The sequence below is a fragment of the Mesocricetus auratus genome, unplaced genomic scaffold (genome assembly GCF_017639785.1).
Source record: "Mesocricetus auratus isolate SY011 unplaced genomic scaffold, BCM_Maur_2.0 Super-Scaffold_100018, whole genome shotgun sequence".
Classification (NCBI taxonomy): domain Eukaryota; kingdom Metazoa; phylum Chordata; class Mammalia; order Rodentia; family Cricetidae; genus Mesocricetus; species Mesocricetus auratus.
The window spans coordinates 31571378-31848179 of NW_024429199.1; the positions used below are offsets into that span (position 1 = coordinate 31571378).

The following is a 276802-nucleotide window of genomic DNA, read 5'->3' on the forward strand; positions in this document are numbered from 1 at the left end:
AGCCCTGGACTTTTTTTGGTTGGGAGAATTTTGATGACTGTTTATATTTCATTAGGGTTTATAGGTCTATTTAAATAATTGCTTATCTGTTCTTGATTTAATTTTGGTAAGTAATATCTATCCAGAAAATTGTACATTTCCTTTAAATGTTCGAATTTTGTGGAGTACAGGTTTTCAAAGTACGACCTGAAATTTTTTTTAGATTTCTTCAGTGTCCATTATTATGTCCTCCTTTTCATTTCTGATTTTGTTAACTTTTGTGTTTTCTCTCTATGCCTTTTGATTAGTTTGGATAAACGCTTGTCTACTTGTTGATTTTCTCAAAGGAATACCTCTGTGTTACATTGATTTGTTTGTATTGTTTTCTTTGTTTCTACTTTATTACTTATTTCAGCCCTCAATTTGATTATTTACTGGCATCTACTCTTTCGCGGTGAGTTTGCTTCCTTCTGTTCTAGAGCTTTCAGTTGTACAGTTAATTCTCTAGTGTGACTATTCTCCAGTTTCTTCATGTGGGCAGTTAGCGCTATGAACTTTCCTCTTTGCAGTGCTTTCAAAGTGTCCCACAATATGTTTGAATATATTGTGTCTTCATTCTCAATGAATTCTAGGAACTATTTAAATTGTTTTTTTATTTCTTCCATGACCCAGGAATAGTGCAATTGTTCATCGTTCAATTTTCATGAGTTTATAGGGTTTCTGCAATTTGTGTTGTTGTTGAATTCTAACTTTAAAGCATGATGGTCTGATAAGATACAGGGGTTATTTCAATTGTATCTGTTGAGGTTAGCTATGTTCTGAGTATGTTTTCAATTTTAGAGACGGTACCATGTGTAGCTGGGAAGAAGATATATTCTTCTGAGTTTGGATGGGATGTGTTATAGATGTCTGTTAAACTTAATTGGGTTATAACTTCTGTTAGTTCCTTTGTTTCTTTGTTAAATTTCTGTCTGGCGATCCTGTCTAGTGATGAGAGTGGGGTGTTGAAGTCTCTCACTATAAGTGTGTGAGGTTTTATGTGTGATTTGAGTCTTAGCAATTTTTCTTTTATGAACATGGATGCCTTTGTATTTGGGGCATAGATGATCAGAATTGAGACTTCATCTTGATGGATTTTTCCTGTGATGAATATGAAATGACCTTCCTCATCTCTTTTGATTGGTTTTAATTTGAATTCTATTTTTTTTTAGATATTATGATTGCTGAACTTGCTTGCTTCTTGGGTCAATTTGATTGGAAAATCTTTTCCCAATCCTTACCTCTGAGGTACTGTCTGTTTTTTATAGTTGAGGTGTGTTTCTTATGTGCAGCAGAAGGATGAATTCTGTCTTCATATCCATTCTGTTAGCATGTGTCTTTTTAAATGTGAGTGAAGGCCATTAATATTGAGGGAAATTAAGGACCATTGAGTATTAATTTTTGTTTGTTTTGGATGAGTTGTTGTTGTTGGTATTCTGTGTGGATTTACCCTGTTTTTTTCTTTTGGCTTTTGGTAAAGTGGGATTTTCTATTGCCTATGTTTTTGTGAGTGTAGTTAACTTCCTTGGGTTTGGAGTTTTCCTTCCAGAACTTTCTGTAGGGCTGGATTAGTGGATATATATTGTTTAAATCTGTTTTTGTCGTGAAATATCTTGTTTTTCCATCTATAGTGATTGAAAGCTTTGCTGGGTATAGTAGTCTGGGCTGGTGTCTTAGTGTTGGTAGATTATCTGTCCAGAACCTTCTGGCTTTCAGAGTTTCCATGGAGAATTCAGGTGTAATTCTGATAGGTTTGCCTTTATGTGTTACTTGGCCGTTTTCTTTGCTTCTCTTAATATTTTTCTTTATTCTGTAAATTTCATGTTTTGATTATTATGTGGCAAGGGGATGCTTTTGTGGTCTACTCTATTTATTATCATGTAACCTTCTCGGACTTTCATTGGCATGTCTTTCTTCAGGTTGGGAAAGTTTTCTTCTATGATTTTGTTGAATATGTTTTCTGCCCCTTTGAGGTGGTTTTCTTCACCTTCTTCTATACCTATTATTCTTAGGTTTGGCCTTGTCACAAGCATCCCTTTTCTCAAAGAGAGGAAGGTGCTTGACAACATCAGTCCACCAAGAGGAAGTTCTCATGTCTCTGAAATTGAATCTATGCATTGCTTATCTCTGGATCTCTCTGTTTTCTTCACAGACAGATAATCTACCTAGGTTGTTCTCCTTGTTGTCAGTGAACTGGTCTACCACATCATACTACACCCTTTCTGGAGGGAGAATTTCTCTCTGTTGTCCTTAACATGTCTTCTGTTTATAGTTTATTATTGATCCTAAACATATTTGTCCACTGTTATTGGAAGCATATATTTATGGGACTGGTATTTTATGCATTTTCAGTTTCCAGGACAATTGACTGTACTGAGCTTGAAAAATGTAAGCAGGCTTTGAGAATAAAAGGTGGACAGTTACAATGACTTCTAATGTAATTAGGGAACTTGTATAGCATCTTCAATGTAGCTCTGAGCATTTGAAATCATACTGTAATATGTCAAGTACTATCATCTGTCTTTTCACTTTCTATTAAACAGATTCACCAGATACAACACACACTCCCTCATCTCACAAGAGTTCCATCTTCCATTTCTGCTTAGTCACTTCATATCAGCCATATTCTAAGCAATAGATTCATCAGTTAAAAATATTTTGGAGCTGTTGGTCAATAGAATCCCATGGACCTTTGAAAACATTACAGGCTATTTTGTATGGCTCTTCATATAAAATACTCAATGGTAAGACATTATTGCTGAAGATATCACATACTTGAGAACATGGCAAAATTAAGCTAGTGTTAATCTGAAAGTTTCATTCATACTAACTGGAGTTCATGGTGCTGGAAGATGCTCTACATGCTATTGGGGGAGGAAAACTGTTGTCATTATAACCAAGTGGTGAGCTACAACTGGCAAGATATGTCCATTAGTCCAATAGTAGCATGCATGTTATGGGATAATGAACCACTTTCTTGTTGTGGGTTTTTATCTTACTCTTTTTACTCTTTTTGAGCTCACCACCCCCATCCCAAATAACTCATAGGTTTATTAATACTTATAAATGCCTTAGCTCAGGTTTTTTTCTTGCCAGTTTTTCTTAACTTAAAAATATCCTGTTTATCTTTTGCTTCTGGAGTTTTCCTTTTCTTCTGTATATCTTACTTTCACTCTTACTCTGTAGCTGACTGGGTGGCTGGCCCCTGGCATCCTCTTCTCTTTGCTCCCTCATTTCTCTTCTTTTTTTCTCCTCCTATTTATTCTCTTTGCCTGCCAGCCCCTTTATCTTTTCTCCTACCTCTCTATTGGCCATTTCAGATCTTCATTAGACCATCAGACATTTTAGACAGACAAAGAATCTCATCATCACAGAGTTAAACAAATGCAGCCTAAACAAAAGTAGGACATTACTTCCTTAAACAAATATGTTCCAGAGCATAAACAAATGAAACACACCTTAAAATAATATTCTATAACACTTTCTAGCTGGGTTTAAGGCACCATTAAGGAAGCCAAAAAAGAACCCTGGCTAAATAGATCTTGGGCCCTGGTGGAGAACCTACTTCTATTAGTCTTTGAGATGGACATAGTGTTATATCAACTCTCCTAAACACTTATTATTATACCCATAGATTAGTGCATTGTCATTTCTCATTAGTGAAGCTTCTATTTGCATTACTTGAAAATCAACATAAAACCCCACAACTAGTCAGAGAGAAGAGAAAGAGAGACTGTGAAGTGCTCAGCCCTGAAATCTATGTCACACCTACTCTTCATAAGCCTCGTAGATCTCCATGGAAGAGGGAGTGAAAAGATTGTGTGAACCAGAGATAACAGATTATAACAAAGCAGTGTTTTCCAGACCCAACAGGGCAGTTGTACACATAAACTCGCAGTGGCTGTAACAGCATGCACCTGACCTGTGCAAGCTTGGGCCATACAAAATTCCAGAATACAGGGAAGAGGTGGTCATGAAGTCCAACTCCTAGTTGAGAAGAACATATTGGCAATTGCAGGTTGCTTGGAAATCGATAGTCAGTTTTCTTATAGGATGTAGTCAATGAAAGGCTGGACATGATTCAGAAGATGTCCCTATATCCAAGGACATATTGGAGGCACTAAGTAGACTCATTGGATTTAAAAGAAAAAGAGAATATGAAATTGGAGGTAGCAGGAATGCAGGATGTATTAGAGGAGATGGAATGAGGGTAAGACTTTATAACAACATGTATGTAGGTATGAAATTCTAAAACAATAACAAAGACATTTTTTGTAGTCTGTATAATTGAGTGTTGGAAATCTGGCCCTACCCCTCATCTGCCATATAGTAGTGTGGGTGGGGAAGAGATGGGTCCCTCCCACCTGCCCCTTGCCACTTGTGGCAGACGGGAGAACTGGCCCTGAGGTCATAATATCAGTAGAGCTGTTCCTGCCCCTCCACAACTCCAGCACTTGGGAGAGTGGCCCCTATGCTTCGCCTGGGCAACACAATAGAGTTGGCCCGGAAGGTGTAGGTGTGGGAGAGCTGACCCTGAGGATGTGAAAGGGGGAGAAATGGCCTTTCCCCTTGCTCATTGTTTCAAGACATTAACCAGCCAGGACAAACTGAAGAGCTCACCCTGGTGGGGAAGACAGAGAGAAGGCAGGTTGAGCAGTTCTGCAAATACCCAGACTCAGAACCAGGGTTATGAGTTGGCCCACCCCAACATCCACCCCATCCATGACTTACAGGAGCACATGAAGGGGGCAGTCCTGAAGACACAAAGCTGCGGGATCTCCATGACACAGGGCAACAGCAGAAAAACCAAGGGGAATCCCAATAATGGCCCAGCATCAACAGTGTAACAGAAACCAGATGCCTTGAGCCAGACCAATGACTCTTTGCAATGAACATTTGCAAGTAAAGATATATGGGCAGAAGGGCCCATATATCTTTAATTGTGTGTTTGCCTCTGCTTCCATCAGTCACAGGATGAAGGCTCCCAGATGGTTATAGACATCAAGTTCATTATCAGGAATGGGCATTCGAGGTGGTCTCTCCACTATTGCTTAGCTTGCCAATTGGTGTTTTCCCCTTTAGATCACTCGAGGTCACTCTGGTGCCTGATCTGTATTCGATCCTATGATTCCCTCTTCCCCCTATTCTACCCCCACCCCCTCAACTTCCTGTTCCCCCATGACCAACTCTCTTCCTCTTCACCCCCTCTCTTCTTCCCAGGTCCCACTCCTCCCCACCCCTCGCCGTGTTCCCCATCCATTCAGAGGATCTTGTCTCAATCCTCTTCTCTTGGGTACTATGCATATATGCATATCTTTTAGGTTCTTTCCTGTTTCCCAGACTCTCTATCAGTGGAAGTGCAGACTGGCACTATCCTGATCCATGTCTAAAATCCATATATGAGTGAGTACATACCATGTTTGTCTTTTTGCGACTGGGTTACCTCACTCAGGGTGGTTTCTTCCAGTGCTATCCATTTCCCTGCGAATTTCAAGATTCCATTTTTTTTTTCTGCTGAGTAATACTCCATTGTGTAAATGTACCACATTTTCTCTATCCACTCTTCAGTTGAGGGGCATCTAGGTTGCTTCCAGGTTCTGGCTATTACAAATAATGCTGCTATGAACATAGTGGAGCAGATGCCCTTGTTGTATGAACTTGCCTCATTTGGATATATGCCTAAGAGTGGAATTGCTGGGTCTAGTGGTAGATTAATTCCCATTTTCCTGAGGAATCTCCATACTGATATCCAAAGAGGCTGTACGAGTTGGCTGTACTGTGTGACTCACTGTGTCACATTACAACTTCCAAGATGAGATTTTTCTTTTCCTTTTCTTTTATTCTCTTAAATTTTATTTTATCTTGGGTGGGGGTGGGATTGCAAGGGCAGAGGGCTGAAATAAATGGGATCGAGATGCATGATGTGAAAGACACAAAGATTAAATAAGAAGAAAGTTAGCTCTAGGTATTGTCTTGCTTGGCCCTATGAGTCTATGCTGCATGAGGGACACAATGTTTTCTGATGCTTATATTAGCTTTGTTTCCAGCAGTTTCAGGCTCCCACTGACCTATATAATGGAATGTCTTCTCTCCTATTCATAATATAATAACTTAAAATTTTCTTTCTATGTCCATTACTTCTGGCCACAAGTGGCTCTATAAGTGGTGGAAATGGAAGAAGGCCATTTTAAAGTCGAGTCAGGTAAGTGCTCTCATGGAATAGTCATAGTTTTCTCTTCTGACAGTTCTACATGGCTATGTTCATTTTTTACCTCAGGTCCAAGCATACTCTCCCAACCACCTACATTATTTTAGAATTGATACCGGTTCCTAGATGGTTCCTTGCCAGTTTCTTTGGGAATTGGGAAACACCAGGAAGACCAAGAGCCTTAGCAAGACACTCAGCAGATTTTTCTAAGCTACCTTGAAACTCCAAAGGACTACAGCTCCTTCAAAAACTTCTTGACATTTATATAATTTAACCAATGCACTGCCCTTTGAATGACTACATGTAAAATGGAGTATTATTTGACCCCAGAAAGAATGAAATTCGCCGGGCGTTGGTGGCGCACACTTTTAATCCCAGCACTCGGGAAACAGAGGCAGGTGGATCTCTGTGAGTTCGAGACCAGCCTGGTCTACAAGAGCTAGTTCCAGGACAGCCTCCAAAGCCACAGAAAAATCCTGTCTCGAAAAACTAAAAAACTGAAATTCTGTCAGTTACAACAGAATGGGTTTTGGACGTAGGAGACCATATTTTAAATGAACTAAGTCAAATTTGCTGCATGTTCACACCAATGTGTAGACACTACAAAAGATGACCTTGGAAGAAGAAGAAGGAAGTACAATAGTGATTATTGAAAGCTAGAAACACAGACAAAGAAAGAATGAGAAAAAGCTTAGGTAGTGATCACTAAAACATAGCTAGGAAGAAAGAAAACATCCTAGTTTCCCCCAGCACAGCAAAATTAGTGCACAACAAACCATATGCATGAAGATTTATGAAGATCTAAGAATACAAAGGTTCCAAACATGATGAAATGAGGCCACACAAAGCTAAAATGTTTACTACCTACGGTGACTTGAATGTGAATGTTCACCATAGATTCGGATGTCTCAGTACTTGGTCCACAGTTGGTGGTTCTGCTTGGGCAGGTTAAAGAGGTGTGGCATGCTGGAGGAAATACGTCACTGGGGGCAGGCTTTGAAGTTTCAAAGCCACGAGCCATTCCCACTTCACTCTCTCTGCCTTGTGCTGGCTTAGAGTTCAGGATGTGAGCTCTAAGCTTGCTGCTGCTATGTGATCCCATCACGACAATAATGGACGAGTAGCCTTCTGCAGCCAGGAACCCCAGGAAAGCCTCCCTTCTCTAAGTTGCCTGGGTCATGGTGCTCTCAAAGTTATTCATGAAGGCTGGAGCTAAGCTGAATCAAAAATTATTCTAAAGTCATCATGAAAGCAAGATGACTCAAAGTGAATTGTTTCAGATTTTGACAAAAATACTCATCAACTTATGATGCTTTATACAGCAAATTTTTTGTTTAGAATTGAGGAAGGATATATTCTCAGACAAACAATACTCACTGGGAGCTACCTCACTTAAGGCCTGGATACCAAAGTGAAGGGCATCTGGGTCAGCCCCTCCTGTGCAGATGATGGCTGATATGCAGAGAGAATCAAGGTAAGATAGTCCCTGAACAATAAGAAAAGATGCCAAAGTTTTGTTTATTGCAAGGTAAAAATGGTTTCTAGCTGGAAAGGGGCCATGCAAAGCAGGCACTTTTGTAGAGTTCCAGGCAGAGCTGGCCCTTGGGAGATGGGTAGGATTTCACCAGATGGAGAAGGTGCTAAGTATGAGTCATTGATGCCTCAGGGCCACTGGAAAAGCAAGTCACTGAGCTTGGATGGAAAAGCAAGTATTGTGATGTTATTGGAATACTCAGCTACTTAAAGCGGTGCAATAAATGAAGTCAGAAACTGGGTAGACAACTAGTTGGTATTCTAAGGGAGTGAGATTTCCCAAAGGCTGTGAGGAATTGTCATGCTAGAGAAGTGATCTGATCTATGTTTTCAGGCAGTGATAAGGGCAACACAGGGATGCAAAAGTGTAGGTAGGAAAGTCGGCTGCAGTTTGTTCAGTAAGACAGCAGTGGTAGAAATAGAAATAAAAATCTAATTTTTAAAAGGGTCACAGAGAAGAAATATCCAGCACTGAGTCCTAATCAGATGTTGTGGTAGAAACACATAGTGGTTTTCCAATATCTTTTTTTCTCCTCTGCATTTGTTGGGTAGAGCAGTCCTATGAATATTTCTACGTGCCTGAAGAAACTGGGCTTATTTTCTCTGTTGTGAAGGCTATAAATACAAATTTAGGGTGCTAGCGGGGATGGTTTCTTCTAAAGGCTGGGAAGGAAGGACCTATTATAAGCCTCTCTCTTAGCTTTGGACAAAAAGTCTTTGATCTTGGCACTCCTTGGCTTGTCATCAGTCTAGTCTCTGCTGCTGACTTCACATGATGTTCGCTCTGAATTTTCTTTCCATGAGGGTACTAGTTGGGTTGGATTAGGAGTCCACCCTTCTCCAATATAACACCTTCTTAAGTAAGTATAACTGTGACAATCTTATTACCAAATAAGGTCACTTTGGGGGGCTTCATCAATTGGAAGTTTGACATAGCTCTTTGAGGGACACCATTCAATTTTCAGTGTTTGCTGTATGTGTTGATGTATTCCTGGTTTGGGCTTGGGGCTGTACCATCCAGAATAGAGACTTGTTTTGTCAACTAGTGTCACATGGGTGAATGAAGGCTCGCAAAGCCATGGTGAAAATTGCATGTAGCATCTGCTTGAGCAAATCTTCCTTAAGGAACAGTGTACTGCCATACATTTTCACTGCCGCCTGCACCCACTGGCCAGCATTCACCCATATGGTCACAGCTAGGAAAAAGAGCTTCCATCTTGGAATATCCATTTTTTTGTTCCCCTTCTTCTTGTATCAGGGAATTGTCAACTATGCTCATGTTAGTCTTACCTCTTGCAAATGAGGGGGGCTGTTGAGGCTGGGGGAGGATGGCAGGGTTCTGTTGATACTGTGAGTCAGAGGGTAAAGGAGAAAGTACTCTGTCAAATGGCTGACCCAGACATTCTGAACTGTGGCTCGCTGGCTGATCCCAGCACATGGGTGCAGTTTTCTTTTGTCTGGTATAATGCTATTGCTTTGGATATGTTTTGATCCTTCTGAAACTCATGTTGAAATCAGATTGCCCTTGTGGTATTGTTGGGAGTGGGGCTCTTAAGAGGCCGTGCGGTCACTTGAATGAGAATGCCTCCCATAGGCTCAGATGTTTGAATACTTGGTCCACAATTGGTGGCCCTGTTTGGGTAGGTTTAGGAGATAGTATTCTTGCAGGAGGAAGTATGTTGATGGGGACAGGCTTTGAGAGTTTAGAGACTCTGACCTTTCCCAGTTCATCCCTTTCAGACTTGTGGTTCAAGATGTGAACCCTTAGCTCTTTGCTCCAGTTACCATGCCTGCTGCCTACTGATTCTGTTCTGCCATCATGGGTTCTTAAACCTCATGGGACCTGAAGCCAAAGAAACTCTTCCTTCTGTAGGTTGCCTTGGTCATGATGTTTCATCGCAGCAAATGAAAAGCAACTAACACAGGTAGTTAGGGCATAACACAGGATTAGTGGCTTTCACGTGTAAAAGTGTTTGTTACTACAGGAGTGAATGCCACATTTCTTCCACGCATGTTTGTCTGTCCTACTTTTCTACCACATTATGAAACAGTGTGAGACTCTCAGCGGAAGCTGTCTTATTACTTATGTCTAACTTTTCTTGGTTATGATGCATGCTGGGTCTCTGAAGAATTTGTGTTTAAGGCATTGAAATAAATCTTTTGTTTTTTGTTTGTTTTTTGTTTTTACTTCTCAGTTAAATTTATTTCTAAGTGATCCAGAAAAGGACAAAACATCAGTGTGATATTGTGTGATGTCTTCATACACATATATATTGTGTAATCAGGCTAAACAAAGCTATCTCCTTAAGTACTCATCACTTCTTTATGGTGAAAACATGCAAAATCCTTTAAGTATTTGTTCAACTCTAAACAGGCTGAAAGGATTCCCTGGCATGGATGGTCTACTCTTTTATACTACTTAGAGCTATAGTTCTGGTACATAGTTCTACACATTCCACTTAATGAAATAAATCTACAATTTCTGTGATACTCATGGGCACGGGGGGGGGGGGGTTAGTTAGCATCACTCTTACTCTAGAATGCTTTATGGGATGTCTGTTCCCAGTCATTACCACCTAATAAACTTCTAAAAATGTATCTTCTCCCAGCAGTGTCTTCCCCAAACATAGTTCTGATGGAACATGACTCTCACCTCACCATGTCCCCAGGGATACTACAATTTAAGAGATACACACTCTGGAGTCATCTGGCTCTCTCTGGCTGCTTCTTACATGGCAGGCAGAATTTAAGGACACTGCAGAAAGACTGTTTCCAAGGAAGAAACAACACAGCCAGTGGATGCCAAATCTAGATCTCCAGTAAGTCATCCAGATGCGTTGCTGAGAGCAGGAAGTCTATCTCCTGAGTCTCAAGGAGGGACAGAGAGATGGCATGAACTTGCATAGCAAGTCTCTCTAAAAGATGTGGGTTTGGATATGTATATAGGTAGCATTTCCAGCAGAGTGGGCGGGACTGGCCAAGGCAGGGTCAGCACCAGAAGTGAGTGGGTTGTTTCCAATCCCCACGAAAGCTTTCAGTGATTCATAAGTAGCCCACATACTGCTTTTTCTAAAGCATTGCAACAGTCCCTCTGAGTTCTTTAGAAATCTCATGCTTTTATAGAGTTCTCTCTCGCAAACAGCCCGTTTGTAGGTCAGCATGTCTGCTCTAGCCAGCAACATCAGTGCAAGCACAAGTACTTGTTAGATACATGAGCAAAGCCATTCTGTGTGGTTAGGAATAATGTAATGCTTGTAAGATGTGTAAAGAAGCCAGCCAGAAGCCAGTTCTGATATGAACCAAGCTTAAGATAGGTTGATGTGCTAAGGAACATACCCCAAAGTAGCCACACTATGTTAATGAATCAACCCTAAACTGTGAGCCCTGAGAGTGCAAAGCCAATGCCCACTGGGGCAACACACACACACAAAATTGAATTTTGGAGCCTGCCCCAGGCACATACTGCTCTCAAAGGGACTTTAAGACTGGGCAGTTGGGTGACTTTGGTTTGAGCAATCATCGTGTTTTCCTGGCACCTTTCCTGAGGTCACACATGTCACTGACTGATGCTCTCAATGGTGTCAACCTCTTGGCTTGTCACAGCTAGAGAACTGAGCTTTCTCTTTAAGTGATCTCATGAGGTAGGGTTTTCCAGTGAAGCCAGCAGCATTTCCTGCCTTGGGTTCCAGCTTGGTGAGATTTCTGTCTATAAACGAGACTGTCACGATCTTTACAACAGCACCACATTGTAAGGAATGCATGTGCGAATAATCTGAGCATATTTGAAAGGCAAATCTTGTGTCAAGTTCCTCATTGTGGAACACCTCACAGCCCACTGGCCATGCTCTTTACAGTATACATTGCTCATTTGGCTATAGCTGGAGGAAAAAAAGAAGCTCTTACAGCTTATTAGGGGAAGAAAACCTCATTAATTAAATGCATTTGCCCTTCATTTCGTATTAGGACCTTTTAAAAACACTCTCGAGCTCCAACTGAAGGAAGAGTACGGTTTAATTTGGCCTAGTTCTTTCTCTTTCTCTTTTTCAGTTGACCGCCAAGGCAAAAGCAGTCTTCTTGGCACCTCAATTCATATAAACATGCGCAAACAAGTACACCTGTTAGGTGCTCACAGCTTCTGCATCTCCAGCTCCAGGGGATCTGGTGCTCCTTTCTGGTTTCCCTGGGCACCCATAGTCATGTGTGCATATATGCATACACTTACAAAATGAAATGAAAGGAAACAAGTGTATATGTTAAGCCTTAGAAACATGGCTTCTTATTGGTTTTAAGTTCCAAACATCTTTAAAAAGTGGCTTTCCCAGTTAAAACTACAGACCCTGTGAAGAGTACATTCATTAAAGTATTGGGAACTACTTAGACATTCCAAACTAGGGTGGGGGAGAATCTGACCCACACATGAAATGTCCATGTGATGTAGTGTTATATAAATCATTAAATGTGGTTTATTTTAATTTTTATGAGTTTTTACTTATTTTAAATAAGAGAAAATTTTAATTAAAGTTAATAGGCCAGTGGTGGCTCATGCCTTTAATCCAAGCCATTGGGAGGCAGAGACAGGTGGATCTCTGTGAGTTCCAGGCCAGCTTGGTCCAAGGAGCAACTTCCACGACAGCCAGGACTACATAGATAAACCCTGTCTTGAAAATAAAAAAAGACAACAAGAATTTAAAGTTAATTTAATGTTTAGGATGCAAATTATTGTGTGGATTATGCCATATCCGTATGTCTTTTGGCATTATAAAGACTGGCAGGGAGAAGGAAAAGTATTCTGGGTGGGAATAATGTTATATTTTATGGTTTTATAATTTTAATATTGCAAAGATACTACTTTTACAATGAAGGAAAAAGATGTAAATCAAAGGTTTCAAATTTAACTACTGGCAGTTTTCTTTTGGACGAATAATATAACATGCAAAAAAGAATTGTTTTTAAGGGAGTGTTTTGAACCTATTTTAATAGATTTGCTTTTGTTTATCTTGTGATTTGCCATCCCTGGTGAGATGATTTTATAGTTTTTAAAGTGAAACGTGACCTAACCCCTGACTGAGATATTGTTGTGTGAGGATGTCCGTCTCCAATATCTAAGACTTTTGATTGCTGTTTGTTCACACTGAGATTTTTGATATGCCCAAACCTCTTGGTTTTCACCTTTGTGCTAAGGATAAATGTGAAGGGGAGAGCTGATTTGTTCAAATATAGAAAAACTGTCAGAAATGCTTACGTAACGTCAATTAAGAATCCAAAATATACAGGATAACTGGATTTTATAAGGGCTTGTTTCTTGAGCTTCCTCCTAGATTTCAAAGCAAGACCACTGGTTATATGAAGTTGGCTCTTGGAACAGAACAAATGAGAGACACAGTGTTCCCTGCCATTTCCAAAACTAGCAGGTATTATCATCACTGATATGCCAGACAATGTACCAGTAGGCCTATCTCTGCCTACAATACACTCACAGAGAGAGAGAGAGAGAGAGAAAGAGAGAGACAGACAGAGACAGAGACAGAGACAGAGACATGACGATCTTGTGCCAGATTTTAGAACTACTTACAGCAGTATATTTTCAGCCCTCACATTAAAAGTGCTGATATAACTAAAAGCTAAAACCCAGTTCTGCATCTTCTCTGGGTGTTTTCTTTTGTTTGCTCTGTTCATGAAACTCAAGTGGACTAGGCTGGTTTTCCTCCTTTCACCTCACTAATTGTGCACCAGAATGGAAAAGTGAAGAATGTGACACTTCGGCATTTCTTCCACGCAGTGGGCCTGCAACTCTCAAAATCCATTGTGGAGTCTTGTAAGTGCAAATGAATAATCTATTTCCCAGGAGGAACAGCATTTTGAGTGAGGTTTAAAAATCTATACGGCACTGTGCTTGATAAATTGGAAATACAGTTGATATTTATATTACTATCACCTCACAGAGAAAGCCTATACGCCTTGAGTAGGATGTTAAGATAGGGACTAAAAAGCATAGAGAGATCTGGTGGTGGTGGCACACACCTTTAATTCCAGCATTTGGGAGGCAGAGGCACGTGGATTTCTGTGAGTTCAAGACCGGTCTGGTCTACAAAGTGAGTTCCAGGACAGTCAGAGCTGTCGTACAGAGAAACCCTGTGTTGGTAGTTTGAATGTAATTGTCCCCCATAATCTCATGGGGAGTGTCACTATTAGGAGGTACGGCTTTGTTGGAGTGGGTATGGCCTTGTTGAAGGAAGTGTATCACTGCGCAAGCAAGCTTTGAGGAGTCCTAGGCTCAGGATACTGAGCAGTGAATCAGTCAACCTCCTGTTGACTGCAAGATGTGGGAGTCTCAATGCCTCCTCCAGCATCAAGTCTGCCTGTAGGCCACCATGCTCCCTGCCATGATGATAATGGACTGAGCCTCTGAAACTGTAAGCAAGCCACAACTAAATGTTCCTTTATAAGAGTTTCTGTGGCCATAGTGTCTTGTCACCACATTAGAAAAACCTAATTGTCTAATTAAGACAAAGAAAAAAGAGCAAACAGAGAGCCCCTGGGCCCCTGGACATGTTAAGTGATCAAGAAGTCTTAAGGATTGGAGACTGACATTCTTACAAAACATGATTTCAGTCAAGGCTTACGCAAAATGTTTCATTCTTAAAAACATAAAATCTTCTCACTGTAGTTAGCCAATCAGGATAATAAAAGTAAACCTGTTAAAATGGGTTCAAAACACCCCTCTGAAAACAAAGCAACAAAACACTTGATGTCGTAGGATTTACATCCACAGTAAAATTTTAAATGGCTTTATAAACATAACATTTTACTTTGTAACTACGAAGGAAAGGAAATGTTATTAACATTCTAGAATCTAAGTAGGAGAGGTTATCCAACTTTGAAACATCACTTCATTTTATAAAACTCCACTAAGGTCTTAGTAAGACTGAGGGGGGTCTTCAATAAATTAAATTTTTTTTCTTGCAGTCATGAACATTCAGCAAGGCCACACACACAGATACACCCGACTTTAAAATGAGGATGAGCATCTAATTCGTGAATGAAGAATGCTTTTATGCCTGTGGCTTCAGTTTCTTTCAGCATAATTAGGTCATTTGAAAAGAGCTAAGGGCTCTCCTCCCCGGTGGGTTGGGGTTGGAAAACTTCAGAAGTTTTCCCCTTCCCCTCACACTCTTCTGACTCAGGGACTATTTGAAGGGGACACCTGTTTTGAATGGATCCACAGGAAATACCTATGTGGTCTTCTCATAACCGGACCCTTTATCTGGTTGGTTGAAACATGATCACGATTTAAAAAAAAATCCTATGCTGCCCACAGCCTATGTTGCAACTTCCCTGTGACAGCATTTACTGGAAGGCTCAACTTTAGGTTTACTTTCCTCCCATTGATCGCTGGAACTGTAGCGTAAGGGGGGAAATGTCGAAGTGCAAAAGGAATTTTAACTCCGAAAGATTTGTATTAAATCACACATGCGTGGGTGAGATTTACTTCCTCCGGGTGGTTTGGCTTTTAAGATGGAATGTAGTCTCGTAGCAGTAAAGGGAATCATCACAGATTTCTATTTATAATACTTGTCCTAGTCGTTGAAATGGCTCAGCTGGTAAAGGCGCTTGCAGTCAAGCCTCATGACCCTGAGTTTGATAGCGGGGACCCACGTTGAGGATTACTCACGCCAATTGTCCTCTGACCTCCACACTTGTCTTGTGGTATACACGCGCGCGCGCACACACACACACACACACACACACACACACACACACACACTAACACTAATACACGAGAGCGAGCGAGCGTAATAAAAAGTTTTAAAAGAACTTGTCCGAAGCTCACGCTTAATCTTCTGTTACTTATTGATTAATTAATTATTTAATAAAGCCTTGTGGAATTTATAAGGGGTCTCACACACAGACGTTAATGCTGATCAACTTTAAACCCCCAACCGAATCCTAAGTAATAGGCTTCACTGTTTTTGTGGCTTTACACGCACTGACCCCGGCGAGTGCGGCGGCAGCGGGCATCTTCAGGGAGAGCACCCGCAGCCCCAGGATGCTGGCCCTCCTTCACCCGGACCACGCTCCCGCTAGGCAGGCGGGCGGCAGACCTCGAGGACCGCCTAGGGGGCGCCCAGCCCGGGCCGCGAACGCAGCTGCAGAATGACGCAGATGACGCCAGAGATGACACCAGGCCGCCAGCCGGCGTCGGCCGCACTCCCGCCCCGCCCGCGCAGGTCGCCGGTGAGCTCGCAGCCGCGTCCGTCCCCCGGGACGCGCCCCGCCTCCTGTGCTCCGCCCCTCGCCGCGCCGCGCCCCGGTTCCCACGGCGCCACTGGGCACCGCGAACCAGTCCGCCCGCCCAGCAAACAGCCCCGCCGGGCCAGGCCGCGCGAACATGGCGCTTGTCCCCTGCCAGGTGCTGCGGGTGGCCATCCTGCTGTCCTATTGCTCCATCCTGTGCAACTACAAGGCCATCGAAATGCCCTCCCATCAGACCTACGGGGGGAGCTGGAAGTTCCTGACCTTCATTGATCTGGTAAGGCCATAGGCTACCCCCCGCCCCACCGTGTCCAGCCTGCACCGCCCCCTCCGTGTGTGTGTGTGTGTGTGTGTGTGTGTGTGTGTGTGTGTGTGTGTGTGTGTGTGACTCATAAGCACCAGCGTGTGTGCGCCACCAACAGCCGTGCTGGCTGGGCTCCCACGAAGGCCTGGATGCCCCTCTCTCCTTTTACCTGGTAGGTAGGAGAGGTAAGAGAGATGCGGGCACAGACCAATGGGCACAGGTCTGCTTCTCAGAAGTGTCGTGGGAAGAGGATTCCGCCACCAAAAGCATCTGTCAGCCTTGGTCCTGAGTGTCTTCAGATTCATTGGGAACCCAAGTGCTTGCCACCTGCCAAGGTAAACTTGCAGCACTCATGCAGGAGACTGAGTGTTGTCTGGTTTCTTGGAGCATGGCTTAGAAGCACCCGGATCCCAGCATCAGAGGGAGAGAAATCACAGAATAAAACCTTCTTCGAACATGCTTTTCTGCCCATTGTCAACAATGTGTTTCTAACCTTTCCACCAGAAACACCCTAGAGAACGGTTCTTGGTGTGGCTTGACCTGACACACTTGGAACTTCCAGTCTTCCACAGTCAAAGTTTGTAGTCTGCATAGTCATCTCTTCCCCCGTCACATGATACTTTTAAAGAGGTGCAGGAGACTATAATAATTAGTTTAAAGTTTTCCTACCTTGGCTACTGAAAGTACTCTTGCAGATAACCAAAGGGTGAACACAATGCCCAGTCATGACATGAGGTGGACCTGGAACTTCTGAGTGAAAAGTCACCAAGACCAAGTCAAAAGGTTTCCAAGCATGGGCAGTGTGTGGAAACAAAAGCAAATTAAAAACCACAGAGAAAAATATACAACCAACTCCTGGACTACTAGGACTCTCTGAGATTATTCATAAAGTTGGCACATCTGCAAGGTTGTCCCAGATTTTGTTGACTCTCCATTTTGACAAATTTGAGTTTATTTGAAGATCTTTCCAGAGGCATATAATGCTTGTAGAAACACAGCTAGAGGCTTTCAAAAGGTTTTTTTTTTATTTGCATTACATAGGATATACTTCCCTTGGAACATATGAATTCCCTGCCAGTGTTCCTTTGGTCCTATGTCTGTCCACTTGGAGAACACATGATGTGGTTTTCCTCTCAGCTCCTTGTCACTTTCTGGTAGATGGTTATCACCAGGATGATCTTCCTGGAGGAGCTGATGGGCTAATCAGTAGACAGTGGCTTTGGCAGGTGTGTATGTAGTGCAGCAGATGTTTGCAAAGTCAGAGTCAGGCCCTGATAGCTGTGTCCAGAAAGACTTTAGAGCATGTACAAGGCACCAGGAAGCCTGAAGGGTGTTTGATGCTCACATCAGTGATGCTCACATGCCATTAAAATATGTGTATAGATATAAATATGTGTATAGAGTCCTTTAGAGTTAAGGCCTTCTCTCATTTGGAAGTCAATCCTTCCCTGGATTTTGTCCATTTGAGTGTTGCCAAAGATGGAGCCATAGCTCTTATGAATACTGTTCTACTGTGCCTTTGCCTTACGTGGGTCTTGTGCTGGGAACAGAGACACTGGGTGAGAGGGGTAGGAATTGGGGGTGCTGGCTAACCCAAGATGGGCTTGCTGTTTCACACATTGGCACTGGCTATTGTAAGTTAGAACACAAGGCGCACAAGAAGCAGTCTCCCTCCTATTATAACCTTCATGTGACTTGAAACAGTAGCAGAGTCAGTTTGATAGGCTGCCATGCTCTTTCTACTTTGTACTCAATGGTTGGACTCCCTTATTTTTAATAGCACTTAACCATACATGTTTAAAACTTCATGTCACATTTATGCTTTAGCCCTCTGTTTATTTAGAGCTCAATCCAGTCACCCAAACTTGTCACATTCTGTAGCTCCTGATTGAAATAAGGTAATTACGCTTATCCAGTAGTTCCTAAGAGAAACTCCATCTGAAATGTATTCCAAAAGTATGCAGAGTGTTATTCTTCTATTAGAGGGTTTGAGTCCTTGGGGCATTGTACAGCTGTTCAAACAGCCAACCTGTCAGACCCCTGTGATGGCATGAAAAGAGGATCCTAATGAAAGTTACCATTTAATTTTACATTCGTGTGTGTGTGTGTGTGTGTGTGTGTTTAAATGACAGTGAATAAACTTTATTTACTAGCATCTTGGGCAGTTTTAATTATTCTAGTCAATTTTTGAAGAGGACCATTGCTTTTCACAATTTTAATGAGAAGGTCCCATTTCTGGCCAACTTGGATTGGCCAGAATGTAGAGAGGGTATTTACCCTGACAACCACAGCTGGATTCTAGTCCTGCCGCATCAGTTTCGTCCAGCAGGAGTCAGGAAACTTGGACTCATATATCCAGGTGCAGATGATTTTGTGGTGGTGGCTATCCTGGCCCCGTTCAAATCTTTCTTTGAGTAGGAGAGTCATTCTAGTAGATTCATTGCCTGTAGTCAACACCTGAAACACAGCTTGTTGCTACCAGTAATCTTAGATTACTATTGCTCCAGAGTTGCTTTTATTAGTGTGGGGAAACTGTAAGAGAACTAGAGTGTTATTGGAGAATTCAGGTTAGAAAGTGGAAAAAGATCACCTGGATGTGGTAGGAAGAATCATGGAATCGTACAATTTCCACATCTCCAAGCCCAGAATCCATGACTAAGTTAAGTTACCTGGCAAGAGAGCAATTAGGGCTGCAGGTGGAATTTAGACTGCTTAACAACTGAGCTTAACTTTTCTGGACTATGCAGAATAATTAACTGGACTCTGTGTACCCATGAGCCTCTTTAAAAACAGAATGACAAAACAGGAGAAGACTCAAGATGAGGAGGAAGAGGTAAAGGCGACCTTTGAAGTAAGGGACAGATTGGCACCATCGTCACTTGTGAAGATGGCGAAGGGGACCTTCAGGCCGGGGAGGGGCAAGGGATTGGATTTTCCTCTAGCATTTCTGGAGGCCATACAGATTTGCTGACATCTGAGTTTTATATCAGGGAAACCTGTTTTGAGCTTTGACTTCCAGAGCTACGAAATAATAAGCTTATGTAGTGTAGGCCACTAAGGTCTTGGTAACTTGTCCTAGCAGCATTAGAAAAGGAACATTGTTGTCTGAAAAGCCTCTGGGTTAGAGGAAACATCCTGTCAACTGGATGCAGTCATTTAGCTAATCCCTTTTGCATATTAGGCCATGGCTTCATTTTGGATTTTGTGGAGGCATAGGATTTTACCTCCTTCATCTCATGGAGTATGCATAGGTGTACCATTGGGCGGCGAGAGATTGTATAGAGACCACACAGCATGGAGAAAAGTAGGCCTTTGCTTTGCTGTGAACTGTTTCAGAAACTATTGCTACACAACACCCTGAGCCATAAAGACTGCTCTTAATTGTAAACATGTCTGGGAAAAAATTAGACAAGCTGTTTGAATATTCTCTTAGTGTTATTACTGATGAGTTTTCTTCAGATGATCTGGATTCATGCCGTATTCACTAGCTGCATGGTTCTTCTTCAGCTTGCATAATAATTATTCCCAAAGATAACTAAAACAAAGAATTAGAGTAAATTTGGCATAAATGAAACAAAAGGCGACAGCATTGTATAAGCCCTCATGGTAGTGCTTGGAGCAAGAGGTTCTAAGGAAATGTCCGAATAAGCGGAAACGATCTCTTTCCAAATAGTTGATGAGCATTCTTTTCATGTCCTCCCTCCTTCCAAAACATCAAAGTCAATCTTAAAGTGTTTTGACCCAAACATTAGTTAGGTGTGTACGGTAGAATGTCTAATGAAGGAGGCCGACTCAACTCCCTGGAAAACACAAGCTGGATATTTGTTATTAAAACTTAGCAATGATGTTGGATTCAGGTTCCTAAAAAAAAAAAGTGAGGCCTGGTATTCTCATTTGCTATGGTTTTGTTACTTACCACTTTGAGAGTTACCATTTCTCAGAGCAGTGTTTTGCTCGTTGCTCTCATACTGACTTTTCATTCCAGCATTGGCAGGATGCTTTCTGCTGAAAGTGACAGCTACGAGCCACATGAGCAGCTTGCTCCAGGTGCCACTCTCTTTTGTCTTAGTCAGTTTTTCCCCTGGCTGTGACAATATACCCCCAAAGAAGGGATTTAAGGGGCTAACAGTTTAGTTTGGTTTACAGTGTGTGAGAGAGGGGACAGTTCCTCATGAAGGGGGAGGCATGTTGGCAGGGGTGTGAAGTAGAGGGTCCCATGTCTTCTGATGTCGGGAAGCAGAGAAAGGAGCTGAGCGGCATAACGTCAAGGCTCACCCATACTCACTCCTTCCCTCCAAGGAGGCCCCACCCCCAGGAGTTTTTATAACCTTCCAAGACATGTTCACTTGGTAGGGACAGAGTGCTCAAACACGGGAGCCTATGAGAAGCATTCCACACTCAAACCTCAACACTTTCTTAGCTAGGTGATGCCTGCCCACATTCTAATTTGATAAATGATGCTCTAGGCTGCAATGTTTTGTAATTTATTGTGAAATGCCTGCATATATTAATCATAGCTTAAGTTGCTTTAAGCTCTGACATACTTAAAACAAGCAAAAATTACAGCTTGAGATAAAATGGAAATATAGATGGTGGGCTAGTTATTACAATTGAAAAACATATAGGGATGATTCTTCAGGGAAGCCAAGACATACAAAAATATTGTCCCTAGAGTTGAAATAATGAAAGATTAAAAGCCTATCAGGGGGATGTCTCTTCCGGGCGCTGTCATTCATACCCTCATATTTAAGAAACTAGTAGCATAATAGATAAACCCTCTTTTAGTATTATAACTCAACATTCTTTTGTTTGCTTGCTTTGCTTTTTGGGACAAAGTCTCACTGTGTACCCCTGGTTGACCTTGAGCTGAAAGACATCCCTGTCTCTGTCTTCTCAGTGCTGAGATTAAAGGCATGTGCCACCACACCCAGCTAATTAAACATTCTTAAAGCTGATCCTTCATAATTTTATGAAAGATCAAGGCAAGGTCTTGTGTTTTATCTGAGTGAATGGGTGGAGAAAAGGTTCACATTATTGTTATCATTTTCTATTCTATTATCTGTCGCAAGAAGAGTTGGAGAAAACCATAGAAGGAACAGAATAATAAAGACTCGAATACAAAAGGTCTTGGGCTGTTCAAAGAACAGGAGATGATGAAACTGATGTCCCTGGAGTATACATGGTTTGCTTTAGACATGAGAACTTTTGACATTTACGAAAATGTTAAAGGTCAACAAAATAAAATGCCCAAGCAACTACACTCTGCATTTGTTAGAATACATACTTATGAAGGACTGTCTTGACTGCAGTTCATGGCTTAATATGAATAAGAAATAAAATACCTCGTCATTCTGTATGGTGTTATGTATCTATGGTGTGTAGTTTTGCCAATCAAAGCCACAGGTACCATATGGAGGCCACTAATTCATCATTCCCCCAGAACAAAGTTAGTTGGTTTTTGTTTTTAATTCTTTTGGACATTAAACAGAGGGTATGACTGCCTGCTTTTCTACAGGACACTCAAATGTGAATGAACACTTGAATGATCCAATAGGTTTTTGTTGTTGTTTTGCTAATCTAGGAGAAAATAAAAGAGAATAATCCTTTGCATTTAATCTCCTCTCTCTCTCCCTCTCTCGCCCTCCCTCCCTCCCTCCCCCCCCTCTCTCTCTCTCCCTCCCTCCCTCCCTCCCTTGCTCCCTCCCTCCCTCCCTCTCTCTCTCTCTCCCTCTCTCGCCCTCCCTCCCTCCCTCCCTCCCTCCCTCCCTCCCTCCCTCCCTCCCTCCCTCTCTCTCTCTCTCTCTCTCTCTCTCTCTCTCTCTCTCTCTCTCTCTCTGTTTCTTTCTCTCTCAGCCTCCTTTTGGATTAGACATAGAACAGAAGCATTGTTTGGTCAGGGGAGGGGAAATGGGAGATGATCTATCCACCGATTCACTCCTTTATCTGAGAATGGCATTGAGATTTTGGAAAATTATGTGACCAAAGGTTGAGGTCACACTGTCTCCACCCTTGGCATTCCCCACTCCTGGTCTAACATTTAGCAAATTTGGTAACTACTTTTGAGGGTTTTCATCTGTTTTTCTGTGTTGCCCTGATATGTCACATGTTTCTGTGGAGGCGCGAACAATAGTACAATTTTCCACTTTGAATCAGATGTTCTTGTGCTCCAACCAAGCCTGGAAAAATCTGGCTGCCTGGGGTTCTGTAATAGCAGGGCTTTCTCTGTGCAGCCTGTGGGAGACTGTTACAGGGCTCATTTCTCTCCCACAGTGCGCTGAGTCCCAATGTATCGAGTAGGCTGTATCTGAAAGTGACACACCCTTTGACAAGCTCCATTGTGGAGTAGAACATATTCTGGTGGGTGGTGGGGGTCAGAGACATGCCTGCCTTCATTTGTTGACACATATTTACACTTGTGACAATTTATATCATGGGGAATGTTAACTTCAAAATTAGTGCGTAGTCATTAAAGAAAATTTGTACATCTGTGACCACAAATCATTATTTTGTAATTTAAAAAATATTAAAAATGGGAAATATTTACAAAATACAGGAAACCATAGGGGGGAATGTATTTCCATCCTAATTCTCCCTAATTTCTTTACCTCTTAGTGTTTCTAGATGTTATTTATTGGACATTTATGTGCCCCCAAAAATACACAAAAAGTTATACTATAGATATGTGTATGCATGTATGCACATGTGTACATGTGTGCCAAATTAAAAACGCTATTTATGTTATTTTAAAATTGCAAATATTATTCAGACACCAATGTTAGTATTTTAATAATTACCCTGTCAGTCATACATATATTATTACAAACACAAGATCATTATCTGCACACATTTTCTATGAATTTATTTCAAATTTCCATACATTAAATATCTTTTATGGAATTATTCTGTTTTGATAGATGAATAGAATTTTGTAATTATTATCATGACTATCTAAAACATAACTTTGTATATTTACTTTTAGAGTCAAGCACTCCCCTGAATTGTCATAGCTTCAGATTTGCTTTGCAATGTTATTTATACTCTTTTCCTATAGTCTTGCCTTTTCCTAGAAACAAAATAGAAGGATCACTGTATGTTTTTTATTTTATTTTTTATTCATTTACCACAATGGTTCTTAAGTTCATGAATGCTCCCTTGTATCGACAGTGTGTCCCATGTTGTTAAGTGTACCACAGTTGGCCAATTTTGTTTAATCTATTTTTATTACCTTTATGTGTGAGTGTGTTTCTGTATGTGTGTTCATGTGCCATGACACATATATATCGGTTGGTGGACAACCATGTGGTGTTCTCTTGTTCCATCTTTATGTGGGTTCCAGGGACTGAACTTAGGCTCTCTCTCTCTCTCTCTCTCTCTCTCTCTCTCTCTCTCTCTCTCTCTCTCTCTCTCTCTCTCTCTCTCTCTCTCTCTCTCTCTGTCTCTCTGTCTCTCTCTCAACACATGGAAATGTATTTGAACCTTGCAAGTTTGCAGTGATAAGGAAAAGTACTGCTGTTCACATTTGTGGTTCCAGTTTTTATGTGAACACAGTGTTCCTTTGTAGAAGGTGTGTACCTGGAGTGCGATTGCTTGATCACTATAAACACACATTTAACATCACATGAGAGCACCACAGTGATTTCCTAAATGAACCTTGTTGCTGAGGTATGTGAGTTCAAGCTATGTGCTTTTTAGTATGTGGCGGTCTCTTCTCTTTTATCTGTTCATCAACTGTTGTAAGAAAGACAGAGGGATCATTTGTAGTAGTCTATACCCAATTCTCCTCAGTGATAACATTTTGCACCCAGGAGATTGGTACTGAAGCATTTAAGGTATAAACACTGTCCATCCTGTGGTATGAAGACTGTCCATCCTAAGGTCTGTACACTGTCCATCCTCACAAGTGTCCCTCAATGTAGCCTTTATCTTCCACTCCATCCCTGACCACTGGCAATCTTAAATTTGCTCTCCATTGCCATAATTTCAAAAGATCTTTTTTTTGAGCCTGTCCTAGAACTCACTCTGTAGACCAGGCTGGCTTCGAACTCACAGAGATCTGTATGCCTTTGCCTCCTGAGTACTGGGATTAAAAGTGTGTGCCACCAATGCCCTGCCCAAAAATCATTTTTAAGAATGTTATTTAACTAGAAGCGTACATTTCTGACTGTTTGGAATTGCCTTATTTAGTTCAGAATAATTCTCTGGAAGCTCATACACATTGTTAATATTTCATTCTAATGGATGATATTTGTTTAGCCATTCACACATTAAATGACATCAGGATCGTTTCTACACTGGAGTATTATAAAGAAAGGTACTGTGGATATTAGGGATCAGGTTTCTTTTTGTGATCATGAGGTTTCCTTTCTTTCTCATAAATGCTCAAGAGCAAACAATGGCAGTTGTAGTTGTAGATTTTTGTTTGTTTGTTTGTTAATTTTACTCTTTTTATTCCATTTGTGAAATCTTCTTTCTTCTCCTTCTTTTCCCTGAGATAGGGTCTCACTACATAGCCCTGACTATCTGGGAACTCAACTATGTAGATCAAGCTGGCCTTGAACTGACAAGAGATCTGCCTGCTTTTGCCTCCCTGTGCTGGGAGTTATTTTTTTTTCCCTGTATCTCTTCATTCATCTCTTTCTCTGGGATTCTGGCCTTTTGATTATTGGGTCACAGTTTTATGAGTTGCCACTTTTTTTCTTTTTTCTTTTGATTGCATAATTTCTATTGATCTAGGTTCAAAGTTACTATCACCCATTTTCTTCTACTGAGCACATCCCTTTAGTTTTTTCATCCTGCAATGAGAGATGCACTCTCACCCTGGACTCTTGGGGGAGGGTCTATGCCCTGCCCTGGATGAAATGACAGACTATGGACACCCCATGGAGAGCCTCACCCTCCCTGGGGAAGTGAGAGGGTATTGGGGGGGGTTGGTGGGAGGGTTGGGAGGAGGGGAGGGGAAGGGAGAGGGACCTGGGATTGACATGTGAAGCAACCTTGTTTTTAATTTAAATTTAAAAGTAAAAAAAAAGAAAAGAGGGAAAAAAGTTGAATATTCTCTTATGTAAGGTTTCACTTGCTGTGTGGTAAAATACCTTGACCAAAACCAACTTGGGTAGGAAAGGGTTTATTTTACCTTAAGGACTCTCGGGTCATACTCTGACACTGAGAGAAGCCCGGGAAGGAACTTAAGGTAGGAGCCTGGAGGCATGAATTGAAGCAGAGGATCTGGAGGAGCACTGTTTACTGGCTTACTCCTCTGGGTTTGCTCAGCCTGGTTTCTTATGCCATCCAAGATCCAGGGGGTGGTTCTGCCCACAGTAAGCTAGCTGGGCTCACCCACATGTATGGCTGGATTGCATGTCAACTTGACACAAGCTAGAGTCATCAGAGAGGAAGGAGCCTCAGCTGAGGAAATGCCTCCATGAGATCCAGCTGGAAGGTATTTTCTCAATTAGTGATCAATGGGGGAGGGCCCAGTCCATGGTGGCTGGTGCCATCACTAGGTTGGTGGTCCTGGGTTCAATAAGAAAGCAGGTTGAGCAAGCCTGGGTAAGCAGGCCAGTAAGCAGCATCTCTCCATGGTCTCTGCATCAGTTCCTGCCTCCAGGTTCCAGGACTGTTTGAGTTCTTGTTCTGACTCTCCCCAGTGATGGACTATGACCTGGAAGTATAAGCCAAGTAAACCCTTTCCTCCCCAACTTGCTTTTTGGCTATAGTGTTTCATTGCAGCCATAGAAACCCTAAGACAACACATCCATCATTAATCAAGAAAATGCCCTATGGATTTTCCCACAGGCAGGCTGGAGAGGGGCATTTTCTCCCTGCAGCTCCCCTTTCCAGACAACTACAGCTTGTGTCAGATTGACATGCAACTCATCCAGAATGGATAAGGTGTGTTCTAGATATTCAATGACCATCTGGTTCCTTTTTACAGTTGCTATTGCCTGGAAATACATTTCTACTTATCATCTATTTCAACAGCATTCGCATTTACCTTAAAGAAAGTTCCAAAGAATCGCTTTGAACTCCTCGCCTTGTTATTCCAGTGTCTGAACCAACTTTGATTTAGCATCTGTTGATCTAATGTATGTGTGTGTGTGTGTGTGTGTGTGTGTGTGTGTGTCTTATTTTTCTGTGTCTTTGTGCACATCAGGTTTTTTGGTTTTGGTTTAATGCCCCGACCTTTTAAACAATTATTTGTGTGAGATTCTGGGCCAGTTCAAAGTCATATGGAAACGTTTGTTCATTGGTTTGTTTTGGTAGATATCATCCTGTTTGTGTTCCGATTTCATACCCTGTCTCATGGAGGTTTTTGGTGTCCATAGCAATTTCAGTGTGCTCTCTGCTTATGGAATCTGACAGGATCTTGCACAACTCAGGTTAGCTGGGATTTGAACACTGACATAGGTGGTGTTTCCTGTTTTGAAGCCTCCACTGTGTTTCTTTGGGTCTTTTCTGTTTGTGCCTGGGACTGACGTCAGTTCTTACGCACTTGTGGATTAGCATTCTTCAGGTTTTCCTTCCAGTCATGTCTGTCATGTGATCTGTGCCCTGTCTCAAAGGATGGTGTCTTCTTGACTGTTAGCTGCCCATGCTGTCATGCAGTCCATACAACTGGGGTGTGCCTTTACAGTGAAAAGGCAAGAAAAGAGATAAAATACGCCCGTTTTCATAACCTACTTAGTGTGCTTATTTTCTTGGGACCAATTCTTTTTTCCCCCCACTGTATTAGTATAGAGGAACAGTTTTTTATAGGGAGTGGCAAGGGGCCAAAGGGAGTATATACTTATACTAAAGTGGGGACAGGGACAGAGAGGTAGACTCTCCATTTCTAGAACTCAAAAGTCTTGCTAGTCCTCTAGCTAAGAAGGGTTTCCTGAGGAGTTGCTGCTGCCCATGCGTGCTGTGTCATTCCTGCAGCCGGCTGCTCTCAGCTCATACCCGGGGAACAGAGAGACTTACAAGACCTTGGAGCTCATCCTGTACCCCTTATCCATATCCACATTAGCATCTGATCTCCCTGCTGTTGTGCATTTTCCAAACTTCCCTGATAACTGACTTTCCTGTTCTGTTCGGTTTTTAGTGATTATTTGGAATGACAGGTGATAGCAGCTTGCGGTATTTGGACTGGCCCCAGAAGTAGCCTGCATATGGTTTTAATACCTGGTTCTTAAGTAAAATATTTTGTAAACATTTTCCCATGCCATCACACATTGAAATATGGGCATATTCCTTCATGTGGGTGTGTCTATTGATTGTCCTAGCCAATGTATGAATAGATAAATCTTATGAACATCTGTGATTATTTTCTGGGGATAAATTCTTCAACACAGAATAGCAATACCAAGTCATTTAGAGCAGGTCTTAACTTTAGATCACTTTGCAGTCCTTCCAAAAGCAGAGCAAAGGTTTGCCTACACTTCCAGTTAGCCCTCTAGAGTGGAATGTCTACAATACAAATGCCAACAATCACTCAAGGCTCTTCAACCTCGCCGTTTCCTGTCCAGGCTCTGCAAGCCTTTCACCACATATCTCATAAATGTAAGTGACTTGCTGTCTTTAACTCCGAGTTTATAAAATGCAGTGCAATTAGCTACGTTTGGTTTGGGCTCATAAATATTTGAGCCAAATATAAATCTTCATGTCCTGATCCTAACTAGTATAGAAGCAACATGGCTGAAGAGATTAGCATGGCTTTCTGTGTATGGTCACCATGTATCTGCTTGTACGCTCTGTTCATCTTCCCTTACAATTGTACTTAGCATGGCCACGAGTGATTTATGAGGTCCACCTTGAAAACTTGGCTCTTCACCACTAGGAGTCTGATGGAACTTTCTTTGCTGTTCCGTGACACATCCCTTTTCTGTCATATTCTTACACATCCTTGCTCTTGTTAAAAAGTGTACAAGGAGTGGAGACAGAGCTCCGTCAGTAAAATACTTGATTTACAAGCATGAGGACCTGACTTTGATCCCCCGGAACTCACTTAAAATAGAAAGACATGATGGCAAATGACTGTTAGCTCAATACTGGAGAGGAAAATATAGGCCAATACCTCTTGACTCCCTGACTAGCCAGTCTAAATTAATCGGTGAGCCCCAGGGCAATGAGAGAACTTGTCTCAAAAACTAGGTAGATGGTTAATGAGGAATGACCTGCAAATTTGACCTCTAGCCTTCACATGCACATTCAACACCTCCCCCCCCACTGTAGGTAATCCCTTTTTAAATGCTGTGGCATATTCCTTGTTTAAACAGATCACTTCTATGTCTGTGCAGGAGTTTTCCAATACTACAAGTAAGTAATTTGGACAAGTATAGTTAAGGAAATATTTACCTGTGTATACAGCGCATAACACAGAAGAACTTGCAAACTGGAAAATGGGGTCAGTCTACTACTGTTAGACATCTGCAGCAGCCCGTGTGTCATCCATGACACAGGGTCCCTTCAGGAACTGAGTGGGGAAAGCAAAGGCCCTGTGGTGCTTTGAGTAAGAGTTGCCTCCCACAGGCTCTGAATATTTGGGCCCCAGTTGGTGGCCCTGGAGATCATGGAGCCTTTAGGTGGCAGAGCCTTGCTGGAGGAAGCGCATCACTGAGACTGGGAGTGAACTTTGAAGGTTTATAGCCTCGCCCCCCACTTCCCGATCTTTCTCTCTGCTCTCTGTGTGCGATGAAATATTGCTGTGCTTCCTGCTCCTGGTGTCACACCCTTCCTGTCATTATGGACTTCGTCCCTCTGGCACTGGAAGTCACAAGAATCCCTGTCTTTCTTAAGATGCTTCGGACATGGTATTGCATCACAGCAGCGACAGAAGAGCTACTAATGCAACCCCAGCCTTCTGTTCTATTCTCTGTCCAGTCTCCTGTGGGTGTTCCCCACTGTTTAAGCCTGGGGTGGGGAAGCCAAAGGCAGGAAAGCTGCTCAGTGACATCTATCAGTAACTACAGGAAGATGTACTGAATTCAGATCTCCTACCACAGAGATTTTCAGAGGCCTATGACTAACGGATAGCTCACTGTGTGCTCTGAAAGAGCATGTGTGTTTCACAAGACACTTCTTTATAGCTGACTATAAAATGATAATGCTAAACATGACCTCTCTCATTAGTCATGTCACCAATTTATTGGGACAACTATATACTTTGATGAGCCCATTAATATTAGTGACACTACGTGTGTCTTGGGCTGTATAGCATATCTTTAAGCACTAATTGTTTTCAGTTGTCAGTCTTTTCTACTTGGAAGATCTGTAATCTTGATCAAGCTCAACTTCTCATGTAGTCATGCCTCTCCAAGTAGCAGAACCATATTAAAGGAAGTCACAGAAGGTTTTTCTCAGTGTGGCTGGGCAGTTATGTCTCAGATGGCACACTACACGCTTGTAGGCAGCGTTCTCTCCTCACAGAATGCTTTTCACTTTTCTCAGTCTAGTCTCTTGGGTATCTGTCTTTACTCTTCACCAGTGTGTTTAGTTCCCCAGAGAACTAGCTTTATTTATTTAGTTATCTATCGATCTACTTATTTATTTGTTTAAGGCTTTCATATACGAATACAATGTATTTGCACTATTCTTACACTTTCTCGAATTTCTCCTCAGTTTCTTTTTGAGTTCAGGACTTCTTTGTGTGTGTGTGTGTGTGTGTGTGTGTGTGTGTGTGTGTTTATTATGTATGTAAATATTTGTGTGTAATTTATCACCTATTTATTACAATTAGTGTTTCATTTATTTGCATATGTTTAGAGTTGACCACTTGGAATTCGGTTCTTGTCCTTGGATTAAACTAAGCAACCAGTCAGCCAGTCAGCCAGTCAACCAACCAACCAACCAACCAACCAACCAACCAACCAACCAACCAAAGAAACCTGGTTCTCCTTTCCTCAGCAATCTTTCTCTGATTGTAGTTCTTCATCTAGGCATGAAGCTTTGTGAATTTTTCCTGCATGTTGGCATGTGGACTCGTGTGATCTTTGAAGTTTTCTTTTAGGCAGCCACATTGTTAAAAGCTCATGGTGGCAACATCCCTGTCCTATCCAGAAGAAACTATCACAGCAAACATTATGGTTCTCTGGCTCTTACAATCTTCCTCTTTCCTCTTTGATGATATTTTCTTGAGCCTTAGGTGTAGGGATTGTGTTATATAGATGTTCTGATTGAGGATATGCACTCCACAGTCATTTCTTTTCACCTAGATAGCAATTTTAAGTCAGTGAACACAATGACCAGTGAGAGAATAAAATCAACCAGAAGGAACTTTCATGGCTGTCACTCACAAATCTATCCTGTCATCTTTACTTGAAACTGTCCATCTACCCTTCCTTTTACAGTGGTCAACTCTTTTGTGAATACACTGGACTTTAAAACCTCTTGCCTTCTGAATATTGCATGACACAGGGAGACTGTCTCTTCTCCCTTCCCTGTTGTACAGTTTTCCGTTTTGACAGTCCCGTTTCCATCAGCATACAAACACACTGTGCCATCTGTCATCTTAAACATAACAAAATAAAATTTTGTTTTTATCTTGAATTGCCAAATGCCACCCAATTTCTCTGGATGTGTTTTCAGCAAAACTTGACTTGTTTTGTATCCTGGATTAAAAAGTTCTCCAGGTGATGATGGTCCTCCAGGTGATGGTGGTCCTCCAGTGTGAAACTTGATGCCTCTGTCTCTTCTAAGCCTCAACTCCCCGGTACAGTTGTCTTCTTTTACAATTTATGCTAAAACAGCTCTTGACTTCACTCCCCAACCACCCCTACCTTATTGTTCTCCATCTACATGAATACCACCAGCATCCAAGACTTAGTTGCACAACCCCGCACTTCAGGACTAATTGAACTTTCATTAGCATCTTTATTTCTCCTAGTGGCTATCTTATCTTTAAGACTGCACTAAAATTATAAACACCCCAGCAATAATATGTAGCTCTTAAACATTTTAATTCAGTTGGATAGCTACTAGATAATGAAAATGATCTGATCATTTTTGGGAAATGACCCAAGATCAGAGAAAAATCTTCCTACATAAGCCAAAGCACATGATTTTGAAATTTGTCCTGTTATCTTGGAGATATTTTGGTGAATTTTTAATTTTAAAAAATCAGTTTTTTTAATGTTATCATTTAGGAGCAACAGCCACATATTTTCCTTTACTCCATTTCAATATGGGCACATCTGGTTTTGACTGAATGTTGAGCGGTAAATCTTAGGAGTTCTTTTCACTTACTTCAATTCCTGCAAAGCCCCCATAAGCATTGCAGCTAGAAAAGGTGCAAAGATCAGCATGCTTCCTGCTTTGCAAAAGCTAAACTGGCAGGCTTTCCTTACCCTGAACTCCTGGGTTCCCTCTCTCATCGCCTGCACATTGTAAGCAAGAGGGGGCTTGAAAAACTTTTAATCATAGAATAACTGATAAAACGGTGTTTGACATGGGCATAAATTATTAAGGAACTAGGTTGACCACCATCGCTGTTTTCACACACACACATACATCTTTTTTTCCTGGCCAATCTTTTTGCCTCCTGCCTGAAGTCTCTACCACCCTAAGATTTAATCCTCTTTAAAATAATATGTACCCTAAACTAAATATTGTGTTCTTTGGTTTTGCTTGATTAGGGCCTTCATAAAAATGGTCTCATTATGAAATCTTTCTTTACCCAAACAGAAATAGCATGTTTCAACAGGGTAAACTTGACAGCACAATGGCCCATTGTGATGCTGCTTACACGCGTATGCTTTTTATTGCCTTCCGCACTATGTAATTTGGACTTGCAGCTGATTAGCCAATTAGGAGTTGGAAGGAAGAGATGTAAATGTTACCGTCTAACTGACAGAATGATTTATTAGAAGCATGTATTTGTGGAATGTCACCTGCTTTGTTGTTTGGAAGGCCTCATGCCAAACCTAAACACGAGTGTCAGTGGCAGACCTGTGCCCAGCTGTTTAAGAAAATCCAGGCACAGCTGAATCCCAGTAAGTGCAGGGTGTTTGTTTGCCAGTGGTGTCCCGCTGATTTGCAGGCACTTACCTTTTCTGTAGTTTCCCTGGTGTGGCTGAAACCTTCTCACGCATGAGTGTAACCCGCTGCCTCTGATGCTTGTGTGTTACCTCCTTCTCGTCCCTGTCCCTGTCTCTTGTCCCTTCCCATTGCCACTTGGGTGTCTGGGCCTCCAGTTTACAAGAAGACTTTTCTGTCCTCTTTGAAAAATCTATAAACAGTTTTTTTCGTTGGCCAGGAGAAGGTAGGAGATTTTTTTTTCATTTAAAAATAATAACAATTGCAGGCAAATGGATGGCACTAGAAGAAACCATCGTGAGTGAGGTAACCCAGTCACAAAAAGAGAAACATGGCATGGACTCTCTCATATTTATGTCTCTGGATTTTAGACATAGACCTGGGGAGTGCCAGCCTACAATCCCATGGCCAGAGAGTCTGGGAAACAGAAACTTCATTCAGTGGCTGATTGAAGCAGAAGCAGACTCCCACGGCTAAGCACTGAGCTGAACTCAAGAAAGCCAATGACAGAGAGGGAGGACTGATGAGCAAAGTAGTTAAGACAGGGCTGGTTTAACCCCCAGAAACAGCTGACCTGACAAGGGTTAGCTCTTGAATCCCAGGCTGATGCCTGGGAATCCAGCATGGGACTGATCAAGACCCCCTGAATGTGGGTGTCAGTGAGGAGGCCTAGGGAATCTATTGAGCCTTGGGCAGTAGATCAGTATTTATCCCGGGTATGCAAATGGACTTTGGACTCCCATTCAACAACAAGAGATGCACTCTCACCCTGGACTCTTGGGGGAGGGTCTAGGCCCTGCTCTGGATGAAATGACAGACTATGGACACCCCCATGGAGGGCCTCCCCCTCCCTGGGGAAATGAGGGGATATTGGGGGGGGTGGTGAGAGGGCGCAGAAGGAGGGGAGGGAAAGGGAAAGGGACCTGGAACTGACTTGTGAAGCAACCTTGTTTCTAATTTAAATTTAAATTAAAAAATAAAATATAAAAAATAATAATAGCAATAATTCTATCTATATTTTGTATTAGTGTGATTTAGATAGACAGTGCTGGCAACTAATGTTTTAAAGAAAACAGGAAAATAAGACTTCCCTCTCCCTTGAGATCTACTCCCCCTCCATCTCCCAACAGCAAAGAGCAGGCCTCCAAGAGACACCAACCAAACATGACAAAACAAAATGCAATAGACAAGGCAAACTCTCATACCAATCTTGTACAGGGCAACCCAAGAGGAGGAAAAGGGCCCCAAGAACAGGCAAAAGAGAGACACACCTGCTCCCACAGTTACAAGTCCCACAAAAATGCCAGGCTAACAGCCATAACATATTCAGAGGACCCTACAGGCCTTGTGCTAGCAGCTTTAGTCTCTATGAGCCCATATGAGCTCTGCTTCATTGATTTAGTGGATCATCTTGTCCTGATATCCTCCATCTCTTCTGACTCCTATAAAATGTTTTGCCCCATCTTCCACAGATTCCCTGAGCTCTAGGGGGAAGGACCCAAAGGAGACCTCCAATTTAGGCTTTCTCTCTGAATGTCTGGCTGTGGGGCTCCACATCTGCTCCCATTTGCTGCTGGACCCTAAGAAAGACATACATGGACCCCCTGAGAAGGGGAAAGGGACAAGAGCTCCTGAGTAAATTGGGAGCATGGGGGGGGAAGGGAGGTAGGAGGAAGAGGACGGGACAAGGGGAGGGTGGAGGAGAACATGAGGAATCAGGAAGGTCAAGTTGGGGGAAGAACAGAGAAGGAGAGCAAGGAAAGAGATACGTTAATAGAGAGAGTCCCTATGGACTTAAGGAGAAACTGGCACTAGGGAAATCTTCAGGAATCCACAAGGATGACCCCAGCTAAGAATCTAGGCAATAGTGGAGAGTCTACCTTAAATGCCCTTCCCCTATAATGAGATTGATGGCTACCTTAAATGCCATCCTAAAGCCTTCATTCAGTAGCTGATGGAAGCAGCAGAAATTCACAGCTAAGCACTGAAGTGAACTCTTGGAATCCATTTGTAGAGAGGGAAGAGTGATGAGCAAAGGGGTCAAGACCGTGCAGGGGAAACCCACAGAAACAGCTGACCTGAGCAAGTGAGAGCTCATAGACTCCAGACTGACAGCTGGGAAACCAGCATAAGACCAAACCAGGCCCCCTGAACGTGAGTGTCAGTTGGGGGACTTGGGCTGTCTATGGGGCTTCTGGCAGTGGAACAGTATTTATCCCTAGTACGCAAATGGGCTTTGGGGTCCCATTTCCTGTGGAAGGATACTCTCAGCCTGGATACACAGGGGAGGGCCTAGGTCCTACCCCAAATGATGTGACAGACTTTGATGATCCTCCATGGGAGGCCTCACCCTCCCTGGGGAGTGGATGGGAGGTGGGATGTGGAGTTGGTGGTTGGATGTGGGGTTGGTGGGGGAGAATGGGAGGGAGAGGAAACTGGGATTGCTGTGTAAATTAAGATTGTTTTTAATTTAAATAAAAATTAATTTTAAAGGCATTCAAAACTTTCTACTTTGAAAAGGGCCCCAATAATGTTCATATCTAACATTGTCTTTATTTTAAAGGGAAGTTATACTGGACCAGGCATATAGTTCATACACCCCCCTCTCGCCATGTAATTAAAGGGAAATTTCAGACCTCAACACTTGATAACTAGCCCTGAAGTTTAGTTCAAAGAGTGTGGAACATTACAAACGATTAAAGCAACCCACTTATCAACTGTTACTGAGCCTAATCAACTCACAACAGGAGCTGTGCAGTGAATATACATATGCATTCTGCATTTGTCCTACTGAAGGACATGGGTGCATTTGTAAGCATGCTGTTTTAGTGCTTAGAGGCAATTTATAGCATTGACTGTAGATGGGGTAAATATAGACATTTTCTAACATGCTGCAGAACAACTGTTGCCTGATTTCTTCCGACCCTGGATCCACTGAAGGATCCTTACCTGAACTCTTCCATGAGCTTAAGCTAGCTTCAGGCCCCAGAGAGAATTCTTAGTGGTGACCTGGTGAAAAGTCCTTGTCCCATCAGAACAGCTTGCTTCCACTCGGTGCTCTGATGAGCTTTGTATTATTTTGCTCCATTATTCATATAGTTATGTCAAAGCCTCACAGACATACTGAGAAGTACTCAAATCTTACAGGAACAGCTCAACAAGTGATGTCATTACCACCTCATCAACATGCCAAACACAAAGCTGTTCTATGTCCTCTGGGGGTCTTTAGTCTGTCAAAGACTGCATCACTGAATTAGCACTGCGTATAGTGGAATCCTATAGTTTGTATTATGTTTTCCCTAGACTGTTTGCTTAACACATGTCTGGAGTTTATGGGTGGATGCTTGTGGGGGCATTTGCTCTTACCACTGATATTTGAGGTCCTTTTGGTGTGTTTTAGTATTGCTTTCCATTTTATTTCTGACATATTTTTGAGTTACTTTCAATTCTGAATATTCTGAGTAATGCTTCTATGAGCTTATGCATGTGGTGTGTGTGTGTGTGTGTATATGTGTGTGTGTGTGTATGTGTGGGTACATCTGTGTAGGAGTAGCATTGGTGAGTGATAGAGACCTGTGTGTTTAGCTGAGAAGATACTGCCAAATCATTTCCCAGGCAGTTTTTAGAAATGTCTGTTCCTCATGGCAGTGTTTAGGAGCTTCAGTTACTCTGTATTTTCAGTAACACTTTGTGGCATTGTTTTTAAATTTACTTAAGAAGACATTCCAGTTATTATGATGAGTCTTCAGTAATATTTTATTATAGTTTGAACTTGAATTTTTCTGATGTTAAATGTTTTTATTTGCTTCGTGGCTGCTTCTGTGAAATGCATATTGAACCTTTTACCTAAAATAGAATGAGTGATCTGACTTTAAGTTTCTGGTTTGTAGAAAGCTACTTCTAAGTAAATAATATGAACCTCTTTCAGATACATAGGGTAATTTATTTCTCCACATCTGTGACTTGCCCCCAGATGTGTGCTATTGTGTTATTGTGTGTGTGTGTGGGTACATGTGTGTGTGTACATGTGTGCCCATGGATGTGTAGGCTGAGGTTAATCTCAGATGTCATTCCTCGGGTGCCACCACTTTGTTTTTAGAGGCAATGTCTCTCTTTGACCTAGGACTTGCTGATGAGATTAGGTCAGCTGGAGGTGGCCCTGATCCTCCCATCTCTGCCTTCCATCTGGGATGCCAGTGTCAGCTACCACACCAGGCTTTTTATAGCAAGCAGTTCTGGGGCTGGAACTCAGGTCCCCATGTTTGCAAAGCATGGCACTTTGCCAGCTGAGCCATCTCCCTAGCTGCCCTATTTATGCTATCTGTAGCTCAGTTAAATACTTTGATGAGACCCAGGTTAACAATCTAAGTCATTGCTGTGGAGATTTCTTTTCCTTTCATGTAGTAGTAATCTTATTGAATTCTTCTATGCTATCTTCCAGAAGTTTTGTCATCTTAGATTTATTTCTATCCATCCATCGGTACCTTTGTGTATGGTGGGACGAAGGAGTTGAGGGTTATTGTGTTCTCCCATGACCATCCTGTGGCAGGTGTGCTGGAGGTCGGTGTCCTGTGGCAGATGTGCTGGAGGTCGGTGTCTGAAACTTGCTTTCCTGGTCTACTTGCCTGTTCTTGCACCGACACCACACTCTTCTTGACTATGTCTGTAAGTTCAGCATTGGCCGTCCCACAGTGTTAGTCCTCCAACTTGGTTCCTAGAGATCATTTTCTTTATTCCTGGCCTTTTTCGTCTCCATTGAATTTTAGAATAAGCTTGCCAAATTTTAAATAGTTTAAGCTATTAATTGGCATAGCAATAAAAAGCCCTTATCCAATAACTTAGGGATAATAGACATTTTTCACTGTTGTTCTTTGTAGCAACATAGCCTAGTCCTCCATATCTGTGTTTGTCTTTGTGGAGTTCTTGTTTCTTCCAGCAGCCTCTCTCCTCCTTTGGTGCCTTTCCCCCCAAGCAATGAAAACCTTGCTTTAGACTCACACACTTAGCAGTATGTTAACAGAGAAACTATTTTGAAGCTGAAGAGAGGAAGTGTCCTTCACCTCGAGGAGGAGGTGTGGGTTTTTTTTTCTGTTGTTGGTTTGAGGTAGGTGTGATGCAGAATGTCCTGTCCAGATGGAATCTTGGATATCCTTAAAAGCAGCAGATGTGTGTGGGAAGAATGGTAGAGTGTATTGAGCATACTGAATGTCTTGAGTTATGGTATGGATGACTGAATGAAGAAACCAGTGTATTCTGTAAATTTCTGATACACTGTCATTGATGCTAAAGAAAATGACCACTCTAAAACAAATGGATTGTATCCTTTACAGCCCTTCCTAAATTTTTGATTTACTCTAACCAGCCAGTAGAGCTTAAACGTTTTAAAGTTAATGGTTGAACATTGTCAAGATGACTGAGTGAAGAATACGGTCTGATTTTGAATTATAGTCAAGTGTACTTTCCATTAAATAAAGAAAATCTCTCTAATATGTAATGAATCATGCTAATGACTTAAAAACATATTATTTAAGGGATAAAGTATTCTAGAGTTGCTCCAGGTTACTGCCTTTTATTTTTTCTTTGATTTCCCATCATGCTTTGGGAATGAAGAGTCTTTCCTCATTCCTCACTGACTTTAGATTCTCTTCTCCAATACCCTTCCCAGTGGGTGTTGGTGGTATAGTGGTGAGCATAGCTGCCTTCCAATACCCTTCCCACAATGGCTCTTAGCTTGAAGGCGCATTAAACCTGCTCACATGACCAAGGCTCATAAGGCCCCTGCTTGCCAGACCCAGTGAACAAATGCTCATTATTTTTCTGTTTTCATTTGAAGTTGTTGAGATGTCCTGTGAAGATTTCCCTGCCCACTTTCCTTGGCATATCTCCTCTCCTGGTTCTTCTGCACCCCTTCCTACCAGGTTCTTCCTTGGGTTTTTTTTCTTTTTTTAAGTGTCCTTTATGGTGAAACCTTTTCTGTTTCACATGGCTTTCTTTCTTCTTCTTTTTTTTTTTTTGAGACAGGGTTTCTCTGTAGTTGTGGAGCCTGCCCTGGAACTTGTTCTGTAGACCAGGCTGGTCTCGAACAGATCCACCTGCCTCTGCCTCTTGAGTGCTGGGATCGAAGGCATGTGCCACCACCACCCAGCCACATGACTTTCTTGACGTTCAACATTCTGTAGATTTTGGTGTCTGTCTAACTGTCCAAGTGCCTGTGTTCAACTTCCTGTTGGATTACTTTACTTTAGAGCCCCAAGACTCAAAATTTAACATATTACCATGAGGAAACTCCAGTGTGCTCTTCACTTTGGCAACTGGCACATCTCCGCCGGACCCACGTGTTAGTCAGTTGTCTGCCTCTGTGACAAATACCAGAGAACAATAGCTAAAAGGCAGAGATTGTTTAGCTTGTTCATGGTGTTAGAGGTTTCAGTTCCTCATGATGGAAGAGAGTGGTGCAACTGATTTTCATTTCATGAGAGTCAGGAACACGGACCGGGGATGGAGACTCCGGGCACATGCTTTTCTGCCTTCTCCCTTTTTATCATCTGGGCTCCTGCCTATGGGATGGTGTTGCTCACATTTAGGGCAGGCCCCCCCACAAGCCTTATTTAACCCTGGAAGATCTATCCACAGGTGTGCTTCCATAATCCAGGCACTTCTAATCCAATCAGGTTGATAGTCAGGAGTCACCATTGCAGCCCTCAGCCTGGAAGTGAGTGGTCTTTGGTTCTCCGTTGTCCTTTTGTTTCCCGTGTCCACAGACAACATAACACTTGAGAATTTCAGTATCCTTAGCATCTCTGCAGCCTGGATCCTCTTCCCTGTATCTATCACCTTCTCCCCTTCCCACATAACCTCTTAGCTGGCTTGCCCCAACTACTTCTCAACTGCCTTCAATATTGTCACCCTCCAGCCCAATATCAGCTCTCCAGGGGTTTTACAATGTCCTGCTTCTCTGTTTAGGCTCAGCAGGAAATCAGTTCTTCCTTTGGCCAGAAGACCTTTGATATGGCTTTAAAAACCTAGTCATGATAACCGCTACGGGTGCCTCCATACTCATCTATTGACATGGCCTCTTTCTGATTGCAGTTCTTGTTTTATTCTGCCTGTCTTTCTTCTTGATTTGCTTTTGCACATAGTAGGCAGGTCTCTATCGCTCATTCCACTTCCATCATTCTTCAAGTCTCATCTTACAAAGGACATACTGTAGGGGAAGCATTTTCTCATCCATCACCCTTACTATGGATTATATTGTAGTGTGTTGTATACATTGATCTCACTGTGACCTCATTGACAGCAAGGAATGTGGCTATCACGTCTGTATCCACCTCCTGCAGGGTGGTTTTATAAGTAGGGATCTTGTCAAGCTCTGTGGATGCTAAGATGAATGACTTTGTTTCAATCTACGGGGCTCTCACCGTGCGGAAAATGAAGCAGAAGGGTCAGCAGGTAATTACTGTGCAGTTTAACGAGTTCTCTATGACAGGTGTTTTAAAGACGTGGCGGGAGGAGCGCCTTCCGGGTTAAGTGAGTTCTACTGAAGCGACTGTGGGCATCCCCGAGGAATGGCGAGTGGTGAATAACCCTTAGAATGAAGATCGTCTCCAGGAATAGCCTTGGCAACTGTTTAGTCACTTTTGCCAGCTCATCTCCAGAGAACGTTCATTGGCTCTGAATGGGAATTACGTTTTCACAAACAGTAGCTCCAAGTGTAGATAAATAATACCATGTGGTTAGTGGAAGAGAGTAGCTCTGAAGAACATTTTCAGGGTACTTAGTTGAAATTTGAAAGAGCAAACGTTTTGTTCTGTATGCTGACAGACTCTCTGACAAAATCCTGTGTTTAGTATTAGAATACTCTTCATCTGAAAGTTTAATTGCAAATTATAGTTTGCTTTGTATGTTTTTAGTCTGGTTGTCTCTCAAATATGATGTAGTCTACACACAGTCTTGTGATGTGGGACCCTTAGACTGTTTCCCTCTATCTCTAGCCCAGATGAGCAGCCTGGTGGCTGAGAGCTGTTCTAGGATATTCCATGTATTCTACAGATTGTGGACAGAACCATCTATAGATTAGAATTAGAGAGACCCGCTTCACATAGACCAAGGAATTTTGGTCTTTTTGCATGTCAGGCCATGAATGAACTAGAGTATTTGGCAGAGTCCCTAAAATTCATGCTGAATTGGCCATATGCATATGAGGGAAAAGGCTATAACATTTTTTGCCCTTGTTTCAGTTTTTGAAGCAGAAATGATCAGGAGTCTACACATATTGAGAGATGTTCATTGTATTTGTTGGTTTGGGTACTGTTGTTTTGAGGGTGTAGATAGTAGACTCTATGCTCCATTATGACTTATCATGTGGTAAGTGTTGAAGTGATTCACAGGCAGATGCAGAGTCATATCAGCATTAATTGGGAGCCTGGGTTCCAGGTGTTTCTGAGTGAGAGCTCATGCCTTCATGGGAAGTTCATACGGTAACTGTTGTGTGGCTGTTTCCTGGAAGACAAGGTGGAAGTTTGGAGAGGGAAAATGACTTTCTTAAAGGCAGCAGGTGTATCTAGTCAGGTAGACTGGACATAAAATCATAAAGATGAAGAGCACAGAACTATCCTAAGGATGCTCTGAGTCTCCTAGGACAGACCGATAGAAAACAAAAACCAACCAACAAACAAGGCCTCTGGTGACATCCATTCATAAACTCCAGTGTAGAGAATAAGTGGTGTAAACCCTTGGCACCTGGTAATTTTAGCCATGTTTTATCAATGAGATAATGTAGCTGGGTTTGAAAGGTAAATAATGTGAGGGGAAAAAAATCCAAAAATCATGCCAAGCTGAGGTAGAGTCTATATAGTACACTAAACCCACTCTTTCCCTCAGCATTCTCTGACATGTACTATAAATCTTGGTGTCAGTTCTACTGTAAAATTTAGTGCATTTTGTGATCTCGCCTCTTTAACAAACACTGTTTTTCTACCGAAGAAATTATTGCTAGCAGTACAAGTAGATGCAACTCACTAGTAAACATGAATTCCATGTTTTGCTTTCTGAGATCTTAGAACTCTTACTGTTATTTCCTATTGAGTTTAAAATTATAAATTGTGGTATATTTCTTTATGTGTGAGTCTTGAATTATTTCCTCTTAGAAATTTCCAGATAAATGCTGCTTTTAGAGGAATAACTGTCTATTGCATTACTGCCCACTGGAACTTCTCCAGAGGATTTTAGATTCATTTCTTTCCTTCATCCACAGCAATAGCAATATGACCTCTGTGATTCTTCTCAGGGTATATTCAGCATTTTTCATTATTATTCATGTGCAGGTTTGGCTACTGAAGTTTTTCTTTTAGTATTTAAGCATACACATTGTATGTTTACGAGAACAAAGCATGGCAAAAACAAAAGAAGATAATACATTAATCAAAAAGGTGTCTGACCAGAAAAATTCTAATTTATATTTCTGTTGATTGAGAGCAATCAGTAGTCATTCTTTTGTAAATCTGACAGTTTTATACTAAGTTTCTAGAATTTTACAATCCATGATTTTCTTTATATTTCCTTCTGTAGCACTGAGGATTGAACCTAAGCCCTTGTTTTTACTAGGCGAGTGCTCTGTCACTGGGTTTTAGCCTGAACGTAAAGTGTTATTTTGTATTTTGATTCCAATGTCCTTTATTCTTTATTTACTTACCTACCTATTTTGGCCCAGCACATATAAGACCACAATTAGTATGTGAGATTTATTCCACAGTCTTTCTTATTCCTGTTTCTCTGAATAGTACTTTTGTTTTCTACCTTGGGACCTATTTGCTGTGGCTACACCTGGGTATTTTCGGTGACAATGGTTTTGTTTTTGTTCTGAGACCACAAGCTCCCATCAGATTTTCACACCCACCACTCCACTTACCTTTTGCTTCTTGTCTGTTCTTGTTTTTCTATGACCCTCTAAGCTACATGATCTAGCTCTAATTATTCATTTGATACCTTTATACCCCAATGGCTTATTGGGCTTGTCTTGCCAACATCAGATCCAGCAGTCCCCACCCAATGGCCCTAAAATGAGGGCACTGAACATTACTGGGGAAGAAAGCCCAATATGCAGCTCAATATAGACTTTTCTCTGTTGTCTCCTTCTTTGTAGGGCCCTCAGCATTTTCTGGCTACTGTATTGTCAGTCCAAGTTAGGTTCTTTCCCACTCTACTCTGCAGTCTTTACCACTGCAATTAATTCTGTAAGAGGTAATGCAAACTAAAAGTGTGTTCCAGATGTTGCACTAAGCCCCTGAGATACACTATTGAACTAAAACAAAGTCTTACTCTCATATAACCTACAAGAGTCAGACACATATAAAATAGCAACCCCAATGATTTAATTACACTTGAATCCAGTGGCAAAAATTTCAAGGTAGCCAGAGACTGCATCCCGGTACAGGGAGGAGAAGATGACAACTGACTTATGGACGGAATGTGATTTCTTTGCTCTTTCCAAAGCTTGTTGGATCCGTATTCCTGGAATAATATTCAATTCATATTCCTCAAAATAATCTAAAAATATAACTTTGTTACGAAGTTAGTAGATGTGTTTACATTTTTATCTAGGAAATTGTTAAGTGGTTGTAATTATTAGTTTTCTATATAAATAAAAGGCTTATTTTTTCTTTAAAAAAAGGCAGGTCATGGTAAAGGGCAGAGGCATGCCTGTAATTCTCGTGTCCCATGTTATCTATTCTGTGTTCATGAGATATGCAAAAGACTGTTCATGGGCTGTGCATTCGAAACTTGACTGAAAGTGCCTGGTTTCCAAAGGGATAGCACAGAAATAAACATCCTTTTGTATTCCACATACAAAGCAGAACCCCTGGCATTCTCTTTTTCTGTCACTATGGAGTTTTAAAGTGTCTTAGGGGCTTTTAATTTATCTAAGATCCAAACTGTCACTTATCTCAAATGGTAGTGGAATTTTTGTAACCCTAGCCTCATACTTTCCTGGACTAAAAGGACCCTGGAACTACATAACTACTCACCCTAAAGGCAAATATTGTGTGGTTATAAATAAGTCAACAAAAAAGTAAATTTGAAAGAATGGTGTGCTTTTAGTGTATGCACTGGCAAACTCCAAAGTATTCCATCTGAAATTCAGTGTAGTGGGACAGTCACCAATTTGAGCTAATGATAACAGACATTGTCTTAGAAAGGGTGAAACCTCATAAAACTTACCCTGAAATGTTTGCCTAGAATAGGTCCTGTTTCCCACAATATAGGTCAGTATTTAGAGACTAATTTATAGGACTAGTCTAGCCATTTGGTTCTCTCTGGACAATTCACTTTTCTGTACCTCTATAAACAAAATCATTATATAGACTTAATGTTGGAATGACCCATGCCAATAGATTTAAAATATTTAATAGAGAAAGTTCTAAGGTTAGGGGTTCTTTTATGCATGTACGTATGTATGTATGAATGTATAAGAATTTTTTTCTACTTTGGTTTTTCCAGACAGCATTTCTTTGTGGAGCCCTGACTGTCCTGGCACTTACTCTGTAGACCAGGCTGGCTTTGAACTCAGAGATCTGCTTACCTTTGTCTCCCCAGTGCTGGAGAGTGTGCCACCATGCCCAGTTTAGGGGTTGTTATTTAGTTGACTTCCTTAATGCAATTTCACAGGCCCCCTTTTTTTTTTTACTGTATACAATACAGATCCTGCATGTGTTCTAGGGTAGTTATCTGATTTTGTATCATATATCAGTTACGATCACATCTGATCCTGACTCAGGTCAAAAGCTTCTGTGATTTAGGTTTTAGACTTTTAGACCTCTATTGACATCATTCAGCAATGAAGCCACCTGTGAGATAAATTGTCATGGTGAATAAAAAACTTGGAGGAAGTGCATTTTATGGTATTAAAAATTTTTTATTCACTTTTAAAAACATCCTTCCCCAATGTATCATCCCTTTCTCCTCATAATAATTCCCCACTATTATTGTGCTTAAACCTAAATATCATATATTTAGCAAATACAGCTACTGTTAAGTTGGAGGTTAGGCCTGTCTGGGCATATTCTCGTGAACAGAAAAATGTGTAATCATTTAACAGCCTGTATTTCTGCATTCATAGTTTATTTAGTGTTTGTACCTAGTGGTCAATCAATAAATACTTGTTTAAGTAATCAATAGTAGTTTTAATTCATTGCTCAAAAGGAATCCACGCTAACATTAATAGTTCTTATGAAATCTATAAGCTTCCGTCCGAGTCTTTGGAGTAGTTCCCAGTATCAGAGCAGGACTCTCCCACTGGCTGTGCAAATGTAGTCAGAACACTGGCAGGTTGAGGCTTTCTCTTATAGTTTGCTGCAGAGAAGGGAGCCTGTGGAAGTTTCCTGCTGCCTCTTACTGAGTTTTGGTGGAATGTGGCATGCTGTACCCATGCCTGTGTGAAGCATATCCAGTTACCTTCTACAGATGACTGTTCCCTTGGTACTTAAACATGGTCACAAACTTCCCCGCCAAGCCATCCCTTCCCAAGCTGCTTATTATGCTACATTATTTCGGACTAAAAAGCTTATCATTCTTTCCTTATATCTAAATGGATGGCCTGCTAGTGGTGCCTTAGGCTTGTTTCATCGATTTACAGTAATGAGATGGAATGGTATGAGGTAAATGTCTGTGTCTGTGGGCAGAGATACTAAATCATAGCCCACAAACCACGAGCTTGATGGTGCAGTTAGCCCATCTCAGAAATGCTGTGCTGAAGGCTTCTTGAAAATGAATGGGCTTCAAGAGCATCACTAAAATGACAGCTTTAGAAAACCAGAGGTCCAGTCATTAGTGTGATGGGTCCGTGTTGGCTTGGTCAAGCTAACCTCCGAGGGTCAGAGAGGATAATTCACCAGCTGGCCTAACTGATGGGCATTGTCTCAGTGCAAGGGACTGGGTCAGGGGTGGTAAAGGGCACATGGATTTTTAAAGGCATTGGTTTCTTTGCAGAGTAGCATTTTTAACATGCCATTGGTCACGGACTCCCAAGTCAATGATGACCCACTCCTGTGGCTACAAAATGTTCAGTTGTCTCTGGGGAGGAAGATTCCGAACACAAATGCAGAGGAAAGCCCTGTCAAATTCTCTTGTCTGACTGTACACTGAGTCATTCATCTCATGATGCTGGTTTACCCTTGGCCTTCACTCTTGATGCTGTGACAGGAGAAGACCTCGTGTATTGCTAAAGAATCAGATAGATGTGGAATGAGGGCTTTCCCCAGAGAGAATGCATTGCAACCGCACTGGGTGATGGTTCTTGTGTCCTTCCCACATGTTGCTTAACTCCTGCAGTAAACCTCCCCTCACCACCACACAGATACCAGATAGGCTGATTTCCAGTAAGAAGTTCATTGCCAGTTTTATGAACTGAAAACAAAATAACTGTTCCTTACCACAGGCCCTTATATGGCTAGAGGTAATATATAGGAAGGGCTTGAGTCTACACCACTTTTCCAAATGTTTTATTTGCTTTTTTTAATGAAGGAGAAATCTCTTTGTCTTTAAAATACATAATGCTTCATATTGTGTGTGTGTGTGTGTGTGTCTGAAAGAGAGAGAGAGAGAGAGAGAGAGAGAGAGAGAGAGAGAGACTTAGAGCATAGAAATATACATGTAGCCTACCTGCCTACTCTTCTGTTCTTTGGATTATATATGGATTCATCCAATGGCTGGTTATGCCATATACTCTCTAATTAGAAGAGCACAGGTAGGATTTTCATTACTTCCTCATCATTTCCTCCTTAATTAATGCTCTTGTCCTCACACAGAGACTCCTCCGGGCCCTTCTTTACGACACGATAAGTCTGGCTACCTCCTTCCCATCTGTTCTCTCGCCAGTTCTTCATTCCACAACCAGTGCCCCTCCGGTTCCTGTTGCTTCCCCCTCTGAGTTCCCCTTTCCATGTTGTTTGTGTCTGGCATGGCTAAAGCTCACTGGAAAATAGCAGGATCTTCAAGACCAACATGACATCCTTCACCAGTCTTTCAGTGCAGCATCAGTACCGTGTGGCACTATAGATGGCAGCCCAGAAAACCTTATAGTCAAGGTGGCTGCATTCTGCTGTTTTAGAATTCTGTAAATAATGATTGCATTTCTTACTTCATGTGCTGCTGCTTCTACTTTGGTGCAGTTTTTTGTGTCTTGCTTGAGTTCAGTTCAGTAGAAATGTTCAATTTAGGAGGTAGGTAATATGAAAACTTAATATAAGGACTGTGATTTGAAGCAATTGCATTTTGTTTAAGATACGGAAGATGGTATATTGGAGTCAAATAAAATGTAGTCTGGACAAAAAGGTAATATCTGTTCATTAATAAATGCTACGAGTCCAGGGAATTTCTCCCATTGCACAGAATATTAGAAGTATTTAATGCATTTTGGAGATAATGACAATCCTACTAGATATTTATTTAAAATTCATCATGAATGAAAGTATGAAAGGAATTTGGGTATATTGTTATAATCAAGAAAATTAACCATCATTCAAAATTAGATGAATAACCAAGCTGTGATTTCTGGATAAGAAGAGGAGGTGGAGAAGTGATAAGGGAGGAATGGAACTGTAGAGAACATTCTAGAAGAGCAAACACTGAATGACTCCAAAATACCTTGAAATGGTTTTGTTTTTCTCATCAATCTCTGTATTTCTTGGAGTGATAAGGTGTGTTGGGCCACTAAATTTCTATGGGGTGAAAAATAATAAGAGCAACCAGCCTGCTAAGAACTCACAACCAGATGGTGTACATCCACGTCATGCTGAGCCGATGGTTGGAAATGCCAGCTCTGCAGAATGGTTGCAGCCAAATGATACTTCAAGGTAACCCTGCTTAAGACTTGTTTGAGCATCTCCACATAACATTACATTGTAAACAGTGTAGTGGCTTTTCGGTGGACAGAGAGGTACCTCGAGCCATTAGAAGAACACAGGTAAGATGTCCCCAATGGGATCTCATATCTGTCTGTGGGAATCAAACTCTAGTAAATGTGACAGAAATCTAAAGTAGTGTCTCAGTATTGGCAAACTATTTCTTTAGGCAAGTAACCAGAAGTCAATCCATTGTCAAGGAATGGCAGAAGTTTTAAGAAGTTTTTACCAATTGTTGTTTGATGATGAGAGCTAAAGACAGACTTTTCCTTTTCTTTGGCAGTACTGGGTACTGATCCCATGACTTTGTATAAGCCAGGCAAGTGTGTCACCATTGATGTACATTCCCAGCGTGTGTTAAAGAAACAGTAACAGCTCCCACATGTTCCAAGTTCCTCCTCCTTGTCCTCCTCCTCCTTTCCCTCCCCCCTTTTAACCTTAGACATCAGGAAACAGTTTTGAAGTGCCTCACTCCCCTCAACTGTGAGTTCTCGCTTGGGGAGGTGCTCCTAGTATTTCTAGTAAAGTTGAGGCAACTGAGAAGACGACAGAGAGGCTCAGGGAAGCCACCAAGCACTTATGAGGGCATAGATGTGTTAGGTGATACACTGCTTAAGGTGAGGACACACTAGTCACAAATTGTTGTTTAGAATATGTGTTAATTACTCTTGTCATCGTTGTGACAAAGTATCTGATAGAAGCAGCTGAAGAAAAGAAGGGGTGACTCCTGCAGCTAAAGATAGACAGAGAGAGAGAGAGAGAGAGAGAGAGAGAGAGAGAGAGAGAGAGAGAGAGAGAGAGAGAGAGAGCAACAATGGTGCCAGCCTGCTGTCTCCATTTTGTTCAGTCCAGACCCCCAGCCCATGGGATGGTGGCACCTACATTTAGGGTGAATCTCCAAACTCAATGAACCTAATCTAGAAACTCCCTCATAGGCATGCTCAGAGACATGTCTCCTAGGTTTTCTATCTCCGTCAAGTTGTGATAGCAGCTACTGCATACTATTTATTGCACATTGCATGTCTGTTGTGACACCAGCTGCCACATACTATTTATTGCACATCTGTTTGGTTTTCTCCTCTCCCAGAATGTTTCTCTTTCCCCCTTTCTTTTACATTTTTCATTTCTCTTTTGTAGCTTCATAAAAGCATGCTTTCCCCAAGTCAACAAGATATCTGTTCACATAAAAACCCTTTACCTGGCCTCATATTTAACATAATCAATTGAATATGCCTTATCAAAAATGCTTGGAACTGTGAGTGTTATATTTTTCTAGTTTTGTAGTGTTTGTATGTACACAATCTGTGAAGTGTCCCCTGACCTGAGGATGGGACCAATGTCTAACACAAAATCCATTTGTTAATGTGCCTTGTCCATTTAGCTAGAAGGTAATTTTTTTTAGAAATTGTTGGGTTTTTTACGTAATTCTTTAGGGATTTCACATCATGCACCCCAATCCTACTCACCCCCAGTCCCTCTATATCCGCTCCTCAGCCCTGCAGCATGCCCCCAATTAATTAAAAACAAAACAAAACAAACAGAAAACCTTACTCCCCCATCTCTTAATTTATTTGAGTGGCATCAAGAGCTTCAGTGTGTCACCCAGTATTCCCTTTGGTCCAATCAGTCCCATCCACGAAATGTTCTTTGCAATGAACCATTGGCTGATTCAAGGTCTCTGGCACACCATCATCACTGGGCACTCACCGAAACTCCTCTCGGATATCCTACTTTGTCTCCAGTCATGGAAATCTTGTAGCTACTGTTTTGCAGGACCCGTCTTTATGCACTCCAGCAGGTCACAGAGGAGGTAGATGTTAGGGTGGACCAACCCAAGGCCTAAAATGTGGGACTGGGTGGTAGCTGAGTTGGTCAGTCTGGGCCACTGGCACTGTCCCCTCAGGTGAGGGATAGAGTCAGCTGTTCTAGACCTATGTCATAGGGACTAGCTCTCCCATGCTGGTGGCAAGGGGTGAGACCATCTTTTTCAAGTGCAGGGGTGGAGTCAGATGCTGGAAGGTAATTTCATACAATACTCTTGATTGATTCAGAAAACACAGTTATGCATCACAGATGAAGGGCTTTAAAGGGTCTCTTCCCCATGTGGATGCTCTAGGTTTGCATTTTGATATTAGCCCATCACATGAAGTTAGCTGTGGCATTTACTGCCTGTGGTGCCATGTTGGCACTCAGATTTTTCTTATTTTGGAGCATATGGATTTTTGAGTAAGGTATGCTTAATCTGTTTTAACTGGTAGTTGCAAAAGTCTTCACATTTGTATCTGAAAAAAATTGACTGATATGCTTACAGGAAAAGCCCACATATTTTATATTAGCCCATCAAGGCACAAAGGATATATTGACTATATCCTGGCATTTTATGGTAAAGAATAATAATGAAATCCTGTGTATTTGGAAACTATTGTGAAAGTTTAAACTAGACCTTTTTCCTTGCACCTGTCTACAGATTAATTTTCTTATTTCTTACATCATATAAAGCGAATGTTCTGGATATTTATGCTTCATTGGCACCAAGCCAAATTTGCACTTTTGTGCCTGTAGAAAAACAATCATGTAGGTATTTACATATGGTGCAATGCTAAACATCCTGAGCTCACCCAAACCTGCCATGACTCCCCGGCCCTAAAACTAGAGAAGGATGACTTAGAAAGAAAGGATTGAAAGACTATCACAGGATACTAAAAATATGAACTGAAATACAGTAAAAATAATATAGTGTCAATAGACTCAATGATCAATTTTAGGAAATCGGAGCTCTTGTGTTCCCCTCACAGTCTCTTCTATTCCAGAGACATCAATTTTATTTTTATTTACACATATTTGTGTGCATTTAGGTGAGTGTGCACCACATGTGTGTGCCCACAGAGACAGGGGATGTTGGATTCTCTGGAACTGGCATAACAAGCAGTTGGGAGTTGCTCAGTGAATGTTGGGGACTGAACTCAGGTCCTCTGGAAGAGCAGCAAATCGTAACACTAAGCCATCTCTCCAGCCAGAGTTCAGCGTTACTAATCCCCATGTGTTTCTTCCCGTTTTATTGCGTGTGAATGTACCCTTATACTTGCATTTTTCTCACAACTTATTTTAATAGTGTCAAAATATGCTATTTTTTGTTTCTGTTTTTAGTTTAATTTTTGCTGTCAAGGTTGAAAAGTTTTTGTTATGAGATGTGAATTCCATTGTATAGATCTGGCACAAGTTATTCAGTCTGATATCAAAAATCATGAAGAGTGCTTCAACTCTGGATAAACAGTAATTGCAGAAATTGACTTTCACCAGGTGTGGCTACTCACAGGTGTCAAGGTTTCTGTAGGGCAGTGGCTCTCCACCTTCCTAATGCTGTGATCCGTTAATACAGTTCCTCACCCTCTGGTGACCCCCAACCATAAAACTGTTTTCATTGCTGCTTCGTAACTATAATTCTGCTACTGTTATGAATGATAATATAAATATCTGTGTTTTCTGATTGTCATAGGCAACCCCTGTGAGAAGGTCATTGGCCCCCCAAAGGGTGGAAACCCACAGATTAAGAATCACTGCTTTTCTCCTCCAGTCACCAGGGCGAGAGTGCATAGGAATAATCTCTACCTACGCCCCTGTGCTGTCCGTTGTTCTTCATGTTTGGCCAAGCTGTGTTCCCACTAGAAACTTTCTGGTTGAGTCAGACTTACTTGTGTCACTATTTGGACCAGAAATGCTATCTCATTGTGGCTGGGCTTTGAATTTTCCTAGATATTGGTCACACAGGACACTGGATGCTGACTCAGAGTCACAGAGAATATCATTGCCTGGCCTGGTCGCTGATGTCTCAGCCCATGAGCACTTCCAGAGAGGTTCAAACATCTTAAATCTTATGATAGGTTTGAGAAATCTCCTCAGTATGGAATTGTTCTGAGTCATTTGCCTCTGATTGTCAGAACCTGGTGCCGTTAGTTCCCCACTTCCGTGTTCTTCTCACTTGTGGCAATCTCAGCGTCTCCTGCTCTGGCTATTTATAAAATGACAATAGAGTCGAAGCCATGGAAGCTAAAACCACTTTAAATTATGAGGAAAACTGGAGGATGACCATGGCTTTGGTTGACTAGTAATAGCAGGGCTTTGGGGAGGTCCCCAAATCCTATACTACTAACACTGTGTGCTGCAGGGTGAGATCACAGCTGGAACCAGATGTTATTTAGTGCCCAAATGAGGAACCATGCACAAAACTCCCACTGCCAATGTGGAAATGCCCTTTTATTTTAAAGCATTCATTGTATCCTATAAAATAAGGGGAACTGTATACTTTAAAACCAAGCCATCAGTAAATTATTTCTGCTTGAAGAAGTCAGGGAATTTCTGAATCTGTCTGTTCTTTGTTGTTAAGTAAGTAAGATCTGACCCAAGGGAATAGATTTTCTGCCCTTTCTATAATTTCTTTTAGCTATGCCCTGGTATGCTGCCTGCACTCAGCATCCACAACTTTGGCCCTACTTCAGGAAGTTGACAAATGATTGGTTTGCACTATTTCAGGGTTCTCATCATGCCTTGGTCCAAGGAAAGTATGACTGTTGTCAGTAATTCCATTTGTAATTGATTTGTAGTACTGGCAACTGAATGGAGACAATGGTCGCAGCATCTCTCCATTACTTTGGGAAGATTTGATTTCATAAGTACTAAAAACCTAAGAGCCATCGGTCTTCACAGTGGAAAGTTACTCTCTACAAGTGTGGATTTTTGTGCTCAATTGATTTCTTTATGACCAGATTTATGTCATTCCTGTGGCAGAAAATGAAATGCCTAAACCTAAGGGATTAACACATGGAGATGGTCTCTCCACATTTAGCTTGTCATTTAGATTGTATCCACCCTTTTGCATTCTCTTCTTAGGCATTTACTTGGCCTCGCTAGTGAGTAGAAACAGAATACAGATGCATACTTTAAAATAATGGATATGCAGGTTTGATAATTAATATTCTTTCTGTTGAGTCTACATCGGTGTGTGTGTGTGTGTGTGTGTGTGTGTGTGTGTGTGTGTGTGTGTACATCTTCATTGTCCTGAGAATAAAAATGGAAGTATTATGGTTCATTTTGTTGTTGGCATTTTTTTCTTATTTGGAATCGTTTATTAAAATTTCCTGTTTTGACAGATTAATAGCAGGTCTTTTAAGGTAGCATAATTTAAAAAATTATTCCTGAGAATTTTATTCATGTATTTTGACTATATCTATCCAAGTGCCCCCTCCAGCTTCTCCTCATCCCTCTTCCAACTTCTTATAACTCACTGTCTTACTTACTTTTGTATTTCTATAGAAAAATACCATGAAGAAGGCAATTTATAAAAGAAGACATTCAAGTGGGGCCTTGCTTACAGTTTCAGTAGGTTCGTCCAGGGTGAAAGAGAGATTGAGAACCATCAATCACTGGAAAAAAATGATGGTGTGGGCTTTTGAAACCTTAAAGCCCATCCCCAGTGTCACTGGTCTCCAAGAAGATCACACTTCCTAATATTTCACAAAAATTTCCACCAGCTTTGGACCAAGCATTCGAACATACGTGCCCGTGGGGCTCTTCTCTTTTAAACCGCCGCATCCATTCCGTCACTGCTGCCTTTATGTGCCTGGATGTGAGGCCGTCCACTAGAGCATGGATGAAACACTAAGGGTCGCACCCCTGAAGGAAACGGACTGTCCCTGCCCCGGCAGCCTTCAAGGGCCTCAGCTGTGGGTGGGGCTTTGTGAGCCATCCCCCTCCCTCCCCACTTATACTGGAATTTTGACTGACTTCATCTTGTGAAGTGTCTTGCAGGGGACTATAGCCCTGAGCTTATGAGCATAACATGTCCACAATGCCCAGAAGGCACTGTTTATCAGTTCTACACCATGCAGCAGTGCTCAACCATCTCGGCCTCTGACCGTCTTCCCACTCCATCCTCTGTGATGCTCCCTGAGCCTTGGGGAGAGAGGATGGAAGGAGTGTGTGAAAGATGAATTCTGTCACCTATCTTGTTAATTGAAAACAATTGGACAAACAAACAAACAACAAAAGCCTCTGGTCTTCATTATTGGGGTGAGCTCTGTAATGAAGCTATGGGCATATTCTCTTCACGTGTCCTTTTGTAGACACACAGCTGGCTGCCTTTGCGTTCCAGAGTGTGGGTCTCTGCCGCTCTTGCTGACTTGCTCGGGTGGTTGTCTCCTTGCAGGTCATCCAGGCTGTCTTCTTTGGCATCTGCGTGCTGACTGATCTCTCTACTCTCCTGACCAGAGACAGCGGGAACCAGGAGCAAGAACGGCAGCTTAAGAAGCTTATCTCTCTGCGGGACTGGACGCTCGCCGTGCTCGCCTTTCCTGTTGGGGTTGTGAGTATGATGCAGGATGTACTTAGCACAGAGGAAATGTGGGTCCCACTTCAGAACTGTTTTGTAAAAAACATGAGGGCTGCAGGGAGGTGGTGGCAAATGCCTTTAATCCCAGCACTCAAGAGGCAGAGACAGGCAGAGCTATGTAAGTTCAAGGCCAGCCTGGTCTACAGAGTGAGTTCTAGGACAGCCAAGGCTACACACAACATAGAGGAAATCTGCTTTAAAAAAAAATGAGAACTCTTCATAGAAGAGTTCTGTCCTTAGTTGGTACTGGGGACAGAACCCAGGACCTCGTGGGCTCTCCACCACTGAGCTACATACACATTGGCCCAAGGTTTCTGGGTTTGTTTTCTAATGCTGCTAGCCCTCCAGAAAATGTATTCTCTCGTGGTGCTGGAGACTGGATGTCTGAGGGCAAGGAATCCTGGAGTTGGTTTCTTTTGATGCCTGTCTCTTTGGCTTCAAGAAGGTTGCCTTCATATTGTTACATTTTCTTTCCTCTGTGCCAGTCTGGGTTTTGATTCCCTCTTCTTATTGGAAGATCCATTATGTCAATCAGAACTCTCTCCAGTGTCTGCATTTAACCTTACCTACTGTCATGCTCTGAGCTTCTGGGGAAATAAGCCTTCAACCTATGAAGCCTGAGATCTATCAGTTGGTGAAATAGTTGCCAAACAAACATGAGGCTTGCATTCAATTCCCCAGAACCAGTGTTAAAATACAAAACAAAACAAATCAATCAAACAAACAAAAGATCCTGAAACCAAAGTTTGCACAGTTAGACAGCCTAATTGGCCAGCCAGAATATCCTATCTGTGAATTCCAGATAAGGGAGACCCCTGTCTCAGAAAACAGAGACTATGGCTTCTGCAGCATAATATGTGAGATTGTCCTCTAGCCTTCACATACATTAGTACATATACATGCACACACATCTCCCTCTCTCTCCCTTACCCCCCTCATACGCGCACACACACACACACGCATGCGTGTGCGCGCACGCACAAACACACACACACACATACACACACACACACACACACACACACACACACAGGTTCACATTTTCTTGAGTAGCCTAAACTTAAAATAATGGCTGTCCAGTGGGTCAACTGTTTAAGCACTTTGAACTTAAGAGGAAATCACCATTATGTAGCACTTCTCTTACCCAACTGCTCCATTAGCTGGTATTAGTTAAATTATGTGGCTCGATGTTTGGGTCTGTCTGGCCCCATTGATTTTCTGTTTTTAGTTAGGTCCCCTCCATAGCTCAGCTTCCTTCACAAGTCTGTTAATTTTCCATTGTCTACACACAAACCATGTTTCTTTACAGGTCCCACGAGACACCATTGACTTGTAATTTGTGTGTAGCCAGAAGAAGGAGGAATTTTTGTGTATCTGAGATTGTGAGAGCAAGTTAGAAGTACCTTATGTAACACAGTTTGAGACCTTCCATTTGTTGTCTGATTCTGGCAGGAACAAACAGAAGCTTCAAGGTCATGGCTAGCACATATACTAAGTCCAAGTTCAGCACAAGAGGAGTCAGAAAGTTCTTTAAATCCTGCCTTTTTCATATTTGTCAGTGTTGGCAGAGAGATCCATGCTCTTAGCACCGGGTTGCCAATTTCTGTGTGCTGAATTGTATTTTTATGGATGAAGTAGCCCTCTGCTTTTGAGTATAACACACGGATCTTAAGATCCTTAGAATTGAATCATAACCTCATTCCCTCATTCTTTCTTCTAAAGTTCTAAGTGCGAAGGTTTTCAGATGGAGGCTGTCCAGACCCCTCAAATCCTCTTGTTTGAATGTTTCACATGATACACACACATACACACACACACACACACACACACACACACACACACACACTCCTTGATTTCTTTATACAATTCAAATACTTAGTCATTGTGCTAGCACAGACTTGTAATCACAGTACTCTGGAGGCTGAGGCAGGAGGATGATTATTGATTCAGGCTATTCTGGGCTACATAGTGAAATCTTGTCTCAGAAGGCAAATTCATCTACTTTCTATGAGTCATGTAAAAAGAAATCCGTGTGGCATAAGATGTGAAGGCATGCACTTTCTGCACAAAAGAGTCAGGCCTCGAAATCTGAGTGTCTGCGTGTGAAATTTTCTCTTGTTTGGAGGGAGGGGAGCAACACCATCTGCATTTAACCAGCGTTACACATTGCACTTTCCCAGCACGAGCCTGTCCCTTTCCAGGTTGTAAGCTCCTGACAGTTGGCCTTGTATTCTCCCTGTACCTTGGTACCCGCTGTGCTTCCTGGTGAACAGGAAGTGATCAGAGCTCCGCAGATTCACACAACAAATGGGAGAAGAGTCAGTGATGGATCGGGGGTGTGCAGTTAGTGGTTCGTGTAGCTCTCTTATATTGGTATTGACAGCAGTTGTTACTAGTTCCAGCGTTCCCAGCCTTCTTCCAGGTTCCCTTCCCACTTCCATGCCTCCCCTGAATTTTAAGAAAGCCTCTGTATGCTTTGTGCTCTCTCCACTTCCTGATGATTTCTTATCTCTCCCCACATTGTTAAAAGTCTTTGTTGGTATTTGCTAAAACTGAAATGATGTCCACTCTTTCCATGCACTGTCATTGACTTTGTATCTGTTCACCCAGGTCCCACCACACTCCTCACTCTAATGCAAGAAGAAAAACATCATTTGAGTTAAAAAAAAAAACACCTGAGAGACAGATTATTCTAAGATTCCACTAATTTTATTGCATGGCATATTTACAGAAGATAGGAATTTAGTGCTAAATAAGCATTTCAACTCAAAATCAAGCTTCAGCCAAACACTTAACTTTGTCATTTAACGTCACCTTTCTTTTCCTAAGCTTACTTCTCCATTTTTTTTCTCAGTGTCTCTGTGTATTGCCAAGACTTCGGACTCCTCTGTAACTTTCTCCATTTTGCTTGTGGACTTCAAAATGGTTTAGAACCCCACTGTAGTTATGTTCCCATCACTTAAGACTTTCCTTAATTCTTGCAGCAATGCTCTGACACATCACTGGGAGAGACTGTTACTCTCCCTTAGGCTCCTGGCCTGCAGGGTGTCCTCTCACCTGAACAACCAAAGACAGTTGAAGGATGGGCATAGCCTTAGTGCCTAGTGAGTGATGGATACACAGTTATAACACCTGAAGCAATCTGAAATACAAGAATGCTTAGCAGGTCAAGTGATTGAGGAGAGTATTCAAGCAAGAGCTTTTACTATTTTGTTAACACAGAACCTCACTGAGAAAAACATGCTAATACTATCTCCAAGGCAGGGGAGCACTGGCCTGACCCCAGCCTCCTCAGGTGGAAGGTTCACAGGCTGGCTTTGAACCCCTCCTACGGTCCCCAGAGGTGTCCTTGGCTGTTACCCTGTTTCCAGAGTTGTCCATGCTGCTTTATACTAATTTCCTCTGTGTCACACTTTATATTTGTCACTTTGTTATCGGGAAAGCAATATCTTCTTGCTTCATGTCTTAGGCAAAGAACATAAACACAGGGCAGTGAATTGTATCATGTCTGCTCAAACTGTTCTGGAAAAAGTTTTTTGGCCAGAGCTTTTTTTGATTCATGTTCTCTGTGTCTGTCTCTATCCCCTCTCCCCAACTCTCTCTACTGCTTCAACTGAAGTAGGCTATCTCGGGTCTGTAGGTTTCACATTGGTACTTCCTCCAGGAACAGGGTTAGTTGTGAGCTGACAGTAGTTGCTTTATTTGAGCATGAAATAATGAAAAGGCCTTGGAGTTCTTTACACCTCGCAAAAGGCCCCCTTCATGGCACCTTTTAATCCCAAGATTAAAATAATGAAATGTCCCAATCAAAGACAATTAAAGTGAACTCTTGTCTCATTGGGACTTGGAGAAGCTGGGCAGGATGGCTTGAGCGAACATAACATGTATCGTCAATGGCTGTGTGGATTCCCATAAAAAGCAAAGCTGTCCTTGATTAGTGATGCTAATGGCCGGAAACCACCGCCACTCCCCAAGCCTGGCAACTCGTGTTGCAGGGATAACCCTCTAGAGGCTGTTCTTTCCATGTGCAGTTTATTTCTCAACCCCATCACCCTTTCAGAGAAGCGTTGCAAACAATTCTGTGACATTACGTGGTCTGGAAGCTCTGAAACTTCTTAGGATCAGCTCAGGGAAGAATGTCCTTTGTCTCCTGTGAGTTTGTTGACTCTGGTGATTGTGAATCCCGTTATAGTTGAGAAAGTAGGCATGCCCTTTTAGCTAAAAAAGGAAATAAAAGAGGATGAAGAGTTTGAAAATGCCCCTCTCCGAAACTCTAAATGTGTCTCTGACTGCCATCCATGTAAAAGGAACAATTGCATGTTTTCTGTTCATTCAGACCCATGCAACCCTATTCATCTGCAGCTGCTGCATTTGAATAGTTCCCATAATAAAATCGTTCACGTCACCAGTGCATCTTGTCCTGGTGTTGTTTTGGCTTGCTCCAGTCCAGATGCTGCCCTAACCATCCCAAAGTGAAGACATGAATGTCACTCTCTGCGTGGGTTTGTGTTGGCCCTGAAGGTTTGGACCTGCTCTGTCCTGGGATGGTTGTCTGGAGTGTCACAGCAAGCCCGCATGTGCGTAAATGAGTTTGTCTGGAATTTGTCCTTCTTACCAAATATAGTTTCAAAGCTGTTTGCCAAGTAACCATTTCTGGTGTTATAATATGTCTCCTAAACACTTGAAGATTTTACATGTACAGTCAGCTGTGGGCTCTTACTCGTGATGAAGACTGCGTGTTATCTCTTTCTTAGGAAACACAACGAAAACCAACTTTAACACCTCAATGCAAACTCAAAGAAATTTGAAACTTAGAGGGAAATATTTTTTGAAGTTCCTCACTTAATTTATTCTATAAATTCTGGATTAAACTTTAAGATACACCTATCTGCTAAGACTGTATCACATTTTCCTATAAAGACCTAAAATCAAACCCTTTCCTAGTTTCCTTAAGCCTTAGCTGTCATCTTGTTCATTTAAATGCTCTTTTTCTTTCTTTTTACCTCTGAGATTAAAAGTACAACATCAATCAAGGACCATTTTGTTATAAAACTTACTTTGCAGCAGTGGGTAAAGGTGCTTGCTCCCCAGCTTGGTGCCTTGATTTGGATCCCTGGGGCCCATAGTGGAAGGAGAAAACTGATTCCAGTAAGCTGTCTTTGGACTTCTACTTTCAATCCATGGTCCTTGTATGCCCATGCATATACATGCCGCCTCCACAATAAGTAAAAATATAATTAACCGAAACCCTCTCCACTTTCTGTTGAGTTAATCGCATGCTTGCTCCTGCACAGGAATGAGCAATTAGGTTTAATTGCCCAGTGACAGAAGGTTTATAGGGGAAGAACATTCAAAATCAAGTACGAAATATTATCCATTACAATCTATTGCCATACAGATGTAAGCACAAAATCTCATCACCGTAAGAAATTTGAGTATGTCAGGTTTCACTTTAAGGAGACCACATTAGCATTTTAATTAAAATGGACAATATATACACGTGTATCTAAGGTATAGATAAGTGGTGTGAAAGAAGGGGAAAGTATTAGGGATGGAAGGTTCTGGAGACTTGCTAGAAAGATTGGCTTTTGAGCTCTGTTTCAAGGATTGGGTGCTGGGAATTGAACTCTAGTCCTCTGAAAAAGTAACAAGTGTTCTTAACCACTGAGCCATCTCTCCAGTCCCAGTATTTCTCCTTTGTCTCTCAGTGCCACCTATGTTGATTGTACACTTGCTGCCTAAGGTTCCAAAACATAAAGAATATACTCGATAAAGCAACAGGGATTGCATCTCTTGCATGTGCTCTCAAGGCATAGAGGGGAATACAGCTCTCCAGGCACTTCTCCAAGGACTTTTGCCATCAGGCAAGCTTATCATTCCTGGCATTCCAGGAACAAATTTGTTTGGAGGTCTCATTGGTTAAAACCACTTATTCCTAAAATGAACTGTGGTGGGGTCCAAGAAAGCAGATGGGAGCAAAAGGTAGTAACACTATAGTGAGGGCCTCAGTTGACAGTGGTTTGTCCTTAAGGGATGAACTCCTGCTGCCAAAACAAGTGTGGGGCTTTTAAGAGTCTTTGTAAAATTTAAAGTGGAAATGAATAGGATTCTAGGTCACTTAATCTTTGCTCATGCTGATAGAATACAGATTCAGGAAAGCTGAGAGGCCAAGTGTGGATGCTTTCTGTTGCAGTCTATGCCTCCTATTAATCCTCAGTGTCATCTTGAGTACTTTACCTCAATGCACTTTAAGTTTTGTCACAAACTATTTAAATTTTAGATTTAATGAAGTTGTTACGGGAGAAAAGTAGATTTCTAGGGCAATGATTTATGTTTAATTTCTGAAACTCCCTATAGAACTGGTCAGCGGTGGCCCTAGGTGTAGACTACCAACTCAGGGCTTCAGACACTGAGATTTAATGGTAAAGTTACCACCTCCTCTCTCTGGAACGTGTAGAAAATTATCATTTTCCTGTATGTTATTTCACAGAGGTTCCTAGAGGCAAAAAAGTTCCAGATTGTCTAAGAAAAATAAAGATATCGCCTTTCCTTATTTTAATTGTTAGGTGATGTATGTATTTGAAATTTGAGAGTGCAAACAATTAGACTTTATCTTCAGTAGCATTAAATAGTATGTGTATATTATAAAGTATGTGATTCCGGTCTTCAGAAATATGACTATACAGCTTTTTTGTGGGTGCCAGGGAAGAGGCACAGAGAGTGGTGCTTAAATAGACAAATGGAACACTTCACTTTTTTGTTCCTTTTCTATTTATCTCCTTATTTATCCTGTCCTATTTATAATTCTTTCTTTTTCTCTGTATCTTTCCACCTCAATTCTTTTCTTCATATAGAAAAAAATGTTTACTATGGAGGTGTTGTGGAATTACTACTATTCCTGTGGATGTTTTGAGGTTGCTGTTTACATGCTGTGGCTAGATCAGAGTGTGCTGTGTTATATCAGCTGGGTATAAAAACATTTTACTCCATGAAGGAAGAACCTTTTAGACCCACCACTAACACATTTGTTAGTTTCATTGTGTCCATGGGATTACCACATGATTTGCTTCACCCACCTACCCACGCACACATACAGATAGCCAATCATGGTTAAGACTTTCATTCATCTTTTTTTATATCTTCTGGGCAAGACACATGGAGGTGGGAGAGGGTAAGGAGACAATGTGGCCACAGTTTATACTTAGTGCTACTAAACCAGCTTCCTAAACTAAACCAGTAATACTGCTTCCTAAACATTTTTGAAGAACCACCTTCCTAGAAGTTCCTCTCTAGAGATTGTCTATTTTTTGTAGGTTGGGTCCATATTTGATTTAAACATAGGCATCCAACGTATGTCCTAGGAATGTGGGATGCCCTGGTGAGCTTTGGTACCATGTTGGGACTAAGAGAAGACCTTCATCACAGAGAGTACTAGAAAGAGCCCTTCAGCTTCATTTTGTTTCTCTGCTTGTCTGTTCATTGCTCACACAGTGGGGGTGATAAAGGACTATAAAATAAGAATTCTTTCAGTGGTATGCCCAAGCATAAAGGCATGACTGGGAAGTGTTGCCCACACTGGCATGTGAACCTTGGGAGCATGCTCTCTCCCTATTGTTTGCCTTCCAGATCTACTACAAAACAAGAGTAGTGAATGCTTTCACACAAGTGCTCATGACAAGCCAGACAGAGAAGTGTCAGTATTCCCCTGTCCAGGGAATAAAATGGGTGAGCAAGTCCCCAGGGGACCACTGTTACAGTAGAAAATTTAAATCATCATTGAATTAACAAAGGAAAACAGACTCCAGATATATTGACACAGTTATCATTTATGTCTGAACATCTAGAAATGCTAATTGCAGCATTTCCCCCACCCCTGTTACCTTGGAATTTTGAAGAACACATCACATACCCAGTGGCCTTTACTGTTGCCTTGTTTTATTCTAGCCTGTAAACAAGCAATTCCCCTAGGGTTCCTGAGGATTCTTACCACCTCCTTCCCTTGATGGTATGACCTACAAATGACCTAAGAGCCAAGTCCTATCTTTTAACTCCTGTGTGCTCCTTGTGGGCCAGGTACCCTGCTAATGAGGGCTTTACTCTGAGCTGTTTATTTCCCAATGAAGTTAAGGATGAGCTACCAATATTCTCATGTCATTTCCCAAATGAGATGAGTTGCCTTTGTACAGTTGGCCTGCTTGAGGGTACTTAGCTGGTAAATTATGTTACTGAATCAAGCAGATGTTGAGCCTAAACCTTTACCAAGGGGAGTGCTTGCTCTTAAAAAGTAAAGCATTTTCACCCACCAGATGTAGCCTCACTTCTCAGTGTTTGTCTTACTGATATTATCAGTGTCTCATATAAAGCCTGACCTAAGCAATATTTTTAATCTGGATGATGTATCAGAATAAGGAAAGAGAGTCTTCAGAATCCAGACAAAAGTTACTGTTTTGTCACTTTTTGTTTTTTTTTTTAAATCGTTAGCAAAAGACTGTTCTGCACGACTGTTGATTACCCTTGATAGATTGTTTCCTGTTAGTGAGACCATGGTTTTTGCAGATTTATAAGCCAATTTGCAAAGTACCTCTTTTGCTAAGAAAGAAAATATTTCGAACTTTGTCTTCTCATTTCAACAATTGTATATAGACTCAAGTACCATAGGCTTACAAAATGTGTTTCTTAAAATATGTTAAAATAAGTTTTTTCGGGCAGCCCACAGAATGGGAAAGATATTCACCAACCCCACATCTGACAGAGGACTGATTTCCAACATATACAAAGAACTCAAAAAAAAACTAGTCACCAAAACATCAAATAATGCAATTACAAAGTGGGGTATAGAACTAAATAGAGAATTCTCAGTAGAAGAATCTAAAATGGCTCAAAGACAGTTAAGAAACTCAACATCCTTAGCCATCAGAGAAATACAAATAAAAACAACTCTGAGACACTATCTTACTCCTGTCAGAATGGCTAAAATAAAAAACACCACTGACAGTTTATGCTGGAGAGGATGAGGAGAAAAGGGAACACTCCTCCACTGCTGGTAGGAGTGCCAACTTGTACAGTCACTTTGGAAATCAGTATGGCGGTTCCTTAGGAAAATGGGAATCAGTCTACCACAAGATCCAGCAATTCCACTCTTAGGCATATACCCAAAGGATGCACATTCATATAACAAGGATATCTGTTCAACCATGTTCATAGCAGCATTATTGGTAATAGCCAGAACTTGGAAGCAACCTAGATGGCCCTCAGCTAAAGAATGAATAAAGAAAATGTGGCACATTTATACAATGGAGTACTCCTCAGTGGAAAAAAAAACAATGCAATCTTGAAATTCTCAGGCAAATGGAGGAACTAGAAGAAACCATCCTGAGTGAGGTATCCCAGTCACAAAAAGACAAACATGGTATGTACTCACTCATATATGGGTTTTAGACATAGAGCAAAGATTACCAGCCTACAATCCACACCTCCTGTGAAGCTAGGACACAAGGAGGACCCTAAGAGAGACATACATGGTCCCCTGAAGAAGTGTAAAGTGACAAGATCTCCTGAGCAAATTGGGAGCATGAGGGGAGGTGAGAGGGAGTTAGGAGAAAGAGAAGGGGAAATGAGGGAAGAGGAGGGCATGAGGGAGCAGGAAGACTGAGTCAGGGGAAGAATAGAGGAGAGCAAGAAGAGATACCATAATAGAGGGAAATGTCCAGAGACCTACAAGGATGACCCCACGTAAGAATCTAAACAATAGGGGAGAAGGTACCTTAAATGCCATTCCCTTATAATGAGATTGATGACTACCTTATATGCCATCCTGGAGCCTTCATCCAGTAGCTGATAGAAGCAGAAGCAGATATTCAAAGCTAAACACTGAGCTGAAATCCTGGAATCCAATTGCAGAGATGGAGGAGTGATGAGCAAAGGGGTTAAGACCAGGCTGGAGAAACTCACAGAAACAGCTGACCTGAACAAGGGGGAACTCATGGACCCCAGACTGATAGCTGGGAAACCAGCATAGGACTGTTTCAGAACCCCTGAACATGGATGTCAGTTTGGATGTCTGATTAGTCTATGGGTCCTCTGGTAGTGGATCAGTATTTATCCCTAGTATTGGAATGGACTTTGGGAGCCCACTCCATGTAGAGGGATACTCTCTCAGCCTAGACACAGGGAGAGTGTCTAGGCCCTACTTCAAATGATAGGACAGACTTTCAAGATCCCCCATGGAAGGCCTTTCACCCTTCCTGGGGAGCAGAAAGAGGGTGGGATAGGGGGTTGGTAGGGGGCAGGGGAGGAGGGGTGGGAGAGGAACTGGAATTGACGTGTAAAAAAAACTTGTTTCTAATTTAAATAAAAAAGGAAAAATACGTTTTTTTCTTAAATGGGGATTAGCTACATGTTTTTTAAAAATTAAGGTGTTACTGTGTTAACCATTATCATGAGATTTCACTAACTCTATGAATCATTCTTAACCAAGAGACATCTTTTTAAAAAAATGTAGCTAATTGTATTTGGTATAATGTTTAAACAAAATCCACAGGGTTCCAAGAAGCCACAGATTGTAGATGCACAACTTTAAAAAGTATTTTTGGTAAAAATGATCTAGTACATTCTTCATGGGCATATATTCTAAAAAATGAATTATATATCTTCAAAAGTATTTCACTATGAATTCCATAAAGCAATTTTGATATACTTTATCCAGAACACTTGTCATCAAATCCACTTTTCCTTTGTAAATTTGTAATGTCTGGATGCAACTGTTTTCAACTAGGATTTGAGGTGTTTAGATAATCAGATAATAATATTCCAGCCTACTGGGTCATTGTGTTGTTCAACAAAGAACTCCTGTAAGTAATCTTGACTGTTTGAATATGTGCCTTCATGATGCAAGATGAACATAAGAACTTTCTTATCCTTTTATATACCCTCAGAGTGGGCAGAAACTTTCCAGTAGACAGCCTGACATACTCAACCAACCTACGTTGAGCGTTACACACAAGTTACTGTGTTAACCATTATCATTCTATTTCACTAATTCTCATAATCACACATAAACAAGGGACATTAGACAACAACTTGTTTCTTCAGGTTGTGATAATGGAAGGAAAACTGCTGCCATTCATCCTGGATGCGTTATGATATATATGGCTACAAACCTTTGAGGGCCAGAGAGTAGAATGTGGTGGTTCGAAAAAAAAATTGGCCTCAAAAGGCAGCAGCACTATTTGGAGGTGTGGCTTTGTTTGAGTAGGTGTGGCTTTGTTGATGGAAGTGTGTCACTATGGAGGTGGGCTTTGAGGTCTCTTTTGCTTAAGCTTTGCTCAGTATCTGCTTGCATGAAGTCATACTCCCCACTGTGATGATAATGGGCCTAACCTCTGAAACTGTAAGCAAGCAACCCCACTTAGATATTTTCTTTATAAGAGTTGCCATGGCTTTGGTTTCTCTTCATAGCAATGGAAACCCTAACTAAGATGCTCTCTTGATAATGACCAGATGGCACTGATGTTTCTGCAAAGCTGTAAGTGTCTGGTTGCTTTTGATTACCTAAGACTACTCACTGATGTGGTCATATATCTCCTGTATCCCCATTTTTCTTGAGAAGGCTGTGCTTCATTTAGTCACTGTTCACCTTCTGGTATTAGAATAATATTATGGCATACTAATGCTATTTTCAAATAACTGAGGATAAGGTCTCATTGACATGTAGTCATCTAATGGTGGATGCTTCTAAAAAAAGGGACAATTCAATTAATCCATTTAGTTCTATTAGATTATATAAATTAGATTTTTCTTAATTTTATTCTCAGATGACAACCTTAAGTTCATGTTTTATTTAGCTAGACAGCTCTTCTCTATACTTAAGGCCCCCCTTTGGATAATCATGTTATGGTAATTGTATATATAACTAGACTCTGGTCCCCCTTCACTAAAAATGAAAGAGGAATGCAGAAATAGCAGGGGTTGGATTAGTTAATGCTTTTACAGTGGGCAAGGGTTTTCAGATTACTTTTGAAAATAAGCTGCTTACATCACCGCTAATTGATTGACAGTAGTTCTCAAACATAAAACATGTCTGCATGTGAGCTTATGGAGACCAGATTAATTATATTGTTTACTATCACTTGTCAAAGTGAAAAGGATTCATTTTATTCATTTTGATGTGAAATTCAGTTTAAAATGGATCTGACTGTGAATTTCTGAAAAGGTTAGTTGTTGTATCCATAATGTTACAATGACCACATGACGGAGGTGATCTCAACTGTATAAGACATAAGGCAATCATTGGAGAATAAGCCTAGTATGCATTTTGGAGGGGATAATCCAGACTCAAACCATATCAGGAACCATACAGTCAGTCTGACATTCTAGGGAGTAACTTATATTTGGGTAAGCAGAAATTAGGCTCAGCAGATAGTCTAAGTCAGTGGTTGTTTCTTCATCCTATAGATAGGGATTTTCTAGAAGTAGGTTGTACATGGTCAAATATTCTTCATTGAGATGTTTCAAATTCCACTAATATGCTTATGAAGACTGAAGAACAGAGATAATGTATTTTCACTTTTTATCTCACATTCAGCTCTGCTCCTTCATGGCCTCATATATCATCTTTGATCTAGAGGACCAACTTGGTGATTTTTAAAATATGTGTATGAATACTCTGTCTCTGTCTTTCTGTTCATGTATACACACGTGTGTGTGTGTGTGTGTTTCCAAGAATCATTAGCTGTATTCACCCATTTGAAATTCTTTGTGTTTTTCACAACTGCAGGATTTTCTAGAGGACTCAGAACTAGTTCTGAAAGTTTCTGGCTTTTAATTCATGCATCCAATTATTAATTCATCTGAAAGTTCTAGTATGTTGTATATACAAGAAAGTATTTACAGAGCTTCAAACACTGCTGCTGGGGTCCTTACTGTCTGGTTTCAGATTCTGGGTTGGTCACTTTTTCATTCTGATACTGGGAAAGTAATTTAATTTCTCTGAGTTTATTTCTTCTTCTATAAAATCAGAAACATAATGGTAGCTATTGCTTAAAGTGTTTACTTCAGCATAGTTGTGATACCAAAAGATTATGATTGTCAAGTTTCTAACCCACATATTGTGGAGGCTACACAACTGTAAGCTAACCTTACTTAAGCACATTTTTTTAAAATGAAGTTTTTAGTGATATGAACTTGCTTGTTTGAGCCAACTTCATTGTGTCCTGTACGTTTGGGTATGTTGTGTATTAATTTCCCTAATTTCTGGAAAGTCTTTAATGACCAGTTTCAGTAGTAATTTGTTCAGTTTTTATGAGTTTTTAAGCTCTCTGTTCTTTCTGTTGTTGATATCCAGCTTCAATCTGAGGTGGTCAGATAGGGTGCAGAGTATTATTTCAAATTTCTTTTTTTTTAGGTTTTTAGAGACAGGGTTTCTCTGTATTGTTTTGGAGGCTGTCCTGGAACTCACTTTGCAGAACAGGCTGGCCTCTAACTCACAGAGATCTGCCTGCCTCTGCCTCCTGAGTGCTGGGATTAAAGGCGTGTTCCACCCACACCAGTATCTATTGAAACTTGCTTTGTGTCTGAGCATGTGGTCAGTCTTGGAGAATGTTCTATGAGATGTTCATTAGAAGGTGTATTTGTTTGTGTTTAGGTGAAATGTTCTATAAGCATCTCTTAGGTTGATTTGGTTTATAATGTCAATCATCTACACATTTCTCTGTTTCATTTTTCTCATGGTGACAGGTGGCTACTGAAGTCTCCACGTATCAGTGTGTGAGAGTCAATGTATGATTTAAACTGTAGAAGTGGACTAGAGCTCAAGTTTTTGGTTTCTAATTTGGTGTGAGAAATTCTTTCAAAGACATGTAGACCTTGCATCATGTCTAGTTCTCTTTGGGTGTTGATTTCTAGTAATTGCAAGTGTTAGTGCCAGCTGTCACCCAAGTGCTTGGTTTTGAACTCTGAATGTCTGCAAAGTGCTCATGCATCTTCCTCTTCCACTGTTCATTTTCAGTATTCTGGTCCTGACAACCGAGAAGCAGCACATGTGCTATATGGGGTAGCTGGCTCTTGGGTCTGGCCAGAGAAGGCACTTGATTGCAATAGCAGAATGTCCCTGTATCATTTAGATTGTCATGGGAAACTATTCACTTCATATCCATGTCCTGGTAGTAGAGTTCAAAGTTATTTTGGGTTTTGATGACCATACACCACCAACAGACTATCAGTGCAGGAAGCCAAGTTCCTACCATCTGTGCTGTGTTTGTATGTAAAGAATTATTTGGAAGACGGATTACTCAGTTAGCTGTGCCTCCTGGTCTTCTAGTGTTACATCTAGCAAGGTGATTCACATTTTTGAAAGTCAGTGGGAGTAATCTGTGTAAATTCCCTCGATGTAGGACAGGGATCACAACCTTCACGATCAAGAACCACACCATGCTGCCTTCCTTGAATGATCACTCCCTACAAACAGAGAGTAGCTTTCAGTGGTGCTGTGCTAGCAAATGTTTGACCGTCAGCTCACCGGGGGAAATACTTGACTTATACAATTTGCCAGTTTCCATGGTAAAATATATAAACATCTTTGTAAAGTCTGAGATGAAAATATAGTTCAGGAGTAGTGTGTTTTCTCAACACTCGCAAGGTCATGGATGGATCCCCAGCATATCCCCACCGCTATCCACCCAAAATGAGAGAGTGTAGAAATTCTGTAAAAGGTAAAGGTGATTAAAATCAGTGCAAGAAAAAAACAGAATAGTTCTGTTTCTATAAAACAAATGCATTCATAATTGCCTCTCCTGATGGCTTTACTGAAGATGTTTACTACTTGGATAAAGAATTGTTGCACAAAGTCCTTTAGAAAAAACAGGAAGAAATAATTCCAACTCATTCTTTTGAACCCATTCATTTTCCTCCTACCAAAACCAGATGATGATACCTTGAGAAAATAAAATCATGGATTAGTATACTTCATGAATAGAGGTAAAATAAAACCTAAAACCCAGACTTTTAGCAAAATATCAGTAAGTGGAGTCCAGGAACATATGCATATAACTTACGATAACCAGCTATGGGTTGTTAGCTTGATATTCAAAATCTATTAATATGTCATTGAATGACTGAATAAGGAAGAAGATCTTAGGTTTGTCGTCTCAGGAGATGCAACAAAACCGTCTGAAAAATATTATCACTTACAGCTAATGTGTATCTCCCAAGTGAAATTCTATGAGATCTTCCTTGACTTTTAAAAAGACATCTAAGAAAAACTGCAGCTATGTCAAACTTCACTGTTGAGAAATTGAACATTTTCTCTACAACAGAGAAAAAGATAAAGACTCTGTTTTAGATTACTTCTACTCAAGTTGAGCTAAGGACTTAAGTAACAGAACAACAAACCTGTAGTTTGTAAAAGAGTTTTGTTATTTTAGACACACACACACACTAAATTTTAAAATAGTTGCTAAAAACTAGTAATCAAGTTTAGTAAAGGCACAGGAAATAATGCCACCATTTAAAACTTCTGTTTTTATAAAGTAGCAACAAAGAATACACAAAAATTTAATAGTGCACAATTGCTTCCAAAACATGAAATACCTAGTAGATTCCGAAGATACTATGAATAACTATTCAAATTGTTAACTAAATATACTTCTGAGAGAAATAAAAGACAAACTTAGTACATGGACAACCTGTGCTACTGATAGGAAATCTCAATGTAGCCAGGAGTCAGTTCTCTAACAAAACACTGAGAATTCTGACAAGATATTTGTAAAAATTTAACAACCTGAGATTCTAAGATTTAACTGGAAGTCCAAAGGGCAGAAGGACATCAAAACCATTCTGAAACAACATGTGGTAGAAAGACATTTAATATGGTCCCAGGATTCGGCCCCTTGGTTTGACCTGTATAATTTTTCCCATTGAGCTGGGAAAGGGTTTGTAATATAAAGTAATTTGAGGCTCATGATTAGATTGTGATATTCAGCAAAGTTGAAGGGATTTCCACCAATGACTCCACACTAATCTGAAGTTGCTGCTTGCCTATGTGTTTACACCTACACCAAATCCTTACCCCACAGAAATAGGCATGGCTTTACCACATATGATGCTAAATCTCAGTGTCAACTTGATGGAATATATAATCATCTGGCAGGTGGACTTCTTGGCTGCCTGCGGGCTTTTATCTTGATTAGGCTAATTGTGGTGAGAAAACTGACCCATGGTGGGTGGCACCATTCCCTAGCTTGGGCTTCTAAAGTATATAAAAAGGAGAAAGTAAACTGAATGCGAACTTTCATGATCTTTGCTTTTGTGTTTAAGTTATCTGAACATTTTATACGTAGGTTCAATGTATCTTGATCATGTCTAACCCCCATACATCCCCTCTAGCTTTCCCTAGGCCCATATGACACATATCTCTCACAATTTCATACCCTCCTCCTTTGTCCAGTTAGTGCTGGGTGGCTGGTGTTCTCATGGGTGTGGGGCCAATCTCTGGACATAGACAATATACTAGTTTCCAGATCCTCTGAGAAAAGGTGGGTATCTCTCCCCAAACACACATCAACTACCAATAGTTACTCAGCCAGAGGTAGGGCTTCCATAACCCTTCCTCTGACCCTTTCGAGAATTTTAACTGACTTGATATTGTACAAGTCTTGTGCAGAAACCCACAGCTGCTGTGATTGTGACGTACAGCAGCCATGTCATACCCAGAGAACAGCATTTCTCATCATTCCTCCCTAGCCTCTTATATACTCTCTGCCCCCACTTCCGTGATATTCCCTGAACCTTGGGGTGGAGGAGTTCTTGACTGTGGAGGCAACATGAGCAGCTGCTTCAAGATCCTGCTGCTATTGTGACTATGGTGATGGACTGTAACCTCCCCTAGGGCCAAAACAAATACTTTCTGAAGTTGCTTTTTGTGGTATTTTATCAGAGCAATAAGAAAAGTAACCAAGAAACCACAATTTAAATCAAATAGTCTATTATGAATTACCTTTCAGTCAGACCAGAGGAAAAAGCCCTGGGACATATTTGTGTATTAGGACAGGGAATCCCCAGATCAAAGTGTAGTGTAGAAGGGAAATGGTGGATGTTCTGAAAGGTGTTGTAATTTTAAAAAGCAGACCATGAGAGAAAGATACTGTTCGACAGAGTTTGGGTGAAGGGTTATTTTTTATCGGGGCCAAGTGAACGGAAAAAAGGAGTTAGGAGAGGGGAGATGGGCCTCTGGGGACAGGAGTGGCAGAAGAGAAGAGAGGGGCAGAGAGAGAGATAGGAGAGAGAGAGGAAGGGAGGAGAAGGAAGGGATGGAAAGGCAGGGAGGGCAGAGAGTGAAAAGGAGAAGCAGAGGGACAAACAGAGAAAGAAAGAGTGGGGGCCCTTTTAAAAAGGAATGCAGTGAATATGCAAAGGTGGTGCTCTTAGTGGCTGCAGCTGAGGGCATATCCTGTTAGAACCCCAAGGACAGGCCAGTACCGATGCCTGAATACTAACACCTGTGATATCATCACTCCAATGGGAAATCAGGAAACACAATGGTAGAAGATACCTCTCGAAGTAGGAACATTCTCAAGATTTTATTAAAATGTAGGATCAGATTACTGCAGGGTGAGACCCAGGGCTCATCATATCTGACAGACTTCAAGTGACATGGATACTGTTGATTCACTGAGTATCCTGGCTGTAAAAGCATATGCCTGCATTTAGTAATGGTGTGGTTGTGGACCTGGTAGTGTATCCTTGGCACCAAGTCATTGAATCAGCCATATTTTGATTTTTCTCACTCATTTGTCAAATATATACAGAAAGAACAAAGTGCAAATAGGAAATTTTGTCTTTCATTGAGAGTCGAGCTTTAAAAATGGTTTTATACGAGGCATCTCATGTAACCTTTTGGCAACTGTCCTTCCCGAAGCAGCGGTTTAGAAAGGCTGGTTGGTCATGAAAGGATATCGTCGTTCTTACAGCTTCTTCATCTCAGATCTTCTGAGCCATCTAACTTGCAGCAATTTCAAACCCCCAGCATCCTCTCTCTGAATTCTTTCTCACAGACCTCATAGCCCTTGGAAATATCCTGGTTGCTTCTACTAGAAAAACATGTTATCAATTCCCGGGGGAGCCATCGCGACCATCAGAGCCTTCCTTTTACGTATTCTCAGTGACTTTACTCACACATTATCCTCTACAAGTGCCTCAGATTATTGCCGTCCTGGGCTCAGCCCACTTTCCAGTTGCCAGCAAGAGTGCCTCCTCTCACTGTCCAGAGGGAGGGCATCGTTAGCAACTGCTCATTCTGAGTGTGGTCTTCGGGACTTTGTTTCATTTACTCTGTCTGCCATGTCTTCTGACTTCTAGCCATCCAGTACCCTCCCTAGATCCCCGACCCACCCATTAAAAAGACTTCCTAGTCTTCTCCCATCCCCTTGCCAACCCTGCTGTAAATGGGTTTCCTTTTCCAACGCTCTTCCCTGCTGCCAGGATCACCTTGTTCTTGCAGTCTGGACCTTACCTTTCCAAACTGTCTAGACTACAAATCTGAAGATCATTAGGGGGGAAATGGCCTACTTTTTTATGTTGTTACAGGACTCTGTATATGCATGTACATAAATTCATATGTATTCCTAAAAGCATGGTAGTTATAAGCTTTCCTTAGCATTCTTTATTCATAGTAACTAGGTAAAGTAATTGTTTTGTAGATTCTCTTACATTATTAGCAAAATTGGTGAGATCAGAGTTAATGGTTATTTTGAGAGTCCATTTCTTGTATGGTGTGTGAAATCTTATGCACAAATAAATGCTATTAAAGCAAAAATGAAAATCTTGGTTCCTCCATTCATAGCAAGGAAAAAAATGAAACAATCTATATTCTTGCCTACTTTAAGGAGATAATGTTGGCAGGTAATGTAAGTTTAAAATAATGACTGGAGATTGCAGTAATATAATCAAAGTTTAAAACAGTGGCTGGAGAGGTAACTCAGCAGTCAAGAGCGCTGGTTGCTCTCTTCCAGAGGAGTTCAGTACCTAGCATGCACATGGCAGCTCACCACTGCCTGTAACTTTAGTTCCAGAAGATCTGACACTGTCACACAGACATGCATATAGACAAATTATCAGTGCACATAAAATAGAAAATAAATAATATTTTAAAAAGTTTAAAGTAACTACCAAATATTTACTTTGTGAGTGTAGTTGTTATGAATGGCCAGTCCATTTGAAGTCTAAGATGGTGAATAGTTCAAAATCATGGATTACTTAAAAATTATTCATTGTATTTGAAAAGTTAACATAATTTTCCTTGAGCTAATAATTAAGTTTTCTTTTGCTTTACTCTTGTACATTTGTATGTAGATAGTAAAAAAATTTCATCCAAAAGCAAGGTTAATTAAATGGGGGGGGCATGATGATGTCCAATCTGACTCTAAAACAATGTATAGAGGCTTACAGTCACTTGCAGTAATGATTAATCTTTACATTTCATAAAATAATAAATATTGGCAACACCTTAGATTTCAAGGGTGAAAACCACACAGATTTCAAAGAAGACATAGTTGGGAAAGAATTTTGGCACCTTTTGATTATTAGTCTTGACCATGGGACATTCATTTCTTTATTTTAGTCTGAACTTTATCCCTCACTGTTAGTTTGACGAATAATCAATTAAGTAACAAAATCAAATATCAATAAATGATTAAACCAATAAATAATCATTCAAATAAATACTCTCTCTGGATTACTGTGCTGCTATTGGGCCCCAAGAAACTTCTATAATTCAGATAAACTTGAAAGTTAAGTTACTCCTGCAGAATTTGGAATCTTCCTTTCCCCTTTACACTCTCTATTTCTCAGTGTCGCTATGACTTGACTTAGGCTCTCTGAACTAATACATTTCCCTTAAACGGGACCTGGGGAGTGTGGTTGGCAGTGGGTTTAGTGCTGGCATTGGTGAGAAGCAAACATAAAGAGATGAACAGCATTTAAACCACAGGGCAGGATCAAAGAAGATGGACATAGCATTGTGTGCAATGCATGCTCTTTCTCGTGGGTAATTGAACCTCTCCACAAATATCCCTACGTGAAATTATAAACCCTATTGAGAGGGATCAGACTGGCACGATTACCCCTGAGATGGTGTTCTTCTTAACAACAGGTCTTTTCTCTCTCCCTTTCAAGCAGGCTTTTCTGTCTGAAAGAACATCGTTGGAGACCAAAGAGGGGCTTGACACCCCTTTGGTTACTACTACAGAGTGAAGCAGGAATGATTTTTTTCTAGTCATTCATTGCTTTGCTGCTGTCTTAGCATAAATTCCAAATTTTCTTGTTTTTTTATAACAAATAACTAATCAGTTGTGTGTTGTAAAAGATGAAATTGAAACAAAAGATTTCCTTTCCCTTCCAGTTTGTTGTCGTGGTATTCTGGACCATCTATGCCTATGACAGAGAGATGATATACCCCAAATTGCTTGACAACTTTATCCCAGGTTGGCTGAACCACGGAATGGTGAGTTGATTAAAATAGCTTCCTCTGATAAAACAAAATCTGCTAAAGAACTATTCTTTAATTCAGACTTCCCATCACAGGGGCCTATGTGTCAGTGAAATCTTGGAAGATTACAATGACAAAAGAGTACTGATAGTAAATAATATTTCTTTCTATGGCATTGAGTCGTTGTGTAAACTATGCGGTAGATGAATCCTTTTTTAGGAGGTGCCAGTGGTGTCAAATCATAAAAGTAGCTCATTCCTGGATGAATGAGCAATTTGAAGTTTGTCATCATGCTTCAAGGATTCATTCCACCTCTATAGCCATTGGTCCTAGGTTCCACCTCCATCTTGCTTCACAGGGACTGTTTTGGAAGTAACTGCTGCACTTTGGCTGTTTTCCCAGACATACAGAAACACTGTTTTATTCCTCCAAGATCTGTGGCAGACATTTGAGGAATCTGTCTCTTTTATATACATATATATATATGTACATATATATCATCTTGTATGGATGCTTACATTGAATTTATGTGAGCCTTATGTGTGCAGGTGCCCATGAAGGCCAGAAGAGAGTATTGGATATCTGAAATGGAGGTTGCAAACTACCTGATGTAGGCAATAGGAACTGAACCTGGAGCCTCTGTAGGTTATAAGCACGCATAACTGAGCCATCTCTCCATCCCCATTGAAGATGTCACTAGAAATGGACTTACTCACCTTATGAAGGTCCACTCTTGCAGGGAGTTTTGCCTGAGTTGTTTTCCTTCTCTTTCTTGCCTAATTATCTCTAACACTTTAACTGGTCATGAAGCTCTCATTTGTTTCAACTCAAACAATTTGGATGGTTTGTTCACCACTTTGCAATATTTGAGGGTTATATTTTCTATAGAGAAGTTGTGTGTCCTCTTCTCAGCTTCTAAAATTGAGCTCAGTTTTGTTATTAATGAAAGGCAATTTTTAGGATAATCCCAGGATGTTCCCGTTGAAAAGGGCAACCCATCACAGAAATTATAGGGGAAGCAAGAGCTAGAAATCATGAGTCTTAGATCCAAAATAACAGTTCTTTCTGTTATTCTCTTCTGTCCTCAATTTGGGGCATTTTAAACAAAGCACAGTGTACAAACAATGTTACTGTACAGAGGCACTTTATCTAGTGTTTCTTAAAGGCCACCCATCCAAAGTGGTGCATCAGACAGTTGGAATTTTCTTTTAGATCAGTTAGAACTGTTGAAATATTAACATGTTGATCTAATTTCCTACATAAAAACTGGGTCTTGTTAGTCGTCATCATTTCTTGCCCCAAGTGCCCCTCGTGTTCTCTGCAGAATCTTTGTCTTACTTAGGGTTTCTGTTGATGTTAAGAGACACCATGACCAAGGCAGCTCTCCTGCCCCCTTTTATTGAAAATAGATTTATAATACAACTTGATTACAGTTTCTCCTCCCTCTACTCCTCCAAGTTCCTTCCCACTCCCCTCCCATACAGATCCATTCCCCTGGTGTCTCTCATTAGAAAAGAACAAGCTTCTAAGGTCTCTCACTCTGCATGTCTGACTGTATTTGTTCTCATCTGCTATAGGAGAAAGCTTCTGCGATGATGGCTGAACAAGGCCCTGATCTCTGAGTATAGCAGAATATTATCAGGAGTCATTTTACCACTACTTTGTTTAGTAAAGAATAGTAGTATTTGATCTTATGGCAGGTCTCTGGGCTATCTAGTTTCTGGTTCTTGGTCATCCAAACAGTGTTGGGTATGGGCTCCATCTCATAGAGTGTCTTAAGTCAAATCAGATGTTGTTTTGTTACTCCCACAAGCTTTGTGACCCCATTGTCCTAGCATGTCCTGCAGGCAGGACAGCATTGTAGATCAAAGGGTTTGTGACTGGGTTGGTGTTTACATTTCCCTTTTGGTAGCCTGCAGAGTACCTTCCCATACCAAAGCCACTGTAACGTAGAGGCCAAGGTTCTATGTCAGCACCACCAGCTCAACCTCTCCATGTTCAATGATTAGTGTGGGTGCTGTCTTCTGCAATGGGGCCTTTTAGTTTGTGGAGAGCAGCCATAGTTTTGGCAACAGCCTCGGTTATTTGGGAATTTCCATGGGATCCATTTGGTTAACAATTTCATTGAGTATAACCTAGTCCGTGTACTGGAAGCTTCATTTGATAACACAGTGTGCCCAGTTGGGATTCTGTCTCTCCCATTATTTGGATAAATCATTATGATTGCTTTCATATATTTCAGTAAGATTACACTGCATTAGGTTTCTGTACCACCCCTAAATTCTATCTACATTTCCCTCCCTCAACCCTATCTAATCCCCCTCTCCCAATCTCATCCTCCTGTTGCCATCCTCCAAACCACTCATAAAATCTATTCTATTTCTTACTCCCAGGGAGATCCATGTATCTCCCCAGTCTCTTCCTTTATATCTAACTTCTCTGGGTGTATGGACTATAGATTGGTTATCATGTACTTATCAGCTAATATCCACATATGAGTAAATACATGTCATATTTATCCATTTTGGGTGTGGGTTACCTTGCTCTGGATGATTTTTTTGAGTTCCACCCATTTGCCAAGGCAATTCTTATAAGAGAAAGCATTTAGTTGGGTGCTTGTTTAGAGTTTCAGAGGCTTTGTCCATTATCATGGCATGAAGAATTGAGGCAAACTGGCAGATATGGTGCTGGAGAAGTAGCTAAGACTTTTATATCCTGATCAGTAGGCAGCAGGATGGAGGGGGCAGAGACTGGGCTGTGAATGGACTTTTGAAACCTCACAGCCCGCCTCCAGTGACACACTTCCTTCAACAAGGCCACATATGATCTAAAAAGCCACATCTTCTAATCCTTCTAATCCTTTTAAACAGTTGCATATCCTGGTGACTAAGGACTCAAATATATGAACCTATGAGGGCCATTCTTACTCAAATCACCACACTCTTGTTCATCCAGTTAGGTCAATTACTTATTGCCTTATGAAACATGTCCAAACTCCCCAAGCAAACTTAGCTGTTCTGCTTTTCATGTTTGCACACGCTACCCTATTTGTAATATAAATGTGTTTATCCTCATAAAAAATGTTAAGGTCCTGTACAAAACAACAGCTTTTGAATCCTAAGCCCTTTTACCCAGATGGCTTGCATATACTAGCGTCAATATGTGCTTGATATATTGAGGGATGAATTAGGTATTGCTATTGTTTCTTCAGACCATTGTGTGTAAGGCATTCTATAGTGATTACATCTTTAATTTTTCACAGTGCCTCTATGAACAAGTAATTAATTACCTCATTTATAAATGAAGGTACCAAGGTTCAAAAATTATATACTCTCCCCCAAATCACTTAGCTATGGTGATAGCATGAGATGTGAGCTCATGCCTATTTGGTTTCAAATGTATACACTTACTAATGGTTTGTGTTTTCTATGAATATCTGAAACATTAACTAATTCTTTAAAATGTTAATTTTATAGTGTTTACAAGTTTAGGTGAAAATGCAGAAGAAATAATTTGAAAGTATCTTGAAGTTTTGTTTCAAACTGTGTGGCGTAGTTCAACTGTTGAAGAAAAACCAGCTGACAATTAACTAAGCATTTTAGGAACAATATTTTATGCCATTTGTTACTTCTCAAAGCAAGAATATAAATAGAAATGCCCTTGACATTATAGATACTAGACCAAACACATTGTCATTTCCTCTGTTAGTAGAAGGCTTGGGTCAACGTTAAGCATGTTTTTAATCTAAAAATGAAACAAACTTTGTCACAGTATCTCTAGATATGAGAAAAAGTGATAGGGACTGATGACTGTTTTTATTAGAAATCCAAACTGAATGAATTAGGAAAGGGAGCTCTCTGAAACAGGTGCCTACTCCCCAGGAAGAGAATACAGTGTACTGCTGCTAATGTTAGGAGGTTTTAGGTAGAAATATAATGACATCATTACTGTCAACCTCACACTTGTCCTGTTTGGCTTTTATTTACATCCTTGTACTGCACAGTGTTACCTTCAGACTGGAGAATTAATTATTTCATTTGCAGATCCTTGCTCTGAAATTTTAATGTTTCAGACAAAGGACTTATTAACCTTATGTGTAGCCATTAGAAATTGAACTTGACTCAATTTTTCCTCTGAACTTACTTGGAAAAGCTAATGGTTTTTCTTTTGGAAAAGGTGCTGCTACTTAGAAACACAAGGAGGAATTGAATGACACAAATATTTAGAAAAAAGGAAGTAAATTAACTAATCTGTCAAATCCTCTGAGATTTGTAGATCAGTAGATTCTTTGACATTGAATTTCATTTCCCAGAAGAGATAAATGACCATTTCTTTGCATGTTCTAATTCATGATCCCAGAATTAATGACCAAAGAATTTGCACATGGCAGTTGCACATGGTAGCTGAGGAATATCCTGCAATTTTCATCACCTTTCTCTAATTTCATATATATTTTACTGCAAACATTAATTAAATAAAATATTATGTTGATTCTTTAGCTTCATAATTATTTTCAGGAATCACAAAAATTGATTTTTATAAAAATGTGTTTAAAGAGGTATGAAATTTTAAAAATTAAATATTTTCAGTTAGATTCAAATGTTAAAGTTTTAAATATTTTATCATTATATTTGTAGATTAAAATATGGTAGCTCTTATTTTTACAAGACTTATTTGTTAGTTGCCTTTCTATTGCTGTAGTAAAATGACCAAGATAACGTCAGGAAGAAAAAGTTTATTTGGGCTTACAGTTCCAGAGGGATGAGGATCCACCATGGTAGGAGGAACAGCAGCAAGCCACGGGCCTGAGCAGGAAGCTGAGAGTTCATGCACAAGCAAGGACATGAACAAAAAGTGAGGCAAGACTATAGACTCTCAAAGCTTTTCCCCAGTGACACCCTCCATCCAGAAATGCTCCATCTCCCAAAGGTTCCACAGCCTCCCCCAGCAGCACCAACAAGTGAGGACCACGTGTGCAAACACTCTACCTTATGGGGGACATTTCTCATTTAAGTCACTAATCAGCCAATCACAGATTTCTCTGTTTTTGTTTTTTTATGAAAATGCAGCTGAAAACACAGAAGGATATGATGTGTCTTAGTTTATTTGCTCAACTAGTAACTTTCAGTAATTCTGTAACAGTACTGGCTTTCAGTGATCTTCCCAACATGGTTGTGGAAGCCTCAGTGGGAGAGGCATAGTAAATTTAAGGGGTTCTCTCCTGCCAAACCAAATAAGCAGGGTCCAGATGGGAGGAGACATCTCCCAGGGAGTGAGAAAGCTGCCTCTCACATCCAATGGTTGTATTAATCATAAGGGTAGAGTAGACAAGCAATAGTGGGTGGGTTTTATTGTAATATTAAAACGTCAACATCAAGGTTAAACCAGGGGAAGAAGAGGAGGTTGGTGGCAGGAACCAGAATTGACATATCCAATACCTATTTGTGAGGAATGTCAAAACACCTGTAAAATACTAATTCAGGAAGGTTATAATAGATTACCATTACTTACTTAAATATTTATAGTTAAAAACACCCCCAAGAAAGAACATACCTTGTTCTTGTGCATATTCACTGAAGATTTCCTAAATATTTTATAGGAATCGGGAGCACAGGGATCACAGAACTAGGATAAAGTTTGTAAGTAAATCCTAGCCCCATTGACATGAAACTGCTGGACGTAAAATCAGTGAGGTGACTGACTCTAGACTCACAGGATCTGAAATTCACAAGTCATTTATTTCAATTAATGCTAGTGATGTCAAAAGTTAGACTCATTTCTTACTAAATGGGAGTGTTCTATCTCTCCCTGGTGAATCACAGTATGGGAAATGGGTCAATATATGAGTGACAACACTAATTCAACCCCATTGTATAGCTAAGAATTTGCCCCATGCTCTTCAAAGTAGCCCCTAAATTTAATGTATTATAATAAAATATAAACCATAAGATAGCATGTCTTATTTCAGCCCATGTTTAAAATGCAATACAGATTTCTTCTGTCTTGAACCCTGATTTGTATTCCCAACAACTCCACGCACAGATTACACTGATAAGACATTTGGCAAACATTTACGTGGGAGGATATTTGATGTGTTTGCCACGGGTGCTCAGAAGAGTGACACACTAACATATCTTTCTACCACTGATGATCACACAAAATGAATAAGGACATGCAAGCAAACAGATTTGTTCCTCTCTTAGTCACCGTTCTATTGCTGTGAAGAGACACCATGCCAAGACAACTCTTATGAAAGAAAGCAGTTGATTGGGGTCTTGCTCGTGGTTTCAGAGGTTTAGCCCATTTTCATCATGGTGGAAAGCATGGCAGCATGCAGGTAGGTACTGAAGCAGTACCTGAAATCTGTATCATGGTTTGTAGGTAGAGAGAGACAGACTCTGGTCTTGGCATGGGCTGTTGAAACCTCAAAGCCAACCTACAGGGACATACTTCCTCCAACAAAGGCATACCTCCTTATCCTTTTAATCCTTTCAAAAATGCCATTCTGGGATGGCTAAGCATTCAAATATATGAGCCTATGGAGACAATTCTTTTTTATTATTATTATTAGAAACAAGCTTGTTTGACGTGTCAATCCAAGTTCTCTCTCCCTCCCCTCCTCCCCTGCCCTCCACCAACCCCATATCCCACCTCCTTTCTGCTCTCCAGGGAGGGTGAGGCCTTCCAGGTGGGTTCTTCAAAGTCTGTCATATCATTTGGAGCAGGGCCTAGGCCCTTCCCCGTGTGTCTAGGCTAAGAGAATACCCCTCCATGTGGAGTGGGCTCCCAAAGTCCATTCATATACTAGGGATATATACTGATCCACTACTAGAGACCCCATATATTAACCAGACCTCCAAACTGACATCCACATTCAGGGAATCTGGGACGGTATGGGGACCATTCTTATTCAAACCACCAACAGTACCCAACTACTGAGTTTGGTCACAGCCAGATGTAGTTGAGACTTTTTCAAGGCCTGCAACCAGTAGAGACCAATTGATAGTACAACCCTGAAAACATGTTGAAAACCTTCCTTATACACAGTAGACTTTTGGGCATCCTAGGGTTATAGGATGAGAAAAACACAGAGGAGGAACAGTATCAAAAGATGCAGATGTTGTGTTTGAACTCGAGGCAATAAGTAGAGAGCAATGCTGCAAGGACAGAGAGTCTCCACAGGGCCATTTTCACTCTGACACAGAGAAGTTCACGTTTTTCTGATCTGTCTGTGGGTAGTGAAAATTGAGCCCAGAACCTTTCTTTTCATCCAATTAGACTTTTCAGGCATTGCCAGTGGCATCATGAAAAGCAATACATAAATATTTCAGATCTAGGAAGATTGCAAACTTTCAGCGAAGAACCGATAATGAGACGTGCTTCTGCTGTGGAAAGCCTGGTTTAATGTTTGAAAATGCTGGGAGAAGGCAAAAGTGTGTGGAAGGTTAGGGCATTATCATCACCATCATCATTATTAGAACAGATCCAGAAGCAGGCAGAGTCTTTATATTCTAATAATCACAGCAGGAATGTTCACTCACCATGTAATTCACAAGAAAATAAAAATAAACCCTACCCCTTCTCGTACTTGATTTGTCATGACTTGTTATATTCAACTGATCCCCACAAGAGGCATAATTTAGGCAAGTATTTATCCTGTTCAATAATATTTGACATTTGGTAGTCATGAAAGGATTTCTACATCTGGTTTTCCCAGAAGAGAAGGCGTTAAGTGCTACTTGCATTATGGTTGGTTTTTAAAGAACTCAAGATCTGATATTATTTTGGTAGATAACATGATTTATGGAATGTTTTCAGCCTTGGGATTCAAAGATTGTGCAACTCATGGTCCATAGCGTCTGTGCCCCTCTCATAGGAGACACTGCATGAAGGGAGGGAGTTGCTGGTAGAAATAAGACTATTGTAAACACACCAGAGATAAGAACTGGCCTTTCTCATTTTTTTTTGCATTCATTCTAAAGTAACTAGAAGACATCTGAAAATCTTGAGAAATAAAAATTAGAAACATAAACAGAGCTCAAAAACTTTTAAGGAATCCTCCAAACAAATAAGGCCCTGAATACTAAAAGAAAGGGATCTGCACGACAAACAGACACTTTCTGAGGGGGCTGCAAGTGTTCTGTGCTTTACAGAAATTGTTTCCCCCACTGTGAATTTTCTTTCATAACTATATGCATTCCCAAGTCCAATTCTTTTATGTTAAGTTTTGCAGCATTAAATTTTAATGTTGGGATTTAATTTTTCATTTTTAACGTCACTATCCCTCATCATTTAAAATATGAAGAGGCCCAGCAGTCGTATTAGTTCAAAACAGCCCTCTAAGCTCTGTTCAGAGCTCTTGGGGCCATCAGTGTGGTTCACTTAAGGGCCTTTCCACTTAATCCTTAAATCCAGAGATATTTCAAATAAATTTAATTCATCTGTTTTCCATTCATTCGTTGCTGGATCTTCATATTTTGTGGAGGGGTGGTGGCGGGCAGGAAGGTGGTGTCCTATGTACTGGCTTTCTCCTTCATGCCACAGACAGATCATTCATGAGTCACAGCCCAATTCCTTGGCAGAATTCCAAAACCCATATCCTTCCCAGTTCCCATTTAATTGAGGTGCCAACCTCAGCTAACATCAGTGTGTTTGCCAAAGAAAGTAAAGAGGAAAAAAATCCACATTGGTGTCCCAGCCAGAGGATCCCATAATCTGACACTTGTGATTCCAAGGTCCTCCAGTGCATACTCCATGTGGTATAAAAGCTTCAGAGCAATCTTTGATTGATTCCTGGTAGTGGCCTCTGATTGGGCATATCCAAGGATGGAGAGCCAATAGGGAGCCATGACCATGGGAGTTTATTTGCTATGGAAAAGGCCATCACAAGGTTGAACAAAAGCTTGTCTCCAATTCTGGTGAGCCAACTGTCTTTACCCACTCTGTAGGATCTGAATACCAGTCCTCTGGGTTGCTCTCATAGATTCTCTGAGCAGGTCTCCCTAGCCGTGATGATTTCCACTTGGAAGTACACACAGGTGCCATTCCAAGTCTGTGTCTTCTGGTTTCAGTGTGGGCCATCATATTCTGGTTTTGACATATGAAGTAAATATTAAAACCAATCCATTACATTCACTCTCCTCCTCTAAATCTTGTCACTCACCATGTGTTGCCTTTGCAGCATAGCCGGATGTATCCATGAGTTCCCTTGTGACACATCTTTCCAGCTGAATCCTATTGGTCAGATCTTCCAGACTTACCCAGGTCTCTTCTTATACCCACTGTACCCATTTCAGTTTGAGGTTTCAGTTTCTCAGCTGAGCTGTGGCAGCCAGCTTTCTCTCCTCCTGCTGCGTCTTTCTTCCTTTCTTGGTCCCTTCTCTTATCTTTAGCCAGTCCTAGGCTACCCTTCACAGAAAATGGGTGTTCTAGTGGCTTCTAGTAATTTCCTTGCTCAGGGATCAACTGTGAGTGAAGGGAGTCTTGGTCTCCTAAGTCGAGTAGGCTCTGTACTGCGCCACATGGCTTTATCCATGCAGTGTTTGCTTTCCATTTATTGTTTACTCCACACATTGGCTTTTAGGCCAAAAGAGACAGCAGTCCCTTATCCCCACAAATTCACTGAGTGCCACACACTCAGTGAGGAGATGCTATGGAGGTCCCTCTTTGTCATGCTTAGTCCCTTTTTATGGTGTCTCATCTTGCCTGTACCCATTTTTCTGTATCATATGTACTTTGCACAACACACAGCATGCAATGGAACCATTGCCCTTGCTTATTAGTATTGCCCAAACTTCCACTTACTTTTTTGAGGTTAATTATACTCTGCATCAAAACTTTTATGCCCTTTTAATCTGATGTGGGTAGGATAAGATTTAACATCATTCCTGATGTTTTTGGTCTCAACTGTAGAACCCTTAATTATATTTCTGGTGGATTCTATGTTGTCAAACTCAGGTTATATTTGGCCTTCAGTATTCTCCCCTACAATACTGTCAGTAACAGGGGACCCTAGCCACAAGTCTCCTCTAAACTGTCCCCAGGACCAAGTCTATGCCACTTCCTGATTCTTTTGTTAAAATCCAACTCACCCTAAGTTTTTTCCTATCCTAAGCATCACCTATCCCTTGACTTTCCATGATTTAAAACCTCTTTGCCCCTCAGGTACCTCCGTTACACAATTCTCAACTTTCTCTATGTATTGATATATCTGACTTAGTACCTGGGATATAGTAGCACTCGAAATATTCTATGTTGGATGGATGGATGGATGGATGGATGGATGGATGGATGGATGGATGGATGGATGGATAAATGGGTGGATGGATGTAGGTATCCTCACTTTTCCACTGTGGTAATATTACTTAGACTACACATGTACTATTTTCTTCATAAGGACCTAAACTGGTACTTTATGATTGCCATTTCATTTTCATGTTCCATAATCTAGCCTCTCTGTAATCCGTTCTGAAGTCTTGAGACTTCATTGTTGGACTCATTGACAGATGACCATCTCCAGTACCAGTCTTTTCTCTTTACATCAGAATTATGTGGAAGTATGACAACCTGTCCAAGCTTGCAAATTCAGAAGGTCTTTATATTGGGAATGGACCCACACAGCACCCTGCTTGGTACCTTTGCTTCTTGGGAAGTCTTCAAGAGCCTTGTAACACTTAGTTAAGGAGATGTGTCTAAGCATAAATTATTGTTCTATTTCATCAACCATGTTTCACTAGAACATTGTTAAGTATTTAGTGTCTAATATTACGACATTGATAAATATCCAGTATTCTTTTGATAAACAAAAGGAAAATAGATTTTTCTTTTCATCCAAGCAAAGACAACAATTCCCTATTGTTCTTTCTGTCTTTGGATCCATAGCCAGGGATGAGTTTGCACAAAGAGCACTAATTAAGATTTGCTGTAAAAGAAGAATGAAAATTAGCTCTGATTGGTGGAATTGTTTTCCCTTAATTGTAATCCTTCTTATCCTTACCTACATTAAGCTATTTGGTCTTATAATAACCTGATTGTCTTACACATCCAGGTACTAGTGTTCATGGAGCTACTTTCTGTATGTGCTAGGACTCTGTAGCCATCACTACATATGCATAACAATGTGACTTTTATAGCCCAAAGATGCCTACATATTTCTCCAGGTTATACTTCCCAAAGCTAGCCACTTTTGAGCCATCTGAAAAGGGGAATGAACCAAGTGACCTCTAGAGTTTTCCCTGGCTTTATTATTCTTGAAAAATAGCTTGATATAAATGATTTATGAGGGTGATCAAAACAGAGTTCACTATCAAAGTCTTGTGTGTCACAACTGAGTTCTATTATGAAGAACTTGCAGTTTATTGTGGAAATCATGAGGTATACTATGAACATGCAAATCACAGGACCTGATACATAGTAGGTCCTGTAAATATAGTCCCATAAAATAAAATATCAATCCTCCCTATAGCAAATGATTCTTATTTATCATATAACCAATAGTGAGTTAATGTCAAACTCTGAAATTCCAAGGAAAATGCTGATAGAAATTTTGTAATTGCAGAAACATTGTATTTATACATACTTCTTACATGAAAAGATTACAAAAATTTCTAAAAAGTTTATATATGATATACGGCATTTGTCCTTGGACTAGGAATTCACATCTTCCTTGTCCATATTTAAGCATTTCTCCTCAGTTGCACCTATTGGAAAGAGTGCTGCTTAGATTCAAATTTGACTGCTAATCTTCACACATATGGCAAATGTGGACTACTCAGACCACAGCTATTTTGCTACATTCCACGGTGTTTCATTTATTTGTTTGATTTGCAGCTATAGCAACTAGATTCCACCATGGTAGGCTTTTACACAGACCCACAGTACGATCAACTTGGTGGACTCTTGGCACTCGGCACCATATTCAATTGAAGACATATGCACAGATTCACTTCCCACATTTAAAAAACGTTTCTCCTACTGGGGTAGACCTGTACTGTTTGTCTAAAATACAAAAAGCAACCTTCTGCAAGAAGAGCAGGCAATTCAAGACATAGCGACCTTCTTCCGGATAACATTTCAAATCTATGACTTTTCTTGCCAAACTATCTGAGCGCCCATCTGACTTTGAAGCAGACTGCCTTGCCACAGAAAGCTTGCTCAAATGATGACTAAAGTGTTGACCTGGTGCCATGCTGGTGCTGTTCCATGCACACAGCTCTGCCCAAGAAGAGCAGTTGAAAATGACCTTGAACAAGAGTTTTGCCAAGTCCATGAAATATGGGCCTTCAAGAAGTACCGGTTTTCTAATGAGTTGGAGAATATGTGCAGTGCTGTCAAAACTAGTGCTCTGAGTTGGGTATTGGATTACCAGATCTTAACATCTCTTTGCAATGATGCTCACTCTTGGCTTCTGAAGATGCACATTGTACAATGCTGGAAAAATTAGGTAATGAAGAAAATTGTTGTTTCCCTTAGGTAAGTCTCCCCCACTTCTCCCAACCATTTGCTGAGGAAATAGAGAAGATATGCTTGTATGTGTGTGTGTGTGTATATATATATATATATATATATATATATATATATATCCATCTTAAATGGCGAGATGAGAACTTAAAATGAGTGTGAAGCTCAAAAAAAAAAAAAAGATGAAGATGCAATTAGTGGGCAGGCCAAGTAGGAAGAGATAGCTATCCTTTCAGTTGTAAGCTGCTCGTAGGTGGGATTTTGATCCATGGGATGTAGGCTCCAGGAAGGGAACATTTCTTCTCTCAGTGTGTTTAGCTGTGCAGTAAACTGTTGCTATTGAAACACGTTAGTTGATGGTGACCATAGTTTCTATTCTGTTTTCCACATTACTAAGTGCTGTCTGTATGGCTCATAGTTTTACCCAGTTGCACTTCTCATCCTGTCAAGTAGGCTGACTCCTAGAATCTGAATAAAATGAAGCCATGCTTTAACCTTGTTCAGAAGTCCTGATTCATACCACTTTGCAGATTCCTCGTCTGTCTCCACTCCAATTTTCTGGGCTCTTGCTTGGCCTGTGGTGAGGTCAAGGTTGTCTAAGTTCTGGCTAGGCATAGTGCCAGGGCAGAGGAACCCTAGGGAGCTAATTGGACAGCTCTCAGTTTTATGCAAAATAACATGCACTTCTCTAGAACTCTGAGAAGACTAAAGTCACTTGTACTTTTACAATTAGGACAACTTTCCAAATGACTGTCCTGCTAAGTGGGCCTCTGTATAACAAAGCAGGTATACTATAAGCAACATCTTTCTTGAACATTCTTTGTTACTTCATCTGGAATTTTCTTTTTCATAACTAATTTGGTATTTCTGTAAGTTCAAATTGGAATCACTAAAATGATGGCATTTTCCCATATATGCTCAAGTCTTCCATAATCGTTATTTTAGAGCTCTCCAACAAGTCATGCAGATGAGCTAAAAATCAAAATTATGCATTGTGATTGTTTACACAACTGTTCACTTTATACCATAACCCATTTAAACTGGTGACGCTTCTGACCTGAACCCAGCACTTAGAAGGAGGCGACGAGATGATAAGGACCTTAAGGTCATCCTTTGCTTTATAGAGTTGAGTGCCTGCATAGGCCGCATGAAACCATGTCTCAAAGAAACAAAAGCCAGGCAGCAGCCCGACAGGCAAGCAAGCAAACAACACATTCACAAAAACCATAGCCATTATCTTGAGGTCAAACTGGGTGGTTTTTCATAAAGTTCTGCTAAGGATAATATGCTAGGCTGTTTCCCACAGTTTGGATGCTGGAAATTCAGGTCAGGATGCCATCATGGTTAGGACCCGCTGAGGGCTCCTTTCTGGGTTCCAGACCATTTTTTCACGGTGCCTTCAAATGACTAAAGCTGGAAAAGGTTCCCTCAGCCCTTTTATAAGGCTACTAATCCCTTCACCAGTGGACTGCCCTCATGACCTAATCACCACCAAAGACTATACCTTATGCAATGTCAACTTACAGGTTTGACATTCAACCTAATATATTTGAGAGAACACAGTGCTTATACTTCTTCAGGAAGGGACAAGAAAATGGAGGCAGAGAACACCTGAACCTCTGGCATTTGATATCACACACCATAGATCAGAAAAGCCAAGAGGCACAATAAAAAGTAAAAGTTCAGGCAGTGAAATTTAATGCTGCAATTTCTGTGCTTGGGTGCTGGGTGACATCTGCAATCTCACTTCCTTTCTTGTTCTGTTCATATTTTCTTTTCTTTTCTTTTTTTATTTGAATTAGAAACAAGCTTGTTTGACATGTCAATGCCAGTTCCCTCTCCCTCTCCTCCTCCCCTACATGCCACCAAGCCCCTATCCCATCCCTTTCTGCTCTCTGAGAGGGTGAGGCCTTCCATGGGGGATCTTCAAAGTGTGTCACATCATTTGGAGCAGGGCCTAGGCCCTCCCCTGTGTGTCTAGGCTGAGAGAGTATCTCTCTATGTAGAGTGGGCTCCCAAAGTCCATCTGTATACTAGGGATAAATACTGATCCACTACCAGAGGACCCATAGATTGCCCAGGCCTCCTACCTAACACCCACGTTCAAGGGCTCTGGGTTGGTCCTATGCTGGCTTCCCAGCTATCAGTCTGGGGTCCATGAACTCCCCCTTGTTTAGCTCAGCTGTTTCTGTGGGTTTCTCCAGCCTGGTCTTGACCCCTTTGCTCATCACTCCCCCCTCTCTGCAAACTTGATTCCAGGAGTTCGGCTCAGTGTTTCCCTGTGAGTGTCTGCTTCTGTTTCCATCAGCTACTGGATGAAGGCTCCAGGAAGCCATCAATCTCATTATAAGGGAAGGGCATTTAAGGTAGTTTCTTGACTGTTGCTTAGATTGTTAGTTGGGGTCATCCTTGTAGACCTCTGGACATTTCTCTAGTGCCAGATTTCTCTTTAAACCTGTAATGGATCCCTCTTTTATGGTACGTCTTTTCTTGCTCTCCTCTATTCTTCCCCTGACTCAGTCTTCCTGCTCCCTCCTCTCCCTTCTCTCCCTTCCTCTTCTCCCCTTCTCTTTCTCCTAACTCCCCCCACCCCACGCTCCCAATTAGCTTAGGAGATCTGGTCCCTTTTTCCTTCTGGGGTGGGGGGAGGAACCATGTATGTCTCTCTTAGGGTCCTCCTTGTTTCCTAGCTTCTCTGGCAGTGTGAACTGTAGGCTGGCAATCCTTTGTTCTATGTCTAAACTCCATATATGAGTGAGTATATACCATGTTTGTCTTTTTGCGACTGGGTTACCTCACTCAGGATGGTTTCTTCTAGTTCTATCCATTTGCCTGAGAATTTCAAGATTTCATTGTTTTTATTCTGCTGAGTAGTACTCCATTGTGTAAATGTACCACATTTTCTTTATCCAATCTCCAATTGAGAGGCATCTAGGTTCTGGCTATTACAAATAATGCTGATATGAACATGGTTGAACAGATGTCCTTATTGTATGAATGTGTATCTTTTGGGTATATGCCTAAGACTAGAATTGCTGGATCTTGTGGTAGACTGATTCCCATTTTCCTGAGGAACCACCAGACTGATTCCCAAAGTGACTGTATGGGTTTGCACATTATCTCTTTAGTAAAAATTTTAGGTATTAGGGAACAAGGCCACTTATTGTTATTCAAAGGAATCAAATAGTACTTCATATTGAAAACAATATTCGGAATTTCAGTATTCTATGCTTGTTAGACTTGTGAGATGATTTATATGCACAAGAATAAACTGTAAAATATGTTTGTTATGCATATTTATGTGTGTGTGTGTGTGTTTGTTTTGTGGGAGCTACATATGTGAGTGTGTGCACATAGAGGAAATGCTTGTCATTCCTCAAGCCGCTCACCTTGGTTTTTGAGATAGCGTCTCATGCTTGTCTGGAAGCTCACCATGGTGCCATTTCCTGCATCCTAGTAGGCCTTATTGAAAGGCTTCTTTTCACCTCTTTGCTCAGGTCCAAACTGAACAGGCACCTCCTTTCAAAAGCCCCAGGTGAAGACTCATGAATGCTGTTCTAACATAGTGGTGATTCTTTGTCCTCTCTGCTTTTATGGCTTGTTATTGCAAACTTGCTGAGGATTCATGCATCTACTAGGGGTGTTGGAGAATAAACCACATATAGGGTACTACTGTATCCATCAGACATTTTCCGTTTTCTTCATTTGCATTTACACCAATACAGGTGGTTTAAAAAAATGGTACTTGCTGAAATCTCATTTCCTTTAGAAGCCAGGTCTTTTCTTTTTCTGAGTCATTAGTGTTGGATTCCTGGTGGTCAGCCCTGGTGACCTAGGCACCATCTACATAAGAGCTCACAGATTCTGAAAAGACTTGCATAATCCCTGTGTTTTTAAACCATGGTTTTGAAGCAGGTTTCAGGACCTTTGGATTGTCTCTGTAGCATCCTTGAAGTTCAAGGAAAGAGATTCGTGGCATAAAAACAAAGAGGTAAGTTGTCTTGGTGACCTCTGGAGTTAAACTGGATAGAAATGTAGTGGCAGAGTGACAAATGTGTAAGTGGGAACACCCAGCTACACTCAACTCTAGTGGGCTGGTTAGCAATGTGGCTTCTTTGCCTTGGTTTCTAGGGGACTAATATACTGGCATTCTGTCTAGATTTTAGGAAAAAATGAATTGATATTACCACTTATTAAAGATTAAAAGTATACTATATGTGTCACTTGCTATTAATCCTTAAAAATATTTATGGAGTTCAATGGTCTGTAACTAATTAAGAGACTGCAGTTAACAGGGAATATGGGTTTCCTCAGAGTTACATGAAACAAAATATAAATCTTTTATATAACTCTATTTCCCTTAGAAAGGTTTTTTCTTTTACTTGTCAAGAGATTTTTAAAGTTTTATTTTATTTTCTTGGATCCCGCTGCTTTTCCATAAATCCTATATGCAGAATTACAATGAAGTGAGTCATGGTTGTAACACTGTTTTGGAGGTTCTCCTGCCAATACAGCTTAGACTAGAGGAGATTTTCAAGGAAAGTGTGCTTGGGAAAGCCTGGGTGGGAAGAGGAGTGATAGAAAGGTGAGAATAAGGGAAAGGGAAGGGATTAGAGGAAGGAAGGAAGGAAGGAAGGAAGGAAGGAAGGAAGGAAGGAAGGAAGGAAGGAGAAGGAAAGAAAACATTTCGCTTTGGATCCCATTTGTTTTTTAAGCTTACTGGCAATACAGAGGTGAAGCCTTTATTTTAGTCATATGTATTAGGCAATCTTGAAAAAATGAGTTGAGTCTCAGAATTTGTGTGTGTGTGTCTGAGTGTATGTATGAGTGCGTGCACGTGCTAGTACTTGTAACTCGAAATCGTTTCTCCACAAAACTTTTGTTATATAGGTGGTAATTAATTTTCAAGGCTAGCTTTTTCCATTCTGTCTAAAGGTGAAACATTTTGGGCATCGGCAATGCTGAACATTAGACTGTGTAGTTGAAACCTGGTAGACACGAAGCATCAAAGCAATAAAATCAGTTGTTGGAATCCCTAGAATCTTTCAGCTTGAACCCTGGCAGGGGAGTGGAAACAGATGTGATCTGGGGAGCTGGAGACCCTTCAGATACCTCGTGTGGTTGTTTGAGCGTGTCAATCAAGGGAGCAGCTGTGCATGGCCGCCGAAAGTGGCCACTTCAGTGAGTCCTCAAAACCCATGATTCATTTCCTCCCACTGTAGATCTTGATGGGACAGATGCCGTCTGCAAGAGTCCAGCAGGTAGATGGTACTTGCCATTCATGATATCAGACAAAGCAGGAAGCTCCATTCTCCCTGTGAAATTTATGGTCATTGAGCTGAACAGAGTGCCATCGCGTGATTAGGATTGGGATTTGCCTATCTCCTCGAAAAGTTATTGCAAGAACATTAGAGTTCACACCGATTTGCAAGGGCTTAGAATAACACATGCAGTTGGTGAGTGAGGACCTGCTCTGCCTCTACATGGGGTAGCCCCATATGATTCTTGTGAGCTGCTCCCGATGTTTTCCTGACACGCCCAACATGCCACAGAGTGACACAAGAACAAGTTTGTTCTGCCTAGTCATGCTGAGAAGGGAGAGGCTTTCCTGTGAGAAGTACTGTTCCAGGATCATTAGGAAGCAGGTATCAACTCAGAGGAGGGGGAGGAATCATAGTAAGGGCCAGCCTATTTATGGGGATCAGATAGCCTTCCCTATGCCTGGGACTGTTCTGAGTGCTGATGTGGTTGGTTCCTTTTAGGGAGAATGAAAAATGAACTTTCCAAGGAGGGAGGACTGAAGCCTGGGGTGATAAGTCTTAACAGCTGCAATGGGGAATGTTGAATGATAAGAGCAATTTCCATTTATGCTGAGATGAAGGAACTGAATGTGAAGGGAAAGGTGGGAGATGTAACTGGAAATGTGGTCAGAAAATTAAGCAGAGGCTCTGATCTGGGAGAGCCCTGTCACCAAAAAGAGGCTTAGGGTTTTCTTTCAAGAAACAAGAGGCTAGTGAAAGTCTTGCATGAGCAAGAGACTTGGATATGTGTGTGTGATAGACAGATAGAACATGAAAGGGAAGGTGATCCCATCTGACAAACTGCATGTGTGGTGTTGGAAACATGGTCCTCCTGAAACTGACCTGCAAAGTGGGGAAGCCCTGTAGTCACCCAGGGCAGCCAGGGTCCCTGTGTCCTGGCCAGAGACATGCAGTTTCATCCTAGCAGCTGACAGGGTTGTGAGAAGGTTTTGAGCAAGTGAAAGATGGTTCAGACCATCTTTCCAAGACTTGGTCCTCCAGGCTTGAAGGGGAAGAACTGAAGAGGGCAGCCAGGGTTGGAGAACAGAGAGAAGGCTAAGCATGGAGACTTGGCCAGTGCCTACACTAGGGGTGGATGGCAGAGGAGACTAGGGAGGGGTCTTTGCAGGCACTGAGGACTGTCTCTGGGAGAAGGTCCCTAGAAAACTAAGAAGGGGAGCATTTCCAGAAAAAGCGAGCCACTAGTCCTTCGGGGATAGAAAGACACGGCTGCTTACATAGCTGCTAAGCAGAGTCCAGTGACTACAAATGAAGGAGCCAGGAAAACAGAGCCTGTGTAGACAGCAGACAGAAAGCAATGAGCAAAAGATCTCCTCGGTGTGTATGCACACGTGTGCGTGTGTGTGTGTGTGTGTGTGTGTGTGTGTGTGTGCAAAACTGACCACTTAAGGATTCACTTAAGTCAGAAATTGTGAACAGAAGCTTTGAATAATCCATGTCCTTTGAAGTTTTCCAGTCTGTGATTTAGATCTTGAGGAACCTTGAGAAATTTCTAATGATGAACTGCTGGAGATAAACCACTTGTTTTTATGGAGATTCAAAAGGTGGTAAATAAAGGAAACAGGACTCAGTTTGGGGATTTAGTTCTCTGGCCACAAGTTCTGTGCAGACACTGGGCAAGGGCCCAGGTTTTTGTTATTCTTCAAGGTACATGTAGGCATGTAGGAATCACGAGGCAATTGGAAGTTACTGGCAGGCATGTAACAGTGGGCTAAGCACTGTTTCTTTTCCCCAATTTCTCAGATCCTATTGACAATTAAAAGGCAAAAAAAAAGAAAAAAGAAATAAAAGAAGGAAAACTTTTAGGAACATAGAATGTTTTTGAGTTTGTAGCCGTTGTTATGGCTACCTGCATGGCTTCATTGCTTTATTAATGTGAATTCCCTTCATTTCTGGAAACATCATCATTGTGCAGCATAGTAGACATCAGACTCTTAGCAGGTTTCTCCAGTGTGGCTCGGAGACTCTGACAACAGTTGTGATGAATGTGTGTGGTTTCAGGGCCACCAGTGCGTTGCAGGCCCAGGATCTCAAACATCACCGTTTAGGAAAAGAGAACTTGAAATTAATAACTTTTAAAAGTTCAAATGTTCTCCAAACAAGACATTTCCTTTTTTAACTATAAGAAAATAATCTAAGAATTGAATCTTTTTGTAACCAAAACATTTAATTTTTTGTATATGAAAACCATTTTTAAACTAATAACATGCTACTTAGAGAAATTATTTCTAGGAGTTCAGTACTGTTTTTTTGTTGTTTGTTTTTCCTGACCAATTCTTTAGCAAGTTATATTTACTGAATTTATTTCTTGTATCACTAGAGGGAATAAAATAGTTACTTATTTTTATGCATGTGTTTGGCTTGTATGTATGTCTGGCACATGCATGTCTGCTACCCTTGGAGGTTAGGAAAGGAGCTTGGGTCACCTGGAACTGGATTTAAGGATGACTATAAGTCACAGTGGACACTAGGAGCCAAACCCAGATCCTCTGTAAGAACAATAAATACTCTTAACTGCTGGAGCTCTTGTTCAACCCCATAAGAGGTGTTTTTAAAAACGTTCTGTTAGAGGCATTTTTGAGCAAGTTTTTAAAGTATATTTTCCTCCTACTGCAGTTGAAGGTGAATAACACAGTTCACTGAATTATTTTTCATGCTAACTGCTGATGGTGGCAGAGGTTGCTAATGGATCTCCATGTCCTCCTTTCTTTTTCCTGGCATTTAGGAACATTTTTCATCTGTTAGATGTAACCATGTGACCATGTGACTCATAGGACATTGGGGTGGGATTGGAGGTTACTTTAAGTGCTTGGGATCCATGTGTTGTTCGTCCCTAATTCAACACATTATTCACTGAACATTATTCATTTGAAAAAATTCATCTGCCCTGATCATGTATTTGTATATAGGTAGACTAGAGGGGATTTGTAACACGATTAATAAAAACCCAGAGACTGATATTGGCGTTCAAGCTTCAAGCTGAAGATCAGAGAAGCAAAGTAGCCAAGCCTCTACCTCTTACCTCTACTTCAGACCAAAATGGCTGATCCTGTCTCCACGAATCCTCAGAGGCAAAATGCTCCCAGTTCCTGTTTCTTCCCTCCTTATATTCCTCACTCCACCCTAGAGCTGGATTAAAGGCGTGTGATCCCAGGTGCTAAGAAGACCATTGTGTGAGCTATTTCTCTTTTAGACTGAATCAACTTTGTGTAGCTCAGTGTGGCCTTGAATTAGCAGAGATCAGTCTGCCTCTGTCTCTCGAGACCTGGAATTAAAGGTGTGTGCCACCACTTCCTGACCTCTGTAGTTTTGTGGCTGGCTTTGCATCCTGAGCCCTCAGGCAGACTTTATTAAATCATAAATAATGTATCACCACAAGAATTGTTTACAGGAGCATACATGCATAGGTCCTACTATATCATTTCATATAAAAGACTATAAGAGACTCGATTTTAGTATTTACCAGATCCTAGCACCAGCCCCCATGGATTACTGTATATTCCTTACTGGTCTAACCAATAAGAGTTTCCCATTTAGACTTCCCCAACCTCATTTCTGAATTAACAGAGTTGCCTATTATATCAGTTACTGTGACTCAAATGAATGTACCCTGATAAGCATCAGTTTTAAATGGGCTGTTGTAACAGTAAAGAAGTCCCAAGGTTTTTGCCCACAAGTATCTACCATAGTGATTTCACTGTTTTTTAAAAAGGAAATTAGCTTTGTAAGTTCCAAGGTCCCCTAATCAGCGCTCAGTGACAAATCTGCTACTTTGTAAAAGTAGCAGATATTGGAAAATATCTGGCATTTTAACTTAAGTGATCTTGGGGACCCAAGGGAGGGAAATTTATAGATACTTCAATGTATATATCACCAAGTACTGTGTTCTCTTTCATAATACAAACAGCCTTATTTATTTCCATAATTAATATCTTAGGGAGGCCTATCATTGTATCGATTTTTTAAATGTCTTATATATTCAATATATTTTATATATAATATTATATTGCCACGAATCTGTAAGGAACTTCAAACAAATTGTACCAGAACACAAACATAGCCAACCTTCTAATTACACTACTTTTTAGTATAGACTCCCTGAAAGTCAGCTGACCTCTGTGGCCCAGGACAGAATAACAGCCTGTAGGAACTGGACATATAAGCCAAGTTTGATTATCTATGATGGTGGGAACAGAAACTCTTGTTCAACTGTGGGAACTTAATAGTCCAACATTGCTGAGTGCGACTTTCTCTCTTAGTTCAGATATCAGAACAGCAGTTGTAACAGACTCAGAATGGCAGCTGTTTAAACCTGATGGTACAGTTGCTGGTAGCCAGTGTTCCCTCATAAGATTCAAGAGCCTGGCCCTTTCATCTGGCTGCTGTTGGATCCTCCGAGTTTGCTCTTTATCTGCATACCAGCCTTCTGTAGGGACCACAAGGAAGAAGAAAGCACCCTTCTTTCTGGTCAAATCATGAAGTCAAAATTGCACATCATCTTTGCTTAGCATAGTTTCTTGGTCCCACAGATACGTAACAGTGGAGGAGACTAGGAAATAACGCTTTTTGCGTGCCAGTACTTTTACTTTTCTATAAGAGGGAGATAGGAGATGATGTGATGTGGAACAGTAACAGCCTGTGACACACCCTTCTTTCCCACTCCCTGATGAAGGTGCTAATACGAAAGATCCAGACAACCTGAAGTAGAAAAAGGAATGAAAGAATCCAGGGAGACAAAAGATTGGGACATAGATTGGGACCATGCCGTTGATTTAAGCTGTGTGCTGGGCAGTAAGCTATTCTTTCTTACTTTATGTACATCTGAAATGTTCCATAATAAAAGCTAAATAAATTCTAGTTCCAAGAAATGGAAACAATCAGTGTTGGTATGCTCTCAGGGCTGTGCTCTCGTTAAGTTCCTTCTAAAGTTTCCAGGCTATCATTTCTTCTGTGTGAATACATGCACTCATAAATTTTACTTTTTTTCCCCCACACAAGAGACTTATTGGGAAAGACACAAGAGGGTGGCTGCCTTTTATAAATTTTATTTTTATATACTGCACTTGTTAACAGTTTGTTTTTGAGTTAATTAAATAAAAATTTCACGACTGCTTTATGTAGTAATAAGGGGAATGCAAGCATAAGTGTGAAGTGAGGCCCCTTTTTGGTGAATAAAATCTAATCTGGAAGATCAGACATTCCCTCACTGAAGAGAAGTCAACCAGACGGCCAGTGTGAGGAGGATCACATCAAACTGAAAAGATCCAAAGGAAGTTTCTTGGAAAGGATGCTTATAAACTGGGAAGAGGGAGGAGTAGGCTTGTGACAGATGCAGGTGGAGAAAGGTCTGGGCAAGGACCACCAAGAGAGAGGCTCTGAGCCAGAGACCATGAGCTGGCCCCTTGTGGCAGCAAACAGAGTCAGGGATTTTTAGTGAGTACCCGGATGTCCTTGTAAAAAGAAGGCAGTAAATAAAGAAGAGGTTTTGCAGGAGTGATGTTTGTTCAGGGATGAGAAGCGTTGAGTGAGGTTCTGGTGAGAGGTTGAGATGAAATGCCCATGTCAACCACGGCGTTGGGATACACAGAGTCATGTGGGTGGTTGATGACTGAAGCTGATAGCTGAAGCTGGAGGCCCATGAGGAGGTTAGTGCTAAAGTGGTTGGGGGAAAGAGTGGTTTCCAAGCCAGTGTTGTTAGCCAATGGGAGTCCTGATGACTGCATTGCTGTGGAAGCCAAGCGGTGATGACAGCTGACACCAAGGATGATAGGAGTCTTTGATAGAAGAATCACTGTATTTCCCCTCCTCCACACTGAGTTCTCAGAACATCTTTTGTGTATGTGTGTTTGCAGGTGGGCACACCTGTGCTCGTGGAGGCCAGAGGAAGGAGATGCCCTCCTCTGTTGCTTTTTTCCCATTATTCCTTTGAGACTGGGTCTCTCTCTGAACTTAGAGCTTATGTGCTTTGGGTAGTCTGCCAACCAGCAAACTTCTGTATTTACTCTACCAGCGCTGATTGGCAGAGCTCTCAGTGACTGTCAAGTTAAGTGCTGCTTCTGCTGTGCAACTCAGCACTTCTTCTTTTTCCCTTTTTTTAAACTTTAAATTAGAAACAACTTGCTTTACATGTCAATCCCAGCTCCCACTCCCTCCCCTCCTCCTCCTCTCCCCACCAAGCCCCCAACCCCCCACTCCATTTTCTCTCCCCTCCCCAGGGAGGGGGAGACTCTCCATGGATGATCTCCAAAGTCTGTCATATCATCCAGGATAGGGCATAGACCCTCCCCCATGTTTTCAGGCTGAGAGAGCATCCCTCCATGTGGATTGTGCTCCTAAAGTCCATTCTTAGGCCAGGGATAAATACTGATCTACTACATGAGGCCCCATAGATTGCTGAGGTCTCCTCACTGACACCCATGTTCAGGGGGGCCTGGATCAGTCCCTTGCTGGCCTCTCAGCTATCAGCCTGGGGTCCATGAACTCCTCCTTGTTCAGGTCAGATGTCTCTGTGGGTTTTACCAGTCCAGTCTTGACCCCTTTGCTCATCACTCCTCCCTCTCTGCAACTGGGTTCCAGGAGTTCAGTTCAGTATTTAGCTGTGGGTGTCTGCCTTCACTGGATGAAGGTTCTAGGATGGCATATAAGGTAGTCATCAATCTCATTATCCAGGAAGGGCATTTAAAGTAGCCTCTCCACTGTTACTTAGATTGCCAGTGTGTCATCTTTGTAGATTTCTGGAATCTCCCTAAGTGCCACATCTCTCCTAAAACTTATAATGACTCCCTCTATTATGGCATCTCTCATCCTGTTCTCCTCTATTCTTCCCTGCAATCAACTTTCCTGCTCCCCCATGTCCTCTTGTCCCCTCCTCTTCTCCCCCTCTCTTTCTCCCTGCTCCCTCTCCCTTCACCTCATGCTCCCAATCTGCTCAGGAGATCCTATCCCATTCCCCTTCTCCAGGGTATCATGCATATCTCTCTTAGGATCCTCCCTGTTTCCAAGACTCTCTGGTGTTGGGATTGTAGGCTGACAATCCCCTGCTCCATGTCTAAAATCCATATATAAGTGAATACATACCATGTTTGTCTTTTTGTGACTGGGTTATATCACTCAGGATGGTTTCTTCTAGTTCCATCCATTTCCTTGTAAATTTCAAGATTTTATTTATTTTTTTACTGAGAAGTATTCCATTGTGTAAATGTACCATATTTTCTCTTCTGTTGAGGGCCATCTAGGTTGCTTCCAGTTCTGGCTATTACAAATAATGCTGCTATGAACATAGTGGAACAGACATCCTTATTGTATGAATGTACATCTTTTGGGTATATGTCTAAGAGTATAATTGCTGGATCTTGTGATAGACTAATTGCTGGATCTTGTGATAGACTAATTCCCATTTTCCTTAGGAACCTCTGTACTGATTTCTAGAGTGTCTGTAAAAGTTGGCACTCCCACCAGCAGTGGAGGAGTGTTTCCCTTTATCCATATCCTCTCCAGCATAAACTGTCATTGGTGTTTTTTATTTTAGCCATTCTGACAGGAGTAAGATGATATCTCAGAGTTGTTTTGATTTGCATTTCCCTGATGGATAAGGATGTTGAGTACTTTCTTAAGTATCTATCAGCCATTTTAGACCCCTCTATTGAGAATTCTCTATTTAGTTCTGTACCCCCATTTTTAAATTGGGTTGTTTGGTGTTTTGGAGACTAGTTTCTTGAGTTCTTTATAAATTTTGGAGATCAGCCCTCTGTCAAATGTGGGTTGGTGGTGAATATCTTTTCCCATTCTGTGGGCTGCTGTTTTGTCTTGTTGACTGTGTCCTTTACCTTACAGAAGCTTCTCAGTTTCAGGAGGTCCCATTTATTAGTTGTCGATCTCAGAGTCTGTGCTACTGGTGGTTATGTTCAGGAAGTTGTCTCCTGTACTAATTTATTCCAGCGTACTTCCCACTTTCTCTCCAAGAGGTTCAGTGTGGCTGGATTTATGTTGAGATGTTAGATCATTTGGACTTAAGTATTGTGCATTGTGATAGATATGATAACCAAAAGGCAGAAAGATAACATACAAATTAACACAATCAGAAATGATGAGGGAGACATAACAACAGACACTGGGGAAATCCAGAAAGTCATCAGTTCATACTTTGAAAACCTGTACTCAACAAAATTGGAAAATTTAAAGGAAATGGACGATTTTCTGGATAGATATCACCTACCAAAATTAAATCAAGAACAGTAAACAATTTATATAGGCCCCTAATTAAATAGAAGCAGTCATCAAAAATCTTCCAACCAAAAACAGTCCAGGGCCTGATGGTTTTAGCGCAGAATTCTACCAGTGCTTCTTACTGTACCTCGACTCAGCAATTTTGAAAACCTTAATTGGCCAGTTTTCCTTGAGTCTCTCTTTCCAGTCTCTGGTTTTCTTCTAGAGACTGTTCTAATTTCCTGGTATGTCTCTCCTCTACAGAATGCTCACAAGCAAACTGCATCAGGACCAAGGCTGGATTCTCTTCTCTTCCTACAGCCTCCTGGAGGATCTCTTGTGTTTACATTTTATTTAAGCTTTGGTCCTACCTCATGAGCCACTTGGAGCTTCCACCCCACCCCCAACTCTCAACTCTCATTCTCCTTAAAAATTTTGAAACATCCTCACTTAGGTTGGAACTCACCATGTAACTCAAGACAGACTCATACAACATTCATTCTGCTTCTTGTGCCTCCCCCCACCCCCACCTCTGTGCTGAGATTGTAAGTGTGAGCCGCCATGACTGCTCAATTGGATTACTCAAGGACAAAGTTGAAATATGGACCCCGTGCTCCTCCTAAACCCGTTGTTCACCTCAGTAAAAAGCAGCAGCACCATCAACTTTCCCACTCAAGCATCACAGTAAACCATTAGATCACAAAGACTGTGTCTCCGTGCTGCACTCCACTCAGAAGTCCTGAGCAAATGCTATTGGTTTATGCCATGTTATTTGCCCAGAACATTCCCTAATTTGACTGAGTTGTATAGGTCCTAAGAAATGAGATCTCTGATGTAACTCCATTGCAGCCCAGCAGTGTGATACAGGCATCACTACATCACCTTTTACTTCAAATTTGAGATTGGCTGTGTGTGTTTTTAAAGAATATTATGGGCTACTTACAGGGAATAGACAACTACATTTGGTGACAGGAACAGTATCAATTGGCACCAGAAGTAGAAGGACCTTAGAAATCTGAGAAATGTTGTTGTCCCTCTTGTCTAGAAATTAATAATCTGCTGTAATTCTCTAGTGAGGAATGGAATGTCATTTTAGTCCTATTGTACCCGGACAGAAGGAGAATGCAGTTAAAGCAGGCTTGTGTTTTTCTCTTCACCTTATATAGCTACGTTCTTGGGAAAAGCAATGATTTGGAGGAAATAGAAAGTTCTGGTTCTACCTTGGGAGCTAGCAAGTAAGTCATTGTAAAACTAATTAATGATGTCTTTCTTTCCTACATCTTCTGCCACATCAAACAACTATTGTTGCCCAGATGTTCTTGGGCACCAGGGTACTGCCTGAGTGAGCTATCTAACCCTAAGAACCTCTAAATTAATTGTGCTACCATTTAATTGAAGAGGGACCAGAAGCCTGAGAAGCTGGTGAAATGTCCCAGATATGAAGCTAATGCAACACCAGACTTCAAATTCAGCCTGTTGTATTCTTGCCATACTGTGTTACAGAGAGAATTCCTCTAAATGTCTTTACCCCTCGCTGCTGTTATGTCATTGATGTAAGATGTGCCAGCAGTTTAATTTAGTAACAGTTTGCAGGAATAAAGTAAGCACCCTCAAATCAAGTGTAGTTAGACCCTGTTTGTCTTTTGAAACTCCAACCATTGTTTTTATTCTTGATAATTCCCTTTTACCTTACATCCCGGAGGCTTTCAGCTTCAGGGTCAGGCTAATTGCAGAAAGTGGGTAAATTCTTGGTTGATTACTTCTGAAATTGAGTCTCACAACTCATAAGAGATTAGAGACTTGGGGTTTATTTTTGTTAATTATAAGGCATATTTTGTAAGACGAATAAAGGGTCTTTCCTTGAGAGGGAGAGAGAGCCTGACAGCCCCATCAGCAGGAGAGCTGAGGAGAACAAAAACATGGGATTGGGGATGCTTCCTGTCCCAGGGAGGAAATTCTGCAGTTTAGAGACTTCCAGTGCCTCCTGTCTGTCACTTCCAGTTGTGGGCCTCTGGAGTATGAATGAATGGAGTACCAGGATGGCTGATGTGGCATGCCTACTGGGCTCTTGAATGATAAATTCTATAATTTGGCCCTGTGTCTCCACATTCCATCAGAAAGGAAGACCCAGACCATAGCTGACTCGTTCTCCAACAGTCTATACAAAATCTCATTGACACATTTGGGTTACTACACCTCCCCACAGTACAGGGAACCTGGATCTTGAATTCTGGAACATTCTCCTCAGGAAAGATATATCACAATAGCAGAAGGCAAACGTGTTTATGATGGGTTGAGGAGTCCAGGCAGCATAGAAGGATCTGGATTCACTGTGATGTGTCCCCAGAGATTGCCCTGGGAAGGAAACAGAGGGTCTGAAGGTCCTGGTGAGAAAACACCACCAACAAATTTAATGGGGTTTCCTGTGCCAAGGAATGTCATCAGTTAAAGTAGTGTGGGTGGAAGTCCAGGACAAGGAGGTCATGCAATGAAGGCTCCCCTGCTTACCTGCTGTCCACAGGTCACTAATAGGTCATCTGCTCCTTCTGAGAGTACCCACATCACTGCTTTACTAGTGTGTGTCACAGACTTCCATATAAAGGCATGGTTTCCAGCCTCCTGGTTTAGGTTGTTGATGCTCATTGCATATCTCATGTACCATGTGTCACTCTTGGGTAGTTCAGTCAGGTTGGTAGAGCACGTGAATGCTGGTATCTTGACATCCCTGGAAAATAATCTCATGTGTGGCATACTTCCCAGAGCTGACTATCCACGGGCCAAGGGCTTGAGTGGCAAAATGTGAAAACTACTTTCTACAAATTATCCAGATAACCTCTAGCAACCCTCTCCTGGATACAAGTCAGCCACTCAAAGGTGACAGTTTGGCAAGTATTCATAGCTACCCTGATGGTAGATTGTCATATTGCTGCTCAGTTGAGGGGACTCTTGCAGCTTTGTCTGTTTGCAATCTTTTGATAAAGATCTTTAGAAGCATGCTAATTAATTTTACAGGAATGTCTGTCTTTGGCTCTGCAGCTAATTATTTTCATATTATGTGTTCCAGTGATAGATGATGGATACATAAATACATTACCTTTGCTCAATCCATGTTTTCTGCTGTTGATACAAAGTACACACATTGGACTAGTTTCAGAACAGCTGAATTTGGAATGTGACATCTTGCCAAATGAGGATCACACTTGCGCATACAACACAGATGTGGAATTTTACAGTTGTTTTCTTTTAAAAGACTGTGTGTCTGTGGTGTCATTGATTAATGTAATATTGTATTAATGTGCTGTTACAACACTCCAGGGTCTTCATGAGGTCTTCCAGCTAACAGCAAAGAATTCTTCAAACTAAAGTTTTTAATAAAATACAGATTGTGGGGTAAAACAATTATGGTGGTGATGATGAGGATAAGCACCAACCTGAGGATTTATGGGTAGCACAATGCTTGAGCGATTAGTTTTGATGGACCTGTCAATAGAAATACAGCGAAATTGCTATGTAGGTTTACTCTTCCAAATCATTTGACACTGTCTGCATTTATTATTTATTTTATCTGTCTTTAGAGGAACAAGACACCATGGCAGTATTTATCCCACTTTTCTTTTCCTTTTGAAGTGTGTACTTGCTTCAATTGCTTGCCCAGTGGTACGATCAGATCCAAGATGTTAGCAAAGGCCAACATAGCCATGTGTGTGACATGGCAGTAGCTGCTAAAGTTAAAATTGAATTCTTCACTGTCCATTGTACGTGGCTGGCAAGCAACTCTCTACCATGCTACACTGATGTAATGTTGGCCAGGAATCTTTCTACATCTAATTTAAGTCATTACTACCTTTTTTCTTTCTTGGGGTATTTTTTAATCATTAACTATATTTTCCCTATTACAGAAATCTTCAATAGTATTTTAAATCCATTCACTGTTGAAAATTTAAGTGAATAAAAACATCCTGGCTAGAACACTCTCAACTTTTTTTTTAACGAGACAGGGTTTCTCTGTATTGTTTTGGAGGTTATTGGTCCAGCCCGGCCTTGAACTCACAGAGATCCGCCTGCCTCTGCCTCTCGAGTGCTGGGATTAAAGGCGTGCGCCACCACCGCCCGGCACTCTCAACTTTTTAAATGAAAAGGTAGCTGCCAGACTACTCACAGAAAAGCATAGAACTAGTTCTCCATTTTCTTGGAATTTTAGGATTTTCAAACATCTATTTGATAAGAAAAATATAAGGAAGGCTTCAGTTTTTCACTACAACTCTACCATAGCCTCACAGAGACTTGGGTATAGAAAATAGGATTTCTCCTTTTAATCATCAGAAAGCTTTTAAATTCCAAAGAAAGCAAAAGATCCAAAAAGGAAAAAAGAAAAAAGAACCCCGTAATTAACAGAAAAAAGTTCAGTAGTGAGAGCTATGAATGAACATTTGTATAAATAATTTACATCTAGCAAAATAAGATCATTAAGTTTAAGCATGCACAACATCATTTTGTGGGCTCTGCTTATAATGTTAATAGAAGCATTATTTAAACGAACTAGACTGCTGATATTGATAGTATGCCTTCAGAAGTCCAAGTAGGGTTGGTGTGTAAAATGGAGATGAAGAGGAGGATGCTATAATGAACTCACATCATTTTTGTCTGCCTGCCAAGATCTGCACAAAGACAAACCAGCCACAACTTCAACATAAAAGGGGGAAAGAGATGCTTGTGAAGTCCCAACATTAAGTTGAGGCACTGTTGCCAACTGGCTGCTAGGGGACAGTCAGTTTTCTTCAGTGATGTGGTCCCTGATAAGCTGTGTAGATGGTCCCACACCCGTACACATCTGGTAAACACTAAGTGGATTGGGTAGGGTTAAAAAAGATCATATGAAATTGGAAGGGGAAAGTAGTGAAAGGGTAGGGAAAGAGCTGGAGAGGAGGGAATAAGGGGTCAAATTGATCAAAACCCAATATGTATGAAATTATTAAATAATATCAACAGCAATAGGGTGTTGAGTCACTGAACTGATTAGAGGTCACAGATGCCTGCCACCAAGTCTGGTGACCTGAGTGTCCTCCCAAGGGCCAACATGGTGAATGAGAGAGTGACGACTGAAACCATTCCTCTGATCTCCATACTTGTGCTGTGCCCCCTCCCCACATAAAAAAATGAAATAAAAACTTTGCTTTCTAAAAAGAAGAGCGTGTTTCTCTTGTATTTTAGCTCTTTTAGACCTTGATACATTTTAGTGGATTCTGTAAAGTCCTTGTCAATCAAGGTGGTTAATTAACAATTAGAGTCAGGGACTGTGACTAGGTATCTGTGATGGGGGTTGTTTCTCTTTGTGGGTTCAGGGTTCATGGTGTTACCCATAGTGTAAACCCTAAAGGTATAATGGTGAGTGTGCATCACTGCTGTACTGAGATCTGTAGAAATTCCACATTGGGTGTTCTCTGAAGAAACTTGTAGGGGATATCACCCCCCTGCTCTCTATTTTGTGAAATCTTTTTCTTTTTTTCTTCTTTGCTCTAGAGATTCCATTGTATGACTCTCCTTTCTTTAAAACCACCATAGAATACCTTCCATGTCTTAATTATACAGTCCTCTTGTGTTTTTCTAGTGTTTGTATTCCCATAGTTGCAAATAAAAAGTATATTTTTAGTTTTAGAATTTTCCTTTCCATTAAAAAAAATCCCTGAAGATTTGTGGCACCACTGTTATTTCTGTTAATGGCATTGCTTCCATAGCAGCAAGCTACAGCTTTGTAGGAAAGCCTGTTTACAGAAAGCAACCAACCATCCAAGTAAATGTTATAGCTACATGAATAAGGGTTTCAGTTTAGATCTCTTGAAACCATTACAATACATATGCCCACACATGCCCACATGCAAACACACACACACACACACACACACACACACACACACACATGCCCCTTCTATTGTAATTATACATTTGTTGTAATTAGCTAGACCCTCATATCTAAAAAAAAATAAAATAACATCAGTTCTTTAGATTCTCATAGCAGAAGAAAAAAAAAACCAACAACCCTAGGCTACTCTACTCTTGTTCTTGGCCATAGAATGCAAAATAACTGAGCATCTACTGGCATTTAATTCTGGGAGTGAACTTAAGGACAAATCAAAGGGGAGTCAGAAAACATTTCCAGTTTTTCATAGCTTATTTGGCTGAACATAGACCAAACATTGATGCACATGTTCATTTAGCTTGGAAGGCTTATTCTCTCAAAATAAATAGATGGGCTTACTGCTTTAAGATACTATGTACTATGAAAACTCCAACCCAAGGAAGCTAACTACAACCAGAAAAACATAAGCATTAGAGAATCCCTCTCTACCAACAGCCAAAAGAACAAAGGGGCGAAATTCCACCCATAATTCCACCAACAACAACCATCGCAAATCGAAGAAGGATGAGCAATCAATGGTCATTAATATCCCTCAATATTAATGGCCTTAACTCACCCATAAAAAGACACAGACTAGCAGAATGGATTCGAAGACAGAACCCTTCCTTCTGCTGCATACAAGAAACACACCTCACCCTCAAAGACAGACATTACTTGAGAGTTAAAGGTTGGGAAAAAATTTTTCAATCAAATGGACCCAAGAAACAAGCAGGGGTAGCAATCCTAATATCTAACAAACTAGACTTTAAAATAAAATCAATCAAAAGAGATGAAGGAGGTCATTACATACTCATCACAGGGGAAACCCACCAAGACGAAGTGTCTATCCTGAACATCTATGCCCCCAATACAAAGGCATCCACATTCGTTAAAGAAACATTATTAGAACTTAAATCTCATCTAAAGCCCCACACAGTTATAGTGGGAGATTTCAACACACCACTCTCACCACTAGACAAGAATACCAGACAGGAACTCAACAAAGAAGCAAAGGGTCTAATAGAAGTAATGACCCAACTGGGATTAACAGATATCTATAGAACATTTCATCCACATAAAAAAGAATATACCTTCTTCTCACCACCACATGGAACCTTCTCAAAAATCGACCACATACTTGGCAACATATCAAACCTCAGCAGCTACAAAAAAATTGGAATAACTCCATGCATCTTATCAGACCACCATGCCTTAAAATTAGAATTCAACAACAACACAAAGTGCAGAAAACCTACAAACTCATGGAAATTGAATAATGCTCAACTGCACCATCCCTGGGTCAAAGAGGAAATAAAAAAAGAAATTAAAGACTTCCTCGAACTCAATGAGAATGAAGACACAACATACCCAAACCTATGGGACACTTTGAAAGCAGTGCTACGGGGAAGTTCATAGCACTAAGTGCTCACATGAAGAAACAGGAAAACAGTTATACCAGAGAATTAACATCACAGCTAAAAGCTCTAGAACACAAAGAAGCAAACTCCCCCAGGAGGAGTAGACGCCAGGAAATAATCAAATTGAGGGCTGAAATCAACAAAGTAGAAACCAGGAAAACAATACAAAGAATCAATGCAACGAAGAGTTGGTTCTTTGAGAAAATCAACAAGATAGACAAACCTTTGTCCAAACTTACCAAACAGCAGAGAGTGAACACGCAAATTAACAAAATCAGAAATGAAAAGGGGGACATAACAACAGACTCTGAGGAAATCCAGAGAATCATTAGGTCATACTTTGAAAACCTGTACTCCACAAAATTCGAAAATTTAAAGGAAATGGATGACTTCCTGGACAGCTATCATTTGCCAAAACTAAATCAAGAACAGATAAGCAATTTAAATAGACCTATAACCCCTATGGAAATAGAAGCTGTCATCAAAAGTCTCCCAACCAAAAAAAGTCCAGGTCCAGATGGCCTCAGTGCAGAATTCTACCACAAATTCAAAGAACAGCTTATACCAATTCTTCTCAAAGTGTTCCACACAATAGAAGCAGAAGGGTCTTTGCCAAACTCTTTCTATGAGGCTTCAATAACCTTGATCCCCAAGCCACACAAAGATACAACCAAGAAAGAGAACTTCAGACCAATATCCCTCATGAACATTGATGCAAAAATACTCAATAAAATACTGGCAAATCGGATCCAAGAACACATCAAAACAATCATTCACCACGATCAAGTAGGTTTCATCCCAGGGATGCAGGGATGGTTCAACATACGAAAATCCATCAACGTAATCCACCATATAAACAAGCTGAAAAACAAAAATCACATGATCATCTCACTAGATGCTGAAAAAGCCTTTGACAAAATCCAACATCCCTTCATGATAAAGGTCTTGGAGAGATCTGGGATAACAGGGACATACTTAAACATAATAAAAGCCATATACAGTAAACCAACAGCCAACATCAAACTAAATGGACAGAAACTCAACGCAATTCCTCTAAAATCAGGAACAAAACAAGGCTGTCCACTCTCTCCATACCTTTTCAACATGGTACTTGAAGTTCTAGCTATAGCCATACGACAACAAAGGGGGATCAAGGGGATACAAATTGGGAAGGAAGAAGTCAAACTTTCACTGTTTGCAGACGATATGATAGTTTATATCAGTGACCCAAAGAACTCTACCAGGGAACTCTTACAGCTGATTAACACCTTCAGCAAAGTGGCAGGTTACAAGATCAACTCAAGAAAGTCAGTAGCCCTACTATATACAGATGATAAAAGGGCTGAAAGAGAAATCAGAGAAACATCACCCTTTACAATTGCCACAAACAACATAAAATACCTTGGGGTAACGCTAACCAAACAAGTGAAAGACCTGTATCGTAAGAACTTTGAATCTTTAAAGAAAGAAATTAAAGAAGCCCTCAGAAAATGGAAAGATCTCCCATGCTCTTGGATAGGTAGGATCAATGTAGTAAAAATGGCAATCCTGCCAAAAGCAATCTACAGATTCAATGCTATCCCCATTAAAATCCCAGCACAATTCTTCACAGACCTTGAAAGAACAATAATCAATTTTGTATGGAAAAACAAAAGACCCAGGATAGCCAAAACAACCCTGTTCAACAAGGCAACGTCCGGAGGCATCACTATCCCTGACCTCAAGCTCTATTATAGAGCTATAGTCCTGAAAACAGCTTGGTATTGGCACAAAAATAGACAGGCAGACCAATGGAATCGAATTGAAAATCCGGGTATTAACCCACACACGTACGAACATCTGATCTTCGACAAAGAAGCTAAAAATATACAATGGAATAAAGAAAGCATCTTCAACAAATGGTGCTGGCATAATTGGAGACTGGCATGTAGAAAAATGCGGATCGATCCATGTTTATCGCCATGCACAAAACTTAAGTCCAAATGGATCAAAGACCTCAACATAAATCCAGCCACACTGAACCTCTTAGAAGAGAAAGTGGGTGGTACCCTTGAAAGAATTGGTACAGGAGACAGCTTCCTGAACATAACACCAGTAGCACAGACAGTGAGATCAACAATTAATAAATGGGACCTACTGAAACTGAGAAGCTTCTGTAAGGCAAAGGACACAGTCAGCAAGACAAAAAGGCAGCCCACAGAATGGGAAAAAATATTCACTAATCCCACATCTGACAGAGGGTTGATCTCCAAAATTTACAAAGAACTCAAGAAGCAAGTCTCCAAAACAGCAAAGGACCCAATTAAGAAGTGGGCTGCAGAACTAAATAGAGAGTTTTCAATAGAGGAGTCTAAAATGGCTGAGAGGCACTTGAGAAAGTGCTCAACATCCTTAGCCATCCGGGAAATGCAAATCAAAGCAACTCTGAGATACCATCTCACTCCTGTCAGAATGGCTAAAATCAAAAACACCAATGACAATTTATGCTGGAGAGGATGTGGTGAAAGGGGGACACTCCTCCATTGCTGGTGGGAGTGCCAACTGGTTCAGCCACTTTGGAAAGCAGTATGGAGATTCCTCAGAAAAATGGGAATAAACCTACCACAAGACCCAGCAACTGCACTCTTAGGCATATATCCAAAAGATGCCCATTCATATAACAAAGATGTCTGTTCCACTATGTTCATAGCAGCTTTATTTGTAATAGCCAGAACTTGGAAGCAACCTAGATGTCCCTCACCCGAAGAATGGATAGAGAAAATGTGGTACATCTACACAATGGAGTACTATTCAGCAGAAAAAAATAATGGAATCATGAGATTCGCAGGCAAATGGATGACACTAGAAGAAACCATCCTGAGTGAGGTAACCCAGTCACAAAAAGAGAAACATGGCATGTACTCTCTCATATATGGATTTTAGACATAGATCTGGGGAGTGCCAGCCTACAATCCTATTGCCAGAGAGTCTGGGAAACAGAAACTTCATTTACTGGCTGGTTAAGTACTGAGCTGAACTCAAGAAAGCCAGTATCAGAGAGGGAGGACTGATGATCAAAGGGATTAAGACTGGGCTGGTTGAACCCCCAGAAACAGCTGACCAGACAAAGGTTAACTCTTGAATCCCAGGCATCAGCCTGGGAATCCAGCATGGGACTGATCAAGACCCCCTGAATCTGGGTGTCAGTGAGGAGGCCTAGGTAATCTATTGAGCCTTGGACAGCAGATCAGTACCCATCCCAAGTATACACACGGTCTCTGGACTCCCATAGAACAATGTGAGGTGCACTCTCACCCTGAACTCTTGGGGAAGGGTCTAGGCCCTGCCCTATATGAAATGACAGACTATGGACACCCCCATGGAGGGCCTCACCCTCCCTGGGGGAATGAGGGGATAACGGGGGGGGATGGGGGGAGGGCACAGGAGGAGGGGAGGGAAAGGGAGAGGGACCTCGTACTGACTTGTGAAGCAACCTTGTTTCTTATCTAAATTTAAAATGGAAAATAAAAAAAATATTAATATAATAAAAAAAAATATTCACTCATAAAAAAAAAAAAAAAAAAAAAAAAAAGATACTATGTATATTCTTTATTCCATGGCAAAGCGTAAGTGTTTGTTTGTCTAAATTGATCAAGCTGGGTACAAAAGGAAAAGAGAATGGTATCTTGAGGAAGGATGCTAAGATTAAGATGTGCGCTCCAGCACATTATCTTCCGTGGCTGCTGCTGCTGTTCATGGATGTTCCCCTGTACCTTGTCATCACCAGCTTCCTCTGAGAAACGAATGGCAACCTCTTCCTGATGGACGCATTCCATAGCCCACTGCACAGGTAAAAGCAACAAAGGAAGTCAAAATTTTTTCTATAGTATTTTTAAGCAGCACTCATTATGAAATCATCAAAGACGGCAACTTCTGGCTGTAGCACTCGGAGCCACTGTGTGAAGTACCAGCAACACAAGAGATGGGCTGCTTCCTTCTTCCTGCTGAGAGCTTACAGTTGCATGGAAAAGACAGCCAAGAATCCACAGTGAAATGGATGGCTGCAGATAAGTGAAGCAGGGTGACACATATGCTGCCAACAATATTATATAATCGGGGGCAGGAAGGGTCAGTGCCACTAGGTTTTGTTAGACTGTCAAGGCTTAATCCTTATGAGACCTTTTTAGGAACAGAAGGCTGTAATTTAGTGAGAGGAATAGGATGCTTCAGCTGCATCCAGCAAAAGAGTACCATCATAAAATCAAGCCTCCACTGCAGAAATTCAGATTTAAACTCACCACCAACGTGTTCACCAAAGGAGCCCCACAGAAACTACTGGAGCCCATTGTTCACCTCTCAGAGGCCTCTCTGAACTATTTTGGTTTCCCCAGCTATGTTCAACTTAGTCTTCTTTTCTGGAGAATGATCTCAGGGAAAAAATATCCATTTATAATTCAGGCAGATTGCTGAGGTGAACAGAAATCGGGTGGGAAAGCTCTCAGGAAGCAGCAGAAGCTAAGTGGCTGTGGAGGGAAGAGGGGAGAGGGAGAAAAAGGGATGGGAGGGGAGGAGAGCAGAGCAGATGAGAGGAGAGGAGAGCAGAGGAGAGGAGAGCAGAGGAGAGGAGAGGAGAGGAGAGGAGGGGAGGGGAGGGGAAAGAGCAGAGGAGAGGAGAGCAGAGGAGAGCAGAGCAGAGGAGAGGAGAGCAGAGGAGAGGAGGGGAGGGGAAAGAGCAGAGGAGAGGAGAGCAGAGGAGAGAAGAGGAGAGGAGAGGAGAGAAGAGAGGAGAGGAGAGGAGGGGAGGGGAGAGGAGAGCAGAGCAGAGGAGAGGAGAGCAGAGGAGAGGAGGGGAGGGGAAAGAGCAGAGGAGAGCAGAGGAGAGCAGAGGAGAGGAGGGGAGGGGAAAGAGCAGAGGAGAGGAGAGCAGAGGAGAGGAGAGGAGAGAAGAGCAGAGGAGAGGAGAGGAGAGGAGAGAAGAGGAGAGGAGAGCAGAGGAGAGAAGAGAGGAGAGGAGCACCACCACAGTCCTGCACTACTAGGTCCCAGCTGGCTTCAAAGACCAACCAAGAAAAGGGAGACAGCGACGGGAAAGCTCTCCCAGAACCTGCTGTTGTGGGCCCTGAACATCTCTCTGCACTGGGAACATTCAATTAATCTGGAAAGTTGAAAACAACCACTTCGCCTCTGCAGCTCCTCCAGGAAGGAAAACAGCTCATGTTCTTACTATTTACTTAGAAGCAAATACATAGCTCTCATTCATTCACTAAATACTCTCTGTATATACTAAGCAAGATACTAGTATCATAGGCCCATTGTACCACTGTAGGAGACAGATGAATGACTCCCCAAAGACCTTGTTGTCTTAACGCCCAAACCTTTGAATATATCGTATGACAAAGAGAGAATAAAAATTGAAGGTGTTACACATCTGTGATAACAGCTCTTGGAAGGGGAATCATGAGTTTCAGGCCAGCTTGGGCTTCATAGTAAGACCTTGTCAAGAAAAAAAAAAGCACAAATTGTGGGTGAAATTTACATAATAAATCAGCTCTGGATTGTCCAGTTGGCCCTGTGTAATCACAGAGTCCACTATGAGATGAGTAAGTGATGGGCCGGTGATGATTTTAAAGATGGAGGAGGACCATGAATCAAGGGGTACAGCTTCCCTATAGACATAGGACTGGCAAAACAAACAAACAAACAAACAAAGACTCCACTGTAGAGCTTTCACAAGAAACACAGGATTGAAAACACTTCAGATCCCTCTAACTGAGGCCTGTTTGGCTCCAACCTCCAGAACTTTGAAGTCATCCATTGCCATCGGTGGTTACAATTGGTACCAGCAGTCACAGGAACTAAATGCACCTCTGCAGTTGGGTTCCCTCAGAGCTCTATTAAAGATTCCCTGTTCACTAACCACCCTGACACCATATGTACATGTGTATGTATGAGTGTGTTCATGTGAGCACACATGCATATACTCGTGGACAACAGAAGACAACCTCTAGCTCGTTGAACAGACACCGTCCACCTTTTTACTTTCTTTTTTGAGATAGGGTCTCTCACTCTCCAGTTAGGGAGATAGGCTTGCCGGTGAGCTCCGGGGGCCTCCTGATTCTGCTACTCCAGCATGTCAATGATTGAGTTCCCTCTCCAGCTGTTCACTGACTTCCCCAGTCTCTCCCATGGCACTTAGGAAGGCAGTGCCTTGCGGCATTCACTTCCTTATCCCAGGCTCTAGGAACCGATCTCTGGAGTACCTTAGTGCTCCCCACATTCCTCTTCAGTGTCCTGTGAATAATTATGCCTGTGAATGAGTGATTATCTAACCCACTTCCTTCCCTGGGGCTTTCACAAATGCACGTAGAGGAAATAAACAAGCAAAAAGAAAATGAGTGAAGGACCAGGAACCAGAAGGAGTAGGAGATGAAGGTTTCAGAAGATACCAATTATAAAACAATTAAAAGGCAAGCTTCCTGTGTGCTTGACAGAGCCTCGTGATCGGGAAGGAATACAACTGGAATGCGTGGCTTATGTACAGGAAGAAGACTGGTGATGCCCAACCACAGAGAGCTGTTCAATTCCTTTTCAGGGTGGTTTATCATAGTGCCTTAAGTCAGTTTTTACCAGGAGATAATAAAAATGAAATTAACCTGTAGCAATAAATACAAGGAAACCGGACCAAGGAGAGACGCTCAGTAGAGCATTTATTGTGAAATAAAATCCATATGGCAAACACATGCCCATTGTTAAGGTTTTCAGTGCTTTTTTTCCCTATAAATATTAACAAACATTTCCATTTCACTTAAGTATCAAATTAAAAAAAACACACACATTTCTAAGTGTCTTATTAGTGAAAGCTATGGTGTTTTATGCTATTTTCCTTCTTAATTTGATAGTCCGTGAACAGATTTCCTCCCCTCTACCTCCTTTGAACGGGGTCTTGCTATGTAGCCCAGGTTGACGTCAGACTCAAGATGCTCTTCCCTCAGCCTCTGGAGTATGAGGAACATGTACTGGTAATTACAGAGGGGTACCTCTGAGCCTGAAAGACCTTTGCTTTAACCCTATCTTTGCCTTTAGATACTTTCGTCACCCGTGAATATTTACAATCTTGTTCCACACAACAGTGTAGCTCAGCGGTGGGCAGTGAATGCAGCTATGATCCCAGTAGAAGTAGCAAAGCTGAACACGTCTGTCCTCTAGTACTTTTGTTGTGCCTTTTCCGTGTTTACATATGTAAATACTTAGCAGTACTTTGTAATGACCTATAGCATTCACCTCAATAATACAATGTCCATTTCAGCATCCCTATACGTGTTTCTCAATACAGTGTAGGTTCTATATGAATAGTTAGTTCTTGTTAGGAATTAATGGCAAAGAGCAGTAGAAGGCATTTATGCGTGTTTAATACTGACACAGTTGTTGCCCCCCAAAAAGACACAGTATTGGTGTGTGCTGTGCATGTTCTCTACTGCTGAGCTACTCTCCTGGTCCCCCATACTTTTCATCTTTGCTGTATTGAATCTAGTAGTGCAGAAACAAGGGCAAGGGTTTGACTGTACAGCCAGGAAAAAGACAGAAATTGTCAATCGCAGGCAGGGTTTTAAATGCTTTGACAATATATTGTGATCATAGTAAATGAGGGGCAGTATTTTAAGGGAAACTGAATTTGAAAATCAAAGGGTATCTAGACAGATTTTTCTGAAATGAAAATTACAAGAATAGCCCAAAATTAAATACTGTAATTTTTTGTTGACTAGGGGCTTTGACCAAGAGCAATGAGGATCCATATGGCTCCTTATATAAATGATGGAAGGTAGACTATAATCAAATAGAGGGTTGGACTGATAGAGAAATAGATACTTTATGTGTGTTTGAATAAGTGCCACAGCACTAAACAAAAGAATAATAAAATATATGCTTGATTTTTCCTATGAAGAGTCTTTGCCAAAGCCTAATAAAATACTCTTGATATCGTGCCTCAGAAAGCAATGGAAGGGAAATGCTTCAGTGTTTTCCTACACTAATGCCACTAGCATATGTGACTGCCAAAGCATGCAAATAGGACTGGCTAGGTTGGATTTATGAGTGACAGGTTGAGTCTGGAATGTTCATTGCTCTTGATATGTCCCAGGAAGAGCCCTGGTCTTGGGCTCAGAAGACCTCAGTGCAAGCTCTGCTCCACTGCCCACTGCTTGTGAGAACAGAAGCAAGCCATTCCAGTGTTCTGATGCCCAGGTTACTCTGTAGGGTAAGGCTTCTTAAGGTGACCGGGAGAATTACATAAGCACTGGGTTGTTACTGCTGGTTGTGTTTCTTTACTTAGCTATTAAGTAAAGAGATCCCATTCAACGACATGCAATCCCACTTTAAGTGTGAGGAGGGCACAATGTGTGGTAGCGGTAAATTATCTTCCCTGTGTTGCTACCTGCTGTTGCACCTCAACCCTCCCCACTGACCAGAATGATCCTTCTGAAACAGCGGTGAGTCGTGTCTGTCCACGATAGCTTTCAGTGGATACTCATTAATACCTAGATTAAATGCAAGGGCTTTGTGCTAAGTTTGTACCAGGAGTTGTCTTTGTCTATCTCAGACTGACTCCTGTCCCTCCATCACATACCAGTGCTAGGACCCATATAGTCTTGCTTCAATCTTTCCAGGCTTCTATACACACTGCTTCCTAATACTGAAAGATAAATGCCTCTCTTTCTTACCCCACAATCTCCTCTCAAATGTTTCTTTAGTATTCAGTTAGACTCACATCTTTCTTATATGTTTTCTCTGTTGGATCAGTGTACGTAGCCTGAGAGCGTTCCTCCCCTGTCCCTATACAGAGCCATGCCATATTTACAATTTTTTCTCCCACATTGACCCTGGACCTCCAGATGACAGAAATTAGGAGTGACTGCACTTTATGTCCCCGACCCTGTGCCTGGATCATGGTGGCTGCCCAGCATGTCCTGTTGAAGGAATTAATTGTTTAGTTACTAATCAATATATTATTGGTTAATATGCACAGTTGATAGTAGCAAACAAAAGCTTTTATAGTGAGAATGCAAATTCTTCCTTCTTTAAAAATTTCTATTCCCAAATGGAAAGGGTATGGGCTATCCATAAATCCTGCTACTTGTGATATCACTAACCAGAATTTGTGACTAAGTTTGCTGTAGGCCCAACTCAACATCTACCCTCTCTTTTCTCCAGAACAATAGATTCCTGTTTTTAGCTGAGTATTTAGTCATCAAGAGTAAACTAACCAACAAACAAAATCTTCATATCTCTCATTCACCTTTTCTGTGAGACATAGCAAATCACTAGGGTGTGGCAAACAATATTAAGAGGAAGTTTTATGGAATCACCAGGAAGGCAGTTAATGGATAAGCCAACTCTCAGGGAGAAGGAAAGGACCCCAAACCATCTGTTTTTCCTTCTTGCTTCTGACCTGAGTTTTAAGCTTGCGACTACAGCCCATGCAGCTACTGTGGAACATGAAGTCACCTAGAGATGAGAACCATGATAATAACAGTCTTGCCTGTAGTGTCCTGATTTGTCCTGTGTTCCTGCCCTTTGTATGTCCTCATATGAGACATAAATAAACTAACACTATAAGACAATGGTTAGTCTTTTTTCCTATAATAGACCAGATACTAAATATTTCAGGCTTTGTAGGCCACACAGTCCCTGCCCTAACTGTCCACTTTGACTATAGTGCAAGAGCAGCCATGGATGACACAGAAATGAAGTGGTGACTGATGAAATAAAGTTGTAATTAAAATGCAAGTCCAGGCTGGATTTTCTCCATTAGCTTCCTTTGTTGATCGCTGTTCTGAGGCACTGTGATCTTGAGTCTTTCTAATGGACATGTAGCCTTCTCCAGTTTGATGAATACATCTTATTTGGATTTAAAATAGAGAAACTATAAATTTTCTTGTTTCTCTGCCCCCCTCTTCAGTAGACTTCCTCTCCTTTCTCCTATTCTATACAGAGTTCTGACATGTCTGTTTTCAAGCCCTTTGATTATGAAGACCAGCTGAATCAGGTCCAGGGCTTTTTCTGATTTTCTCTGTGTTCCATTGTGTTCCTTTCTGAAGATTCCTGCAGGATCTAAATGGGGAAGTCATCAGGTGTGTGGACAGGGACATGGAGGACAAAAGGCTCATCCTGTGAGACCTGAATGAAGAGCACCCTGCTGAGAGGCCCTGAAACCTGTTTGAATTATGTGACAAAACTTTCAGCTGCCAGGATGCTTACTTATTACTCTCTTCTCTGTTACCAGGGAGACTGTACAAGTCGAATTGATGTTTAGCAGCAGGGCAAGATCTGCTCTTGGAGATTCTTTTCAGCAAAGACTTTGTCTGACGTTGTCAGGATGCCTTGGGTTCTCTGGTTTAGCTCACTTGTAAAAGCTGAACAATGGAGAACAGAGTAGGAATAACAAATGCCAACTGACACAGGGAGAGAACCTTGGGATGCAAAGGACTCTAGACTGCATCTGAACTTTTCTAACACTGGTCAGGGCTTCCTTACCTGTGCTATGTCATCTCAGGTACATGGGAATAGGTGGCAGGAAGTGGCTCAAGCAACATGTTAGCAAGAAGGGAACCACAGTTGAGAGCCTCTAATTAGGTTCTTCATTGTTTTACAGATGGCATTATCAGTAATGAAAGTAGCTCCTGCAAGGTCGGAAGAATCATTAATGGAAAGCCACTATAGCAGTCATCAGTGGCTTGTCACTATGTACTACAGAAATTGGATTGAAACGCTTTTATACTTTTTATTAATTACATATATTTTCTTCCTGACATAAAGCTTGTTAGTGGGATAGTTGCTTGGTTCTCCCTGAAAAACTTCTAGCTATGTTGTTGGCAACACTTTGGGAGTTTAAGCCTTCAGATTTCGTTATAGCCTATAATCCCAGCTTTCTGCTTACTATTTTTATGATGTCCAGAGTCAATGTCTACTACCTGTAGATAGGAACAATAATAGGTTGACAAGGAAACTCCCAGGGAGAGAGATCTGGGAAGCAAGCTCACAGAGAAACAGAGAATCTTGAATTAATATTATAGGTTAGGTTGAATGCAGAGATGTGTTAATATCCAGAATGTGGTTCCAGCAGCATACGCATACAACACCTAGTAGTGGACCCCCAGTTCAGCATAGTCAAGGTCACCTGCTATCAACTGGCCATCCAGGGCCTGAGTCTGGATGACACCCAGCACAGAAGACAAAAGGGGCTACAAGGAACATGAAGTTCAAATCCATCTGTGCTTGGTTAAAGACAGAAGAGAAATCCAACAAGTCTTTAAGGGAGACTTTTTAAACATGTGACTTGGAAACAGAAGCATCAAGCCCCAAACCATCCAGATCCAAACAATCCTACCCTGTTTCAGCAGATGTGCATTTGAGTCCCATTCTCAGTTGACCTCAGGGTCTCCAGGTCTGCTGAGAGGAGCAGAGCCAGGCTAGCTAGACTAGGTGCTATGGGAAACTCAGCATACTGGGAGCTCCTCCCCCACAGTGAGTCCCTCCCCCCAATGAGTCCCCTCTGTTCTCAGACTTGGCAATTCTTTCCTCCTGGGGCTCCCTTCCCCCTTTATCTCACCACCTGAACGGAAAGCAGTTGCCCTATCTTGGCGGAGATGCCAGGATATCTCTTGTTTTTCAATGGCAAACAGTGATTTTGGCCTGTTACAAGGTACTTTTACTGTGTTAGTGGATGTCTGAATCCTTGCCAGCCAGCTGGTCAGACCCTTTGTAGGTCTATTTTATTATTTGCTTTCAGTGTGAATCATTTTTAGGTGTTCCCTTAGCTCATTTAGAGAGGAACTCTTGTTTATGTGAAATTCTGGAGACCTCCATGAGCAGCGGACAGTAAATCTCTGGTTTAAAGCATTTATAAGTCCCCATCAAAAATAAACTAATTTATTGAATTAACAAATCATCACTATTAACCAGCTGCTAAAGAACTATAACAAAAGCAATTCCCATTAAACAAAGTTCTAGAGTGTATTTGTTCTTTATTTCCAGTTTCTTCTTTCTTCCCCCTTCTGTTGCTGCTTTGTGTTTTCAGGATTTCTCTTCTCACTTCCATTATTACTACTTAAAAGCCAATAGAACCACATTATAAGAAAATAAAGAACGGGGAAACATGACCTACTATTCCATCATTGTGATCATTTTGCTGTTTCCTTCTGAATCCTTCCACATTCTTTTACTCCCAAGAATTGTGTTAAATTGGTTGCTGGTGATTAGCTATTTTGACCTCTGTTTCAACAGATTCCTTTCCTAGGGTTGTATGATATTCCAAAGAGCACAAGAATTAAGTTGTAAATATGAGTTATTAGAGGTTACAATTCCTACTATATTGGGCTCCTAGTATCCAAGCAGCTTTTATTGAACTGAATTTAAAAAATCATCTTACCTATTCTGAAATTGTAATTTTGTAAAGTTCTTTATGCATGGAAATTTCCTTACACTTTTAATTATATAAGATAGATTTGCAGAAGAGGGATTGCTGGCCACATGGTCTGGCCATGTTTATAGCTCAGTGCATATTACCAAACTATGTTCCAGCAGGGCTGTGTTGATCCATGACACCCTCTGCCATACAGGAAGTCACACTCCCCACACCCCTGCCAGCATTCATGTGATGGAAGGAAGCGTGCCTTGTTGTACTCCCCACATTTCTAATGTGTATATTGCTAGTTGCATCTTCTGGCTTGTGAATTCCCTACTCTTTAGAAACTTGAAAGAAGGGCACAGAGTGTGAATGCAGTAATATGGGTTACTAGGACACTCTTCTGTGGGAGTTTGCTTTTCGGTGTAGTTGTATGATCCTTGGGAAACATCCTTATTCGCCTTTGAAAAGAAACTTGTTAGCCTTTCTGAGAATAACTTGATCTTGAGAATACACCTCCTTTAGCTGCTAGCAATAAGTCACCAAAGGAGGGTAACATAGACAACTATAGGCAGCTTGTCTGGAAAGCATGGTAGAGTGCTCTTTTTAAAGTCAGTATTACTTTTAGTGATCCAAATCACAAGACGTTTTTTCTCCATTGTTACAATTCTTTTCCAAATAGGAGAGTTGCTACCATGTAATCCAGACCTCCTGCCTTGTTTCTTATCCCTAAAGTAAGTATTTAACATGTCTTTTCAAATCTTTGCAGAATTCATTATCTCTCTAACTCTGCTCTTAATGTCTTAAACAGTAGGACCCACCTCTAAACTTGAGTTTAAACAACATAAACCTTTCCCATATTCTAAGTTAGTGGTTCTGGTTTGGAGGACCCTTTATCCAGTCTTCACATTTGAATAATCATGTCTGTTCTTGATTTCTTAAACTTCTGCTATTTTCTTGGCTCAGATTCTGTAGTTTTCTCTCTCAACAATTTTCAGCCTTAATTTCCCCTCAAGTTGGAAAAAAAGCATGGCAGGATTTGTATAGTCCTCTCATAAATAACTCCTGTTTCTTCAAATCTCTGCAAAAGACTCTAACTGAGACACCCTGATTCCAATGAAGCCTCTGTGAACTGCACAGACCCTAGAAGCAAGTCTGTCATTTGTTGTAAAAACTAAGGCGATAGAAGTGGTGTTTGGGGCAAGATCAGACCTCAGGTAGATGTGTCTGTGAAAGGCAGTACATCCTGACCAACACAAAGACAAACCCTAAGTTCCCTATCTATCAAGATCAAAATAGACATTGTTATGTCACAGAGCACATGAGAAAGCACCACCTGAGAGTCAGGAGATAGGCTGGTTTCAAGTCATCTCTGGTTAGCTAGTGATGCTGAGTAAGTTTGAGAGTCAATCTGTGGCTTTCATTTGTTGGGCCTTTTTTGTGTTTGTTTGTCCTTTAGCAGCACAACTTAGCATTCCAGTGAGAAATAAAACATAAAATAGACATTTTTGGAACTCCCTTGGTTGAAATACGAGCCTAAGACCTGGAGTCCTGCCCTCCTTGCCTCCCCTAACCTGCTGTTCCTCAGGGCTTCTAAGGCTGCTCCAAGAAACCTTCAGACATCTAGTCATGATGTGAAAACTGAAATCCCTCCAGACCAACTTCATTTCCAAGTCGAAAACCTGTATGCTCTGCTTGTTAAAATGTAGTCATGCTGGGGTTGTGTTGAACAGGTGAGGTAAACAAAGTGGCATGGAGTCCTTCCTGTGTAGCAAGGCCTGGATGTGGCCGTCACAGGTTGGAAAGGCAAAAGCCTATGTCTGGCTTTACAGGGGACACTAATAAATCAGGAAAGCTTTTTAAAAAGTATGAATCATGACTCAATGGTACCTCTTACAAAGTACTTCCTTTGTGCCATGAGTTACCCTGCCAATCATCCTACCTTACCTCCTTTCCCTTAGCCCTTGCCACCAGCAGCATCGACAAATCCTCATTTCCACACAGGAAGCACAAAAGCCCGAGGGACAGGGGATTATGGTCTCCAGGCCTTTACTGCTTCTCTCCAGAGTATCTCAAAGCAGGACCTTCCTTATCTTTTAGGTTTGCATTTCTGTAACACCTTCTAAGAGATGTTGTTTCGTCTTGTTCAAAGCATCTATGGTTGTTGAGGAATTTAATTCACTCATCATATTTGAATATTTTCTAAATCCCTCTGCACATGCTGAAGTTTGAATCCATGAAGCACAGAAATCTTAGCTGTCTTCTCCATCACCTGGAACTTTAAAATATGCCAAACTCATGGTGAGTATCTGGAGAATGAATCAACAAACAGAGAACTAGGTATTATCATCTCTATGATACAGGTGAAGAAGGTGAAGAAGAGGTAAACTCTATATAGTTTACCCGGCAACACAAAGTCACATCAGAACTAAATGTAAGAGTCTGGATTTGTTTGACCTAAGGACAGATCTTGACTGCCTTTTGGCATCTCATGCAGCCATTCTCAACTCTCATTGATGTCCATATCTACCTGACGGAACACTAATAAAATACAGACAGTGAGATTTTTTTCATGCCAATTGCTGCTCGCTCTTGGTGTTGTGGGAGCTCTCCTTGATCAACAAACAGTAAAGCATACTTCCTCTTAGCTGCAGCAAACTCACTATTGGAAACCTCTCATTTTTCCAGGTTCTTTCATATCTTGAGCGGATGTTTACAATCGTGCATCTTTCATATAGCCCTTGTTAGGGGAGTTTTCTTGGGGAATCACAATGCATAATGTCACCTCACACCACATAGGGAACCCATAACAGACCAAAATAATGAGTCTGTTAACATCCAACTTGGAGAACCAATTAGTTTTTGTTGAGATTGAGTGTAAATGTATGGGTGAGGAGCTACTGCCAGAAACAGGGATGGTTCAAATGCATTGGCGTTATCAAAAATCCCACCCCAACATGCTTGCGCACTCACAAAAAGCTCTTTAGGAAAAGCTCTCTGCATGCCTGGCAGGCAGATTTACAATGGACAGGTTGGAGAAGCCTTTCTCCCCCCTCTTTTGATAAGTCTCCTTCCCTAGCACCTATGAACTGCTTCTGTAGCAGTTCAACTGGCCCTGGTGAAGTCCCAAGGTTTCAGCTTTCCTAGATATGCTGAGTTTGTTTACATCTAGAGTTCTATGGGCATCCCTGCTCCTCCCTCGAGGGGAGGTTTCAATTCTGAGGAAATTGCTTTATGGCACTGCTGACTCCATTTTATCCTTCTATCACAATGCCGTGGATTCTCTCTACCTATGGAGTTGGAGATGAAATGCACATTAGTGGGACCAAATTGGTCTATTATCCCTTGTGGTAATATCCCTTACCTCCTATATAGGCTCCTGTTCTAGTCAATTTTCTGTTGCTATAACTGAATATCATATCAGGGAATTTATAAATCAGTTTACTAAGCTCATGCCTTTGGAAGATGAGACATCCAAACACATGGCGGTAGTGTGACAGAGGACATTACATGGCAGACAGAACTAGAATAATGGCTCTGCTCGCTGTTCTTCTCACCACTAATCTGAAGGCCTGCTCTCGTTTGTTTTCTGTTGCTGTGACAAAACACTGACCTAAACCAACTTGAGGAGGAAATGGATTATTTCAGAATACAACTCCAAGGTCACAGTCCATCACTGAGAGAAGTTAGGAGAGGAACTGAAGCAGGGGCTGAAGTAGAAACCCTGGAGGGACACTGTTTACTGGCTTGCTCCTAGCCTCATGGTTAGCTACTTTTCTTATATAGTCTAGACGCACCTGCCTCAGAATGCTACTATCCATAATAGCCTGGCTTCTCTTCCACCAACAAAACCAAGATGCCCCACAGACATGCCCACAGGCAAGTCTGGTAGAGGCAGTTCCTCCAGTTCCCTCCTTCCAGATGGGTCAAGCTGACAGCCAAGATCAGCTATGGCATCTTTCTAGTGCCAATTTTCTTTCAATGACTTCACCTCGGAAGACCATCCACACATAACTTTGAGGACTTAGCTTCTAACATGCGCTTTGCTAGAGACACATAAAACTCGTACCCTTTCCCCAGATAGTTTCTTGACAAAATGTGAATTTCATCATAATTAGGATCCTATTTCTATACTTCTTCATCACATAGTATATCAAAGAAGCCCAAATTATCACAGTAGATGGCAAATTAGAAAATGCTTAGAAAGGAAGAAAAGGGCTCTTGAGAACCCGTCTATCTACACCCTTGGCATTTACAAGCAATTGGATTATTGATTATCAGGGTACATGCTGCATAAAGATACACTCAGTAGAATTTGGGTTTTCGCTTTTAAAACCAATTCATTATTCTTTTAACATGTATGTATATATGTAGTGTGTGTGTGTGTGTGTGTGTGTGTGTGTGTGCATACATGCTATCCTACCTGTGCAAAGGACAGAGGAGAACTGATGGAGTCTGTTCTTCCCTTCTGCCATGTATCCCAGGGATAAAGCTCAGGGTACCAGTCTTTGTGGCCAGCACCTTTACTGCTGAGACATCCTGATGGCCCAACTCACTGTTACTGTTATCTCTGAGAACTGGGGGGCTGTGGTAAGAAAATTGCTGGTCCAGGGTCAAGAACCTCTGAGTTTTATTACAGCGTCAATTCTGTCACCATCTGGTTTTTTCTGGTAAATGGCATTGACCTTCCCGGGGCCCTAGTCATGCCGATTGTCAAACCATATGGGTTGTTAAAATTTTCTTCCAATTTGAAACTTGCTGCTTCTGACTTAGCCATCTGAGAACAATGCCCATATAGAATCCTCCTGACAGAAAAGCATTTGGTCTCCTTTTTCTCCTCTCACTGCCAAGTGTAATGAAGACTCAGTGTGGAAAAAAATATTCTGCTGTGAAAAGGTTCATTCAGCCTTTTCTTAATAGATCAAGTGGTTGGTATTTCTGCTGGCTCCTGAAGCCCATTACAAATCAGTCTGGAGAAAGTCGCAAAGCAGCTCCCAGCCTTCCTGCTGAATTTGGATACATCTTTAGGTCTCGCTCTGCAGCTCATCCTTAACAACTGACCAAATATTTACTCTGCTTGGTACGGAAAAGGGTAACATTTTCCAAAATATTAAACTAGGTTGGATTCAGAACACAGACAATGAGGCAAAAAGTTGGATCTCTCTTCCAACTCATGTTGTTGAATCATTTTCCAGAGTGCCATGAGAAGCCCAGCCTTTGCGGATGCCTGTGCTCCATTATCATTGTGCATAGGGTGGCAGCAGCCAGCCAGCCTCTGCCTGACACACAGACTGGAGTGGAAGCCAGTGGCTGGAGGACTGAGGCTCCTGAACCAGGAGCATTGGCATTCCTGGCCCCTAGTTAGAGACAGATATTCTCAGGGGCCATCCTGACCAATTGCATCCAAACTTCCTAAGATGTGAGTCAGTCATCTAGGCCGTCATCATAAGGATATGGGTGATTAGGTTCAGGTTTGAGAACCTTTGACTCACAGGGGCTTAATGTATGAAGTAATGACAAGATGTGTAACTCGAGTTCTCATTAATAAAGTCACTTTTTCTATATGTAAGTGGATTTTAAGTTTGAGGACATTGGTATTCATTTACTTACTGGTTTTCCTGAAACTAAACGGCAAAACCCAGGCTAGCCTTGAACTCATGGTGACTCTCCTTCGATTCCTGGGTGCTGACATGGCTGACGTGAAACACTATATCTAGCCTAAGTATTACTTTTCAAATGCTTTCCCTACTTTGTTCCTTTGTCTCGAATTCCCTTGCTATCCTTACTGCATATTCGTGACAACAGCATCTCAGTTGTAGTCATCTATGCTTGAACAATAAAAACATTGCATTTTGTCTTATCCCACTTGTAAGATGCTAGTGATGTTGATAAAAAACTCATTGCATCTTTGAAATATCTAATTCTATATCCTAGGATGAAAAAGAGAGCAAAAATTGAATGAGTGTGGCTTAGAATATTCTATTAGTGAGACTTCTACCAAAATAACTACTTTAAGCAAATAAATTACAATTTCTTGTCAATTAAATTATCAGAAAGTATTCTGGTTGTGAAATTGTATTAGGAAATGAGCTACTGGGTGTACAAGATGGCTCAGCAGGTAAAGGCACTTGCCATCAAGCTTGATGAATTGAATTCAGTCCCCAGAACCCATGTGGGAGGTGAGAAACAACTCCTTCAAATTGTCCTTTGGTCACAGGACATTTGTGGCATGCATGCTGCAGTGTGGTGCATGCAAACACTCATAAATAAATAAATAAATAAATAAGTTGGGCATTGGTGGCGCATGCCTGTAATCCCAGCAGTCGGGAGGCAGAGGCAGGCAGATCTCTGTGAGTTCGAGGCCAGCCCGGTCTACAGAACAAGTTCCAGGACAACCTCCAAAGCAATACAGAGAAACCCTGTTTCAAAAACCAAATAAATAAATAAATAAATAAATAAATAAATAAAATATGTTTCAGAGTGTGTTACTTCTGGGCATGATAATATACACGCATAACTTTAGAATTTGAGCGGTTGAGGTAGGAGGATTGATGGGGAGTATTCTTCAGTATATATGTTTCTCTTATCAGTTAATGAAGAAAACACTGTTCAGCCAATGACGCAGGAAGATAGGAGGGACAAGGACAATTCTGAGAAATGTAGGCAGAGTGAGCCCACCATACAGAGCCGTGATGCTCCTGGAGTAACAACTTGCCAGGGCATTACTGGGGCCACTGGACTTCCAGGACAGAAAGCTCAAGCAACAGAGGATCATGGGGATTTGGAACTGATTACATAGTGAGATCTTGTCTAAAAAATAATTAGATAGGTAATCATTTTAGTAAATGTGTTATTTCTGTCTCAAAGTGCAGATTGTTTCCAGGGGAAATATCCGCTCGGTCTCACAGACAATTCTTCCTGCCCCTCTGCAGTGTCCCCTCTTGTCTTTCACTGTGTTATGTGTGCCTGGCTGCTACAGGCATCAGAGTCATGCCCTTTGTCCCATGGCTCATGTGTGGTGATGCCATTTGATCCCAGGGTTTCAGTTCCTACTTCTGTTCATTTAGAAAGCTCATACATCTCTAACAAGAGTGTCATTTGCTATTGAGCTCCAGCCAGAGTCTCCAACTGCTGCAGTGTCATTCCAGAGCCTGAGAGACCACACCTCCAACCAAGATGCCACACACACACACACACACTCACACACACATACACACACACACACACACACACACACACACACACCTTTGCTCTTCTCGATATCTCTATATGCTACAGGCCACAACCAACCCCTTAAGTAGATGCTGATAGAAAGTTCATAGGTTTAGGAAGAGTGTAGATCTGGATTCTTATCTAGATATTACCATCTACCAGTCAGACACACACCATTATATAACTCAGTTGTCAGAGCCTAGGCTTCTGGGTGTGTAAACTGGTGGATTGTGTTGTAGAAAAAGAGAGAGAATTACGTTATAAAACATGAACGTGTGGGGTGAGGTAGAGCTCAGTGGCAGAGCACTTGTCTAGCATGCTAGCTTCAATTTCCAATACTGCAATGGGTAAATAATCAATTAATTAACTAAACATGTTTCTTTAATGTATTATCCAAACCAGAGTGCATCGAGGGTGAAAGTGACCATATTGATAATTATTCCATGACATAAATTTGAACGGTACGAAGGAGGGCAGTGCTATTCATCCTGTGGATGGTAGTGTGTTGTGTGGAGGATCCTCAGTAAACAGTCTTTCCTTTTCCTTTCCCCCCTGCTCCAATGGTGTTTGTCTCTAGAGGTTTCTGATTCTCCGTCCGTGTCACTCTTCCTGATCTATCCCCGTGTCCTCAGCGCTTGTTCCTTAGACAGTAGTAGTAGTAGTATTAGTGTCTGTCTACCTGGCTCACTCCTTGCTTTCCATTTTCACCTCTAATGTTTCTATGTATTCTTGCCAGGTTAATCTTCTGAAGCTACATCTCTTAATCTATCCTCTGTCTCTAGATTCCTTAATAATTCTCATGGCTCACTTCAAACAGCTAAAGCTTCCCAAGATGGCATTCCAGTGTCTTCCCTGGCATTAACAACTTTATTCAGCTCAGTTCCAAAGACTTTTCTTCCTACCATGTTCTTGGTGAATACGACCATCTCCTTGTCTTTTCTGTGCCTTTGCCTAGATGTTTTCCCTGATGGATAGAACCTTCCTGCCTACCCTTGTTGTTCCTGCATGCTGAAGAGCAACTTTTCCCAGCCTCCCTTTGCCTCCAGACTTCAGACTTCTCTAGCAGTTTCCCTCCTAGCCTAAGCATTGATGAGCTCTCTTTTTTGTTGTAGTTAAACAGGTTTATGCCTTTGATATCACATAAGAAAAGGGGTGGGAGACAGTAAATGTACGGGGCTTGCACATATTGGAATGAGATATTTATAATAACAGTAAATATAATTTAAAAATGGTCTCCATAATAACTGTCCCAAACTCCAAAGTGAGATGTCATGTATTGTGATCCAAGGGCTGGAGGATAGCTCATCTGGCAAAGTATTTGCATTGCAAGTATGCAATCCTCAAAACCCATGTGAAAATACAAGGCACCAAGGCATGTATTTCTAATCCCAGCTCTGGGGAGATGGAGACAAGAAGGACTCTTTGGGATTCACTAGTCAGTCAGCCTTGCCTATTTTCTAAGTTTCAGGCCAGTAAGAGACACTACCTAAAAAAAAACAGGATAGATGGTACCTGAAGGATGAAAACCTGATATTTTCCTCTGACTTCCGCATGCATTCAAGCACTCATACACACATAAGAATGTATACACACACACAAATAGATACACATAAACATGCATACACACTTGCACAAGGATCATTTGACTCTACTATTTCTTTTTTGACGTGTTAGATTTTGCAGTTGTGTTGTATTCAGTAATACAAAGTTGGGGTTTTACTTTTCAAGAGAACATCTGTGGTTAAGATGCTATATTTTTAACAATTATTTTTATTTATGCATATGTGTGTAAGTATATGGCATATGTACGTAGGCACCTACAGGGACCACAAGAAGGTATCTGATCTCCTGTAGCTGGTGGATGTGAGTTGTCTGATGTGGATGGTGGGAACAAAACTCTGGCCTTTGGAAGATCATTCATCCCTCCAGTCCCCCAAAACTTTAATTTTATAAATTAGAAAGAAAACATTTTTTTTATTTTTCTCCAGATCTCTTATAGCAAGCACTATCTGAAAAGAGTTTGGAATTGCTGATAAATCCATGTAACACATTTTCTAAGTTTTCGTGATTCAACATTTACCTATGTGTTTGACTTTGGAATGTGCTCTGGTATAGGGAAAAGAGTGTCACCTGTTGAGTCTTGCCTTGAGAGGACAGTTCTAGACCCCTTAACTGATAAGCTTTTCCTTGTATTAAATAAGTGTTCAAATAGTTTTTTCATTGTTATGGATATTTTTAAATCTTGTTCATCTCTGCATGGGTTCCTGGGGTTAACAAATATAGGTAGTTTACTTTTATTGACTTCCATGCTTAATCCTCCAAATCAAAATAGTTTTATGAAAATGGTCCTTTAAATATTGCTAGAGTTACTGAGGAGTATAGCTCATCCACATTGCATCTTGGGGCACTATTGGATGTCAAGTTCAGCTGATGAGCATCTTGTCTCCATTGTCAACTTCCTTCTCTGGAGACACTGTCTAAATTAACTGTCTAAATGTGAACCATTGAGTTAGTGTTTTTAATAAGGATAAAACATAGCAACTTGTACTCAGAAGGCAAGAATTTTACCTCCACCCAGTCAACCTACCTGTCAGAAAATGCTTGGTCAGTGCTGGCTCTACACAGGGTACCAGGTGAAAATTTGAAGATACAATGGGAATCTGGCAAGTATGACTTGACGTGCTATGTAGTGCTTATTGGAAAGGAGCTATCATTGCAGCAGCAATGCCTCTATCCCAGGCTCCTTCTTCACCCTTATTTTGCCTGGATGGTACCAGGAGGTATTTGTTTAAAAACAAATATGTATGTATTCTATAGTTTGGGATCTGGAGAAATGTGCACTTTGATCTAAGAGACTGTAAAATTGAGAGAAACCAAAACAAATTAAACAAACAAAAATGCCAATAGCAAACAGGCTCTTTGAGACTTGACTTATCACAGTAAAAACAGGTGGCCGTCTTGGTCCAAGAAGGTTCCTTATGTCTTTGGTATCAAATCTTTTCACGTGGAGAAGTCTCACAAGTGCTTCAGGATTTGTTCAGCAAACTCGGACTTCCTTGGCTGCCTTGGGTCCTCAGCAGTCTGTAAATTCCTATGGTTCCGGGACCCTAGACTGCCTGGAAGAAGTTGTGGCCACGGAGCAGGCAAGCTGCAGGTCCATCGGAAGTGTCAGCATTCTGCTGTCTATCCTACAGCTTAGCTGTCCTCTGAGGTCTGCGTCATCCTCCTCTATCTTTTGGACATCAATTATTCAGTTCTTAGCCCTCTGCTTCTGTTTTCTTCTTGCTTAGTGAGGAAAACACTTCAGACACTGCTGTTTTTCCACCCTCCTCCTCTTTATTTGTTTGTTTAAGACAGGGTCTCATGTAGCCAAAGTTGACCTTGAAATGTTGTTTTGTAACCTAAATCAACTTTGACATTCAGATGGGACTATTCTTGAGAAGGACAGCCAACTCTGATTCCAGTTAGAAGAGAAAATTTGGCTAGCTCAGGCAGTGGTTCTTGATAGGCACCAAGTATAGCCTCAGTGATGGTGGAGTGAGCCCTCTGGCAATTATAGAGTAGAAGCATCCTCCAGCCATAACAGGCCACCAGGAAGGAGAGAACAGCTGAGATACAGGGAGGAGAGGCTAAGCAGCCATTAGTGAGAGCCAAACCAGCTACTTGTACAAACAAAGGCTGTTCAGGAGCTTGGGTTGTAGAACCACTGCAATCTCCACACCAAATGCAAAAGCAGTTGTCATCCACACCATTACTCAGTGATGTGGGATGTCCATTTACAAGTCAGTCCTAAGGTGGGTCTGATCTGGGGAACAGAGAAAAGAAGAGTAGCCCTCACCTGTCTGCCTAGGGAGGTATGGAGATATTTCAAATATGTTCTTTCTGTTTTCAGGGTATCACAATGAAACACCAGCTCTTTCCCCATTTAGAGTTCGATGTGTAGTCCCTGTGAAAGGCACAAGTTGTTTCTGTAGCCACGTGAAACGAGACTTAGAAGTATGCCAGGTAAAGATGCTGGTATCGTAACAGAAATACAGATTTGGGGCTAATGGAAGAAATGGGGATGCCTTCAGCTTTACGAAGCAGAATGTGGCCCCAAGTGTATCCCATGCCTTCAGTGGGGACAAAGTCTGATTTCAGGATACTTTCCAAATGTGCCTTTATGGCCCTGTGGGGAACATAGAAATAGCTGAGTCCCACACGTAGTTAAAACTGGTTGTCCTCAACACTCCTATTTGAAAACCTTTGCTTCTAAATAAGGAATTAGTCTGAGGAGACTTATGTTTTAACTGTTATGAGACTGCTTATGTAGTGTGTTCCTCTACACAGCCTTGGAGTTTCCATAGCTGCTGCATTACAGGTTGAGGGTTCCTGTGAGCCATTCACAACACCCCAGCATCAGTTCTGCTCCAGAAGTACAACTTGTTAGATGATGCAGGAGGATATACATTGCTATATAATGTATATCTTCATATTTGAAACATAATGCTTTAAATCTCACTGGACCAAAGAAATGATTATCAATGCTATATGTCACTTAAAACAACTTAAGAAAGTGTGTGTGTGTGTGAGTGTGTGCGTGACTCCTTGTTTGTACACGCACCACACATACGCAGGTATTCTCAGAGGCCATAAGAGGGCACTGGAGCCCCTGGAACCATAGATGCAGGTATTTGTTAGCCACCTGATATATGTGTTGGGAACCTAACCCAGTCCTCTGGAACAAACTGCTGAGCCTCTCTACAATGCAATGATGTCATGTTTGATTATATGCCTCAAATGGGCTGGGCACCATTGGCAGTGTGGACTTGTCATTCTCATTTAGCAGATGTTCATGGTCTACTTTCCCCATTAAATGATGACAAGGACAGTGCCATTGGGTTTTTTTCTTAAGTCTTTTTTTAATATAATAGTGTTATTGTTTGGATGAGTTTGGTATTAGACTTTCAGAAAAATTCTCTCTGGATATAGTCAAGGATAAATGTTGCAACTGTATATTATACAATAGTACTTTATGTACAACCTTCAGATTTCCCAAAGTTTCATCATTTAGAAATAGTAAATATCAAGACATCAGACTCTACAGGTCATTTTCTATTCTCTCTGCTTTAAAGCTCCAAGATTTTTCGTAAGTCATTAATTACAGCTTCTATCCTTATCATTCTTTCATTTTTGCCAGAAGACTTGCAATCAGTGCCTAAAACTATTTTAGATTTAAGATGATGTCACCTCTGGGTTTAAAGTCCTCCCATAAATTTCAGCATCTATAATTTCCCATTGCATGGAATGGTTATTTCTAGTTACGCACAAATGAGATTAGGAGCTCAGGACAGAATGTTTGGATTATTTTCATGATTATTTAATATGCATCAGGAAAAATAGAAATGCATAATAAGTTTAGCTATGGTATATAAGAGGATATACATATAAATATATATATATATATACATATATATTAAGAAAACAATATCCTGTAGGTGATATTATTGTTTAGGATGATAAGAAAGTTAAGTGAATCAATATAAAATAGACTTCTCAGATATTGGAAAGACATAAAGGTGTTCAAGACATAACTAAACCTGGAGAAGCATTAGAAACAGGAGAATTTGACTCCTTAGCTTGTCTGTGTCTTCCTGTCTTGCTACCCTTCACTCCAGCCACTTGGGACTATTGGCTCTTTAAGAATGTAATTAACTTTCATAATTCCAGTTCCTGAATTAAAGTATAAACCCCATTACATCACATATGCATGAGCTTGAGACAGTCACCTAAATGTATTGGGCTTGTCCGAAAAACTAAAAGAATTATAAATAAATGATTTATAACATAATTTATAAATAAATTATAAATAAATGCCACAGGCCCCAGCAGAAAGATGTAGGATGATTACAATGTAATGTTAACTGTTTCTTCATAGAGATAAGAATGGGGGACATTAACACAACTAGGAAACATTCCTAAAGGTTCCATGAACATGCAAAGTTGGTTTGTATGCGTGTAAGTAAGCAAATATGTATGTTTGTTTTTAAGACAGGGTCTCATGTATCAGGCTACATAAAGTCACAGATGACTTTGAATTTCTGATCTTCCTGCTACCCAAACCCTAAGGTCACAGGTTTGCACCACCATATTCATCTTCTGTGGTTTTGAGGATCACATCTAGGCATAGTGCATGCTAGGCAATCACGCCTCTGACTGAGCTGTGTCCCCAGCCCTTGAAGCTGAGTCATAAAGGAAGCAATGGGACCGTCTCTTGTTCAAAGGCAGGAGGGCCTCTCAGTTGAGAATATGGGAATAACTGTAGGCCATCATTTTCCAACAGAAATATAAGGCAAGGTAGACTAATCAAAAATATACAGGGATGGTTGAAATTAAATAGCATATTTTATTTTATTAAGCATGTCGTAAATGTTGTCATTTACTTAGTAGCTGTTGTGGTGTAAGCGTAAAATGATACCCATAAACTCATGTGTTTGAGCACTGGGTACTTAGCTGCCGGTAAATTATAGCATGTTTAGGAAGTAGAGCTTATCTGGAGGAAGTGCATCACTGGCAACTGCCTTTGAGGTTTCATAGCCTGGCCCACTTCCTGTTTCCTCTCTGCTTCCTGAATGCTGACACAATGTGACAAGCTGGCCTCCTGCTCTGTCACCATGCCTTTCCCACAATGGTGAACTCAGTCCTTCTAGAACTATAACCCAAAATAAGCCCTTTCCCTTTAATCAGAGAACTTTATTACAGCAGCAGAAAAGTAGCAGAAAACCAGTATTTACAGTATTTCATATTCTTTATTTTGTTACCTCCTTAAGATCCGGTGTGTATTTCACACTGATTTCCCTTGTTCTGGTCACCTACCCATTTCTCAAGCTCTCAGTGACTCACTTGTGTCTCGTACCCACTGGATTTGGCAGCACAGACATAGATGACTGACTGTTGAATAAATGTGGGCTCTTTGATATGCCTATAGCACAGGTTGTATGTGGGTGCTGGTAGAGCAGAAGGAAAGGTGGTCAGAATCCAGGCTGGGATGTCTTAGATGCCAAGAGAGCAAAGCTTCAGTTTACCCATGAAGACACCCTAAAGCCTTTGATGCTTTTAAAACACTTCATATGGGTATAATTTGAAGATCTGGAGGTTATTCTAGCAACTATATGAACATGGATTGGGATGGCATGGTGCAAAATGATGCTTCTCAATGTGCTCTGTTTTTACTTCATAGGGTTTTTTATGAACCCTGTTCATTAATGAACATCTCAATTCTTTGATGCTTTCTGAATCTAAATAATACTCTAGACTAACAGTAATTAAGGGTATGGTGAGGAGTCTTTGGATGTGGACACCCTTAGGTACAGGCTAAATGGGACATGGTTCATATTTCTTAGGCAGATAGTCCTCCACAGTCTCTCAGCACAGGGAATGTGCCATCACCAAGTCCGTGTGTCAGGCTAGCTGTCCTATAAGTGGGAAATGCACAATCACACACCTTTTTGCCAATATGCCAGATAACAATGCCTTTCCTTTATGATAAAATTGACTTTTTCTGAAATGACAGATGTCTTGAGTAGGACATGCATTTGATGATCACAACCTGCAGCTAATTGGGTTCTCTATCATGTTCTCTTAGGGCCAAAGATAAGCATCCTGGATCTTCTTAGGGTTACCTTCTTTGCAGGGACTTTTCCTTATGCTTTCTGGACTACCTTTCTGCTGTTTTGCCTCCCAATAACTCTGAGTTCCGCTATTTTCTTATCCAAAATGCTTCATAGATGTATATGTAAAATACGGAGCAGATGAACCTGAAAGTGGCGTTCTTGCAGAGTGAATGTTGGCCCTGCTCTTTTTCCTCTGTTCTGCATGCTCCAGGCCTCTGCTAGTCTCCCTAACCATCGTGATGGAAGCGACAAATGTTCGTGTTGGCCTCCCTTCTGCTCCTCCATCCCTGTGATTTCTTGGAATTTAGACAAGACACACAGAGGATACTATTGACGAGAGGCAGAATTTATGGCAGAATAATGTGAGATGCTCACAGGGTGAGGCTGGGCATAACCAAAGGGAGCATTTCAGAGGGAAATAGTCACAGATGCCAGTCGGCAGCAAGCAGAGATCCTGTGGAGGGGAACACAAGCTGACAGCGAGCAGTGGAAAGGGAACCGCTTAGCCAACCTACATTTTAAAGCAGGCTTTAAAACGGTTTCTCAAGTTTTTACAAAAGCTTTCAAAGGGTCGTCTTTTTTTTTTTTGAGGGTGATCAACAGGCCCATTGGGAGGGAACTAATGCATGTCTTTGTTATTTGCCAGAACACCTCTTATTGGGTAGTAATCTTAGGATCATCCTGGTGGTTTTGGATGCCATCTCCTCAAAGAGGCAGAGCTATAGATAGGGTCCTGTCTTTTAACCAACAGTCAAAGGTTTCCAGTTCAGTTCTTGGTTTTATAGGTTGCTGATTATGATGAAGGGGTCTATCCTCAACAGCCTTCAAACATGCTTGTTACTTAGATAAGCAGCCTGCAAGCTAAGAAGCCAAGGGCATTTACCTTGCTGTGTTTCACGTTTTAGTGAAAAGGTATCCCGTGCCTCATTTCTGGACACCTAGTGTCTGCAATGCTCCATGCACCTCCCAACTCCTTTGTCCTAATAGCCCTGAAAGTGGCTGATGTCACTCGTGGCCATCGCCACTGCCCACCCTCCTTGTTATTTTTTACAACTTATAACTTAAAAATAAAATTTAAAGTCAAGTCCTGAGATGAAAAAATGTGGATGCTTATTTTTGTTTTGTTCACATCAGAGACCAGGAGACTGCAACAGTTAATAGTCTGATGTAATAGTAATGCGGAGACTCACTTTGCTGTGCCCAGTGCGAATAGCTGTTATTCTTCTCTACATATAAATGAGTGAGTAAGTTGTCTGACAGCTCCCTTTGTTTTTCTTTTGAGAACAGAATCAATAGTCTGAGTTACCTTGGGAAGCCAACTCCTGACTGTTTGGCCTCTGTCCATGGTACTTGAGGGGCACCCAGCTAAAGACCCTTGAGGATGTAAGTCTGTCTGTCCTGTTGGGGAGAACATTATCTCCATGCGGAGGGAAGGTTTAGGCTTTCCTTTCCACATCATTAAATGAAACACCAGGCAAGGAGCTTTTTCCAAGGGACAGGTTTCCTTCTCTTCATCACGGGTGCTAGAAAGAAGGAAAAGTACATCCGCGCTGGAACCCCGCAACAGTGCTGTGGGGACCTGTGGCTTTTGTCAGTGACTCTTTTTCAAAGACAGATGAAGGTGACTGGTGATATGCCTGAGCGGGTCTCCCAAAGGAGAGAGAGGACTTTCCTCCACCTGCCTGGGGACATCAAAGCATCTCAAAAGCTGTTTCAAAGTAGAAGGAATTATTGATTGAGCTCTGACCAGATCTGCAAATGAAACTTTTACATGCTAGAGAAATAAACAGTAATGGAGGGAAAGAGCCCAAGCCTGGGCCTGCCTTGGTTCCTCCCTTTCCCTCTCCTCCCTTCCCTATCTCTCCTTCCCCCTCCCCTCTTTTCCCTTCCCCTCCTCTTTATCCTCCCCTCCCTTACCTTCCCCTCCACTACCTTCTCCACCTCTCCCCTTCCTTCACTTCCCTTCTCCTCCCTTCCCCTCCCCTGTCCTCTTCTTCCCATTCCTTCCCTTCCCTCTCTTCCCCTCCCCTCCTCTCTAGAATGTAAATCTCAACACGAATGATGAGTGGAAAAGAAGTGTGTAAATTTTAATTTAAAGAATGGCCTTTCCAAGTGTGGTGATGAATATCCATAATATAGCATGAACAAAATCCAGTTAGGAGATGGAAATGTCCACTTTTGCTTAATCAGGATATGAAAAAGAAGCCACTTTTGCTTTAAAAAAATCCTTGGCCAAGTGAGGTAAGGTAAGTACAGGGTAAAACCCTAATTTCTCTACCTGCATCTTGTGTTTGTCTGTCTCCATTCCTAAGTCTCCTGCTTGCTTCTGCAGAATGACATGCTAGTCTCTCAACTAATGTCTGTACTCTAGAGTGTATGTCTAAGCAGTCACATCCCTCTTCAAAGGTGAAGGCACAGAGATAGACATCATTGTCACCTTGGCTTCCAGGGAAACCAGAACCTAGCAGGACAGAGCATCCCTAGACTGTGACAGTAATTCTTGAGGGCAAAGCCTCGCCCAGAAACAAAAGTAATATCCTCCCCCCCCCCGGAGAACTGCCCCATCTCCTCTAGCAATATGAACTCCTTTAGACCACCTCACAGGGCTGGATCTGAGGCAGTGATCAAGGAGACGACCTAGGCCTCAACTGTTTAACTGATGCATTCCCCTGCCCTAGTTCTCCTTGAACCCAAAGCCTAAGTCTTCACCCAAAAACAGAATTGGGGTCACTTGGTCAGTTCACGTCTCTTCTCTGATTTTTGACTTTATTGATCTATTCAGGTGGTGTATTGGGAAGAGTGGCCAGCTGTAATTGTTGGCTTGCCAAGATTCCCAGTTCTTTCCCTAAAAGTTTGGGTTACAAGATGGTGAAATGAATTGTGCTCATATTATCTTGGACTCTGACAAAAGGTGCTATCCCTCTTAGCATAAAGCACTTTACTTGTGGGGGACAAGAACTCAAGCTATGACTACATGACTACATAGGCTTGAGTATGTGCATGTGTTTGTTTGGTCGTTCATCCATCTGCTATTATTGAGGGCCCACTAAAAACCTGTTTGCTCAGCATCCATAATGTAAGGGTGACAGTATAGGAGCAGCTGAAGCTCTTGTGGCAGAAATGGGCAGGATCTTTTTCCTGCAAGGCAACGACCTTGAATTGTGTGTAAGCTGCTATAGAAACCCAGAAGACACACTTTTTCTTCAAGCAGGATTCTGTGAGAACTTCCAGACAATGGATTTTTTCTCTTTAATAAAATTTAGTATTTCCTTTCATTGCAATGGGTCTCTGAGAGGTTTTGGGTTAGAAATGTGTTTCTGTGATGATGGAAGAAGAAAACAAATCTGAAATTTGTTTAGATATGTTTTTCATTGTGTGCCTTATTTTACAGAATAGTGGCAAAGAAAATACATGGAAAATGCACACATCTGTAGGGCTTTTAACCCAGTGTATGAGAAAGGAAGTCCATCCAATATGCTTCAAGGGAAAACAGTGTCCTTTCATGCTAAATACCTCCCTGACATGCCATGTCCCAACTTCCTCAGGTCACTATTTTCACTCCTGCCACCTCCACAGGAAACATAAAAATCTAGACTCATAACTAAGGCCCACATTGCAAAAGTATATCAATGAACGAAATGCTTACAAATGTATATAAGTTTTCCATGATGCAGGAGTCTCATAAAGAAAACTAGGACCCAAGTAAACCTGTACATTTCTTTTACTGCTGGGGTTGGTGAAAACCAGAGAATAATATGACTGCATTAGAAAAGTGTGATCCCATGGTAATTAAGTATTGGAAGTACAGCAAGGCATGTTTGCTCAGAATCTTAGCTCCTTTCTCCTGGGAAAGGGGGCAGAGTTGAGTTCTCTAGTGGAGGTTTTCTCACCTTCTTCATGGGAAGGCCAGCAAATCCTACCAAGGCTTATGGCCAGCTTTAGAAAAGAGGCTGCCTGTGAGCCTAGTGACCTTCCTGATTCTTCTACACCTTTAGCATAGAGTATTTTGCAGCTGCATGTCCTGAACACCTTGCAAGCAATTAGCTCAAAAGGAATTTGTTTCACCTGCCTTGGACACGTTGCTTCTTTGATCCTGTAAGCTTCTATGATTTCGAAGGCTTGCCAGTTCTCAGAAGTAGAGCACATATGATTGGTGCCCCTCCTGGTGACCTTCGCAGCCATCTGGGCCTGGAGCTGTGGCTATCCAGCTCAGCCCAGCAGGGCAGGGTCTCTGCCTGCGTGTGTGGATGCCTCATTTGGACTCCATGACTGTGACTCACGCCATCTGTTGGTAATTTGTCGTTTTCTGGAGTCAGGATTTTCAGAGGACTTGTTCTCTGGCACCCCTGAGTGAGGTGCTCTGATGGCAAGTCTCTGACTTACTGTCTCATCAGCCTGTGGCTAGTGCTGTGTCCAGATGCTGTGAATATACTGATGTTGTCCTTTGCCCTTTAGAGAGCATCCCACCGAGTACCTACCCCCCTCGAAAGCCACTTACAGTATTTGTAGGACTGGTTTGAAGAACAGCCAAGCTGGCAGCCACGAGGCTCCACGTTTACAACCTCTAACAACAGTAGGCTCCAGTCCTTGTGTCATCTGGCCATCTGCTTAACTTGTCCCCTCTTCAACAGTAAGCAAAAATGAGCCGCCAACCCCACGCCCAACTCAGCACTCGCTAACTAACTACATTTGCTTCAAGCAACCCCAACAGATGTTGTTCCTGTACTGAACCATATTCCATTTTCATGCTTTCACTTGGAGAGTTATTATATCCCCTTGAAGGAGAGACAGTCACTATTTTTTCTTCTCTGTCTAAGGAAATTGGGGCTCCAACCAGTGGAGTAACTTGCTGTGACCATGTGACTAATAAATAATTCCTCTAAAATTATACCTCTCTGCCTGGCTCCAGAAAGCAAGAGTTTGACTGTTTACCACTGTCTAGCATTAATAATACCATGGTTTGAGTCTCTGTGCCTTTAATAAGTTGACACTTCATGTCTTCAATATAGCATCGTGTATCAATGAATGATGTCTACTCACCCATTCATCCAAAGGTATGTTAGAGCACTGCTGTGTCGGCTTCATTGTGTGGGGCCCTGAGTACACAACATTAAAGAATTTTGTCTTGGCAAGCATTAACTTGTGAATACATCTACTCATCATATCATCCTTCTACAGAGCATGCAACACACATAAGACTGAGGTTATATATTATGCAAGGCTCAGGTCATATAGCATGCAAGACTGAGGTCATGTAACATGTGTGGCTGAGGTCCTGACACATGACTTCATGGTACTGCTCTGGGTGCCTTTCTGAAATCTAAGAATCCAAAGGATTGGATTGTAGAACCTATGTTTTGTTTGGATGTCCTGCCAAAATCATTGAACCTCTCTTTCCCATGTTTTCTCCTGTTATTTAATAAGAACTTGTGAGTCCCCTTCAGGTCTAAATAACTGCTTTCTGCTAAACATTACCTTTGAAGGAAGGATGGATGTTGGAAGTGTAGAGGAAGAGAAAAAACACAAGGCTAGGGTCTGGAGAATCCGCATCTCCCTGAAAAAAAAATCTTGCTTGCAAATAACAGAAAGAATGATGGCCAACAGCTTGAAAATGTATTTTCTCACTCAGAAAGAAATCAGATGGTACTATCCAGTGTTATTTCAGTTTCTAACAGTGTTGCCAGGATGTTATTTCTTTCTAGTTTTGACGTGCCACCCTTAGTGTGTGAGCCTTCCCTCTATGCATCTTTTCTTCTGTGCCCACAGGATGCCCCTGTTATTCCCAGACTTGTTTCTTCATAACTGTCCAAGCAGAACGATCTAAGGAAGAAAGGAGGTTTTCCTCCTGCTGTGACATTTGCTTTTGTTATTTGCTTTCAAATAGGGAGCCATCCCCTACTAGTCTCCTTTTTAGCTCGCTAGTTAGAACCAGGTCAGATGCCAAACTCCAAGCCAATGATAATCTATCCTTTAGACCTAGGATGGAAGTTGCTGCTCTTCTACAGTTCTGGGATTCCCCAGAAGCTGTGAAGTCTGTGTTTAATTTGCAAGGAAGAAAATGAACAGCTAATTAATGGTGTCTGCCCTAGCTGGGTTCAGATGACATGGATGACAGAAGAAAAAGAGCTTAAGAAAAAGCACAACAAACAGATATAGATGCAGACTCATTTGTTTGCACTCTGAGAAATCCCATAAGAACACTAAGCTGGAAGCCATAATATATTTGCAAAAGACCAGTGGGGTTAAAAGAGAGAAGACAAAATAGTGAGTGACTGTGGCCCACTGTGGCCACTTGGTCTTGGAAACACCTACAAGAGAAATGGTGATGAGTAAGAAATCTCCACACATTAGCACTGAGGCAGATCCTGGAGTAAAACTGTCTTGTCTACAAAGATTTTGTCATACAGGAAAATCACCCATAAAAGAAAGATAAAAAGGAACGACAATGGACACCCACATATAGCTTATATTTCATCTTCAATGCAGACCATGTCAAAGTGTGATGAAGAAATTCAAACATTAACCAGAGCAATAGAGAAGAAGGGAACCAAAAGTCTTTATTACCCTGGGCAACATCATACAAAGATGATGGAGACACATGGACTCCCCAACTGTCCACTTAGGAGATGCATGGTCTGCAGAAGGTACACCTTAAAACACCTGAGAAGGACTGCCTAACTCTGCTCACAGTGATCTCGTGTCTTCATGGATACTTCACCTTTCTAGAACCTCTGAAATGTGACAAGTGCAAATATGGTAACGGGTTTCCCTGCTGCTGGGTACATCTAATACAACTAATACATAAGAAGGTAGGTGGAATTGAACCTCCACCTAAACCCACCTGCCATGGACAAAGAGATTGAAGCAGCAATGGGCCAACATTTTATGATCATACTTATGAAAATAGTATTGCATAAGAGTCATATTACAAATTCTTCTACCAGATGTCCTGAGCTTGAATCCCAGTCTCATTGCTCCTGGATGTACTGGAAAGTCACTCAAGCCCTCAAGGCCTTCTGTTTCTTATCTGAAAGACATAAATAAAAATAGTAACTGTCTATACTTATTCATTATAAAGATAAACAAAAATATACACAGTCCCTCACATACGTATACACACTACACATAGTGAATATCTGACGTGTGCTAACCCTGTTACCCCTAAGAGGTAATTATTTGTTTTCACACTTTCAGAAGTTGAAAGTTTAGAGACTATAAGTGAGGATCTGATTTAGGCAAGTTAGGTAGTAAGTGAGAGTATTAATCTTAAGATTTATATCTGACCATTCTTCTATACTCATAGATCCATTCCCCAGGCAAGTAGTAATGGGCTGTACAAGGATACTAGCAAATATAAGCTTGGCAAGCAAGTAAGCATGCACTATTCCTCCATGTTTCCTGAGCAAACATTCATACCTTGATTTTCCAGGCCTTGCTTGACCATCATCAGAGAAGCTTCCTCCTGCAGCAAATGGGAAAAAATTCAGAGACCCAAAGACACAGAATCAGAGAACTTGGAACACTAAGCCCTAAATAGGATGTCTCAATCAAATCCCTCCCCTAAGGGGTCAGGGGATATTTCAGAAGAGGAGGCAGAAAGACTGTAAGAGCCAGAGAGGATGGAAGACACCAGGAGAACAAGTCACTCTAAATCAACATGATCAAAGCTCACATGACCTCAGATACTGAGGCAGCAAGCACAGGGTCTGCATGGGTCTGCACCAGGTCCTCTGTGTGTGTGTATATATATATATATATATGTATGTATGTAGTATGTATGTATATATATGTATATATATATATATCTTCCAGTTTAGTGTTTGTATGGTTTGTCTTCATATGCAAATGAATGGGTCTTTGATTCTTGTGCCTTCTCTGGGGCTCTTTTCCTTCTGTTTGTGATGTCTGACTCCAATACAATAGTTTTCTTTTATATTTTATTTTGCTATATTTTATTATTTAAAAAATTTAGATTTATATAGCAATAGATGATTATGCCAAGCAACAAATCTAATCTCTTTTGTAAGCTTTCGGGACCAAAAAATAAATTTTGTTTATTTCCTTTCATTGAAAGCAGATTTGTTTCTCACATAAGGTAACTTAATTAAGGTTCCCCTTCTTCTACTCCTTCCAGTTCCTCCTCATCTCCCTCCCATCCAAATCCATGCCCTTTCTGTCTCTCTTCATAAAACAAACTGTCTTCTAAGGAATAAAAACAAAATATAATGTAAATATAATATAATAAAATAAGACAAGATAAAACAAAAACTAACCCACCAGGATGGGACAGAACAAACAGAAGGAAAGAGTCCAAGAAAATGCACGAGAAACAGACACACAGTCATTTGCACGCTCAGGAATCCCATAAAGTACTAAATCAGAGGCGTTAATATGTACACAATGGACATTCCTCTTGAGCAAGGCTCTTTGAGCCCTGAGGGGAGGGATCTGATGGAAACAGCCTGGTTAGGGCTGAGTGTTCCAAAGTTGCTCACCCTATATATAATGTCTGGCTATGAGTCTCTCTGTATTTGTTCTCATCTGCTACAGAAGGAAGCTTCTCTGATGATGACTGAGCAAGGCACTGATCTGTGAGTTTAGCAGAAAGTCATTAGGAGTCATTTTATTGCTACATTTTTTTTTTGTTTTTAGACCAGTAGTATTTAGTTACACCCTAGAATCCAGGGCTATCTAGTCTCGGGTTCTTGGTTACCCACGTAGTGTCAGGCGTGGGTTCCATCTTATGGAGTATGTTAGTATTCAGGCATCTGTACTGGGTTGTGCTCTCCCTGCTAATATCAGACTTGCTGGGTTGGCAGCCTTTGCTCCACATACACGATCCAGTTGGGCCATCTTCATCTTGACTGGGACGCTAAGAAGCAAATAGGAAGAGTAGGAGGAGACAACTTGATTCCATGTAGCACTGCTGTTGCACATCCCTACTGTAGCTTTACTCTTTCATTTCAATCTCTCTTTTTAGTGAGTACTTGTGTGTCAGCCACTGGGCTAAAGAATTTGCAAATATCCACTTATTTAAGCCCCATTGTAACCCTAGGAGGTGCCTAGTACTCTCTCTATTTTATATGGGTGAGGAGACAAACGCACAGGATATTGTCTGTCAATTCATAATTCCATATAACCATATATCTCCATGGGTAGGCTTTGATCCAGTCTACGTGTCTTTTCCCTGACAGTAAAGAAGAAAACACAGAAGAATAACTTAGAGTAAGCACTCCATTCCAGCAGCTTGTGTGTTAGTCTTTCTCTTTCTTGCCTTGACCATATACACCAGAAAAACAATTTCGGGGGAGAAAGATTCAGTTGGACTTACCATTTCAGTGAAATCAATTTGTGGCCACTTGATTGTGTTGCTCTAAGCCTGAGATGAGACCAAACCTCCTGGCACGTTGGAGTATGGCTGCTAACCTTGTGTTGGTCAGGAAGTCAGGGCCGAGGAGGCATCTTTCCATGTCTTCAGTTACTTGCTTCTTCCAGGCATGTTCTGCTTCCTAAAGTTTGAATCATCTACCCAGCACCAGCAACTGGGTACCACGCCTTCAGTGCATCAGCTGCAAGGAGTACTTTATATTCAAACCTTAACAGTCCAAGAGAAACAAGAGTGCTGGGATGAGAAAGGAACACAAGGCATCCTAGTCTCTGGTAAGGAAAAACAATCAAGAATTAGTGGGACATAATAAAAACACAGTCAAAATTATATTTTATATCCAACTCCTATTCCAGGGCATGAAAATACATGTGTAGTGATAATAACAATAATAACGTAGTTGTGCTTTTTGAATTTGAATTTCCATTTTTGTATGTAGTGTGTATTCCCCATAACTGTGTGGTGGGGACGGTGCCAGCCTCATTTTGTGTATGAAAAGTTAAGTTCCAATGAGGTTAAAGACCTTACTCTTATTCTCATAGCCAGTGATTAGCAGAGCTTAATTTCACATGGAGTTCTATCTAACTCTTAATCATGGGTCATTTTTTACCAACCCATGCTTTTAGACTTAAGGCCCAGATAAAGTTAAACTAGTTTTTTTTATTCACAAGAGTATAATAAAGCTAAACTAGTACCCATTAACTCGCTATAGGACACTTTGGTTCATACAAGTGGTAATGTCTTATGTGCCTCTGTAAGAGGTATATTGGGCATGTGTCTCTGTTGAGTCTCTTGCTTATCATGTCTTTATCTTATTACCTTGGTTTTTTGTATCAGGTCACAAGTAGTCTATGGTAAGCAATAGGCTGTTCCTGAGCCTCTTGCCTATCTGATGCCCTGGATGAATGACCCACTAGAATTATCAGGTGCCACCAACATTATTTCCATACTAAGTCTACAAAGAGTTTGTGGACAGAAGGAGCTGGTCCGTGAAGCCAGGCTAGAGAGTGTTTGCATTACTCCACAGAGTATGTATGGTTTCATTCCTTCTCTCTTAGAGCTTCCATCTTCTTTTCCATCCTTAGTAAACAAGAAATCGATTAAGTGGGAACATTTGAAGATGATAACCTCACAGAAAACAGGATTAATATTGCATCTGGCATGTTCACAGTTTGTCTAAAACAATTCAATGAAAGGTTGATAAGAGCCAAATGGTTTGAGAATGTGTCAACTGGAGTGATACTATTGCAAAGACAAAGGAATCGTAAAAACAACATTGAGGAGTTCCCCCCCAAAGAAAGCCCTTGCATTCTTGGAATTCACTAGATGCTTCCCCATAATTAAAAAGTTGCATGGAATCCTAGCTTTATCTTTCTTAGAGGGATCTGCCAAGTAGAAAGAACCACAAGAAGTACCCTGGTGCTTACTAACCTCCAGGTCATCTCCCTTTTTGCAAGATATGTGATCCTAAGTTACATTGATTTAGCTTGTATATTTTATTTGGTGGCAGGTGGTAATATCATTGATATGGTCAATGTATTGATTGCTATAACACAGTGGAGGGAAAAAGGTTTTCGGTCACTTCCTTAAGAAGAATAAGAATTCTTAATTGCTACCTGACTATATGATTCTAAAGGATTTCCTCATGACTACTAATGGTAGAATAGGAAAAGAAATCCCCTTTAGTATAAGGGCCTTGGGAGAAGAAGGTTTAATGAATGAGGATTTTCTGGACAGAGGTGAAGGGGGAGAACTAGCATAAATGTTTTTTGACCTCTTGTGTTAATTCTAGATGCTCATTTACTTTAATAAAGCAAACCCCTTTCACGCACAGGCATTATTCCACTCTAGGAAGGATGCACATATGGCACTCACACCTCAAGTCTTCCCTCCTGCTCCCAACGCAGACATAACTAATCAATCATAGCACTCTTTTCTGCCAAACTTGAATTTAGGTTAAAAAAAACCAGTCCTTTCACTTCAGTGCTCCAGGAAGGTCCTCTCCAACCATAACAGGTAACCCATAAGTTGAAATAAGTTTACTTTTTCTGTTTAGCATTGGTAGTGCAAAAAAAAATGAATAAAACACAGTTCCTGAAACAGGCCTGGCAACAGTTACTGCAATAATGGGAGGGAAAATTATGAAATTTCTATGTTGAATGACATTGTCATACAGATAAAGGAACAGCAGATTATTCCTGAAGGAAAGGGTGAGTGTTTCTGAGAGGAAATGAGACTGGATGAGATTGAAATGACAAGGGAGTTTGTTCGCTTTTCAGTCAAGGTGGGTGAAGCATGGGGCTTCTAAGTTGCATGGCCTATGAAGGCCTTTTTCAGCCTGGATTTAAGCAGGGCACTGACTGGAGCTGGGGAATTGGTTTCTAGTCAAGAGTGTGACCTCTCTAATTGCCAAGTAAGTTGCTAAGGGTTCTTCTTGTGGAAAAAACTAAATCAGAAGCATGTGACATCCTTGGAGGCCAAGAGATATTCCTAAGGGCTTTATAGTCACAGTACATTGATGAATGGCCTTTGATAATTGAGGAAGTGCCTTAGACAGGTGCATACTTCAGTGTTGTCACCTCTAAGAACACACACAGCTTATACTAATAGCAGTAAGAAGACACTCAGGAAAGAGGGCTTCTGTCCTCAGTGTTCTATTTTGACATGCCACAAACAACATGCAAGCATTTATGGATATAGATTGTGTAACAGATAGAATTAGGTATCTAGATCTCCACCTCTCTCTTTCTGTGTGTGTGTGTGTGTGTGTGTGTGTGTGTGTGTGTGTAGTGTGTGTAGTGTGGGGGAAGCTCTTAGCTCAAATAGATTCTAAGTATGCAACATTTCATGGTGATTTGAATTTTCCCCTCTGGGGCTTTGCACTAAATGTGCTGCTTCTTTCATTTTATTGATACTATAATGGAATTTGATACACTCTAATTCAGAAACTAAAATGTTTATTCATTTCGCATGTCAGTGCAAAATCCAATCAAGAGAAATTATTGCCCCTCTGGAAGCTCCATTTGTACAGAATGATAATTGCTTTGCAAGGAAATAAACAAGTTTGGGATGAGAGTGTTGTCCTCTACCATCAGCCAGTGAGACAGTCCCAAACATGCAACTCTTCATCCAGATTTTCCTGCAGTAGATTCGGTTTATATGCTGCAAGGAAAAACTTTGAAAAGCCAAGAGCTTCTGCTCTCCTTCAGTGTGTGAACCTGTAAGCATTGTCTGCATACTTCAACAGTAGTAACATGGTTGATGCAGGCCTCCTGCAGGGTTATATTAAGAAGAAATATAGCTGATCAACTGGAAGCATAAACTTTCAAGACATAAGGCTTGCGTTCAGGTCACAAAGATCAAGGTGCAAGTCCTTGCTTCGGCTTAACAGTTGTCTCTTCATAGGAAAGTTGTTGAAGCCCTCTAAGTCTCCTTCAGGTTTCTCTCCAGAGTTAGCTAGGAATTAAGCACAACGATCATCTGAGTCATTCCACACAGAAGCCAATAGACATTAAGAGCTAGTGCAAAAATTAGTAGTGAAGGCTAATAAGTGAAGTCCATCAACCAAAAGCTAACATTTGCCAAGGAGCTTGAATGTGTCTCATGTGGTCAAACTCATATAACCTTCTCAATAACCTCACGAGAGAACCAAACTTTTTCAACAGTTCGCTAATTTGAAATTAGAGGAAAGGGTGTTCACAAAGGGTCATCCTCACTTCTAATACCTGCCTTTAGTGCAGAATTCCAAACCACTCTGAGTTACAAAGATCTGCTAAAAGGCCTCATAGAACATAGGAAAGCTGTTACGTGCAGGGGCGTGGTTTATGAAGAAGAAAGGTACTGTTAAAATCACCCAGTGGATGAGGTATGTGGAACAAAGCTCAGCAGAGTCCTGGTGTTGGGCTTTGTACTTGTCCTTGCTCTTTGGGTATTGCCAACGAGGAATCTCACATGACCTTTGGGGCCCGTAGTTCAGGAGTAACTCAATCATGTACTGTGATGTGACTGACCTTTAGTTTCCAGTTCTTTCTGGAGGTAGATCTTATGATCACTGTGACCAAATACTTGAGATAATTTGAAAAGAAATCTTTATCTTGACTTGTGATTTGAGAGGTTTCAATCTATAAGCAGCTGGTTCTGTTGTTTTTGAGCTTGGCGATATGATTTATTAAAGCTTGCCTAAAGATTCAGAAAGCGGTCAGCCACAAGCTATAGAAGCTGAGCAGTGGTGGCACACACCTTTAATCCCAGGACTCAGGAGAAAGGCAGATATATATCTGAGTCCAAAATCACCCTGGGCTACCAGAGAATGAGTCAGAGATCACTCCTTTAAAAGGTAGAGGCATTCTGTCTCAGAGTTAGTCTCTGGCCATGTTGAGGAGGGCATAGCAATCTGAGTGAATCTGAGGAGCTGTGAAGTTGGAAGCAGTCTAAGGATGGCACCTTTGACCTGAACGTAGGTAGAGGTAAGAGCTAGTGGCCGGGTGTTTTGCTCTCTCATCTTCAGCTTGAAGTTTGAACTCCATTATCAGTCTCTGGGTCATTTATTGTCTGTTACATTTGACCCTGCAGGAAAGCAGAATATAGTAGCAAGGAGTGTTTAGCAAAGCAAAATTCTCACCTCGTGGAGAGTGGTAAGCAAAAGAAGAGAAAGGAAGGGCCAGAGTCCCAGTAGCTACTTCGAGCATTTGCCACCAGTGATCTAACTTCCTCACCGAAGGCCCCGTAGCCTAAGGAGTTTGTGCCTCATCCCACTAGTGCCAAGCCTTTGGCACACACACCTTTGGGGACCATTTGAGATACAAACAATGGAGGGGCCCAAAGTCCTCATTGTAAGTCACTTTGTGAAGCTGTCTAAAAACTCAGAGACAAATAGAATCAGGTCTATTAGCAGGACATTCCAAGGACCTGGAGAACAACACCCAAAGGCAATGGCCTATCTAGAGTTGAGTTTTTACTACTAATGTAATTTGCAAGTGATAGATGAAAAAAATGGAAACATGGAGTGGTCATGAAATTCTGAGCTGCTGAGAGAGTCAAGACCCAAATCCAGGCAGTCTTTCTCAGGGACATGTGAACATGACATTTTGCTGCATAGGGATGTTCAAAGATTCTCACAAAACCAGACTTCTGGTAAATGGCAGGTCATGGATTTGAGCCTGTGGATCTGATCCAGGGGCTTCTTGATCTCTCTGTGTTCCTCTGCCCCTTTGTGTTCCTCAGCAAAGACGTGAGGGCCTCTCAGAACATGGTTTATAGACTCTTGCTGCTTCCTAGGTGAGGTTACTAGAAGCTCCTAGTGGTAAACTAAGCCTTGAGTACCGGCATCTGTCTCAACAGTGAACCTGGGAAGTTTCCCTAGAGTGCCTTAAACCAGTAAGAGTGAATAATTGTATTAGACTTGATAATAATATTGTCTGTGTTACCAGTATTTCTGTGAGCATGGGGGTATACCGGAATGCATCAACATAGAAATTCGAGTTTGTAGCCAGATGATACTGATGGTCTTATGATCAGGCAATTTAAGGATTAAGGAGTCAGAGTTAGGGTTGGCATAAATTTGCACTGGGCACATCTCAGCTGTGTGTATAAGGGATGTACTCTCTCAGATAGTTTTGAATGCACAGTTATATCTTGGAGGCTGTCTCCAATACCCTGAAATTTAGGGTATAATAATAGATACCAAGCTACAGCTTGTTTCTTTAAAGGCAGTCTCTCAGTTACTTGTCAGGCCCAGATAGTGTTTTGGAGTTTAGTGGGAGGACACTCACACTCCCCACCACCCTCAGAGACCAGCTTTTATAGGAAACCACTGCAAACATAGAACGGATCATTGATGAAAATCAAAGGGCAGGCACCTCCCACCTGCGGAGTTGCTATGCCATGTGCAAGGCCAACTCATCCCTTGGGCAGGACTGAAGCTCTGAGTTAAATAAGGCAAAAATAAAGCAAGAAAATAAACTAAACAAATAAGAGTAATTCACCCTCCATTTCCTCCTCACACGATCAGTTAGTTGGAAGCCTTCATCAGAATCTCCCGAAGAAAGTCATAAGGAAGTAGGTTTGTTTTTTAAGTTCCACAGGAGATTCAGAGGCGCAGTGCCCATCACAAGGATAATAGACCTGAAACGATGCCAGCATCTAAAAATCTTAAGCTTGCCAGGAGAATGGAGGCAGAACAAACTACTCTTTGATAGTAGTTCCCAGTCAGGAAGGCTGTTCCCTCCTTTAAGGGGAAATGTAGTAGTCGACTTCCACTTACGTTTAATTTGGGTTTGTAAGAGGGGCTCTTCTGTTACTTAAAAAGGAAAGAACATGTAGTTAAATCATGTGACCATGTTAAAAATTGCAGTAAGCGTGCCACGGAGTAATTTGAGTTTTTATCGACCTGTTTCGGTTTTTACAGTGTTTTCACACTGGGCGTTAATGACCTTGGTTTCAAAGCACCCTAAAGTCTCTCCCAGGCATTCTTGTTCTTTGGTTAATGCAGCTCAGCTTCTGAAGGAAGAAAAGGGATGGCTGGAAGCGACCTCCTCAGTGTACTGTCACGTTGGCATGTATAATCAATCAATATTTGTTGACACCAATGAGGCGCACACAATTCTTCTAGGTTGTGAGAAAGAAATAAGCATGGGTTGCTAATGTTAGTACAGCCATAGTAGGTAAGAAAGCAAGAGAAATTATACAACCTTCCAGGCAGCCTCACAGCCAGGCTTATATATAGATAAGTGAAGTCGACCATTGTTAAGGCCAACACTGAACTTGAGCTGCTTGCAGATGGTTGCTTTGGAAACCCACCAGCAACCTAGGAGCTTCTCAAGTAACAAGTTCAGCTCTTCCATCCCTGTTCTTTTCTGGGCTCCAGGTTTTGGTGCTGTTGAGCCCTTCTCCATCATGGAACTTTCAAAGCTACTCCCATCGTGTCACATCTGCTTGTTGTCACCCTTGGTATCTCCTGCCGCATCTCTGCCATTTGCTAATTCTATTTGAATGACATACATTTAAAGTCTCTAAAAGCAAGAATGTCATGAGGTCACCAGGCATGATCCATAGCACTCCCCCACCCCCCATCCTTGGTAAATTTATAGTACAATAACCAGGTTTCAACAAAGCCCTGCCTGTGTGCAGAAGGCTGTCATGGGTGAAGTACTGGTTTTACCTCTATGCCGAGGGAGCCATGAATTAGAAATCTAGAAAGAGAGAGACTGTGAACTTGGTAAGGACCGTGGAGCTTCTCAGAAAGCAGCACTGGTGAGTGAAGCCTGGTGCCACATGCGATCCCAAGTATTGGGGAAACTGAGGCAAGATGCTTGCAAGTCCAAGACCAGCCTGAGAAATTTAATGAGACCCTGTCTCAAAATTTAAAAAAAAATCAAGAAGAATTTTTAACAGATTGAGGAATACATGGCATGTGCAGTCCTAGGTTCGATCGTCAAAACAAATGTGAGTGAACGAACAGCAAGGGTGATGGAGGGAGAGGGACAGAGACAGAGAAAGGAGGTAGGGAAGAGTGGGGAGGGAATGGAAAGACAGAGGCTGGGGGAATGGGAGACACCACTGTGCCTATCAAGAGGGAGGTGCACTCTGTCAGTGGCCATCCTGCCTTTGCCCCAGCAAGGTCCTCTGTTTGAACCTTGTGCACACAGCCTGAATTCTCTGGTGCCTGTCTCCATAGTCCTTGTCACTAGCATCTTTGTATCTTTTCATCCCTTTCTTCAGCCCTTGAAAGAATCATATGGTCTCTTCTGTTTTAAATATTTTCACATCAAGCACTCTGGTTTGGGCATGAGCAAAGTAAAATGCCAAAAAGGACATTTTAATCTCAAGGTATCCTGTGATACACAAACATTTCTTTAAGAATAAATCCACACATATTAATCTGCAGAACCTACCCTATAGTTAGAGTTGAAGATCCTGTGTGGACTTTATCCTAGATACCCTGAGGTGCAGGTGGGGAAGGAGACATCGCAAGCATCTATGAGAACTCTGGATGGAAAGTAGACATATACAAAAGAGTTGGAGTTCATGGACTGCAAGAGGTGCCACTATAAGCCAGGATTGCCAGAATTCTCCAGAGTTCTGAATAAGCCAGCTTTGATTCTCTCCCAAAGACCTGAAGTGGTAGCAACCCCACAGTACTGTCTTGTATGATTTCAGCCTTCCAGAAATGCAGAATACATTTTCTTTCTTTTAGACACTAGCGACTGGGGAGTGCTTTGAACTCAGTTCCTGCTGACCTACTTCTCCTCAAAGGCCTGCTCCCTTCTGTTCAAGGAGAAAATATATCTTGAAAGTGACCAGTTCCAACATTACCTGGGTCTGCCAATGTATGAGGCAATAAACAAAAGAATAACAAGGGATTCTTTATTGAGAGAGCTGAGGAAAATACAGGCGAGAAAATAAAGCCACTTCAAGGGCCTGGTGTTTACTAGTGCCCCATGCCACAGAAAGTAGCCCCTAAAATTACCCGTGGATAAATGGAAGTGTCTGAGTAGGTTGCCTTCCCAGGGGGATCATGGGAAACTTCAAACAACTAAACCATTTAAATGGGAACCTTCTGCTAGCAAGTAAATAGGCCATCAGGAGACCAAACCCTGGAGTTCCTGTTGGAGGGTCTGCTCAGCTGTCTCTAAACACAACCTAAAGCTCAAACTCTGCAATGTATTGCTTCCTCCTCTTCCTCTCCCTTCTTTTTCTTCTTTGTTCTTTCCTCACATTCTTTAGAGATGACTGTGGTCTTTCCAGTTAATTGTATTATTATTTTGGTTTGGCAGTTTGAATTGCATAGGTGGGTGGGTGGATGGAAGTATAAGTCTGTACAGAGATACGCTTTTAGCTATACTAAAGAACGTATTGGTTTGCCTTCTAAGGAAGACATTCCTAGAGTTGTGTTTCCCTGTGAGGCTCTTCCTGCTCTATAGGCAGTACATTCACATCTAATGTTATGGATGAAGACAAGTAGCCAGGAGATGGGTACCATAGAAAGCTAGGACATTTTCATGAAGGAATTCAATGTGAATGCAACGTATTTCCATCTTTAGCCATACCACCCTGAAGGCACTCTATCGCATTTGCTCTCATAAGGTAAGCAGACTCCAGCCTGATTTAGATTACTCCCACCACTGTCTTCTATCTCTCCTGTTCAAGCCTACAACTTTAGTTGGGCCCATCTATATGCTTACCTCTGCAGCTACTATTCTATTACACACTTGGACTACTGACTGACAGACATCTCAAACCCACACAATGGATTTTTAGTTGCCATCAAGAAATTCCATTTTAATAGATTTCACCATGTTTCTTGCTCGGTGATTTTTCAGTTTCTACTTGAGATATTTAGCTCTTAATCCAAACAAAATCTTCCACACATGCCAACCAAATAAAAATGAAGCAGCTGTAGTTGAAAGAAAAGAGAATGGGGGAGGGTGTCCTCTAAGGTAAACTACCAAGGTATAATTCCTTGTTTTATCATTAATGTGTAACAGATTCTTGCCCTGTTTAGCACTTTGCATATATTAAAATATCAGAAAGAAAAAATTATGTTTTCTTTGAAAAAGCAAAATTGTCTGGAACCGATCTACTTTCTTTGACCATAAACTCTTATAAAAGTGTCATATAGAAATATTAGATAATTCTTACTTCCCTTTTTCTACTTAAGCTTTGGTAACACCTTAATCTTTGGCCTTATTTTCACCAAAGGCTCATAAAGAGTGGAACAAAACCTATGTACTATGTATTTAAGATGTACTGTGATTTGCTCATAAGTGGCTATGTTTTGAGAGAAGGGTTTCAAAGGCCCTGATCATTTTTTGTTTGTTTCTGTTTCTGTTTTTATGACAAGATCCCATGTAGCCCAAACTGGCCTCAAGTTCAAATGTAGTCAAGGATGACCTCAAATTTCTGAACCCTCCACATCTGAAACTCTGAGGTTTGAGAAAACACCACTGGCATGGTTTGCAGTGCTGGAGGTCAGCATCCTTGAACCCATAGTTCAGTATAGAAAATTTTTCAAAGGCTTTCTATCTGATTTCTTGTAAAGAGTTTTTTTTAATGTATCCCTCATGCATGTGTAGTTACCATGCATGTGTGGTGCTTTCACAGCTGGAAGAGGTCTTCAGATCTCCTGGAACTGGAGTTAAGGATGGTTGTATTGTAAGCTACCTTATGGGTGCTAGGAGCCAAACCTAGGTCTTCTGCGAACGCAGCAAATACTCTTAACCACTGAGTCCTATACCTGCTTTTAACTTTCCAATTGGGCGTGGGGTAGCTTTACTGTTTTGTACCTTACATTTCCAGCTCCAAAGGCCCAACAAAGAATAAAGGCAGAGTGCTTTATGTTATTTGCTCTAGGCCTTGAAGAGCTTGTAAACCGAGATTTATAAACTGCTGCTTTAACTTACCCACACATTGATGTTTGTATCTTGAGTTATCATTAGGGTTCTGGGTACAGTGTTAAATGTCATGCAGACATGGTACTATAGCCAGGGCTCCTCTACCCACACGCACACGCGTGCGCGTGCACACACACACACACACACGCACACACTTGATTGTACAAGCCCTCTCTACTGGAATAAACCTTGGTAATCTCTCAGTGCATTCTAACTCTCACCTGCACCTAGGGATATCTGCAGATGGAGATGATTCTAAAATTGTTTGTGTGTGTGCCTTAATGAGAGGCTGAGATCCTAAATATTCATCACTCCATACCAGCCTTTAGCTTAAGAACTGTGTGTGGCAGTTCTACTTTTTATAATTGGAATTGTATAAGCAAATGAAAGAGGAGAGAAGCTATTATTACTGACTGCCTATTACAAACCAAGACATGGATTTATGTAACTTAATCTTCACAACAGTCCCATAAGGATATTGTTATCCCCATTTTGCAAATAAAGAAAACAAAAAACAAATAAGTTGATGTCCAGGATCCTCTAACTTGACCTAGGAGCACTGGTAGTATTTGAGTTTAATTTTTCCCAAAGACAAAACTCAGGCATTCCACATGAGATTGAAGCATTTCTACACAGTGTTAGAGAATGAAGGCCCTAAGTTCCTTCTTCAGGAGAGAACAGTCTCTCTCCTTTCTAGATAGCTCTTTAGGGAGAGTGGTGGATGTGGCCAGATGGATTCACAAAAGCTTGAGTCCATTCAGGCTTTTTATGAGTTGAAAACAACTAGGCACATTGAGCATCAGAACATCAATAGAACTGTTTGTGCTGGTTCAGGAGGAATTAGAGATAGATACCAGACTGCTGTTGCTAGCATTGAAGAACACAGCACCTGCTATCCTCAACATTGCTCTTTGCTCTTTGGGAAAATTCACTCAATCTTTTTAGTTTAAGATCGTTCTTCTCTTCAATGTATATTCTCCAGCAGCCCCTGATCACTGCTACAAATCTTTCATGGTCTTAGATGGCAGAGAAAATAAAAAAGGGCCATGTGTAGAATATAGAGAGAGAACTTAGAAAATTTTGGTGTATCTGAGGCTCAGATGCTCACATTCCTAAAAGAAACCTCAAGTTGACAAGGATTTGGGAGTGTGACTGAACGGTCTTAAGTTCTAGACCTAAGAGTTAAGGATGATACAGGGTAACAAGAGCCACTGTGCTTTAGTCTTCTACCCCCAGAATCCGCTGGAATAGACTCTGACCAGGCCTCTAATCTCCATTAGAATAGGATATCATGTGACTCTTGGCAGTCCCCATTATGCCTTTTTAGGAGTATTGAATGCCGCTGACCATTCTTTCTCTTTATTCCCTCTATGGATACCCTTGATGCTACAGCTTCTGTCTTTCCTCTCATATCTCTGGACCCATTCTCTACTTACTATTGCAAGCTCATCTTTAGCCACCTGGTCCTAAGCATGCAGTTTCTCAATGTTTGCTGTTCAGTTGGTTTTTTGTTGTTGTTGTTATTTCAGTGCTTGGAATTGAGCCCAGAGCCTTTTACATTCTAGACAAGTGCTCCACCACTGAGCCACACTCCCAGTCTATCTTTACTGGTTGGATTTTTCTCTTTCCATTTTTAGTTATTTATTTTACTTTTCTGTATGCACACTTGTGAGTGTATTGCCCATATATAAGTGCCGTTGGGGGCCATTGGATCCCTGAACCTGGAGTGACAGGTGGTTCTGAGATGCCTGCCATAGGGGCCGGAAACTGACATTCAGTCCTCTAGAAGAGCAGCAAACATTCTGAGCCCTGGGACCACCTCTTCAGTGCCTACCTAACCTCTCTGTCTTAATGAAAAAGCTTCCCTGTACCTCTAGTAATGTGTGTCCTCTAGACCTGCCTGAATCAGATCATAACTGTCCCTCACTCCTAATATGCTCCTAATCAAAATTAGTATCCCTCCCAAACTGTTCTACTTCTGGTGTCCCCTGTTAAGGACTGCAGCACAGAAACACAGAAGGCAGAAGTCAAGAATGACTTCTTGGGTTTCATTTGATCAACTGCTTAGATAATGAAGCAAAAGAGCTAACCATGAATTCGAGTTTGGACTTACTTCACTAGAGCTGGTGGAAGGTTTCCGAACCATAGAATTTAGATGTAGTGACTCAGAGGCCAAATGAAAGTTACAATAAACTTTAGGCTAAAGCTGTATCACAGTCAAGATCGTCTACATAGTACAACATCATGCTCCATCCCACCCCACTACATGAGTTCAGTGCACGTAATTTTGATGTGTATTTATGAAATAGTTGGAGAGATAGATTGGTCAGTGAGGTGCTTGTCATGCATGCGTGAAGACCTGAATTCAGATCCTGGGCACCCACAGTGAAAGCTGGGTGGCGTAACTCTGCATGACTGTAGTCCCTGTTCTAGGGAGGCAGAGACAGCCTAGCTGAACAGTGAGTTCCAAGTTTAGGGAGAGACCCATCTTAAAAAATAAGGTGGCATACTGTTAAGGAAGACACCCATGTGTGCACAGATGCAAAAAAATACATTATTTTTTAAATACTTGGAATTTTCTTCTGCTTTCTTTTGGGAAGCAGTAAACTTAATCTACGCATTTATCTATTCATCCATGATTACATATTCCTGTATGGGCCAGTTATATCTAGTCTATCTCAAGATCACTGGGAAATCTTTGGAGTACTGTGGTCACAAGGAAGAATCTAGCAAAGACTAGCTGAGGCAGTAAAATGATTGTAACACAAACATTCCATGGTCCCTGCCTGCCAGTCCCTCTCTGGAATGTCTAGTATGCACAAGCTAATGTACTGCCAAGTAGATGGCTACTCCTTATCTCAGTTAGGATTTTTATTGCTGTGATGAAACCATGACCAAAAGCAACTGGGGGAGGAAAGGGTTTATTTGACTCACACTTCCATGTTATTGTTCATCACAGAAGGAAGTCAGGGCAGGAACTCAAGCAGGGCTGGCACCTGGAGACAGGAGCTGATGCAGAGGCCATGGAGGATGCTGCTTGCTGTCTTGCTCCTATGGCTTGCTCAGCCTGCTTTCATATAGAACCAGTACTACCAGGGGTGGCACCACCCACAATTAACAATGACCTACAGACTTGCCTACAGCCTGGTCTTATGGAGGCATTTTCTCACTTGAGGCTCCCACCTCTCCAATGTCTAGCTGGTGTCAAGTTGACAAAAGACAAAACAAAAACAGCTGGCATACTCAACATACTCAACTTAATCCCCATTTGTATCTGTGCAAACTAAAGCTTATGGAAGTTAAGTATCTTCCCAAAGTTCACAAAACCAATAAACACAATGTTACATTCCAGCTCAGAGCTTACTTCAGAGCCCTTCCACTGTCCACAACTTTCAAGTCATTGAACAGTTTATTTTGCTTTGCCTTCAGAAGTCCCAAGGTGATCAACTTTATTCCTTTTGCTCACTACCAGCAGCCACAACAAAGGATCCTTCTTCTTGATTTCAATCTTTCACTTCAGAAGCAGAAAATAGAATTTTAATGTATAGACAGTTCAGTTTCAGATGCATAGATGCTCAGCCTGAACACAAATGTGAGACCTGGAATCTGACTGATGTTCCTTAAGAACAGAGAACAAAGAAGCCTGGTAGCTCTTGAGTGTTGTCTTCCAGATCACGTGAGGCTGGATTGGTCCAAGGTGTGTGAAGAATGATGGCTTTGGCCTAAACAAGCAAGAGTAGCTTCGGGTAAAGGTGAGGATCTGGGGGACGTAAGATAGCTGCTGGAAAATATTCACAAATTGCAATCCTAATTTTTCTTCCTCCTCCACCCCACATTTAAGTTCTTCAGTAAATACAGTCAATGTTGCTTGATGGTGGAGGACTTCCTTAGTCCGAACAAGATCCTGGGTCCAAGATCCAAAACTGCAACTGGCCAATCAATAAATGCCACACTCGAAGAAAGGGAATTCCTTCCCCAAAACAACTGCCCATTCCTAGGAAGAAAAGAAATCTGGTCAACCACCCCTTAAGCCAAAGCTCTAACCTTGTAGTAAGCTATGGGTCTTTTCCCTCCTTGGTTCTACAGCAATAAATTTAAGTTGGTCAATAACCCTTGGACTCTGAGATCAGCAAACTGTTGTTAGCTTATGGTCAATTTCTTTGAATGACTATCTTTCACCAAGTGTGAGTTATGAGCCATAGCCTCTAACATACCCTGCTGTTGAGAGATCAAATAGGGTGATGTGTTCCAAGGACAGCTGCTAAGAGGCCATCAGCAACCACTACAGGTCAGGTGTTGAGTGAAGTAAGTAATAGAAAAATCTGCAATAGAAAGCATTTTCCTCATATCACTTTGTAAAAGCAGCTGTTTATGAAATCCACTTGTGAATTTAACCTGTGCCTGGGGAAGGTAAATGGCTTGCCCAATCCAAATAGCATAGGAAATAGCAAATATTTTATGCTATCAAAACAGTTACATCATTTTCAAGGCACCCCTTCCTTTCCTTTTGAAAACTGAAGTCTCCATCTGCACATAAGAGGCAGGAAGGATCGCTTGCAGCAGGAAGATTCGGAATGCTCACAACTTCTGCTTGTGTTTATGGTAGAGCTGGAAGACAAGAGATGCCTAATTCATTGTGTCATAGCTTTTCAAGCTGCAGTGAAAATGGGAACAGAGAGAAAACAAGGGAATTCTGAGAAGCCATTACCTGTACACAAAGGAAACCATTTCCAGGAAGCATATTAACTTACTACTTGAAAATGCATGAGTTTTGAGAAGTAGCGGAGCTGCCAGGTCTCTGGAATGGTGGAAGAGATTTTATATAGGCTATGAAGAGATAGTGGGAGTCGAAGTATATCACAACAGAAATTGAAGACTCTGTGTGTGTGAATGTAAGCCTATGTGCGTGTGTGAGTGTGTGTGTGTGTGTGTGCATGCATGCGTGTGTGTGGCATGTGGCTGTGTTTGTGGTATGAGGCGCATGTGTTTGTGGAGGTGTGTACCCCCCTGCGTGTACACAAAGAGGTCAGCATTTGATGTCTTCCTCGATTACGCTCCACCTTATTTTTTGATTTAAGGTAAGGTCTCTCTCTCTAACCCTGAAACTCACTGATTCAGCTAGGCTGGCTGTCAGTTAGCCCTGGGGATCCACCAGTTTCTGCTTCTCCCATGCTGGGATTCCAGACCCACTCTGACAATGCAGCTTTTCCCGTGGGTCGTGGGGATTTGAAATAGGGTCGTTATGCTTGTAGAGCAAACAGTTTGCCAACTGCACCATCCCCAGCTCACTTCCCTTCTTTATTTTTCTAAGCTTTATAATCTAGCATGTAGATATTTTGAACACATAATAATTAATGACTCCATTAGGGCTTCCCAGGGGACCAGTCTAGGGATAGAAAATGGCTGCGATGGAACCACAGACAAAAGTCAGGCAATTTACACTTTTCTGCCTTGCCATTGTGGTCACTTTTTCAGAACATTTTAATATAAATAGTTATTAGAATCCTTTCTAGTGTTCTTCTCCTGCTGCTACAGCTCATACAAATATGCACGGCTAGCCTGAAGTATCTGTCACAAAGCTAACACCAGAAATAAGCGGGAGGCTAATAATCGAGTTGGCAGCCACAGGAATATGTATGAGGGCACTGGAGTCCCAAGAGATCCACTTGGAACTTGCAATGACTCTTTGGGCCATGATTGTGTACAAGTGAGGAAAGATTAGATGAGCCCTCAGCAAGGTTGTTCTGGGCTTTTCCAGGTTGAAAAGTCAGTGGGACCTTATCCTAGTACCACCTTTGAAGACTGACCTCTACACAGTTTCTTCACAGAGCAAAGGTGGCCCATGTTAGGTTGTGGCACGTTCATTTGATAATTTCCCCTGTTTGTTCTTCATGTGTCTGTTACTGTGTTTTTTCTTCTCACCCCAGTTTATTTCCAATTTGAAATTTTTCCCATCTTTTACTGATTGTCTCAGTGACTGTTCTAAGCCCTGCCCCTGTTTCTTCATAATTCTGTTTCTTTAAAAATGCTTCCTACTTCAATTTCCTATGGATGCCTAATGTTTTCATTGGTTTTTATTAATTTATATAATAATAATTTTATGCACATAAAGGAGATCTCAAAAAATGCAAAAACAGGGTAAACAAGATGGCTCAGCAGATCAAGGTGCTTGCTGCCATTCGTGAAACCTGAGTTCAACCCCTTGCAGTCAGATGATGGAAGGAGAGAACTGAGTCATCCCACAAGCTGCCCTCTGACTCCCACACATGTGCCAAGAAGGCACACACCTGTGTGTGCTCATGTATGACTACAAACAGGAAAGGTCAATGTTGCTATCTGTTGATGTTATAATTGCATTCATTTTAGACAGTTTTACAAGAATGATCAATTAGACTGAATCTGATAGCTAACATTCAGTGTCTACTTTTTTAAATATCTTGTTAGCCCATGAGTAAGTGTATGTTAATTTAAAAGCCATTGGCTCCTTACAGATAATTAAGATTATTTTTATAATTTTGTTAGTGTTTAAAGCAGAACGAAATGTCTTCTGCAGCTGAGGAAGTCTGTATTTTATCTTGCATTTGTTTGTTTTTAATGTAGGCAGATGGTTATTTCTTTGGCATAGATTCCCAGAAATTGAATGACAGTCCTTGGGTTGAGATTTAAGACCCTTTATAATAGGATACACGTGCTGTCAAGTCAGTGGCACATTCTCTGTCCAGTGGCCACAGTCACATGATTTTTCTTCATTCTCGCATCGTGGGGTGATTTTCTTTGAAAGGAAAGGTCAGTGGAGTCCGCACGTGAAAATGGTAACTATTAGTGCGAGAGTGTGCGTCTCTGTGTGTTTGCTCACTGCTTCTGTCTCTGAGTTCTTCACTCCTCCTTTACCTCCCAGCAGCTTATACCCACACTGCTGATCTCTAGTCCCTTCCGTATTCTCTTCTGATCCTTCTTCCTCCTGACAAAGTTATTTTTGTAACCCTCTTTTGTCTGATGTCCAGTAACTTGGAGGGCGGCAGTGGGATCCAAATTGCATTTTAAGATCATTTTTATGAGTTGTTCCCAGCAGGCATCTTCAAGGCCCCAAGTTTGCTTTTTGTCCCCCACTGTGAAAAACTGATTGGCAGCTGGTGATGGGCAGGACGCTGGTGCTTGGCACTAGCAGGAAGCCCTGCAGGAGGTGCCCAGAGCCATGGCGGATGAAGTGTGGCCAAGCCAGCACAAGGTGGGGGACCAGATGTCACCCGATTATGTTCCATTGAAATCCAAACAAAGCCCCACATTCAGGATCATTTCCTTGAGACGCCCCGGTTGGAAGCTGGAACCCATCCAGAATCTCACAACAGCTGGTCTCCCTAGGCTAGGATTTATGTGCCTTGTAGAAAATGTTACCTGTGTGTTATTGATTGGTTTCTGTGAAGCTATCAAACAATATTCCGAAGACCAAAAGCATACTGCTCTCTGCTGAAACTAAAAAAGGGCCATCTATCATAGAAGCCACCAGTGTCTCATTATAGGCTTGGGAAGGCTGAGAGGGAGATGTTTTTCTTCTTATTTATGCCACCCGTGTTGACCTTGAAGCGGTATACTGATGATCGTTGGTTTTCCATGACAACATGCCTCTCTTATTAGGAGACAGAGCCCACCCTTCAAAAGTAAATTATGTTATAAAACCAGCTTTCTAGGGAGACCAGTAGATGAGAACTTGGGCTAATGTTTCTACCCTCAGCTCATGCTGGGACGTCTGAGTCGTTTCAAATTCATGTTATCACCCAGGTAGTTTGCATTTATGATCTTTCCCCCTAAAAGATGGACAAGCCACAGGCTCAAAGGCATTTACATTCTGAGTGGCAAGGAGAGAAAAACAGAACACAACACACACAGAGAGAGAGAGAGAGAGAGAGAGAGAGAGAGAGAGAGAGAGAGAGAGAGACCCCAAAGATGCTGCAGTCAGCTGTGCTAGGTTGGGGAGATGGGGTTAATTTAAAAACAAAAAGCAGTCCTCAGGGATAGGAAGATGGTGCTGCTGGTCAAGGGTCTGCTGCACAAGGGTTTGGATCCCCAGCACCCAATAGAAGCAGTTTGCAGAGGACTGCGGAGGCAGGTAGATAGGAAGATGTTGAGGCTTCATGGCCAGGCAGCTGAATTGGTGAGGTTCAGGTTTAGTTGGAGTCCCTGCCTCAGAACATAAGATGAGGAGTGACGGACAGAGATGACCCTGTGGACATCTGGCTTCTACATGCAAACGTGTATACATATGCACACATACCTATTCATACACATGCACACACATCATATAAACATACATACTCTCTCTATTGCACACTCTCTCTCACTCTGTCATACACACACACATACACACGTGATCTATTTAATGACCTATTTTCTAAGTAATAGAATCAGGAAAATACTCTTAACCATACAGTATTGGGATTAATGTATTCCTGATGTAAATTTGGGAACTATACTTTATGACTTGGCTGTAAAAATGGATGTTCCTGCTGTCTCCATCATCCGATAAAGTCCAAAAGCCTCTCCTTGCACTCTCTCTCTCTCTCTCTCTCTCTCTCTCTCTCTCTCTCTCTCTCTCTCTCTCTCTCTCTCTCTCTCTCTCTCTCTCTCTCTCTCTCTCTCTCTCTCTCTCTCCTTGTTGCCCGGCGGTCTTCAAGTCAGCCTCTCAGACCTCACAGTGAGATTCTGGAACTAACCCTCTCCATTAGAAACAAACAAAATAAATTGCTGCCATTCCCCAAAGGAATGTGCTAAAGCCTCTTTCCTCTATAACATGGATGCAATTTAAGTTTGGCAAGGGCTGCACACAGTTTACTTCGCTGGGAGGAGACGGATTTCTGAGAGACCTGCAGGAAGGGCCAGGCATCCCTCTGCCCTCCTCGTGAACTTAAAATGACTGAAAGTCACCAGGTCATGCTTTCTGCGTCCATGGTGTATCTGTGCAGCCCGCACTGCACAAGAATGCATTAAGAAGCCACATGTGTCTGATAATTCTGAGGTGATTTCTTCCTGTCTGTCCCTCAGAGGCCGTGAAGTTCAGCCTCAGAATGCAAGTGTAATTTACTTTACTGAAGATTACCTGTCACCAAGCCAGGGGCTTCTAAATGTCGTTCAGTAACATTTCTTTTCTTCACTCTGACTTAGAACCCTGCTTCTCTGGGATAGTCCAAAGGTGATGAGTTAAAAGGAAATAAAAATAAGAATATGGCCTAGTCACCTCATGTTAGACACAGGACCCCCAAGATGACTTTATATGTGGGCCTTGAGTATTACACACACACACACACACACACACACACACACACACACACACACACACCAGCACTTACATACAGTGATGGATAAGTTAATTGGCTTGGTTTGGGAAGTCATTTTACAATATATACATTTATCAAAACATCAAGTTGTCATTTTTCTTTGTCAATTATGCCTCAGTGAAGGTGGAGAGACCATGATCAACTGACCGAGGACAATGCAATCAAGAACCAGTTCAAGTAGAGCTCAAAGAATTTAAGCTCAAGTCATTCACATATGAACCAGAAAAGTATCACTCTTCCCAACTTTGCTCTTACCCCCCTCTCTCCCCCTCTCCTCCCCTCCCCCTCCCTCCCCCTCCTCCCCTCTCCTCCCCCTCCCCCTCTCCTTCTCTTCCTCTCCCAGCCAGTCACCCTTATTTCTCTTAGCCATTCTTTCCTCTTTGATCATTTTCATAAATTGATCAAAACATCTCTTAAATCAACCAATGCTTTCTGCCAGTTTCTTCTTCATGACCCATGAACTGGTTCTCACTACAGGATGCTGCACCATTTTTTTTCACACTCCTTAACTCTCTTTCTCCCTTTACCCCCATGGACTAGAAACGAGCTGTTATGCCAAGTTCAGCTAACCCATTGTATTCCTCATTTTGAACACTTTGGACAGTCTTTCTCCCGGGGTTGGTCCCCACCCCACTTCATCTTTGCTGAGTCCTGGAGCTACAGAGATTCTCTAGGTTCAACATTATCTCCAACCTCATCCTGTTCTCTTCTTCGGTAGTTCCCACATACCTTAAATTCTTTTTTTTTTTCATGGTGTTTATCTTCTTTTGTTTTTAATATTTTTTTAACTTGGGTTAGAAACAGTCTTGATTCACATGTCAATCCCAGCTCCCTCTACATCCCCTCCTACCCTGCCCTCCCCACCAGGTCCACCAGTCCCCCAGTCAATCTCCACTTCTATCCCCAGGGAGGGTGAAACCCTCCATGGTGGATCTCCAGTGACTGTCATTTCATCCAGGGCAGAGCCTAGGCCCTCCCCCAAGAGTCCCCGCTGAGAGAGCATCCCTCATTGTGGCATGGGCACTCAAAGTCTATTTGAATGCCAGGGATAAATACTACCCAAGGCTCCATGGATTACCTAGGCCTCCTCACTGATGCCCACATTCAGGGAGTCCAAGAGCTCCAACTCAGATCATGTATCTTGAATTCTTAGCCATCAAAGTGAGAACGGATGCCCTCAGGGAAGTGCATGGCTATCGTGAGAGGTGGACTTGAGAGGAATGGGTGGCTACCTCAGCTCTTATGCCAGTGCCAGTGGCAGTGGGAACAGGAGACAGAGCTCAGTGCTGCTCCCTATAGAAGATTGGGGGAGACCTTTTGCAGGACCTCCTCTAAGATAAGGCCTGGATTTGTGACCTCCCCACAGACAAGAATTTCAGTAGAAGTCAAAATGAGGCAAACCTAGACTTAATTAAAGAATGGTTTTAACATAGATTCAAACATGGCTGTTACATGAGGGAAGGGATTTCTTAAGAAAAGGACATTACACATGCAAGACACGGGGTTGGGCTTCCCAAGAGAGCTACTCAACTCTCATAAAAACAGCCATGTTCCCAATTTTGGTGCCTTCTGAAATCACATTGTTTAAAGAATTTCTAGGAAACTTCGTTCTGTTTGTTTTTTGGTTGGTTTGGTTTTTTTGGTGAATGGCATCATGGGTTGATTTCTAAGGCATGCTGGTCAAGATGGCAGGCTCATAAAATGAGAACCCAGCTCAGACAGGTCATAGGGAGTCTGATTATCTGTAAGTTAAAAGAAAGTCACGCATATGTTTTGGCTATAAATAATGTTTGTAGCTTTGTTAGTGAGAAAATGACAAGTTTGCAAGGGGGATAGGAGTGAAGCTCAACTCAAAGTCATCTCCTCTTAGACTTTATAGTTTGCTGCTATTTTAACATTTTATTTAAAATGTCATTATCAAAATACCATTTCTATAGTGTCAGTCTCCACAGTGGATTTTGTTAGCTGTATCAATATTCTTGACTCTGATTAGAGACTTCAGCCAGGCTCCAGGATGAGGACTCCTTGTCTATTCTCACGTCCCCTTAGTTTTCCCTATCTTACTTTGATTTTGTTTTAGTTTTATTCACATGTGTATGTGTGTCTATGTGCATGTATGTGTACATGCATGTGGGTGCCGGCAGAAGAGAACACCAGCTCCATCACCACCCTTAAGCTGTAGTTAGAATTGATTGTGAGCTATCTGAAGTGGGTAGTTGGAACCAGATATGGTCTTTTGTATGAGCAAGTGCCCTTAGCCACTGAACTATCTCTCTCCCTTAGCCACTGAACTATCTCTCTGATCTCCTTCCCCTTCTATACTGCCTTACTTCAAGATCTAGTCTGCATGAATGAGGAGGGCTTCAGGGGGAAGAAACATGCTTTCCACTCACCAGTCATACCTTAGGAATTTTTCTGTTTACTTAGTCATCCATTGGGATCCTACCTCCTAGAGAAAGATCAACAAAAATAGGTGTGGAGGAGGGTTCATAGTTGTGCACAAGCTTTAAGTGCAGGAAACCATAAATTACCAATCAATAATTTTAAAAAAATGTATCTCCACCTTGATCAGGCAGCTGAAGCTAATGAAAATGCCAGGCTTTCTTGGTTTAGCTGAGCTCCTGAAGCAGAGTCCATCATGCTTCCATTCTTATTCTGCTATGAAGCCGGCCATGATCTATTGCTTTGATTAACATAGCAAAATGCAGAGTATTATGACGTGTGTGTGTGATTTGTCAAATAAAGTTGTTTAAAATATTGGAAGGTGGGTAAACTAATAACTAACAAAACCTAAGGTCATGAAGAGAAATGAAAACAGCAGCTAGTAGTACTCCTGTTGCAGAGCTAGAAGCTTGCTTCTGTCTAGCCTTAGTCCTACAAGTGTGTGCTCACTAATCGATGGTCTTGTTCAGCTATAGAAGGCTAATGAACTTGAAAAGAGTGTGACATATCAGCTAGGCCATGGCTGGCAGGCAGTCCAGTTGCATGTCAAGAGGTTTATTTGCCATGAGGAACCCTATATGAAGATCCAGTAGCTGACAATAGCATTTAGCAAGTATCAACAAGGAATATCACTGTATAATAACCAGCTTCTTCCCCCCTGAAAATAAAAAATCCTAATAAAGGCAGCACAGACAAACTTCTAGCCCTGTAGCATTGCCACTCTGCTCTATGTAGATTTTATTCCACGGATTTTACAAGCAGAGATTCAAACCAGCTGTATCACTTGGCATAGAAATAACCAGATGACTATGTTGTGCCATGTAGGCTCCTATTTAGGGACCAAACAACTCCTTGCACCAGTGCCTGGGGGTACTATATACTTCTACCCTCTGCCTCAGCCTTCTTCAAGAACAGTTATCATATGAAAAGCATAGCTTTGCTAAAGGCTAGAGCATCTTTCCCATGGCAACATACATCCTATAAGTAGTTCATGATGAGAGTCTAAAGACATAGCCATGTTTGCCATTTTGTGTTAACTCTGGGATTCCTTATTTACTTCCAGGTCCCGCGGATTGACTTGGCCCTTTGTTGAGGCTGCAGCACAAGCCCATTTTTTCCCAGGTTTATCACCCTTCCTTCTTTGCCCTCTGAAAAGTGGTGCTTCTCTCGTACCCTGCTCTCTAAGAAATTAATGCTTGCTATTTTCCACCTCAGCACTAGCTTCCCAGGGAACCTGATGACCTACAATATCATGGACGTCTGGGTAGCTTGAATCAAAAGATGATAGGAGGAAGACTTGCAGTTGTAACCTTGTAATTTCAAGGCTATAAGAACAAGTGAAACTCACAGTCCTCAGAAGAGAGGGAAATGGTCACATGACTTTGCAAAGCTCTTTTGTTTTACTTGGTTTTTCAATGCAAGTGTCTTGGATCATGTCATATGACTCAGCCATTCCTCACCCTAGCACATATGGTTCAGGAATTATACAGACAAGTTCACTGTTACTCTGCCTTTCCTGGAGAGACCTGAATAAACATTGGTTAACTCCAGATAGGGCACCAACAACAGGCAAAAAAAAAATTCTGCCAACTGAGTCCACCTTGGGAAATCAATGGATTTATCAGACTAACGTAGAGAGCATGAGCAAGGGTTGCTTACAGGTGGTTGGATGACTCAGAAAAAAACTGCTTCACTGGATACTCCCACCCAGCATGAATGATGACCTCATACAAATTACATTACTGAAGTCCTGGCCTCTGTTAATCTTCCACCTCCTGAATTGAGGACCCCCTAAAATCATACGTAGCTATAGAGGATGGGGTGGCACATGGAATGCTGCAATCTCAGATGCAACATCTTCTATAAGAGTAAAAGCCCAATTGCTGTTAGTGTGATCTAGTTATTACTGTACTATCCTGTTTATTTTATTCCCATAACTAAGGATCCCAGTATTCCAGAGGTCACCAAGGTAACCTCTGCTCTACCAAGGTGATAGTCACGTAAGGCCCCGAGGAAATGATTTTACCCTGACCATCCCCAAAAGAAGAACACACAAGACCAGATGTTGAGCAGGGTGGTGGTGGCACACGACTTTAATTCCAGCACTCGGGAGGCGGAGGCAGGCGGATCTCTGTGAGTTCGAGGCCGGGCTGGACCGATAGCCTCCAAAACAATACAGCGAAACCCTGTCTAGTAAAAAAAAAAAAAAAAGACCAGATGTAGAAGCCGTCATTCTGCGTGCGCAAATCCTGAAAGATATCATTAAGGATAGAATTGACTCGTCAATTATTCTGTAGTCACACAAAGGCAGGAGATGGTTGACATGAGGCAAAGCTCTTCCCTCACAAGAATAAGAGATAGTGCCTGTTCTTGAGCCAAATATGAGTGACCATGGCCCAGGAATACTGATTCAGGTTGGCCCAAAAAGCATTCCAATGTGGAAATAATGTCATGATGTTTTTATAGTTATGGAACAGAAGGAAGTCATAAATCAAGGCGCGTTTCAAATACAGGGTGGAGACCCCACATGAGTTAATTACAGCCAAGTGGGAAATCTTTGCTGTGTGCTTAAGGAGCTGCCCCGATAACAATCTTCCTGTCGGGTTGGTGGAACTAGTTACTGGTTTAATTAATACATTCCAAAGTGTTGTACCTGACAGAAGGAGGTTAGGCTAGACACAGAGATAAGCAGTGAGTAGCTGGTAAGGGAACTAAAGAGAGCTAGAAATAGTTTGGACCTGGTCCAATGCTCCACAGTCTCGAACTCCTAATCAGTCAGTCAGCCTAAGAGAACTTTTAATGTAGGCGTGGCTTTCTCTGAGAGTTTCAGTTCACTCATCTGCGATGAGAATGAAAACGTACTATGTGCTTGAGTTTCAGATGTTATGATGAGCAGTAAAAGCAAGTTGCATACGAATGATTCCATTCATAAAAATGCTGAGATCACACAAGACTGATTGGCTATCTCTGAAGTCAGGATATTGGTTAACTTTGAGGGGATTAGTTGCGATCTAATGGGGTCTGAAAGTGATTGTGTGGGGGCCTTGGCTCTTTCTTGATCCACGTTTTGATTAGAGATTTCAGTTAACTTTATGAACATTCGCTTGTCTTCTGGATGCTTACCCTAAGTTTGCTTTTCTTTGTGTGTGTTCTACTGAAACTAAATATAGGCTGTCTGTGCTACTGGTGTTATGTTCAGGACTAGGTAAGCCTGGGCCTGTTTCTGGCCCATCTTCCAGTGCCCTGTGGACAACCAGCTGAGGCCTGGGAACTGAGCATTGTGGATCCTGTCCTGACAGGGTCCAACCCATCGTGAGACCGCCAAGGACCCAGTACTAGGACTGCCTCCATCCATGGGAGGAGGAGAGCCCTGAGAGTATTGGACCTGCTTGCACCCACTTGACCCATACGCACCAAGAGAGGAAGATACTCCTTCTACACCCACTGGAAGAAGGGATGGGAAGGAGACAATATAAAAATACACTCGGCAACAGAAAAACAAATATGACACTGCCAGAGTCTAGAGACCCTACATCAAGAAGACCTGAACATCCCAACACAGATGAAGCAGAAGAGAATGACCTTAAAAACAACTTCATGAAAATGATAGAGGCCCTCAAAAAGGATATGAAAAAATCCCTTAAAGAAATGGAAGAAAAAACAAACAAAAAAATTAAAGAAATGGAGGAAAAGACAAAACAAAAATTGTAAGAAACAATTCAAACAGTGCAAAGGGTGAAAGCTGAAATAGAGACAATAAAAAACCCAGTCTGAGGGAATAGAAAAGCTGGGCAAACTGTCAGGTACTACAGATGCAAGCATACCAACAAAATACAAGAGATGGAAGAGAGAATCTCAGGCATTCAACATACACGAGGAGAAATACATCCATCAACCAAAGGAAATCTTAAGTACAGCAAATCCCTAACACAAGATATCCAGGAAATATGGGAAACCATGGAAAGACCAAACTAAGAGTAATAGGTATAGAAGAAGGTGAAGAAACCCACCTCAAAAGTGCAGAAAACATATTCAACAAAATCATGGAGGAAAACTTTCCCAATCTGAAGAAGGACATGCCTATGAAAGTACAAGAAGCTTACAAAATACCAAATAGAGGGGACCACAAAAAAGTCCCCTTGCCACATAATAATCAAGACCCCAAATATACAGAATAACGAAAGAATATTAAGAGGGGCTAAGGAAAAAGGTCAAGTAACATACAAAGGCAAACCTATCAGAATTACACCTGACTTCTCCATGGAAACTCTGAAAGAGACCATGGATGCGAGCCCAGACTACTATACCCAGCAAAGCTTTTAGTCACTATAGATTGAGAAAACAAGATATTCCATGACAAAACCAGATTTAAACAATACATATCCACTACTCCAGTCCTACAGAAAGTTCTAGAAGGAAAACTCCAACCCAAGGAAAAAACATAGGCAATAGATAATTCCACTTTACCAACAGCCAAAAAAATAATAAAGGGGTGGAAATCCACACACAATTCCAACAACAACAACTCCAAAACAAACAAGAATGAGCAACCAATGGTCATTAATATCCCTCAATATTAATTATCTTACTCACCCATAAAAAAACATAGGCTAACAGAGTGGATCCTTCTGCTGCATACAAGAAACACCCCTCAGCTTCAAAGACAGATGTTACCTCACAATTAAGGGTTGGGAAAAGATTTTCCAATCAAATGAACCCAAGAAACAAGCAGGGGTAACAATCCTAATATCTAACAAATTAGACTTTAAAATAAAATCAATCAAAAGAGATGGAGGAGGTCATTTCATACTCATCACAGGAGAAATCCACCAAGATGAAGTCTCAGTTTTGAACATCTATGCCCCAAATACAAAGGCATCCACATTTGTAAAAGAAACATTACTAAAACACAAATCACACATAAAACCTCACACACTTATAGTGGAAGACTTCACCACCCCACTCTTACGACTAGACAGGACTACCAGACAGAAACTTAACAAAAAAAACAAGGAAATAATAAAAGTTATGACCCAATTGGGTTTAACAGACATCTATAAAACATTCCATGCAAACACAAAAGAATATACCTTCTTCTCAGCACCACATGGAACCTTCTCAAAAATCGACCACATACTTGGCAACATAGCAAACCTCAGTAGGTACAAAAAAATGGAATAACTCCATGTATCTTATCAGACCACCATGCTTTAAAGTTATAGTTCAACAGCAGCATACAAACTCATGGAAATCGAATAATGCGCAATTGCACCATTCCTGGGTCAAAGACAAAAAAAAAAATTAAAGGCTTCCTAGAATTCAATGAGGATGAAGACACGACATACCCAAACTTATGGGACACTTTGAAAGCAGTGCTAAGAGGAAAGTTCATAGCACTAAATGCCCACATGAAGAAATTGAAGAATAGTCACACTGGAGAATTAACGGCACAGCTGAAAGCTGGAGAACAAAAAAAAAAAGCAAACTCATCCTTTTGGTCTTTGAGTGCCCATTCATGTGGGCTCAGTGTTGTCTGGGTGAACATGAGGGTTGCCTAAGCAAGGCATGTGATGTGTAGAGGCAGAGATGGGAAAAAGGCATCAGCGTTTGATATGTCGTGCTTGAGGTAACAGAGGTGTTGTCCATTCTGAGAGTTCTTTACCCACCTATTGCCTACTGTCTACCTATCTATACTTCCATAGCCATTAACATTGCTTTATGTTAATCATCTGTCATCTTCTCCTTGCAAAACCAAAGTGGAGGGAGAAAACTTTTTTGAGCTGTGAACTAAATGTCTCTTTCCTCCCTGATTTTCCCCTCTCATCTTGGGAGAAACTTTACTACTTTGCACTTCAAGAAGTCTTTCTGTCAGCCTGATCAAATGCCATAGAACCACCGTGGAAAAGAGCTAAGTTATAGTGACTTTCCTTACTTGAAATAGTGCTTTCTCTAGCCACTTCAATTTTGTCTAATAGGTGAGAGATGACCTTAAAGATTAAAACTGAAATCTTCTGCATTCCTTAAGTATGTAGCATGTATATGTGCATGTGTATGAGTACATGGGCATTTCCTCTACATGTATACATATGCATTTTTATGTATGTGTCTCTGAATATGCGAAGGTGTTCTTATTCAAATATGTGTGCAATTGCATACATGGCTGTGTACACATGCATGAGGGTATGCTTAATGAATATGTGTGCATAGATATATACTTGCTACATGGGTATGCATGAGGTATGTGTTATGCTTGGGAGTATGTGAACATGTGTGTTTGCGTCTGTTTCCATAGATGCATGCATGGGTTGTGCTTACATTGTGCATGGGTATGATTGTTATGTTTTCATAAGTATTCATAGGTATGTATATACGTAGATGTGTGTATGTTTATTGGTAGTGATTTCATGTATGTGAATGTGTATAGGTGAGTATACAGCATCTGCACATCTTTACTTTGGTGTATGCTTGTGAGTGTGTGTGTGTGTGTGTGTGTGTGTGTGTACATGTAAATTCTCTGTGAATATGATGCCATTTGTGAGTGCATGATACCCTCTCAAGACTTATGGCTCTCTGCTTTCAATTACATCAGAATAGTCCAAATCCCTTCTGAACTAATCCTAATCAACTTGGAAGCTACCACACTTGGGCATGAGGCTGTCAAGTGTGAGTGTTTGCAGATGTCAGCACGAGGAAGGCAGGAGTCCAGGAGGACAGATCAAGGCTTAGCGACAGGAAAATGCATGCCAGTGCAGCCTTGTTCCAGAGTGCCAGCACAGCCACGAGAAAAACTCATCATGACAGCAAATCAATAATCTCCTGGAGACGATCTGTTTCTGAAATATCCTTGATTAATTATGCCAGGGCATGCTTGGCAGCCATCCTTTGCTCCAGATTAACCTCATGCTTTTTGCATGAAGCAGGATTATGGCTGGTTCTCATAAGTCAGATTTGACATTTGAAATCAGGCTTTAAAGGCTTGGGTTATAGATTTTCTTATGTCTCCATGTCAAACATAATTGCTCTTATTGCTGGTTGTAGATGTTTGCCAATCAATCAAAATAACATTTATTTGATCATAAACAAGGCTAAATTAAAACCATTTGAAATCATTGTACTTGAGGACTTGGTGAAGAGGCCTCTTTAGATTCTCTGAAATCTTGCTTCAGTGCTGTGACAAAGAGCTGTGATGACATTTTTCTAAACGATGGAAGTATTGTTACTATTAATTCCAAAAATTAATGCTTCTCTAAACTTTGTGCATGTGTAGCTTTTACCTGCTGATTTAGTCCCATCTGACTATGATTTGGAGTAAAATATTTAACCACTTTCCTATAATATACAATTATAAATCTTATCCCTTGAAACTAAATGTATTTTTAAATTTATTCATAATATATTGCACTCAGGAACTTGTTTTTTTTATTTCTCATGAATTGCAGGTGGGATTCTAATAAAAACTAATAAAAAAATAAGACCTGCTTAAGGATATGAGACTCGGAAATCCCTACAACAGAAGTTGGGCATACTGTAGTTTATTTGGTTTAATTCTTTCCTAAGTGTCCCTGTCCCCTGTATCAGGGCCGCCTTTCCTCAGGCTGATTATAGCACTTTGTAGTACATTTCTGATGCATTTGTATAGTCATAATCATGGGATGAAAAAAAAGTCACCCATTCTCATCATGTAGGCGATGAGCAATGCAAATCAAAACAGGGCCTGATATTTCTAAGGTGAGTTTGGCAATATGGACTTACATTAGTCAGGATAGACCAGTTTATCCTAACATACAGCAGTGTAATATTGAAGTCTCCATAGATCAAACTGTAAAACTACAGAATTTATTCCTCATTCACACAAAGTCTTCAGCAGTCTACTTGATTCTCAGGGCAATTCCCTTCTAGGTTATAATTCAGGGATTTGGACAGAGTCTGTCTTGAGGTCCCATCATCTAAAGTCTCAGAACAGTATGACAGAGAAGGGAGAATAAATCCACAGCAGCTGGAGACATACCAATCTGCAAGTGTCCACACAACCTCCATTAATTTAAAACCCAGTGTTTAACGTATGTTGTCATGAAAAATGTGAGCTACACGTCAATGAGTTGATGACTGCTTGAAGTACATGACAAAGAAAAGATCCCAAATATCTGGTCAGATCATGGAACCTAAACAAAACACGTTGAAAACCTGAGGTCTTTAGTAGCGGAGTTGTTAGTCCAGAATGATAAAAAACTGATCTGCAAAGTAGGACCTCTAAAGGCAATGCTAAGAAGCAGCTCATTTGAAAGTAGATGTTAGAGAATAGAGTCAGATGACCAAAATCATACTCTTAGAGATAAACTCTGACACTGGAGATGCTCATCCATCTGGATGAATGGATTCTGCTCAGAAAGTAATGTCTGAGAAAACACAGATGTGTGTTGTTCTGTGTTATGTATGTTTTTAAATGTGTTGGCTTTTCTTTCTTAACAATGCACTTCATTCTTCAGTGGTTCCTCCTAAGCATATTTCCTGAGGACCCAGATGGTCATATTTGTGATGCTCTCGTCACTCAAAGAATACTGTTTTCCCGACATCCCATCTATACCGTGTCTCATTGCTGTTCCTTTGAAGAGACAAGAAGGGCTCACCCATGTCTGAGTGCTTCTCTATGGTGATACCCTGGGGTTACTCTAATCCTCCCTCTCTACTTAAAGGTGGACTCTACACATGAGCTTTGTTCCCCATAGAAGCATCAAGGATGTTCTGCTGTTCAAAAGCAGAGTCCAGGCAGCCCTGAGCTCCTGGAATCTTGCCAGCCTGAATAGATAAGGCAAGGCTACATGTTCCTTCTCTCCAACATATCCACGACAAGGACAATTATGCTTCCGTGTAATACAAGATCTTCCATTGACTCTTGCCCCACCATATTTACTGGTATCTCTCAGACATCATAGATCATAAAGATTCACAGTGAGACCCAGAATATGCAGACTACATGAATCTGAGCTCAAATCCAGCACCTTCCACTTGGGTAAACCTGAGCAATTTTCTTAACTTCCCTGTGCTTTATTTTATATAAAATGGAATTGATTATGATGGTGACAATGAATATCCCTTAGAGGGTTATTTGAGAAATACCTGGGTTTTAATGTATATGAACAGCCCCTGGCATGCAATAAGGGAATTCACAAAGTACATCACTGTTTGTAGGCATTGCATAAACCAGTTTTATCATAGGATCTCATGCTAGCAACCCTAATGAATTATGTTTTCTCCATGGTGAGAGTCTCCACATTTGTATTTGGCTAATTAAAAGGCATCCCCATTGATAGCTGGCCAATAAGAGTCTTCACCTACTATGTTTTGAGTTTCTGTTTTAAGTACCTGTGATTGGATAGGCTCCATCAGTATATTTACTAAGTGAACGGATGAACACATGAGTGAACAAACGAACATGTGAGACGGGACAGTAGTGGCACATGGGCCTTTAGTCCCAGCACTCGGGAGGTAAAGGCAGGCAGGGCAGGCAGATCTGTGTGAGTTCAAGGCCAGCCTGGTCTACAGAGTGGGTGCTAGGATAGGCTCCAAAGCTACACAGAGAAACCCTGTTTCGAAAAAAAAAACTAATAATGTGAAGCATGTGCCTTGGTTGAAAACCTCAGCTTAGGAGTTAGGGAGATCTGGGAAAACACTGGTTGCACCATGTGTGAATTCTGCACTTTCTTTAACAAGGCAATCCCCTGATTCTCTATTCCTCACATAGAAAATGAAGGTGAAGATAACCACTGTCCAAGAATTTTTCATGTAAAATAAATAAGATTAAAGTGGAAATTATCTACTCTAAACTCAGCATACATCAGCGCAGTAGATAGAAACTGTTCTTATGTTTATATATACCATATACATGTACTTCAATTAAAAGTGAGGGAAGTATTTTAGACACAGAGGGATGGAAAAAGTCTCATCTCCATGTGTTCAAATAGATATAACTTAAAGTTATAGACCAGCAGGTATTTTTTATCTTTTGCTCATTTGCTTGTTTTGTGTCACATTTTTTATTAAGGTTAAGGAGAGAAAAAAGCAGAATAGAGACTTGTAGGTGAGACCAAGGGGTAGGAATAAAGAGGTGAGAGACTTAGAAGGAAGGCAAGAAACAGACAAAGTCCTAAGGAGCACAGTGAGTTCCTTCCTTGGCAAAAACCACCAGGACAGAAACAAGTCAGAGAGGGGCACACCATTTCAAGTAAGCCCCTCCTCTCCTTGTCCCATCCTCCACTCTGCCTCTAGCTTGGCCTTTCTATTATTGATATCCAATTGGTTTCCCTTATCTTTATGTACTTTGAATTCCCCATCAGAAATTTGGTCTTGTGGAGAAGGAAGATCTTGGCACAATGCATGAAAAAAAAATCCCCCACTATTCAGCCTACATCTGCCTTCACCATTCATTTCGCTCATGTGTTCTGAGGTTCTGCAGTTGTAATGTCCCTCTGGCGCAGTACTATGCCTTCACATGACTTACTTTTACTCCTGTCACCAACTCCTTCCCTTACCTGTTTTTTTCTGCATGTCCACCCCTAGACCCTTGAAGAAATCCCGCTTGGAGGTGTGCTGCTGTGTGTAATCTTTTCTTGATCCACAAAGTTAATTTAGAGGTTTGGGGGACCTGGCACCATGTCTCCCATGCCTGGAGCTCACCACACTCATCACTTTCTTTCTAAGGGTACAATTAGAGGGGCTAGGCTATGAGAACAACCAGTGCTAATTGTGGGATGTTCCCAGAAGTGAAAGCTAGACCACTGGAAACTCCACTGTAACATATTATAGTAAGTGCACACTATCCCTGGCATCCATTAAAAAAAAAGCTATATATCTTGGTCCTTAAGATACTGGACTGCAAATAAGGAGAAAATGTACAACATAGTGGTACCCAATATAGTGCTATAGACCTTGAACACCACATGAATACAGTTATTAGAAAGTTTCAGCAAAAGTAATTTACTATCCTCAAGTCTCTTTAAATACACACGTGAATGTATCTTTTATAACAGCACCTCTAGTTTGTTACTGTCCCAGTGTAATTATTTCCATGATGCAAAAATATGCAAGTCTGTGTTTAATGCATGACACTATTTAGTTGATTTGTTCTAGTGATTAAAACTATATCCTAGGAGTTGTTGGAACTGATGTCAGAGCTGAATGCATCTGAAAGAGAGAACTCAGGCTATGAAGAAGTTGGCAAGTGCCAGGAACATTCAGATAATATTGTTGGTTGCACCCAAACCTGTGTTTTGACCCTGGGTCACAACTTTTAATCTCATTTCAAACAAGAGATTGCTCCTGAGTAAAAAGTCATCGGACTTGACATCACAGCAAGCAGGAACAGATGGTCAACATTATGCCACAAAGACACCATCTAAATAGATTCTACATCATGTTCCCAGGCACTACCAAACTAAAACCAGTACCTCTGCACCTAGAAAAGAAAAGCACATGACAAGAGGAAGCGTCTGGAAAAACAGAGACCATAGCATTTGAAACCAGCAGTTCCTTCCATTGTTGACTCTCTAGTATGTTGAATCAGGGGTGGCACACCTTGAACTGACCATTTAATAGAAATAATAGAATTTCAGAATAAAACATTTAGTCATATTTAGATTTAAGATTTTGGGTTTGCTACTGCCCATGGGAAAACACAGCTCTTACCTCAAAGAGAATGAGGAAAAACCAATGCTGAGTCAAGTGTGACCACCATGGCCCAGAAACAGCAATTCAGGTTACCTCAAGTAACATGTTCAACATGGTGGCATTTTTATGATGTTTTTATAGTAACAGAACACAAAGGCATAAATCAAGCTATTTTTTGATAACATATTTTAGCCCTTTATTTGTGCTTTCCAAAATAGAGTGCATTTGATAGTCTCAAGGATGCTAGGGCAGATGAAGAGAACCTAAGATAAAGAGATTTCAGGGTGGCAACATTTTAGCTCTCTCTAATCACACACATTCTTATCAGTCGGTCAGCCTTGTCCAGCCTTTAACATGTGTGTGCCTCCCCACCCCCACTCCCGCTGCCATCCCACACATCTGTCTCTCGACCACACCCTGAGAACTTCAGTTCACACAAATGAACCTGCATCAGTTTGTTCCCAAGCTGCCTGGGGTCTTGGTTCCATCTCCCTGAAACAGGAGACACGCCTCTCTGCTTCTGAATCCACAGTGGCCCCAAGAGGTTTTCCCGTGTTCATTTAGCACTGGGCTTGTGTTCAGAGTTCAGGAGTCAGCTGGACAGTGAATCAGTCAGTGTCTTGAGGTTTTCCCATTTTTATGATGTTACCCTTTCTATCGCTTCAAATTATATGACTTCATTTCTTAAACCTGGAAGTTCCTTCTTGGTTTATTACCAAATAAATATTTCTCAATTTAATCCATTTTTCTTATGTAAGTGACCAAGATGATAAAAGAAAAAAATTCAAGTTGTAATCTGAGTGGGCATTTTTTATGCACTAGGGCAGGGTTTCACATTGCTTTATTTTTGCAGGACCTGTAACCCTGTCATACCTCATCAGGACCCCTTCACTCTATCATCTCAGGCAAGGTCAATCACATGTCTGCTCAGGCCCTCAGTCTAGATGCACCAAGGCACCCAGGTGCACACTGACATATGTACACACACAGGTGTTCACAAGCACATGTGCAGGGACTTGTGATCATCTGTTGTCCTGGGAATGTAAGAAACCCAGATGCCCTCACATAAAAGAGGAACACACCTGATAAGTGATGGACCAATGACCGTGACAACTCCATGGAGCCTACCTGTGCCCTCCAGATACATAAAGGTGGACACTGGAGTACTTACTTTTTCTCTGGTACTGGACAAAGCTGCTTATTATGACCCATGTTCCAAAGCTGGCTTTTCTTCTAATGAAGAAATAACTTTTGTGTCACGTCCACATGGTAAGAGAGAAGTACTCCCCTGTGAGGGTGGGGTGTTTTGCAGAGGAAAATGATTACAGAAATGGCAGAGAGCAGCCTCTGAATCTTATTTGTTATCTCTAGTTTTGATTACAGTTCTAGGTACATAAAATGATCTTGAAATATCCTCAAGTCCACCCATCTCTCTTCCCCTGACTTCATGCCACCATATGTAGTTTTATCCCTCTCTGAGTCAACAATAAAGGTTGCTTTTTAAACCTCTCTTTGTGTATAGGTTGCTGGTTGCCATCACAAATAGTCATAAAAGTCTTACAGTCTGTATCCATGCACAGCATAAACCTGTTTCTTTAATACTGTTAAAGAACAGTACATTCTTCCTACAGAAGTACCTGGACTTGCTATTTGCACACCTCTCCATATTTTTGGCAAAAAAACCCATCCATTCACAAATAATCTGGTAGTTCTATATCTTATCCACAACCTCTTCTAGGGTATCCCAGTGTACAGGCTGTATTTTTATTAATCAGTTCATGGTTACTCTAAAGAACCTCTGAGATAATCAACGGAGAGGAGCAAAGGTTTGTTTTGGCTCTTAGTTTTGGAGTTTCAGTCCATAATTAGCTGGCCCTGCTGCTCTTGGCAGGCATGGGAGGCAGAGCAAAGCCACTAACTACCTCATGGCCAAGAAGTGACGCACAGAAGGAAAGGGGACCAGGTTCCCGCAGCGTCTTTCTCGTGCACAATCCTGGTGACCTGAATACCTCCCACCAGATCTCACCTCTTCAAGCTTCTAACATATCCCAACAGCCAAAAGCTGGGAATCAAGCCTTTACCACATGGCCCTTTGGGGGAACTTCAAGTTCCTACTTTAGTCAAAGTCCTAGGAGTATGCAAGGTAAGCTGTATGGCACAGAGCCCTGGCATTAAATCTTACTAAATCACACAGTGATTCAAATCACCTTGTTCATTCTTGTTCATTATCCTTCTGATTCCTTAGGCAAGTCTATTTCATGTTCACGTGTTTTTAATGCCCCTCTCAAACTTATTAACATCCCTATTTAATACATTCAAGACCTTATAATCAAAGTCATGGACAAGCAAACATGTCTGGTGAATACCTTACATTGATTCATTTTCACTGTATTTGTTTTTATGGTTATTTTTTCTTTATGGCAAGGGATACTCCGTTTCTAAGGCATAAATAGTTTCCCTTTAGATATATTTAAGAAGATGTGAATTGAATGAGAGAAAATGTTTTGTTTGTTTTAAATCCAGCAGCTGTGGCAAAGCCTTATTCTTAGTTTTTAGGCCTAGGCCATTTTGTGTTCAGAGAGCTTTTCGTTTATCTGTGTGTGCTGTTTGGACTGCGTGGGAGAAAGTGAGCATCATCTTCAACTCTGAAGTTCCATCTTTCCTTCGGGTCTCAAAAGAAATTAATAATTTATTTGTGGGTCCCTAAAAGCATCATGGGCCTTGGATCAATGTCTGTTGTGCCTAGCTGTATATTACTCAGTTCTGATGCATGTGCAAACCATAACTTAGAGCATTAGCCTTCAATAGGCACTAAGTCGGTCCGTCCCATTATTCTGCAAAGTGTGATTTTAAGCTTCAGAATGTGCAAGTTTCCCACCTGCAGGCTTTGATAAGGAGGCACTGGTATGGGGGAATCTAGCATGGGTCTTGTGCCTCCTTATCAAAGACAGCAGGTGGGGGCCATACTGGGTCCCACAGGCCAGTGTTCTAATTGTCCTGGAACACTACACCACACTGTTTCTTGAACACCTTCTGCAAACACACTTTTTGCCTCCTCTGTCTCTTCACTTACCATGTAACAGGTAAATCATAGGTCCTTCTATGTATCCATATCTCCTTTGGGTCTGAGGACTGCTCTGTGTGTGGGGAGACCATAACCCATGTGTCTACTCTGTGTTAAACCTTTGCCTCATGATATTGATCAGTTCGTGGCAGAAGTTGCTCTCCTGCACCACAGGGAACTGACCAACCCCCTTAAGAAAACACAAATGCAATGGTCCATGAGAGATTCAGGCTTCCCTATTTGGGATATAGTCTTCCAAATGCAACTTGTCTTCAAAAGTAGTAACAGTGAATAGCAAAGTTTGGTACATGATAACTACTTATTATCTTAGACCAGTGTTTCCTAAGATGAAGCTTCTATATTCATCAGATAAAAAGTTGACTCATTTGGCAGTCAGCCATCCCCATAGTACCCAGAAACAAGTCAAACTCAGTCACTCAGGAGTTGTTCACTGACAATTGTGTTAATCTCTTTTCTCTGCTAAAATTACATAAGTCAGGTAAACTTTATAAAGGAAAGGGGTGCATTTAGTCCATAATTCTAATGATTCGGTCTTGGTGATAACATCACGATAGGTGGTATCTCAAACTGGAGTGTAAATGGTTGGAAGAGACTACATTTCTATACAGAAAGATTGGGTTCATAAATTCTTCCAAGAGTATGCCTCGAATGACATAAGGACTTATTCTTAGTCTCCACCTCTTACGGGTTCACTGTCGCTACTTCACGACATGGAAGACTGTATCTCCTAACACACAAGTCCTTAGGGAGCAAGCCACATCCAGCTCATAGTAACAACAACTGCAAAGAACAACCCAGTGCAATTCTTTCGAGCTGGTGACCAAACTGTCTCCATGTTTCTTTCTCCAAAGTGTGCCTCCTCTACTGAAGAACACTGTAGAATTTCAATGGTTACTCATGTTTAGGAAACAGATCATTTTTGGTTCTGCTTCCAGCTACCTATAACTATCACCCCACCACTTCATTATGGCTTCATGGTACCTGGTTTTATTGTTTTCAGTTATTGAGATGACAGTGTGCTACAGGGACTACAAAAAAATTCATTTTTTTTCTACAACAAAGACCTTGTGGGGCTGGCAGTGCTGGAACATGTCTTTAATCCCAGTACTTGGGAGGCAGAGGCAGACAGATCTCTGTGAGTTTGAGACCAGCATGGTCTACAAGAGCTAGTTCCAGGACAGCCTCCAAAGCCACAGAGGAAACCCTGCCTTGAAAAACCAAAAATAAATAAATAAATATAAATATAAATAAAAGCATTTCTACGTTTGTTTGTTTAAAAAAAAAGACCTCGTGGGTTCTTATGAACCTCAAATAAAATAGTTTGGTCTGTTGGAAGACAATGTCCATGATCTCTATCATAGGGTTAGTAAGTCTAGTATTATTCAACTCAGGTGTCTTCCTAAAATACAATTCAAGAGCAGCCCTGGTGACACAGTTCTATAATCCCAGATACTTGGGGCTGAGGCAGAAGAACCAAAAGTCCAAGGGCCACTGAGACTGGAGTGTTTGTTCAAGACCAGACTGGGTAACTCAGTGAAACCTTGCATTAAAATAAAAGGTGAGAGGAGGTGGAAGGTAGAGATGTAGCTCGGTGGTAGAGCACTTGCCTAGGAGGTGCGAGGCTCCAGGTTCATGCACATGTGATTCCAATGCAAAGTGGAAAACTGGGGTTAGCTCAAAATAGCCTGGTTTTAATCATTCTTCCACACCTAGCAGCTCTGGGATACTCTCAGAGGATAACCTGAGCCTTTTATTGTCTGATTTGCAGACTAGATTTAATAGTATCCTCTTAGAACATGATTTCAAAATTATCACAACAGATATTTACCATATGTCCTATAGGCCAGGGTCTTTTCTAAGTGCTTCCGATATCCCAGCAAGCAAAATGCAAGCTTTCCATTCCCATGCATCCATGGTCCTAAGTGAAAATACATCCTGGTGCTCAAGTCCTTGAAGTGGAGTGCTGCCTGGGAGTCATCTGGCACTGGGGTCCTTGTACATATAGTTGTAAAGTAAGCATCATTCTGAATGTGCCAGACTTGACCCTCCCAGTTCAGCTATTGCTGGACCACATATAATTTACCAATTTTCTTATTTCATAAAACTTTTTACTTTTAAGGCAACATTTATATTTCGAGTAAATACTTAGCACGGTGTTTGTCTTATTGATATATACTATATATAATAAGTAAGACTAATTGTCACCAAAAATGTTTGGATGAAAGACTGTGTATTGTGTATGAAAATTATGAGTGATAAGATAATTTGCTAAAATAAAATTTCCCTTCGAATTTGCCACTGGCCACATCTTCACATATTCAGCTAGCCACACGAAGGACTCTTGTCAGTGGTCATGGCACTACACTGAAGGAATTCATTACCTCCTTTTCATGCAGTGAGTGCCAGTGATGCAGTAGTCTATCAGATCTTCCTTTTCTCAAACCACTTCCTGTCTGGCATCAGCAGAGCACACCGTGACCTTGCCAAGTACAGCATCTGATCATCAGCAGGCATGCTAGATACAAGAAAGTCACTGGGCAACGGAGCATATTTGGGCTTGGTTGTTTGCACTAAGTTCATAGAAAAGTGATTCATTTTCTACTCACTTTGGATCAATGAATGAAGAAGTAGAGTATAAATTTCTTCATAATAACCAGCTCAAATCATAACACTGTCACTTACAATCCACCCAGGCCTTAAGGGTCAACATTGTACTCAAAGTAAAAGTACAACCTGCAGATTTTTTTCTGTGTAACATTTGATGAGATAGTATTACTGCTGATATCTCATACTGTTGGTGAAATTCCCAGCCAGTGTCATCTTGAGGTAACTAGATTAAAAGAAAAATTCCAGTAGACTTCATCGCTAAAACGCATTCTGTCTCTGCCTTAGCACACAGTGCTTCTTGCATAGTTCACTACAGAGCTGATTGGACTGTTTCACAAAACAACAACAATAGGGAAGATAGAAGATGAAATATAAAGCTAGCCATCTGTGGAGTCACTCACCTTACACCCATGGAATGTCACACCTTTGCTAACGAATTCTCAGAGATAGATGGTATGCAGAAGAGAATGCTGAGGCCAAGAATGACCACCACTTTACTACTTATTACAAAACCACAGCTTTCTATTTTCTCTACAAATATGAGCCAGACACTTTTTCCAAAAATACTTATCTTGATATCCCCAATGTGTCTTTCACCTGCCACCCGATTCCATTTTGCTAAAATGCTAGAGTTTGAAAATCATAGCATTCTATTTCCTGCCTTTTCCTTGAATATGCAAACAGTAAGGTCAGGACAAAGACTCTACTGATGGGTCCATTGTCAGTTTTGTCACTTTTGAACTCTCAAAAATGTCTCCAAAGGTAGAAGATGTGGGGGTGTGGGAGCATGCAGTTTTCTGGAAGACCTCAGACCATACCACATGTCTTTCCATTAGATTCCCATACCAAGACTATGTGATCTTTGGGGAATTCAGAAACTTGGCGGTTTTCTTCCTTTTAGCCTTCTGAATGTGGTCAGTTCCATCTCTGCCCTGGCCCACCATGCTTGGGATGTACAGTAGCCACTAAATCAGAGGACAGGACAAAGGAATGTTTCATTCACCTCCTCGGGATTCTCCTTTCAGATGTCACATCTATAGTGCAGGTGCCAGCTGGTACAAACTCTTCATTTTTCCCACATGATGCTGCTACACACAAGATCTGAGAGTGTGTGTCAGGAGCCTTGAAGTCTTCATTGCCTCTCATGCTGAAGAAGCAATCTAACATTCAAAAGAAGGGGTGTATACAACGACACTTCTAACAAATGGAAAGCTGAAAGCCTTTTGTCCCTTACTGCCCAAGAACAGGAATTGGTGATATAAATTTGCCAGCATCCACATAGCAAATTTTAGGCAGTTCAGGTTAAGACTGGCATTCTTAAGGGATTTCTAAAATGGCATGTTATACCTCACAAATGTCTTTTCTTCCTCAGTTTCTTTCTTCAGAGATTTGAAGTGTCCGTTAAGAGGTCACTGCCTTTGCTGAGTTTATTCCTGGATGTTGGTGAGGGCTCCTTTGCATGGTCGTGTTTGCATGGTCTCTTCCTCAGTGCGTTTTTATTGGTATACAGAAAGTTTTTGTAAGTCGATTTTGTATCCTGCCACTTAAATGAAAGTATTAGTTACTTCCAGAAGTTCTCCTGTAGAATTTTTAGGATAGTCCTCTGCAAAAAGGAATAATTTCACTTCTTTTCCTATTTGTATCCTGTTAACTTCCTTCTCCTACCTAGTTGCTTTCGCTGGGACTTTAGGCGGTGCAATCACTATAAAAATCTACATGGAGAATTCTCAAAAAACTGAATTGCGCTGAATTGCGCCACACCTTGACGTATAGCTGAAGACCTCAACATCCTACTACAAAGATGTGTTTGACCGTATTTATTGCTGCTCTATTCATGGTATGCAGGAAATAGAAGCTGCCTATGTCTCTGGCAACTGGTTAATGAAAATGTGGTACAAATGCACAATAGAATTCTTTTCAGATGTAAAGAAAAGTATAATCATCTGATTTGCTGGTAAATGGAAAGAACTGGGAAATTCTATACTGAGTGAGGTAACCCTAGAGCCAGAAAGACAAACTGTGTGCTCTCTTATTTATGGATCATAGTTCCAAATCTATAGATTTGAATATATAACCTACAGTAACCACAGAAGCCGGGAAAGGAGAAATGACCTTGGGGAGGAGGGGGTTGGAGAAAGAGCTCTAGGGAGGGTAACGGTACATCATATGTACTTTGGAGGTGGAAAGGGGGAAAAGTCAGACAGGAATTAACTGGAAGAAGATGAAGGGGAAAAAAAGATAAATAACAGTAAGGATGTTTGAAAGACCACAGGGAAATACTTTGTGTTTATTTAAAAATATTTACAAATTGTGTCAGGGCTTTTGTTGTTTTAATTCTATTTATTTGTTTGTTTATTACCCTACAGGTTTTACTTATATGTTATCGCTTCCAAATTTGAATTTAAAAGGGATTTCTGAGTGTGTCTCTGCATCTGTTTGTGTTTCTTGTGCCTCTTCTTGGACTCTTTACTTCTGTTTGTTTTGTCCTATTCCAATTTGGTTTGTTGTATCTTATCATATTTCATGATTATCCATTAGATGCCTGTTTGTTTTCTAATGAGAGACAGAAAGGGTGTGGATCCAGATGGGAGGGGAGATGAGGAAAAACTCGGAGGAGTAGAGAAAGGGAAGACTGTAATCAGGGAGAAAAAGTCTATCTTCAATAAAAGGAAAAAAGAAATGCTATTTTTAGTTTATACACATACACACACACACACACACACACACACACACAGAGCTAGAGAGGCAGACATGTATAACTTACATTTCTAAGTATTCTTGAACTGTGGTAAGCCCAAACCAAACCTGTATTCAGTGTGATCTTAACTATGTAGGGAGTGTGCATAGAAAAGAAACACTAGCACGCACACTGTGACTGCTGGTGTTCATCATCACCTTGACAAGATCTAGTCACCTGACGGTGGGCTCTGTGCATGCCTAAGGGAGGTGGGGGCATCTTGATTACATCGTTTGATATGAGAAGACCCATCTCAATGATGAGCAGAACCATTCCCTAGGCAGGGGCCCTGAACTGTGTAAACGGAGATTGAGTGGAGCATGAAAATGTACTTTACTATCTGTCTCTTGGTTTCTTTCTCTCTATCTTTTCTTCAGTCCCCCTTATGTTTTTCTTTATGTCCCTTTATGTTATAAACATTTCCCATTGTGAATATAAAATAAAATAAAACTTCAGATCTTTAGATACAGACAAAAAGTACTAATGGAGCAGTTGCAGCGATGCGTGTTTTTATATCTGTGCTCTCATGGGAGAGCTATTCATGGCTGTCTGTTGTGGGTCTTCCCAGGAATTTACACCACTCGTTCTCCTGTTGGAGAGAAATTACTGTAAAGAGGCAATGATAAGAATCTAGTCTTCCCTGCTCTTTTCCAGCACACAACGGTTTTACCCTTTATATTAATCGAGATGAGGACATCCCACCATCAGTATCCCAGCAGGAGCAGCGGACTCGCCGCCATATGCACCTTCTCTGTGGCCTATATATTATGGTAAGGACCTTGCCTGCTGGGCGTTCGTACTGTATTAGATTCTGCACTGCTAACTGTGGGCACATATTGCATTATGGATATAATCACTAACAGATTCACACCGCATGCCTCATTTGGTCCAAGACCTGGGCTTTGTCTTGTTTCACCAGATGCTTATATTTTTAGAAATATATGCCAAACTTCACACAGCAGGAATTTGTTGAACAATCCCATGTAAGCAGTGCGCCTTCCAAGGCTACGTTTTCAACTTGTTTTCAAACTAAATGTTTTTCTTGGACACTAATTTTATAGTTTAAAGATTTTTTTCTTTTGCTGTGGATTTTGTTTTTGTTGTTGCTTTTGTTGGGGGAGTAGGGGTTGCAACAAACATGAACGAAAGCAAATGAACCAACCAACATAAGTGAAATGTACATTTTATGGACCTACCTCAAACCTGTTCAGAAATGATCTATTATAAGTAGAATGCATTTAGCTTACTTGTTTTTGGATATTGGGGTAAATAAACCACATGAGATCTCCTTGTGATCTGATGGGCATACTGAAGTCCCAAACACATGGTGCCAAATTTATCTGGTAAGAATTTTTGTTTCATTTTAACTTCAGTTTTTATCATGCTTCAACACTTTGATAGACTCATTTATTTAACACCAAGAATTTTTAATTTTCTCTTTATAATCCCAAGTCCTCTTTGATATGTTAACCCAGAAAGAGGGGCTTTCTCCTGTGGGTATCTCTTACTCCTGAGATTCTCTTGTTCTGGATTCTGGGGTCACCACCCCCTCTTTTCAGCCTGGAGCCCTGGATAACATTCTTCCAAATACGTCACAATTGTTTTTAACCCTCAAAACCTCAGCTCTCTCAGAGGACCAGTCTCCATGGAGCATGCATTTTTCTCCAGCCAGTCTAGAACTCTTGAAGAGAATAGTCAGGATAAGACTTCACACACTCCATATGCACAATAACATAATATCCTAGACCTGAGAAGAAAGAACATTAACCACCAGGAAAAAAAAACAATATGTGTCAGGATATAAATGATATTCAGAGTGCAGACCTCAGAATACACAGGCAATAGAGGTCACCACTTCTGCCTTTGGTCAGAGGACCAACTAGTAAAAGACTATTCGTGAGGACTTGGGAAGTTGATTTTCCTATTCACTTACTTTATAGTTGGCTTTTTAAAATTTGTTTGCTTGTGTATTTTTTTTACTTCCTGCCCAGAATCTTTCTCTGATAGAAAAAGTCCAAGAGATCTATCTCACTGATGATATAGAAATAATGTTGTATCTTAGAAATACTTTATGGATATGAAATTGACATTCAAAGACTGTTAGCTTTCAGAAGAATCAAATATGGAAATTGCGCAGTCATTCAGGGATGCTATCTGGAACTGCCTTTGGCCTTAAGAGTCAGCTCTCTTCCCCAACACTAATTCCACAAGCTCATCACTGCAGTGCATTGGCTTACATGCAGGATAGGGAAGCTCTCTCTGGGAGCTATGGTGGATTTCTGAGAATTTATTCATGTGTTGTGGAATGATCTTGCAGAGCCTGGAGGTTTCACGAACTATGTTCTTTCTGATGGCTTTTCTTCCGCTGTGTATACAATCAGCCCATGTTCCAAAAAGACGCATGGGAAATACCACACAGGCCTCATTATAGACCCCCAAGATCCCTCATTAAAATGAAGCATTACTCATGTTCTCTGTGCCAAGTGAGGCTTGCCAGCCCCATGTACTCCCTCAGCAAACCAGTACTTGTTTAGACATGTACTTGCATTAACCAGCAAATTCCCTCAGATTTGTTCTGAGAGAACTTTCAAAGTAGACTTTTTTTCCTTTGGTGTTCTGCCCTACGCATTTATATAGCTCTGCCAAAAGCTAAACAATGCCCCTCGAGTCATGTAACATTGTATAAATCCAAGGGTTTAATTGTTGTCAAAAAGGTACTGGCTTTTTCTCCCTTCCAGGCTGTCCTGGAGCCCAGCATACCAGTGACACAACAGTGAAAGATTCAGGAAATGAAATCTTATGATAGCATACCAGTGTTGTAACCCAACATTCCAGAACCTCACCCTCACGCCAAGATGGGGGAAACCATTCCTCTTATCATGTTCTAATTATAAAATAAATGTGTCTTCTTTACAATGCTGAGTACGGCAAGTTGACTATACTTTAGGGCTGCTGGCCAGGCTGTCTGGCTACTCTTGTTGGACTCTGACTCTCCAATTTCCTATGTCTGCTTTTCCATCTTGTGCTGTTCTCCCCCTAGGTTTAGATAGGATTGGTGAGAAAGTGAGCAAGAGACACCTTCACTGACTGCAACAACTGGGTTTGTATGTCTCCCAATCCCATGTGGGTCTTCTCCAAGTGTAGCCTCCCAAGGTCACTCCAGACTCCTCATAAGCACTTTGGCATGCCTGCTGAGTTTTCCTCTCAGCTGATCAAGTGTTGAAGACACACATATCCTCCTGTCCATTGCTGGGGAGCTCTCAACACCTTTCTTATCCACCCCCCCACCTGTCATCACCTCCTATACATGTCTCTGTACCGTTTTGCAAGATGCCGAGCATGCAGTGCGGGGGAGGGGGGGAGCTTGGTCTCCAGCAGAGCCATGGAGACAGACACCATGTATGTGTTTGTTCAAATATTCTTTCAATTCCTTCAAATAACTCTACAACATAGGCATTTCTTACCCGTTTCACAGAGCAGGAATGAAAGCTCATGGAGCTTGCCTAAGACAAACTAAGAGCCTATTGTCCAAACAATAGTGCAAGCCCAGGTACATGGTTTAGAGTCCACACAATTAACTAGGCACTCTGCTGTCGCCTCCTGTGGGAAGAGTAGTCCCATGGATGGCCTATTATGTGAGTTTTTGCTTTTTTTGTGTGTTTTGAAGAAAACATCAAATGCAGCCAAGTCTAGGAATTAAACCCCTTTACTGAGTTAGGACCCCACTCCCCTGCTTCACCTTTTTGGACCCCAGCTTCCTTGGATTAAAATTATGGAAGAGGATGGTAGGGAGGACCCCACACTTTAATGGATCCTTGAGAACAAGGCCACCATCACAGTAAAAACTTTGCTGCAGTCTGTTGTCAAAGGCCTCATGACAAACGACAGTAAAAGCTCCTAATGTTTCTTCCTTGAGGGTTTGAGAATCTGAGTTAGGGCATTAAGCTCTCTCCCACTCTGTGATTCACGATTCACAATCCTCGTTCACACAGTCTTCATTTTAGAAATCCAAAACAACTCTGAGGGACACGAAAATATCATTTTTATTGTCTCACAGCCCTGATGGTTTTAGACAGATTCCATATTCCAAATCTCATTATCCCAAATGTGTTCATTAAACAACTTCGCAACATAAAAAAAGTAAAATCAGAATACAGCATGATTTCCCTCTTATGATCCAATCCCACACAGCTCCAGATCTGAATTCTAGCCCCACCAAACTCATCACAGCCACAGAATCCTGGATTGTGTCTTGTTCTCTTATTGGCACCTTTCTGTATTTTCCCAAGCTCGTGCTGAAAACACATTCCTCTTTATATGCATCGTCTTGAAACACACAGAAGATTTTTTGACAAAAAAAAATTAAAATGTACTCTAAAACATAGTATTCTTAGACACGAGGAAAAATTAGAAAGAAAATCGAATTTCAGATCACATGAAGGCCCCATTCAATAGGATGTTTCCTCACCAATCGAACAAATATGGTCAACATGGAGTTGTTCTTTGAGACCAGAAGACTGCATTTTTCTCTGCTCAACCTCAACAGTTTCTCCCATCAAAACAGCCTTCCATGTTGACTTTTATTTATTTCATAGTACTTGAGTTTTGGGGTTTTTTTTCTGATTTTCTGGTATTGCAGAACTGGGCCCAAGCTCAAAGAGTCAGGTTATAAGTGCCTCAAATCCTGGAGCGAGATTCCTCTCCTGGGGCTTGTGAAGGGGTAGGAGCAGGAATAGCCAAGGACTCTGCTTCCATCCCCATCACCAAATAGCCCCCTCTTCACCGTGACTCTCAGCATCTCCCCAACTCTCTTCTCCCAGCCTAACCGGGAAAGTGGTCATTGCTAACTGAGTTTGAGTTCTGGGGAGCTTCTGAGAAGGAAGAACTTCCACATACTCACTGAAGACAAGCATGAGAGAATACTTGGGAAATGGTGGGGCTGAGGCTGGAATTGATCTAGGAGCCTTCCTAGGTTGTCACACCAGAGCCAGGAAGGACACAGCAGGGGAGGGAAGGGGAAGCCATGAGAGCCTGCACCAGCCTGGAGGGACATAGTAAGTGAGTGGAGGTGGGTGTAGCCTTGAGACAGCCTTTGCTTTTCCATTTGAATACAAGAGATGGGTACATTTCATGGGAATCTGGCTCACAAAGGAAAGTTTGGCACTGAGGTGTCTCAGTGGCCCAATGACAAGGGAAGTCTCGAGGCAAGACATTCCCCAAGAACAAGCAAGAGTGTGTGTGTGTGTGTGTGTGTGTGTGTGTGTGTGTGTGCTGTTGCAGTCAGAGGCCAAGGGAACCAGCCATGTCTCCCTGTGCTCCTCAATGCCCTTGTCAAGAAAAAAGATGGAGATAGTTAGTCAGGATTTCCATGAGACTAGAGAAATGGCAGGCTGGGGAGATGACTCGGTGGGTAAAGAAGGGGCACTTGCTTTGTATTTATGAGCACTTGAGTTCTCAGCAAACAAGTGAAAAGCTAGGCAGGCCTCAAACCGCAGCACTGACAGGCAGAGACAGGCAGACCATGAGAAGTTGTGGCTAGTCAGCCTGTCCAAAAGGACGAGCTTGCAGTTTAACAAGTGACCTTGTCTCAAGGTAGTAAGAAGTAGAAACTGATAGAGGAAAGGAAGACACCTGACAAACTGCCATAGACTTCATGTGTACATGCAAGGATACATGCATCCCTCACACTTGTGTTCATGTATGCACCACACATGTACAACACACACACACCAGTCAGAGAAACTGGCATACATTGGCCACCATACCACTGCCGCTCCATGCAGAAGCCACTTTTGGTCCCTTTATTCTCCAAACATGCTGAATCACTGAGGCACCTGAGTGCTCTTCCTCATTACTCCATTCCTCAGTGGGTAGGTTTAGTCTACAGATGTTGTGGGTGCTCTGCTTGGGGAAAACTCCTTGTCCTCTGTTAGCCTCATTATTGCCTCCTATAAAATGGGAATAAGCTAAGCACCTTTCTCTCTGAATTGTGAAGACTAAAAAACACATATGGACTGGCAGGAAAGTTTTGCATTCTCTCTAGGCAACAACAACAAAAATAAAATCCTGCGTGTCAGCAGAGTCTCTTTCTCTCCATTTTGTGCTATGTGCTTCTCATGGGTCTTGATCCTCCTTCATGCTGATTGTGTCTTTGCAGCTTATTAGGAATGCGAAAAGCGTTTTTTCTGAAACGTTCCTATGGTTCATGTATTAAGTTATTTCCAGAGCTCAGTTTTCCCCTGAGAGTTGTGAATGTCATTGCTTTCCCATTATTCCAATCTGCTCGTTTTTCACAAGCACTTGCTTGAGAAAGCATTGTTTTCTTGTATTCTAATGAGAAGTCTCTGTGGACAAAGGGGCATCACAGCTGAGAATGGTTTGCTCTGGACCCCCAAGAGTGTCCACTGGGCACAGATCAGGTGAGTTTCCTAGCTCTCCCATCTACCCAAAACGCGTGGTGGAGTTCTTCAGAGCCCAGTGGCTCATTTATTCTCTCCAACTCAGCCTGTCTCTCCTGTGACTGCAATACCTCCATCCCAGACTGTAAGGTCGGGGACTCCAAAGCTTGTGCCACATCTACTCAGCAATTACAAAGCCACCTCAGGCTACACCTGATCTCCCCATCCCATCCATAAACTCGCACCCCCACCCCCACCTGGTAGTCATGCCAGAAGCATACGGTACATCCTGAAGTCATCTCTCTGGTGCGACAGGTCACATTCACCCAGCAGTGTGCACCCCAGCCATCTTCCGAATCCTCAAACTGCACTCTGCCTCCATGGTTAACACTATGATCTAAGCTCCATGGTTAACACTATGATCACTATCCTGTCTGGCCACAGATCATATCACTTAAAAAATACTGTGTGTAGATTTTCTTTGCTTCTATGGACTAAGTCCAATGTCCTTCCACAGTTTAGGCTTCTCTTCATTACCTGACCCTGCTGACTCCCGAGTCCTTTTCCTCTTCCCCTGTGACTTAGTCTTCCAGCCACCATTACCTCTCTGATTGTCATGCAGAGTAAGTTCCTCCCAGCCTTGAAGCTTTCCCTGTCTCCATGCCTCCGCCCGGCTCACTTCTTCCAGACTAGGAGTCCCACTCCTAACTCTGTAAGTCCCGCTCATGATTCAGGCCCCAGCCTTGTTTTCAGGGATCATTCTCTTGTGCCCCACATTTGATTCAGCATCTCCATAGGGCATTATTGGCACCTGTTATTAAAATCCCATCATGGTATTTAAAACTAGCTAGAGTTGTGGGGTTTTGATTTTTCTTTCAAATTGTTCTCAAAGTCCCCTCCCCTCATTGTCCAGAGTAAAAAAAAATTTAAGTCTTAAAGAAAATAGAGAGCCTCCTGGTCTACAGGTTCTAAGTGTTAATAATCTTTAGACTTGACAACAGTCAGAATGATGTAGAAAATATTCTTACATTAGCTTAATAAGAGAAATTATAATGGTATGTGAGTTATAAATGAAAGCAAAGTATGGAAATGAATATATCACATGTACATGTGTCATACCTGTCTTACACTTTGCTCCATAGTAACCACACGAAGTGTCTACGATGTCCCTGCTACCGATTTCTCTGAGATTGAATCTCAGCTTTATTGTCTCTTTGCCCACCTGCCTGATTCACTTAAATTGCCAACAGAAACTCGTAAACTTCGAGAAGAAACCCCGAAGGCCACACACCGCTGAAGGACGGCCCATGTAGGAGGTGACCCAGTTTCAACACTGGAAACATTTCAAGTAGAGGAGTTTACTTACTGACAGTCTCCTGGCTTCCCTGAGGTGCTCTGTCTTGAGCTTCTGAAACCATGAGAGCGCCCGAAGTCTCAGAGCACGTCCTCTCGTGGGCTGCACGTGAGGGTTTCCACGCGTGCCTTTTCAGTGTCTCCAGGCTTGCCTACAACCAGCAATCCCCCAGAGGGAGACAGGTGCCTTCTCCTGTAACACTAAGCAGTGTTGGAGACACAAAATAAAAACTAATTGAAAATAAAGTTACCAACTCAGAAGAATGGACAGTTGTGCCAGAGTTAAGATTCACTGGAATGTAAAGTGGAGATAAATGAAAATAATGAGCAAAACTTGTTCTCAAAACACTGTAAAAACTTGAGCTACCTACAGTTTAAAGAGGCTCTCCCCTAATAATTTTCAAAGGTAGAGAAGCAGCTAACTGTTTTGGACATCATTATCATATATTTGTTCTTCCATATTTGGAAATATCTAAATGTGTTGATACAGAACAAAGTTCATTAACTTGGTCAAACAAGTGTCTATGGAGTTCTTCCCATACACTAGACAGTGCATACGAAAGCAGTTTGTAGAAGCATTTGCTCTGCTCACAAAGATGGTGGTCTTTTGCAGGATACAGTAAAATTAAAAGCAAGGTTCCCTGACCTAGCTAGGGGTCATGTAAAGCTTGCCCACAGACATGACATATACAGTGTTCCATTGAGGATGAACAAGAATTAGTCTTTGAAAGGTCCAGAGAGAGGAAGGATATGTCCCTCTGGCAAAAGAAGGGAGGTCACCATTGGACAGCCAAAGATATGGGGTATAAGCAGAACCAAGAACTTTCGACTCTTAATCTGACTTCAGCCGTATAAATCCAACTTCAGTTCTTTCCGACAATGTTGTGTTCCTGTGTGTGTTCCTGTGTGTGTGTGTGTGTGTGTGTGTGTGTGTGTGTGTGTGTGTGTGTGTCTTTACAGGTGAATGTGCAAGAGGAGGCTAGGAGCTAACTCTGGGTTTCTTCTTCAACCAATCCCCAGCTCAGTTTTTGAGAGAGGGTCTCTCACTGAAGCTAGAGCTCCTGAATCCAGCTGGATTGACTGGCCAGGAAACTGCAGGGATCCAACTGTCTCAGCCTCCTCCCTAGCTGTGGGATTGCAGGTACTTCCCCTAGGTCCAGATGTTTTTATGCAAATGCTGGAGAGCAAATTCCCATGTTTTCTCAGCAAACATTTTACCAAAGTCATCTCCTCAGCTGTTTTTTATTTGATTTTTTTTCTTTTCAGTCTTATCACAACAGTCTTACTTGAGTGGGTTCTCTAGTGGTTGGTAGCTAGCTACCTGGTTGAGTGGGTGTTTTATCTCCTTCCTATGCCACCCATTTTTGGTGGTCACTCCCCAGCCTGTTCTGTGGGTCCCATTCTTCCAGCCCCTCCCCATTGCTCTGATTTCTTAGCAACTTTTCACAGCCTCCTATCTATGCATTTTCCACTGCTTGGCAAGAAAGTTTGTGTTTAAAATTCAGATTTTATCATGTTAGCCCCTCTCCTGAAAACTCTCCCAACAGTTTGTTTTTCCTAGTTTGAAGTTTTTGAGGACATTTCCATTTTGTTATCACTTTTATTTTTCTTTGCATGATGACGTATCCTTGGGCTATGAAATTTTCACATAAAAATGGAAAAAGCAAATGTGTAAGTCATTCCTAAAATCTGAGAATGACATACAAGAAAATCTTACATAAATTGAAACAATGCATAAATTTGCAGGTACAAATACAAACCATTTTGCAGGAGCAATAAGTGACTGAGCCCCATGACATCTGGTTGGAAAAACATTGGATAAGAAGTAAATGGAATCCTGTGGTTTAGATTAGCTGATTTCTAAACTCTGCTGGGAGATTGCAAGAAAAAGGTGACAATTCATTCATAAATTCTTGCCAGCCTCTTGAGAATCCAAGAATTGTCATGAGGACTCTGTTTGGATCTGCTCTTTCCCTAGAGGGGTTAGTAACTCATGAGAAGCTGTCACTGAGCCAGAGAGTTGTCACTTCAGATGAAGTCCCTTTCAGAAACACATAACCCTTGGCTTCCCTTTGCTACCCAGCAAATACATGAAGTTTTAACCAAAAATCCATTTAAAAGTTTAGAAAAGTATTGGGTTGACAAGAGGCTTACAATATCTGGCATAAAAATTGATGACCTGGCAGTCACGTGGCAGCTCTTGTTACCCGAATAAGACCACCAAAAAGATTAAGAACAAGAAGATAAAATTCTAGTATGGATGGGGAAGGAACTATGCATACCCCACCCCTATTTGAGGAGCTAATGGCAGTTTATGGCTGCTGAGTGAGAGTCGCTATTCTTTGTGGAAAGAGATCAGCCATTGGTAAGTTGCCTGTGCCCTAATGGGTGGGTCTCATCCTTCCTAATTCTACAACCCTTTAATACAGTTCCTCATGCTAATTTTGTTACTGATACGAAATGTAATGTAAACATCTGACATGCAGGCTATCTGATATGTGACCCCTGTGAAAGGGTTATTTGACCTCCAAAGGATTTGTGAATCACAATTGAGAACCAATGCCCTAGTGGGTGAGCAGCACTAAATGGACTTAGGGATTTTTTTTTTCTTTTATGATGAAACTGAGAAAGAGACACAAGGTAAGTTAGGGGAGCTAGAAGGAACTGGACAGAGGAAATGTGGAAATGAATACAACCAAGATACATTGTATGCAAGTATAAATCTTTCAGAAATAAATTCATACATAATTAGTTTGATTTAAACATAATTAATATAATTTCATTGGATTTCTTTCTTTTTTTTTTGGTTTTTTGAGACAGCATTTCTTTGTATTGCTTTGGAGATTGTCCTGGAACTCGCTCTGTAGACCAGGCTGTCCTTGAACTCACAGAGATCCGCCTGCCTCTGCCTCCCGAGTGCTGAGATTAAAGGCGTGAGCCACCAACGCCCAGCAATTTCATTGGATTTTTAAAGACAAGTGTGCAGGATCTCACATTTGTGTCTATACACGACTACTTGTGCTCTTGTGCACATGCACACAGACATACACACTAAATGAGTACATGTAACAAATACCTTAATAAGAAGAATTTTAGGAAATAAAAAGAAATCTTTAAATTGAGTCCACTGTGAAATCATGCTATTTGCCTTTCGGGTATCTTTATAGAAAACCATATTCCAGGTAGATGAATTTAACATAGATGTTAACCTATCCCATCCTGGAACAAACTTTAAAGAAAAGAAAAAAAAGAAAATTCCTTTCTAGTGTATTGTTCCTTCTTTATTTGTATGACAGGGGCAAATGTCCAAGTAGGTTCAGGTTTTTCTTTTTCTTATTTTTGAAAATTCCTAGGTTTCAAAAGCTATACCTTGGCTGGGTTAAAGGACCTCCATCGCATCACTTTTAGTATCTACTCATCTCCAGTCTTGATGTGGAGACATCTGGAAAATTGCTCTGTCCTACTTTTCTATTGCTGTGTAGAGTCACAATGGTCAAGGCAACCTATAAAAGGAAACATCTAATTGGGGGCTTGCTTACAGATTCAGAGGATGAGTCTATGACCATTGTGGTGGGAGCATGGCACCAGGCAGGCAGGCATGGTGTTGCAGCAGTATCTGAGAGATCATATCTGCTCCACAGGCAGCAGTCAGGGAGTTGGGGACAGAAGGACAAGGGAGAGAGAGAGAGGAGATGGGCCTGACATGGGCTTTTGAAACCTCAAGGCCCACCCGGAGTCAAACACCTTCTCCAACACAGCCACACCTCTTAACCCTTCCCAAACGGTCACCAACTGGGGACCAAGCATTGAAATATTCGAGTCTATGAAGGTCCATCTTATTTGACTCACTACACACCCACTATTATTCAGGACACATTTAAAAATTCAGTCTTTCTCTACATTAAATAATAGTTTCAGCTGAGTTAAATCCATCTTGTAGGATTTACCTTTAGTCTTAAAATTATTTCCAATTTCAGATCAAGGTTTCCTCATTGTAGGAAATTTTTTGCCACACCAAGTATTGAACTTTCTTTCTTCCATTCTCATTCAGCTCAGGACTCCAGCCCAAAAGATGGTGCAATCCACACAGGATCTTAGGTTCAATCAGATGGAGGTATAGGAATGAAGCCACAGGAGCTTCTAGAGAACGTCTCACTGCTAAAATACAAGCATGGAGTCCAGGGAGGCTCCATATAACCTAGCCTCTGCCACTTCATCTCTTGCCCCAAGCTTAAGGACCTGTTTTTGTCCTTCAGCCACAGTTAATTTCATTCCATCCCTCAGGCACACTGACTGTTGATCTGGGCTAAGAGAAACCCAGATAGTTCTCAAAGCATTCCTCCCAGTTTTCTGTGAGGATGAAGTTGGAAGAAGCTGGCATGTGAATCTACAGACTAGATAAAGATCCATGAGGTGGCCATCACCCGGTCCCCAGAAAGCTGGGAAAAATGGTGGGAGAAGGGCAGCCTTCAGTCTCCGATTGGGTGGGTACATCTGTCTCCTATGCAGCCCTCAGAGTTTCTGGTTCTGTAGTCTGTGGACTGTGAAGCTATGATTCCTAGGGTTTGGGCTTGGGTGGAACTTTACCACTAGCTTCTCTGGACTTTCTGTTTCCAGACAGTGAACAGTGGGATTTCTCAGATGCTTAACCTGTGAGCCAGTTCCTCCCAAATAAACCTCTTTCTGTGGCTCTGGTGAACTGTCTAATATACATGCCACACTCTTCCTTCCCTTCAGACATCACATGTTTTCCACATTTTTCTTCTCAGCTGTCACTCTGCTTCCAATGCCATCCCCTGACCTGCTTAGCTGGCACCCATAACAACACTTCCTCCAAGAAAGTGCCTGATTCCCCCACTGTGTTGGGTTGGTGCTTCCTCCTCCCAGTCACTTATTGGAATTGTCCCTTAAGTGTCTTCCAAACATCTGAATGTAAGGACTATGCCTTCTGTTTGTGGCTGTAGCCTGACCTTCAAGCACAGCAGTTCTCAATCTTCTTAATGCTGTGACCCTTTAATACCTCATGTTGTGCTGACGCCCAACCATAAAATTATTTTGTTGCCATTTCATCACTGTAATTTTGCTACTGTTGTGAGTTGTAACGCAAATATCTGATATGAGACCCCAAAGCAGCCGCGACCCACAGGTTGAAAACCACCGTTCTAGCAAACTATGTTGCTTAGAGCCTTTGTTAGGGGAATGAATGAATGAATGAATGAATGAATGAGGAGACAACATAAACAAGGCTAGGGCTTAATGACAGTCAATCATGAGACTTGCTACAATCCAGCTGTGGATTTCTTTTTGCTATGAAATAACCTAAATGTGAGCATGAAGGTATCTAAAACGTTAGACTCTGGATTTTCGTCTGTTTTATTTGGGGGGAGTGGTGTTGTTTCTCGCCATCATCTGTTTGCAACAACTATCAGCATATAATGAAACTTGTTTTCTCTATAATTATTTCTACCTTGCTGTCATTGTTTTAGAGAGAATTCATTTGCATACCGCCAATCCTCCTTTAACACGCACGATCCCTGTGTGAGGATGTAACTGTATCACTACTCTAACCCCCAGACATTTGTTCCACCCCCAGAAGAATCTTTTTCTCCTTTAGGCTGCAATCCCTTATTATCTACCCACCCCCCAACCTCTGGCAATGACTAATCTGTTTTCACTCTACATGCATTTGACTGTTCTGGACATTTCATACAGATGGAACTCATACAGTGTATGCCTTTTCATGACTGGCTTCTTTTATTTAGCATGTTGTCATTTGTATGAGCAACTCCCTTCTTTTTACAGCTGAATAATACTTCATTACAGACATACCACATTCTGAGTGTGTGTGTGTGTACATGTGTGTTCTGGTGCATATGTGTATTTGGATGCCGGTGGACATTTTGTGTGAGTGCATGTGCATATGTGCCTGAGTATGTTTGTATATGCGTGTGTGTGTGTGTGTGTCTGTGTGTGTGTGTCTGTGTGTGTGTGTCTGTGTGTGTGTGTGTGTGTGTGTCTGTGTACCAGAGGTCAGCCTAGGCAATTGCTCCTCAGGCATCATCCACCTCACTTTTTAAAAATCTTTTTTAAATTATTGTATACATGCATGATATTCAGGGAAAAGGGTACACCATGAAATTTCATGTGTCTGAGGTCAGAGGACAGCTTTATGTTATCTGTTCCCTCTGTCAACCTGGACATGTATCCCAGATATGAAACTTGGATCACCAGACGTGAATGGCAAACACTTTACCTGCTGAGCTGTGCTTACAGCTCAAAGAATGTAGTCCAATTTGGTGTCGAACTTATGATCTTCCCACCTCCACCACTTCAGGACATGGGTTTTCAACCTGTACTGCCTCAAAAAACTAAGATGGTCACAAGACCAGGAGCTGGCCAAGTGATCTAGGCCTGGAGGCCAACGAGCCCCAAGGGTCTTCCTGTGTCTACCTCCCAGGACCAGGGTTATAGGAACAGACTTTATTTTTTAAGTGTGAGTTCTGGGGGATTGAGTTCTTATGCTTAAGTAGTATACAGGCTGACTATAGTATTTAACTGTCACCCCAGCCCAAAATAGCATATTTCATTTATGCAGTTTTCAATTGTTGGACAACTCCCTTGTTAGATATTTTTAAATAGAGGTGGAACTTTGAAAGTATCAAACACACAAGTATGAGAGAGAGAGAGAGAGAGAGAGAGAGAGAGAGAGAGAGAGAGAGAGAGAGAGAGAGAGAGAGAGAGAAAGCTGATGGAGAACGGGAGTGGGTGATCTCATACATGGAAGTTCCTGGCTGAACTTTGAGAACACAGTGTAAGAGGAGCCTCCTCTCTGGAGCTCTCCGTTAAACTACTTGAAATTCCATGAACTCACCTCTGACGCATGTTATGTTCATCACTCCGCCTGAACTCCTTTTTCTGGGCCTTGCCATCATTCTTAATCTGCTTGGAGTCTCAGATCAGATATTGAGTACTCCAAGGAATCTCTGACGCTGTGATTCACCTGCGGTTCCCCTTTCAAAGACTCTCACAACATCCTCAGCGACACAGCTTTGATCTACCCACACACCTCGCTGCACCACAACTTGGCTGTAATCTTATGGGCAAGAGCTATGGCACTCCCCCCATTAGCCACATGGCCTGGGGGAATGCCTGGTGCCTGGAAGGAGCTTGCTAAGTCAAAGTAATTAATCGTGGAACAAAGGGATAGTGTATACTGTTAAAAACTTCGTTCCAGGCAGGATCACATCTGTAATCCAAGCACTTAGAGACTGAAGTGGGAATGTTATCATGTCAATGCCAGAGGAAGATCTTGCCTCAAAAGGGCAGGGGTGGGGGATGTGGGGTTGGGCAGCAGCAAATAGATCACTTGAATCCGGGGACGTTGATAAAACTAAGATGCAGGGCAGAGCAGACAAGTGGGTGCCTTTCCCACACACTGGCAGTTGCATTTCCTCAGAGACGATTTCTGTGTATTTTTTTTTAAATAAGTGAGAACTAGAGTAAGTAATGTTTGTCAAAACATATTTGTCTTTCTGGAGAGCGCTGAGAATGTGTCGTTAGAAATGATTAAATTATCAGCTCTCTCGACTTCCTTCTTTGTCCACACCAAGCATTCCGCTCTCAATGATAATTTCCATATCCAACTGGAAAGAGGGAAGAGGCTGTTCACAGAGCTACACACGGACAGAGAAATGCACAATAGGAGCCAGGCTTTCCAATCTAACCCGTTGCTAGAAATGGCCTCTGAGGGACTAGGATGATGGCTCCCGAGGGGCAGTGCTTGCCATGCAAGTGCAAGTTTGAATCCCCAGGAACCGCAGGAGGACAGATGTGGAAGTGTATGCATCTGTGATTTCAGCATCCCTGTGGGGTGCTGGGAGGTGGAGACATGAGGATCCCCCAAAATTTGTGGGCTACTTTCTTTGGCATACTCTTCAGCAAATAAGACACCCTGTCTCAAAAGATGGAAGGTGAGGATAGTCTCCCAGTGTATCCATACTCGAATTGCAGTGTACACACACACACATACACACACACACATGTGTACACCCACAATAATAAAAGAAACACTATCCTAACAGACATCAGATAGGATGAAAGTGCTTTTCACTATTTAATAGCAGTTTCCCGCTCCCATCACCTACTGGCTGACTCAGTTAATATTTTGACTATGCACACTTGCTTATTTTTTTTTTTTTGGTTTTTTTTCGAGACAGGGTTTCTCTGTGGCTTTGGAGGCTGTCCTGGAACTAGCTCTTGTAGACCAGGCTGGCCTCGAACTCACAGAGATCCGCCTGCCTCTGCCTCCCAAGTTCTGGGATTAAAGGCGTGCGCCACCAACGCTGGTACCAAATTATAGAAAGCGTAAGTTTTTTAATCATATGTTGAATTAGTAGAGATGTTGCCTAAACTGGAATAAATGAAATAGCCACACAGAGAAAATAAAATTCAGTTTATAACACTGTCCACTAAACCGTTGAGTAAAGTTTCCCTTGAAGGAGTTGGACTGTAGAAGTAACTGATTTACAGATAATTAAGTGAACTTGATCTGTTGAATAAAAGCAGGCAACGATTCTCTCTCTGTTTGCTTTCAATAGTTTATTCTTCAGTGTGTGGTTCCTTAAAGCAATGATGTCGTTTGTTTTCATGAGACAAATAGCGGGCAATTGTCTTGAATTGGCTCTCGCTTTGCAGTCCAAAGCATGTCTTAAGGCATGTTCCCCTGTGCTTTTCTAACAATGAGCTGAGACAAAAATAATGTTCCTTCAGATGGCCACATGCAAGGTATTCATTACCGTTAATCATCAGGGCTCTCGTGAAAAGGCTGTACAGCCAACATTGACCGCCCCTGTATTGTATGAAGTTTGCTAGCACCTGAGTAACAGGGAGCTCACCACAAAGGCCATTGGGTAGGTTTCCATGGTAGCGGCCTTCTTTTGTCATCACATTTCTCACAGATCGAATCTGAACACTCACCGTGCTACCGTTTAATGAAAAGAAAATGGAATATTGGGACCACCAGTAGTCAGGGCTGGACTCCAGGTGCTACACCAACATGAAGCAGGTTGTCTGTTCAGGTTTTCTTTTCAAGCAGTGATACGCTAAGGAGGACTGGTGTCCCTCTGATCTTCTTGCATGGTAATGGCCTCCAGTCATCTCATATTATTGCTATAGAAATAAGTAGATCTAAATGAGAAGTAAAACCATTTCCTCAAAGCTGCTTGTAATTTTAAGATAGTTAAAATTCAATGTAATGTTATGGAAGAAATGGTAACATCAGAGAATGAAAATGTTTAACTATTGTTGAGTTCAAGTATGTGTTCATTTTTCCCAGAGTTTCAACACCTGCATTTTCTCATGGTTCCTTATTACCTAAAATAAATGCATTGTGGTATCACCTCCTTTGATGATTTTATCAGTTAGCCGTATATGCAGATTGGTCGATAGAGCCTTCTTGTTCTTCAAGAAATGAACAGTGATGTCAAACAGTACTCAGTCATCCAGCCAAAGAGGACGTACCAGAGCTCAACATCATCCTGCTACTCACTCTTAGATGAATGGAGATACAGCTCTTGATCAGATTTCATTTAATTTTCCTTTCTGCCCCTCATAGTCTGGGAGATCTGAAAACATTTATGGACCAGTACACCTGTAGTTCTTCTGTTCGTGCTACTTAAATCATGAAATCCACCCAGGTCATTGGGATGGTTTTTGTATAGTTTTAATCTTCAATATAAATGGCTTAGATGGGTGCTACATTCATCAAGCTATATAAACACTTCTGTCATGTAGAAACTATATCTTTTTAATATTTTAAACAAGAAAACTTCAGGAGAATGGAGTATAGAAATTAAGATATTTAGCATAAGTGGTGTTAACTGAGGACCCAGGATTGAGATGTTAAAGTAAATCAGAAGCTAAAGAAATGTAGATTGACGTTTTCTGGAAGTTTCCATGCATCTTTAGGGCAGATGGTATGGGAATGTGGATTTTTTCAGTGCACAGAGAAATTGAAGGTCAACAGAACTAGAAATTCAGGAGGCCTGTTCACTAACAGACAGTAGCCAGGCAGTCAACCAATGAGAACATGAGACGGCAGGTGCAGAGGCAGAGCTCCCAGAGCCACACCTAAGGGAAAGCCAGTCTCATAGGCCTTGCCACCACCCTCGGGAACCTAACAGTGAGACTGGCCAGTCTCTTAGAAGAAAGAAACCTTGCATTTTCTGAAGCATGCAAACACCACTGTTTTCCTATTTAATGGTTTGCCAAAGCTTACTTCTTCTAATGGGTAGAAAATTAGAATTGTCCTGAGTATAGAGTGCAGGCATGAGGGGAACCATTGCCTTGCCGTCTTAGCTTATAATAAGGTAATCTACTTTTCCACCTGACCTGAGACTTTGAAGACCCAGTCAGGGCCTCTCAGACTGCAGATCTCAGCAACAGTCCCTTTTATGACCAGGTTAGCCATTTTGAAGCAGAAATCCCTGCTAGCCAATTGTTTTGGCCACAGAACATAAACAGCAGACCCACCCAATCAAAGTGGGTGGGTCCTAGGGCCCCAGTAGAAAGTTCTAGTAACTCCAGATTCTACTAACTGGGCTATCTAAAATTCCAAGTTAGATTGAAAGGACAGGCAATGTTTTGGGGTTTTTTTGTTTGTTTTGTTTTGTTTTTTACCTACAGTAGCCAGTAAAGGCTGGACATGATGACTGCATCTTCAAATACGCAGACATGAAATTGAGAATGCAAGGATAAGAAAGAGTTAAGGAAATGTCACACCACTCAAAAAAAACCAAAAAACAAAAACAAATGAAGAAGAAGAACTGATACAGGATAGGCAAACAAGTCTGAAGAAATAAATATTTCCAAAGAACTCAAAATAATTTCAAGAAGTAACGTAAAAGCTCAGAGTAAACAAACCAAATGATAATAAGGAAAGAAAATTAGAAAGCCAAAAACAAATAAAGATGTTTTTTAGATAGTAGCGCTAAAGAATATAATGACTGAAATGAAGATTTTAATAGAGCTTCAGAAGTAGAAAATAAACTAGGATAGTGTCACTTAATTACCCCCAGATCAGAGAAAGAAAAAGTAAAAAGAAAGAGTGGAGATCTGTTCAGAACAGAGGAGATTCCAGGAACTGAATTAATATATGCAATAGGGGAGGTTTTTTGGGGGGGCAGAGAAACAGTGGCTTAAAGCTCCCCCAAGCTGGGGAGAGAAATGGATTTCAAATTTTTGAACCTCATAAAGCTTATAGTTAGGGTGAACTTAAAGAGGTCTAAGCCAAGAATCCTTAGAAGTAAATTGTAAAATACCAAAGTCAAGGAGAAAAGTGTGCCAGCAAAAGAGGAAAATGTCACATCATTGCCTACAAGTTATTTCTTTATAAAATGAATAGATTTCTGAACAAATCTATTCTGTTCTGTTCAAACTACTACAAAGAAAGAAAACTCAGCCAGAAATACTATACCTAGAGAAACCATATTTCATAAATGAAAAAAAGTCTCCTATAGAGAAAGCAAAGAAGCACTGAGGAGTTCATGACCAGGGTCAAGCTTTACAAAAACAACAAAAGTAGTCACCAAATTGGAACAAATAAAGGCAAGTGGCATGAGGCATATGGAGGAGCAAATATCACTAGTCTAAAAGTTAAAACGCCAGGATCCATGATTAGATACACATACAGAAAACAAGGCTCTGGTATCAGCAACATAAATGTTGGTAGTAGAAGTACATGAATTTACATGTGATTAAAGGTGAGTTGCCATAGACTCCAGAGTTATAAGAATTTTGAATCAAGATTTTTGACAAGCATGAAAAGAAAGGGGCTTATCACAGAAACATCATTATTGAGAGATAAGAATAAAAAGCATGCCACTATTAAAAAACAGGAAGAAATCCTCAAGCCATTATGAGAGGCAGCAAAAGATACCAGAACAAGCAAATTACAAACAACAAAAAGATTAACAAAATGGTAAGAGTATTTTATCCATCACTAACTACTTTAAATATGAATTGGTTAAGCTCTTCAATCAAAAGATATATAGTGAGTCTAAATGGGTTTAAGAGGAAACAAGATGCAATTTGTGGATACAACTTATGTTGTGTACAATGAATTAACCTAGATTTAGGGACATGGGCTGAAATTGAAGAGCTACAAACAGACATGACATGCAAATGAATGTCAAAAAAAAGTAGCTGGGTGTGGAAATATGTACCTATAATCTCAACCCTTGGGACCAAGGCAGCAAGATTGTGAATTTGAAGCCAGTATGAGCTGAGACTTTATATATATATATATATATATATATATATATATATATGAATAAAAAAGAGAAGAATTAAAGATAGGAGGAGACAAATAGGAAAGGGAGGAATAAAGGGGAACAACACACACATACATACACACACACGCACACTCATGCACATATATATATGTATATATCAAATTAAACAGATGTTAAGTCAAAATCTGCTTTACAAGAGCCAGAGAATGCCATCATGTTATAAGAGGATCAACTTAATGGGAAGAATTAGAATATTATAAATAATGTGTGTCTAATATTTAAGTGTCTAAATGTGTTACACAAACTGTGTAGCTTAAAGGGAGAAATGGATAGCAATACTATCATTGTAAGTTACATCAATGCTTCAGTGTCAAAAGATAGATGTGCAGACAGAAAATGACTAATGTAGTAGACTTGAGCAGCACTGAAGATGTGTGGACCTCACAGAATGTCTGTTGGTATGGGATGGGACATTCTGTGAGGTCCACACATCTTCAGTTGTATTTCTTTTTATTTAACAATTTATTTCTTTTTCAAAGATTTAAACATATTTAACCCCTATCTCCTCCCATCCCCTCCCTTCCATCTCTTTACACCTATATTAGTTAGAGTGGCAATGTATTATTTGTGATTTATTAAAACTTGCCTGAGGATTCAGAAAGCAAAGTCAGCCACAAGCCATAGAAGCCAGGCACACTCCTTTAATACCAACAATCAGAAGCTAGGAGGAGGTGGTGGTACATACCTTATTTCTAAGACTCAGGATTAAGAGGTAGACAGATCTTGTGAGTACAAGGTCACCCAGATCTACACAAGATTGATCCAGTCCTAAAGAGAAACAGCTCACACAAAGATTATCTCAGCGCCTGGGATGATATACCTTTAATGCCAGCATTAGGGAGGTATATAACACAGGAGCAAGGCCTCAGTATCAGTCATTCATTCTCCAGCCACATGAGAATAGGAATGCCCCAGCCCTGTTAGAGGTGAGAACTCACTGGTAGCTTGGCTGCTTTGCTTCCCTTATCTTCAGATTGAACCCCAATATCTGTCTCTGAATCTCTTATTAATTCGTGTTACAAGTTAGGGTTTGAGTTGCTGTGATAAAACACCATGATCAAAAATGACTTGTGGAAGACTCATCTATGTCCAGGACAGGAACCTGGAGGCAGGAACTGAAGCAGAGACCATGGAGAAGTGCTGCTTACAGACTTGCTCTACATGGCTTCCTCAATCTGCTTTCTTTTCTTTCTATCTATCTATCTATCTATCTATCTATCTATCTATCTATCTATCTATCTATCTATCTATCTATCTATCTATCCACTCACCCACCCATCCACCCATCCATCCATCCATCCATCCATCCATCCATCTATTCTATGTGTCTTTTACATCATGTATCTTGATCCCATTTATTTCCCTGTCCCTTTGCAACCTCCCTTTGCCCCTGAACACACCCCAAGTAAAACAAAATTTAAGAGAAAAAAAGGAAGATAAAATAAGGGAGAAAGTTAAAAATCTCATTATGGAAGCTACAGTGTAACACAGTGAGTAACATCGAAAACCCTTTGCCCATATGTCTTTATTTGCAAGTCATAACCTTAGGTCTGGACCTGGGCAGCTTTCAGGTTGGTCTGCCAGATGGGAAATGGAGACAGTTCTCCCATGCTCACATCTTTGAGACTGCCTCACCCACACCTGCACTAACTGCTCTCACACTCTTATTACCACAGGGCCACCTCTCCCACCTTCCCTACATGTTAATGAGAATAGCTCTCCCATGCTCACAGTTTCGGGCAGGGTTGGCTCACCCACACCTTCCACAACAGTGTTAGCTCAATTGTGCTACCCTGGCGAGGTGCATGAATCTGCTTTCTTATAGCACTCAGCCCAAGGGTAACACCACTCCCAGTGGGCTGGACCTCTTCCCATATCACTCACCAATTGAGAGAATGGACCATAGCCTTGCCCACAGGACAATCTAGTAAGGACATTTTCTCAATTAAGTTTCCCTCTTTTCAAAGGATTTTAGCTTGTACCAAATCGACATAAAACTAGCCAGGACACCACCCAAATTTGAGGTTAACTCTTTTCTTCATCTTCTTTCCCCATCGATTCTAGCTGGTGTTGCCCAGCTGTTCTTGGGAGTTGGGCCTGCCTTGGTGTGTGATCACCCTACCAAAGGTCGCATCATTAAAGAAAAGTGAGTGTGCTCTCACAGAAACTGTGAAATGCAACAGCCCCTCAGATAGTGGTGTTGTAACTATAGCACTTTTTTTGAGACAGGGTTTATAGCACACTCTTTAAAGAAATAAATAGATGCTAAATAAAAGCTTGAAGAAATAGATTAAAGAATTAGGTGTGACTTTCCTCAAGGGGGCAGAACCAGGCATATGGAGGCTACAATTCTGGAGGCAGGGAGGGGAGTTTCTGCTTTTTGAAAAACACAGCTTTTGGGACATTCGATTGTTTGATTCAGAGTACCAAATAAACATCAAGTAAACTTTAGAAAGAAACAGCAACTTTCTGTGCCTGCCTTGCACAGCAGTGGGAGTGTCGCATGTCACATGGGAGCCATATTGCTCTGAGACTGGGACTGCAGACTCTGGGTCACCGACCACATCTGCTTCACAAACTGTTGCATTGCTATCTCTGACACCACACAAACTGTTGCATTCCTATCTCTGACACTACAGACATGGTGAGTGAAAAAGAAATAAACAGAACATTTCTCACCAGGAGAAGTAGTGCTGTGACAGTACCAGAGATGGTCTCACCGTACAGCGTCACACCGAGCATTGCTCAATACAGGAGCTCCAGAAGGTTCCAGAGCAGCATTTCTTAACCTGTGGGTCTTGACCCCTCTGAGGGATCAAACAACCCTTTCAGAGGGTCATATATCAGATATCCTGCATATCAGATGTTTACATTATGAGTCATAACAGTAGCAAAATTACAGTTATGAAGTAGCAACAAAAATAACCTTATGGTTGGGGGTCACCACAACATAAGGAACTGTATCTAAAGGGTTGCCGCATTAGGAAGGTTGAGAACCACTGATCCAGAAAAATGAGGAGTGGAGGTAATCAAGAGGACACTAGGAATTTGTAATTGTCCTAATGAAAAGCATTTAGTGTTGTTGAGGATCAGAATAGTAAGAGCAGTTGATTTCTGCAAAATTGTGGAAAACGATGATATCTGCTGAGGAATTCAAGCAGTCTCTCCTCACCTCCCAGTTTGAAAGTGTGGCTCCCCTCAGCAGCCAACTCTGATGATCACATGAATTGTAATGGTCCCTTGCTGAGTGCCCACCCCTCTCCTGAAAGAACACATGTTCCCTCCGGTGTTCAATGTGTCAGCTTGATGTTTGGCACCTGTGTGCTTTGAGAAGTTCCAAGTGATTAAAGTTTAGAAAAAACAGTCATGAGTTTTATTGAGGGACATTCAGATTGAGTTCTCTCCAGGAAAACATCACCATAAAATCAGGTAGACTAGAGAGAGTGGAACTCAATGGAAACGAATCATTTGCAACCAATGTAGACCTGTGCCAGGAGATGTGTTAAAGAGAAACTTTCTGAAGTAGATTACTGGCCTGCCTTTGTGGATAAATCACTCCAATATTTGTGATTTAGAATCAGGAAGAAAACACTATCCCTCATGACCTCATGACAGGAATTCATTTCGAAAGGCTTGCACAATTTGCCTCTGTCCCTAGGGATGGGTGGAGGGACTTGTAACCTTGAAAATATTCTTGTATGGAGTACAGGAAAATATTATATACTTCCACATAAGGAGAAACACTGGAAAGGCTTTTGTCATTGCTTGTTTGATTTGCTTGGATGTTAAAAAATTTTTAACTTAAGTTGGTGGTGCTTTGTAACTAGTGATCTGCCAATCACATCACTAATTATGTGCTTGGTTCTGTGTTTCTGCTGTGTTCTCTATTCTCGGTGTCAACTTCTAGCTCATTCACATATTTAGATCATATTATTAAGCAGTGTTTAAACTTCTCTACTAACATGGACAAGATCAAAGACATTCCATAATGTTTGAGGTGACCCAAAAATACATAAATAAGCTAGAAGTTGTTCCAAAGCATAGAGGGCATAGCTAATTACACAGGAGTATGTAAACTATTAAGGGTTACAAAATTGTGACTGTGGATTATTAACTAAAGTCTAGGACCTTCTGAGCGCTGAGCACTGTGTGACTACATGGGACACACACCCAGAAATCCTTCCCAGGGTCTGTGGGACTAGCTTCATTGAAAATAATCAGAAATCATAAATGAGTATTACATAATTATGTCTCAAGGTATTTTCTTGAAAAAAAATGTCCCTAGTGTACAAAAATGGGCTTCTGCAGTTGTATTTGTAAGCCTAGTGGTATTTCAACACTACTCAGAGTGAATTCTCTGTTTGGTGTTTATCTGTAAACTGATGCAGTTTCTACCTCTACCCATACCTCACTTGAGAGAATATTTGAGCCCATTTCCCATCTAAACAAGTATCCCTTCACATAGTCCGACTATCTCTACCTATTCAGTAGCAAGTCTTGATGAACTCACCACACTGAAATCTCATTGCTGAACCTAAGCATGCCATTACTGTTCACCTTACAAGTGGAGACTTGTGTGTTAAACAAATGGAGGAGTCCATGAACAAAAAAAAATTCCAGAGTTCCCAAAAGGCAATCAAACAGGTCCTGATGAAATCAGTACTGAGGTGAAAGTCCATGGAACCTTCAGAATAGTCCTCAAATTGAATGTACCTACAGACAGTTAGACAGTTTGGTCAACACATGAGCTGACGGCCAGGTTTGCCTGTGAGCCATCCTTCAGAAGCTTCAGAGTTGAGAAACACGATAGGCCAGAAGCTGATGTCCACACTCAGCCCTACCCAGGACCCAGGTCATGACCTGCCAAGTGTAGTGAGTCCCCACAGGATAAACATGGTGTGACAGTGGAAGAGATAAGTCATCGCCTTTTCTGAAGGAGTGTTTCATCCATGCAGTGGTTTCCCTCTCCTCAAAGGAAGTTATAAAGTCTGATCCTTGAGTTTTATAAGACATCCAATCTTGTGTTAAAACTTCACTTAAAGTGATTTATCTTGCATTTTGCAGCAGCTCTGCATCTTGCACATTTTCCATAACGATCATGTGAATTCGTTTTATAGTCAGAGGGGAAAAAAACTTTATAGAGAGATTTCCTGCCTAAATCATCCTTTGGGTTCTAAGCATATGAAAGGCGTTTTGGGGTCCTGTTCCCATCCATCACTGGCTAGCCTCTGGAGGAGTAGAGGAGTCAACTACACAGCTGAGAGCTGAACTACTGAGATGTGGGTCCCAGCTTCTCCACTGCTCAACTTTACTGGGCCTCAGTGTCCTCAGCTACAGAAAGACATAAACATAACACCTTTCACCAAAAAGGGGTCCCATAAAGTACAGTGCCTATCACCAGTCTTTCAAGTGTAGTTGGCTGCAATTTGCTATTGAACCGGAGTCTATATCCCGTGTCTTTCAAGCCTCCTAGCTCCTTATGTAAATTTGAAATAGCAACCTTTTAATCCCCTCAAGTAATCATGAAAATAAAAAGGCTACTGGTGATACAATAGCTACTTGTGTCGATTAAGGATAAATAAGGGTAACATCCAGAAAAGGATCGGGCAACATGTGACCCTCACTATGATGTCTCAAATCCTGTTGTCATTGTCCCAACTCACGATTTTTGTAGCAAGGTGATCTTTGTCCATGTGGCCCAATGAGCTATAGGATTTGGAAGGTCAACTTGCTATAACATACCGATATGTGATATGCTGTCAATATTCAAATCACACACACACACACACACACACACACACACACACCACATACACGCAGACATGCATGCATGCACACACATGCACACATGCACAAAATCAAAAATGTCCTTGCTTCCACATTAGAAGTGGAAAGTTAATTTTCTAGTAACTCTTGCTTCTCAGTTTCTATGTTAATAGACACTGTCTTTGACCCACTTCCTGGCCTCAGGAAACCATACCTTCTCTCTTGTTCCATGTCACCCCCATTCCATGATTTTGCTGTTTAGTATCATTATCGTTGTTCTGACCCTTAAAATCTTACCCTTTTAGAGCTCTTCTGTGAACCCATTTTCCTGGTGATTTATATAAACTCTCACGTAGATAGATGGTCACATCTGTTCTGATAGCTCACACTGCCATGTTGTTGTCAGTGAGCTCCAGGTCTATGTTGCCACATTAAACCCATGTACCAGCCTTCAGGACAACTCCACTCGGGTATCATTTGGACATCCAAACTGAGCGTGTCCAGACAAAACTCCTCATCCCCTGTGGGCAGCTCCCTCACAGCCTTATTTCCTATCTCAGGAAATGGCAGTCCTTTCTACCTGGCTCATCAAGCCAGGAATCTATGATTAATCCTTAACTCATTTTGGTGCCCCACAGCATAAGCCCAGTCAATCACCAAGTTCTCTAATTCTATTTCTGAAATCAGTACTTTGTATTTTTAATTTAAAAAACACATTTTGTGTTGTGACCTAGCCTCTGTGTGTGTGTGTGTGTGGTGTGCTGTGTACGCTCACACATGCATTTCCATGTGACTGAAACTTCCATTTTACAAGCCAATTTTGATCACTATATGCAAGTCTTTCTGACTTTTTCTGTTCTGTTGTCTGGTTTTTGTTTTTAATGTTTGTAACCAATGGTTACTGGTGAATACTGAACAACCAGTGCTTCGGGGAATGGAAAGGAACACCTGAGGTATAGTGTTTGCCCTTGTATAAACAGTTTCACTATGGTTGAATCCAAGCCACCATCTAGCCAGCTCACAAACTTTAAATTCATAACAATTAGCCCTCATCTCCAGGATGTCACTGCTTATGACCTGTACTTTGATTGATACTGGTCTACATATCTTATGAAACTACCCATTAATTTTTATTTCCAGTAACTACCACTTCTATCTAGGCCACCAGTGTTTTGGGTAGAATTGGTTTCCAGTTCCGTCTGCCCACATTTATTTAATATGCTTCAAAGCCTTCTTTCTCTCGACACTTGGTAGTCTAACTTTTAAAGATTAAAAAGACCACCCTCAGTTTGGCACCAGCCCCTTCTGTACTTGATTCCTGGTCTCAGCAACAATGTTTTCTTCTTCATTATCTTAGAGTTTTTCCCTTTTTGGGGGGTCTTGGGATATTCCTTTTAGCTAGAAAGTTTTTTCCTCCCATCTTTAGTCAACTAATGGTGGTAAGTGCTAAGGATGACAAAGAGGAATAAAGATAGCTACAGTTTTTCACTTCACAAAGCATGTACTCTAGTTCAAGTAATCACTCAAGTTTAAGTACTAGCCAAAGAGCTTTAAAAATCACAAAGATCATGGTTCTCTAAGAACGCACTACATTTGAACTAACCTGGCAGATCAGGGGAACTTTCCTGAGCAAAGTGATAACTGTAGAATTGTCACAGCACACTTAGGATATCTAAATATGAATACAACTTCACTAGTCTGTAGCATGGGTAACTACAGCATAGGTAGAAAGAGGTGCACATAAAAATCCACACGGCAAGGAGGGAGTATGGAAAATCAGGGGACCAGGTGAAAATTGGGATGACTAGAGTGTAAAGAGCAGCAAGGTGAACTAAAGCCAAGCAGACAGATGCAGGCCATCGTGAGGCAAGTGTCTACACTTCTTGTCTGTAACAAAAATGGAGGAGCACTGTTGGGTTAAAAGCATGGACACAGGGTAATAATGTGTTTGTATTTCTGATCAAGAAATCTCACTGTGCCCATCATTAAACTAGAAAATGGGAGAAGAGAAGACGCAACTTAGAAACTATTACAGTCTTCTGGACTGAGATAATTGTCATACAAATTAAGATGGTGATAGAAATTGGAAAAAAGTCAGTGTATTGCAGAGTTGATTGAGGTAACCTTGATCAGACAGCGCAGGGCAGTGACTGTGTGATGAAAGGGAGAAATGTTGACAGGTGTTTGAGTTGCAAAGCTGAACCATTATCAGAGATGAGAAACTGGGGAGGTCTGGCAAGAAACAGAAATAACTTTGGCTGTAGATACACTGAGTTGGAAATGTGCAAAATGAGATGCTTTCAGAGTTGAAAAGATTTTCTAGAACTTAGAAGATAACTGGATAGGGACACAAGTTTGTGAAATACCTTCGCATGTGGTGGGTGTGAAGCCATGGCGGTGAATGAATTTATCAACAGGGAATGTATAGCATTTTAAAAAACAAAAAGGTTAGAAACTAAGCCTCAGGGGAAGTTCGTGGCTGTAGAGATGGTTCGGCATTAAAAGTACTTACTGATCCCTCAGAGGACCTGGTTCCAGTTCCCAACATGCACTTTGTAACTTACAACCTCTGGAACCCAGGGTATCTGACAGCCTCTCCTGGCCTCTGAAAGCCCCAGACAAATATGTGATGCACTTACATGCATCCAGGGAACCAGTATTGCACTTAAAATGAAACCATAAAATTCACATTTAATGTAGAGTAATGAATAGTGAACTTGCAGAAGAAGAAAAAGAGTGGCCAGAGTGATAGAGGGGAAAGGAGAGAGAAGTGACATTCAAACCAACCAGCATGATGTATGGGGACATCAAGAACGAAGCTGAGGGACTGGAGAGATGGCTCAGTGGTTAAGAGCACTTTCAACAGGACCTGTGCTCAATTCCCAGCACCCTCCCGGCAGCTCACAACTCTCTGTACCTCTAGTCCCAGGGGATTTGATGCCCTCTTCTGGCCTCCGTAGGCTCTGTACACACATAGTGCACAGACATCCAGGCAAAACACTCACCCACACAGAATAATAAAATAAAATAAGGACTATATATTTAAAAAGAATTCAGGCGTGTTGGCCGAAGAGTGATACCAAGGAAAGATGAGGAGTCAGTGATTACTCACCAGTAAAGAGTTTGCCTTGGAGAGGAGAGACAAAGAGCAATGGTTGTGAAATTGCTGAAAATTCTTTATTGCACGTTGATGAAAGGCATTTGAACATATCAGCTATGAAAGAGTGGCTTGAAAGAAAGCTGAATATTCGAGAGAATATCCAAGGATATTGAAATGAGCAATCTGTAGCAGCGGGAAACAATCCCCATGCACCCATGGCACTCCTATCCTGATCTTTGCCATTGTTCTGAGCCTTAGCCTTTAACAGCTGAGCCAGATCTCCAGCTCCGGACCCTTGGCAGTTGTGCCCATACTCACAAGTGCTCTTGTAATAACTTGGTCTACCACTAGACTGGACTCACAAGGACAGGCATTACCTTTGCCTCGTTTACTGCTGGATCTGTTTGCAAAGTGCTCAAATGGGAGACATGGATAAGTGTCATTTTCTTTCACTTGTAAATTTCAAATAAGTGGATTAGAGGCATACTTAATAAAGCAGATAATCCATAAGCCTTGCAATACTAATAAACATGTGCATATGTGTACAACGTATGTACCCACGTGCATGCGTGCACACATACACCGTGGTTGTTGATGTCTGAGGATAAAGTTTTTAATGTAAGTGCCATTGCCTTAAGCATAGGTGTCTGGGCACTTAGATGAGAAAGCTTTAAGAATGAGACAGCAATTGAAAGCAACCCAAGAACTAAGAACTCGCCACTCACAGATGAGCAAGGCCATGAGTCATCTTTGCACAGAGAATTTAACTGTGATAATATCAAGGAAACAAATGATGAAATAGTAGCCTGTTAGGACAAGTGGGTATATCATTCACACTAATCCAGGTATAGCCCCAAGTAACAGGACTTGTGTGTCTATACCTGGGATGAGCTGATGACCTGCCAAGTAAAAAACAAAGTCAGAAAGGGAGGAGAGATATGAATGCTTTAAGACAATATCAAGTGCCCTAAGGAGAGCAAGTCCAGACAGCAAAAAGGCAACCAAGCATGGTGGGCGAGGGGCTCTCAAGACCCCACGGTAATTAATGGCTGCTGAGGTGCCTTTTCTTCAGTAGTGCGGGCACTGTTGAGTTCTCCATGCTCCAGCAAATATCCCCCGCACCCATGCTCATGCAGGCATCCTAATTATTCTCATTCAAGGAAAGAAGAGGCATGAATGTAGAATCAGGACTTCTTGGGAAGAAAGGGTTCAGAGGGGCTGGATGGAGATAAGAAATGCCGATGGGGGGGTAGCATGATTATAATGCATTATATACGTGTGTGAATTTATCAAAGAATAACTATAATATTTTAAAGGGAAATCAGTTGTGCATTTCATTCCTGGCTTTCCCAGATTTTTTTTATGTTATTTAGCTTGGCCTCATATTTTTTTAACTTGTGAAATGAGGATAAATATCCCTTCTAAGGGGTTTTATAAGGTAATAAAAAAAGATGACAGATCCTGTGAAAGCCCTGTGAGTACAGGACCCAGAGTACAGGGATGAGGCATGGAAAGCTTAAGTTGGAATTAACATTTGTCCAAGATCCCACCTGCAGATAGAAATTTAGTCGTCATCTAAAACACATAAGACATGGCAGTGGTTATATCATTTGGCATTGTAGTTTGGTTGCGATGAGATCAAAAGTGCACTATATAGTCTCAGGCCTGGCATTACACATGATCTTTATGAGCTGCAAATGAAAGGCCCAGGCCACCAAAGGCAAAGCAGATCGCCAGGGAAGGTATGCAGATTAAAATTAACATTTACAGTTGAACCGTGGCCCCCGTTTGCCTAATGGAGGAAACATTTGCAGTGAAACAAGTCACAATTTTGTAATTGATGTGTAAAAATACTTTACTATCTCATGACATTAAGTTGGGGTATGTTGTGCATTTTCTACATGGATGCCACTTAGTGGCCGCAACACCACCTCCTTACCTTAGTTAAAACTAGACAAGGAACATCTGACTGCCAGTGATTTATGAACTGGCAGAACAGGTCATTATCAAACTCCACAGTCTAATTCCAACGATTTAATTTTTATTGGCCTCCACAAGTGCTTTAGCTTAAATTTTTTTTGCTAACTTTGTTTTAATAGAAGTATTTTGGCTTGAGTAAGTCAATACCATAGAAACAGTCGTTTCTAGACATAATACATGTCATAGTTATTATGTCTAGCCCTCAAATTTTTCATCATCTTCAACACAAACTCCCTGGTCCTCCAGTTCCCTCAGCCCCTGAGATAAAACAATGTAAAAGGAGGAAAGGGTTTTTGTCTATCACAATCTCAAAGGTTTCAGCCCATGGTCCCTTGGCTTGACAGCTTCCATGAGGGAGCAATAGAGATAGAAAGTTGTTCATCTCATAGAGACTGGAAGGAAGAGAGAGGGAAGGGGTCAGTGATGAAGTGTACCCTTCGAAAGCATGCTACAGGGGCTTGAAGCGATGGCTCAGCAGTTAAGAGCACTGCTGTTCTTCCAGGGGTCCTGAGTTCAATTCCCAGCAACCGTATAGCGGCTCACAACCATCTGTCATGAGATCTGGAGCCCTCTTCTGGCATGCAGGCAGAACACTGTATACATAAAAAAGTCTTTAAAAAAAAACTGGACGTAGGTGGCACAAGCCTTTAATCCCAGCATTGGAGAGGCAGAGACAAACAGATCTCTGTGAGTTTGAGACCAGCCTGGTCTACAAGAGCTACTTCCAGGATAGCCTCCAAAGCCACAGAGAAACCCTGTCTTGAAAAAACATTAATAAATCAAAACAATAACAACAACACAAAAGCAAAAGGCATACCCCAGAAGCCTGTTTCCTGTAACTAGACTCCACATATTATAGCCTGCTCAACTTCTCAGTAGCCAGTTGACTTAAGAATTCATCAATGGGTTAATCCACTGATTAGCTCCACGTCCTCATGATCCATTCACTTCCCAGAGGCCTCACCACAGATACTGCTGCTTTAAGGACCAAGCCTTCAGTGCATGGGTTGGGGGGAGCATTCTTGACGGAGATGTAATACATGGCGATTTCTATTGTACTTTCTGGATTTTGGTTTACCTACTTTAATGCCTCATATAAATGGAATCATGAGAAGCTGTCCTGTGATTTATTTATTGCCATGTTTCCATAGTTCAGTATGCTGTAGTGTATACTGAAGTTGTAGTCTTCCTTGTACAAAATAGCATTCCATTGGGTATTTATACAGCTCTTGGCATACTCATTCATCTCTTGATGGATGTGGGTTGCTTCAAACATTTGGTTGCTCATGTGTTGATGTTACAGTCTCCACTTTTAATTATTCTGGAGATGAAGCAGAGTTCGAAACCACGAGTTTTAATACCATAAATGTGCTGTGCATGTTTACATGCATGTGAATGTACTCGTGGGTGATTTGAGCTCTGTGTATCTGTGCTTCGTTCATTTCAAAAATGAAATTCTTTCAGCATCACTACCAGAAGAAGTTCCACCTCCATGGTGACTGGATAATGCAAGCTATGTAGTGAAGAGCCATGGCTTCCTGCCACTAATGAAACCTTTGTGTGGGTGTGTCCACATTCTTAAACACTATATAGAAAGTAGCCTTTCTTCCCAATGTAATAGTTATTTGTACTTTCTTCATTCTCCAAAACTGGTACTCTTTAATAAAATAGCAAACCCCAAATAATACAGAAAACCACTGCCAGTAGTCATGCTAAGGTGGAGAGAATGAGGCAGATGATGCAACTAAGCTCTGGGAAGCAACGCCAGTTGATGTTGCTCTTCCCACAGAGCCAGAAACATCCAGCCTAGAAACAAGATGGTTCCAAGTAAGCATGCACAAATGTTTAGAGGAGAAGTGAGTGCAGGATCTGCAGACTAGAGAAGCAGGAAGCCTGTATCTGCAGGGTCAGGGGCTGGTGGCTCCAGCCCACGTGGTTCATGTCCCTGTCTCACTGAAAGACGGTATGTCAAGACAGCTGGCCTATACTCACTCAGCTTTATTACAGGGTGATTGCCTAATGCAAAATTTTCCATTGTATAAAGAAGAGATTAAAAGGATTGTATAACAGTATTAAATCACCCAGGAGTTTCTAATACCTGACCAAAACCTCTTAAGTGTCTTTAAAGACAAGAAGACACTGCCAGGAAGGAGGAGACTAGGGAGATGTGTCACTCAGGGCAGTGTGGGGTCCCGACACAGTTCTGGGACAGAGAAAGGACACAGCAGAGAAAGGCAAAGAAAGGCAGCAGTTTGGTTGGTACTGACAGACCAGTGTTGACTTCTTGCTTGGAGTAACTGCCCTAGAATTCTTCAAGATGTTAACAGGCTAAAGTCTGGGCCATACAGGAGCACCTTGTCAGTGTGATGGGCTTGCATTTGTAAGACAACAGCCTTGACATCTGTCATGGTCATGACTCCATCTTTGTCTCCTTTCCAATACCAAATGCAGGGTGTGCTGGATACATCATGTCACTGGCATGTGGGTGTACCCTTTCCTGGAACATATCGGCTCAGGAGCCAGGATCGTCTTCTTTGGGTCAACAACAATTCTAATGAATTTCCTGTACCTGCTGGGAGAGGTGCTGAACAGCTATATCTGGGATACACAGAGAAGTGAGTACCATTGAGTACACATAAAACAAGAACGGTACTGCCTACAGGATCCTTGGCCTAGGGAAACTTCTGAGGCAGCCTCCTCTGCAGTCTTCCACAGGCTGTCCACGGAAGCTTCATTTTTGTTTTACTACTATTATTATTATTGTTATTATTATTATTATTGTATTAATTTAGGAGCTGCTGGCAATGTTACCTAAAAGGTTTATTTCTCACTTGGTCTTATTAGGTAGTAAAACATCCAAACCAGAAGATAAAAGAAGCATGTTTGTAAAATTATATAGAAAAAATACAGTATTGATAAGGAAAACAAAAGTGAAGCCAGCTATGGTTAACAGAATTCTGCTGTAGCAAAAGGACCCTAAATTAAATAGTAAGTTATTGGAAGAGCCTCACTAAAAGTCACCAGATCTTACTCTCTGTGTCATCTTTTCATGGATGTGGTAACCTCAAAGGAATCTCGTGTCCATGAAACCAGAACTACAAACAGTCCAGGTGGCTGCCCTTTGCCAGAGTGGAAGGTCACAGAGAGAATATATTAAAGAATATATTTCAGTGCTGCTAAAGGTCCCTTAACCTTTGACTTGATTTCTCTTTTGTTTCCATTTATAGCAAAGCCTTCTTCTTGACAAGACATACAATCTTATCTAAGCTGTGACAAACCTGTCCAAAACCTATGTAAGAATACATAAACATTGGAAAGTGGAAAGGCAAGATCTTGGCCATGTAGTGATCTGAATCCTGCATAAAACACATCCAGAGGCTGGTATGGGGGTTTCAGGGAGATGTGGACATCTCCTCGGACACGGTCCATCATTCTAGATGCCACCTATGAGTGGACTGTGACCCAGTCACTGTGCAGGAGCTCAGTTCACTTGACTAATAAAGTAGCTCTTGCACAGTCATCGAATCAGGTTGGTTTTGTGTGTGCTTCTTCTTAGACCGTGTGAGTCAGCCAATGCTAAATGGTCCCCAGTTTTAATCCCTTCAGACCACAGCTTGGAGAACCAGACATTAATCTTTTCATGGCATTTCCTCTATTCAACAGAAGCAGTAATCTTTCTCTTTTAACATATAGAATTATTTGGTGCCCTTAAAAATGTTCTTGAAATAAAATGCAAGACTGTTTCCTCACCATCTTCAGAGAATGACTGCAGTTAGATTTAAGTTAATATGTGCAGTCCAGGAAAAATTTTTCTGGCATCGTCTGTCCCCTGGATGTGCTCAATTCTGGCCGACATCTGACCATAACAGTGCTGCTTCCTTGAGGAGTTGCCTGAATGGCAGAAGAGGTAAATATCCAGTCTAGACTAAAGAATATTGCTTACCAGCACACTGAATAGGGAGTTATAAGTGAAAAGAGATGCTGAGTTTTCTGAACTATCCATGCAGCCTCACTAGTCTGTTGTTTTCTTACATGGCATGCATGAAAGTCAGTCACCAGTTCATAGTTTATTTCTCTTTAGAGATTCATTTTGTCTACATTTATGTAGTGGAGTCCTTAGGAGCTGTTGTTTGCATCAAACCAACATCTTTGCACTGATGAACTTCTCACAACTCTGTGAGTGTGTGTGTGTGTGTTTGTGTTTGTGTGCATGCACACGCGTGCACACCCGAACATACACGTGTATATGTGCATGCACATGTGAATGACTGTTTAGTACAGTATAAAATATCTGTTTCCACAAATCAGTTACTATAATGTTCCTCAATGAGAAGGAACACTGCATAGAAGGTGTAAAATGCCTTCCTGAATTCCTTAATGGTTTTTAATGACTCAAATCCTCAGGTTTGTGTCTGCTACAACTTCAAAATGGAACATGTTTTGGAGACTATTACAGCTGGGGGAAGTCCTAGAAATTATCTGAAGCCATCCTCCCCTTTAGAAAGACAACTGAAGCCTGTGAGTGACCTTCTGAAATAACTGGCGTCAAAGCCAGTGTCTTCCATTCAAGCTTCAGGCCCTTGGTACTTCTAGCGAACTATCAGAATGTCTCTGGTTTAAGAAACACAAAACAGACCTGCTTGCTAGGAAACACAAGGCCTGAAAACAAGTTAAAGTCAGGCATTTACTCCGTTTCAAATAAAGTAACTCAAGATAGACATGTGAGAACTGTATGTGTTTGCTCTAATAAAATACCACAAGCTGAGTATCTTAAACAATAGGAAGAGATTGACTGGCACATCTAGATGCCACAAGTTACAAAGCAAGATGTTGTTCAGATTGCTTCCTCGTGAAAGTCTGCCTGCCACAGGTTCCGCTGGGCTGGTATTTCCTCATCTTCATGCTCAGAGAGGTACTCCCTATGTGATGCGGTCTCCAAGTTTCCCCTTTTTAGAAGGACGTATTTGATGAAATTCACCCTAATGACTTCATGTTGACTTTGTAAAGACCTCATCCAAATAAAGTCATATTCTGAGACATTGTGGATTAGGAATTCAACATCACAAGCTTGGATCTCTAAATAATTCATCCTATAATGATCCCCCTACCATAAATGTCTTTCACACATGTAAAATTCATTCTTCTCATGCCAGTAGCCCACAAAAGCCATTCTGGCACCAACTCTTTAATCCAAGGAAGGAAGGAAAGGAGGGAGGGAGGGAGGGAGGGAGGGAGGGAGGGAGGGAGGGAGGTAGAGAGGGAGGGAGGGAGGGAGGAAGGAGGGAAAGAAAGAAGATAGATCTTTTCTGAAATAGGACATAAACCTACAAACCATGTATGGATGAAATTTGGTCATAATTCATCCCAAAACAAAACCGTTCTCCAGGTTTATGTAAACCTATAAAACCAGACAAAAAGTTACCTCCTTCTAAAACATGGTGGTGAAGCAGGCCTAGTTTGTACAGCCCCCGTCCAAATGGGAGAAATGAAGGCGGCAGAAGGACTCTCCCAAGCAAGTCTAAAAGCAAACAGGGGAAATTTCCTTTAATTTAAATGCTTGAGAATAATCCTCTTTGGCAGGATGCTGTAGCCCTGAGGCTCACAAGGAGGAGTTGGGCCCTGCCTTCCAAACCCTGGAGAACAGAAGATTCACCATCCCCCAAATCCTGGACAGGGATCATGGTGTGTGTGTGTCTGGGGGAGGGGTGCTCTGGAACCACGGAAGAGCTAGTGACTGAAAATCCTTGTGTCATTGGCCCTCAGGTTCATGCTATGTCTGAGCCCTTTGTTCAGCTTGGTAATTTCTTTGAGTACGAAACTCTCAAAGACAGTGCTGGTGTCTCCTGCAATTCGAGCAGACCCACACTAGCAGAGAAGAGCACCCTTCGGAAGGTTTTCCTGGATGACTGCCTCTTGTTCTGGCTTCCACTGCAGCAATTGCTTGGATCCATGAGTCAGATGCCTAATTTCTTTAAGGAACAATTGTCTGGCCACACCTTGGGCATTCTCTTCCATTTTGAAGTACTGTGGGTCAGGACTTTGGCATATGATTATGCAATTCAACCCATGACACCTGAAGCATTTCTGTCCTTCAGCTAAGACTCTGTTTTAACTCCAGAAACTCTTGACTAAGGCCGCTGCTCTCACCAGAGTCAAATTTTAAAAGACTAGAAACAAGAGGCTCAATTGTGAAAGGCAGGGACAAGGGCAGAGAGAATAGGCATGAGGGGCTCAAGGGGGAGACTTAGACCCAGACCTCCGTGTGCAGGAACAGGCCCTTTCTCTGTAACACCCATTCAGGTTGCCTGACCCCCTGGCAGAAGCCTCAGGCCCTCACTTCCTGAGCTACTGGAAACTATCACCCTGTGGATACCTCCCCCAGGTCAGTCCACAGAAACAGCCTGCCTCAGCTCTTTGATGGGTTTCTGTCTTTTTGGGTTTTTTGTTGTTGTTGTTGTTGGATTTGGTGTAGTTTGGTTTTTGTGGAAATACATTCAGTTCTTTCATTATTTATGGCTATGTGATTTTTGCCCTCTATCTCACGGCTGCAAAACCAATATATGTGACGAGCCATTTCCTTTCCAAGTCAGAGAAGCCCAGATCCTCTACCTCTGTCCTCTTTTTTTGAAGATTCCACCATTGCTGCCACACCAACCCATCAGCAGAAGAGACCAAAGAGAAAACAAACAAACAAGGAATGATTTTGCATCCCATCTACCCCCAGCTTCCTTATTCCTGTGCAGAGAACATGGAACAGAAGCGGGGACTCGGGTGTGCTCCTGCTGTCTGGAGGGAAACTGCATTGTTAACTGTCTTTGCCTTGGTGGCCTAACCCAACAACAGAGATGTGGAGATGCAGTGCATACTCTCCCTTTCAGCCAGCTCTTCTCTCCTCGAGCCCTTCTGCCTAGGTGTGACGTTTCCCTCACGTGATCCGTAGGAAGTATTTTAGAAACTATTTTAGATCTCAGCCAGTTCCTTGCCTGTGAAAACTGGCCATGAGAGAAGATAGCTTCTCAGAGCGTTGACGCACGTTCCACTGCCTCTTCTGGGCTCCATGAAGCTAACTGGGAGTGGAAGCTGGTGAAGAAGGGGGATCCCTAATTATCCCTAGAATAATTGCGACCCTCTGAGGGTCACAATTATGATTGATCACTGCGGGGTCCTATACGCTGTGTGTTGCTTTTCTGCTAGTCCTGCTTTTAGAGGCCTCCTCTAAGTGTATTTATTCAATGAAGATTAGCTGCACATCTACTGTGAAATAGACACTGCCAAGCACTAGGGCTGTACATAAACAGTTTTGCCCTTAAAGATGTTTGCCCCTAACGTTCTACACATTTATAAAAGAATACTAACAGGACCAGAAAGACAGTATTTCAAATTCATTTGTTCTTTATTGCTATTGAAACAAACACACAAAAAGTATTCAAGAATTTGAGGAAGATTAGAAAAATGTTTATCTAGAAGCAAAAGGAAAAAAAGACGTAGGTGGGATTTCTGGATTCAAGTATAACTTACAAGAATAGCCTGAACAATTTCATCTCCAGGAAAATGAACCATAATCAACCATTCACTGCAGACAACGAACAAAGCCTTCCCGATCCCGTACATACAGGTCCTTCAGGAAAAGCAGATCAGGCTGGCTTGGCTCCTGCAGGGAGAACTTGACTTTCAGCATGCACAAGTATGGGGCCAGAAGTATAGTCAGGGGTACAGTGATTCCTAGCATGCCTGAGGCTCTGGGTTCATGCCCTAACATGAGGCAGCAGACAGGGTTAAGTGTGTGTGTGTGTGTGTGTGTGTGTGTGTGTGTGTGTGTGTGTGTATGTGTATGTGTGTGTATGCAATAAATAATCAGAAACAGCTCCTGTGACTAATTAAGGCTCCTTGAGCTTTTTAAAAAATAATAAAATTTAAAAAGAGAAGCTCTTATGCTTTTAGAAACCCAAAATCCAAGCTTTGAGAATGGACCAAACTGAAGTGAAAAATAAATGAAGCTGTTTAAATGCATCAGCTACATGGCTCCTGCTGCTGGGGGCTGGTTAAGAAACAATCTGGCTGGAGTATCCATCATTCAAACCAATGAGTCAGGAGTCATCCTGCCCCAGGGTCCTACTCCCAGAAGCACGAGGACCAGGCTGTGTCACAGAGATGTCAGGAAAGCGTGGGGAGAGAGGCCACTGAGGATGTTCCTAGAAAACACTGTAAATTTATTTTCTTCTTAGCTAGGAGGAGGGAGGGCATAGAAAGGTGGATGGAAGGAAGCTACGGTATTCAGAGATTCTCCGAGCATCTCTCCCATAGCTCTGCATCTGATGCTCAAATAAATCTTTTTGCTTGTTTTCTAGGTATGGAAGAAGAGAAGGAGAAGCCTAAGCTGGAATGAGATCCAAGTCTAAAAGGAAAAGCAGGAAGGAGCTACTCTTGAATTCTTTTGGCCCTAGGCACCAGCAGTGAGGAGACAAACCTTCAAGGGGCCATGGCATTAACCCTGTCTCCCTGACCCTGAGGGAGGACAACTTTTGTATACAAATATGTGCAAAATAGAATGCTTTGCTTTCGAAAATAACTCACCCTTGTTGTTTTTAAGTACTCTATCCAGGTTCATTATTGATGACATTTTTCCCCTTTTCTAGTTTTAAAACTAAAGTTGGTCATTGAATTTTCATTTCTGCAATAATAACTCCATTTAATCAAGAAGAAATGACTGTTTCTTGTTGAGGAGTATGATAAGAGTTGGAGGGGCAGGTGTGGATCAAGGCATTCACATTTATCTTCAAATGTGGCTGCAGTAATGACTCCAGGCCACAATATGGGCCCAAGAGGAGGCAGAATAGGTGTTCCTGTGGTGATAGAGTCATGGTTGCCTCAAGTGAGCAGTGTTAGTAATAGTATCAATTTAGTCAAATTGGTAAGTGTGCTTGAATCTCCATATTTACTATGTGAATACTTCCCACATGCAAACATTACTGTTAATAAAGGTCAACCAACCAAATGTGATGTCTGCATGGTCCATCTCAGTCGTAACAACCTGGTTGAAGTGTCTGTTCTTATTTGTTTCTATTGAAGCAGACCTGTTAAAAGTAGGTTGACTATACCCAAATTGTTCCTATGATTTTCATTTGAAAAGTGGTATGTCTTAATAATTCCAGAAAGAACACTTTAAGAATCTAACTTATAAACCCTTGGCCATGATTATTTGAAAGGTGGAAAACAGTGTTGTATCAATTATAAAATACTACTTAGTAAAATATTGGTTGTACATGCTAAGATAGATCAACAAGTAATATAAAACCATTTGTACTAAAAATGATTTAATTGGTGATACAAAAAACCCACCCCCATGGGCACCTAGGAATGTGTTCTCTTTTATTTTATCTACAACCACCTCTTCATAAAGGAGCCTGATTACCCCCATTGACTACCAGAAAGAGCTCAGGACTCACTAAAGAAAGAATGTTTTATGAGGCTCCTGGTGATTTATGGCAGAATATTCAAGGACATATGTTTTAGTACTGAATGTGTTCATACATCACAGAATATATGCCCAATTTTAAAAACTATTTTATTAAAAATTTCAACCTGAAGAAAAATTTAGTTAACAACCATGCTTACAAAAACAAATAAAAACACTCTAACAAGTAGCATAAAATATTTTGGGAGAACTTCAACATATCAGTATCAATAACCATTAAATAATTTAATTTATGTACTAAAAGAAGTAGATTTCAGGACAGCCTTCAAAGGAAAGGAAAAAGCAGGTTTCTGAAATTGAGGCCCACTTCCTGGATGGTGAACTCACTCATTTGTAAGTCCCATCTCTAGCAGGATGTCTGACAGAATTATGGGTGGCCCGAGAGGCATTGCCAAATTGGTTCCCTACCTCATAAGAAAGATAATGCAAAAATATTTTGAAACAGAAAAGCAAAGTAACACCACATCCTTGAGGCAGCTCCTATAAATTGATAGTGCCATTGCCAAAGATAGAAGGATCCTGAGTTGATAGTTACCTTCACAACTGCTTTTAACTCACCCTTTTGAACAAAGAACAGATTCAAAGTACAAATTGAGTTGTACTGCCTACAATTCTCAGGTTGAAACCTTAATGTCTGGTAAGTCAGAATGTGACTGTATTTGGAGATGAAACCATTTAAGGAGTGGTTAAGTTAAAATAGGGTCGTTGACAGGCCTCTAATTCAATCTATCTGCAGGTCACAGAGAGAAGCTAAACCAACTAAGTTTCAGTCTTGGACTTCAGCCTCCAGAATTTAGAAAGCTAAATTGCTTTTGCTGAAGCCATCACTCTGTAGTTTCTGATGAAACTCCTAGTAAACTATCTGTGCTTATGTACAAAATACTGATGGACTTAGAAAGGGAGGAGGAAGAAGAGAAGGAAGGAGGAGGAGGAAGAAGAAAGAGAAGAAGGAGGAGAAGAGGAGGAGGAGGAGGAGGAGAAGGAGAAGAAGAAGAAGAAGAAGAAGAAGAAGAAGAAGAAGAAGAAGAAGAAGAAGAAGAAGAAGAAGAAGAAGAAGAAATTGTAAACATATTTAGATGACTCCACTTATCCACATAACAGGAGTTATTACAGAAAATTAGTTTTGCCAGAGTAACCCAATACAAACCCTGATATGTGGCTGTGAAGCTATTAAAATTTTCTTTTGTTACACAGTGCCAGCAACATTTTTAAGGTTATAATGGTGCCTCAATATCAATGACCTTGATAGATATAATCCTCCACGGGGTATCAAGCTTCCATTACACTAATGATGCCATACTCCTTGGAGGATAAAGTGAGTGCCACACATGCATGCAAATGGATAATAGATAAATTACCCCTTCAAAATTAAAGAAAATAATCAGACCATTCATGTTTATGAAATATCTAGACCTCTAGTCAAAGTATGATATATCTAAATATACACCTTCTAAAGTGAAATTAAATGGTTCCTCTGTCCAGGCATTATCATTCGGCAAAAATCCTGGATTTAGAAAGAAGCACCGACTGTGTGGTTCTTACCTGTCAATATGATTAGAGGAAACTTAAGAGCTTATAAACTAAATTGTGAAGAGTAATGATCATGATTTTCTGATTTATGACTTGAAATACACATACCCCAAATCTGGACCGGTTATGCCTTACTGCTAACAGCAACAGCAATGATAAAAAGCCACCCCTACAACTGAGTTCAAATTATATTTACTTGGCTAGCAAACATACAGGATTTGGTAGAGCACACTTGTCTATGGGCTCCAGAAACCTGATAGGGTGACAACAGCTGGTGACTGTAGCCACTAGAAGACTGACTCACTTGCATGTCCACTGACTGCTGCTGACTGTGAATGTCACCTGCTGAGGCTATGCTATTTCCAAGTGACTACTCAGCTTCAGCTTACGGCTACCTGTCACTTTCTTAAATAATGTGTGTGACTGTTTTGCCTGCATGTGTATCCACACAGCATGTTTATGACTTGTGTCTATAGGGGCCAAAAGGGGTCAGGGCCCCTAGAACTGCTAGAACTGGAGTTATAGGCAGCTATAAGCTGTGTGGGTGCTAGGAATGAAACCCAGGGACTTCTGGAAGACCAGCCAGTGCTCCTAACCACAAATCCATCACTCCGCCCCCAACATGTTCTTTGTACAAATTGGAATATTTATTTTATAATTCTTTTACTCACCCATGTGATATAATTAGAAGAATTTATCCAAAGTTTATCTGTACTTTGCTTTATATTAACTTTTAGTTAGCATACAAAATAATAGGTTTCATTTTGACATTTGCCTAAATACATACCATGCACTCTGTTCATATCTGTCCACCCTATTTACACTCCTTTGTCCCTCCTCCCTTCGTGCCTGACATTTTTATATTGGCTTTATAACAATGTGACAGCTGGGCCCCTGCAGACCCAAGCTAAAAATACATCTCTTAGTGTGACTAAGCAGAAATCACATATCCCTACATAGAAATAAGTGGTGGGAACATAGAAACCACATCTTGATGGACGAGCATCAGTGTCACATGGTCAAAAGAATATATGGGATCAGGACATAGAAGTAGCTAGATTTGGACATAGCTGCACACATTCAAAACAACAAGCTGGAAGATAAGTAGAAATTTCACAGAATAGATCGTTATTGATGGGGGGGTTTGGAACAGGAGGATCAAGTGGAGATGGCAAAGGAAAAGGGAGATGAGGGAGGGAGTACTAGGAGAGACTAAAGACCAAAAGATCCATTTGTACAGTGGTATTAAAGCCTAATACAGCAGAAGCTTCCTAAAATGCATACATGTATGAAGATAATCTAAATGAAATCACCAAACGAGAGAAGCAGAGCTCCAACTGGCCATCTCTTGTCACCAGATGAAGCTTCCTGCACCAGAATTTGGTTACATTTGGTTGTTAGCCAAAGGGGTCCCATGGTAACCCCCAAATAACTCAGACTGTCACCAAGATTATACATTACTCTCTACAAACTGGAGACAAAGCTGCATTGCTAAAGACAACACCTACACAACTCAATGAACATGGAGAAGCTGAGCTCATGTCTGCATAGAACCTTCAGCCCCACATTCTAGTGCCTTTGATACAGGAAGGTGATCTGCTCACTACCAAAGGTAAAACATAATAGCAACTCAGCCTCAAACCCTTTGATCAAGAATGGTGTCCTGCCTGCAGGATATGCTAGGGCAATGATGGTACAAAGTTTGTGAGAATAACCAATTAATATCTGATTTAGCTGAAGGCCCACTCCATGAGATGGAACACTTACTTGACACTCCTTGGGTGATCAAGAATCTAACACTAAATAGCCCAAGGTCCCAAGGTAAAACCAAATATTACAGGTCTAAAAGCAAAACAAAAAATTAGCAGCAAAATGACTCCTAATGACATTCTGCTAAACTCACCGATCAATGTCTTGCTCAGCCATCATCAGAGAAGCTTCCTCCTGTAGCAGATGAGAACAAAGACAGGGAGACTCACAGCCAGACATTATGTACAGAGTGAGAGACTTTGGAACATTGAGTCCTAACCACAATGTCTCCATCAGATCCTTTTCCTCATGGCTCGAAGCCGTGCTCAAGAGGAGTGCCCTTTGTGTATATATTATAGCTTCCAATTTAGTGAATTATGGGATTCCTGAGTGTGCAAATAAGTGGGCATCTATTTCTCATGCATTTTCTTGGACTCTTGATTGTTTTGTCAAATACTCATGTTAGTTTTTATTTTATCATATTACATTATATTCTGCTTTGTTATTATACCATAGAAGTCTGTTGATTTTGTAATGAGCGACAGGAAGGGAGTAGATCATATGGGAGGGGAGGTGGAGAGGAGCTGGGAGGAGTAGAGGGAGGGAGAACCATAATTAGGACATATTAGGTGAGAAAAATCTATTTTCAATAAAGAGAAATAACAAAAATAAAAATGAAAAGATAAAAGAAATTCATGATAATTTAAAAAGTCATTAAACATTAATTAACATGATAATTAGAATTTTCGTAATATAACATGTAATAGGAAATAATGAAATAAAAGGTCCCATTTGCAATAGTAATAACTTTATAATGAAAATCATAAAACACATCACGCAAAATAGAATTTTAACAAATGGAAACATGTGAGAAATCATAAACATGCCAAGTCTCAAGTTGCTTTATAAATTCAGCATGCACTCAATAAAAGTATGAACCATGTTATTTATTAGTGAAATATGTACATTAGTACTAAGAAATGGCTCAGCGATTAGGAGCACTGGTTGCTTTTCCAGAAGACCTAGGTTTGATTCCTATTACCCACATGGCAGCTCACAACAGTCTGAGACAGTCCCAGCGGCTCCATCCCAATCTCTATAAGCACTCTATACACATCAGGCATAGGCATGTATGCAAGCGACACATCAATCCATAGGAAACTAAAGTAAAGGTTAAAAAAGTAAAAATTTACAATCAAGAATTGAGCCGGGTGGTGGTGGCATACGCCTTTAATCCCAGCACTCGGGAGGCAGAGGCAGGCGGATCTCTGTGAGTTCGAGGCCAGGCTGGACCGACAGCCTCCAAAACAATACAGAGAAACCCTGTCTCATAAAAACAAAACAAAACAAAACAAAAAAAAAAGAATTGAAAGCCAACTTCTGGGGAAAAAAATCAGCAATGAAATAAGAGAAGACTAGCCCAACCAAACAGTAAGATCAACAGCAAAGCATACTGGGACTGCCTATAAATATACCAGCTGTCAGGGAAAGCAAAATAGAAATATTGATAATAAAAACAAATACGTGAGGAAGCTTGAAATATAATAAAAGTCTACCTCAAGCTAGTGAGAAAGACATGAGTTCTTTGACAAGTATCATCAGGCCAACTGGAAAGCCACCTGGGTAAAAGTAAGTTGAATCCACAAATATTCATTTTATCCTGAGAAATTTTGAAGTATCAAAAATTTAATGTTTAAGATAATATGGCAGAACAAATGTCATATTTTTTCTGAAGTGGGAAAGCCCTCCTTAAATAGGACTAAAATACAATACGCATAAAATGAGAAGAACTTCAGTTACACAAAAATAAGAAAGGAAATCCCAGTGCTGTGCCCAGTCTTCGTTGGAGAGGCTTCTTACTGCATGGGATGGTGACTAATACAGCAACTTGTAAGTGGCCTAAGGGCTGAGAATAAGTGTTGACAGAATACTCAGCCTCAAATAGGAGAACTGGCTACCTATCTTATTCAGCAAATAACCTTTTCTGACTCAGTGGTGAAGTTGATACCTACAACACCAGAGCCCTGTGGAATTTAAGTGTGGGGCTGACCCAGCGTACAGGGGGACAATTGCCTTTATGTACCGTGGCTGTACTGGAAACCCAGCATATCCAAGACTGATTTTGTCATCTTGGTTTGGTGTGTCCCGTTTTCTCTGGGTGGGTTATTTTAGCTTTGAGATCGAGAGCCCCAGAACCTTAAGGACACTTTTTGCGGGATGCACAGCCTGTCTGGGTAAGTGTTCAGGATGCACCAGACACGCCCAAGACACGCCCACACTGCCCGTGCTCCCCTGTAGCAAGTGCTGCCCCTCTCACCTCATCTAAAGTTTCCCAGAAGCAGAGCCCTAAGAATGAATCCACTTGCCGGGCGTTGGTGGCGCACGCCTTTTATCCCAGCACTCGGGAGGCAGAGGCAGGCGGATCTCTGTGAGTTTGAGACCAGCCTGGTCTACCAAGCGAGTTCCAGGACAGCCTCCAAAGCCACAGGGAAACCCTGTCTCGAAAAACCAAAAAAAAAAAAAAAAAAAAAAAAAAAAAAAGAATGAATCCACTTGCTGTGCTGTAATGGCTGAAAGGAGAAAACACAACCAGTCATCTCTCCCGTTGCTCGGGAAACTGATGCTTCCTTCAGGCTGTTTGGAAGAATGTTTATAACTTGGTGTGAGAAGACGAGCCAAGAAGCTGCAGTTCAGGGGAGAAAGGGCTTCTGGCTCCTCTCTTGGAAAATAAAATTAATTATTGATTAATGAGAATTAATTTAAGAAGAAATTATACCAAAGATGCAGAACAACAAAGAGTTCTCTAAATTGTACCATTAACTTAACACTTAACACGCCCCTAAAACAAAACTCACTATAAAATACTTGGAGCACAAAACTAATTCTGTAATGAAAATTTTCACAACCTAATATTCTTCTCTTGAGAGGCTTTTTTTAAAGATTTGAGTAGTATGAAAAGACACACCAAATTCTAGAACAGTTCGTTTCTTGTAGCTGTCTTTTTTTTTTTTTTTTGGCTTCCAGATACAACCATGAGTCATTTAATGAAGGGTATAGGTTCTTTAAAAAAATGCCTCCTTCAGCAATTTCTTCACTGTGTAGACATCAAAGTGTGATCTTCTACAAAGCTACAAGATGGTGGTCAATCACTAGGGAGGGCATCCTGATCAGTAGAGGTATACTAGAAACAAGAGGTGCCTGAGGCTGCTGCTGACCTGACATGGCAGACTGTTTTCTAGGGAAGTTTGTTGGTAAATAGTGGAGGCCAATTATTAGTATCAAGTGAAACGGGTTGAACACAACTGAATAAGACACATCATTACATGAATGGCAGGTTGCTTACTATGGCATAATTGCAGTTATAATGTTACCAAGCAATAGGAATTTGTTCCTCAATGACAATCTCATGGGATCACCTTTGTCTATATGACTCTCCACTGGATGACCAAAAACACCTACACAGCACATAACTATAATTTCCAAATGATAAACTTTTAAAAGCTCAATATAAGAACAAACAGGTAACACTGAGGGACAGGGCCCTGAAAAAGACAAGTATTCATGCATGTTTGTGCGGTTATAATGTATTATGAAAATGTAGTCATTGAAAGAATATAGTGTGGCTGGAAAGGCTGTGTGCAGGAATAGGGGATTGATACGTTAATAAGAATGCTTCTAAAATAAATTTCAAAAAATGTTCAGTTAAAAAAAAGTATGGAGTGGGTAAGTAACAGAGAGAAAAATCAATAAAAGTAGACAGAAAATACAGAGGCCTCCATACATTAAAATGTACTAAATAATTAATATGGTACTTTGAATTAATAAGGTTATAATAAAATATTCAATAAGTTATGCAGTAACAAGTGGACAAATCTGATTTATGAAAAGAAAAGACTTTTAAGCTACATGTAGATATACAGCAACTTCCAAAATGATTATGAGAACACCAGTAGCATAGGCACAAAGATCAGTAATTAATAAATGAGATCTTATGAAATTGAAAAGTTTTTGCAAGGCAAAGGACACAATCAATAGGACAAAATATCAGCCTACAGAATGGGAAAAGATCTTCACCAACCCAACATCCAACAGAGGAATGATTTCCAAAGTTTATAAAGAACTCAAGAAACTAGATATTAACAAACCAAATTACCCAATTAAAAATGGAGTACAGATCTAAACAGAATTCTCAACAGAAGAATCTTAAATGGCTGAGAAACACTTACAGAGATATTCAACATCCTCAGCCATCAGGGAAATGCAAATCAAAATGGCTCTGAGATTGTGTCTGAATGGCTAAGATCAAAACACAAGGGACAGTTCATGCTGGAGAGGATGTGGAGAAAGGGGAACATCCTCCATTGCTGGTAGGAGTGCAAACATGTACAGCCACTTTGGAAGTCAATATGGCAGCTCCTCAGAAAACTGGGAATCAATCTACTACAAGACCCACCAATATCACTCTTGGGCATATACCCAAAGGATACTTAATCATACCACAGAGACAATTGCTCAACTATGTTCATAGAAGTTTTATTTGTAATAGCCAGAACCTGGATACAGCCTAGATGTCCCTCAGTTGAATATGTATAAATAAAATGTGGCATTATTATTCAGTATTACTTTTTTAACAAAAATAAGGACACCAAGCATTTTGAAGGCAAATGGATGGAACTAGAAAAAAAAAAGTCATCCTGAATGAGGTAACCTGGACCAATAAAGACAAACATGGTATGTACTCACTCATAAGTGAAGAGCTTTTTGTTTTGTTTTGGTTTCTGGTTTTTTGACACAGGGTTTCTCTATGTAGCTTTGCAGACCAGGCTGGCCTTGAACTCACAGAGATCCACCTGCTGGGATTAAAGGCGTGTACCACCACTGCAGCTTCACTCACTCATAAGTGGTCATTAACTGTAAAGTAAAGGATAACTATGCTACAATCCACAGACACAGAAAGACTAGGACATCCTTCCCTAACTTGACCATCCTGATTCCTCATATTTCCATACCCCACCCCCTCTCCTCTATCCTCCCCACCCCACTTTACAGGGTTAGGGAGTGACCTGGTACTAGGGTAACTCCCAGGAATACACAATGATGACTCCAGCTAAGACTCCTAACAACAGTGGAGAGAGCGACTGAACTGGACTTCTCCTATGATCAGACTAGTGACTACCCTAATTGTCATAATAGAATCTTCATCAAGTAACTGATGGAAGTAGATCCACAACCACGCCACTGCCTAAACTCCAGGAGTCCAGGTGAAGAGATGGGGGAGAGATTACATGAGCAAGGGCGGGGGGAGGTCAAGATCATGACTGGGAAACCCACAGAGACACCTGACCTGAGCTCCTGGGCAATCACGGACTCTAGACCCATGGGCTCCAAAAAGCCAGTTCATGAACCTGGGATTTAATTGTATTATTTCATATGAATATATGCGGAAGAGAGTAGAAGTCATTCTGAGGGAATGAGTTAGACAGAGTCTTCTGAATATGACAGACTTCTGCATTTGTGAACTCCCAACACTTGAGGTTGGATGCATCAGAGTTGAATAAGATAAAGCCAGTCATAGGAGCTCAGACCCCCTAACTGAGGAGCTATTAACAGTCAATGACCTCTGAGGAAGAATAAGTCAGTTTTCTTTAAGATTATAGACCTTGGTAGGTCAACCAAGCTCCAGGGGATTACCCCATACCCATCAATGTATAGGCAGTACAAATTGGACTTGGTGGTTTTTACTTTAAAGACAAAAAGTTAGAGAGTTGGGGGAATGGGAAGGGTACATCTGGGAGGAATTAGGGGCAAGACTGCAGAGTGAAAATGATCAAAATGCACCGTATAGTCCCAAAGAATTAATAGAAATGTGTTTTTAAAGAATTTTAAATTAGAAGACTACCCCAAGACAAGAGTGCTGAATAAGGAGTTCTTGAATTGCACTGTTTGGAAGAATGAATCAGGAAACCTTAGCAAGCAATAAATATTGAGGCACAAAAAAAGTGGGCTAGAAGTTGGGGAGGGGCTCAAAAAAGTTTTAAGACAAAGCCAGATGAGGTGGTGCATACCTGTAACCCCAGTAGTAGTAAAAATGAAGCAGGATGAGTACAAATTCAAGGAAGTCCTGACGACATAAGACATCTCAAAAACAAGCAGAGAGAGAAAGAGAGAGGGAGGCAGGGAGGCAGGGAGGGAGGGAGAGAGAGAGAGAGAGAGAGAGAGAGAGAGAGAGAGAGAGAGAGAGAGAGAGAGAGAGAGAGAGAGAGAGAGAGAGAGAGAGAGAAGCACAAACACATTAAGAAAAGGGGTAATCAACAGAAAATCATTGTCAGAAGTTGACATCAGGAATTTCACGGTTTAAAAATCTTTGAAACAGTGCTACTTGTTGCTATTTGGGTAAAAATGCTCTGGTAATATGTCCTACCCCAAATGTGCTCACTTGTGACTTCTGACACTTGTGACTAGCAAAGGAGAGCTGTAGATGTAATTAAGTCAAGGACCTTAAAATGGAAAGATTATGGCTGAAGAAATGGCTCATTCGGTAAAGTGGTTACCTTGCAAGCAGGACCCAGGTAATAAACAGCCGAGAACAGTGACATGCACTTACAGTCTTGGCACTGAGACAGGCTGTCTCAAAAATGGGGACTGGTATCTCAGAAAGGACCCCTAATGTTGTTGTCCCCCACTTTCTTTCTCTGTCTCTGTCTCTGTCTCTGTCTCTCTCTCTCTCTCTCTCTCTCTCTCACACACACACACACACACACGCACACACGCACACACGCACATACACACACAGACTCATGGGAGGGATTTCTGCATTCCCAGACACGTGGAGGGAATCTGCATTTTCAGCGAGTCTGATATTAGTTTCAAGGTTCTTTATAAAAAGGAGTAAAGGGGTCCATATTGAGGGAATGAACTGTGAGGGCGGAAAGAATGCTCTGAGTGGCATGTGGGAATGACTATAAACCATGAACTTCTAAAAGCTCACAAGGCAGAGAAGAGAATTATCTATGACAGTCTCAAAGGTAATATTGTCTTAGTGACACTCAGATTTTAGGACTTTTTACCTCCAGACTTGTTGAGTAAAAATATTTTCATTTTAGGTTGCTTACTTTGTCTCCGTTTTTATTTTGTTTTGGTGAAAATAGATTTTTCCCTCACATAATATATCCTGATTATGGTTTTCCTTTCCTCTACTCCAGTTCCGTCCCACCTCCCCTCCAACCTGGATCCACCCCTGTTCTGTCTCTCACTAGAAAACAAACAGGCTTTGAATGGATAATAATACAAGAAGATAAAACAAAAACTAACCCACTGGAATTGAACAAAACAAACAAAAGGAAGAGAACCCAAGAAAAGGCACATGGAACAGATACTGATGCTGAGACCCAGTTGTACATACACGCAGGAATTCCATAAAAACACGAAACTGACAGCAATAATATATATTTGAAGAACCTGTAGGGTAAAAAGAGGTTAGAAAAAAGTGAAATAAATAATAAAATAAAGACGAAGAGCCCTGACGTGACATTGTGAGACAAGGAACCTTCAAAGGTGTCACTGTGTTCATTCTTTTTGGCCATCTCTAGCTGGGCATGCAGCTTGCCTGAAGAATAATTTGTTTTCCCAGGGAGACTCCCTCCAAGGGAACTAAATTTTCATTTGCCAGTGCCTCTCTGTTGGAGATTGCTTCTGGATTAGGGGTGGGTGATGTGTCTTCTTCTCCTTTCAGCTCTAGGATCCCATCTGTGGTGAACCTGTGCAGGCCACGTTCATACTGCCTCAGTTCACACTGCCTCAGTCTCTGAGTCCATACGTGTGCTGATCGTGTTGTTGTAGACTCTAACGTGGTTCTCCACCTGTGGATTACAACCCCTTTGGAGGTCAAACAACCCTTTCACAGAGGTTGCCTAAGACTATCAGAGAACAGAGATATTTCCGTTACAATTCATAGCTAGTAAAACTGTAGTTACAAATCAGCAACAAAGATAATTTTATGCGTGGGGTCACCATAACATCAGGAACTGTGATAAAGGGCTGTTGTGTTAGGAAGGTTGAGAACCATTGCTTTTGAGAACCTTGTTTCCTTGGTGTCCCCCTTCGCCTCTTCCTCTTCAACTTTTTCTGCCTCCTCTTCTGCAGGGTTCCCTGTACCCTGGGGTTGGGGAATTGATGGAGACATCCTGTTTGGAATCCATGGGTCGCTGCACACCCTGCATAATTTGGGTCTCTGTATTTGTTCTCATCTGCTTCATGAAGAAGCTTCTCTGATGATGGCTGAGCAAGGCACTGATCCATGAACTAGTAGTGTCATTAGAAGTCATTTCATTGCTGGGTAATTTTCTTTAGAACAGTATTATTTGTTTCTACCGTAGGTCCTTGGCTGTCTAGTCTCAGGTTCTTAGTCACCCAAGCAGTGATGCATATAGGTTCCTTCTCATGGTGTGGGCCTTCAGTCAAATTAGATATTACTTGGTTTCTCTCACAGACTTCGTGCCACCATTTCCCTAGCATGTTTTGCAGGCAGGATACCATAGTCGATCAAAGGGTTTATGCTGAGTTGGTATTTACATTTCTCCTGTGGTAGCATGCAGAGTATCCTCCTGTAACGAAGAGGGGTGAAAGCTCTGTGTAGGCACCAGCTTTACTTCTCCATATTCAGTGAGTTGTGTTAGTGTTGTCTTCAGCAGTGGGGCTGAAGTGCCATCAGTTTGTGGAGAGCAACCTATAGTCTTGGCAATAGCCTGGGTGATTTGAAGATTCCTACAGGACCCCTTTAGCCAATAACCCAATTAGATGTAACCCAATCCTGGAACTGGATGCTTCTACTGTCTTCATATATGTATACATTTTAGGAGGGTTCTATTGTATTAGGCCCATGCCACCCCTCAAATGGCCCTTAATTTTAGCTATCTCTTCCCATATTCCCTTCTTCACATCCATGTGCCCTCCCTCTCTCCACTTGATCTTTCCATTTCTCAATCTATATATAACTATCTATTCTAGTTCCCTACCCTAGGGAGACCTACATGTTCCCCCTAGTCCCTTACTCTGTACCTGAACTCTGTGATGCTACAGATTGTACCTTGGTTATCATTGACTTCACAGCTAATACCCACATGTAAGTGAATACATACCATATTTGTCTTTCTGGATCTGGATTACCTAACTCAGGATTATTACATGATTTCATGTAATTACAAATTTCATGATTTCAGTTTTGAAGAGCTGAGTAATACTCCATTGTGCAAATGCACCACATTTTCTTCATCCATTCTTTTGTTGAGGGACATATATGTTGTTTCTAATTTCTGACTATTATTAATGGAGCAGCAATGAGCATGGCTGAGAAAGTGCCCTGTGATAGGATGAAGCATAAGTTCATATGCCTGAGAGTGGCATAGCTAGATCTTGAGGTAGATGGAGTCCCATCTTTCTGAGTACCTATCACACTGATTTCTGGTTTCTATATTTCCATACCAACAATGGATGGGCGTTCCCCTTACTCCACATCCTTGCCAATATGAGATGTCACTTGTTTTCTTGATTTTAGCTATTTAGATAGGTGTAAGTGGAGATCCCAAAGTAGCTTTGATTTGCATTTTCCTGATGGCTCAGGATATTTTAACATTTAAGTGTTTCTTAACCATTTGAGTTTCTTCTTTTGAGAATACTCTGTTTAGATCTGTACCCCATTTTAAAATTGAGTTGTTTTATTGATATCAAGTTTATCAAGTTCTTTATATACTTAAATATTAGCCCTCTATTGAATGTGTCATTGGTGAAAAATCTTTTTCCATTCTGTAGCTTGCTACTTTGTCCAAGTGATGATGTTTTTTTGTCATGTAGGAGCTTTGCAGTTTCATGAGGTCCCATTGTAATTTTTAACAGAACAGCAGCAATGGGGAAGGAATGTTTGTATCACTAACAATGTTTAGTTTTGTGCTACACAATTAAGTTCTAAAAACCTATGTTTGTGGATTTCCTATTCATTGAATGACCAGCGCTGTTAGCCTTCCATAGACCAAACTGATTATGCAATTCTTATTAAGAATCATCTTGAAAAGGAAGTTCTGAGATCAGTGAAAAAGTCCTCATTGAGCAGCATTTGCCACTCAAGGGCACACAAGTACTTTCCTGTCCATCCCCCACAAAGCAATGCAAATTTTTAAGACTGGTGACCCTAATTTGGAGAACAATTCAAAGCATTTTAGAGTAATGGCAAATGTCCATGCTTGCTGAAAGGAGATTTGCTAGGGAGAAAGGGAGGTATCCTATGGTCAGGTCAAACTTTAGTCAAGAAATATATCTTTAAAGTCTTAGTCAAAACAATAATTCAGTGAACTTGTCTCTCGAGGGAGTTTTGAAAGTATGTAACACTAACCACAGTAGAAGGAGCTTTTAGTGCTGTGTTTGGTTTTACATATTTGCACGAGCACATTGTTTGATTAAACAGGCTCAATATAAATATATGTAAGAACGAACTTTATCCACTTTCAAACATCACAAAAATTTGGAGCTTCAATCATGCATTTTGACTAGGCCAGAAATATTTCTTCATACCATTCAAGTTTAGTATCCAATCCAATGCCTTTTGAAATTCAAACTATCAAAACTTCCTGTCCTCTCACTATTCCCTATGCCCAGGAAAGAGGAACTACCTAGGCTTCCCTAGAACGGAAGACCAGGGGTGATGAGTCTCTTCTCTGACTCTCCGTCCATTACTCAGATCATAATGGCTTCTGAGAAAAGATGAGATTGTGACTCCAAGAGGGCTCACATGTACACAGTCCTCTTCCCTCGTTACCATGGCAACAAGCAATCCTCCCATAAATCTCCATTTACACAAAACGCAGCTACCTTTCCTGATAGGTCTTCATAATGCCTGGTCAACCAAGGAACAGAGCCTGCCTGGGGTGATTTCTTTCTGTATCAGTATCACTAAGTGCTCCCTCAGCAACACTTCCCCCAGCTACAGACTTTCCCACAGCCCTTTCTGGAAGTGGAGGAGACAGAGACCAAGAGAAGAGAGTGAGTGGAACAAATGGAAACTTCCTTGAGCCCTGATTCCCAGGCCCTCCACTGAGGGAATTGATGGGAGGGGCAAGGCAAAAGGCATTGGGAATGCTTCATAAATTCTTTATTTTAAAAAAATCACATCCTGTGCCTTATGTATGATTTACTCTGTGAAGGAATAATCCAAAGGTTTAGAGTTTAAGAAATTGTCTGAACCAGGTGCTTTCCGTTAGTAATTTCACAATGTACAACCAGCATCCAGGAGACTTCTATGAATTTAAAGGGTGAGGCAACTGGCAAGTTTTATCCTAATATACAAATCCTGACTGGCAACTGTGTGATTTAAATGGTAAATGTGTTCTATAGGCTCTGATATTTGAACACTCAGCTCCTAGTCGATGGCATTTTTGGGGGAAATTTAGGCGGTGCAGCCTTGTATGGAAGAAGTACCTCACTGATAATGGGCTCCGAGATTATAAAATCTGGCTCCAGATCTCTCTTTATGTCCTTGCAGTGTGATGTGACTTCTCGCCTTTCTGTTAATGCCACCACACCTGCCATTTGCTCCTATGCCTCCCCATCATGATTGACTCTTGTCCTTCTGAAACTGTAAGGCAAACCTATTCTTATAAAAGTTGTCATGGTCATGGTATTTTATTAAGGCAACAAAAATTAACCAATGCTGCAACTATAGAGAAGCACAAATTTCCTTTATCACGTTTTTCTCACTTTCTTAAATAAATATTATCATTGATTTTTGGAATTTTTATATTACAAAATGTTTTGCCAAATAGAGAGCCCCTGTTTTTAGCCCTACATCTCCAAGAAGCAAGTTTTGTTTGTTTGGGTTTTGTTACTTAACCCAACTCCATTTGAGAACAGAATCTTAATATTAATTAAATTATAAATTTGAAGATGGTATATTGAAACAAAAAATGAAAGTTTTACTAAATTAATGCTAGCATTGCTGAGGAAGCCAGCAAGCAATGGTGATTGGTCTCAAAGCAGAATATTGAGACACAGTTCAAAACATGTTGTTTCTAGGGAATTTCTACTTTCTTCAGTGAAGAAGTAATAGGATATGGGACCAACAGACACACACACACACACACACACACACACACACACACACACTCTACAAATAAGTAGAAAATGTTTTAAAAACATTGATCAACAACTGCTCTTCCAGAGGACCTGAGTTTGGTTCCAAGCACACAGGACAAGAGTCCTACGACCACATATAACTGTGTTTCCAAATCTCAAGAGCATCCTCTCAGAAATCTTCATAAAACATGACCAAGTGGGAGCCAGCAACTCCTAAGAAGGGATTATATCCCACAAAGAGTCATTCATATCCATAGTATAGGTTTAATAAAATGAGTCAGTTTGTTGTATTAGCCTAACGAAAGAACAAAACATAGAAATCTCAACTATAGAGAAAAATCATTTGACAGATTAAGCATCCATTTGTGCCCAGCAGATGGGTCCTCTGAACAGAGAGGTCTGGTCCATATTACCCACCATCCCAGGGAACCAGCAACATCTTTCAGGGCTGACCACTGGTCCCTGGTGGCCGCAGGATTCAATTTTCTTATTTGTCTCTGTAGCATGCATATTTTTTTCTCCACAGAATATTGTCTCTACATACAGAAGTGCTATTTTCATTCTGTGGAACTGTGTTCACTGCTGTTTATTTTTTTAAATTGAAATGCTATTTACATTATCAACGAAAGAATATTTATTTTGTATGTTGAGATGTTCATAAATATGTTTTTGAGACATGAATTTGATGTGCAGAGATTATTATTTTCTTCTTCCTGCTAGTGATTCAAGAGTAGATACAGTGTAATAGCACAGAATATTAATCTCTTTGGGGTTCTTCTGTTAAAATAAAAAGGATACAATAAAAATTACAAACTCAAAGAGGCACCAACTCTAACATTTGGTTAGTATATACCATTAGTTTTGCAAAGCCACGAACTACCAAAACCATAAAATCCAGGAGAAAAACAAATATTCTTATTCATAAGAATCAATCTTGCTACCTGTCATGCTACTTTTTCATGTTCTTTGTATTGTATATGACTTTCAATAGCGAAAATACAAAAGACTATTTTTCTCTAGCATAATCTAATTGTTTTCCTCTGTGTTTAGCTTTAATTTTGATGTGTCTTCACATAGATGTTTTGTCTCATACATCAATTGCATTGTGTTTTAGTTATATATTTATGTTTCCATAATTTTAGGCATTGCTGTGGTCCACCTAATCCACAGAAGAATAGGTTCTGAGAACCTTGGTAGATATTTGAACTGGATGGTACATACATATGTAAATTATATATGTATTATATATGTTTCACTACATATAACATTTTGTAGACATATTCAACGATGATAAATTTTAATTTATATACCAGCCACAATAAAACGTTAACAGCAATAATTAGTAATGAAGTAGTTCAATTATTACAACATACTAACAAAAGTTATGTTTAGTGAGGGCTCTCAGTCTTGATAGAGTGGAGAGGAATATTGATATTGCCAGACAATGGCTGACTGCATTATAATTCAAGCTATGGTACAAGGAAATGCACTTGAAACTAGTCTCATAGATTCTGAATTGTTGGGTGCTGCACATCATTCAACACCTTAGGTGGGGCTTTCTTCTTTCTCGTGCCTTCTCCTATTCTCCCTAGGGATCCTCCTCTATCCCCTCACCAATTCTCTAGCACGCCGGTTTCTCACCTCATTATTTTTGTCCTTTTATCACCCTTCAGCCTGTGCTTTTTGGTTCTGTCCACAACACCACTTCCGGAAGAAGCGAGGTTCCCAGGAGGCACTGGGAGTGGTGGGTGTTCCCTGCTGCTGAGAGCCTTGACCTCTTTCCTGTAGGTAAACGACAGGCAAGAGTGCCGGTGACAAGGATGTGGGTGTGCAGACAGGGTGGTCTTGGGATTCCGCCAGGCCTCTAACCAGTCCTGCTAATGTCCTACTGTGCTGCCCATCAAGTGGGAACTGAAGTGGAAATGATTTTTACTGCTGTGTATATCACCGCTAAATTTCCCGAGGACTGTTTGGGAGTGAGCACATTAACTGTTCAGAGCTCCCCAGGATCCTCCAAGGTTCCCCTGCTTCTCTAATGGCCATAACCGAGATTGTAAGAAGGGACAATTATAATTAAGTGCAGGAACCAGAAGAGGCTGAAGTGACAGCAAACAGACAAAAAAAAAAAAAAAAAAAAGCATTCATTAGTGAATGCTCACATTCACCCTGATAAGCCTGGTAGGAAACTATTCGATATGAAACAAAAATAAAATCACCGAAGTTTAAAGAACGTGGGTTATGCAGTCTGAGAGCACAACAGGCTATATATAGTCTGGCAGGTGAGACTTTGACACAGCTGTCACTCACTGACTGGAGGATCCCAATATCAACCCCACTAAGCCTCGGGTTTTCCATCTGGAACTGAGATATCCCCTCTTCAGTGTTCACTTCATGAGTTAGCTCACGAGTACTCATGCTATCAAAGGTAAGGATCCAAAGGGTGTAGATGACACTCCATTCTCAGTGCAGCGTGGCACAGAGCACCAATTAGACGTGTCTAAGTTATCTGTTGCCCTTTAGAATTTCACAATTTAACTGAAAAATAAACAGCTGGAAGAAGGAGAATTAGCCTCTCCCAGGAATATGTCTGCCTGTTGTCCAATGCAGAGTGCTCAGGCCTGAAACCGAATATGAACTAACAACAAAAAACAGACTTGTTTCTATACTGTGTTATAGCAAAATGAGAATTTATTTCACTGTTGTGTGCAGAGTTGTGATGTTATCTAATCTGTACTTTTTCATGGATCTTTCTGAGGTTGCTATGGTAAAAGTAGACTCAACAGAGTAGGCCAGAGTAATACCCTGGTCCTAGTCCTCTGTTTTGCTTATTTTGTCATCTCTGTAACCACAGATCTGACAGACACATTTTTTTTATTTTGAGACAGGATTTCTCTGTGTAGCTTTTGAGCCTATCCTACTCACTCTGTAGACCAGGCTCAAAATCCACCTGCCTCTGGTTCCCTCCCAAGTGCTGGGATTAAAGGTATGCACCACCACCACCCAGCTGACAGACACAATTTAAGGGGGAAATAATTTAATTTGGCTCATGGTTTCAGAGTTTAACCTGTCCCGGCAGATTCCAATATTTCTGGGCATGTGAGGTGACAGACCATCTGGTGGCACAAACAACAACTTGGAAGCACTCCTTTGTAGTAGATAAGAAGCAACCAGGGCAAGGATAAGGGCTGGGCAGAGTCTGCACTTGAGAGACACACTTCCAGTGACCTATTACCTCCAACCAGACCCTACCTTCTACAGTTTTCCAAGCATATAAAATAGTGCCACCAGTTGGGGACCAATCATTTCAAATGTGAGCTTTTTATAGATATTTCAAATTCAAACCAGAGCATCCCCTGAACTTCTGAATTTGTTGTCATGTGGAAAAGGGGAATTAAAATTACAGATAGATTAGAGAGAGGGAGAGATGGGACACTTCCTGTTGGCCTCGTAAAACTACTGGGAGTTTTATGGTGACAGAGGACAGTGGGAAAATAAAAGCAAAATTTGGGCAAGATAGTCAATTGACCAAACAATCTAAACCACAAGCAGTAAGTGTTGGGTGAGCAAATTAACAAAAAATGAATTTAAATTATTTTTACCATTCACATGTCTCCAAAGAAATTTGCTTACTCATTAAATTGCTCAGATATTAGTGTATAGCAAAACTTCAATCTTCTGTCTTCATATAATTGCATTTTTTTTAAAAAACAAGGCTTTATCTGAAAAATAAAATTATAAATATTTCCAGGTCACATCTTTTACACACCTGGAGCAGAAAGTTTTTACTAGATTGAAACAAAGAAGCATGCTCATTATTTTACATTTTTTATGCCTATGCCCATTTTGAGTTCTTTCATATTTCTTTTCCCAGGCATCCAGATGGGGTCTAAGAAAAGCTGAACAAGGATTATATTCCATCTGGTGCTTTTAAAGAACGAATATTGTCATTCTCCAAATTTAGTTAGTGCTTTTCAACCCAAATTCCAGATTAGAGGGTTTAGGAGTTCTGAAGTCACAGACCTGGAAAACACATCAGCGAATCTTCACAGATTTACCTTTATTAAGCACCATATGACAGAAAAGATAAGAGGAATTTCACATCTCTAACAAGCCCATGTGCAGCTCCACTGCCATGAGGATCCCTTACCTGAGTTCTCAGGTGTCTAATAATTCAAGGCATCATGGAGAAAAATCAAATGACTGGAAGCCAAGGAGATTTTAAGTTATACCCTGTTCATTAATTGCTAGTTCCATGGGCCTATAGAGCTTCCTCTGGTTAATGGCTGATCCCCTCTCGTGCCCTGTAGAAAATGTGACCGACTCAAACACATTAGAATTCTACAAGGGCTCATGTGAGGCAGAACCCTTAAGTTTTTTCCCTAGGAAGAGGTGCTGGGAAATGTGAGGTACTATCATATTTCTGAAGACATTCAAAAAAGTAGATTCTAAGACACAAAGGAATAAAAACTTTTACCAGAAGAAAAAAAAAGCATAGAGCAACTCTCATTGTCATTATTAATAGTTTTACATCTTCAAACCTTGAACATAGAGCCATAACACAGATGATCTCCTGATGTCAACACCTCTGACAATTGCATAGGATGACCTAGAAAGTCTGTGAACTTAGACCAGCACTAGGAAAAGTCAGTCCTCATCACCACTGGATGGTAACTTCACCTATCACCTGCCCCATTTCCTTTTAATTTTTTAAGATTTATTTTATTTCATGTTTACGAGTATTCTGCCTGCATGTATGTCTGTGAACCATGAGCACACCTGGTACCCACAGTAGTCAGAAGCGGGCATCGGGTCCTCTAGAACTGGAATTACGAACGGTTGTGAACTGTCGCATGGATGCTAGGACAAACCTGAGTCATCTTTGAGAAGAGCAGCAAGTGCTCTTGATGGCTGAGTGTCTCTTCAGCCCCTGCTGCACTGCTGTTTAGCAGCTAGTTACATTTTCATTATGTTGTTTCTTCTCCTCTTGGAAATCACATAAATGTGAATATGTGCTTTAAGGGTGTAAAAGGAAACATACTCTTGAAATGCTAAGCATGCCTATAATTATTTAGCATCTGCTGAAATAAAGGCAAGAGTTGTGCCAAACAGAGAGTGTTATGTATTTTTTTAAACTATCTTAGAAACTGGAGAAGAAAGCAGAATTTTGTCAAGAAGAAAAAATAAGGGAAAGTAGCTAAGCACTGTTTGAGTTAAAAATCGAGAATATCTCAGACTGAAGGTTGTATCGCTTGGCTTTCTTCTGCCTTGTTCTGTGTTGATCCATATTATAGATTACAGCCTCTTGTGGAATTGTTGTTGTGTACATCCTGGTCAGGAACTGAGAGCCCAGATGACATGTTCTTCACCAGGTGTCCCTGGATCAAGGAAACAGCAGGAAAGATACTTACAAATCATGCTCTCAAGAACTAGATCAGGGGCTGGAGAGATAATGACTCAGTGCTTGAGAGCACTGACTGCTCTTCTACAGGACCCGAGTTCAATTCCCAGCAACCACACAGCAACTCCTAACGATCTATAACCACAGTTCCATGGGATCCAACATTCTCACACATACAAATGTGGACATAAAATCTCTCTCACTCCTCTCTCTCTCTCTCTCTCTCTCTCTCTCTCTCTCTCTCTCTCTCTCTCTCTCTCTCTCTCTCTCTCTCTTTCTCTTTCTCTTCCCACCCCCACCCCCAGTGGAAAGGCCCTGGCTGCAATATCCCACCAACCTTCCTGCCCAGCGCAATGTCGGAGTAACATTCTCCAGGTAAATATCTTGCTTTGCTGTCTATAGATTATGAAGCTGCTAAACTAGATCTCACATGCTAGCAAGGACCAGGTAACAGAACCAAAACATAAGACCCAGAAGGGACCTTAAGATATTCCCCATGATAAATAGAGGAAAAACACCAACTCTTGTTAAAGGGTGACCAAGTCACCAGGAAGTGAAAGAAACCTCAAACAGAGTCCAGGTCTCCACAACTCCAGGGAAAATTCTCTCTCAATCCACTATGAGTTCAAAATCATAAAAATTCTGCCTCCTGATGAGGTCTGAATAAGACATAAACATCTATAGGAAAATCCTGTTCTCTGATGGCTATAGTCTGTGATTTCCCTGGGTAGAGATCATTTCTCTTTCCCCATCTTCCCAGTCCAGCGATTTTAACTTCTTCTTTCCCTGAAATGGCTCATTGCTCGAGAATACTTACCTGTAGGGACTTCCGAATGCAGAACAAATACTTCCTGAGCAGGAAGAGAGGAGGTGGGAACATTGCCCATTTCTGTGAAGAACTGTAATGTCATTCTCCCGTGTGTGCAATGAGTGTGTGGTTGTTACATCTCCCGAAATCTTTCTGGTGGCACTTTGCATCACTTCTCCTTGGGCTTTATGAAGGGACTGCTCCTCCTATTTTTCTGTGATTTTATTTTTAAGTATTAAATGGTGGTTATGAAAAGACTCTTGGTCTCAAGACTACATTCATATATATGTTTTCTTCTGATTTATATGGAAGCGATGCACACATCAGAGGCTCAGCCCTTGGCCCATAACTTGCAAGCATAAAATTAAAGCCTCATATTGACTGAAAAGTATAACACATGGGGAACAGCATTATAACTGCTCAGTTCTATAAAGAGAGTAAATTTAAATAATGGGCCAAACAAGAGAATGTTCTCAGGTCTCTGGAGAAGAATCCATCACCATTCTAGATGCGACTGCTTTACTTGGAGGAGGTAGGGGAAAGTGTGGTTGATTCCACTTGGAGGAAGTCTACCTTCAGATGCTGTTATGGGAGTGATGGGTTGGGATGCATCCTCTCAGCAAAGTGTGAAATGGTTAACCAGCATTTGAACTTCAGTGGAGATGTGGGCTCAAGTGTGGCACAGGCAGAATGAGGGAGAACAGTAGCTAAAGGAAAGAAGCAGAGTGAACTAAGATGTTACAACAGGAAGAGCTATGGAAGCAAGGCAAAGTCCAACTGGGCTACGAGTCATTTCTATCTTGGTTTATCTATAAGTATAACTAGAGTTCCCTGGTAGTCTCCTAAGTGGTTTCCTTATGTCCAGTGTATCCTTCTCAACCCAACTTCTGCTCTGATGTTTCTCCAGCTTATGACCCTTCAGATAGTGTTTCCATTTGACCCCTGTAGTGATACATTATTTATGATTTTTTAAAGCTTGCCTGAAGATTCAGAAAGCAAAGTCAGCCACAAGCCAGACACACAACTTTCATCTTAGGACTCAGGACTAAAAAGTAGATGGATCTCGGTGAATTCAAGGCCACCCAGATCTACACAAGAGTGAATCAGTCTAAAAGAGAATTATAACTCACACTTTTAATCCCAACATTAGGGAAGCATGTAAGACACATTCTCTAGCCACACTGAAGAGAGGTAGCAGTTTGAGACTTGGTGAAGAACTCGTGTGTGGCTCTGTCCTTTTGGTCTGAGCTAGATATGAGAGTTAGTGTGTGGGGATCACAGACCCTGGCCGGAAACCCACCCCTCCATCAGCCTGGGAGCAGGCAGCTGCGAGATAATGTTTGCTGAAAACAATTCAGTGCCATAAAGCTCTTGGTAGGGCTCCAATAAGGGCTCGCTCACTGAAACACCATGACTTTGATCCCCCCTACGGCTAGATGCTTCTTCCTGCTCCCTGCTGTTTCTACCCGATTCTGGTGCCGGAGATTTAACGACCAGCCAGGAGGGTGAGAAGTCTGGGAGAGCTGTGAGAGGTGTGTGAGAGCTGGGTTGGAGAACTGTATGTGTATGGATGGCAGAAGTCTTTAAAAAGGGAAGCGTTTTTTCTTGGGGAGTTCTCCTAAGCCGACTTGGGGAGCATAAAGTTTTCTTAACGCAACCGACCGGTCTCTGTGTCATCTATCCCAACCACCTCGCTACATTCTCAGATGCAGGCTGCTCAGCAGGTGCGACACTAGTGGCCAGCTGCTTTGCTTTTCTGATCTTCAGCCTGAAGTTTGAACGCCAATATCAGCCTCTGGATCACTTATTTATTTGTGATGCAGACACCAATCAGTGTTGAACCAGGATTCTGGTATTCTGCAGGAACAGTCCAGCTGAAAGGGGTCCTCCTCAGACACACTAAGGCAAAGTTCCTGAAAACCCAGACTGAAGGGAAGAAAATGAAACCTAGAATTCTTCAGTTTTACTCATCTCTCTCCAGTTGGTAGAAATAATATTTCCCCAGTATATTTCAAACTATGATAGTGAACACAGGAATTTCTTTCTCAAATTGTTTAAAATGGAGAAGAAACAGGAGACCTTCAAGAAGCATTGGTTAAATTAAGTTCTTTAAGTTCATTTGTTCAGACAATAATTGAAGTCTGCCTTCTGGTGCCCTGGTCAGAGCCTACTGAGGTCTGGGGATTGTGCACTGGGGAACCTCTTCCCTGCAGAACAGCCCATGCAGGGTCTGCCAACATCCCAGTACAAGTTCCACCATCGCAGTATTGTACCTGTTTGCACCCACCACAAGTGAACCTTGGATACTTACCCACAGGAGAGGAGGAGACTCCACCTGCACACACTGGAAAAACGGATGGGAAGAAAACAATAAAAAAAATTCAACAACAGAAAAACCAATATGACACAACCAGAGTCTAAGGACTTTAATTCAGCAAGACCTGAACATCCCAACACAGATGAAGCAGAAGAAAATGACCTTAAAAACAACTTCATGAAAATGATAGAGGCCCTCAAAGAGGATATGAGAAAATCCCTTAAAGAAATGGAAGGAAAAAACAAACCAAAAAAATAAGAGAAATCAAAAAATCTCTTAAAGAAAGTCAAGAAAAAAACAATGAAACAGATGAAAAAATAGTTCAAGATCTAAAAACTGATATAGAGACAATAAAGAAAACACAAACTGAGGGAATGCTAGAAATAGAAAAGCTGGATAAATGATCAGGAACTGTATATGCAAGTATAAACAACAGAATACAAGAGATGGAAGAGAGAATCTCAGGCAGTGAAAATACACTAGGAGAAATAGATCAATTGACCAAAGACAATCTTAAGTCCAAAAAATCCCTAAAACAAAATATCCAGGAAATATGGGACACCATGGAAGGACCAAACCTAAGAATAATAGGTTCAGAAGAAGGTGAAGAAACCCAACTCAAAGATGCAGAAAACATATTTAACAAAATGAGAGAAGAAAACTTTCCCAACCTAAAGAAAGACATACCAATGAAAGTACAAGAAGCTTACAGAACACCAAAGACTGAACAAGAAAAAGCCCCTTTCCACATAATAATTAAAACCCCAAGCATATAGAATAAAGAAAGAATATTAGGAGCAGCAAAAGAAAGAGGCCAAGTAACATATAAAAGCAAACCTATCAGAATTACACCTGGCTTCTCAATGGAAACTCTGAAAGCCAGAAGGTCCTGGATAGATATTCTACAAATACTAAGAGACCAAGGATGCCAGGCCAGACTACTATACCCAGCAAAGCTTTCGATCACTATAGATTGAGAAAACAAGGTATTCCATGACAAAACCAGATTTGAAAGATACATATCTACTAATCTAGCCCTACAGAAAGATCCGGGAGGAAAACCCAAGGAAGTTAACTACACTCCCTAAAAAACATAGGCAATAGATAATCCCATTTTACCAACACCTAAAAGAAAAAGCAGGGTAAATCTACACATAATACCACCAACAACAACAAATCCAAAAATAAACAAAAATTAACACTCAATGGCTCTTAATTTACCTCAATATTAATGGTCTTAACTTGACTATTAGAAGACACAGGCTAACAGAATAGATACAAACACAGAATCTATCCTTCTGCAGCATAAAAGAAACACATATCAACTTCAAAGACAAACAATACCTCAGAGTTAAGGGTTGGGAAAAGATTTTCCAAAAGATGGACCCAAGAAGCAAGCAGGAGTAGCAATCCCAATATGTATCAAATTAGACCTTTAAAACAATCAAAAGAGATGAAGGAGGTCATTTCATATTCATCACAGGAGAAATCATCAAGATGAAGTCTCAATTCTAAACAATGCCCCAAATACAAAGGCATCCACATTCATAAAAGAAGCATTACTAAAACTCAAATCAGACATAAAACCTCACACATTTATAGTGGGAGACTTTAACACCCCACTCTCACCACTAGACAGGACCACCACATAGAAAATTAAGAAAGAAACAAAGGAAGTAATAAAATTTGTGACCCAATTGGGTTTAACAGACATCTATATAACATTCCATCAAAACACAAAAGAATATACCTTCTTCTCACCAACACATGGAACATTCTCTAAAATTGACCACATACTTGACAACATAGCAAACCTCTACAGATACAAAAAAAATTGGAATAAACCCCTGTATCTTATCAGACCACCATGCTTTAAAGTTAGAATTCAACAGAATTAATAGCACAACTGAAAGCTCTAGAACAAAAAGAAGCAAACTCACCCTGGAGGAAGAGACACCAGGAAATAACCAAATTGAGGGCTGAAACCAATAAAGTAGAAACTAGGAAAACAATACAAAGAATCAATGTAAGGAAGAGTTGGTTTTTCGAGAAAATCAACAAGATAGACAAACCTTTATCCAAACTTACCAAAAGGCAGAGAATGAACACGAACATTAATAAAATCAGAAAAGGGGGACATAACAGTGGGAAGAGGAAATCCAGAGAATCATCAGGTCATATTTTGGAAACCTGTACTCCACAAAATTCAAAAATGTAAAGGAAATGGACATTTTTCTGGATATATATCACTTGACAAAATTAAATCAAGAACAGATAAGCAATTTAAATAGACCTATAACCCCTAATGAAATAGCAGCAGTCATGAAAATTCTCTCAACCAAAAAAAAAAAAAAAAGGCCAAGACCAGATGGTTCCACTGCAGAGTTCTACCAGAAATTCAAAGAACAGCTAATATCAATACTCCACAAAGTGTTCCACACAATAGAGCCAAAAGGATCATTGCCAAACTCATTTTATGAGGCTTAAATAACCTTGGTACCCAAGCCACACAAAGACACAACTAAGAAAGAGAACATCAGACCAATATCCCTCATGAACATTGATGCAAAAATACTCAATAAAAGACTGGCAAATCGCATTCAAGAACACACCAGAAAAAAATCATCCACAATGATCAAGTAGGCTTCATCCCAGGGATGCAGTAATGGTTCAACATACGAAAATCCATCAGTGTAATCCACCATATAAACAAAATGAAAAAAAATCACATGATCATCTCATTAGATGCTGAAAAAGTCTTTGACAAAATCCAACAGCCTTTCATGATAAAGGTCGTGGAGAGATCAGGGATAACAGGAACATACTTAACCATAATAAAAGCAATATACAGAAAACAAACAGATAACATTAAACTAAATGGAGAGAAACTCAATGTGATTCCTCTAAAATAAACAAGACAAGGCTATCCACTCTCTCCATATCTCTTCAATATTGTACTTGAAGTTCTAGTTAGAGCAAAAAGACAACAAAAGGAGATCAAGGGGATACAAATTGGAAAGGAAGAGGTCAAACTTTCACTATTTGCAGATATGTTATTTTACGTAAGTGACGTGAAAATTCTACCAGGGAACTCCTGCAGCTGATAAACACTTTCAGCAAAGTGGCAGGAAACAAGATTAACTCAAATAAAATCAGTTGCCCTACTGTATATAGACAATAAAGGGGCTAAGAAAGAAATCAGAGAAACATCACCCTTTACAATTGCCACAAACAACAGAAAATACCTTGGGGTAACACTAACCAAACAAATGAAAGAACTGTATAACAAGAACTTTAAGTCTTTAAAGAAAGAAATTAAAGAAGATACCAGAAAATGGAAAGATCTCCCATGCTCTTGGATAGGTAGGATCAATGTAGTAAAATTAGCAATCTTGCCAAAATCTATCTACATATTCAATGCAATCCCCATAAAAATCGCAGCACTTTTTCACAGACCTTGAAAGAACAATACTCAATTTTATATGGAAAACAAAAGACCCAGGATAGCTAAAACAACCCTGTAAAATAAAGGAACTTCCGGAGGCATCACCATCCCTGACTTCAAGCTCTATTATAGAGCTATAGTCCTGAAAACAGCTTGGTATTGGCACAAAAATAGACAGGTAAACCAATGGAATCAAGTTGAAAACCCTGATAAGGACCCACACACCTACAAATATCTGATTTTTGACAAAGAAGCTAAAATAATACAATGGAAAAAAGAAAGCATCTTCAACAAATGGTGCTGGCATAACTGGATATTGGCATGTAGAAGGCTGTAGATAGATCCATGTCTATTTCCATGCACAAAACATAAGTCCAAATGTACCAAAAACCTCAACATAAATCCAGCCACATTGAACCTCTTAAAAGAGAAAGTAGGAGGTACCCTGGAACGAATTGGTACAGGTGACTGCTTCTTGAACCTAATACCAGTATCACAGACACTGAAATTGACAACTAATAAATGGGACCTCCTGAAACTGAGAAGTTTCTGTAAGGCAAAGGACACAGTCAACAAGACAAAACGACAGTCCACAGCATAGGAAAAGATATTCACCAACCCCAAATCTGACAGAGGACTGATTTCTAAAATACACAAAGAACTCAAGAAGCTAGTGACCAAAAACACCAAATAACCCAATTAAAAAGTGGGGTACAGAACTAAATGGAGAATTCTCAATAGCGGAATCTAAAATGGCTGAAAGACACATAAGGAGGTGCTCCCTAGCCATCAGGGAAATGCAAATCAAAACAACTCTGAGATACCATCTTACTTCTGTCAGAATGGCTAAAATCAAAAACACCAAGGATAGTTTATGCTGGAGAGGACGTGGAGAAAAGTGAACACTCCTCTACTGCTGGTGGGAATGCAAACTCATACAGCCACTTTAAAAATCAGTATGGTGGTTCCTCAGGAAAATGGGAATCAGTCTACCACAAAATCCAACAATTCCACTCTTATGCATATACCGAAAAGATGCACATTCATACAACAAGGACATCTGTTCAACTATGTTCATAGTAGCATTATTTGTAATAGCCAGAACCTGTGAGCAACCTAGATATCCCTCAACTGAAGAGTGAATAGAGAAAATATGGTACATTTACACAATGGAGTACTACTCAGCAAAAAAAAAAAATGGAATCTTGAAATGTGCAGGCAAATGGATGGAACTAGAAGAAACCATCCTGAATGAGGTAACCCAGACACAAAAAGACAAACATGGTATGCACTCATTAATATATGGGTTTTAGACATAGAGCAAAGAATTACCAGCCTACAGTCCACACTGCCAGAGAAGCTAGGAAACAAGGAGGGCCCTAAGAGAGACATACATGGTCCCCCAAAGAAAGGGAAGGGGACAAGATCTTCTGAGGTAATTGGGGGCATGGTGGGGAGAGAATGAGTTAGAAGAAAGAGAAGGGGAGAAGAAGAGAGGAGAGAAGTCCATGAGGGAGCAGGAAGATTGAGTCAAGGGTAGAAGAGAGAAGAGCAAGAAAAGAGATACTGTAAGTGAGGGAGCCATTATAGGCTTAAAGAGAAATCTGGCACTAGGGAAATGTTCAGAGATCTGTCTACAAGGATGACCCCAACTAGCAATCTAAGCAATAGTGGAGAGGCTACCTTAAATGCCCTTCCCTGATAATGAGATTGCTGACTACCTTATATGCTATCCTAGAGCCTTCATCCAGTAGCTGATGGAAGCAGAAGCAGACACCGACAGCTAAACTCTGAGCTGAACTCCTGGAATCCAGTTGCAGAGAGGAGGAGTGATGAGCAAAGGGGTCAAGATCAGTCTGGAGAAACACACAGAAACAACTGACCTGACCAAGGGGGGAGTTCATGGACCTTAGATTGATAGCTGGGAAACTAGCATAGGACTATTCCAGACCCCCTGTACGTGGATGTCAGTTTGGAGATCTGAGCAATCTATGGGGCCTCTGGTAGTGGATCAGTATTTATCCCCAGTACACAAATGGACTTTGGGAACCCACTCCACATAGTGGAATACTCTCTCTGCCTAGACACACGGGGGGAGGGCCTAGGCCCTGCTCCAAAGGATATGACAGCCTTTGAAGATCCCCCGTGGAAGGCCTCACCCTCCCTGGGGAACAGAAAGGGGATGGGGTAGGGGACCAGTGGGGGGCAGGGGAGGAGGGGAGGCAGAGGCACTGAGATTGATATGCAAAAGAATATTGTTTCTAATTTAAATAAAAAGGAAACAAAGTGAAAATAAAAGTAAATAAAACAAAAAAATGTAAAAAATAATTAAACAACTACTAAGCACCAAGTAAACATGTAGTAAGAAGAACAAATAGCATGGTGTCCCTTGACCAATGTGTCTTGGGTAAACCAAAGATGGCAGGATAGACAATATCTATAAAATATACCAAAAGATAGAGAAATCACAGAATGTAGGGCATTGCAGCGAGGTTAGCTTTTAATTAAAGACTTGTGGGTTCTTTAGCATCCTAAGTGGTTTCTCTATCTCTGTTTTTTCAGTCCACCTTCTACTCTGCTGTTTCTTCTCACTAAGGATACTCCAGTGGCTAAGGCCTCATGCTACCATGGAACTTAGTGAATAGCTCTGTTCATCCATGACTCTGCCATCCCCATGGCATTCAACAAAAAAGATAATGTTGCCTTGTGTTTGAATTCTTACAGATTCCTTTTAGGACAGTCCCCTCAGGTAAGCTACAGGCTTAATTAATCAGTGGCACAATCAATGGTCTAACTAGGCACAAACTATGACAGCAGTGTTCCTGGTCAACTAGAAGAGTACTTGGGAAATTCACCTGAATGACTTGAATCAATGCTAGTGCAAGTATTTACAACAGCTGCTCACGGTGGCACACATTGGTAAATCCCAGAACTAGGGAGGTTGAATTCCCCCCCCCCTTGAAAAAGGTTCAAAGTTCTAGGCTAGCCTGCACTATATAGCAAGATCCCGCTTCAAATATAAATATGTATAACAAAGCTGAATGTCTTCAGTCTTGGGGGGGAGGAGACAGGCAAAGCCAATTCAGTCTTCCTTACTTGATCTGGGATGACATTTCGACATTTCCAGAGTGTTGAACAGTGTTATATACAAGCATTTGCAAAGCTACATTAAGATGAAGCTATTATGTGATTACATAGTGAGGGTTGTAATTTATAGTGAAAAAGCCAGCTGTTTCATTGCTTCGTGTGACTTTAGGAAATATTTCTGGACACAGAATCACATCTGGACTCTAAAACTGCTGTGTCTTAAACACCACCGAACTAACTGTGATTTGCTCCAGACAAAGATTCACACTGCAGGAGGTCCTTAGGGCGATGGAACTCCGGAGGTCAAAATTACAAGTCACAATTTTCAATACAATTGTCTTGTGAAATGTGAGCAAGTCATCTTTAAATTTTTATCTCATATATACTATATGGAACTTCAATGTGTATGCATTGTTAAATTAATAATTTAGATATAGGTAGATATTTGAGTTGGATCCCGGGGAAAAGATCAACTCCTAATGCTGGGTTCTCCTCTATGTGGTATACTAGAGTGAGCACTGCAGGGTTTAGTGGGAAGGCAGGATGTTGGGTAAAAGAATTTAGGCCATTGGCCATTGGTATTCCTAATGGAACCATCAATGGAAAAGATGTAGGTTTATATGAGCTAGGATGGGCCAAGGGATTGTTGATGTCTATTGTTAACTATGCTGACTTTGAGGTGCCTGTGGGGTTGTACAGCATAACTTTGGATAAGGAATTTGTGAAAGGGTACATGGTGAATTCAGGGATAGCCTGGGTCACATAGACTCTGACCAAAACAAACAAATGGGACAAAAAAGAACTGGTGGCAGAATTGGGGTAGGTTGTTCATGCTGGAGCTCCAGAAGGAAGGCAGCAGGAGCAGATCAGTATAGCAAAAGGACCACGGGCCAAGTGATGCAGGAAGTTAGTTGACTGCTGTCAAAGCTGGATGCTTGGTAAATAAGAAACAAGTGGCTTTGAGGTTCTCAATGCCAGTGTCGAGGTACTCACTAGAGACATCATGAGAGACTCCAACAGTGAAAACCCAGCACAGCAACCATTGGGCTCAGAGGAAGCACAGTAGCTGCATGTCCCTTCATTTCACCATCTAAGCAATGGGACTCACCCTGCTCTACACCTTGCAGGCATCCTGCATTGGAGGAAAAGTCCTTGTCTTTATCTTCCTCATTGGTAGAAATCTTACATGGTCCTTGACAGGGTCATGGAACTTGCTATCCCTGGTTTGGTCCCCAGGATCACTGGCCCTCCAGAAAGACTTAGCATCTTCTCTTCCCTCAAACATCTGTTCTGTTGGGCCTCCAAGTGAGAGGGTGGGCACTTGGTGGTGGCCTGGCTCGGAAACTGTCCATTATGAGCAGCGGATCATCTTGCCTTCCATTAAGTGTGTGATTACAGCCAGATGCTCTGGTGATGGGCATACCATTCCCTGTAATAACCATAATTATGAGCCTGGTGTGCCTTCAGCTCAACAAACTCCAAACTTCTGAAGTCAGAAGAAACGGGGAAGGATTGCTCATTAGAAGCCCACAATCAAACGGAGGAGGAGAACTTTTTTAAGATGCGGGAAATTCCTGCCTGACATGTTGGCTTCTGTGCAGCCTGCTCTGACCTCCTGTGGGGTGGCCCTGGAGTTCAGAACAAGCCTGACTCTGGCTCCACACTCTTGTTCTCCTTCCTCTTCTCCCCTGCTCTTCACTCAGCCCTACCTCCATGCCGCCTTCCCAGCCGGGAGAGGAAAATCAGCACCTGCTTGCCCACCAGCTCGTTCCTCCCTGCTGGGAGGGCTCGCCAAGAGGGGCACCTCTCCTGCCCGTTTGGGCGAAGTTCTTGGAATATCCAGGGAGAAGGGGGTTGTAGGAAGCTACATTTGGCTGCTTGCCACTATGACTAACCACCACCTGGCCCGCTTGTTCTTGGGGCTCCATCTATTTGTGGAATACGGAGCTGTTTGGGGTGTATTTGTGTGCAAGCGAAGTCTTTACATATAAGAGTGCATTTAATAGTGCTGGAAATCCGACATTTCAAGAAATGCCATCTGACTCTGCTTGGCCTGCTGTTACAAAGTCCCGTGCCTTAGGTGGCTTAGCGATAGGCATTTGCTGTTTCAATCTTTCACAGTTCAGAATGAAGGTTGGAAGTTCAAGATCCAAGCATCAGGAGGGCTGGTGTCTTCTGTATGGTGTGAGGGGAGAGCCTGGAGCCTGGCTGTGCCCTTCGTTCTCCCCGTGTCCCTTCACGCCATTTTCCCTGTCCCCGGGTGATTCTCCACACAGTGTCTTGCCATAAGCAACTCAGTCGTATTGGATTAGTCACCCATTCTACTCCAATATGACCTCAACCTCGCTAATTACCTCTGCCACAGCCACTCAGTGTTTGAAGAATGTCATATTCTGACACGCTGGGATCAAACATAGATACAGATGTGAGGGTTTGGAGAACCCAGTTTGATTCTTAATATATTTTTTGTAAACCTTCCATGAGTCAGGCACTCATGACCAAAGAAATTTCTGTTTCCCTACAAGCCACTGAGAGGTACATAGAATACAAAGAAAAAGTATAGGATCAGGAAGATGATGGTTGCGGCAATAGGTTCCTGTCCCTGGGAGCGCTGTAGGTGAACTCGGACAGGGAAAAGTTTCCCTGTACACTCAGAGGGGGCTGCGCTGCGGGAGTAAGGTCTAGAAGATGAGAGGTATCCACAAGCAATTGGGTAGGTAGAGCAGATAGGAAATGACAGAAAACACAACGAGCAGGGAGCCAGCAATTGTGACACATCCAGACAAGTGAGGAAGATTCACCAGTATGTGTCACTGTGTTCCGGGTGTGAAGATGAGGCTGAAGAGGAATGAGACGCTGCTGTAAGAAAAAGAAAGCACGCCTGGGAAGTCATTGAGGAGTCAGGACAGAAGCCCATGGCGACCCAGGGGGACCACTAAAGAATGACACATAGGAAATGAAGTCAAAGTGACTCATTAGGAAAACCTCACTGGCTGTAGTCTTGGGGGAGAATGGGGAAGAAAGACGAAAGATGACTGAAGGTTATTTCTGAGGTCCTAGCAAAAGATGGCTGTGGCTCCAGCAAGGGGAGCTCTGGAGTGCTTTGGCCTTCAGACCCCCATCCCAGGCTTCCCTGCTCTCACATGGCTCTTCTCCTCAGACAGCCATGTCCCCAGTGGAAAGTCTATCAGTTTTTCTCCCCATTGTAATTTTGGTGTTTACACACTTATGGCCTTTAGCATATGCCAGGTACTACTGCAATTAAAATGTTGGGTCATTTATGTGTCCAATAGTACCTGTAACATTGCACGTAGGAAGACAAGCAGATCTTGCTCCAAGTCACAGATCTCATGGGTGGTAGCAGCGAGATGTGACATGGTCCATTTAGCTTTGGATATTGCATTCATTTTTTTCCATGCTACAGATTAAATGGAAAGCCCCACACATTCTAGGAAACTGTTGTAACATGGCACCACACCCAAAGGCCCCCAGAATTCATAGCCTTAACTGCGACTCTCTCTACACAGCCTCTCATGAGCAAGCTGGGATTTTTATCATCGTGTGTAATGGAATGCTCGCTGAGTGAGCATGTAAATGATGGGGAGATGGAGTTGGGGGTGTTAAACACGACTTCTAAAGCTTTTAACTCAGGGTAGGAGTTGGGAACCCCAAGAGAGGAAGGTGGAGAGACTCATAGATAGAGCAGTGACCCCAAGCAACTGCCTGGTGGGGGCACAGCAGGTGTTTGGGCATTTATCTGTCCAGACTCCCTTCTCCAGGTTCACGTCCCTCCCCCCCAATTCCACAGAGAGGAGAAAGAGCATCAACACGAAAGTGCTTAGGCTTTGTCCCATAACAGATGAATAACTGCTATTAGCTTTGGACTCTAGGCATTTTTATGAGATCTTAGTTCCAAGGCTTTGAGGTTTGGCAGAAGAAACATATTATTCACACACAAAACAACTGCATTAAAATAGCATTAAGCATCTGGCTTACAGTGACAAGACCTAGGAAACCAAGTGGTGATGAAGAGCCTGTCCTGAGTTCACCCCCAGTGCCAGACCTGGTGCTGTTCCTCCTTCAAGACACAACGGTCTCCACTGTGCAGAAGTCACGTGGGGGGACCAGGATAAGGTCAGTGGAAGGAGAGGGATTCAGGGATGAGCTACCACGGTTGCTCCATTTCCTTGGCCAAGGCTTGAGATGTCTGTAGTGACACAAACCCACAGCACCAGACCAGACACCATGCCCCAATCTATGACTGTCTAGATTTGAGAAATACTTCTCTCTCTTAAACTAGCGAAGCAACAGGAAAAGCAACTGTGTTCATTTCTAAATTGATCCAGATCAATCTATTCCTGGAACTAAATTGAAGATCCATTTCATTCACCCCTCTTCTTGACTTGGAAAATGAAGAAGGCTCTAAGATACAGGTCAACAGCTGAGCTGACAAATAAGCTCATGAAGACCCAGGCTTTAGGAAATGACCTGGCAGTCACTTTCCCAATGTGCTATAAAGCTATAAAGCTGCAAAGTCTGGCTGGGAATGCATTACAGGACAGACAGCTGGGAGTTGAAAGTAATTTGGGTGCTCCCTCTGACCCGCCACTTAGCAAAGTAGAGACACCCTTGGCTCTGTCATGTTGCTATTTATGTGTCACAGCTGTAAGTGAATCTGTGACATTCCACCAAAGGCCACTGGTGAGAATGGTGACATCTCAGCAACCTCCCATCCCTTTTCTTTATAAAGGCATGAGAGAGAGATCCTTTAAACAACATGATTAGGGGCAGGGAGTGGACAGGCAATGGCAAGCTCAGAGTTGCAGGGACCATTGCGCTGCCGTCAGAACAAGGTGTCAGAAAGCTAGTGACGGACCACACCAGCAGATCCTTTTTTTCTTTTTCTTTTTTTTTTTTTAATAGAGCTCTGTATAGTTCTGTTCTGGCTTGAATCTTATTTAACAGTCTTAATGAGTGCATTAGCTGTGACTTAACGCTAAGGTTTGAATGAAAAGCACACAGATTTGACATGTTTCTTGGCAACAGCTTTTGACAAAAAACGACATGTTTGTCTCTAGTTTTGTGCTAGGGTTCTTCGGTAGGAAGTCTCTTGAATTAAAACATCCTCTTTGGAGATTGAAGTTTTAGCTTTTTTTTTCACATGTTCCTCACCGCATACACCCACACGTACGCACATGCACACATAAATCCACCAGCCCAGGTGTGGGCTTGCTCAGCCCAGATGTAACCACTGACCTGTGTACAGTGATGTCCATAGGCGGCAGCAGCGAGGCCTCGTCATTCTGTGGGGCAAGCATAGGAGATCGGAGCCAGTCTAGCATCCCACACCCAGACAGCCTCTCCCCGGGAGCTTGGCCTTCGTGTTTTCTCCCTGAGCTGTGGAGATTCAGTGAGGAAACAGCAAGCAAGTGCCGAGACAGATGAGGGCAGCAGGGAGGAAATGTCAGCCTACGGCAGCCGTTCTCAATCTGTGGGTCACGATCCTTTTGGGGGATCTAATGACTTTTTCCACAGAGGTCTCCTAAGACCAACAGAAAACACAGGTGTTTATATTAGGATTCATAAAAGTAGCACAATTCCAGCTCTGACGCAGCAACGAAAATAATTTTATGACTGGGGGGGTCACCTCAACATGTATTAAGGGGTCGCAGAATAAGGATGGTTGAGAACCGCTGCTCTAGAAGGTTTTGCTGGTCTCTGTTCCATCCTCTTTCCCGTGCTGTGCAGCTCAGCACCCCACAAGTGTGAACACAGCAGACTCTAAATCCCTGTGTAATTATGCAATCCAATAGCGTGGGTCACTGAGCCAGGCTGGTTGTGAAACCTCCAGGTTCAGAGCACTGGGAGGTGGGGAGCAGCAGGCTAGGAGAGTTCACTGGGTGCAGTCTCCTGGCACCAGTTGAGTGGGACCACACCTCAGTGTGAGCTTGTGCTGGGAATTACTGAACCCACACAAACGTTTGGCCTCCATGGAAACAGCAGGAATGCAAGCAGGCCTTGTTGCCCAGTTCTGAACTTAGAGCATCTTGGCTGGGCTAGCCCAGCCACTGACTTCCTGTGTTGTCAGTTGATGCCTCAACACCACAGTAAAGGCCAAACAGAGTCCATAGGCATCTTGTCAAAGCTCTCGGCTTGCTTAGGGGCTGTTTCGTTTTGCTCTTGTTGAGACAGGAAAAGGGATGAGATGACTAAGTCTTGTAGTCCATCCGCTACTGTGTTGAAAGGCTCCGCAGCCTCATCCTAGAGTAGCAGGATGACAGAGAAAACCAGGATGTTGATCCAACCGGGGAGTTCACAGTAGTATGTGACTTCATGCAGAGCCACAGAACTGAGTGTCATCTACTGTAGCAGCAGATCATCCTGAGTGGACATAGTCACTGGGTATTTTAAACTTAAGGCCACAGACAAGTGTGACTCACTGCTTTTCTCAGCAATTATTATCTCCCTAAAGATGACAGCAAGCATATTTCATGGAAGACCTAGTTGACTTCGGATATCAGTCAATAAAATGAGCTCATAAAGTTTTATTCTTAAATACCTAAAAACACCCACTTACCTGCCACACTCTCCCTGTCAACACACACACACACACACACACACACACACACACACACAAGAAAAGAAAAGAGAGAAATAGTTTTTCTTGGGAAAGATACTGCAGATGCAAGTTTATAAACCAGGATGAATCTGAATGCTTTCTGATGTGGAGGGCCCAGGAGAAAAGCCAGGGAAGCAGGGAGGAGACGGCTGTGGGGAGACTCCTAGGGCGTGTGAGATCTGAATCAGGCTGCAGGATGGGACCAAAAAAATAGAGGGACTGAGAACTGATTCAGCAAAATGATAATGATTTTGCTTTCTTGTCTTTCCAAAAAGTGGGTGATCCCAGAAGAAGCAGGCTCATGACTTAGTGGGAGGCATTTGTTGACCCTCAAGACATCCACCGGGACTTGCAGCCAGCATCTAAGTAGCCCCTAGGTTGACAAATATAAACTAGCTGGTATGGGGTCTTAAGTAGTTTCAACCATGTCTCTGCAGCCATGGGGCTTGCATGGTTGCTGAGGAGAGGGACAAACAGTTTGTTGGGCTATCAAATGACAAGAAAAAAGAAACAGGAAACCCATATGACGGAGCAGTGGGGAGACCCATGATCGGGAATTAGGAAAGACCTCTCTGGAGTTGTGACTACAGAGGAGCCCTAAAGAATAAGAAACAACCAGTCTCGGAACATGAGGGGCACACTCAATGTAAAAGGAACAGAAAATGCAAAGGCTCTAAGGAAGTAATAGTGACACATTGTAGGGATGGAAAGAAGGCTAAGAAAGAGCGTTACACAATGAACTATAGAAATCTGGGAATGGGAGAGGTGGTCTGCCCCAGGCAAGAGCACAACAGACTGATTGTCCATTGCCAAGTGGTCAGCCCTAAAAACATACATACAAGTAGCATTATACGGACTGAGAAAGTTGTATTTAGTATGTATGTAGGTATGTATATGTATATGTTTATGTGTATATGTATATGCATGCAATAACAATTAATATAAAAAACAAAGGGCCATGCATTTGAAGGAGAGCAGAGAGAGGAATATGGAAGGTTTTTGGGAGAAAATGGAAGGGAAAAATGTTGGAGTTATAATATCAAAAGTTAAAAAAAAGACAACAAAACTTTTTTCTGTTGTAACCTTTCTCCCAGGTACTATTTAAATGAGACATGTGTGAAGCATATCCGACAATAAATATGTCCTTTGCAGACAAAAAAAGAAAGAATGAGTGAAAGACAGACAGACAGAAGCAAGGGAGAAAGGAAGAGAAAGAAAAAAGAAAAGAAGGAAGGAAGGAAATAATATCAAAAGTTAAAAAAAAGACAACAAAACTTTTTTCTGTTGTAACCTTTCTCCCAGGGACTATTTAAATGAGACATGTGTGAAGCATATCCGACAATAAATATGTCCTTTGCAGACAAAAAAAGAATGAATGAGTGAAAGACAGACAGACAGAAGCAAGGGAGAAAGGAAGAGAAAGAAAAAAGAAAAGAAGGAAGGAAGGAAATAGTGATGAATCAGGGAGAGAAATATTAGAACGGGAATCTAGAGTTGTAGAATAGCCTGGTAATAGGGAGCCATATAATTCACGTAAAGTATTTGAACTTTATTGATGTATTTAATAGGAAAGCAAGGCAGGAACTTAGATGGAATAAGCTGTAGAAGGGTTATAAATTGGATCCTGGTGGGAATCTCATGTCTCAGAACACATTAAAGAATAAGATCTGATCAAAGGGATGTACATAGCTGGTATTTCTTAAACAGATACACCCAGCTAAGAATGTTGGGGTCTTCCCTGAGAGTCTACTGCCTTCTATTCATATGTTGCTCCAAGTAAAATGCTGTCCCATGACTATCCAAATCGTATATGTATATTCCATTTCCTAAGCATGTGTGTGGTCATGAATGATGGCCAATTTTAAGATGCAATGCATTCTCCATATGGCATTCAACACTCTTGGTGGTTATCCTGAAATACCACGTCTGGTGTGTATGCTACAGACAATCTGAAAAGGAGATGGGGGTAAATCTCAATTTTTATTCCAATCCAGACATACTAAGAGGCCCTGGAACTCTGGGAAAAATCAGTCGCCTTTTCCATCCCTGTGACAGAACAGAACCTTGGGTACTAAGTCATTATTTCACAGCCAAGATTTTGATCTCCCGTCTGTATCTCACTCATTTCTGATGAAATGTTGAAAGTAATATCTATGCTTGCCCACCCCGTCCTTCCTTTTAAAATGCATGGATTTGTCAGTTGTGTTAACAACGAAATCTGTTGGAGAGTTTGAGGATGCACTAAATACACCCTCGCACCTCGACATGCAGATGGCAGAGTCTGAAGGGACAGAGAGTGTGCTGAGTGGTATTTAATGTGCTTGGACCAACAAGAGGACTGTGAGACCCAGACAGCATAGGGCCAACCAGAGCCTGACAGGCCAGGACTGCACTGTAATTATTCCCTCCAAAGGTCAGTCCGGAGGGGTTCTGGCTGAAGCAGAGGACACCCCATCTTCTGTTGCCTCATAGCTACTGGACAAAAGGCCATGGGGCCAGGAGGGTGGTGCTTAGTGATAATTTCACATCGGGGCTAATGAGAGAAGTTAAAGTAATGTCCTTTGCTGCTCTTGTTTTTCCTGACATCTGATCTTGGGACACACTAGATCTGGCATCTACGAGGTGCCCACCTGTCACAGATCCTGCCTTTTAAAGTGTTTTAAATAGAAACTCACAGCTTAGAGTCCTAAACTAGAATATAGGTTTTTCTTGTTTGTTTGTTGTTGTTATTTTTGAGACAGGGTCTCAACGTAGCCCTGGCTGGCCTAGAACTCACTGTGGAGACTAAGCAGGCTTCCAGATAACAGAGATATTTGCCTGCCTCTGCCTCCCAAGTGTTGAAATTGAAGGCATGTGTTACCCTACCTGGCTAAACTAGAGAACTCTTGTGCTCTGTTCCAAATGTTACAATTTATTAAAAATAAGAAGAAAACTCAAGTAAGTAGACAATTCTTTTTGAGGTCACAATAGAACGAGGGGAGAAAGCTATGTTTCTTTTGCCAAATCTACCCTGTTCAGAGTCACCCAAGTAAGTCAGTTTCACAGTCACACCTCCCCCAAGACTCAGCCACAAATGTCCCAGTGCTCAGTTACTTAGGAAAAAACCACTACGCTCACAGTGTATTGGGATCCCCAGTGCAAACGACAATAAAGCCACCCTATTTGTATTCATTCCCTGGTTTCAAGTATACAATCCAAACCCCTCCAGGAAGCTAGCGCAAAAGGCACCAGTCACGTAAAACAGCTCCCAGGCTATATGAGAGATTATAGCAATCCCAGTGGATGTTCACACTAAGTCTCTGATTCCTGTTTAATAACTTTTGAAAGCTTGTTTGAAGAGTTTTCTAGCTCCAAGGGGCCTGAGAGTCACAAGGAAATAAAGGAACTCAACCGTCCTATGGACTGGGAGCCATTGGTCAGAGCTAGTCTTCATTGCTGTTTGATTGGAAGGGACGCCACGACCAAGTCAAAAGCAACTCTTATAAAAGAAAGTATTTAATTGAGGGCTTGCTTAAGTTTCAGAGGTTAGTGTTGATCATCGTGGCACAAAGCAGACAGGCATGGCCCTGCAGCAATAGCTGAGAATGCTTCATTCTGATATCCAGGCTGCAGACAGAGACTGAGACCAGACCTGGGCTTTCAAAACCTCAAAACCCACACAGTAGTGGCATACTTCCTCAATAATGCCACCCTTCTCCAACAAGGCTACACCTCCTAAATCCTTATAATCCTTTCTAATAGTTGCACTCCTTGATTACCAAGCATTCAAATACATGAGCCTTGGGGGGGGGGTTGCGTTGTCATGAATACCACCACAGATCTAAAGAAACCGACAGACAACTTACAGCTCAAAAAGTAGTGCGCAAAAGAAGGGCTTCCAGGATGGTTTAGAAGGCTCCAAGCATGACCTGGCAAAAGCTTAATAGCACAACTGAGGTTAAAAGCATCTCTGATTTAACGAGAAGTGCCTTTATCTTGTCCATCATGATTTGAAGAAACAGTGTGTTACATATTGGCAAGATTGGCAAGATTGGCAAGGCAGCTCATTGACAAGGCCATAAGCTGCTAAGACTGCATTGCTCAAGGCTGTCACGCACAAATGAGAATGCATTTGTCCTCAGGGCATCCTGTTGGGGTACATGTGCCCAGTGTTCCCCGAGCATCCATCCGCAGACATCCACCTAGTCCCAGCTCCTCATTTTCATTCTAGGGTTGCCAAGCACTTGGGGACTATCTCAATTTCAGTTTCATTTCAATACACTTCTGAGGCTATGAACAGTTTTTAACTACTAATGCTCATGTCAACTACAACTCCATTTAGACACTCAGCAGATCTTCCTCAACTCCTTCAAATATCTCCAACTCCAAATTCCATCTACATATGCATATGCTTTCTTTCATATGCAGAATGTAAATTTAAATAAGTACACCTTTGTACCAACACAGGAAAATTGATTGGTAACCTTCCTACAAACCAATCATGATCTTGCTGAGAAAGAAACCAGAAAAAAATAAGTCTATTTAATGATAGTTTTCAAAATGCCTAGGAGTAAATATAACCAAAGAAGTGAAAGACCTCCATGATAAAAACTTAGAGATTGAAGAAAATGCCAATGAAGATTCTAGATGATAGAGAGAATGCTCATACTTGTGGACTGGCAGAATTATTTTTAAAGCTGGTATATTATGAAAGGTATCTGGGAAATCAATGCCTATAGGAGATTAAGAGCAAGGCAGTAACTGAGACTATTATGGGGTTGAGTATATACCTTTGGGAAAGAAATAGGCTCAGTGACTCTTCATTTATGCCTGCCTACAAAAAAGCAGCTATCTAGAGCAGCACAATTAATATTCTGAAGAAAGCAGAAAAATTTAAAATGGCACCAAATGATTTGTAGCCCACACTCAACTTTGATTTCTGCAGTCAAGCCTGATGGAATGAACTACCAAGTGAAGTGAAAATTGAAAACAATTAAACTTTCACCAACAGAACTTGCCTTTCTTTACCAAGTACTGTGGTTGTTTTTCACCAACCTTTGTGTAATGTGGAAATAGATCACCCGCATCCTGACTCTCACCACTCCATCAATCCTGCCATGAGAGGGAAGTATAACTACAAAGGTTGTCTTGATCACCAGCACTCTGAAAGCATATAATAAACAGTTGACCACTGCTTGATGGTGTGTGACTTACTCCCTGATTTGAACATTGAACCTGTTCATTTGTCTATCCAGATGGGTGCTTTCCTATGAAACCATTGAAGAAAACTGAAGAGAGTACAAGAACCAAGAATGTATGGGAACATTGCAGAAATAAAAAAAAGAAGAAAAAATCTAATTTTCAATGATATTTAGCAATCAAAGTACATGTTTTCTCTGGGGTGTGTATGACTAACCAAGTCAGCGATGAGCAAGCAAGCATTGAAAAAAAGAGTAAACAAAAGACAATTTCAAATAAGTTACAATGTTTTGTTTACAATTTTAAATGAGTTACAATGTTTTGTTTACAATTTCAAATGAGTTACAATGTTTTGTTTCCAAATTAAATTTCCAATTAAATATAGTGAAGGAAGCATAGGTTTTGCTTTACTTACATTCCCATCTTAAGACTCATGGAATAAATGTCTATCTTTAATGAAACAAAGAAATAGTCACACACCCCCAAGAAAGCTGCATTTCCCAGAAGTTCTAAGCCTTGGCTTGGCTAAGTAAGTTGAGTAAGGAGGCTTGAGACCAGATCATAGCCAGATAAGGTGGCATTCCTGAGTCTCCACTTAAAGAGAGGTGGTCCAGGTACCGGAGAGGCAGGCATGAGAAGAGCCTCTACAGGGCCCAGTTCCACAACCCAAGAATGACAGAACAAGCCTGCTTGAGGCTCTCATTGGTGCCGCTAATTCTTTTCCTTCAAATGTATCTCCCCTTTATTTGGTGGTAAGAATAATGGACTTTCAGGAAATTCCTTTAAGTTGAAAAAGACAACTTGTTTATCGGCACTGTCTGTGGCTGAGAAACCAAGAATAAATACTATCACAGGGCTCACTAAGGGAAGCAGGCTGCTGCTCCGAAGACTTCTGAAAAGTGACAGCGAAGAAATGATGCTGCTGAAGATGAACATAGGGAGTAGAAAGGAGAAGGAAGGGAAGGAAGGAAAGCAAGAAGGGAGAAAGGGAGGAAGGAAGAAAGAAAAAGATTTAAACAGTGTGTAAGAGAAAGCAAAAGTTAAAACTAGTAAATGCCTTCGTTTGAAATGTTGACTGGCTCTATTAACTAAACATCAAACAATGTTTATTAATTATCATTCCAATGAAAGTATATGATTTTTCACACATCTGTGCTGACTTTAGATGATACTAATCCTTTATTTGTGAGATATTCTGGCAATGCTCACCTTAATTTTCATCAGCATGTCCCAACTGGTTTTGTAGAGTAAGTGTGAGTCACGTGTATGTGGCTCCATCTAGAAGACTCCTCTTGAGGTTGGGGAAGGATTCTTAAAAGAAATGTAAGTGATTTGGTTTTATGACATTAGGTTTTACTGATATGCTTGATAGACTATGCTTAGTCTTCAGGGAGGGGTAACTACTGAAAAGGCCCATAGGACTAAGTCCTGCTATGAGGATGCCTTAACTTAGGATCAGCCAAAGACATAGACAGGTGAAGAAACAAAATCTGAGAAATCATAGAAACATAGCTCAGAGTCAGACATTGCATGCATGATGGGACAATTTTTTAAAGAAAATATCCTTGTTCTAAAAACCTATGAAGATAATTATTTAGGGGTCAGAATTTGAGTCTTTGAAAGTCCATGGCTGAGCATCATAACCTAATGATGCCTGGGAATCCACTATACAGTGTTGTCTTAGTTGCTGAGTAAATCAAAAAGCACCTTAGTTTGTCATATTCTTGGGAACAGACAGAAGTGAGAACCATCCTGAATCACTCATCACTCTGGAACTGTGTGCATGTGCAGTTCCTAAGTGCAATAGTCATCACCTGAAGTAAGGGCCAATCACATTTGCCGGCTAAGAGCCAGAGTTCTGCAGACAGGAATCCCTTCCCCTTTCTCCCACTTCTCTCTACAATTAATTTGCTAGCATCAGTCCTTGTTAATCCAGTCATGCACATGATCCGGAATGCATCACTTACAGCCTAGCTGCTTTGGGCTTGGAGTAGGATGAGAAGCTGCACAGGGTTATGGAAACGATAGGTTTCCCACAGTAGACCAGGGGTTGGTATCTACCTGCTTCTGACCACATGCTCTGCTGACCTCTGCACTAACTCGCATGTGTCATTCCTCTGGTTTTGTTACAGTAGGTTGGCGAGGAACATCTGGCTCTGCTTTTCTTGTGTGGGGGGAAGAAGAGTGGACGAATGTAATAAATTTGAGTCAAGGATGGGAATGATGCAGCCCCACAAGCCAGGAGAAGGGTGGAGTGAGGCAGAAGACACAGCTGATGCTAATCTACAAGTCCTCACTTTCCACTCAGGATTAGGGTTTTTCTTATTGCAAAAAATCAAAGCTGGAACCATCTCCCCAACTTTTTAAGTCAGAATTGTAAGTCCTCCAATATCTTCACTTAACAGCCACAGAGATTTAGAGAAATCTCTGGCAGGGACATCATGCTGAAGGGCATTTGAGGAAAGGAACCCTTCATCATCTCCCCAAGGGCTGAAATAACCCAAATGTGAGGATTTGCATCACTCTCCCTGCTATGCAAATCAGAGAGAAGCCTGCTGGGTACCCTTGTTTATTTTGGTAAGTGTGTGGGCAGTGAAGGGAAAGGGGCTGTTTAAAATGTATGTGAAACTTTCAGTTTCAAGTTGTTAAACTCTCCAACAAGGAACTTAGATTCCCCAGGAATAAACTCTAATCTTACTTAAGAAATACATAAGGCATAAGCATACTTAAACTCTTGGTTGAAAGTTTCATTTTATGTTTGTAGTGCGTTTTGCTGGCAGATGTCTGTGTGCCACATGTGTGCCTGGTGCCCAAAGAAGCAAGAAGAGTATACCTAATCCCTTGGGACCAGAGTTACAGGCAGTTGTGAGCCACCCTATGTGCTGGGAATCTAGCTTGGATTCTCTGGAAAAGCAGTCAGTTCTCGTAACTGCTGAACTATCTCTCTGGCCCCATATTTAAACTCTTTAAGGTCATGTTGCTGGCAGTTTGAACAAAGGACTGAAAACTTCTGCTTCCAGATGTATGAGATAATGTATCTCACCGGAAGGGAGAATATGTGTGCTCCTACATAAAGCATTTGAGTGCTGGCACTTGACGTCATAATTCTAGGCCCTGCTTCTCTTGTCCTTCTAGGCCTGGCCATGTTTCTGGTCATCTAGTCATGACGCTCCAACCAACCATGACTTGAGGATACAGAATTTACCTGGAGTTTGTGTCCTGTCTCTGAGGTTTCCCTCATTGTGTCTAGGCTACTGATGTTTGGTTCTCAACATTTTCCTTGTCTCTAACACTGAACTCCCATTGGTTGAACTACTCACTATTAATACAGATGAACTTTTGAGCCCAAATAGCTGCTTCCTTTAAATTTAGCATCACATAATTGAATTATATGAACTTCTAATATCAAGTTGTTATTAATATTAGTAGGTATATTAGTTACTTTTCTGAGCTGTGATAAAACACCATGAACATGCTGGGCAATGGTGGTGCATGCCTTTAATCTTAGCACTCAACAGGCAGAAGCAGGCAGATCTCTGTGAGTTTGAGGCCAGTCTGGTCTGCAGAGAGAACTCCAGGACAACCAACACTACACAGAGAAACTCTGTATCTAAAAATAAAAAATAAAAAACCACCATAAGCAGAAGAAAATTTGTAGAAGGAAAAATCTATTTAGGCTTACAGTTCCAGACAGATAAGGGTCCACCATGGCATCAGGCAGCAGGTAGCTGGGGCAGAATGCTCACATCTTCAGATGAGAGAGAGCAACTGTAAATGAAAAAAAACCCCACCTTTAGTTTATACTTCTTCCAACGAAGTCACACCTCCTATACCTTCCCAAACGGCAACACCAGCTGAGGACTAAGTGTTCAAAGACATGTTATGATGGGGCACATGCTCATCCAAAGCACCACTGTAGAAACAGAAAAGAACAGATAATAAATAAATCTATTTAAAGAAATAAATGGGGCAGGAAAGATGGTTCAGTAGCTGAGAACACTGGCTTCTCTTCCAGAGAACCCATACTGGGTTCCTGGCAGCCACATGGTAGCACAAATGGTCTGTCACTCCAATTCTAGGAGATTGGATGCATTCTTCAAAGATACCAAGCATACATGAGGTGTATAATTACACATGCAGGTGAACCATTCATACACAGAAACTTCAATAATATATATTTTAATTTAAGAAGGAATACATATGCAAAGAAATTGATTCACCAGTATTTTATTGAGTATTTTTGCATCAACGTTCATGTGGGAGATTGGTCTGTAGTTCCCAATCTTGGTTGTGTCTTTGTGTGGTTTGGGTAATTGTAGCCTCGTTAAGAGAGTTTGGCAGTGATCCTTCTGCTTTTATTGTGTGAAACAATTTGAAGAGTATTGGTATTAGCTTTTCCTTGAATTTCTGGTAGAATTCTGCACTGAAACCATCTGGCCCTGGACTTTTTTTGGTTGGAGACTTTTTATGACTGCTTCTATTGAAATTTGCAGGCAAATGGACGGCACTAGAAGAAACCATCCTGAGTGAGGTAACCCAGTCACAAAAAGACAAACATGGTATGTACTCACTCATATGTGGATTTTAGACATGGAGCAGGGTATTGCTAGCCTACAATCCCACTGCCAGAGAGTCTGGGAAACAGGGAGGACCTTAAGAGAGATATGCATGGTAACCCGGTGAATGGGAATGGGAGAAGATCTCCTGAGGGGATTTGGGAGCATGGGAGGATGGGAGGGGAGTGGGAGATGGAAGAACGGGAGGCAGAGAAGAAGAGGGGAGAGGAGGACATGGGGGAGGAGAAAGGTTGAGTCAGGGTAAGAATAGAGAACAGGATGAGAGATACCATAATAGAGGAAGCCATTATAGGTTCGAGGAGAGATCTGGCACTAGTGAGATTTTCAGAGATCTACAAGAATGACACCAACTGGCATTAAGTCTACCATAAATACCCTCCCCTGATAATGAGACTGATGACTACCTTATATGCCATCCTAGAACCCTCATGCAGTGGCTGGTGGAAGCAGAGGCAGACACCCACATCTAAACACCAAACTGAACTCCTGGAACCCGGTTGCAAAGAGGAGTGACCAGCAAAGGAGTCAAGACCTGGCTTGTGTGACCCACAGAGGCAGCTGACCTGAGCAAGGAGGAATGCATGGTCCCCAGCCTGGTGACTGAGAGGCCAGCATGGGACTGATCCAGAACACCCCTGAACCTGGGTGTCAGAGAGGAGGCCTTGGCAATCTATGGGACCTTGGAGAGTAGAACAGTATTCATCCCTTGGCATACAAACAGAGTTTGAGAGCCCATTCCACATGGAGGGATGCTCTCTCAGCCTGGACACATAGGGGAGGGCCTAGCCCTACCTGGGATTATATGACAGCCTTTGAAAATCCCCCCATGGAAGGCCTTACCCTCCCTGGGGAGTGGATGGGGGATGGAGTGGGGGGCTGGGAGCTGGAGTGGCAGGGGAGGAGGGGAGGGAGAGGGAGTGGGAGTAACATATATAAAAAGTTAAATAATTTAAGAATTTAAAAAATTAATTAATAAAAAAAGAAATTGATTCAACCAGACCTACAACTATTGTCAGGTTTCTGAGCTTAAAACATCTGCTATTGACCATATGATGAGAGGAGCAGAGCCATGGGATAAAATAAAAATTCTCCAAGTCCATATGGAAATTTAGCGTGTCTGTAATAGATGGGTCATCTTAAGTTGCCAAGACAAAATAGCTGTGTAGACACTGGGGAAAAGATAAAATGTGCATCTCACACCAAATACAAGAAACAACTCTGAGTAGATAAAAATCTGGTCATAACCAGATTAGTGTATACAGCTACCAGAAGAAAATAAAGGTGAGTTCCTCTTTAACCTTGGCGTGGAAAGCCAAAAAGATTATGGGAAAAAAATTTTAAAACAGAAAACTAGGGTTCTATAAAACTACAAAGACCATGCACAAAATTTAAAAGACAGTTGACACATAAGGAAAAATATTTGTAACATATGCCACAGGCAAGGGACTATAAGCCCTAATACTCAAAAATTCATGAACTACCAGAAACCAAAGCAACGGGATCTAAACTGGTCTGCACCAGGTCCAATATATATATATATATATATATATATATATATATATATATATATATATTAGAGCCTTTAGCTTAGTGAGAATGGATGGGTCTCTTGATTCATGTGTCTGTACTTGGGACTCTTTTCCTTATGTTGGGTTGCCTTGTCCAAATTTAATATGATGGTTTTTGCTTTATCTTATTATATTTTATTTTAATGGGCAATGAAATGGAGTGAATCTTGAGGGTAGAGGAGATGAGGCGGATCTAGGAGTATAGGGGGGGAAACTATAATTTAGGATATATTGTATGAGAAAAGGATCTACTTCCAATGAAAGGAAAAATAAAAAAAACTAAAAAAGAATTCATGAACTATTGAAATCAATAGAAAAATAAGAAAATGTCATACAAAGACAATTTCAATATATTTCGTGACATTTAGTGAAATAAATACAAACTAAAACTACAGCTCTTCTCACCTATCAGACAAACAAATTTAATTTGAAGTATGACAATATATTCTATTGGCAAGGATAAAAAGAAGCAGGTGTGCTCACCATGGCTGGTGGGGTGGGTGCAGACTGGCATAGCCCTTTCTGAGGGGAATTTGGTAGTGACTAACAAAACGACTCACACACTCACCTTTCAAATGAGCAATCCCACGTCTAGGAATCTCCCTTGAAGACACATTCCCAAAAACAGATACGCAATTTATTCTTTGCAGTATTGGCTGCAAACAGCTCAGATATTCATGAGAGTAGGTGAATAAACTCTACTGCACACAGATATACAGTCAACAAAGTGCTATGCAGCTGTGAGAAAAATTATGATAAGTATTCTATGGCATATGCTGTGCTTAGTAGGATATGACACTTGGTGGAAAAGGGTAAAATGCTGAACAAAATTGACAAACTGGTACAGATCAACCAAGTGTGTAAATCTCTTTGAAATAGATGGAGATGACTACAGAAAACCCCAACCAATCAAAATGCAGAGCTGTGGAGCCTATTCTTCAAGACACTCATGCGCCCAGGCTTAGGTAATGAACGTTGCACAAGAAGGAGTGGTGGGAAAATTGTAACAGCCAGGGGACCCCGTGAGGATTCTGTCTCCTAGTAATGTCAGAAGGTACACCAATGTAGCTTTACCAACATGACTGCTCACACATGAACTCAACAAGGATGACATCAATGAGAATGCCAAACTGGACAGAGAAAAGCCCAGGAGGCCTCAACTCTACATAAATACCTACAGGCAACCGAGGAAAGCTAGGATTGGAAGAAGTACCAAAGAGTCATCCCTGAAAACATACATACAAGGAACATTATGTGGACTCAACAGGTTATATTTAGGAATGTTTGTATGTATACATCTACATATATGCATGCAATAACAATTAGTGAAAAAAGAGGCCATGAGTTTGAAAGAGAGCAGGGAGGGCTATTTGGGAGAACTTAGAGGGAAGGGCAAAGAGAAACGTTTTAATTAGCTTATAATCTCAAAAATATTTAAGTGATGAAGGAAATATCAAAAAGATACAGGAATCACCTGGAGGAGTTATCTTCTCCTGGATATGAGGGAATTTAAACAAAAAAAAACTGTTAGGAATAGGCTGTTACAGAATAAAAATGTCAATGATTTTTGTCAAGCATGGTGGTATGTACCGTAATCCCAGCACTCTGGAGACAGAGGCAAACATTCTGGAGGCCAGTCTGGCTTACATAGCAAGTTACAGGTTGACTAGAAGTACATGTCTTTTTTTTTTTTTTCGAGACAGGGTTTCTC

The 276802-nt window shown here is 41.3% G+C and overlaps 2 protein-coding genes and 1 long non-coding RNA gene across 8 annotated transcripts; 2 read left to right on the plus strand and 1 right to left on the minus strand.

The window, feature by feature from the left end:
- The first annotated feature begins 15975 nt into the window (after positions 1–15975).
- On the plus strand, positions 15976–226215 carry Aig1 (androgen induced 1). Of its 6 annotated transcripts, XM_021224436.2 has the most exons (7): positions 15981–16289; positions 53427–53582; positions 74002–74103; positions 186928–187043; positions 219672–219835; positions 220448–220513; positions 225569–226215. In XM_021224436.2, the coding sequence occupies exons 1-6, from the start codon at positions 16149–16151 to the stop codon at positions 220462–220464; spliced, it is 696 nt and encodes a 231-aa protein (XP_021080095.1). In that variant the 5' UTR covers positions 15981–16148; the 3' UTR covers positions 220465–220513; positions 225569–226215. The 6 variants fall into 6 exon arrangements, with proteins under 6 accessions (XP_040584351.1, XP_021080102.1, XP_021080097.1 ...); XM_005065858.4 differs by lacking the exon at positions 220448–220513 and having other exon boundaries at positions 15991–16289; XM_040728417.1 differs by lacking the exons at positions 186928–187043; positions 219672–219835; positions 220448–220513; positions 225569–226215 and adding exons at positions 101240–101308; positions 103138–106022 and having other exon boundaries at positions 15976–16289.
- Positions 220520–225562, plus strand: LOC121132915. Its single transcript, XM_040728418.1, has 3 exons — positions 220520–221127; positions 221625–221738; positions 222801–225562. Exons 1-3 carry the CDS (start codon positions 221116–221118, stop codon positions 223317–223319), a joined length of 645 nt encoding a protein of 214 aa, XP_040584352.1. The 5' UTR covers positions 220520–221115; the 3' UTR covers positions 223320–225562.
- A 16127-nt stretch (positions 226216–242342) lies between the features above and the next one.
- Positions 242343–245670, minus strand: LOC121132929. Its single transcript, XR_005869652.1, has 2 exons — positions 243736–245670; positions 242343–242871 (listed from the first exon to the last, which is right to left on the minus strand). It is a non-coding gene; the product is annotated as an uncharacterized LOC121132929 (long non-coding RNA).
- Between the last annotated feature and the right edge of the window lie 31132 nt (positions 245671–276802).

Coding starts and splice junctions, on each gene's coding strand:
- Aig1 (XM_005065858.4), top strand. CDS start 16,149: ATGGCGCTTGTCCCCTGCCAGGTGCTGCGGGTGGCCATCCTGCTGTCC. Junction 187,044..219,671: donor TCTGTGGCCTATATATTATG/GTAAGGACCTTG, acceptor TACCAAATGCAG/GGTGTGCTGGATACATCATG. Junction 219,836..225,568: donor TATCTGGGATACACAGAGAA/GTGAGTACCATT, acceptor CTTGTTTTCTAG/GTATGGAAGAAGAGAAGGAG.
- LOC121132915 (XM_040728418.1), top strand. Junction 221,739..222,800: donor TAGAAAGACAACTGAAGCCT/GTGAGTGACCTT, acceptor CCTCTTTGGCAG/GATGCTGTAGCCCTGAGGCT.